The sequence below is a fragment of the Balaenoptera acutorostrata genome, chromosome 15 (genome assembly GCF_949987535.1).
Source record: "Balaenoptera acutorostrata chromosome 15, mBalAcu1.1, whole genome shotgun sequence".
Classification (NCBI taxonomy): domain Eukaryota; kingdom Metazoa; phylum Chordata; class Mammalia; order Artiodactyla; family Balaenopteridae; genus Balaenoptera; species Balaenoptera acutorostrata.
In genome coordinates this window covers 60,232,576-60,520,933 of record NC_080078.1, presented here as the reverse complement: position 1 = coordinate 60,520,933, position 288,358 = coordinate 60,232,576, and the positions used below count along the sequence as shown (strand labels likewise).

Here is a 288,358-nt window from a genome sequence, read left to right as displayed (position 1 = left end):
AAAACTCCTGTGTTAGATAAACTTTGTTCAGGCCTGAGTTATAATGCTGTGGGCTGTGAATTCAATGTTAATAAATCAACAGTAGATATGACAAAAGATACCTTTAAACAGAAACACACATAAAACAAGTTTACTTATTGATCAGTTGACAAAACTGTGATTAGAGGTTCACAGGAACCTAACCCTGTATTTTCCCTAGGAGCGATGGCTCAGTATTCACCAATTCGGTGTTCATGGTGATTGTATAGACAGTAACTACTGGGAATAAAGAGACTCAGCTGTATTTGTTCATGGGTCAGAGAACTCAATATTAAGATGGCAATTTTCCCCAAATTGATTTATAGATTCAATGCAATTCCAATCAAAATCTCAGCAGGATTTTCTGTAGAAACGGACAAGCTGATTTTAAAATTCTTATGGAAATATAAAGGACCTAAAATGGTCAAAACAGATTTGAAAAAGAACTAAGTTAGAAGGCTAATATTATCTGATTTCAAGAATTATTATGGAGCTCCAGTAATCAGAACAGTATGGTATTGGCATAAAGATAGATGTGTATATCAATATAACAGAATAGAGTCCAAAAATAGACCCACACGTATTTGACCAACTGATTTTTGACAAGTTATGAAGGCAATTCCACGGAAAAAGAATAGCATTTTAAACAAATGGTACTGGAACAACTGGATAAACATTTTTTTAAAATTCAATTTATGCCTCAAACAGTGTACAAAATTTAACTCAAAGTGGACCACAGAGAGACTTCCCTGGTGGTCTAGCAGTTAAGAATCCACGCTTCTACTGCAGGGGGCACGGGTTCAATCCCTGGTCGAGGAACTATGATCCCACATGCCATGCAGTGCGGCCAAAAAAAAGAAAGAAAGAACTGAATCATAGACTTAAGTGTAAAATGTGAAACAATAAAACTTCTGGAAGAAAACATAGGAAAATCTTTGTGTTAGCTAGGCAAGTAGCTCTTAAATATGCCACCAATAGCACAATCCATAAAAGAACAAATGGATGGACTGAACTACATCAAAATATAAAACTTCTGCACTTCAAGAGTCACTTAAGAGAATGAGAAGACAAGACACAGACTGGGAAAAAAATCTTTACAAAGCATATATTTAATAAAAAAGACTTGTATCTGGAATATTTAAGGAACTCTCAAAACTGAACAATAAGAAAACAAACAATCCAATAAAAAATTGGCAAGAGATTTGAAAAGACATGTAACAAGAGAAAATAAACAAATGGCAAATAGCACATGAAAAGATGCTCAAAATCACTTGTCATTAATTTAAAAATTAAATGAAAACCCCAATGAGATAATCACTACACACCTAATGTAATGGCTAAAATTAAAAAGACTGACCATGGCAATCTTGGTGGGTATGTGGAGGAACTGGAACTCCTACACACTGCTGGAAGGAATGGAAAATGCTATCACCTCACTGAAAACACTTTGATAGTTTCTTAAAACTTAAATGTATACCTCCCATATGATCAAGCTATTCCACTCCTAGACACTTACCCAAAAGAAAAAGAAATAGGGACTTCCCTGGTGGCTCAGTGGTTAAGAATCCGCCTGCCAATATAAGGGGCAGGGGTTCGAACCCTGGTGTGGGAAGATCCCACATGCCACGGAACAAGTAAGCCCATGCACCACAACTACTGAGCCTGCGCTCTAGACCACGCGAGCCACAACTACTGAAGCCCGCATACCTAGAGCCTGTGCTCTGCAACAAGAGAAGCCACCGCAATGAGAAGACCACGAACCGCAACGAAGAGTAGCCCCCGCTTGCCGCAACTAGAGAAAGCCCACGTGCAGCAAAGAGGACACAACACAGCCATAAATAAATAAATAAATAAAATTTAAAAAAAGAGTAGTGGTACTGATATGTATTTATAAAAAGAAAAAAGAAAAAAAAAATATGTCCATACAAAGACTTACATAAATGCTCATAGAAGCTTTATTTGTAATAGCCACAAACTGGAAACAACCCAAATGTTCATCAACTTATCAACGTACAGATAAGCAAATTGTGATATATCCATACGATGGAGTGCTACTCAGCAACAGAAAGGAATGAACTAGATACACACAATAACATGGATGAATCTCAAAGTACCATGCTGAGTGAAAGGAACTAGACTTAAAAGCAACCAGACATTTAAAAAAAAATACAAAAAAGTGATTCTGTCAACTGAAAAAAAATGCACAACCTAAAAGTTGAGAGTTATGTTTTATTCGGCAGACTTTCTGAGAACTTAAACCCAGGACACAGCATCTCAGATAATGCTGAGAAAACTGTTCCAAAGAGGCAAGGGGGCTAAGCCAGGACATACAGAAGTTTTTGCAGCAAAAGACCAGGTAGTCGGAACATCAAAGGATTATTGTTAATAAAAGAAAACCAGACATCTCAAGTTAAAGAATTTAGTGATTTTCTATGTATGGGATGATGCAAGAGGCTGGGCTCACTGAAACCATTCCTCCTGTGTTTTCTCACCCTGAGTTTCCTCAGGATGCACGTGAGGGTGGCTGCAGTGGCTGACTGCTAGATGGGCTTGGCAGCTGGCAGCCCCCGTTTGTCTCCATCCTGAGTTCCCTCAGGGCTCACCGTCTGGGCAGCTGTAATGTGATGGCGTGATGGCTGCAACATCCTTTGTTTACTGAAATGGCAGGCAATGTTTTAGTTCTCATATATAAAGCTCTAGAAAATGCAAACTAATCAATAGTAACTGAAAGCAGATCAGTGGTTGCCTGGGGATGGTGAAGGGCTGGAGGGGAGGACTATGAAATGAGAATGGGAATACACCAGGAGGTTTTGGGAGTGATGGATGTGTTCACTATCTTGAATACGGACATGGTTTCCTGGATGTATTCACATCACCAATTACTAAATTGCACACTTTAAATATGTCAACTATGCCTCAATAAAATTGTTATTTAAAAAAGTTGGGGGACATAAGTGTTAGCTTGAAGGGACTCCCACAGTTCAAACTTGGAACAATTTGAACATCAAAATGAACAATGATGATAATGGCTTTTAAATACATTGAATAGTAATAATAATAAAAGAATCCATAAGTGTGTGGCAATCTTACCAAAAAAAGGAGGGGAGGGAGAGGAAAACTTTATTTACAGAAGAATGTAGAAAGGGTAATAGAATTAAGAAAATTCCCATATTGCAGCCACCAATGCAATAATTGATTCAGGCAAGGTATCAATAGCTGCTCAAATCACTGTGAAAATTTGGGGAAAATTTGCACAGGATATTCACACAGTCTCAAATATCATCATTCATTAAACAGATGAATTGTTTACGAAGGGAAAGATTAACTTTACAATGGAGAGATCTGCTGGAACCACTTTAATCAAATGATCACATTTAGCATCACTGATGACAGGACAAATTGGCACGACTGCCTCCTTATATAATGCACTGGGGAGGACACGACCTCACCTTTGTAGTGTTATTGCCCAAAAGGTTCCACCCAAATCTAATCTAATCACGAGGAAACAATCAGATTCGCCCAAATGGAGGGACATTCAACATGACAACGGAGCTGTCTCTTTAAAACTGTCAATGTCATAAAAGGAAAAATAGGTGACGTGGGTGGTGCAGTGTACACGGTTCATTCTAGGTCAGGCACTAAAGCAAGTGATGTTCCTAATCTTGATGGACTCTGAGATTGAAATAAAGTCCAAATAAAACAGCTCTAAAGGACATTATCAAGACATTTGGGGAATTCAGAATATGGGCTATAAGATGATAGACTATATGCTGATTTTATTGCAACAATGTATTGTAACAATGTGAAACATTTTGGTTATTTTGGTGTTTGGTGTTTTTGTTGTAGAGAAGAATGTCCTTGTTTCTGGGCGATACATGGGTACATGCTGAAGTATGATAGCTCTACCTATATACCTCCATACTTTCTCTCTCTCTCTCTCTCTCTCCCCTTCCCTCTCTCTCTCACTCTGTCCTTCCAGGGAGAGAGAGAAGGAAGGGAAGGAGGAAGAGAGGGAAGGACGGGAAGGCGAGAGAGAGAGAGAGAGAGAGAGAGAGAGGGAGTGCATTGTGACAAATACTAACAATTGGTGAGTCTAGCTGAAGGGTATATGGTGTTCATTGCATGTTTCTTAACTTTTCTGTTGGTGTAAAGTTGGAGTTGGAGTTAAAGGTTGGAGGAGAACGGGTAGGGGTTGCTTGGCAAGTTGGCTCAGGGCTCAGACCTTTGACAACCAGGCAGTTCCTGGCGCTTCTTTCTCTTCTCAGCAGCCACAGCCCTGCCTGGCCTGTCCGGCCTGGGCCACTGGTGGCAGGGTGCTTGTCCCCTCCTGCCCAGCTCCTCTTGCTTCTGGAGCCCCTGGGGGAGCTCAGAATAAAGCGTGGGCAAATCTCGGGGGAGGGGGCAGGTGTGGAGAAGCAGCCCAGTGACTTCGGACGTGCCCTCCAGCCCCTGCCACGGCCTCAAGGGGTGAGAGGCCACCAGCTCTGCTTGTAGATAGGAAACTGTGTGCCTTCAGCCCGGCTCACCCTCAGAAACCCTGTGTGCCAACTCAAGTCCTACCGTGGCACACAGGCCCTGGGTCTGCCGCTGTCCCCTCCCTGCCCGTCTTCTCTCCTCCTGGCCTCACCCATGCTGCTCCAGCCCCACCAGCCTCTGTGCTGTTTTGAGGACACACATCAGGGCCGTGCCCCCCCTCAGGGCTTTGTACTTGTTGCTCTCTGGAAATGTCCTCCCCAACCCCGCGCCAGCTCCCAGCACCCTCCCTCCCCTCCTGTCATCCTCCTCCTCGCTGGCTTTGTCTTGTCTTTGTCCTGAGCGCACCTCACCATGTCACCTGCCATCTATCTGTTGTGTTTTTTGCCCTCTCTCCTACCAGAATGTCACTTTCCCAGGGCAGTCGGCTTGTCTGTTCCTTCACTGCTGTATTCCCAGCACCTAGAAGGGTGCCTGCGACATAGTAGGTGCTCAATAAAGACTTCTGGAGTGGACTTCCCTGGTGGCGCAGTGGTTAAGAATCCGCCTGACAATGTAGGGGACACGGGTTCGAACCCTGGTCCGGGAAGATCCCACATGCCGCAGAGCAACTAAGCCCGTACACCACAACTACTGAGCCTGTGCTCTAGAGCCTGTGAGCCACAGCTGCTGAAGCCTGCGCGCTCGAGGGCCTGTGCTCTGCAGCAAGAGAAGCCACCTCAACGAGAAGCCTGTGCACTGCAACAGAGTAACCCCCGCTAGCCACAACTAGAGAAAGTCCGTGCGCAGCGACGAAGACCCAACACAGCCAAAAATAAATAAATAAATAACAGCTTTATAAAAGAAAGAAAGAAAGGAAAAGGCAGATTGCATTTAAAAAAAAAAAAAAGAGAGAGAAAGACTTCTGGAGTGACTGATGCCAAAGCCAGCCCCTGCTTCCCTCTGGACAGTGGTGTGTGTGTGTGTGCATGCATGCATGTGCGAACATGTACATGTGTGTTGGGCGGGCTGGGGTGGTGAGACCCATCTCCTGGGTGTAGGCAGAGTTCTCAGAGGGTTGGGTGGGTGCCACCTGCAGCATCAACAAATTACATAATCTGGCACCCGGCAGGGTGAGAGGGGCAGGCAGGGCCTTTATTATGTGTTTGCCCAGAGAAGCTTCCCCAGCCATATCCTGAGCTGCCAACCCTTCAGCTTTGTGCTGCCTAATCGCCCCGACAGGCCCCACAGCCCATTCACCGTGCCCACTGGCCCTGAAAGGAGGCTGCACGGACGCCCGGGGCCTGGGAGGAGCGGGGGCGCTGGTATGTCCCGGACGCTGTTGCCCGGGGGCCTTACCCCGAACGGGCAGTGGGGACCCTGAGAGGCTGTCTGTCCCCCTGCCCGCACACACCTGGGCTGCAGGTGCTCACTTGAGACTCTGCCTGTCTGCTCACTGACCTTTCCTGTGCTGAGACTCATGGCCTGAGCTGCCAGGAGAGGCACAGCCCAGGCCCCAGGCCTCCACTGCCCACAGAGTGACCCAGGCGGGGCAGGGGCTCTGCCAGCCTCAGCGTCCTCTTCTGCCCCCGGGGAGTAGTACTGGTGACTGACCTTACAGCACCATGCACGCACGTCAGGGGCCGGGCTCCCTCTCAGAGTCATGGAGTGAGGGTCACGGTCACGGAGGGGTCACTCTGAGCCAGGCCCAGGCAGACCACTGGGGACCCAGAATCATCAGCGCATCCCGCCCGCTTCTGCCTTCTTGGCACTTAGAGCCCAGTGCAGGGAGACAGATATACATAAACAAACACAAGTATGCAGCAGGCAGTTGAGTGCTGGGAAGGAGAGAAATCAGGGCAATGGGACGGAGGGGTCAGGGTGGCAGGGCAGGGTCCCTGAAGAGGTGCTGTTTGAGCAGAGGCCTGGCTGGAGTGAGGGGCGAGACAGGCGGTGGCTGGGGGGAGGAACAGCAAGTGCCAAGGCCCTGAGTTGGGGGTCTGGATAAGTGGGAGGCCGGTGCTGCAGCAGCCACAGGCCGAGGGTGCAACCAATGCCCTCCCTCGCCCACCCTCTTCTTCCCACCTCCAAGGGCGAGGAGACAGTGTCGCCCTCAGCACTTGCCAGGTAATAGCTTACTTGCTCCCTTGTGCATCTGCTCTACGAGGCAGACACCCCCACTGTACAGATGAGAAAACCAAGGCACAAAGAATGAAGTGACTTGCCTAAAGTCAGCCAGCTGGTAAGTGACAGAGCCGGGGTTTGAACCCAGGCAGTCCTGCTCCTGAGCCTAAGCCTACCCTTGGCTGCAGTCAGGACTGAGAGGCTGAGGCCACAGAAAGTGCTTGACAGACATCGCTCCCTCACCCTTGCCTCTGTACAGGGTACTGCCACCTGGGACGGCTTGTTAGGACACTGTTGTCCCTGACTCTGTGATTTACTCTTATTGTGCCCATTTTACAGATGAGGAAACCAAGGTCAAGAGCTGTTAAGTCATTAGCCAATTTCAAACGATTGGAAAGAGGTAGAACAGGGATTGGACTTGGGTCTGTCTGATGCCAGAGCTCATGCAGAGCCAGAAGACCAGTAAGTGTGCAGAGAGGGAGGGGGAGGGGGCAGGAAACTCCAGGGGGCAGCGGACCAGGCAGGGGGAGGGGAAACCAAATCCAAGGCTTATTTTACACTTTGGGGTTTTCTTCTGGATGGAAAAAGCAGTTCATTGTTGAGGGGACCACTGCATTCCGCCACCTGAAATATCAATAGATGAAATAATTGAGGGCCTCTGTCTGACCGTCTGACCGCTCGGTCCCTGAAAAGAATTTTCAGGTAGGTTTCAGCTGGGAGATCTGGGTTCTACTTAGAATGTAAAATGCGTGTGTGAAGTGTTTTCTCTGAAGTGGGAATAGGTAATTGATTTTTTAAAGAAGGCGAATTTTCTGGGCCCTGGAAAGCGCTCTCAGGTCCTTTTCGTATTTTCCTGTGCATAAAGACAATTATCCCAGGTCAGCTCTCCACACAGGAAATGGGACTCACTAATTTTACACAACAAATGTTTCATTATGGCTTTTCCTTATTGCAAGAAGGATTATCGTATCAGCTTGTTTCACATCAGAGAGAAAAATCAGGCTCTGCTTTAACCAGTGGATCTAGGCGAGAGATTCCAGGGGGTTGGGAAATCCTTGCTCTGCCTCTACCCAGGGCTGCTAGGCGTTACTCTCCCTCTCTGTGCCTCGGTTTCCTTGTCTGGACAATGGTTATCATCACCACTAACAATCGCTGCCGGCAGTGGATGGTAAGAATGGCCACACTGTGCCCCTCCCTCTGTCCGTGCTCTTGGTGGTTCCCTTTCACCCTGACTCAGGGCATGGCCATGTGACTTGCTATGGCCAACGGGACAGTTGCAAATGCGACACAAGCAGAGGTTTCAAAGCACGTGCTGCTCTTTGAGGCTCTGAGACCACCCAGTGAAGAACCTGAGCTAGCCTGCTGGAGGAGACAGACCCAGCCATCCCAGCTGAGGCCCCAGACCAACCAACCCGTCAACGGCCAGACAGGTGATGAAGGCCATCCTAGACCATCTAGCTCTGAGGAGCTGGTTCAGATCAGAACTCTCCAGTAGACCCACAGGATTGTGAGAAATAAATGCTTGTTTTAATCCACTAAATTTGGGGGGGCTGTCTTGCTCCACAACAGCAGCTAACTGATATATCACCTCTTGGTCTTGTATCTGTTAGGTTCTTTGGTACTTGGGTAAAAAGGGAATTTATTGGGAGATTATTGGAGATCACAGAATTGCAGTGAAACCTGGAAAACCAGGCTTGGAATCAGGCAGGAACCAGAATAGTAGCTATCAGACTGTCAGGGCCCTGCCTGTGGAAGGGGCCATTCCACCGAAGCCTTTGTCCTTGCATCATCTGCTCAGAAGTCAAAGGCCCTATACACGGTCACATGTCCCACCTCGGCTGCACCATGAAGCAGGGAAGAAGCAGGGCCTGAGGAAAAGACACCCACAGGGCAATGAGAAAGTGTGAAACCTTCGGAGACAGCCTATCTGAGCTCAAATCCCAGGCTGCTGCATCCAAGCAAATTAATCTTTGAGCTCGTTTTGGCCCTGTGTAAGTGCGTTGGGAGGTGCCTCAGTGTTCTGGGTTTACTGCAAACATGAAATAAAGTGATATGTGCAAACCACTTAGAACAGAACCTGACATTCAGAAAGCACTCAATAAGTGCTGGTTGGTATTATTATTATTACATTCTGCAGAGGGAGGAGAGAACTACAGAAATTATCTTACATGATTTGTCAAATCACGAGGATTCCACACAATGTGGGAAAGGTAATTCCCCCAAAGGAAATCAGGGTTCTGCTAGGAAGGAGAGGATGGATACAGGGTGACCCAAAATGACAAATGTCCCAGCTTGGGGTGTTGTGAAGACTTGGCTTCATCATTTCTGGGACTGAACCGAGCATTGGACAGGGAGATGGACTTCGTCCCTGCCCCCCAGGGCACACCTTCTGGTTGTGGGAGGTTGGCACTGAACAAGTGATTCGATAAATAACATGATGATTCCTGAGGACACCAAATACCAAGACGAATGGGAAAGAAATGAACAGGGTGCTGCTTAGGTAATGTGATGGGGTAAAAGAAAATGTTCATGTACTGGTGTAAAGAGAGCACTTAGCATCTTAGCTGCTGCCTGGTGTATACAAAGCCCCTCTGTATTCCATCCGTGTCATTTCCCATCCCCTGCCCCTGGGAAGCTCCTGGCTGGGGACTCAGGAACCCTGGCTCCTGGTCCTTGCTGTGCTCCTCAGGCAAGCCCCTTCCCCTCTGTGAGCCTTGCTTTTCACATTGATGTGATTAAGGTGCTGAATCAGTTCGCAATTTTTCAGAAATTTTAGCCTTTCTGTGTTCCTTGTGAGACAAATAAAATGGATAAAAGTGGAGGAGGAGTCCAATTTGTGAGTCAGCTTCTCTGTCACCTCCCCTCTGAGGCCCCGAGACACTTCTGCAGACACTTGAGGTGCCTAGCAGTCCCACTTGCAAACCACAAGGTACATAAATGATGTCTTGGAGCAGACAGGGGCAGCGGGAATCCTCGCTTTGCTCCCTACTTGCTGTGTGATCTTGGGTTGGTCACTTGACATCTCTGAACCATCTGCATCATCTCTCCAGTGGGGATGGAAATTAGGAGATAGATCTGTGTTCTAGAGCCCACGCTCCACCACTGACTTGCTCTGTGTCTTGGCGAGCTCCTTCCCTTCGCTGGGCCCCAAACATGATGGGATTCCTCACTCCCCAGCCCTCCACCTGGATTTGCCTGTCAAGGAGCATGGCAACTTAAGGAGTCCCCAGAGCACAGCCTGCCCCCTCCTCCCTTCCAGTCTCGAGGGAGGAGGGAAATCTAGGAGGACACTGGCAGCCCCACAGCCCAGAAATAGCAGGCCAGCTGGTGGGCAGCTGACCCCGGGGGCACAGGGCCTGAGCTGAGGCCTGTTGCCTGGCAACAGGCACCATCACACACCTTGGGTGGCCAAGGGTTCCGGTGGTGGCCCACGTCACTGGCCCAGACCACATCACCATCCCTGAAGCCTGGGTAAGCCTGGAGAGCAGGGCTAGAGCAGAGGAGGCTGGAGGGACTGGCCCCAGGAGGTCTGAGCTGGTCAGACAGGCCAGGGAGCCAGACAGAGGGCTCCCAGGCAGAAATAGGCCTTTCAAATGCAAAGTGGCCTCTGACACAGCAGCTCCCACTTAGAGAGCTTCCCGCTGCAGGACCTTTGCCCGTGGCCCTCCCAGAAGTACACAGGTGCTACTCTGTAGTTATTATCATCCTTAATCCCGAGGAGAACCAGCAAGTGGGTATCGTCCTCCCCTCTGCACAGGCGAGGAAACTGAGACTCAGCCTGGCCCAGTGTGCGGCCCGGGATCAGGTGGCGGGTCGGCAGGCAGCCCCCCTCGACTGTGGCCTGAAGAGACAGAGAGTGGAGGGGTCGGAGGTCGTGGGTAGGTTTCAGAGTGAGTTTGGTGGGAGAGGAGGAAGATGAGGAGGTGGAGAGAGATGGTGCTTGTGGGCCTCCTACCTCCCAGGCCCTGGTGATATAAGGTCTCGGGTGCAACTGCAGCGGAGGGGAAGGTCCCCAGAGGTGAAGTGGTCAAGGCCCTGAACTCCCTGGGGTGGGAGGAGCCCACGTGGCACCTGGGCGGTGGCTCTGGCAGGCAGTCCCCTCTGTGGACGCCCTCAGGTCATGGACCTAGAAGCCCTGAGCCTCTGGGCGCCGACCTTTCTTCAGACCCCACCTCACCCCTTCCGTGGCCAGCCCAGCTTGGGTCTCTAGGGCCTGCTTCAGCGTGGGGGACTCGGACCAGGCAGTACAGGTGGCCCAGGCCTCAGGCCAGGCTTCCACATCTCCGCTCGCTGTCTGTGTGACCCTCCACAGATGAAGGCACCCTCTATTGCTGTGTGACAAACTACCCCACGACGTGAAACAGCAACACTTCTCGTGTGCCCGAAAGTGCAATTTGGCAGGGCCTGGCAGAGGCCACTCATCTCTGCTCCTGTTGGCTTTAGCCTGGTAGCTCGGGGGCTGGGGCTCGAGTCTCCCGAAGGCGTCGTCACGCCGGGCTGGGTGGTAGCTGCTGGCTGTGGCCTGAGTGGCTCTCCGTGGGGCCTCGCTTCCAAGAGCAAGAGTCCGGGGAGAGTCTCTCTGTCTCCAAAGCCCATTTCTACCCCGCCACCCCGCCGCCCCGGGAAGGATTGAATGTGTGGGTAACAAAGCACAGGGGGGAGGAGAGGGAACTGCCTGGAGCTGACAGGTCCCCGCACAGGATCCAAGCGAACGCTGTGTCCCTGAAGCCTGGGTAAGCCTGGAGGGCAGGGCCGGAGCAGAGGAGGCAGGGGGGACTGGCCCCAGGAGGTCTGAGCTGGTCAGACAGGCCAGGGAGCCAGACAGAGAGGCCCCAGGCAGAAAGAGGCCTTTAAAACGCAGTGCCCCCTAACACAGCTGCTCCCACTTAAAAGCTGAGCCGTCCAGGCCAAGAGCCCAGGAGTGCCCTTCATTCCTCCTCTCGCCCACTGTCAAGCCGCCTCCACAGTGCGGGGGTCCACATCAGTCCCCCAGCTCCACGGTCACACCGGGGTGCGGCCACCGTCAGCTCTTGCCTGGACCCTTGCAGGAAGCTCCTCACTGTCTCCCCTGCCCAGTTCCCAATCACTTTCCACTCAGCAGCCAGAGAATTTTTTAAACTGTAAACCAACATCACATCACTCCCTGTTTAAAAAGTCTGAGGACTTCTTAGAAAAAGATTTAAGCTCTTCAAACCCAGACTCCTACAGGCGTCGCCATCAACCTTTTGCCCTCTTCACTCCCTCTGCCTGGAATGATCTCCCACATCTTTGCTTGGCTGATTCCTTCTGGCCCTTCTGGACTCAGCTTCAGTGTCACCTCCTTGGAGAGGTGCTCTCTGCCCACCTGGCCTAAATGAGTCCTGACCCCCACCTGAGGTCATCTTTCCCACCCTGTGATGTCACTGGTTTGTTGGCTTGCTTTTTTCTTTGTCTTCCCTCTATCCAGCCCTGGCTTCATGAGGGCAGGGACCACATTTGTCATGCTCACTGCTATGTCCTAAGCATCTGACCAGGGCTTGGGGAAGAGTGGACACTTAATAAACACTTGTGAATGAGCAACAGAGTTGAATGAATAAATGCACTCATGACACACGTATTCTCAGTTAGGGCACTCAGTCACATGCTCAGACCCTCTCTCACACTTGCAAACATATGCCCTCATCCACGCCTGGCTTACATGTTCAGAAGCTCCCAGACGCATCCTGCCCAGAAACTCGGAGAGGCTCGGGTACCTGCAGCCTGGGGCGCTGCCGCCCCCTCCTGGCCCAATCTAGGAAGTGCAGCCAGGTTCAGGACGCCGACCTGAGACTCACCCTAACTCCTTCCTTGCAGGTACCCGGGATTCCTGCCAGCCCCCTCCCAGGTGGGGTCTCCCTATCATTTCTGGGCTTTCCCTCCCTACCCGGGCCTTTGGCCCCAGGCCTGAACCTCAAAATGTTCTCACCAGGTGTGCAGAAGGAAGGCGGGAAGAAGTGGGAAACAGTGTGACTCAGGCAAGTCAGCTCACCGCTTCACCTCTCCAAGCCAAATTTCAGGATCATTGTCAGAGGCCTGGTATGGTAGGGTGCAATCAGCCTCTGTACTTCATACGTTCAGAATCAGATGTGAAAGGCTTTGAACGAAGCCCTGGGTTTTATCCTGTGTTCATAGGGAACCACCATAAGTTTTTGAGCAAGGAAGGGGCAGGATCTAGAAAATAGACCAGAACATGTGCATCCATTTGTTCATTCATCCATTCATCCATTCATCCAACAGTCTACGGGAATCCAGCAGCGACAAGACAGAGGTGATGTTGGCCTTCACGGAGCATGGTCTAGGGTGACGTGTAGGAGGGGGATTTGGACTCAGAGGGGCATCACCCCAGTCCTAGGCATGGTGAGTCCTGGGGTGAGAAGAGACTCAGATTAGAGCCCCAGCTCCTGCCCAGGTATCCCTTTGGGCAGAGCAGAGATGAGGGTCTGCTCAGCCACTGATTAGTGCAGCCCCGGGCACAGGGCCAAGCTGGGTGCTGCTCAGCCCCTTTCCAGCCCGCCTGATTCAAGATCTACATCTGTTGATTTTTTTCCAGTCCAATCAAATAGATGCAAATAGTATGCAAATATATGCAAGAGGTCCTAATTCAAGGTATGTTAAATAAATGTATTATGGTCTGCCTGCTGCAATTATAGTTAAAGTCAGCATTCAGGATGTGACCGACATGAAATGATGAGCTGATTTTAGTATCAGGCAGCGTAATCACATGGGAGACAAGATGAGGCAGAGGCCCAGAGACCCAGACATGCCATGTGGGGAAACGCACACACAGGCAGGTGTTTGCAGAAGATTCACTGTGCTCAGGAGGTAAGAAAAGAGGAAGGGACAAATTTCATTTCTTACCCGGGGTTAAAGCTTCCGTCCTTCCTTTGAATGAACATGGAAGAGGAGTTAGACATCCTGGGCACTCATCCCTAACTGGGCCGCCTGGTAGCTCTGTAACTTCCAACTAGTCCCTTCCCCAATCTGTTTTCTCATCTGTATAATGGGTACAATGACAAGGAAGCATGAAGGAGACTATGGCAGGTGTCTCAGGTTAGGTCCCCAGAGGTTGACCCTGAGACAAGGATTCCAGTGAGAGTAAAGATTCCATATAATAGATGACATGACATGATATACTATAATTACTGTGAAGCATTCCCAGGAAAGCTGGTGGAGGATGGGAAATCAAGAGAGAGGATGAACAGAAGTCAAGCAAGGATGTGTCATCTCAAAGTCCCACTTTGGATTGATCTGGCAACAGTGTTCTGGAGATACTGTAGATGGCATCTCAGAGTTGTCACATTTGGGGGGCAAAGGAGCTGGGGTATTTATACCCCTGTACTCATCAGTGATTAGAGGAGGTAACTTCCTCTCAGGCGTACATACATCTCCAGGCATTTCCTTCTCCATAAATGCAGGCCAAGAGCAGTCCTCTGAAAGACATGGGTGCTGGCTGCTGGGAGTGAAATCACACTGGGAGCTGGCACCCAAGGGATCGTCTGCTATAGGAGGGAAGTGCTCTGGAAACTGTGAAGTGCTGTACCAGGTCCTCATCCCAGCTCTCATCTGAGCCACTGATCACCCTCAGGCAAGTCATCTCAACTCTTCTGGGCAAGTGAGAGCAGCAATCCATGTGAATTGTCGTGAAGGTAGGAGGACTTGAGAAATGCTAACGGTGGTGGTGAGACTGTGTGGAAGCAGCCACCTCATACGCTGTTGGTGGAAGTGTAAATTGGCATAACTGCTGTGGAGGGCTAAGTCTCAGGATCCATCAAAATTACAAATACACAAATCCTTCAACCCAGCAAGTTTATTTCTAGGATGTTTTCCAGTGTATATCCTCACACACACATGAAACAACATATCCACAAGTTCATCTATTGCAGCTCTATTTGTAATAGCAAAGAAATTTAAATAACCTTATTATGCATACCCATATAATGGAATATCCTGCCAAAAAACAAACAAAAAAGAGAATGAATAAGTCCTCTCTATACTTTTACTGGATGATCCCCAAGCCCTATAGTTAGCTATATAAAAAAAACAAGATAAATAAAAATCAGGATAAAGAACTCTCTGTATATTTATTTAACGAACTCTTGTATAGCGAAGTATTGTTGTATGTGTTTTTTAAATATGAATTCACCTAGTCTTCCTAAGAATTCTGTGAGATGGGAGTTATTATAATACCCATTTTGCAGATGAGGAAACTGAGAAACTGAGAGGTTAAGTAACTTGACCAAGGTCATGAAACGAGTAAATGGTGCAGCCAGGATTTGAAGGGTGGAGGAGCCAAAGAATCTGTGCTTTTTATCACTATATTATATTTCTTCTCTGTAGCTGGAGATTACTCCTAACCAATCATAAGAACTCTGTTTTCCTAAGCAGTGATTGGCTTGAGAAGGGCACATGCCGCACTTCTGGCCAATGAGATGTGAGAGGATGTCTGGTTGGGGGTGGTGGGGGGATGTGGAGGGGTGGGGGGTTGGGGGGGAACACTTCTAAGAAAGGTTTTCTTATTCATTAAAAGAGATGTCCAGAGAGTTCCCTGGTGGCCTAGTGGTTAGGATTCTGGGCTTTCACTGCCGTGGCCTGGGTTCAATCCCTGGTGGGGGAACTGAGATTCCAAAAGCCACACAGGGCAGCCAAAAAAAAAAAAAGGACTGTCCAGAGAACAGTCTCCGCTCTTCCTGATGTTTGTGTCGTGAGGTTGTCAATGGAAGCAGCCACCTAGCGACCGGGAGGGGCCAAGCCTGAAGACAGGCCCATGCACTGATGGAGGGCTGGATCCTTACGAAGCCATCAAGCCACTGAAATAGCCAGCCCTGGGCCTCCTGCTTTGTGATATAGCAGGCATCTTGACTGCTTCATGTTCTCAAACTTGAGCAGCACTAACTTCGCAGTTAAATCACAGATGGCTGCACCGCACCCCTGGTGTTTCTGATTCAGTAGGCAAAGCCAAAAATTTACATTTCTATACAAGTTCCCAGTGACGCAGACGCTGGCTGGTCTGAGCACCACACTTTGAGAACCACTGTTTAAAGCATTTTGAGTTAAGGTTTCTGTTCCATGAAGCCAAAAGCATCTTGAGGCATCCTGTGGCATGCAGCTGTGTGTCTCCCAAATCCTCTGGGTCAGGGCAAGGCTCACAGGTCAGGGAGGCAACACGGGTGATGGAAGGAGCACCAGACAGAAGTCAGGAGCCCGGGATGCACCATCCCTCCCTTGTGAAGACCCTTCTCCGCAGGGCCTTTTCCCCCATCTATATAATGGGAAGGAGGTTGGATGAGATTATGGCTAACCTTCGGTCTGGCTTTGACACTCTGTGTTCCAGGATTCACTGGAACAAGCAGTCTGATCCTGGGGACTCAGGTGGTATCAAGCCAGGCCCCTCCGTTGTGCTAATCAGCTCCTCTCTCCCTCTCTCCAGGGCGTCTGCGGCTCCCACAGCATCAGGTGCTGGGAGGCAGAGGCAGCGCCACGGTCATTTTTAACATATTACAGTTCCGGGCAGAAAGCTCATTTGGAGCCTGTGTTTGAGCTGGGAGGAGAGGCCGGAGCCAAGTCTCTCCCCACACGGGTTCCATCTCCCCCGCTTGAGCTGGGGTGCGTCACCAGCCAGCATCTGAGGGGCGCGATGCCCGGGCCTGTGGGAGCCATTCCCGAGGGACTCTCACTTTGAAGGTGTTGGGTAAACACAGACTTTGGCGCAATTTCTCCCTCCATAGCCAATCAATCACTGAGAACTGGCTTCTACCCCTAAACGTCATTCAAATCTGCCAGGTTCTCCCTGTCTCTCTAGCCTGGGTCCTTGGAAGCAGCTCTAACTGGGCTTTCTGCCTCTGGTCTTGCCCCAAGCCCTCCTGTCCCACAAAGAGCACCTCTGGATAAAGTCTACAGCCCTGAGCGTGGAACACCCACACGGCCCTTCACATCTGGCTCCCACCACCTTCTCTGGCATCCCTGTGCCCTCTACACTCCAACTGGACCAAAAGTACTACAGTTTCCAGAATGTTCCAGGCTCTCTCTCACCTCTGAGCCTAGAACATGCGCTTTGCATCCCCCCAGCCCACCGTGCAGCCTCTCAGGACTCAGGGTGGATCCCACACCAGCAAGTACCAGATGTGTGATTTGGTACCTGGGCCTGGTGCAAAATAAAAGCATGGGGGCCCTGTTCAAAATGTATTAAGAGGGGCTTCCCTGGTGGCGCAGTGGTTGAGAATCTGCCTGCCAATGCAGGGGACACGGGTTCGAGCCCTGGTCTGGGAAGATCCCACATGCCGCGGAGCAACTGGGCCCGTGAGCCACAACTACTGAGCCTGTGCGTCTGGAGCCTGTGCTCCACAAAAAGAGAGGCCGCGATAGTAAGAGGCCTGCACACCGCGATGAAGAGTGGCCCCCGCTCGCCACAACTAGAGAAAGCCCTCGCAAAGAAACAAAGACCCAGCACAGCCAAAAATAAATAAATAAATAAATAAAAAACCCATTTAAAAAAAAAAAAATGTATTAAGAATTTCAAGATGCAACAGCAAAGCATTAAACCAAGTTTGCGGCCCTGCTAAGCTAGGGCCCCGTGTGACTGTGCATGGTGCAGACCCCTGAAGCCCACCCTGCTCCAGGCTGTCACCCCAGTGTCTGCACCCAGGGTCTCCTCTGTGCCCCGCAGCCCTCTGTGTGTCCTCCTGGTCTTGGTAATGACCACCAGCAGTGATTGTCTATTTTTCTCCTCCCACTAGACTGTGAGTGCCAGGGGGCAGGACTTGCATCTATCTTGTTCCCCAAATGTCCCAGCTGCCTGGTGCAGAGCTTGGCAGTAGGCACTCCTTAAAGATCTGTTGAATTGTCAGTCAAGGCATAAACAATCTGTTCAAATATTTTTGCAGCGCCTCTGATGCACCAGGCACGCTTCTAGGTGCGGGGGCTGAATCCCTGAGTCGAACAGAGACCCTTGCTCTTGTGGAGTTTGTGTTCTAGCAATTGAGAGACACCTTAACTGTCTTAGGTTGGTCCAGGCAGGAGCAGACCCCAAGGCTAGGGTCTGAGTGCTAACAGGGTGTTTGAGAGGAACAGGAAGCACCCGGAGGGGACGGGGAAGTGAAACAGGAAAGGGAGAGAAGCCACCCAAGGAAGTGAAACAGCAGGTGACTGTGGGCACAGGGTTTCGCCTCCAAAGGGACCCTGGGAAGTAGTCTCCCACCCAAGGGGTGAGAAAGATGGGGAGACTGGTCCACCACCTCCCATTCTCCAGCATCCCCTGGATGCCCTGGCCTGGCCCAAGTGCAGGCTGAGCTGCACCTGCTGGAGGGGGTCTTCAGGCAGAGTCCTGGGTGTTGCAGCCACTGGCAGAGAGTGGGCTGGGAGAGCAGTGAGGGAGACGGGCAGGCTGGACATGCAATAAACAATGACCGCAACAGATAAGTAAATGTGTTATAGGTGAGACATAGGGGTGAGTGGAGCAGAGTAAGGGGGCAGGTGTGCATGTGGGGAGGGGCTGAAGAACCCACTGGATCTGGAACTGAACCCCCCACGCCGTCAGCCCACCCTCAGCCTCAGCAGCTGCTGGTGTCCCCACCCTCCCTCCCCCTCCCCAACGCCACAGTGTTTTTCTTTTAGCCCTTAATGTGGACCATATATTGCAATTTCATAGGCACCAGTGGCATGAGAGACGAGGACGTAAATTGCTAGAGACTTTTAATTCGGCCTCTGACAATCCCCACACTGGCCTGCTGGCCTGGAGGGCCCGTCTCCCCTCCCGCTGGGCCTGACAGCCTGGAGCAGAGGTCAGCTGGCTCCCACCTTCTGGGAGGAGCTGCTAATGAAAGGAGGGGAAGGAGGCATTGGCCCACCTCCTGGCAGTCCTATGACTTCCAGGAGCTGCAAGGGAAGGGGACTGAGGCCAGTGCATGGGCAGGGCAGCCGTCAGCCTCCGCAGAGCACACCCCCTACTGGCAGCACTGCGAAATCACATTTGTTTGATTTTGCCTTGACTTGCCTCCCTCAGCAGAAACAGGACTTTGAAGTCCAGGGCCAGACAGGGTTTAATTTGCTTCTGGGAGGGGCTGGATCACCAATTCCCTTGTGAGCCAGCACCTTGCACCCTCCCACTGCCCCCCACAATAATTCATGGAAGGGGAACTATGAGCCCTGGCGTGGAGAGCACATAACTCACATTCCCAATTGTCTTCAAAGTTTGTTCACATCTATGATCTCATTTGCCCCTGCACAACCTCATGGATTTGGCAGAAGTATGACTTCCTCTTTCAGAAAGAGGGCAGTGGACACTGAGGCAGGTTAAGACAAGGCAACGAAGCTGGTCTAGAACCTAATTCCTGAGCCTTGACCCAGTGCCTTGTCTGTCACAGCAGACTGTGTCCACCTTCCGTGAGCCTCTGGTGAGGATGAGATCTTGGGGAAGCATTTTTTAAACGTTTTTTTAGAATTGAAATATAACATAGATTAAAAAACAAACACAAATCAGTGCACAGCTCAGTGAATTTCACAAAATTTCACTGTAGATTCAATATCCAGTTCAAGAAACAGAACATTTCCCCAGAAGCTCCAAACTTTGGTGTCACCACCAAGTCACAATCCCTGGGAAAACCTTTTACCTTCAGCTTGACTTTTAGTGGCCACTTTACCCTCAGGGCAAGAATTTCCATTCTTGGGGGGAAAACCCCACCATTTCCAGAAAGACATAGTTTAATGATATAAGAACACTGGGCTGGGGTCTGGAGATTTGGGTTCTAGGACTTGGGCTGTGCCACTTCTCTTGCCTGGACCTCAGTTTCCCCATCTGAAAAACTTAGTGATTTCCTCAGGAACTGGAGCTGAAACCCCTCTCTGTGAGCCTGAAGTTGTCGGCATCCTTGATTTTAGGTTCTCTGTGGGACACAAGCTCTCTGCAGCAGCTGGCAGCTGATAGTCATACTGACCCCTAGTAACTGGCCTGTGGGGCCCAGGCTCAGCATATGTGTGTCCCCTTTGGTGGTTGCTAATAAAAACCCATAATGGGAGTGGCTTATGTTTAGGATGTAAGCTGAGAATGCCGTTTAATCGCCAATACCTGCTAACTTTTACCGCATGCTTGCTGTACCCTAGCAGCTCCACCAAGCGCTTTACACGCTTGCAGATCTCATCTCATCTCCCAACAGTCCAATGAGTAGATATTCTTCTTCCCTCTAATACATAAGCTAGGGGTCCTTTTGGCTGCAAGAAAAAGACTGCCCTTTTAGAAAAGGAAATCTCCCTATAACATATAGTCAAGACTGAGGAAGGCAGTTCTACATTGTTGAGCATCTCACAGGTGTTTTCTATGACCAGACTTTTTCTGTCTTTCTGTCCAATCATCCTTGTCTGTTCCAGTCAATTACAAATGGCCCCATGAAGAGATGGAGTCTATTTTCCCAGCTTCTGAATCTGGGCCAGCCTCCTTACTGTCTTTGATCAATAGAATGCAATGGAAGTAAGGATGTGAAAATTCTAAGCCTAGGCCCCAGGAGATCTTGACGTAAGCCATCCCTGCTGAGCCCAGCCCAAATTTCTGACCCACAGAATCCTGAGCAAATAAATGAGTACTGTGTTAAGCCACTACATTTGGGGATTTTTTTTTAATTGGCAAAAACTGATACAGCTGTGTTGGCTTTTTGTCCTAAGGTTTGTCATCACTATCATGGTTATAAAATAGCTGCTGTAGCTTTATAAAACCAAAGTCAAGACAGGAGGAAGGGGATGGATCAAAAAGGGACCATTTTCTCAAAATGTTCTTTTCTTTTTTCTGGGACAAAAGTCTTACTAAGAGCCTTCATGCTTCCCAGGAACCTCATTAGAACCTGGCCTTTGGTTCATTCCTCACCAGTCATTTGCTAAGGGACACAGCACCATGATAAATATTACGACCCATGTGGTGGCAGGTCCTGCCCTCAGGGAGCTCACAGTCACAGTAAAGTGAACTTATAATACAAGGCAGATAGCAAATGCAGATGTAAAGCCCAGATGGGCAAGGCTGCAGGAGCTCAGAGGAGCAGAAGCTCCATGAGTAATCCAGGAAAGCTTCCTGGAAGAGGCAGCTCCAGGGTATGGACCTGAAAGATTATGTGTTGGTCAGTTTCAGAGAACAGAATTACTCTTGCTAATTTGTGCAGGAGTCTACACCAGAGTAGTAAGTGGCTTACAGAATTGTTGGAAGGATTGAGAAACAACCTCTAGGCTCACCTTCCAGAAGTGATTCCCAAAGCCACGCTGCAGAACTAGGCCACCAAGCAAGTTACTGTCCCTACCACAATGAGGAAGCTGCCTGCAGAAGTGAGAAACAGGGCTTCCCTGGTGGCAGAGTGGTTAAGAATCCGCCTGCCAATGCAGGGGACACAGGTTCGAGCCCTGATCCAGGAAGATCCCATATGCCGTGGAGCAACTAAGCCCGTGTGCCACAACTACTGAGCCTGTGCTCTAGAGACTGCGAGCCACAACTGCTGAGCCCGTGTGCCACAACTACTGAAGCCCGTGCACTTAGAGCCCATGCTCCCAACAAGAGAAGCCACCACAATGAGAAGCCTGTGCCCCACAACGAAGAGTAGCCCCCGTTTGCTGCAACCAGAGAAAAGCCCGCGTGCAGCAATGAAGACCCAATGCAGCCAAAAATAAAATAAATAAACTTATTAAAAAAAAAAAAAAAGTGAGAAACAGCTGCTCTGCTTGCTGGCTCCAGAACCATATTGCCTTCGCTGTGACCCACATGGGCAAAGTAAATGCCTGTGTCCTGCCCCCCTCCCCACCTCACTCAGTTCTACATTTAAGTCTTGCACAAGTGCATCTGATTGGTCAGATGAAATTACATCCAAATCTCCAGCTGCACAAGAGTCTGAGAAATGTGTTCCTAGCTTTCCATTCGCTGCAGTAGAGAAAGTCACACTGGAAGTAGGTTCAGCTGGATATTGTTAGAATTCACCAGCAAAACTACTTGAGGTAGAGTATTCTTTGTGGGAAGTTTTATGGTAACAAACTCAATGTCTTTAACAGCTATAGAGCTACTCATATCTTCTGCTCCATCTTGTGTCAGTTTTGCTATTTTTGTTCACTTTGGAATTTGCTCATTCCATCTAAATTGTAAAATTTGTTAGCTAGTCTAGATTATAATCAAACCAATCCACTGTGTCCACTACACATGAATAAACATTGCTCTCCTCAGAATTGGGAGATGCTGGGATGGCTTTCACATGTTTGTACTGGAACTAAGTCAGCTGCTTAGATGTTGACGAGGTACGGAGGGGTAAGGGGGACACACCAGAAGCCTCTCTGTGACCAGGCCAGCTCCTTGGGTGGGGATGAAAGGTCCCATGTCTGTCCATCCACAACTACAGAAGTAAAAATGTCTGATGTGTTGGGGACAGGGGAGGAGAGGGGCTTAGTGTTTCTTGAGTACAGAGGACAGCTTTGGGAATGCCTTGCCCAACTTTCTGTGGAAACTGTTCACCCAAACCATAGGGTAGGACACAGGCTGTCATGTTTAAGCAATGTGACCCCAGCCCACCCCAGCCCCCATAGCTGATTGGACCAAGGGTAGATTCTTGATCCTGGCTGAACCAGTCTCTTTCCTGGAAATACAGATTTGGGACCCAGAGTTTAGTTTGGGCTGATCTCTTGAATGGAGGAGCTCTAAAAACATTATGGTTCTTGGTGGCCATGGCAGAGAAGGACAAATATAGCAGAGATGCAGCAAGTAACATGGGGAGAAAGTTTCTTGGAGGCCTGGGTCCCAAATCTGTGCCATGCCTTTGTCCTTGGAGCTCCAGGAGAAAGGTTTTTATCCCTGTAATTCTTTTCCCTTAAGCAAACTTGCAGGGGGAGCAGGGTTGCTGTTATTTACAACCAACAATCCTAACTATTGTAACTGGGTTAGAGAAGACTGAGGGTTGGAACTCAAAGACATATTGGTCCCCAAACCACCCTCATCATCTTCCTTAATTCAGCTAATTAGAACAAAGTAGTATGAGGATCATGGCAGAGAGAGGAGAAATATTTGTTGAAGCATATAGTGTGTGTGTATATAATATATATACAAATTAATGTGCTTATTTTTTCATGCTCATTGCATATAAGCAAAAAGAAGATGAAAACCCTTTGTAATCTCACCCTGAGTAGGTATATGCATAAAGAACACCACGACAAAGAGGGGCATGGTAAACCTTTACGATTAGCTGAGCTTTGCCATAAATATCAGCAAAGAGAACCTAGTGAGTGATGTGGACTAGGGTAAGCCATTCCTTTCTCAAGGTGGTCAGAACAAAATAGTTTCAAACCAGTGTATTCTGGTCTAGTCTCACCCGATCCCCATCAACTGCTGAAATTCAGGAATTAATTGAGCCCTCTACCACCCATAACTAAAGTTGGGCATGTAGCAAAATAAAATTGTATTCATATTTGGCATCAGAATTTCTTTTGTGGGGAGTAAGAGTGGGGAAAATACCTTGGCAAAAAGCTAAGGGTAGAAAGTGAGGGCTTAAGTGTTGGCAGGGTCAGGGCACCAATAAGAAAAAGTCAAACTGCCCTGCCTGAGATGTGTGCTTTTTCCCAGGAAAGGGGTTGGAAAGGAGAGAGAAGAAAGTGGAGGAGGGAAGGGGATTTGCTGCAGAGACAGTTGGGCCTGAGCTGTGGAGGGCAAAAGACCTGGAGGAAACCCCTGTCACTGGGGGACCAATTGGAGTTCAAAAACATGGTTGGGTACCGAAATGCACCCTTGCTTGCAGAATGGTGTACAGTGCAACTCCTCCCCATCACTCCCACAGTTTATTAAAGTCTGCTGTTTTAACAGGTGCTTTGTGTGGATTGGTTTTCTTTTCTTTGGCAGGGGATGGTGGGACGGTATAGAGGATGGAGCAGTATGGGGACATTTGAAGGCACCCATGTTGAAGCAGAGATAGCACTTGGGGAAGCAGGAGTTTGAAGCCGGAATTGACATTGAGGGCGTCAATCATACTCCTACCCAACCCTGGAAATTCACAGATACCTTAAGGAGATCTTTAACAAGGCTCAGAGCCAAGGGTTCTAGCAAATCTCATTAAGATCTCAAGAGGTAGGGAGGCCCAGCTAATACAGGTTTTAGATAAAACATTAAAAATTGCAACTACAAGCACCATCCCCCAAACACAATAGCAGTAGCACCTGAAGGCTGTGGTAGCCATACCCAGGAAGACTGTGTACCCAGAACCATGGCTTGGATCACAACTGTTCTTAGCCAATCTCAACAGTCCTGTTCCCCACTTTCCCAGCTAAGGGTGGCCTCATGCCACAGTCCTGATGAATGAGACCTATGCAAAATTCTGCTGACTGGGTGTAGGGTGGATTTGGGGGTTCTTAAAGATTTTGCTTTTTTCTTCTGCCTTGAACACAGACATGATGGTTGGTGTAGTGGCAGCCATTTTGTTACCATGAGGGAAAGGTCAAGAGAATCACAAAAACATGTGTCCTGACCCAGCTGAGCTGCTGAACCAAGACCAACAGCCACCTATCTCTGGTCTCATTATATTAGAAAAATAAACCTCTATTGGATTATAGCCTCCAGAGTCAAATTTTCTGTTTCTTGCACTAAACACATTTCTAAATGGGTACAGAGGTAACTGAAGGAAACTGCTCCCCAAATGACTTGATTTTACTCATGTTTGAGAATTAAAGACAAATTCAGAGGACAATTTAATCAGATGCCTGGAACCAACAGGCGCAGCTCCAGCCCTGGTGAGAACAGAGAAGAACTGCCAAATCTCATTATCGAAGGCACAGAACAGCCCTCCAGTGAAGCATCAAAGTTAACAGTGTATCTCAAACTCATCCCCAAGCAAAGCCAAGGCAGCAAAATGAAGCCAGTGATGGACGCTGCCGTATCAGCTGTTTGCTTGTTATGGTTTTAGTCCCTTCATCATCAACAACTTCAGGATCCCGCTAGAGAAATGGATGATCAAACAGGAGAGCTGGGAAAGGGTATGCCACTTCTAGTTTGCAGGAATAAGAGCAGGCATTCGTGGACAAGAAAAATCAATCAAGAGTAGGCGGCTATCGTCACTATTTTATTTATGAGAAAGCAGACAGGATGAGAGTTTCAAGGGCTTTGGATATAAACTAATTGATTTATTCATCAAGTATTTATTAAGGACCTACGGTATACCAGTTCCCATGCTGCTTGTCAGCAAGATACTCTTGAGTGTAGCAGAGTCAATAAACCAAGGATACAAATAACTACAACATAAAACAAAGGGATCTTGGGAATCTTGGTAGAGGAGCAAAATGTGTTGGAGTCCTGGGAAGTCAGGTACCTTTGTATCCAGTGGACGGGAGGAAGAGATTCAGTTCAGCTGCACAATTGCTATTGGGGGTACATATGACATGAGCATATAAAAGGAAAAGGAAAAGGAGGAAAAGGAACAGACTTATCCATGATGCAGGGGCTCTGTTCCTGATTGGTCCCCAGCAAATAGAACATGTTAAATGAGCATATTTCTTAGTCACCTACAGAGTTTGAGAGGCACTATGCTGGGCACTTTTGGTATCTGGGTAAAGAGGTTACTGCCATTTTTCAAAAGGGGACTGACACCCAGAAAAGAGAAGTATTGTCCATGGGTGCTATGTCAGGGTTTGAATCCAGATATACCTGAATCCAAATCCAGGCTCAATACACAACATTACACTGACTCCTTTTCCTCATCAGGACACCTTCAGAGAATCCAACTGACTCTGTCTTAAACAGAAAGGGGGATTTACAGGACCATGTAACCAAAGAGTTTACTGTGGGTTCAGGTAAGTGTTGCTCCAGCAGTTCAAATGAAGTCACCAAAGGCCTAATTTCTTTTGATTTCACAGTGCTGTGTTGTTTAGCTTTTTCCTCTGGCTCCACAATTACCCCATCACAAAAATAGGTCAAGGTTCTCCTCTATGCACCATGGTCCCATTGTTCTATACTTCATATCATCTACACTATTGACTAAAGGAAGAGAGAAAATATACCCTGGTAGCCCCTGTAGAAAGGAGAGAAAACCAACTTCACCTTTCCAGAAATTCTGGCAAACATTTTCTTGCATGTCATTGGCTCTGGTGGGTCATGTGCCTACTCCCAAAAATATCAGTGTGGGTTCCCTGAGGATGACTTTTATAAACAGAAAAGACTATCTTTGGTTACTTTAAAATTTTCATTTAATATTAAACATATTAAGGTTAGAAATTAAAAACATAGTCCTTTAAACTGTTAAGTTCAACTTATAAATCTTTATTCTACCTCTAGATCTAGCAGACTTTAATCATCAATTTTAGGGGGCCTTTGCAATTAACTTAAACATATCAAACTGCACTATTAAATTTAATATAGTTGATTTTTTTTGAGTACTTTCATTATCTAATAAATAAAACTTAAATATATAAGTAATACTTGCAATATGGTGACTTTTAAGGCTTCTTAGATGTTTCAAATCAGTTTACAAACTTAATAAAATCACTTACACTGGTGGCGCAGTGGTTAAGAATCCACCTGCCAATGCAGGGGACACAGGTTTGAGCCCTGGTCCCAGAAGGTCCCACATGCCGCGGAGCAACTAAGCCTGCGAGCCACAACTACTGAGCCCATGTGCCACAACTACTGAAGTCCGCACGCCTAGAGCCTGTTGTCCGCAACAAGAGAAGTCACCGCAATGAGAAGCCCACGCACTGCAACGAAGAGTGGCCCCTGCGTGCTGCAACTAGAGAAAGTCCAGGCACAGTAACGAAGACCCACCACAGCCAAAAATAAATAAATTAATTAATTAATTAAAAAATATCACTTACACTTTTTAATGTAAAAATCATAAATCTAAATCAATTACTCAATTACATTTTTAATTGGAACCATAAATTGATCTCTGGTACACTCCAATATGCCAAATAATTTTAAACATTACTAGTGCTTTAAAAATACAAAATATACATAAATATTCCTAAACCAAACACACAAAAAATGTTCAAATTGTGAGTATGGTTTACTTCATTGTTTCTATTAACAATGCTAAAACTTCTTGGGGTTAAAAGACTCTTCCCCTCTTAGGAAACATGGCCTTCTAAGCAAGGCAGATCCTTGTCTCAGAGCAAAGGGTGTAGATGGACTTGCAAAGATTGAGCTGAGGTCTAAACACACATCAGGTCACCTATCAGGCCTGAGCTGCTGATGGGATGTGCTGAAACCTACTTAGAGTTGCCATAATACAGATTCCATAATTTCTAGAGAGGTTGTGGTAGAGTAGTAATGATGGGGGAGAGGAGGATGGTTTCAGTCATGTAGGATATTTTGGGCCATCATAAGGACTTTGACTCTCTAAGGGGAAACCCTTAAATAGTTCTGAGCAGAGAAGTGGTAGTCTTCTTATTTTAATGGTGAACCTGAGACCCAGTTGTTGTCAATGAGTTGTGAGAGGAAGTCTGCCCGAGGGCTTCTGGGAAAGGTTTCCTTGACCGTAAAAGAAAGCATGAGAAACAACCCCCCCACACACATACACACACATTTTTATTTTCTTCTAGACATTGTCCCGTGAAAATGTGATGCCTGGAACCATGGCAATTATCTTGTGATGATTAAGAAGCTACCTGGGGCTTCCCTGGTGGCGCAGTGGTTAAGAATCCGCCTGCCAATGCAGGGGACACAGGTTCGAGCCCTGGTCTGGGAAGATCCCACATGCCGTGGGGTAGCTGGGCCCGTGAGCCACAACTACTGAGCCTGCGAGTCTGGAGCCTGTGCTCCACAACAACAGAGGCCGCGATAGTGAGAGGCCCGCACACTGTGATGAAGAGTGGCCCCCGCTTGCCGCAACTAAAGAAAGCCCTTGCACAGAAACGAAGACCCAACACAGCCAAAAATAAATTAATTAATTAATTAAAAAAAAAAAAGTAGCTACCTGAAAACAATCTGACTCTAAACATGGCAAAGGTGAAACTTCTTTTTTTAACAGCTCTATTGAGATATAATTCACATACCACACAATTGGCTCTTTTAAATTCAGTGGTTTTAAATACATTCACAGAGTCGTGCAATCATCCCCTCAAATAATTTGGGACTTTTTACCACCACAAATATAAACCCTTTACCCATTAGCACTCTTAATTTCTTCATACCAATTTTCATTTCCTCTCAACCTCCTCAATTCTTTTTTTTTTTATAAACCACTTTATTAAGATAATATATCACACAATTCTCCCATTTAAAGTACACAATTCAGGGCTTCGCTGGTGGCACAGTGGTTGAGAATCTGCCTGCTAATGCAGGGGACACGGGTTCGAGCCCTGGTCTGGGAAGATCCCACATGCCACGGAGCAGCTAGGCCCGTGAGCCACAACTACTGAGCCTGCGCGTCTCGAGCCTGTGCTCCGCAACAAGAGAGGCCGCGATAGTGAGAGGCCCGTGCACCGCGATGAAGAGTGGCCCCTGCTTGCCACAACTAGAGAAAGCCCTCACACAGAAACGAAGACCCAACACAGCCAAAAATAAAAATAAATAAATTAAAAAAAAAAAAGGCTAGGTTGCTGAATTGCTTTCTGTAAAAATTAGTCTTTAAAAAAATAAATACATAAAGTACACAATTCAATGGTTTTTAGTATATTCACAGACTTGTGCAACCAACACCAGAACCAATTTTAGGACATTTTCATCAACACAAGAGATAATCCCCGCCCCCCCCCCCCATAAGCAGTCATTCCTCATTCCTATCACCCCAGTCCCTGGTCACCACTGCTCTGCTTTCTGTCTCCTTGGATTTACCTCTTTGGGTCATTTCACAGAAATGGAATCATTCAATATGTGGCCTGTCGTGTCTGGCTTCTTTCAGTGAGAGCATGCTTTCAAGGTTCAGCCATGCTATAGTGCGTGTCAGTATTTCGTTCCTTTTTTTTTTTTTTAGTATTAGCTGTTTTTGTTTGTTTGTTTGTTTGTACTGCAGGTTCTTATCAGTCATCAATTTTATATACATCAGTGTATACATGTCAATCCCAATCGCCCAATTCAGCACACCATCATGCCCACCCCACCGCGGTTTTCCCCCCTTGGTGTCCATACATTTGTTCTCTACATCTGTGTCTCAACTTCTGCCTGGCAAACTGGTTCATCTGTACCATTTTTCTAGGTTCCACATACATGCGTTAATATATGATATTTGTTTTTCACTTTCTGACTTACTTCACTCTGTAAGACAGACTTTAGATCCATCCACGTCTCAACAAATGACTCAATTTCGTTCCTTTTTATGGCTGAGTAATATTCCATTGTATACATGTACAACAACTTCTTTATCCATTCGTCTGTCAATGGGCATTTTGGTTGCTTCCATGACCTGGCTATGGTAAATAGTGCTGCAATGAACATTGGGGTGCATGTGTCTTTCTGAATTATGGTTTTCTCTGGGTATGTGCCCAGTAGTGGGATTGCTGGGTCATATGGTAATTCTATTTTTAGTTTTTTAAGGAACCTCCATATTGTTCTCCATGGTGGCTGTATCAATTTACATTCCCACCAACACTGCAAGAGGGTTCCCTTTTCTCCACACCCTCTCCAGCATTTGTTGTTTGTAGATTTTCTGATGATGCCCATTCTAACTGGTGTGAGGTAATACCTCATTGTAGTTTGGATTTGCATTTCTCTAATAATTAGTGATGTTGAGCTTTTCATGTGCTTCTTGGCCATCTGTATGTCTTCTTTGGAGAAATGTCTATTTAGGTCTTCTGCCCATTTTTGGATTGGGTTGTTTGTTTCTTTAATATTGAGCTGAATGAATTGTTTATATATTTTGGAGATTAATCCTTTGTCCGTTGATTTGTTTGCAAATATTTTCTCCCTTTCTAAGGGTTGTCTTTTCATCTTGTTTATGGTTTCCTTTGCTGTGCAAAAGCTTTAAAGTTTCATTAGGTCCCATTTGTTTATTTTTGTTTTTATTTCCATTACTATAGGAGGTGGATCAAAAAAGATCTTGCTGTGATTTATGTCAAAGAGTGTTCTTCCTATGTTTTCCTCTAAGAGTTTTATAGTGTCTGGTCTTACATTTACCTCTCGAACACATTTTGAGTTTCTTTTTGTGTATGGTGTTAGGGAGTATTCTAATTTCATTCTTTTACATGTAGCTGTCCAGTTTTCCCAGCACCACTTATTGAAGAGACTGTCTTTTCTCCATTGTATATCTTTGCCTCCTTTGTCATAGATTAGTTGACCATAGGTGCGTGGGTTTATCTCTGGGCTTTCTATCTTGTTCCATTGATCTATATTTCTGTTTTTGTGCCAGTACCATACTGTCTTGATTACTGTAGCTTTGTAGTATAGTCTGAAGTCAGGGAGTCTGATTCCTCCAGCTCCGTTTTTTCCCCTCAAGACTGCTTTGGCTATTTGGGGTCTTTTGTGTCTCCATACAAATTTTAAGATTTTTTGTTCTAGTTCTGTAAAAACTGCCATTGGTAATTAAATAGAGATTATGTTGAATCTGTAGATTGCTTTGGGTAGTATAGTCATTTTGACAATATTGATTCTTCCAATCCAAGAACATGGTATATCTCTCCATCTGTTTTTATCATCTTTAATTTCTTTCATCAGTGTCTTATAGTTTTCTGCATACAGGTCTTTTGTCTCCCTAGGTAGGTTTACTCCTAGGTATTTTATTCTTTTTGTTGCAGTGGTAAATGGGAGTGTTTCCATAATTTCTCTTTCAGATTTTTCATCATTAGTGTATAGGAATGCAAGAGATTTCTGTGCATTAATTTTGCATCCTGCAACTTTACCAAATTCATTGATTAGCTCTAGTAGTTTTCTGGTGGCATTTTTAAGATTCTCTATATATAGTATCATGTCATCTGCAAACAGTGACAGTTTTACTTCTTCTTTTCCAATTTGTATTCCTTTTATTTCTTTTTCTTCTCTGATTGCCGTGGCTAGGACTTCCAAAACTATGTTGAAAGATAGTGGTGAGAGTGGACATCATTGTCTCGTTCCTGATCTTAGAGGAAATGCTTTCAGTTTTTCACCATTGAGAATGATGTTTGCTGTGGTTTTGTCATATATGGCCTTTATTATGTTGAGGTAGGTTCCCTCTCTGCCCACTTTCTGGAGAGTTTTTATCATAAATGGGTGTTGAATTTTGTCAAAAGCTTTTTCTGTATCTATTGAGATGATCATATGGTTTTTCTCCTTCAATTTGTTAATGTGGTGTATCACACTGATTGATATGTGTATATTGAAGAATCCTTGCATCCCTGGGATAAATCCCACTTGATCGTGGTGTATGATCCTTGTAATGTGTTGTTGGATTCTGTTTGCTAGTATTTGGTTGAGGATTTTTGCATCTATATTCATCAGTGATACTGGTCTGTAATTTTCTTTTTTTTGTAGTATCTTTGTCTGGCTTTGGCATCAGGGTGATGGTGGCCTCATAGAATGAGTTTGGGAGTGTTCCTTCCTCTGCAGTTTTTTGGAAGAGTTTGAGAAGGATGGGTGTTAGCTCTTCTCTAAATGTTTGATAGAATTCACCTGTGAAGCCATCTGGTCCTGGACTTTTGTTTGTTGGAAGATTTTTAATCACAGTTTCAATTTCATTACTTGTGATTGGGCTGTTCATATTTTCTATTTGTTCCTGGTTCAGTCTTGGAAGGTTATACCTTTCTAAGAATTTGTCCATTTCTTCGAGGTTGTCCATTTTATTGGCATAGAATTGCTGGTAGTAATCAAGATGCTTTGTATATCTGCAGTGTCTGTTGTAACTTCTACTCTTTCATTTCTAATTTTATTGATTTGAGTCCTCTCCCTCTTTTTCTTGATGTCTTGCTAATGGCTTATCAATTTTGTTTATCTTCTCAAAGAACCAGCTTTTAGTTTTATTGATCTTTGTTATTGTTTTCTTTGTTTCTATTTCATTTATTTCTGCTCTGGTCTTTATGATTGCTTTCCTTCTGCTAAATTTGGGTTTTGTTTGTTCTTCTTTCTCTAGTTCCTTTAGGTGTAAGGTTAGATTGTTTACTAGAGATTTTTCTTGTTTCTTTAGGTAGGCTTGTATTGGTAGAAACTTCCCTCTTAGAACTGCTTTTGCTGCATCCCATAGGTTTTGGATCATCGTGTTTTCATTGTCATTTGTCTCTAGGTATGTTTTGATTTCCTCTTTGACTTCTTCAGTGATCTCTTGGTTATTTAGTAACGTATTGTTTAGCCTCCATGTGTTTGTGTTTTTTACGTTTTTTTCCCTGTAATTCATTTCTAATCTCACAACGTTGTGGTCAGAAAAGATGCTTGATATGATTTCAATTTTCTTAAATTTACTGAGGCTTGATTTGTTACCCAAGATGTGATCTATCCTGGAGAATGTTCCTTGTGCACTTGAGAGGAAAGTGTAGTCTGCTGTTTTTGGATGGAATGTTCTATAAATATCAATTAAATCTATATGGTCTATTGTGTCATTTAAAGCTTCTGTTTCCTTATTTATTTTCATTTTGGATGATCTGTCTATTGGTGTAAGTGAGGTGTTCAAGTCCCCCACTATTATTGTGTTACTGTCGATTTCCTCTTTTATAGCTGTTAGCAGTTGCCTTACGTATTGAGGTACTCCTATGTTGAGTGCACATATATTTATGATTTTTATATCTTCTTCTTGGATTGATCCTTTGATCATTATGTAGTGTCCTTCCTTGTGTCTTGTAACATTCTTTATTTTAAAGTCTATTTTATCTGATATGAGTATTGCTACTCCAGCTTTCTTTTGATTTCCATTTGCATGGAATATCCTTTTCCATCCCCTCACTTTCAGTCTGTATGTGTCCCTAGGTCTGAAGTGGGTCTCTTGTAGACAACATATATATGGGTCTTCTCTTTGTATTCATTCAGCAAACCTGTGTCTTTTGATTGGAGCATTTAATACATGCACATTTAAGGTAATTATCGATAGGTATGTTCCTATTGCCATTTTCTTAATTTCCTGAGGTTTGTTTTTGTAGGTCCTTTTCTTCTCTTGTGTTTCCCACTTAGAGAAGTTCCTTTAGCATTTGTTGTAGAGCTGGTTTGGTGGTGCTGAAATCTCTTAGCTTTTGCTTGTCTGTAAAGCTTTTGATTTCTCCATCGAATCTAAATGAGATCCTTGCTGGGTAGAGTAATCTTGGTTGTAGGTTCTTCCCTTTCATCACTTTAAGTATATCATGCCACTCCCTTCCTGCTTGTAGAGCTTCTGTTGAGAAATCAGCTGTTAACCTTATGGGAGTTCCCTTGTATGTTATTTGTTGTTTTTCCCTTGCTGCTTTCAATAATTTTTCTTTGTCTTTAATTTTTGCCAATTTGATTACTATGTGTCTCAGCGTGTTTCTCCTTGGGTTTATCCTGTATGGGACTCTCTGTGCTTCCTGGACTTGGGTGGCTACTTCCTTTCCCATGTTAGGGAAGGTTTCGACTATAATCTCTTCAAATATTTTCTCTGGTCCTTTCTCTCTCTCTTCTCCTTCTGGGTCCCTTATAATGCGAATGTTGTTGCGTTTAATGCTGTCCCAGAGGTCTCTTAGGCTGTCTTCATTTCTTTTCATTCTTTTTTCTTTAGTTTGTTCCGCAGCAGTGAATTCCTCCATTCTGTGTTCCAGGTCAGTTATCCGTTCTTCTGCCTCAGTTATTCTGCTATTGATTCCTTCTAGTGTAGTTTTCATTTCAGTTATTGTATTGTTCATCTCTGTTTGTTTGTTCTTCAATTCTTCTAGGTCTTTGTTAAACATTTCTTGCATCTTCTCGATCTTTGCCTCCATTCTTCTTCCGAGGTCCTGGATCACCTTCACTATCATTATTCTGAATTATTTTTCTGGAATGTTGCCTATCTCCACTTCATTTAGTTGTTTTTCTGGGGTTTTATTTTGTTCTGTCATCTGGTACATAGCCCTCTGCCTTTTCATCTTGTCTATCTTTCTGTGAATGTGGTTTTTGTTCCACAGGATGCAGGATTGTAATTTTTCTAGCTTCTGCTGTTTCCCCTCTGGTGGTTGAGGCTATCTAAGAGGCTTGATGGGAGGCTCAACCTCCTCAATTCTAACCAACCATTACATTACTTTCTGTCTCTATAGATTTGCCTTTTCTGCACATTTTGTATAAATGGAATCATATAGTATGTGGTCTTTTGTGACTGGGTTCTTTTACTTAGCATGTTTTCAAGGCCCATACATGTTGGAACCTGCGTCAATATTTCACTCCTTTTTATTGCTGAATTATATTCCATCATATAGCTATACCACATTTTAAAAAATTCATTCATTAGTTGATGGACGTTTGTGTTGTTTCCACATTTTGCCCACTATGAATAACGCTGCTATCAAAATTTGTGCACAATTTTTTGTGTGGACATATGTTTTAGTTTCTCTTGCGTATGTACCTGTAAGTGGAATTGCTGGGTCATATGGCAATTTTGTGTAAACACAAAATCTTTTGAGGACTTGCCTGACTATTTTGCAAAGTGACTGCACATTTTACATCCCCACTGCCAATGTACGAGAGTAACAATTTCACCACATCCTTGCTAGTTCTTGTTATTGTCTGTCTTTTTTACTACAGCCATCCTAATGGTGGGAAGTGATACCTCATGGTTTTGATTTGTAGTTTCCTAATGGTGGATGGTGTTGCATCTTTTCATTTGATAGTGGTCATTTATTTATCTTCTTCAGAGAAATATCTATTCATTCATATTCTTAGCCCATTTTTAAATTGGGTTATTTGTCTTTTATTTTTGAGTGGAAGAGTTCTTTATATATTCCAGATACTAGTCCTTTTTTATGTATGGGATTTGCAAATACTTTCTCTCATTCCTTGTATTGTCTTTTCCACTTTCTTGATGATGTCCTTTGTAAGCACAAAAGTTGTTACTTTTAATGAAGTGCAGTTTATCTTTTTTTTTTTTTTTCATCTACCAAACGTGTCTGGTATTATGTATAAGAAGGCCTTGCCTAACTTTAGGTCATGAAAATTTACTCCTTTTTTTTTCTGAGTTTTATACGCTTAACTCTTACATTTACACCTATTATCAATTCTGAGTTAATTTTGGTGGACGATGTGAGGTAGAGATCCAACTTCATTCCTTTGTGTGAGGCAAAGTAACCCAGTTGTCTCAGCACCATTTGTTGAAAAGACTCTTCTTCCCCCATTGAGTTTTCTTGGGACCAATGTTGAAAATCAATAGATGATCAACATAGGAGTTTATTTCTGACCTCTCAACTTTATTCCATTGATCTGTCTGTCTATCCTATGCCAGTACTACACTGTCTTGATCACTGTAACTTTGGGGGTAAATTTAGAATTCAGGAAGTGCAAGTCCTCAACCTTGTTCTTCTTTTTCAAGATTGTTTTGGCTATTTGGGGACCCATGAGATTCCATATTTATTTTAGGATCACCTTGTCAATTTCTGGAAGACAGATAACTTGGATTTGTTAGGGATTGTATTGACTCTATAGATCAATTGAGGATTGTTGCCTTCTTAACATTAAGTCTTCTAATTCATCACCATTGAATGTTGTTCCATTTATTTAGGAATTTAGAGCAAAACTCTTGTATTTATTTTGTAAAATTTACTTCTAAGTATTTTTCCCTTTTGATACTACTGTAAATGGAATTGTTTTATTAATTTTATTTCATATTGTTCATTGCTAGTGTAGAGAAATACAACTGATTTGCATACCTTGTATCCTGCAGACTTGCCAAACTCACTCATTGTAATAGATTTTAATGGTTTTCTTAGAATTTCCTTTATACAAAATTATGTCATGTACAAATATAGGTTTACTTGCTGTAGAATTCTTTCCCTCCCCTCACAGCACTTTAAATATGCCATCCCACTGCCCTCTGAACTTCATAGTTTCTGATGAGAAATTAGCTGTTAATATTATTGAAGATCGTGTATAAGTGATGAATTGCTGCTTTCTTGCTGCTTTCAACACTCTCTCCTTGTCTTCACCTTTCAACAGTTTGAATATAGTGTGTCTAACGTAGATCTTTTTGAGTTTATCCTGTTTGGACTTCACTGAGCTTCTTGCACATTTAATGTTTTTTAACAAATTTGGAAAGTTTTTGGCCACTGTTTCTTCAGATATTCTCTTTGCTTTTGTGTCCCTTTTTCTCTCTCCTATCTGTCTGGACTCCCATTATGTATACATTGGTAGACTTGGTGGTATCTCACATGTCTCTAAGCAACTCTTCATTTTTATTTCTTCTTTTTTTTCCTGTTTGTTCTTCATTGTATAGTCTATATCAATCTATCTTCAAATTCACTAATTATTTTTTTCTGCCAGCACAAATCTACTGCTGAGTCCTGCTGGTGAGGTCTTTGAATTCAGTTATTAGATTTTCATCTCCAGAATTTCCATCTGATTCTTTTTTGGTAATTCCTATCTCTTTACTGATATGCTCTATTCAATGAGACATTATCATTATAGCTTCTATTACTTCTCTTTTTTAAAGTAAAACCAAAACATGTTTATTTAGAGCTGTTATTAAATTACTAATTTAAAAAGAAGTTTTTAATAATTTATTTTTAATACCAAATATAGCTATGATCTTGTTTTATTGTTTATAAGGAGACCCTGCTCTTATGACTGTTGCATACAAAAAAAGGCAACAGTGAAAGAAAGTAGTCTTGTTTTCTTTCTTTTAAATTTTATTTTATTTTATTTTTTATACAGCAGGTTCTTATTAGTTATCTATTTTATACATATTAGTGTATATATGTCAATCCCGATCTCCCAGTTCATCACACCACCACCCCACCACCACTTTCCCCCCTTGGTGTCCATACGTTTGTTCTCTACACCTGTGTCTCTATTTCTGCCTTGCAAACCAGTTCATCTGTACCATTTTTCTAGGTTCCACGTATATGCATTAATATACGATAATTGTTTTTCTCTTTCTGACTTACTTCACTCTGTATGACAGTCTCTAGATCCATCCACGTCTCTACAAATGACCCAATTTTGTTCCTTTTTATGACTGAGCAATATTCCATTGTATGTATGTACCAAAACTTCTTTATCCATTCGTCTGTCAATGGGCATTTAGGTTGCTTCCATGACCTGGCTATTGTAAATAGTGCTGCAATGAACATTAGGGTGCACGTGTCTTTTGGAATTATGGTTTTCTCTGGGTATATGCCCAGTAGTGGGATTGCTGGGTCATATGGTAGTTCTATTTTTAGTTTTTTAAGGAACCTCCACACTGTTCTCCACAGTGGCTGTATCAATTTACATTCCCACCAACACTGCAAGAGGGTTCCCTTTTCTCCACATCCTCTCCAGCATTTGTTGTTTGTAGATTTTCTGATGATGCCCATTCTAACTGGTGTGAAGTGATACCTCATTGTAGTTTGGATTTGCATTTCTCTAATAATTAGTGATGTTGAGCTTCTTTTCATGTGCTTCTTGGCCATCTGTATGTCTTCTCTGGAGAAATATCTATTTAGGTCTTTTGCCCATTTTTGGATTAGGTTGTTTGCTTTTATATTGAGCTGCATGAGCTGTTCATGTATTTTGGGGAATAATACTTTGTCCGTTGCTTCATTTGCAAATATTTTCTCCCATTCTGAGGGTTGTCTTTTTGTCTTGTTTATAGTTTCCTTTGCTTTGCAAAAGCTTTTAAGTTTCATTAGATCCCATTTGTTTATTTTTGTTTTTATGTCCATAACTCTAGGAGGTGGAAAAAAAAGATCTTGCTGTGATTTATGTCAAAGAGTGTTCTTCCTATGCTTCCTCTAAGAGTTTTATAGTATTCAGTCTTACATTTAGGTCTCTGATCCATTTTGAGTTTACTTTTGTGTATGGTGCTAGGGAGCGTTCTAATTTCATTCTTTTATATGTAGCTGTCCACTTTTCCCAGCACCACTTATTGAAGAGACTGTCTTTTCTCCATTGAATATCCTTCCCTCCTTTGTCATAGATTAGTTGACCTTAGGTGGGTGGGTTTATCTCTGGGATTTCTATCCTGTTCCATTGATCTATGTTTCTGTTTTTGTGCCAGTACCATACTGTCTTGATTACTGTAGCTTTGTAGTATAGTCTGAAGTCAGGGAGTCTGATTCCTCCAGCTCCGTTTTTTTCCCTCAAGACTGCTTTGGCTATTTGGGGTCTTTTGTGTCTCCATACAAATTTTAAGATTTTTTGTTCTAGTTCTGTAAAAAATGCCATTGGTAATTAAATAGAGATTATGTTGAATCTGTAGATTGCTTTGGGTAGTATAGTCATTTTGACAATATTGATTCTTCCAATCCAAGAACATGGTATATCTCTCCATCTGTTTTTATCATCTTTAATTTCTTTCATCAGTGTCTTATAGTTTTCTGCATACAGGTCTTTTGTCTCCCTAGGTAGGTTTACTCCTAGGTATTTTATTCTTTTTGTTGCAGTGGTAAATGGGAGTGTTTCCATAATTTCTCTTTCAGATTTTTCATCATTAGTGTATAGGAATGCAAGAGATTTCTGTGCATTAATTTTGCATCCTGCAACTTTACCAAATTCATTGATTAGCTCTAGTAGTTTTCTGGTGGCATCTTTAGGATTCTCTATGTATAGTATCATGTCATCTGCAAACCATGGCAGTTTTAGTTCTTCTTTTCCAATTTGTTTTCCTTTTATTTCTTTTTCTTCCCTGATTGCTGTGGCTAGGACTTCCAAAACTATGTTGAAAGATAGTGATGAGAGTGGACATCCTTGTCTTGTTCCTCATCTTAGAGGAAATGCTTTCAGTTTTTCACCATTGAGAATGATATTTGCTGTGGGGTTGTCATATATGACCTTTATTATGTTGAGGTAGGTTCCCTCTCTGCCCACTTTCTGGAGAGTTTTTATCATAAATGGGTGTTGAATTTTGTCAAAAGCTTTTTCTGCATCTGTTGAGACGATCATACAGTTTTTATTCTTTTATTTGTTAATATGGTGTATCACATAGACTGATTTGCATATATTGAAGAATCCTTGCATCCCTGGGATAAATCCCACCTGGTCATGGTGTATGATCCTTTTAATGTGTTGTTGGATTCTGTCTGCTAGTATTTGGTTGAGGATTTTTGCATCTATATTCATCAGTGATACTGGTCTGTAATTTTCTTTTTTTTGTAGTATCTTTGTCTGGTTTTGGTATCAGGGTGATGGTGGCCTCATAGAATGAGTTTGGGAGTGTTCCTTCCTCTGCAGTTTTTTGGAAGAGTTTGAGAAGGATGGGTGTTAGCTCTTCTCTAAATGTTTGATAGAATTCACCTGTGAAGCCATCTGGTCCTGGACTTTTGTTTGTTGGAAGATTTTTAATCACAGTTTCAATATCATTACTTGTGATTGGTCTGTTCATATTTTCTATTTCTTCCTGGTTCAGTCTTGGAAGGTTATACCTTTCTAAGAATTTGTCCATTTCTTCCAGGTTGTCCATTTTATCAGCATAGAATTGCTTGTAGTAGTCTCTTAGGATGCTCTGCATTTCTGCGGTGTCTGTTGTAAGTTCTCCATTTTCATTTCTAATTTTATTGATTTGCGTCCTCTCCCTGTTTTCCTTGATGAGTCTGGCTAATGGTTTATCAATTTTGTTTATCTTCTCAAAGAAACAGCTTTTAATTTTATTGATCTTTGTTATTGTTTTCTTTGTTTCTATTTCATTTATTTCTGCTCTGATATTTTTGATTTCTTTCCTTCTACTAATTTTGGGCTTTGTTTGTTCTTCTTTCTCTAGTTCCTTTAGGTGTAAGGTTAGATTGTTTATTTGAGATTTTTCTTGTTTCTTGAGGTAGGCTTGTATTGTTATAAACTTCACTCTTAGAACTGCTTTTGCTGCATCCCATAGGTTTTGGATCATTGTGTTTTCATTGTAGTTTGTCTCTGGGTATTTTTTAATTTCCTCTTGATTTCTTCAGTGATCTCTTGGTTATTTAGTAACATATTGTTTAGCCTCCATGTGGTCGTGTTTTTTATGTTTTTTTCCCTGTAATTGATTTCTTATCTCATAGCGTTGTGGTCAGAAAAGATGCTTGATATGATTTCAATTTTCTTAAATTAACTGAGGCTTGATTTGTGACCCAAGATGTGATCTATCCTGGTGAATGTTCCATATACACTTGAAAAGAAAGTGTAATCTGCTGTTTTTGGATGGAATGTCCTATAAATATCAATTCAATCTAACTGGTGTATTGTGTCGTTTAAAGCTTGTGTTTCCTTATTAATTTCCTGTTTGGATGATCTGTCCATTGGTGTAAGTGAGGTGTTCAAGTCCCCCACTATTATTGTGCTACTGACAATTTCCTCTTTTAGAGCTGTTAGCAGTTGCCTTATGTATTGAGGTGCTCCTATGTTGGATGCATATATATTTATAATTGTTATATCTTCTTCTTGGATTGATCCCTTGATCATTATGTAGTATCCTTCCTTATCTCTTGTAACATTCTTTATTTTAAAGTCTATTTTATCTGATATGAGTGTTGCTACCTCAGCTTTCTTCTGATTTCCATTTGCATGGAATATCTTTTTCTATCCCCTCACTTTCAGTCTGTATGTGTCCCAGGTCTGAAATGGGTCTCTTGTAGACAGCATATATATGGGTCTTTTTTCTGTATCCATTCAGCAAGCCTGTGTCTTTTGGTTGGAGCGTTTAATCCATTCACATTTAAGGTAATTATCAATATGTATGTAATATTACCATTTTCCTAAGTGTAATGGGGTTTTTTTGGTAAGTCCTTTTCTTCTCTTGTGTTTCCCACTTAGATAAATTCCTTAAGCATTTGTTGTAGAGCTGGTTTGGTGGTGCTGAATTCTCTTAGCTTTTGCTTGTCTGTAAAGCTTTTGATTTCTCTGTCGAATCGAAATGAGATCCTTGCCAGGTAGAGTAATCTTGGTTGTACATGCTTCCCTTTCATCACTTTAAATATATCATGCCACTCCCTTCTGGTTTGCAGAGTTTCTGCTGAGAAATCAGCTGTTATCCTTATGGGAGTTCCTTTTGTATATTATTTGTCATCATTCCCTTGCTGCTTTCAATAATTTTTCTTTGTCTTTAACTTTTGTCAATTTGATTACTACGTGTCTTGGCGTGTTTCTCCTTGGGTTTATCCTGCCTGGGACTCTCTGAGCTTCCTGGACTTGGGTGGCTGTTTCCTTTCCCATGTTAAGGAAGTTTTTTTACTATAATCTCTTCAAATATTTTCTCGGGTCCTTTCTCTCTCTCTCCTCTTTCTGGGATCCCTATAATGCAAATGTTTTTGCGTTTATTGTTGTCCCAGAGGTCTCTTAGGCTGTCTTCATTTCTTTTCATTCTTTTATATTTATTCTGTTCTGCAGCAGTGAATTCCACCATTGTGTCTTCCAGGTCAATTATCCGTTCTTCTGCCTCAGTTATTCTGCTATTGATTCCTTCTAGTGTATTTTTCATTTCAGTTATTGTATTGTTCTTCTCTGTTTGTTTGTTCTTTAATTCTTCTAGGTGGTGTTCTTTCATTCTTCCAGGTCTTTGTTAAACACATCTTGCTTCTTCTGTATCTTTGCCTCCATTCTTTTTCCAAGGTGCTGGATAATCCTCACTATCATTATTCTGAATTATTTTTCTGGAAGGTGGCCCATCTCCACTTCATTTAGTTGTTTTTCTGGGGTTTTATTTTGTTCTGTCATCTGGTACATAGCCCTCTGCCTTTTCATCTTGTCTATCTTTCTGTGAATGTCGTTTTTGTTCCACTAGCTGCAGGACTGTAGTTCTTCTTGCTTCTGCTCTCTACCCTCTGGTGGATGAGGCTATCTAGTAGTCTTGTTTTTAAACAACATTTTTTTTTCCCTTGGATGCTTTTGCTCAGAATCCAACAGCCAAATGAGGAAACTTCCAGAGAGCTTGGTTATCAAAATATTTAGCCACATAAAGTGCTTTCCACATTTTACGAATTGGGAAAAAACTTTCACTTGAAGCAGCAAAATGCTCTTGGAGGATTTATCTACATATTTTTAATGATGATTGTATCCAATGTATTAAATAGTAAGATTAAGAGGAGTAGGCATGCACTTAGGGAAATTCACATTTTCCTTTGTAGTACAGACCTTTAACTAGTACTGGCATGGAGAATGCAACCAGCATACCTCATTCAGCTAGAAGTACTCAGAACTGATTCTATCACCTATGTGAACTTCCCAGATAGCTAAGTCTTACACATCGCTGATGAAATCCATCTAAAATGTATTATGTTTTCTTGTCTTCTGAGACAATACCAAGCATATTTAGACTTTAAAAAAAATCATAACTGCTGCAAAGAATACCCATTTATGAAAGGTGCTATATAATGTGGAGAAGGCATATAGCTGTTGAGAGCTACTGGCCTATTCTCTCAGCAGCCCAACCTTTTCATGCTCTTTTTTCCAGTTTTAAGAATTTCTCTTCCTTTGTTAGGCTCCCAGCCTTCACTCTAACTTCTGCCTGTGTGCCTTAACCTAGTCCTTTACTTCTTTAAGTATGGTCTCCTTTAGTTCTTTGAGCATATTTATTATAGCTGCTTTGAAGTCTTTGTCTGGACCCTCTCAAAGGCAGTTTCTGTTTCCTGTTTCTCTTCTTGATTGGCCATACTTTTTGCCTCTTTGCATTTGTCATAATTTTTTTGAAAACTGGACATTTTAGATAATATATTGCAGCAACTCTAGATATATTTCCCTCCCCTCTCTCAGAGTTGTTTTCTTGTTTAATGACTTTGCTGGAATATTTCAATAAAATCCAGCCAGTCTTATTTATCTTGGCTGCTGGGATGTCTGATAATGTAGGGGTTAGACAGGGTTTGAATTATGTTTCTGTCATTGTGCCTAACGACCTTGAATGTATGGTTTAACTTCTTTGTGCTGCAGTTTTTCATCTGTTCAGTGGGGACAATAATAATAACTAATATTATAAATGCATATTGTGAGGTAGACACTGTTCTAAGCTGTTTATATGTTTTAGCTAATTTAATCCTCACAACAACCCTGTGAAGTAAGTATTTAATATTATCCACATCTTACATATAACAAAACTGAGGCAGAGAGACTGAGTAATTTTCCCAGGCATACACAGGTAATGACTGGTAATTCTGGGATTTGAACCTAAGCGTCCAGCTCCACGGTTTTACCCACCACTTATTTTATATATATAACATTTTGAGTTCAATATATGTATTCAAATGGATTGCCAAAGAGATATTTTTTAAAATAAAAGTCTGATTATGCCACCCATCTACTCACTCTGACCCAGTTTAAAATGCATTAGTGGTTCTACATCACTCTTAGGATCAAGGCAAAATCCCTAATCGTGACCTCTAAGCCCCCACCCACCACCCAGGCACTCTCAGGTCACCCTCTTCATCATTCTCTCTGCTCCAGTCACCCTGGCCTCCTTCTGTTCCCTCACACTCACCAGCTCCCTCTCCTGCCACAGGACCTTTGCCCATAATGCTCCCACTGTCTAGAATGTTCTCCCCCATCATCTTTCCTCCTCTCTACCTCCTAACTCCTGCTCATTCTACACTTCCTCAGGGAAGCTCTCCCCATCAACACAGATTAGATCAGGTCCTTCCATTAGAGGGATTTGGGGCACCAGGTACCTCTCCTTGGTGCACATTTATATTTCGTTTGTGTGATTATTTTGTAGTATTTGGACTGTAAGCTCTAGGGTGTCAAGGGCACTGCTTGCGTTTGGTAATCAGTATCGCTTGCACCTACTTTAGAGCCTTGTACTTAGTAGGGGCTTACTTAATATACATTTTGGAATATTAACAAATGAATGAATGATCAATAGGTATCTCTGACCTAGACTGTAGCCCCAGGCCTCATCCTTGGCTCAAAGGCAAGAATCCCAAAGTTGTGTCTATGCTGCCCAATGCAGCTGCTCACCTTGGCCAAGGATGTCACAAAGACCTCATACATTTTTCATTCAACAAAGATTTATTTAGTCCTTATGTACTTAGTATTGTTCTAGCAGCTGGGGTTTTTAGTGGTAAACGAAAAAGTCTTTGCTTTCACGGAACTGACATCCTGGATGAGGTGGGTGTATATAATAAACAAATAAATATGTCGAATACTGTCCAGTGGAAGAAAACCAAATAGGGTAAGTAGAATGGGGTGGGGATGGGTGACCACTTTTGCTTGAGTGGCCAAGGAGGCTCCTCTGATGAGGTGGCATTGAAACAGAGACTTGTAGAAAGTGATAGAGCCTGGAGAAAAACATACTAGGCAGAGGGAAGGGCAGGGACCACGATTCTGAGTAAGGAGCAGGCTCCCCGCATCTGCAAACAGGCAGGAGACCCACATGGCTGGAGCAGTAGAATGGGGAACTAGGCAAAGAATGGGGCAAAGTGCTGGGGGTTACACTCCAGCTCCTAAGGGTGAGGAGGTTGACAGCTACAAACATTTGTTGCTGTACTTAACCTGTTTGAGGTACTGCCGGAAGCCCCCACTTGGAAACAGTGGATCTGGAAATGAGTCTGCTTAAGAGGCCACTTGTGCCCACTCATCAGCACCCTTGGGTGGGTCAAGCAGGCCCCTGCTGCCATGCTCTCTTAGGATGTCTTGCTGCGGAAGTGCTTCTGTCCTCGGAATCATTGTTTTCAAAACGGAAGCACTTTTTGAATCCAGCCTTCCTCCCCCTCCACTCCCCTGTGCCAACCTAGTAATTATGTGTGTGGAGTGAGCTGGAGAAGTCAACCAGGAGACTAAGAAAAATCCCCAGAAACTGCGAGGCCACGCGGAAGACCCGTCTCAAGATGCTCTAGCTCAGAGGACCTCACACTCCAGCAAGCATTGGCATCACCCGGAGCATATGTTGAAGCGCAGGTGGCCGGGCCCAACCCCCAGACTTTGGGATCAGTAGGCTCCCCTCCAGCCCCACCTGTGGCCACTCCCTTCTCCACAATCTCACACACATCTTCACGCCCCATGGACAACACCCTTTGCCTGCCCAGGCCTCTGCCAGTTTTATTATCTCCGTCTGCAGTGCCCTCTCCTGACTTCTCCGTGGGCCGACTTCTGCGCTTGGGAGTCCTAGCTCATGTGTCTTCCCAGAGCTCTCCCTGACTGCCCTCTCCCCAGCCAGCATCCCAGGAAGCACTGGTCACTCTCTCCTGGGCTCCTTCAGCACATGTTTCAGGAGGCTGTTTAGCATGGAAATTCAGAGACCTGGTCCCTAACCCTGTCCATCAAAAGTTCTGTGGCACTGACCTCAATTTCCTCATCTATAATATGTCAGAGAGGTCCTCCCCAGCCTCAATTTCTATTGCTCCCTTTCCTCATTTACAATAGAATAAATATTATTTATTTATATTTATTTGTTATATTATTATAATATAATGTAATATGAGTGGAGATAGAGATAGCTCCCTCTGCATGGATTTGCTAGGGGCATTCGGTGAGTTAATCTTCCTTCAGAGCAGTGCCTGGTACCTAGTAAATATTGAGTTAATCTTAGCTCTAGTTATTCTGGGGCCATTCTGGTGAATGTTCCAACTGTTAAACCCTCCTTATTTGTACCCAAGGTGCACTGGACAGCTCTTAACAGAGTCACCTGAATACTTGTTAAAGGAGGATTTCTTCTCTACCCCGTAACTCTTAGATCATAATCTGAGGGGATGAGTGAGGCTCTGGATTCTGCATTTTTTACCAACATCTCTGGGTGACTTTTCTTTCCCCTGGGTAATGCTGATGCACAGTATGGCTTGAGAACAAGAGCTTGAGTTGGCTAAGCCTGGGTTTGAATCCACTTGAGGCACCTGTTATGGAGTGGCCTTGAGCAAGGCACTTCCCTGGGACCACGGGAGCCTCGTGTATTAAAGTGGTACAAAAGGTGCAGCCCCCAGGCTGTCGTGACGAGCACATGGAGTCCTCAGCCTGGGCCCGGCGTGCCACGAGTGTTCCACGACTTGCTGGGGGGGCTCCTGGCTACTCTAACTCCTCCAGAAGACTGACCTCTGACCCAGCCGGCACCAGGCCAGGCCCCTTGTCAGCAGTCAGAACTGGCCTCGAACTGGGCTTGCTCCTCCCTGGGTTCCCATCTGTCAACGTGGCCCTGTTCTTTCTCTTCCTTCCTTCAGCCCGGGGTTGTCAGCATCCTGTGTGTGAGGACCCAGGTGAGGAGCTGGGATGGGTGGGGACAGAGCTGATTTCATAGAGGAAACAGGACTACACAGACATTTTATGCCATGTAATCTCCTGTTATAAGTGCCTTCTTAATAAAAAGCATGCTTTCTTCATGTTTGAGCACTACTTATTCTTTTTAAGTTGTTTGAGATGGTAAACCATTAATGCCGAGTGCTGGGTGTAAGAGAAATGACATGAATGAATGAACGAATGAATGAAGCCATGGGTGACGACCTGATGGATGGATGGATGGAAGTCCTCCACCCGAGAGAGAAGGTAGTCTCGCGGAGAGTGGGTGGCAGCACTGCTCTGCTCAGAAGCCGCACTTGGAATTGGGGTGCAGAAGCGCTCTTCCTCCCACCTTCAGGGACCCTTCGTCTACATAACCGTCTACCAGCTCACAGGACTTTAAAAGGTGATACCCGAAATCTGCCTTTGGTAAACTCTCTTTCTTCTATGCTTTTGGAGGGTGTATGTTTCTTTAGTTTCCTAGCTGATGTTCTATTTGAAAAATCTCAACGTGGTCTCAGGCTGCTCTAAGAAAAGGAACCTTCCCCACATTTCAGTAAAGCAGTAATACTCACTTAATATTGATGTACTCTCCCATTGTGCTTTAGAGATTGCAAAACTGAGGCAGGAGATAGACGGGCCCCCGGCTGAGCAGCTGGACCCTGTCCCCTGTAGACAGATACTCCAAGATGAAGACAATAGCAGGAGGAAGGAGGAGCTGAGCTCTGCCCAGAGAAGAGATAAAGAGACCACATATTTCTCATTCTCAAGATCAAGGAGACCTCCCCGACTACACATGCGCAGAAAGGCTCCTCAGGGGCCAAAAAGAGAGGGGGCACCACCCCATAGTAGGTGATGTCCACCTCCCCGTAGACCTCTTCACTGGAATCCATCTTGGCTAAGAGACGCACGCACACTGGGGAGGACCCTGAGATAAACCAAATACGGACCACAACCAGGCAAAGCAAGATGATTGACCAGAGGAAACCCAGAAGAAATGCCCCATATAAGTGATTCAAACTACCACAAGGGCACGACTCTCTCTCTGAGCCCACCTTTGTGAGTCTATTCATGCATAATCTTCTTCCTCCTAATAAAGGCTTTACTTGTTTCACTACTTTCCGTCTCTTTGTGGAAATTCATTTCTACAAAGCCGACAGGCCTGGGCCTTGTCACTGGCCACTGGCCCTCATGGTCTAGTGGCTGGGATTCAGCGCTCTCACTGCCGGGGCCTGGCTTCAATCTCTGTCAGGGGAACTGAGATCCTGCTTCAAGCCACTGCAGGCTGAGGCCACCTGAGATCAAAATCTGCCTCTACTAACCCTACCCACCCCCCCATGCCCAGGTGTAAGACGTTGTGCTCCCCCAGGGCCCGGCACCAGTACTGACTCGCAGCCTGAGCTCCAGCAGTGGTACTGAATGGTCCGATTTGAGACTGTAATGATGAGTCATCCTAGTTTTATCATTGGAAACTGAGGCTCAGAGGAATGAAGTGGCCTGTCCATCCTGCCCAGCCAGACATTGGCACAGCCAAGACCAGAACTTAGGTGTAGAAGTCACATCTCTGATGATCCACCATGGTGAAGGGCCCGGGCGAGGGACCTGGCACTGGGAACACCAAGAGTGGGAATTTGCAGAGAATAAGACGGTTTCACTTCAAGGGACTTGCTCTGAGTCCAGGCTCTGGCTCCTGGCTAAGACTTGTGACCTCCAAGCCACAGTTTCCATCGGTAAAGTGGGAGGAGGGGGGTTATAACTGCTTAGCAAGGTCGCTGGGATTAGATAGGACCCCGTGTATAAAGCACTCAGTCCGCAGCAGGGACTAAGAAATGTTAGTGTCCCCTTGTCCCCTACCCCAAAACCAAGGATGGCCTCCTTCCTCGCCCTCCTCCATCTCTGCCCTCCACAGCCTCACTTGGGCTTTGGCAGCAAGATGAACATTCTCCTGTATTGAAGACTGACATGAATCAAAGGGCCCAGAACAGCTTTTTTGTTCCCAAAATTTTGCAAGAAAGAAACATCTTAAGTTCTCAATTACCGTCTTCCTAGCACACCCTGACTGGCTTCCTGAAGACTGAATGACAAAGCTGATGGCTACTTCACAGAGAGGAGGCAGAAAAGGAAAACAGGACACACATTTTAAGGCTTTTCATGTCAGTGACTTAGCAGGGGGAGCTGCGAGCTAGGATTCTGCTTCCCGAGCTTCTGGGCCTTCATTTTGCTCGTTTACATTCTGCATTTCAGCCCACTCTGCCCCTATTGATTGGCTTCAGTCTGACTTTTCTAATCTGAGTAGCTCTAACTGGCCCAGAAGGACAAGTGCATGGTAGATACTCTCCAGGGTTGGCACACTTTGGGGACTTTAACTAAGGATGGCACAGAGAGACCACAGCTTTGGAGACAGACAGGCAGGGTCCTTCTCTGCATGACCTTGGGCAATACAGGGCTACTCTGAGCTTCGGCTTCCCTGCCTATAAGATGGAGAGGATGTTTGGGACTTCCTAAGATCACTGCAGGTGTAAACAAGATCCGATGTCATGGCACAAGGAAGCAGAGGTTTTTGACAGTAATCCACTCCATTCTCACAAAAATTTTATCACACCAAAGAAAATATATGAGCGCTGAAAAACCAGGTAGCAACAATGGCTCTGTGAGCAACATGGCACAGCTAACATCTGTTGTCAAATTTCGGACATTCACTACTTCCTCCAGGTCATTACAAATCCAGCAATTGTTCCTGTGGTCTGTGGTCTAAATTGAGAAAATAAAATATGAACACGATGTTTGGAAAATGACTTTGAGTTTCGGCACTTAGATTAGAAGTCAGGTTCAATTCTCTGGCTTTAAATGTTGGTGTTTCTGTCTGTTATAACAAATAAATATGTGGAGGCAAGACTGATCTACTGTTTCATTGCTATTAAGAAACGACAAGATGAACAACTTCCCTAAATCAGTGTGTCACTGCATTTAATTTGATGATGTTGTTTAGAAACTCTATGTACTGTTTTCCGGTCCAAAAAATATGAACCATTCATGAGAAGAAAACCAAAAGACAAACGACCAATTCCCAGTAAAGAGGGAAATTATGGTGGTGGTTGATTGTAAGCACAGCCTCCGTTCCCAGGGGAAGGGCCGGGGCTCTTGCAGGATTAGAAAACAATACAAAGAAAGGCCGGTCATGCACAGGGGCTGAGCCTGGAACCAGAGACCTGGGACTGGAGACCCCCTGCTGCTCAGGTTCCAAGGCCAGGGGCAGTTCACTCTCCTGCCCGCGGGGTCTACAGTTCCTCCTATTCCCCCTACTCTTGGGTGGCGGGAGGCTCCACTGAGGGATGCCTGCCAGAACTGGCACTTTATTCCTCAGATGTCATTTAATCTTCACAAACTCAGTGAGGCTTGTGACCTGCCTAAGGTCTCAGAGCTAAGAAGAGAGGCCAGGATTAGAATGCTAGTCTACTTGCTGTCACTATGAACTGTAAGAAAACACAACAAGCGCTATTGTAAATATCATGGCTGTCGGGAGTTTGCAGCCAATATAGAAAGACACTCATTCATTCATTCATTCATTCACAGATATTTATTGTATAGTGTGAGCCAGGCACTGTTCCAGGCATCAATATTATGGTGGCTTGTGAGCACAGCCAGGGAGATGGACAATAAGCAAGTAAATAAATTACTTTTGGATGGTGCTAATTGCTATGAAGACAGTAGAACATGGATTTTCAGCGATGGGAGGTGAAGGGTAGCAAATTTAAGTTGAGGTCGGGGAAGACATCTCTGAGGAAGTGACTTCTGGGTAGAGACTATGGGGAGTGGGCCGTGGAGAGCTATTGGGAAGTCCAGGCATAGGGACCAGCAAGAGCGAAAGCCCAGGGATGGACTGTCTTGGCCTGTTGGGGTTCAAGAGGAGGCAGAGTGGTTGGAACTCAGTAAGAAAGTGCTGAAAGATGAGAGCAGAGATGGGGCAGGTCCTGTTATGAGGCTTTGCAGAGAGGGGTGAGGAGACTAGATTTTCTTTTCTTTTTTTTTTAAATTTTATTTTATTGGGGTATAGTTGCTTTACACTGCTGGGTCAGTTTCTGCTGTACAGCAAAGTGAGTCAGCCATAAGTATACATATATCCCCTCTTTTTTGGATTTCCTTCCCATTTAGGTCACTCCAGAGCATCGAGTAGAGTTCCCTGTGCTATACAGCAGCTTCTCATTAGTTGTCTATTTTATACACAGTAATGTGTATATGTCAATCCCCATCTCCCAATTCATCCCACCCTCCCTTCCCCCCTTGGTATCCATACGTTTGTTCTCTACGTCAACGGAAATTAGATTTTCTAAGTGAGCTGAGTTAATTATTTAATTCATGTAAACGTTTTAATTGATCTCTTGTTGAACAGGTAATATGGTCATTCGATTCAAAATGCAGAAGTTACCAAAAGATAAACTATCTCCCCCCCACCTGCCCAGATCATCTCCCTGGAAGCCATTTAGGAGCTGGTTTCCTGTGTTTGTTTAATATCTCTGTAAGCTATCACACGCACGTACAACCAAACACGTGCGCAAACACACGCACACTGCCCCCCACCCCAAATGGTGGCTTAATAGTCACACTTTGCTCTTTTCTCTTCGCCTCCTGGAGATCATTTGTATCTGATAGTACTGATAGAGTGTTCTCGTTATCATTTTTGGGTAGGTCTGCAAGTATTCCATTCCAGAGGTGTACCAGCATTTATTTGACAGGTTCCCTAGTGATAGTCATTAGGATATTTCACTTGAGTGCTTTAAGGGGAAGGAACATTCAGATTTATATTTTAAAGTTACTTTTAAAAAAACATTTATTTATTTAATTTATTTATTTTTGGCTGTGTTGGGTCTTTGTTGCTGCACGTGGGCTTTCTCTAGTTGCGGCGAGCGGGGGCTACTCTTCATCGCGGTGCACGGGTTTCTCATTCCGGTGGCTTCTCTTGTTGTGGAGCATGGGCTCTAGGCGTGTGGGCCTCAGTAGTTGTGGCACGTGGCCTCAGTAGTTGTGCCACACGGGCTTAGTTGCTCCACAGCATGTGGGATCTTCCTGGACCAGGGTTCAAACCTGTGTCCTCTGCAATGGCAGGCAGATTCTTAACCACTGCACCACCAGGGAAGCCCCCAGATTTATATTTTAGACAGAGCCCTGCTGCGTGGAGGATGGCTCATGGGAGAGACATGACGGAAGCTGCAGTCTAAATGCCCAGTTAGGGAGGGCTGCCGCTGTTCAGGAAAGAGAACAGGGTGGTGGCCGTTAGGGCATGAGACATGATTGGATACGGGATGTTTAGAAAACAGAGCCATCAGTGCTAGTTGATGGCTTAAATATGAAGGGTAAATAAAATGGGATCAAAGACAACTTTGAGCTCTAGGAATTGGGGGGATGGTGACTCCCTTATTCTCTCAACAGCATCTCATGTCTGACTTCTGCAAACGGGGCAGGAGGTAAAGGCGGGAGAACTGGCAGTAAAGGATGGATCCTCTGCATAACACTTAGACTTTTCTTTATGTGGCCAAAAACAAACAACAAAAAAGCACATAGTATATGCACTAAATGTTACATAACCCTTATTTGGAACTTTCCACCTTCCATGTCTGAGTGGAATCCATCCCAAGGAGTTTCCTCTGGTCTCACCAGCTGCTCTTTCTCAGTCTCCTTTGCAGGTTTCCCTCTACCTGCTGCCTGCACATCCACCGGGACTCCTCAGGGAGCAGCCCTGAGCCCCTCTCCTTCCCTGCCTACATTTCCCTGTCTCCCTGGAGGATCTCATTCTGACCTGTGGTTTTTAATGCATCTCTATGCTGAGTCACAGATTCCTATCTTCTGCTCTTAGATACCCAGCTGCTCACTTGACATTGTCACCTGGATGTTTAACAGACGTCTCATGCTTAACATGTTCTATACAGAACACTCTGCTTACAACCCCGTCTTCCCAGGTCTGCCACAGATCAGTAAATGGCCACCCCATCTACCAGCCACCCAGATGCACTAATTACAATCCTAGGAATCCTATTTGATCTCCTATCTTCTCTTCGGCAAACCTCGTTGGTGCTAACTAGAAGCATCATCGCTTCCCTTCATCCCACCATCCCCACCTCTCACCTCCATCATCTCTCACTGGATAATGCTACCCCATAGCCACTTATCTACTCTCTCTTTCTCCATCTTCATCTTCCTGGAGCCATTCTCCACACACCAGGTAAGTCAGCTCATGCCAGCCCCCTGTTGAAAATTTCAATGTGTTTCCATCACAGCTGAAATAACGTTAAAATTCTTTCCCATGGCTCCCGACCACCTCCCAACTCCACTGACACCTCTCTCCCTTCTCCTTCCTGAACCTGGGACCAGGGTGTTTTCACTCACTGTCCCTCTGCCTGGAAGACTCTTCTCTTGGTTCCCCCCCCTCCCCGCTGGCTCTTCACCTTCAGTAGTCTTAGCTTGAAAATTCCCTTCTCAATTTGATCTAAAGCCCCCTAACCCCCACCTCATGCAGCCTGCATCAGTGGGAGTGGGACCACTTAACAGCTTACCAACTCTGAAGGAATCCTGTGTGAAATTTGTAAGTAACTGATACCATGTTTCCCATCTGTCCCCTTGATGTTTTAGTGTTGCTTATGGATTAGTGCTTTGGGCAGCTGTGCAGATAACTCACCCTTTGATCTGGCTCAGCCTGCCACATAGCACAATAAATGCCATGATAAATGTCAGCCAGCATTACTGTGCTTCCTTCACCGACCCTAGCACAGAAGATTTCAATAAAGATTGTTCTATTGATTCATTAACTTTCCCTATTTCACTGCCATTTTGATCATTTGTACACTTTTTGCTTAAAAGTTCTGTGAACTTCATTTTTATAAACTAAATAATTTCTCAAAAATCCACACAATCACTTTGGCAATGTGCAACCTTCATTTCTCCACTTGGTAACAGCACTTAGCATTTAGCTTAAGCTTCTTTCTGGAACCTCCACCTCCAGCAGAAGTAGTTAAAAGTCAATATTTTGATGTATTACGAGAGAATAGTTACTAAATTCTTTTTTAAATTCAAGTTTTATAAAACAGATCATCTTCAAGGAGGAAGAACTACACATAATCACACTAAATGACTTTAAATACCTTTATTTCAAAGACTGCCACATCACTCAGTTGAATGGTCACCCTGGACACAATTTCCTTCAAGGAATTGTACTTCCTTCTGGTACAGCCACTTCAACCACTTAATCAATGGCTTAGAGAAGGCCAGGAGTGTCAGAAAGCCTGAGAGATCGTCAAAGTCCATCTTCTTTCTCAATGAAGAAAATAAATACCCGGTAGTGTTGCTGCCTGCTTTCTAAGATCAGTTATGTTCACTGAATCATACACAGTGGATGTTATATACACAAAATTGTGTTCTAACTGCATCGTCATGCTGTTCTAATGAATCACCATCCACTCCATTTGTAGAGTGCCCTATTTGTATAGTTAGAAAAACTCTCTTTGCAGGGTACATGGGCTACACAGGGTGATCCACTGGGGTGGGAAAAGAGAATATTTAGGATTTATATTTGTGTTTATTTTGAAATGAGGTGGACATTAAGCTTCGTTAGTATTTACTATGTGGTTTGACCCCAGAGGCCACCCTCAGTCATGTGTTATGGACCGTAAGCATGGGAATTCCAGCGTGGGAGCCTGGGACTCTCAGTCAGTTACTGGCCTTCAGCATATTACCATGGACCGCAGTTTCCCTGCTACAGGAAATCACCACCAGCGTTCATTTGACAGAACTCAGATCTTTAAATGGTAGAATTTTTACAATACTTTAAAAGTTGGCTGCATATGCTTCCAGATTTTTTCCCTAAGCATTCGCTAACAAACGGTTCTATTAAAACACAAATATAGGTTCATTATCTGCATACATTTTCCACATCTTTTCATGTCAGTATAGCTTTAGCTGATTTTTTCCTACCTTATTCTTTTTTTATATATATATAAATTTATTTATTTTTGGCTGCGTTGGGTCTTCGTTGCTGTGCGCGGGCTTTCTCTAGTCACAGCGAGCGGGGGCTACTCTTTGTTGTGGTGAGTAGGCTTCTCATTGCGGTGGCTTCTCGTTGCAGAGCACAGGCTCTAGGCACGTGGGCTCAGTAGTTATGGCGCACGGGCTTAGTTGCTCTGCAATATGTGGGATCTTCCCAGACCAGGGCTTGAACCTGTGTCCCCTGCATTGGCAGGTGGATTCTTAATTACTGTGCCACCAGGGAAGTCCCCCTACCTTATTCTTTTTAATATTTGCATAGAATAGTCCTCCCTCTCATTACAAGACTAATTGTTCCTAAAAAAATTCATAGGGTGAATTTTCATAAGTGGAAAAGATAATTACTGTTTATTTATGTATTTTTTTATTTTTGGCTGTGTTGTGTCTTCGTTTCTGTGCGAGGGCTTTCTCTAGTTGTGGCAAGCGGGGGCCACTCTTCATCGCGGTGTGCGGGCCTCTCACTATCGCGGCCTCTCTTGTTGTGGAGCACAGGCTCCAGACACGCAGGCTCAGTAGTTGTGGCTCACGGGCCCAGTTGCTCCGCAGCATGTGGGATCTTCCCAGACCAGGGCTCGAACCCGTGTCCCCTGCGTTAGCAGGCAGACTCTCAACCACTGCGCCACCAGGGGAGCCCAATAATTACTGTTTAAACTGATGGTATATAACAATTACTGCAAGAGTTCATAAACAACACATATGTTTGATTCTCAAAGCTATGAAACTTAAGAAAAAAAATCCAGAATAATAGAGACAAAAGAGAGCAAGGGAAACAATGCTAGCGATGATGCCTGGGATTGTCACTGCAATAAAGTAGCAGACTTAACTGCAGCCTACAGCGACCAGGACACTGTGGCGCTCCAGCCTGGTGGCTGCTGCTGAAGCTCTGCATTGATCCTTGTAAATGTGCTGAAATTCCTCCAAGTCAAAGAAAGGATGTTAAATGAAACTCCTCATGAGTCAAAATCTTGAACTTGCATGGGCATATCTTGGAGTAAGACTATTTTCCATGATAAGATGCACCATAATTTATTTCCCCACTGCCCTATTATTTGGGCACTTGCATTTGTATTACTCCTTGAGGGCTGCCATAACAAAATTATTACAGACTGGGTGGCTGAAACAACAGAAATTTATTTTCTCACAAGTCTAGATGGTGAAGGTCCAAGACAGGTGCGTGGGTGGCTTTGGTTTCTCCTGAAGCCTCTCTCTTTGGCTTGCAGGTGGCTGCCTTCTCACCTGACCTTTTCTCTATCCCTGGTGTCTCTTTCTCTTCTGATATGGACACTGGTCATATTGGATTAGGGTTCCCCACCAAATAACCTTAATCACCCCCTCAAAGATCCTGTCTCCAAATACAGTCACATTCTAAGGGACTAGAGATTAGGACCTCAACATATGAATTTGAGGGGACACAAGTCAGTTCATAACAGAGTGGTCTGCATATATTTTGCTAGACATCCCTTCACCTCACACGCACCTCAATCCACGCCAATCTCACTCCATCCTCCAGGCTCCACAGAACCCTTCCCTACTCTGAGTACCACCTGGTCCAGTTACCATCATCACTCCCTCAGACAACTGCAAGTCTCCTTCTAATTGGTTTCATGGCATTTCTTATCCTCCCTCTCCAATCCCTTCTCCACACAGACATTGTAAAAATGTATTTCTAATCTAATCATATCAGTCTTCTTGGTATGCTTCCCTGGCTTGTTGCTTATTTAAGTTGAAGTGCAAACTCCTTAGCATAGTGGACAAGGCCTTGTGGGACCAGACACCTGCCCACCAACTTCATCCCCCAACCCTCCCCCAGTCCACTTTATTCTGGCCACACTCGCTGACTTCCATACCCTCAAAAGAACCAAGCCTTTTCTCACTTCAGGGCGTGAGTTGTTTCCTCGGACAGGAGCACCATTCCAATTCATCCTTCGCATCTCAGATGAACAATCACTCTCTCAAAGAAGCCTTCCTTGAACCCCACTGGTTAGGTTGCCATTGCCCCCACCTCCCACAGAACCCTGGGTTTTCTTTGCAGCAGTTACCAGTCATTATAGTCAATAGTGTGATTGTTTAAAATGCATCTCTGTCACTGGACTGAGAGCTCTGGGAGGGCAGGGACCCCATGGAACTGTTCATCTCTGCATCCCCAATGCCCAGCCCAGGCATAGAGTAGGCACTCAATAAATGTTTACTGAATGAATAAACACCTTGTATTTGGCTGTTCCCTCCATCTGGAAGGCCTTTTTTATTCTCATCCAACTGGCAAATTGAGGCCAGCCAGGTCCTCTATCTTTCTGATTAGACTGTGAATTCCTTCACAGCAAGGTCCGTGTTCCCAGTGCCCAGTAAGGGCATGGTGGCACATGGTAAACCTGCCAAATGAAGCAAAACATGTTTACTTTGCTGTGTGTCCAAGTCCTGCATCATAGCCCTACTGATAGTTCTTGAGTCAAGAAGTAGATACCAGTTATCAATCTTCTGTCCAATTCACAATGACAATTACTGGTAGAAACAAATAATACAGAATAAAACTGACAATGATTAAGATGCACCTGCTGCAATCATTATTTTAAAAATACTCAGAGATGGATGGATAAAGAAGATGTGGTACATATATACAATGGAATATTACTCAGCCATAAAAAGGAATGAAATTGGGTCATTTGTAGAGATGTGGATGGACCTAGAGTCTGTCATACAGAGTGAAGTAAGTCAGAAACAAATATTGTATGTTAATGCATATATGTGGAATCTAGAAAAATGGTACAGATGAACCTATTTGCAGGGCAGGAATAGAGACGCAGACATAGAGAACGGACGTGTGGACATGGGGGCGGTGAAGGGGAGGGTAGGATGAATCGGGAGATTAGGTTTGATATAAATACACTACCATGTGTAAAATAGATAGCTAGTAGGAACCAGCTGTATAGCACAGGGAGCTCAGCTCGGTGCTCTGTAATGACCTAGATGGGTGGGATGGGGGTGGGGAGGGAGGTCCAAGACAGAGGGGATATATGTATACATATAGCTGATTCACTCCATTGTACAGCAGAAACTAACACAACATTGTAAAGCAATTATACTCCAATTAAAAAAAAAAAACTCAGAAGACTCATATCCTGAGGGTAACATTGAAAATTGCAGAAGCTGGGAAAAATCAGATCTGGTTGAAATAATCAATCTAACTAAAATAGTTGGTCCATGTGAAATTTGTTCCTTATTAAACATTTATGGAGGACTGCCACTGACAAATTTTAGACCTGAAAAATTCTACCATAGAAAATTGAACTTGCTAGTGGCAATGCCTTCTAGCCAAAGACCCCCAGGAATGCAGCTGTAATTGACCAAGTTGGGTTTATTACTTGTTGCAGCCAGTGAGAACACACACCACAGGGGAACTATGGAGTATCTCAGAAAAAGGGTTAGAAAGAAACTATTATAGGATTTGAGCTCTGGTTGGTTGATTTGGGGAGGGTCTATGAAAGTGGGGTTTGCTTTAGATTGGATGCTTTAAGAAAGCAGGTGCAATTCTGTGACTGGGTAACTCAATAAATCTGATCTCTAGGGAAGGTGAACTACAAGGAGGATAAAACTCTATTTTTTAAAAAAATTTTTATTGGGGTATAGTTGATTTACAATGTTGTGTTAGTTTCAGGTGTACAGCAAAGTCAATCTGTTATACATATATCCACTCTTTTTAGATTCTTTCCCCATATAGGCCATTACAGAGTATTGAGTAGAGTTCCCTGTGCTATACAGTAGGTCCTTATTAGTTATCATCTATTTTATATATAGTTGGGTGTATATGTCAATTCCAATCTTCCAATTTATCCCTCCCCCCCTTACCCCTGGTAACCATAAGTTTATTTTCTACATCTGTAACTCTATTTCTGTTTTGTAGATAAGTTCATTTGTACCCTTTTTTAGCTTCCATACATAAGCGATATCATATATTTGTCCTTCTCTGTCTGACTTACTTCACTCAGTAAAAACTATAATTGATAAAGAAGTCACAGTCACTCATTTTAGCCAAGAGAGGGGGATGTTTGGTATTTTGTGGGTGAGATAGTGACAAAGTTTATGTCTGTGCTTAGACAAAATTATGTGGTAGCCTAGCTCTGTCTCATTTAAGGATGCTGCCAGAGTAAGCTTGTCTGAGATTGGTATTCTGTGATATTGTTTATGTTCAGTAGGAGAATAACATGGCCAAGCTATGTCAAGCCAGCTTCTGAATGTCAAAGGCTGGTTTTTCGTTTTTGTTTTTGTTTTCAGTAAAATGATGCTGATGTAAGAAACTTCACGAGAGAAACTAAAGTAAAACGCTATATACAAATTACTAAATAAGTAAAATGTTTATTGTGAAGTCTACATGTAGAAGAATCACTCAGAGAAGATAATTTCCATAAAACAAAATGGGATTGGATACTGTTTGACTACATTGCGTTAAAAAAAAACTGATAAAAGAATTAAGTTGGCTTAATGCCTATTGGCTCTGGAAAAATTCTTTCGCAGCAGTTTATCACTATTGATATAACCCCAATTAAAAAGTATTGGATTCCAGTTTTGTTGGGGGTGTTAATTTGCTAGGGTCTTTGGAGAGCAATTTGGCTATATCCATGAAAATTGCATTTGGCTTTTGACACAGCAATTTTACTTTTGGAAATTTATTCTACAGAGAAAACTGCACATGTACACAGAGGTATAGTCAAAGGTATTACTACAGCATTGTTTGCAGTAATAAAAGATTGGAATAAAAATGTCTTCCAGTAGGGGACTGGTTAATACTTTCATAGCACATTCATGCCACTGAAAACTACGCGGCCTCTAAAAGGTCAGGCGGTCCCGCAGCGACAGGCATCAGTTCACCCTCTTGCACCCTCACCCCGCGATGAGAAGCCAAGAGGCCCCGGGAAGCGTGTCCATTCCCCAAAGCAGCTCTCCACCTCACAGTCCTGAGAGTCTTGCTGCGGCTGTGGTCGCCGTCTACTACCCATAGCAGGGAAGTGGGGGAAGCGGGGAGCGGCCCTCGAGTCACTTGTGACCCGAAGCGCCTCCGCTGCCCGCATCACCATGGCAACCGGGGACTACCCCGCACTGATGGAGGGAAAAGGAGGACCGGAGCTGAGAGGCTTCGCCCCAACCACCCCTGCAATCCGGAGAGCCAGGGAGTCTCTGCGTCCCTCAGCTCCCGCTCTTCTTGCAGAGCAGTGACTGCAGCCCCGCGGCGGGAGCCGCAAGGTGCTCCCCCGACTACCGGGAGACGAGAGTGCCTGTACCAGGGTGGAGGAATCCGGACCTCCGCCTCCAGATCCAGGGTGCTCGCAGGCCCCCACCGGACCCAGCCCCTTGCGACTCGTCTCCCTGGCTCCTCATCACCATGGCAACCCGGGGGCGCTCGGGCAACTTTCGGGTCCTGGGCGCGCGCCTACTGCCCCGGGACCCCGCCTCTTCTGGCTCTTCTTGGCTGCGCCGCATCACCGTGGCAACTTGGGGTAGAAAGCTAAGGGCTTGCGCGGGGTCCAGGGTAGGCAGCTGGGCAGTGGCCTGACGTCCCAGGGAAAGGGAAGGAGAGAGTGGCAGACAGGAGGTGTGGGAAGGGAAGTGAGGGCGAAGAGAAGAGTGCAGAAACTTCAGGGAAGTCAAGGTCCTTTTTCTCTGGGTATGTGGAGCGGCGGGGGGCGGGGGTGGCAGTCCGGGTGTGGTGGTCCCGGCTGCGAGGGGGACGGGACCGGGGCCGGGCAGCTGTGCGCTCTCTGCTCCAGGCCGGGTTCTCCCGGGAGGACCTAGGTGGGCGGGGCCTGGGCTCCGGGGCAGGCCGGCGGCAGGGGGCAATAGCGGTTCTCCGTGCGCCGAACATCCCGGCGCAGAAATCTCCGGGTTGGGGCGCGGCGATCTGGAGAGGCCGAGGGTCCTCCTCACACTCAGATCTGACCCCGGCGCGGACCAGGTTGAAGATTCCATCGTGACGCTCCGTATCCTGCAGCGAACAGGTCTCTGCCCAGCGCTTGGTCCCCCTCGCGCCCAGGCTGTATCAGCTGTCCCGCTCTGCACGCTGCGGCTTACCTACGTGGTTAAAAACACGCGCTCTGAGCTGAGACTGCTAGGACTGGTAACCCTCCCCAGCCCCAGGCTCTTCATCTGCAAGTGGTGGTAATGATAGTAATTATCTTAGGGTTGCTTTGAGTGTTAAACGAGATAACACTTGGGACTTGTACAGTTTCTGGACTCAGTTTCTGGCACACAGCAAGTGCTCGGTAAATGCTACTTATTCGGTGACCTTGGGTAAGTTACTCTCTGTACTTAACCTTACCTCATTGAAAAAATGCAGACAGTAATAGTACCCACCTAACACAGTTGTGAGGATTATAAGAGTGAATATTTGTCAAGTCCCTAGAATAGTGTCAGGCACATAGTACGTGCTATATAAATACTCTCCATTATTACCATGATTATAGTATTGTTATCACTATAATCATCTGTTCACCCGTGGTTGCTTATAAATTGGAATCTGTTTGTCCTGCTACCACAATGATTTTTAGCTTCTGGCTAGATTACAGATATATTTGCCCACATTTCTCCTTTTCCCCTCTCAAAGTTTTTCAGCCTTTCACATGGTGAGAAGGGGCAGTGTGATGTCCTTAAAAGATCACTGGGCTGTGAACCAGTTGGATTTTGGTGTTTGTTATGCTCTTGGTTCTTTGTGCGACCTTGGGCAGATCACTGACAGTTTCCTCATCTATCTTTGGGGCTCTTTCAACACGGGCACCTGGTATTATTTATACATGTTTAGCCTTTCCTAGTAATATATTCAGTAAACATTAATTAGCACTGTGTGTCAGCGAGTCTGTAGAGCAGTAGAATAGAAAGTAGCAAGTGCTGTGAGGAAGTTACAGATGAGATACTGTGGGCATTGTGAGGAAGGGGAGTAAATCTCTCAATTTATACTTTGTATTTCTAATAGAAATGCCAAGAAGTTTGGGGTAAAATGAGGATGGTTCCATCCCTCCACCCAATAAAAAGTCTAGGACATAAGACCCCCATCCCCCATCTCTGTTGGGAGCTGTGCAGCTAAATGCATTCCTGCCCACCACTCTAATCTGGCCACTGCTACGGATTCCCAGACTTGGACTCCTGGGCTGACCTCCTCTGCCAGCTGGAGCAGGAGCATCTGGTAATAGTATTTTTCTTCTTTTGTTTTCAGAAATCCTCTCTTAACTCACCTTAAATGTTAACCCACTAGGTCAAATGGTAAATAAGCCATGTTTCATGGAGGTCACAGAGAATTGGCTTTGAAAGTCAGAGGGGATTTGAGCCCCATGTGACCTTGGGTAAGTCTCTGAGCCTCAATTTCCTCATCTTTGAAACAAGGATACCCATATGAGATACTGCACCTAAAGGGTCCAGCAGTACCTGGTACAGAGCAAATCCTCAAAAAATGTTAGCTGCTCTTTTCATCACCATCATCATTGTTATTATATTGTTAGCTTACAAAAGGCAGGACAATCTTTTATAGCCTTTTTCCTCTCCTTATTGCCTAGCACGTAGTAGGGGCCTAGCAAATGTTTGTGGAATGAATGAGTGAATCCACGCAGGAAACTTTAGTAACAGTTGATTTCACATTGCTCTGACTACTAGCAATTAACATTTGTTGAACATGTGTTCCAGGAACTGTATTACGTCCCATTACCTCGTTTAATAGTCAAGTTCAATGACCTTGTCTAGCCTTCTAGTTTGATTTCTGAAGCATTGGTGTCATTGATTCACAGCCCAGAAGCTGACAGTGACATCTGCTGCAGATTTCTGTATAATTTTCATAATGAGGTTGACAAGAGCATTATTTCTGTGACGTAGGCTCTGCTAAGAGTCTGCTGTCATGCTGACGTCAGGCCCTGTGTTCTCATCTCCCCAAGGGTGAGCTGGCTTCTTTGATGCAATTTCCTCATCCCTTAGTGGATTGCTTGACGTTACACTCCTGAGACAGCGGGACTCAATGAGAGTTTATCGCTGCAGCCCTTCAGCTGCACGGGCCCCCATTTACCAGGACAACACCACATGGCATCAGGTTTCTCCTTCTACCTCTGTGGCCGCTTTCAGAGCAGTGCAGCAGCCCCAGGGAAGGTCTTTCTGCTCCTGATCCTCTCACTGTATTTGACTTTTGGGTTAGAGAATCCTTTAGGAATCACCTAATCTAGTGCTAAAAGCACTCTGTGGGGGTTTTGGGTTTCAAAGGGCCCCTTCCCCCCACCAGGAGCTGCTATTTTGGGGAGAAGAACTACCCAAACAGGCAGAGCTTGGGGCATCCTACCTCTGATTCAACCAGAGTGAGCTCTGTGACATCTTTGGAATATTGAGGAACAAGTCTCTTCTCATTATGCAGTAGAACCTTTAATAGCAAGTCAGCCCAGTCATCAGAGGCTTTGAGCAGGATATTTATGCATTTAGCTGTTCATTCACCTCATTCTCAGACTCTCTATGAGGGTGTTGGGGACTCATCAGTGAACAGAAGAAGCTCCTGCCATCAGGTAGCTTATATTCTAGTGGGAGGAGACAGACAATAAAATATGTGCCATGGAGAGCCTCTCCGAGGAGAGGAATTGTGAGCATAGACCTGAAGGAAGTGAAGATGGATAAATGGTGAAAGAATGTTCTGAGCAGAGGGGTGGCCGTGCGAAGTCGCTGAGGTGGGAGACCAGAGTGGCTGGCGAGGAGGGAATGATGGAGCCAGTGGAGGGAGCAGGGAGGGGTGGAGTCTGCTCTAGGACCCTAGAGAGTGTGGAAAGGACTTTAGATTTTCATTCTAAGGGAGACAGGAAGACACTGAAGGAGTGAGAGCGGTGGGGTGACATCACCTGACGGATAGGACCATTCCGGTGACTGGGGAGTGAATAGATTTTCGGGAGGAGACCAGTTAGGAGTCTTTTCCAAGAGCCCAGGTGTGAGGTGACGATAGCTTGGACTGGGGCGGTGGAGAGAAAAGGTGAGAGGCACTGGATTTGGGATGCATTTGGGAAGGTAGAGCTTAAAAGTTCTGCTAATAGTTCCATGTCTGGTGGGAGAGAACGAGGAATCAAGAATGACTCCAAGGCTTGGGCCTGAGCACCTGGGTGAAAGGTGTCATTTACTGAAGAGGAGGGGCGACGACAGACGTTGGTCACAGTTTGCCTATTCAGCTGCTCTCATGGTGGAAGAGGAGTGATGTTAGAAGGTCTGAGACCAGAAGTGGGTGTTAACTGAGGTTTTTTTTCCCATAATCGTGATTTTCCTGAGGGCACACAAGCTGGATCTAGAAGCTGGGTCAACTGATCCCCAGTGCTGAGGCTGTTAGTGTCAACACACTGTCACTTCTGTTGGCTCCACTTCAGGTCCAGCGGCTATGACCAGAGGCAGCAGGCCACCTGCGGTGCGTTCTGATGCTTGGATGGCTGGTGCTGTGAAGAGTTCAGGTGTGCAGATTAGCAAGTGGGCTTTTCTTTTCTCCCAGCGGCGTACCTGAAGGAGAATCAGGCAAACCACAGTACATTCAGGAGAGGGTGTTCAGAACGGCCAGGGCACTGAACACGGCACCCTGACCTGGGACAGCCCAGAGAACCAGCATGTTTGCCTGGAGACGAGTCAGTGGGGCTTGAGTGTTTCCTCCGAGAGTGTGCTTCCGGCTACTGTGTTTGCTGGTTCCAATTATATGTAGTTTATGGTTTTCATTATTTAAAGTATTATTCATTAATTACAGTATAATCCTTCTGCTCTTGTTGGTTTGACCGCTTCCCCCTGGATGGGAGGCGTGTGAGCCTGAGGTGAGGTCTGCATGCCGGTCACTACAGCTGTACCAGCATCTAACTGATGTGTGTCCCCAGTCCGAGAGTTGGCACAGCCTTGGGGCTCTAAAGTTTTAAACTGGGTTTTTTTGAGGTCTCAACCTAGAAGGAGATGAGCTCGTTCCCATATGGGCCTGAGATAAGGTGGGGGCCTCGCCGGAGCTGGAGGGGAGTCGAGGGAGAAGAGAGTGGGATGCGGGCGGAGGCTGACACGGCCACGGAGGCCGCACTCGGGCCGGCTGCAGGCAGAGGACCGTCCTTTGGAAGCTTCGCTATCAGCTGGGAACATGGACAAGTGACACCGCCTCAGGTGTCTTTAACAATAACAAGCAGGGTTTGGGGACGAAAGACGTGGGTCGGGTGGTTGCTGACACCGGCTCCGCTGCTGATCTCAGGACTCGGGCCCACGGGGCCTCTCTCCCTCTTCCTCAGCGGGTTGGCATTTATTCTCATGGCCACAAATCATCCGCCCTCGTTCCTGGCGTCCAACCTTCATTCGAAGCAGCAAGAAATGGAATAGGAGGTAAAAGGGCAGAGCCAGCTGGGTCTGTCTCTTTTTATCAGGAAAGCAAAAGCTTTCTCGGAACCCCATCTTCCCCCAACCCCAGCAGCCCCCCGTTGGCCAAAACCATGTCCCACGACTCCCCCCACACGAGAGAGAGGCTGGAAGGTGAGTGTTTCGCTTTGCAGCCTTTCCTGTAAAGGCAGATGAGGGAGACGGGGGTAGGGCAGCGCTGCCCAGGGGAACTCGAACTCGAGCCAGGTATGTAATTTTAAATGATCCAGTAGCACACTTTTTAAAAGGTGTTTAAAAAAAACCCAGCTGAAATGAATGTTTAAAATATGTTTTATTTAATTCACTATATCCCCAAATCATTTTAGCATGTAATCAATATACAAATTATTAATGAGAGAATTTGGACTTTTTTTTTTTTTTTGTATGAAGTCTTCCAAACCTGGTGTATTTAGCACATCTCGTTTTGGACCAGCCACCCTTCAGGGCTCAGTAGCACACGTGACCAGGTACCACAGGTGTGGATAGCGTGCTGAGTGAGCAGACCAACAGTGCTTGCCATAACTGTTTTGTTCCTACTAGTCTTTTCTATAATTGTTTTCCTTTTAATTCTCTCAGTTGAATTTGGAAAATGCCACCTTGTCTTGGCCTGCTAAAGAGAAAAATGAAAAGAGGATTTTGGTTTGTGTTAGAACGAAAGTAATACAAAAGGAGGGAGGTGCAAGTCAGACTTTGAGAACCATAGGGACGGGGTCGTTGATGGTGGGAGGAAAGGGACAACAAGAGGTGGGCTGACAGCCGTAGTGATAAAGGTAAAGTTCTTGTCAAAATCAAAACTTAACTTGAGTATTTTCTGATTATAGAAGTAAACATTTTGTAAACTGTTAAAGAATTTCAATCTAAAATGGAGCCAGAAGATATAAAATGTAAAATCTCACACATGTGCCCTCAGGAAAACAAAACCTAAGGACCAAGAGACTGATTTCCTGTAAATGCCTGATTACAGAAAATTGATAATATTGGCATTTTCTTAAATGATAGGCACTTGGTCAGGGGTTGCCTCATATCAACCATGGGAAGTTTTGCTTATGGTTTCCAGAGGCATGAATAATGACCCAGGTCGGGTCGGTCTCAAAAAACAAGCTGAACTGAGCTTTGTATGGCTGTACTGGTTTTGTCTGCTCAGGGAATATTCAAGCTGGTCTCTGTTTAACTGATTCTAAGTGAACTCTCCTTTCTTTTCTTTCCTGCCCATAAATAAAGCCTGCCCCCAACCCTCAGCACCTGTAGCTTGCTATGGTCTGTGTCCTGAATTGCATTTCCTCTGCTATTCCTGCAAGAGCTCATCTTTTTGACAACTTTGAGCTTGGCTCAGCTTAACTCTTTATTTAGGCTGACAAGACTATGAGGAAAACAAAAGTGCCAAAAATAAAAGGTACTATAATGCTAGAGATAATCCCTGTTAATGGTATATTTTATTTTATTAATTTTTTATGCTTATATATGCATGCATACTTACATTTATATTATCTTCTCAAGACTTTGTACTAACTGGGACTGCTGATGATTGAAAGAGAGTGCTCATTTCATGAGTAAGAACTTTTGTGGTCTCAACTCTTTTTTCCTAATACTGAGCATGAATTATAACAGCTTCTAAAAAGAGTGAGTCCCTTTCTCTTGCCCCATAGTTGGACATCACTGAGCTAGATTATTTGGTGGAGGAAACACTGTGGAAAGAAGTACTGCCTGGGGCCAGAGCTGGTATAAATGACCTTTACGACTTCTTCCAACCTTAATGATCTATGTATGATGCTTATCTCCTTCTGACCAGTTGTCCATATGAAGTTTCTGTGCTGATTCTGAAATGTGGTCCATACTGCTTGTCTGTGCTCTCAGGAGGCAGGGATATGGTGATCTCCTCAAGGGCTTTTCTCAAAGTATGAATCCTTTTGAGGTAGAAGCAGTTCTCCCAGAGGATAGAAATTGTATCCTAAAATCAGCATTGTGTTGGTCAGCTCTTAAATATCTTTGCTGATCTTCTGGCTAGTAGTTCTGTTAGTTGCTGAGAAGGGGTGTTAAAGTCCTCAACCGTAACTGTGGATTTTTCTATTTCTTCTTTCAGCTCTCTCAGTTTTTGCTTCTGTATCTTGATGCCCTGTTGTTTGGTGCATAGACATTTAGGGTTATTATGTCTTGGTGGATTGATTCTTTTATCAGTATGTAATGTCTCTCTTTTTCTCTAGTGATGTTCTTTGCTCAGAAGTTTATCTTATCAGATATTAATATAGCTACTCCTGCTTTTTTTATTTTTAATGTTTGCATGGTGTATCTTTTTACATTCTACTTATGGTTAAACTACCTATGTTTTGAATTTGAAGTGAGATTCTTGTAAGCAGCATATATTTTTATCATTTTTTTAAAAAAATCCATTCTGCTGATTTCTGTCTTTTGATTGATGTGTTTAGACCATTTATGTGTAAGATAATTATCGATATGCTAGAGCTTTGGTCTACCATTTTATTATTCATTTTCTATTTGATTCCTCTGATTATCATTTCTCTGTTTCTCTTTTCTTGACTTCCTGTGAGTTTTTTGAACATTTTTTAGAATTTCATCTTGATTTATTTATAGTGTTTTTGAGTGTATGTCTTGGTATAGTTTTCTTAGTGCTTGCCGTCGGTGTTACATTATGCATATGTGACTTTACCACTTCAAGTAAAGTGTAGAAACCTTACTTTCGTTTAGGTCCCTTTACTTTCCCTGTTTTTAAGTACCATGTACATGGGTATCAGATAGTGTCTTATATTTGTTTCAATCATCAAATATCCTTATAAATGTCATGAAGAGAATATTCTATTGTATGTAACCATATATCTGTTTTATCCATTCTTCCTTCTTCTTTCCCGATGCTCCAAGATTCCTTCTTTTATCATTTCATTTCTACTTGAAGAGCATCCTATAGCAGTCTTTAAGGGTAGGTCTGCCAGTGTCAAATTCTGTTAGCTTTTCTTTGACTGAGGATGACTTTATTTCCCCTTTATTCATGAAGGATAATTTTGCTGGGCATGGAATTCACTGTTGACAGCTTTTCTTTTAGCACTTGAAAAAATGTGGTGCAATTTTCAGCTGGCGTCTGTGGATTCCGATGAGAAATGTGTCATTCAAATTGGTGTTCCCCTATAGGTAATGTGTTGTTCCTCCCTGGCTGCATTCAAAATTTTGTGTTTGTCTTTAGTTCTTAAAAGTTTAATTATCATGTGTCTTAGCGTAGATTTCTTTAGATTTATCCTCCGGATTCATTCAGCTTCTTGAATCTGTAGGTTGTGTCTATAAAATTTGGAAAATTTTTCTTTTCAGCTATCATTTTTTTGGATACTCTTTTAACTCCTATCTTTCTGGGACTCCAGTGATTAATGTTGGCTTTTTTGTTATTATCCAACCAGAGCCTGAGGCTCTGTTCACTTTTTTTTTTTCTGTCTGTTTTTTCTCTGTTCAACTGCTTAAATTCTTTTGGTCTGTCCTCAAGTTCACTGATTCTATCCTGTCATCTCCTCTCTAATATTGAGACCAGCCAGCAAGATTTTTATTTTTGTTATTGCATTTTTCAGTTGGTTTTTGCATTTTGCATTTTCATTGGTTCTTTTTTATGATTTCTTTTTTTGCTGAGAATTTCTATTTTTTCATTTGTTTCAAGAGGATTTGTAATTGGTTGTTGAAGCATTTTTATGACAGCTGCTTTAAAATCCTTGTCAGGTAATTCCAACATTAATTTATCTTGATTGGTATCAGTTGATTGATTGTCTTTTCTCATTCAAGTTGTGATTTTCTTGGTCCTTGGTGTGATGGATTTTTAAAAAAATTATTTCCTGGACATATTGTCTATTATGTTGGGATACTTGAGTAGCATACTTGAGGTCCTATTTAAATTTTTTTATTTTAGCAGGCATTCGCTGTGCTTAGGTTTAGCACACAGGTCCTGGTCTACTTTGGTGGGCTGTGGTTTCAGTGGCAGTTTAATTTTCAGAGCCTTTGCAGTGTTATTTGGGTCTGCTTGGTTTATCTGATGCTTGATGTTTATCTGTTCCCATAAGCCTCTGCTGGTGCTGCCTATGGGGGAAGAAGGGGTTTCCCCAGACTGGGGCCACTGGGTGTCTCTCAGTTGGGGAGGGGACAACGCCCATGGGGACAAAGAGGCTTCTTAGGCCAGGAACTTGCTATGGCAGAATCCCTCATGTCAATATCACCTGGCTACCCCCATCTTTGGGTGGGGGAATGGAGTTTCAAGCCCATGAGGACAAAGATGCTTCCTGGGCCAGGCTGCCTGTGGTGTTAGAGTCCCTCCTGCCAGTACCACCCACCACCACAGTATCCCCTTGACGGGCTTGGAAGAAGTCTGAGGCCCAGTGGAGAAGTGGAGCACTTCCCCCAGCTGCACTTTTTGTTCAGCAAGGCTCCCAATCTGTTCCACTTGCTAGTACTGCTGGGCTCCCCTAGTGCTGACGGAGGGATTCTTGCTAGATCTGAGGAAGGAGTGAGCTTACCTGGGCTGCCTTCTGTGGCTCAGTTGGGGGTTAGAAATGCTCAGCCTAGGGAGCCTTCCATTTGGTGGGGGGACATAAAACAAGAACTCTTCAGTTACTTCTTGTACGAGCACCTTGGCCTCCTCCCCGCTTTCCTTCTTCCCTTGCTCCTTGTGCAGTAATTGCTTGTTGAGTGACCCTCACAGGTGACCTGGTATTGTGCCTGGCACTTTACCTGGCTCTGAAGTGCTCTGAAATTGTACCCTTGTGTGATGACTTTGAGAGTAAAGCCCCACTAGCCTTTTCAGAACACATGGCTAATGGTTGTATCATGTTCAATTACAAGCCTGTGTTTGATGGCTGGACAGGTCCCTCTTAGCAGGTGCCAAGAAGGGGGTGGGGAGGAAGGAATGGAAAGTTCTTCCTCATTGTTCCTTAGGTTCACAAAGGTTCTGGGCTGCCCTCTAAGTAGAATTTCTTTTTCCTCCCTAATGTGACTATATCATAAGAGCCAGGAGGTTTAACATACTTTGAGTTCTTATGGATACAATTATATCAGACATCTTGCAAGTTTCCTGCCATCATTTTTGGCATATTTTTTTATCTCCAATAAAAGGTCTAGTTGTCCATTATTAACACAGGGCTTCCTTCCTTTAAAATATTTATTCGCAATATTTATTTAATTCATATTTTGGTTTTGATTTTGTTAAAGGGCTGTGACAAAATAGGTGTCCTCCACCCAGCATGGCCTTATCTGTTGGTGTGAATCCTACCTTCCTTCTCGCCCAGCTTGCTGATTACTCCACCTGTGAAGCCTTCCTCACTCTCCTGCCCAGTGTCCTTGCCTTCTTCACCATGACATCTGAACCGGGAAGTTATATACCGTTTTGTTCTCTCTCCTGCAAGGGCATTTTACTCTCGCTTAGTGTTTTGTTTAAACCCATTTAGAATAAAATCCAAAATCTTTTCATGTTCTAAAGGGCCTACAGGATGCCACTACCCTGTAATCCCCTCCCCCCCAACCCCCCACCCCCACTCCTCCCTCCTCCCTCCTTCCCTCTGCCTCAGCCATGCTGCCCTTCCTTATCCTCACAATGTCAAACACACACACTGTTGAATCCCAGCTTCTAGAACCATGCCTGGTGCAAGAAGCACTCAGTGAGGATCTATTGAGTGCATTAATTAATGGATTTAAATAAAATTTACTATCTTGCCATCAGAAATGTAGTGTGTTTATTTTAGAACTTTAGGAAATACAAAATGGTGGGAAAACCCTTACATAATTTCATATTTGAGAGGAAAAACATAATTTACACTCTTTTTTAAGAATATTTCTTCCCAGTCCTTTTACTATTTATAGTATTTTGGTTGGTTTGTTTTATATGGTTATAATCATAATATATTTTGTGTAGAATTTGATCTTTTTATGTGTGTATGCCTTGCTTTTTCTGTTATATTTATTTATACTGCTTCTTATTTCAAAAATGATTTGAGGCCCTATGAGGTATGTAAGTACAGTATTTCGTTCTATTGCCCTCAGCATGCAAGCCTGTGCTTTACCCCTGCTATGTGCTTGTGGAAACTTGCTTTCCAGTGGAGAGCAGATGCACACTGTATCTGACTCCAGGAAGCAGCCAGGACCTCCCAGCTGTGCCCTCCGCATAGTGCCTTTGAAAATGAGTTTGTCTCTGGTCCTTTGTATCCATCTGAATTTGTCTCTCCTTTCTGGAGAAGGAGTGGCCTCCCTCTAGACCAGATTAGACTCATTCCCTCCTGCAGATGTGTATCACCAAAGGTGCTGTTTGCATGTGAAGCATGCTAAATCCCAGCCCAACAACTGGAAGTATCTGCGCCTCCTTCCCTCCCAAGCCCTAGAGGCATACACTCCGGACCAGACAAAACTGCCATCACCCTCCACCCTACCAAGGGCCAGCATTCCGTGGCTGGGAGGTTGCAAACAGGATGACGTGTGTAGGTTTCTCAGAAGCCAGGGCCCTAAAGTAGCGCTTATAGTTACTGGTATAAGTGTTTACACCACACTCCCTCTGCCACAGGGTCATTACACAGGTTGTTCTCTGCACATACATACACACACACACACACACACATCCCTACCTGCCCCAACCTACTCCCCCATCAGATCCCAGCTCTGATGTGATTTCCTCAGGGAAGCCTTCCCCGCACCCTGGGTTCATCATGTGACCTATTAAATGGCCTCCTAGCAAAACACTGTATATCCGTCTTTCTTGCACTCATTATAGTTTATAGTTAGGCATGCTTTTGTATGTCTTTGTCCCCCCACTAGACTGAAAGCTCAATGAGAGTAGGGACCATGTTTACTCTTGTTCACTGTCTCCAGTGCTTAGCACGGTAGTGCTCAATAAAGATTTTCCAATGAACGAATGAGTGAATGAGTCATGAACGTTTGCGTTGAGGCAGTGAAGAGTATTGCTTAAGAGAGTAAGCTTTGGAGCCAGATATCTAAGTCAAACCAGCTATGTGACCACATTTCGGTGCCACCGTTTCCCTGTCTGTAAAATGGAACTGATAATACCACTTCTCTGGTGGGGTGCGGTGCGGGTCAGATGAGGGCCTCAGTGTAAAGACTTCAAGCAAAGCCAGACTCACAGTGAGTCCTCGATATCTGTTAGCTATTATCATGACTACTATTTTCTACTCTTTTGGCCAATACAAGCATTGCTGTAATGAATATTCTTTTACATATGTCTTGATATACTTTTTATGAGCACTGCAATAGTTGAGATTCCTAGAAGTTGAATTGTTGCATCAGAAGGTTAATTTATTTGAAATTAATTTTGGTGAACAGATTAAGGGAGAGATCAATTTTGCACTTTTCCAAATGGAGACTTGTGAGAGGCCAAGGCCCCCGTTAGTTTCTGGGTCAGCGGGAATTAGACATTCCGACGTGGAGTCAGTGAGGGCAAGCGATTACTTAACTCGGGTGAAGGGTACCTTGACGGAAAGTTTTCACAGTTCCTCACGACCCACCTTCTCTCTCTGAGGCTCACATAGGGTGGCAGAGGTTAGGATTAGGGGAATCTTTTGTATCTCCTCTGCTCGAGTTTTTATTCCCAATATAGTGGGAAGTCATGTTATTAATACAATAGCTCCCAACTCTACCCTACACAGCAGTGTAACTACTCTGTACCTGCCAATCTAGACTCCAAGACTAGATGTCTTGATGTCTGGGTTCTTGTTCTCACATTAGCTGTGTCATAGACCTAAGACTTTTCAGTTTGACACGAGGGCTTTCCCTGCAGTGGAGAAGCTTTCTGGCCTAGAGCCGCCCAAGCAGCAGGCCAGCCGTGGCCTCTCACACTGGTCAGCTGTCCCAACATCATTTACAAATTTCTTATAAATATAAGGGTCTATTTCTGAACTCTCTTCTGCTCCTCTAATTCTATAGATGTTGCTTTATTCCACCCTCATTGTTCCTATTTTTAAAAAACTCTTGGCTATAGTCTCATCCGAGAAAACCTGAGAATCAGGTTGTCCAAATTGTGCCCCTACCCCCTGCAAAAGTACCGGTTTACATGCACTACACACATGCCCACTAACGCATACGTGTATACATTCTCAAACACACTTGCTTCCACTAGAAATTTCACTGGAATTTTATTGAACCTATGGAATAATTTGAAGGGGATTGATTTCTTTTCAATGCCAAGTCTTCCCATCCTGGTACATGGAATATTGTTCCTTTTATTCATATCTTTTTTGTTCTTCAGTAGAATTTTATAGTTCCTGTATACTGGTATCACACATTTTGTGTTCCTCGTTGCCATTGTCAGTAGGGCCTTATTTATTATATTTATATTATATTATAAAATGAATATATTTATTTTTATATCATATAATTGCTATACTTTTGGTTATTACTGGATATAGGAACAACATCTTTTACTTTTGCTACTCATGGTAAGAGGTGAGCTGAGACTCTGAGGCAGATGGCAAAGCTGATTTGGTTGCCATGTAACAGGCAGAACGCTAAATCAGACATGGCAAACAACTCCCAGGCAGGGCCTAGAATAACCTGGGAGTTGTTCAATGGCGTGGAGTACCCAATGGCCAATAACATCTTTACTTGGTTTGGTTGCCACATAGAATTGCATATAGGTTTAGCTTTTACCTCATAATTACTATCCTGAGCAATCTGGATATAATTTAAAGTAGCCAAGGGAAGGTGACATTAAAGTATCTCTTTAGATGATCCACTTTTATCTGGTTTTGAAGGTTTGGTTTTCTCAGAGTGCCTTCCTTACAGCACGTAGCACCCATTTTGCACTGATGATTAGGTTCGCCTAGGGGATTATAGTTACTCAGAATATCTTTTGACCTTCAGTCTTTAGTCTTTGTTAACAAGGTAAGATTCTGTCCTGCTTGTTTATTTATCTATCTATTTATAGTATAACCATTTTATTGGGATGTAATTGACATACCATACAGTATACCCAGTTAAAGTGTACAGTTCAGTGTTTTTTCAGCATTTCACCAAGTTGAACAACCATCACCACAATCAATTTTAGAACATTTTCATCACGCTATAGGGAAATCGTGTACTATGAGCAGTCACTCCCATTTCCCTCCAACCTTCCTCAGCCCTAGGCAACTACTAATCTACTTTCTGGCACTATAAATTTGCCTATTCTGCACGTTTCATATAAAAGGAATCATACAATATGTGATCTTAGGTGACTGGCTTCTTTCACATAGTGTATCATTTTCAAGGCTCATCCATGTTTTAGCATCCACCAGTATTTCATTCCTTTTTATTGCCAAATAACATCCCACTAATGGACATACCACATCTTATTTATCCATTCATGAGTTCATGGACATCTGGGTTATTTCTGGGTTTTGGCTATTCTGAATAATGGTGCTATGACTATTCATACAATTTTTGTGTGGACATATGTTTTCATTTCTCTTGGATATATACCTAGGAATGAAATTGCTTGATCATGTATATGATAAATCTATGTTTAACCGTTTAAGAAACTGCCAAACTGTTTTCCACAGCAACTCCACCATTCTACGTTCCCACCAGCAGTGTTTGAGGGTTCCAAATTCTCCACCCTTGCCAACACTTGTTATTATCTGTCTTTTAGATTATAGCCATCCTACAATGGTAGGTGTGATGGTATCTCATTATGGTTTTGATTGGCATTTCCCTGATGTCTAAACCTATACTGTGTCTTGAATCTGATATTTAAATGCCCTCTTTTGCCTCTCCTCGGAGCTACTCTGGCTGGATAAATGATGGGATTTCATACTTACTTTCTGCCCCCCCCCGCCCCCCCACCGCCGATCCCAGAAACCCACACAACTGGACAATGTGCTATATGGCCACTGTTATTCCAGCAGAAAGAGTGGGACTTTATTAGACCCTCAGGAGGAAAGAAGCATCTAGAATGAATGTGGCTCATGAAAGAAGAAAAGTGGTTATTTAGCTATCTCAATCAACCATAAAATCTTTGTTACAGGTAATACAAAACTCAGAGCTAAATCAGGAAAGAAACTTTTTTCTAGTAGCTCTTATTAATTATTAACTCTTAGTGTCTCAACTGAAGAAAAATGTAATGTGTCCTATCTGCTGTGAAAATGCTGCCTGTAGTCTGGAAAGTGCTCTATAAACACCTGCTAATTGACTAAGAGAGTCGTGAGGAGGAAGCACCAAGACTGGATTTGAGACAAAGATTGCTGAACCAGGGGTCAGAGGACCCACGGGACTCAGATGTCAGAGAATAATCCGTAAGGGAAAAGAAGAGGGAAGACAAATAGGGAGTTAATAAAAGATGAGGGAGAAATGGGAAAAAAGTCAATACTTTTGTCTGCATGGGGGCCTCTAAAACCTGAGTTTAAGGAGACTTGGAGAAAGTCTTCGCTGTGGCAAATGATATAATAACAGCCACCTTTTATTCCAGGTTTGCTATGTACGGGTGCACAGCTAAACCTGTCACATGGATTATTATATTTGCTCCTATTTTACAGGTGAGAAAAACGAGGCCCAGCGAAATTATGGAACCTGTCCAAAGTCCACTGGTGGCATTTGAAACCAAGCCCTTTTGGATCTTAACTCAGAACTGTGGTTGTTTCTGCAAGGTAATGGACCACAAAAGGAATAGTCTAGTTTGGGGGGAAATAGAATTTGGGTGAAACTAAGAAGAAAATAGAGATTTCTTAGTAAACTGCCAAAAGGAAAACCCAGATTAGGCAAGGCTAGCTCCAGGTGACTATATCAAAGAGTGAAGACTTAAGGATTCTCTAAAAAAAATTTTTTAAAAAGACTACATCTTACAAAGACTCAGATGGTCTTCACGGTTGTATAGGAAAATCAGGTACCTACCTCCACATACAGGTATGGAATTGTGTGAGCAGCACTCTGTACCCTTTGCAACCCCATAAACTCTCCCATCTGTAGTTGAATAGGTTGTTACTTTCAGTACTGTTGATGTTCTGTTTTCCTGGGAGGAGTGAGGAGTTATGTCTGGAAAGAATGAAAAGAAAAAGTCTCTCCTGCCAATGTTAGAGCTCTAGGAAGAAAGGCAGTCCCCTGGATGATGGGGAATTGACAGTGAAGGGCTTGCCAGGCCTCATATTTTTTACCCCAACTCATATCTTATAAGGTGTGGCAGCAAAAAACACTATGACTTGTAGCACAAAAAGGCCATCAACCCTCCCCCACCCAGCTCTCCACCCCCACGACAGCTCCCCACTCCCATTTCTCAGAAAACCCTGGCTTAGTCCTTGGAGACCTTGGCAGTTTGCAGAGCAGAGCCAGTGTGAGGAACCAGTGTTTGGTCTGACAGCTCCTCCCTCAGACACACCTTTATGACTGAGACCCCTGGAGCCAGGGCCTGGCTAGGAGAATGTGCAGATTCCTGAACTTGGGGACAATAAAGATCAGAGGTCAGGGGTGCATCACCCTTCACTCATCACATGTTAATTGGGGCTACTTTGGATTCTGGCAGGGCATGCAAGATTCGCCCTGCACTTCCTTTTACAAGCTTCGTGACCATCAGCCTTTGTTTCCTCTTTTGGGAATTGTCTCAAGAGAATCCCAGACCATTCCAGTATGGAGCAATCACAGAGTCACAGGCTGCTGGAGTGAATAGGCACCCAGAAAGCACGCGGTCGGCCCACGTATGTTGCTAAGGCTCCTGGCGACAAGCAGCTGGGCCTGGGTGCTACCTGGCTGGTGCTCCGGATGCAGTCATGGGACAGGTGGGGCTGGAGGAGCACACCTGACCTGCACCCCACATTTTTCTGAGAAGCTCTAGGCTTCTTTTAAGTAAACATCTGATGTTCTATCTTCCTTTGGAACTGAGGCAGAGAGAGATGGGAGGATGGCCAGGAGCATAGGGAGGCCATGCAAGTTTAGATGCTGAGTATACTTCCCAGCCCACATCCACCTGAGGGGAGATATGTCAGGGGTCCCTGCGACCACCCTTAGGTTTGGTAATTTGCTAGGAGGACTCACGCGACTCAGCATATAGTTGTACTTGTGGCTGAGGTTTATTTCAGGGAAAGGATACAAAGCAGAATCAGCAAAGAGAAAAGCTGCATGGGGTGAAGCCCAGAGGAAACAAGGCCTAAGCTCTCAAGAGTCTGCTCCCAGTGGAGTCACGCAGGATGTGCTTAATTCCTCAGCAACACACAGTAACAACACATGTCAAATATTGTCAATGGGGGAAACTCATTAGAGACCTAGTCCCCAAGGTTGTTACCAGGGGCTGGTCACATAGACACCCTCTGCCTAACATTTACCAAAATTCCAGACTTCCAGGAGGAAAATGGTATTCAGCATAAACCATATTGTTTGCACAAACAGTCTAGGCACCTAGCTATGTGATCTTGGGCAAGTTGCTTAACCTCTCTGGGCTTCACTGACCTCATTTGTAAAATACAGGTACTAAAGGTACCTGATAAGATTGTTGTGAGGTTTAAGTGGGTTAATATATGTAAAGTGCTTAGAATAGTACTTGGCAATGTGGCGAGCACTATATAAAGGTATTGTTATTAATGTTATTATTATTTTTATTATTCAAGGTCCAGTTTCCGTCATTCTCCCAGGTCTTTCTTCCTAGGTACTTGCGCATTATTCTGTACTTACTATCTCTTCCCTTTAGGCAGCGCTTTTATGGAGAAAGGGGACTCTACCTTATTTCTCTTTATATCCGCTGTATTTAACACCAAATAGATAATCTGCTGACGTTAAGTAGATGTTCACTGAAGGATGAGACAATAATTGTAGTAATAATTCTGAATTCTTATATCTGTCCTCATTTCCTTGTCCTGTCCATTTGTTTATGCAGCAACCGATGATTTTTTTGTCCTAGGGGGGCTTTTCACATGCTCAGTAGGATTTGTAAGTGAAAACTGCACTGTAGAAACCACTCACATTAAACCAGCATTTCTCCAACCATGGTCATGCTCATAGGTATTCTCCAAAAACAGGTTGCATGGATAAATAAGTTTGAGAAATTCTAGGTTACACAAGAGTTATTTATTTATTTATTTTTTATGTTTTTTTTGACAGAGCCACATGGCTTGCAGGATCTTAGCTCCCCTACCAGGGATCAAACCCGGGCCCCCTGCAGTGGGAGTGCAGATTCCTAACTGCTGGACCACCAGGGAAGTCCCTAGGTTACACAAGATTAACCAAATATCTTTCCTATAGGACTTCTCAGGCCTTTACTAGGGTAATTAATGCCCAGGGAGTTGGGTAGAATGCCAGGTAAAGTTAGCACATTTCTTAACTTTTTTTGACCATAGGACCTTTTTCTCAGAACGTTATCAACGTCTAGTGGGACTGGTTCTATGGAGTGTAGTTGGTGAAAAACTGCACTAAGCCTCATTCTCTCCTTGAGCCAACTGGCCTGGGGCTTGGGTGTGCAGATTGGCACCATTTAATTGCCATCTGTGGTCCCAGGCCTGTAGAGTGTCTGTACTTCTCCTAAAACCTTTATCAAGGAATTACTGTGCAGCTCATTTATCCACTCAGTAAAGACTTATTGAGTTTCTGCTATGTGCACTAACTGTGAAGAAAACAGGATTCTTGCCAATCAAGCAACTGAGGACTCAGAACAGGGCCTGGTGAGTTGGATGTGGAGAGAGCAGGGCCCTCTGCTGGCTGCCCTGGGAGCTTGGAGGGTGAAGCTTTTGATTTTCCATCCAGACCTCTCAGTGTACAGGTGGGTATATGGGGAGATTGAAGTCAAGGAAATGATAATTTTTAAAATTTAAAAATTTTCAAAAATTAAAAAAAAATGTTAGTCCAAACATCTATTTGGAGGCCGACTAGAAGCAGTACTTTTCCACTGTATCACACTGCCTCTGAGCCCAAGTGTCTGAATCAGAGAAACACATACACATAGACAAGTCCAACCTGGGAAGAATTTATTCTGTGTTGCTGCCTGGTGGTCTTGAGCCTGTTCAGGACCATCATAGGCTGGATATCTTTCCCACTTCCATTTTCCCGTCAGTGACCCCAGATCAGGTTTATTTCTGCATATGTCTGTCTTCTCATTGCTTCTCTCTTTGAACATCCTTGGTGAGGATGCTTGTGACCTGACACGGACTGCAGTCAGAGAAGGGCACACTTTAGGAGCCAGAGGACTCTGGCTGTGCTTTGCCAGCCAGGCAAGCGTTGGTGGGAGGAAAGTGATGAGAGTAATGCCTTCAGATGGGAGGGAGTTTGTGGTACTGCGGTTCCTGAGGTTCCATGTACACACTAAGCAAACAGGAATGTAATACATGTGCTGCAGATTAGAAGGAAACAGGCCACCCACTCTTGCTCCAGGCTGCTCACCAGCCACCCAGCCTTCTCACCGAGGCACCTGGTGTTTGATGCCAAGGAACTAACGTCAGCTCCCCAAGAAAGTGCTGCTCCCTTCTCAGCAATCCCTCTCTGCTTTCTGAACGAAGTCCACAGGCTGCCAGGTTCTGTCCCCGGCACCAGACTGCATCTCTCAACTTCTCCTCTGATCTCCCCCTGTACTCGTTCCTGCTTCCTGAGAATGTGCCCCGTACGTTCCCCATCCTGGAGTGCTTGCTTTTACACCTTCCTTGTCCTCCACCTCTGCTTGTTTGAAATCCCATCACTTTTCCAAAGCCTGTGAAGCAGCCAGGTTGGATTCAGCTGCATATAAGAGAAGTTCTGCTGCAGGGGCCGAACCAATAGGGATCAATGCATCTCATTTAACAGGAAGCCCAGGGGCAGGCAGTCTAGGGCTGCTGTGGCAGCTTCATCCTGAATTCCTTCCAGAACCAGGCTCTTTCCATCTTCCCTACTGTCCCTGCCTTAGTGACAGCTGCTATACTCTAAGCATAACCCAAGTTCCTGGAAGAACGAGGCAGAAGTGGTAGAAGCTGTCCTAGAAGGAACCTGCTTATGTCTCATTGGCCAGAAAGGAGTCTCCTCACCACCCCAACTGCAAGGGAGTCAGGGATGGTCTCTGGTTTTCTAGCCTCTAAGGGCTAGCTAGAAGTGAGCTGAATGGGTGGTGAATGATTTAACCTGTTTGAATTATTGCCTCTTCCCCGAAGCCTTTATCAAAGCATCTTAAACTTCCTTCATTCTTATCTAACCAGGGTAAACCTTTTTAGAGCCCTTATATATTGTCGAGGGTTATGTACTTGTCTTGCTTTTTCTTCTTCTTCTTCTTCTTTTTTGAATAGATCTTTAATGGAGTATAATTACTTCAAAATACTGTGTTAGTTTCTGTTGCACAACAAAGCAAATCAGCCATATGCCTACACATGTCCCCATATCCCCTCCCTCTTGAGCCTCCCTCCCATCCTCCCTATCCCACCCCTGTACGTCATCGCAAAGCACTGAGAAGATCTCCCTGTGCTATTGCCTTTTCTTCTTGATCATAAGCCTCTTAAGGATGACAAATGCATCCTTGTCCCCCTCACAGCTTCTTTTGGTTCTATTTGTGATTTCTGCTCCTTTCCCATATGTCCTTCCTCCTCTCTCCCTTTCCTAATATGCATGTATTAGACATTCCATAAGTATGTGTCGACTTCAACTGAGTGGAGTTAAAAGGGAGAAGGGTGTTGTGGTTACTGGAAGGGTGGTGGATGTGGATGTTGGATTAGGAAGCCTGAATGGGAATCCTAGTTTTACTGTGTGACTTTGTCTGCGTTTCCTCATCTGCAAAATTAGGGGATTGAATTAGATGGTCTCAAAGTTTTCTTCCAGCTGTAAGAACTCAAGGACTCTTCTGACTGGGATTGATTATCTTCCCTGGGACACTGCAAGGAGGTAAACCCCATCCAGGCCCAGAGAGAGTCAATGAAAGAGGGAGCGGAGACATCCAGAACCTCTCACTCACTGCACAGTGCAAGGGCCAGGCTGAGCCCAGAGGGACAGGAAGGTGAGAGCAAAAGGTAAAGAGAGACTGAGCCAGAATGGCATGGATTAAAAGCGGGGGTTAAGACGCTGGTTCTGTTGGCAGCAGGCAAGAGAAATCTGGGGAGGTCATGTTTCAGGAAGTGAGAACCCTCTGATCCCCAAATCTTGAAGCCCTTCTGAACCTCACCTTCTGATGACAAGAGGAAGGCTCTCACGAAGACCTCCTTTAGGTTTGGGGCAGGTAGAGGCCCATGTCTGGTATCATACATCAACTGGAACCAGTGCATCTATCAATTTTATCAATTTATCCTCACGTGGGTTAGGGAAGCAAGACTTACGGGTTGAAGACCAAGGTCTGCCCTTGAGTTTTTCTGAACAAGTTAATTGCCCTCTCTGGGCTTTAGATTCCTATCTATAAAAGATAGGCTTGGCATATATCACTAATTTTTAGATCTTTACCACTGGAACAAAAACAGATTAAAAGCTTGAAAAGATTCCTCAAGCAGCAAGACATCTTCTTGGCAAGAGATACTTAATGATTTGTAGTATCTGGAGCATCTCTGAAGATTCCTGTGGCTGCAGGGAATACCAGTAGGTGATCTTGGAGCTCCCTCCTTGCTCGCTGACCTTGGCCTTTTCTGATTATGGTTAGAGCTTTTTTTCCCCCTCATATTTTCTGTCTACTGCAGTTTTTGCATTTTTAAAGAGATAACTAAGGTACCATCATGACATGATTTCAAATCGGCATGTCTCAACTCTGTACATTGCTTGTTTCTGGTCATTCCTCAATTTCTTCATTGGAGTTTTTAATTGCCCTTCCCCACCCTAATGGTTTCCTTTGTCCTTGCCCAGACACTCATTCATGAGATGCGAAGACAAAGTCAGCCATTCCACATTGAGTGAGTCACAGGTAGTCAGTGAAGCTGAGGCTGAAAAGAAGCCTCACACCTGGATGAGATGCTTGATTCTACTTGGTGCCTCATCTCAGGGGTGGAAGCTGCTGACTTTAACATTTTATTTGTGTGGTCTCTTAGGGGCAGACCTTTTGTGGTTGGTTTCACAAGTGACCTGCTAGACCAGTTTCACTAGGTTCTGCAAGCCAAAAAGGTGATCTTCTTCCTCCTGTTTCAACCTATTAACAGCAAAAAAAAAAAAAAAAAAATAACAATGATACTCAACTAGCATTGATAGAGAGCCTGTTAGGTGCCAGGCCTAATCTCATTTCATCTTCTGACAGCCCTTCAGCTGACAACAGATCAATGAATTGTTGATTCAACACCTACTGTGTGCCAGGTTATTCTTGGATCTGGGTGGGACACAGAGATGACAGAGTGCCTGTTAGGTGCCAGGCCTAATCTCATTTCATCTTCCGACAGCCCTTCAGCTGACAACAGATCAATAAATTGTTGATTCAGCACCTACTGTGTGCCAGGTTATTCTTGGATCTGGGTGGGACACAGAAATGACTAAACTAAGGATTACATGAGATTTTTATTTTGTTTTATTTTCATTATTTTCCCACAATGAATTTATCATGAGAAAAGATTATCCTCTCCCCCCATCTCAAAAAAAGACAAGAAAAAAAAGTCAGAGCAGGCCCCATGAAGGGAATCAAAGTCTAGTAGAAGAGACAGAAGTGCACAGTGAACCAGCACATGTGGTAGATCATGGTGAGTTTTATCAAAGAGGTACAAACAGCTGGGACAATTAATTGTGACTCTAGAAGCAGGAGGCCTTTACATGCTCTGTGAATTAGGAACAATAATCATCCCTGTCCAGTCTGCCTCACAGAGTGGTTGCAAAAGCTCAACGAAATGGACACAAGGTCTCAAATCCTGTACATCTGTACATCCTAAAAGGATTATTACCCCATCTGCTCATGTTTCCAGTAGAGTTGGGGGTGTTGGTCATTCTGTTCCCTCTGGCAGTTGTGCTGTGCCGGGGTCATCTGAGGACTGTCCTCTGGACGATCCTGTGAGCCCTTGAGCTCACATTGTGGGTGACAGCCCCAGGGACCACAAGTTCAGTCCTGCTGCTGTATTGATTCTTGCCTCGTTTCCTGTCTTTGTCCCTTTTCCCATCTTCTTGTATTGAGCTCTCTTCATCCTTCCTACAAATCTATTAATCCTTCTTGTCCTTTTTCCATAGTGTGTAGGTATCCCCAAGACCACTCCCAGGTTCCATGATCTGTTAGGGGGACTCACAGCTGTGATTTATTACAGTGAAAGGACACAAGGTGAGATCAGTGAAGGGAAGAGGTACACGGGGCAGAGTCCAGAGGGCACCAGGCTCAGGCTTTCTGGAGTGTTAATAGACTCCCAGTAGATGTACTTAATTCCTCCAGCAACAAATTGTGACAACACATGTCATCTATCAGGGGCGCTCACTTGAGCCTAGGGGCCCGGGGTTTTATCGGGTGTCAGTCACATAGGTAGCCTCTGCCTGGAAGACACCCAAACTCCAGGCTTCCAGAAGGAAAGCAGAGATTCAGCATGAATCACATGATTTGTACAAACAGCTCAGCACAGCGAGCCATTCATCATCTCAGGACTGGAGAGAGCCCTCCTGAAACCCATGTTGCCCAGTGCTAGCCAAGGTCCGGTCTTTCTGAAGCGCAGTCTCAGGCCTGCTATACTCGCTCTTTTCTGCACTGTCCACCCCCTCCATTCTTGGCCAAGGCATCTTTGCAGCAAAATTATTCTCATTATGAGTGCATGCAGCAGGATGAGACCAGCCTGCAGCGCTGACCTCAGTCACACCCTTTAGAAGTTCAGGACTCTGCCAGTTAAACAAAGCCCAGTAACCACAAAGGGCTGTTTTAGCAATCCAGGTGGCTTTCTTGTCAAGTTTTTACTGGTCCGAGGCATCAGATGAGTTTCAGCACAGCTCTGGACGGAATGTGAAAGCTGACCCGAAGGCTTCCAAGGACTGAGGTGGTGCTAGAAAGTGCAACACACAAGAAGAGTACCCCAGAGGGTGCACGTGGAACCCCTGGAAACCAAGAGCTGATGATCATTGGGGCACCCCATGCAGGACAGCCACTGGGCATGCAGTACGGGTTCACAGGGCCCCCAGTGTGGGTCCCCATCATGGGGCTCCCTCCAAAGGCCCCCAGTTCCATCCAGTTAGTTCAATTCAGTCCTCAGATTCAGAGAGACTGCCCAAGGATGGCAGTTACGAACGGTGGGCTTGTCTATGACAGAAGTTCATCCACCCGCAAGTGGACAGCATCTGCAGGCGTGCTCCACGTGAAGTGCGGGGAGCTGGGCTGTCCCTGCTGTCCCGTGCTCAGAGCTGTCAGGTGTGATAAAGGCTCAGTGTGAGTTAAAAGCTTCCAGCCGCTTGGGAAGGTGCTCAGGGAGTTTTCCTTCAGGAAGAGGGACAGCTTGCAGGGACAGGTTTGAAAAACAGGGCATTAGTGCTGCCCTGAACCTCCCTAGGTGCTGGGGTTTGGTTTTTCCTCTGTTGTTTCAAACTCAGTGTGTCCCATTTAGCAATCATAACCTTACATGTTAAAATCATCCCTTACTGTCATCCAAACCCTTCACCAGAAGGGTTGTATGCAAGAGGATCAAAAGCATTCTTACAGAAAAACATTTTTATACAACTGAACCAGAAAGATAATCCTGTTCAAGAATTGGTTGGGATGAAATTCAGAATATTCAACACCTTTCAGAATGGGCTTACATAACTTCCCATCCTTTTCATCCTGATCTTTTATCCTGTGAGCATCGATTTCTGGAGCAGGCTGCGTTTGATTACCAAACTGCCTCCTAAGGGGTGGGCCCAGGAGAGAGGGGAGGGGGAGGGGAAGGGAGCTGGGCCATCAGTGCGTCTGCTGAGCTGAGCTGACCTGGGTACAGCAGGGAGGTATCCCTGAGAGGGGCTTGAGAGCCCCATCTGTCAAGAGGGGACTGAGGGGTTACAGGCCCTGAGGTGTGCCCTCCCCATCTGGCAGCTGCCATCAGAATACCATCAGTCTCTGTATCAAAAGCACAGAGCCTATCAGGAGCTCCTTTTCAGAGGGTCCCATCTTGAACCTAAGCCCTTTCCTGTGGACCCTTGTATGCGACCCAGACAGTCCAGCCAGAATCCATGACATTCTCATTGTTTAGGGCCCTTTATCTACATGGGTCCCAGAGTTCCCAGAGCTTGGGTCCAGCTTTTCGTTCAGCCCAGCTCTAGCTGAGGCTACAAAGACCCAGAGCAGAGAGTATCAGATTTCAACTCAGAGTTAGGCTCAGGCCCTTAGAATCAGTGAATTCAGGACTCCAAAAAGGCCAATAGCATTTCTTGGGCAGCAGAAAAGTCTGACACTGGTGGACCAAAGGGCTGGGTTCCAAGCCCAGTGATAAGCAAGTCCTTCCTAAGCACTTTCTGTCTTATTCTTAGAATCCAAGTTGATACACTCAGAATTTGCACAGCAGACAAGAAAATCATCAGCCTGTTAGGGTCAGCCTTTACAAGATCTGATATGATTACAGGTGGGCATTAGCTACTAAAGACTGCTTTTTAAATCTCCAAAGTGTGTTTTCTACTGGTGAGTACTTCTCTTTTCATATCAATTGCCTTTTCCCAGTGAAACCAAGGGCAACCATCAGTTAGATCCCTTAAACTATAACTTGCGTAGTAAATAATATCCTGTAACCTGCCTTCATTGATTAAGCTCGCCTTAATTGTTCTCTCAAATGCATCTCCTCCAAGCTTCATGAAACTTAGACAATATATCACAAGACTCCTTTAACCAACCCCTATAGATAACACCTCTGATGTGTGGGTCGCTATAGAATTGGTTGCTTAAGTTGTTTTCCAGGAACATGGAGCTAGTCTTGTCCAGTTCAAACTAGTAGAGACCACTGACCATTCAACCTGGTCTGTGCAAGTGTCCAGTGGATGCCCTTTTGACATCAGAGGCCAAAAACTCCACCCTCAGATCATGCTAGCCACCATTTTCTGAACACACGTCCGATGAAAGAGCACAGAAGCCAGATACGCCTGCACAGAACACTGCTTACTTCACATTTTCTTGCCTCCAGTCGTCTGTCCCCACAACTCAGACCACCCTCTTCTTTATCCCATGAATATCCCAGCCCCTCAGATTTGAGACTTGTTCTCCCATGTCGTTGCTTGGCCGCCTGGTGAATAAACCCTTTCTCCACTGCAAACCTCGGCATCTCAGCGTTTGGCTTGCGCTGGGCATTGGGCAAACGGACCCAGTTTTGGCACGCCAGAGGCTCCAATAGGCAAAACTCATAGGGAAAATCATCAGTATGGAGACTTATTCTGCTTAATATCCAAAGAGTTTAAATTCTAATTTACTCATCAGTGGCAAAAAAGCAAGGAAGTCGTGTTTAATACTTTTTATTTTTTTTATTTTTTTTGCAGTTTCCCTGATTGGGATGACCCCTCTAGCATTTGTGAAATTACAAGGATAACACTTTTCTTCAATTTTTGCCATACATCCAAATACCCTAGCCACAAAATAAAAGCCATTTAGAAATTTCCCCCTTCCCTTTTTTTTCATTTTTCAAATTTACTCAAATCCCACGCAGTAAATTCAGCATTTACGTGGTTAACATTACAGCTGCCAGGAAATCTTGGCTGGAATGCCAGGGGGATATGGGCCTGAAGAATTGGCTGCATTGCCTCCTCCTTTATTTTTTCTCTAGTTGGTCTAAAGCTTTACTCCTGGGAACCAATTTGCCCTCCCCCTTAGAGGAAAGAACATTACAAACGTCAACCTCTGTAGCCCACGCGAGCTCTTCTTTTGGAAGAGTTGGGCTCTGGAGGAGAGGATGAAAGCAAAGGCATCTCTCAGGCTAGATTTCCCCTCTCACTCTAGCCAGCAAGTAGGCAGGGCAGCTGCAAGCCTGTTCTTCTGGAGTTGAGCTCTCATTTTCAAATTCTATGGGTAACTTTTCCCTCTCACAAGAGGCAGCAGCCAAACTGCTGTTTTATGCCAGCCCTATCTCCAGAGCCATCCTTACACCAAGTGTTCAGCATCTCCTGCCCCTTCGTCCTTCATTTTCCCAAACAGTCCTTTCATTGTATTTCAGAGTCAGGGTTCTTCTAGGGAAGCCCACTTCTGACTCTGCATTGGGGTCCCCCAGAACACCCACAGGTTCATTGATTCCTTAGCAGGACTCACAGGACTCAGCATATAGTTGTACTCACAGCTAAGGTTTATTACAGTGGCAGGGCACAAAGCAAAATCAGCAAAGGGAAAAGGTGCATGGGGTGAAGCCCAGAAGAAACCAGGCCCAAGCTCCCAAGAGTCCTCTCCCAGCGGACACATTTAATTCTTCCAACAATGAATTGTGATAGCAGGTATGTAATCTTGCCTACCAGGGAAGCCTGCCTGACCTCAGGGGCCCAGGGCTTTTAGTAGAGGTAGGTCACATAGGCACCCTCTGCCTAGCATGCACCAGAATTCCATACTCCCAGAAGGAAAGCAAAACCACATGGTTCCTACCAACAGTTTAGCACAGCAAGCCACGCTTTTCATTTAAGGAATGATAGAAACCTTCCCAAAATCTAGTTTCCCAGACTTATTGTCATATAATAATGTGAATAAAATAATTTTCACAGAGTGAACACATTTGTGTAACCACCATGTAAATCAAGAAAAAAAATTACCAGAATCCCCCAAAACCCCATTTGTTCCTCTTCTGGTCATTAATCCATCTCCCCAAGGGTAACCACTATTGTGACTTCTAACACCATAATTTTTTCTGTCTGTCCTTGAACTTCATATGAATGGAATCATGTAGCATGTATGCTTTTGTGTCTCGCTTTTTTTCTTATCATGACATGTGAAATTCTCCCATGATGTTGTGCATACGTTGCTCATTTTAATTGTTGTGTAGTATTCTTTTTGTGTAAATAAACAACAATTTGTTTATCCATTCTGATGTTGATGGAAATCTGGGTTGTTTCCAGTCTTTGCTATGAACATTCTAGTGCATATCTTTGGTGAACATACGAATACAATTCTGTTGGGTACACATCTGGGAGTGGAATTGCTGAGTCATGGGGTATGAATATGTTCATTTTACTCAATGCCCCCGAACATTATTCCAAAGTAGTTCTGTTTTACACACGCACGAGCACACCCATGAGAGTTTTAGTTGTTACACATCCTTGTTAACATTTGCTATTATCTGTCCTTTTCATTTTAGCCATTCTGGTGGGTGAGGTTAGTATTATTACATCGTGGTTTTAGTTTGTATTTCCTGATGACTAATGAAATTGAGCACTTTTTTAATGCTTATTTGCCACTTGGATATCGTCTTTTATGAAGGATTGGTTCAAGTCTTTTTCCCCCCCTCTCTGTTGGGTTGTTCCCCTTCCAGTTTTTACCATTTTAAAAGCAGATCAAAAAGGCAGACAAGGGAAACAGGGATGGGGAAAAGCTGATTAAAGGTTGCTGCTGCATATCAGACACTGTGTAGACTTATGTCATTTACTCTGTGTGACAATACTGCTAAATCAATATCATATCATTTTACAGATCCATTCACATTTCAAAAGAAATGAAGTGCCTACCATATTGCCCAGCACAATCCTTGGTGCTGGAGATACAATGAAGATCAAGATCAAGATGGTCCCTCCTATGGCACTTGCTGTGGGGGATAGTCAGGTAAAAGGCAGTTACAGTGCATCCTGTGGTTATAATAGAAGAAGCTCAGTGTCCTGTAGGAGAACTTAGATGGGTCCTAACTCAGACCTGGGGAAGGCAGGACTTCCTGAAGGAACTAAAAGGACCTGGCTGACCAGGCACAGGATATGGGGATGGAGGTGGTGGGTAGGGAAGATGAGAAACAAGGCCAGAGAGGTAGGTAGACAGCAGACCCTGGGGAGCCTGGTAAGAAGTTTAGACTTATCCTGAGATTGGTAGGAAGGTTTTCTTTGGTGGGATGACAACATAAGATGTCCCAGTTCTGAAGAAGACTTGGCTAGAAGTGAGGTCACCTATGACCATGATCCAGAGCAGCAAGAACAGCAACCTGAATGGGAAAGTATCAGGGGAAAGAAAGAAATGGAAGAGTTAAAGAAATCAGTGTAGGAACCAGCAGGACTCGGTGATTGATGTGCTGTTAGAGAAATCCAGCATGGCTCTCAGGATTTGTCTTGGGCAGCACTGATGTTACACTGCCACCATCAACTCAGTTACCCACAAGAGAGAACTGAAGTTCACAGAAGCAACTTGTCCAAAGTCAATCAGATCACAAATGGTACAGCTGGGACTCAAACCCATCCCTGTTTGACAACTTCCTAATTCTATTGATTTCAGAATTTTCCTATTCAAGATTGTCTGGAACAGGAGTGCACATGCACAGGGAAAGGCCATGTGAGGATTCAGCAAGAAGGTGGCCATCTGCAAGCCAAGGAGAGAGACCTCAGACAGAAGCTAACTGCTCTCTGTGATCTAGGACTGTGAGAAAGAACCAAGATGGCAGAGTAGAAGGACGTGCTCTCACTCCCTCTTGCAAGAACACCAGAATCACAACTAGCTGCTGGACAATCATCTACAGGAAGACACTGGAACTCACCAAAAAAGACACCCCACATCCAAAGACAAAGAAGCCACAATGAGACGGTAGGAGGGGCTCAATCACAATAAAATCAAATCCCATAACTGCTGGGTGGGTGACTCACAAGCTGGAGAACACTTAAACCACAGAAGGCCACCCACTGGAGTGAAGGTTCTGAGCCCCACATCAGGTTCCCAACATGGGCGTCTGGCAATGGGAGGAGGAATTCCTAGAGAATCAGACTTTGAAGGCCAGTGGGATTTGATTGCAGGACTTCAACAGGACTGGGAGAAACAGAGACTCCACTCTTGGAGGGCACACACAAAGTAGTGTGCGCATCAGGACCCAGGGGAAGGAGCAGTGACCCCAGGGGAGACTGAACCAGACCTACCTGCTAGTGTTGGAGGGTCTCCTGCAGAGGTGGGGGGTGGCTGTGGCTCACTGTGGGGACAAGGACACTGGCAGCAGAAGTTCTGGGAAGTAATCCTTGGCGTGAGCCCTCCCAGAGTCCGCCACTGGCGCCATCAAAGAGCCCAGGTAGGCTCCAGTATTGGGGTGCCTCAGGCCAAACAACCAACAGAGAGGGAACCCAGCCTCACCCATCAGCAGTCAAGCGGATTAAAGTTTTATGGAGCTCTGCCCACCAGAACAACGTCAGCTCTACCCACCACCAGTCCCTCCCATCAAGAAACTTCCACAAGCCCCTTACATAGCCTCATCCACCAGAGGGCAGACAGCAGAAGCAGGAAGAACTACAATCCTGCAGCCTGTGGAACAAAAACCACATTCACAGAAAGATAGACAAGATGAAAAGGCAGAAGGCTATGTACCAGATAAAGGAACAAGATAAAACCCCAGAAAAACAACTAAATGAAACGGAGATAGGCAATATTCCAGAAAGAGAATTCAGAATAATGATAGTGAAGATGATCCAGGACCTCGGAAAAAGAATGGAAGCAAAGATTGAGAAGATGCAATAAATGTTTAAGTAAGATATAGAAGAATTAAAGAACAAACAGAGATGAACAATACAATAACTGAAATGAAAAATACACTAGAAGGAATCAATAGCAGAAAAACTGAGGCAGAAGAATGGATAAGTGAGCTGGAAGACAGAATGGTGGAATTCACTGCCGGGGAAAAGAATAAAGAAAAAAGAATGAAAAGAAATGAAGACAGCCTAAGAGACCTCTGGGACAACATTAAACACAACAACTTTCGCATTATAGGGGTCCCAGAAGGAGAAGAGAGAGAGAAAGGACCAGAGAAAATATTTGAGGAGATTATAGTCGAAAATTGCCTAACATGGGAAAGGAAATAGCCACCCAAGTCCAGGAAGCACAGAGAGTCCCATACAGGATAAACCCAAGGAGAAACACGCTGAGACACATAGTAATCAAATTGGCAAAAATTAAAGACAAAGAAAAATTATTGAAAGCAGCAAGGGGAAAATGACAAATAACATACAAGGGAACTCCCATAAGGTTAACAGTTGATTTCTCAGCAGAAACTCTACAAGCCAGAAGGGAGTGGCATGATAATACTTAAAGTGATGAAAGGGAGGAAACTACAACCAAGATTACTCTACCCGCCAAGGATCTCACTCAGATTCTATGGAGAAATCAAAAGCTTGACAGACAAACAAAAGCTAAGATAATTCAGCACCACCAAACCAGCTCTACAACAAATGCTAAAGAAACTTCTTTAAGTGGGAAACACAAGAGGAGAAAAGGACCTACAAAAGCAAACCCAAAACAGTTAAGAAAATGATCATAGGAACATACATATCGATAATTACCTTAAACGTGAATGGATTAAATGCTCCAACCAAAAGACACAGGCTTGCTGAATGGATACAAAAACAAGACCCATATATATGCTGTCAACAAGAGACCCACTTCAGACCTAGGGACACATATAGCCTGAAAGTGAGAGAATGGAAAAAGATATTCCATGCAAATGGAAATCAAAAGAAAGCTGGAGTAGCAATACTCATATCAGATAAAATAGACTTTAAAATAAAGAATGTTACAAGAGACAAGGAAGGACACTACATAATGATCAAGGGATCAATCCAAGAAGAAGATATAACAATTATAAATATATATGCATCCAACATAGGAGCACCTCAGTACATAAGGCAACTGCTAACAGCTGTAAAAGAGGAAATCGACAGTAACACAATAATAGTGGGGGACTTTAACACCTCACTTACACCAATAGACAGATCATCCAAAATGAAAATAAATAAGGAAACAGAAGCTTTAAATGACACAATAGACCAGATAGATTTAATTGATATTTATAGGACATTCCATCCAAATACAGCAGATTACACTTTCTTCTCAAGTGTGCACGGAACATTCTCCAGGATAGATCACACCTTGGGTCACAAATCAAGCCACAGTAAATTTAAGAAAATTGAAATCATATCAAGCATCTTTTCTGACCACAACGCTGTGAGATTAGAAATGAATTACAGGGGAAAAAAACGTAAAAACACAAACACATGGAGGCGAAACAATACATTACTAAATAACCAAGAGATCACTGAAGAAATCAAAGAGGAAATCAAAACATACCTAGAGACAAATGACAATGAAAACACGACGATCCAAAACCTATGGGATGCAGCAAAAGCAGTTCTAAGAGGGAAGTTTACAGCTATGCAAGCCTACTTCAAGAAACAAGAAAAATCTCAAATAAACAATCTAACCTTACACCTAAAGGAACTACAGAAAGAAGAACAAACGAAACCCAAAGTTAGCAGAAGGAAAGCAATCATAAAGATCACAGCAGAAATAAATGAAATAGAAACAAAGAAAACAATAGCAAAGATCAATAAAACTAAAAGCTGGTTCTTTGAGAAGATAAGCAAAATTGATAAACCATTAGCCAGACTCATCAAGAAAAAGAGGGACAGGACTCAAATCAATAAAATTAGAAATGAAAAAGGAAAGTTAGAGAGTGGCATGGACATATATACACTACTAAACGTAAAATAGATAGCTAGTGGGAAGCAGCTGCATAGCACAGGGAGAACAGCTCGGTGCTTTGTGACCACCTAGAGGGGTGGATAGAGCAGGTGGGAGGGAGGGAGATGCAAGAAGGAAGAGATATGGGGACATATGTATATGTATAACTGATTCACTTTGTTATAAAGCAGAAACTAACAAACAGTTGTAAAGCACTTATACTCCAATAAAGATGTTTTTTAAAAAAGTAAAAAAAAAAAAAAGACAAAGGAGAAGTTACAACAGACACCGCAGAAATACAAAGCATCCTAAGAGACTACTACAAGCAACTCTATGTCAATCAAATTGACAACCTGGAAGAAATGAACAAATTCTTAGAAAGGTATAACCTTCCAAGACTGAACCAGGAAGAAATAAAAAATATGAACAGACCAATCACAAGTAATGAAATTGAAACTGTGATTTAAAATCTTCCAACAAACAAAAGTCCAGGACCAGATGGCTTCACAGGTGAATTCTATCAAACATTTAGAGAAGAGCTAACACTCATCCTTCTCAAACTCTTCCAAAAAATTGAAGAGGAAGGAAGACTCCCAATTTCATTCTATGAGACCACCATCACCCTGATACCAAAACCAGACAAAGATACTACAAAAAAAGAAAATTACAGACCAATATCACTGATGAATATAGATGCAAAAATCCTCAACAAAATACTAGCAAACAGAATCCAACAACACATTAAAAGGATCATACACCACGATCAAGTGGGATTTATCCCAGGGATGCAAGGATTCTTCAATATATGCAAATCAATCAATGTGATACACCATATTAACAAATTGAAGAATAAAAAACCACATGATCATCTCAATAGATGCAGAAAAAGCTTTTGACAAAATTCAACACCCATTTATGATAAAAACTCTCCAGAAAGTGGGCATAGAAGGAACCTACCTCAACATAATAAAGGCCATATACGACAAACCCACAGCAAACATCATTCTCAATGGTGAAAAATTGAAAGCATTTCCTCTAAGATCAGGAGCAAGACAAGGATGTCCACTCTCACCGCTATTATTCAACATAGTTTTGGAAGTCCTAGCCATGGCAATCAGAGAAGAAAAAGAAATAAAAGGAATACAAATTGGAAAAGAAGAAGTAAAGCTGTCACTGTTTGCAGATGACATGATACTATACATGGAGAATCCTAAAGATGCCACCAGAAAACTACTAGAGCCAATCAGTGAATTTGGTAAAGTTGCAGGATACAAAATTAATGCACAGAAATCTCTTGCATTCCTGTACACTAATGATGAACTATCTGAAAGAGAAATTAAGGAAACACTCCTATTTACCATTGCAACAAAAAGAATAAAATACCTAGGAATAAACCTACCTAGGGAGGCAAAAGACCTGTATACAGAAAACTATAAGACACACTGATGAAAGAAATTAAAGATGATATCAACAGATGGAGAGATATACCATGTTCTTGGATTGGAAGAATCAATATTGTGAAAATGACTATAGTACCCAAAGCAATCTACAGATTCAATGCAATCCCTATCAAATTACCAATGGCGTTTTTTACGGAACTAGAACAAAAAATCTTAAAATTTGTATGGGAACACAAAAGACCGTGAATAGCCAAAGCAGTCTTGAGGGAAAAAAACAGAGCTAGAGGAATCAGACTCCCTCACTTCAGACTATACTACAAAGCTACAGTAATCAAGACAATATGGTACTGGCACAAAAACAGAAACATAGATCAATGGAACAAGATAGAAAGCCCAGAGATTAACCCACGCACCTATGGTCAACTAACCTATGACAAAGGAGGCAAGGATATACAATGGAGAAAACACAGTCTCTTCAATAAGTGGTGCTGGGAAAAGTGGACAGCTACATGTAAAAGAATGAAATTAGAACACTCCCTAACACCATACACAAAAATAAACTCAAAATGGATTCGAGACCTAAATGTAAGACCGGACACTATAAAACTCTTAGAGGAAAACTTAGGAAGAACACTTTTTGACATAAATCACAGCAAGATCTTTTTTGATCCACCTCCTAGAGTAACGGTAATAAAAACAAAAATAAACAAATGGGACCTAATGAAACTTCAAAGCTTTTGCACAGCAAAGGAAACCATAAACAAGATGAATAGACAACCCTCGGAATGGGAGAAAATATTTGCAAACGAGTCAACGGACAAAGGATTAATCTCTAAAATATATAAACAGCTCATGCAGCTCAATATTTAAAAAAACAATCCAATCCAAAAATGGGCAGAAGACCTAAATAGACATTTCTCCAAAGAAGACATACAGATTGCCAAGAAACACATGAAAAGCTGCTCAACATCACTAATTATTAGAGAAATGCACATCAAAACTACAATGAGGTATCACCTCACACCAGTTAGAATGGGCATCATCAGAAAATCTACAAACAACAAATGCTGGAGAGGGTGTGGGGAAAAGGGAACCCTCTTGCACTGTTGGTGGGAATGTAAATTGATACAGCCACTATGGAGAACAGTATGGAGGTTCCTTAAAAAACTAAAAATAGAATTACCATGTGATCCAGCAATCCCACTACTGGGTATATACCCAGAGAAAACCATAATTTCAAAAGACACATGCACCCGAATGTTCATTGCAGCACTATTTACAATAGCCAGGTCACGGTAGCAACCTAAATGCCCATCGACAGACGAATGGATAAAGAAGTTGTGGTACATATGTACAATAGAATATTACTCAGCCATAAAAAGGAACGAAATTGGGTCATTTGTAGAGACGTGGATGGATCTAGAGACTGTCATACAGAGTGAAGTAAATAAGAAAGAGAAAAACAAATATCGTATATTAACGCATATATGTGGAACTTAGAAAAATGGTACAGATGAACCGGTTTGCAGGGCAGAAATTGAGACACAGATGTAGAGAACAAACATATGGACACCAAGGGGGGAAAGCAGCAGGGGAGTGGGGGTGGTGGTGTGATGAATTGGGCGATTGGGATTGACAGGTATACACTGATGTGTATAAAATTGATGACTAATAAGGACCTGTTGTATAAAAAATTAAATTAAATTTAATTTAATTTAAAAAAGGTTGTCTGGACAACAGCCATGAACAGCTTTGGCCAAAGCACACATTTCCATTGAAAGAAATATTAAGAACCTCTCCCACCCAATCCCCTGATGCAGAGAGCTAGTCGCTATCCCAAAAGTCAGCCTGGGTCATGAAAGTATCACTAACCTGGGTTGGGAGACCTGAGTTCAAGTTCTGGTCCTGCCACATCCCCTACCTTCTCTGGGCCACAGTTTCCCAATCTAAGAATTAATGGGCTGGGCCAGTTGACCTCTAACAGTCATCTCAGTATCGTCTTCTAAGATTCTACATGTCTGGGGAGCAGGGAATGTGCTTAAACATGTAGGGTTATAGGCTAGAGGCATTCTAGAGACTATTTAGTTTGACTTTCTAAATGATATGTTATCTTCCTCTAATGGGTTCCCAGCTGTGACCCATGTAAGTTGGGGCATGCACAGACCCATGGCACATTGATGAAGCCAGAATTTGTGAGTGGAGCTGCAGAGAGGAATCTTTGAACAATCTCTAGGAATCAGTGTGTAATGAGGATTGAGAGCTGCTGTTCTAGAGGATGCTGGGAAATCACCAAGGTATGTGTCACCCACAGGAAGCCAGTGGGAAGGTCGGGGGCCTCCACAGAAGAGAAATCAGCCCTGTGAAGAGTCAGGCATTCAAGATCAGGGAAGGAAGTGAATGTATGGCTGAGAGTTAATCCTGACTCAGCTCTAAAATGTGTTCCTGGTGCCACAGAAAAAGAGTACATAGGGAAAATGAAGCAAGGGTTCAAGCCCTTGAAGACTTAAATATGTGACATGACACTGTAAAACTCCTAGAAGAGAATATAGGCAAAACATTCTCTGACATAATTCATACCAATGTCTTCTTAGATCAGTCTCCCAAGGCAATAGAAATAAAAGCAAAACTAAACAAATGAAACCTAATAAAGCTTACAAGCTTTTGTACAGCAAAGGAAACCATAAACAAAAGGAAAAGACAACATACGGACTGGGAGAAAATATTTGCAAATGATACAACCAACAAGGGCTTAATTTCCAAAATATACAAACTGCTCATACAACTCAAAAACAAAAAACAAACAACCTAATCGAAAAATGAGAAGACCTAAATGGACATTTCTCCAAAGAAGAAGGCATTCAGATGGCCAACACGCTCATGAAAAGATGCTCAACATGTCTAATTATTAGAGAAATGCAAATCAAAACTACAATGAGGTACCACCTTATACCGGTCAGAATGGCCATTATTAAAAAATCTACAAATAACAAATGCTGGAGAGGGTGTGGAGAAAAGGGAACCCTCCTACACTGTTGGTGGGAATGTAAATTGGTGCAGCCACAATGGAGAACAGTATGGAGGTTCCTCAAAAAACTAAAAATAGAGTTGCCATATGATCCAGCAATCCCACTCCTGGGCATATATCCAGACAAAACCATAATTCAAAAAGAGTCATGTACCAAAATGTTCATTGCAGCTCTATTTACAATAGCCAAGACATGGAAGCAACTTAAGTGTCCATCAACAGATGAATGGATAAAGAAGATGTGGCACGTATATACAATGGAATATTACTCAGCCATAAAAAGGAACGAAACAGTTATTTGTAGTGAGGTGGATGGACCTAGAGACTGTCATACAGAGTGAAGTAAGTCAGAAAGAGAAAAACAAATACTGTATGCTAACACATGTATATGGAATCTAAAAAAAGAAGAAAAAAAAAGATGGTCAGAGGAGCCTGCGGGCAAGACGGGAATAAAGATGCAGACCTACTAGAGAATGGACTTGAGGATACGGGGAGGGGGAAGGGTAAGCTGGGACAAAGTGAGAGAGTGGCATGGACATATATACACTACCAAACGTAAAATAGATATCTAGTGGGAAGCAGCCACATAGCACAGGGAGATCAGCTCGGTGCTTTTTGACCACCTAGAGGGGTGGGATAGGGAGGGTGGGAGGGAGGGAGATGCAAGAGGGAAGAGATATGAGGACATATGTATATGTATAACTGATTCACTTTGTTATAAAGCAGAAACTAACACACCATTGTAAAGCAATTATACTCTAATAAAGATGTTTAAAAAAAAACAAAAAGAAAACAAAAAAGATACGTGCACCCCTATGTTCATAGCAGCACTGTTCACAATAGCCAAGACATGGAAACAACCTAAATGTCCATCAATAGATGAATGGAGCAATCCCACTACTGGGCATATACCCTGAGAAAACCAGAATTCAAAAATAGTCATGTACCAAAATGTTCATTGCAGCTCTATTTACAATAGCCAGGACATGGAAGCAACCTAAATGTCCATCATTGGGTGAATGGATAAAGAAGATGTGGCACATATATACAATGGAATATTACTCAGCCATAAAAAGATATGAAATGGAGTTATCTGTAGTGAGGTGGATGGAGTTAGAGTCTGTCATACAGAGTAAAGTAAGTCAGAAAGAGAAAAACAAATACAGTATGCTAACAAATATATATGGAATCTAAGGGAAAAATTTAAAAAAGGTCATGAAGAACCTAGGGGCAAGACGGGAATAAAGACACAGACCTACTAGAGAATGGACTTGAGGATATGGGGAGGGGGAAAGGTAAGGTGTGACAAAGTGAGAGAGTGGCATGGACATATATACACTACCAAACATAAAATAGATAGCTAGTGGGAAGCAACCACACAGCACAGGGAGATCAGCTCTGTGCTTTGTGACCACCTAGAGCGGTGGGATAGGGAGGGTGGGAGGGAGGGAGATGCAAGAGGGAAGAGATATGGGAACATAAGTATATGTATAACTGATTCACTTTGTTATAAAGCAAAAACTAACACACTGTTGTAAAGCAACTATACTCCAATAAAGATGTTAAAAAAAATAGATGAATGGATAAAGAAGATGTGGTACATATATACAATGGAATACTACTCAGCCATAAAAAAGAATGAAATAATGCCATTTGAAGCAACATGGATGCAAAAGAGAATGAAATAATGCCATTTGCAGCAACATGGACGCAACTAGAGATTATCATACTAAGTGAAGTCAGAAAGACAAATACCATATGATATCACTTATATGTGGAATCTAAAATATGACACAAATGAACCTATCTACAAAACAGAAACAGACTCACAGACATAGAGAACAGACTTGTGGTTGCCAAGAGGGAGGGAGGGGGAGGGTTGCATTGGGAGTTTGGGGTTAGCAGATGCAAACTCTTATATATGGGATGGATAAACAACAAGGTCCTGCTGTATAGCACAGGGAACTATATTCAATATCCTGTGATAAACAATAATGGAAAAGAATATAAAAAGAATGTATATATGTATATAACTGAATCACTTTGCTGTACAGCAGAAATTAACACAACATTGTAAATCCACTATACTTCAATAAAGTAAAATATTTTAAAAAAAGAATTCAAGCCTTTCCCCCGGTTGCTCCTCTCCTTCAATCCCTTCAGAGCACCTTCCCAGCTCTCTGCTCCTGCGGCATCAGCGTGAGTATTGTTGCCTTCATCAAGCTCAGAGGGTGAAGGGACCTGCTACAATCCCACAAGAGAAGAAGACAGAAAATACCCTGAGTTGTTCAGAGTAAAGCAAGATTATGTCTGGTCAAGGGATGGGGGGAGACTTTGTGAAAGCAGCACCTTAAGTTTCATCAGTAAGAATCTGTCAACAAACATGTATGCATATCCACTCTGCCAGGCTCCATACCTCCCCTGAGATGCAAACAGGAAGGATGCAGACTTGGACCATTACTCTCCAGATCAGAGGAGGTGACAGACAAGAAACATGCAATAACAGTGTAGTGTGAGAGGCTCTGGAAGCCCAGAGGAGAGCTATTAAAGCTCAAGCCAGGCATTCCAGGAAGGCTTCCTGGAGGAGCAGGCAGTTGAGCTGACTTTTGAAGGACAGGTTTGAATTATCCAAGTAGAAAGGGGTGTGTGTATGTGTAAGGGAGGTATTGATGCCATTACAGTGTTTTGTATGGTCCAAAGCCCTTATCCATCCATTATTTTATTCAGTGTTGATATGATACTGGTTGGGAAATTCACAGATGAGAGTTTTTTTGGACCTCCTGACCCTCGAGGGACTAGGATGGGGGGCTACCCTCATCATTACAGTAGGAGAATCAGAGGCCCTCACTTGACAAATACACTGATTATGGAAGGAATCTTCTCTGGTGCTGGGACTCTATCCATGATCCCCCTCAGTCTCTCTAGTAACATGTGAAATGGGTGGAATTTTCTCTACTTTATCAAGGAAGAAACCAAGGCTTAAAGAGGCTGACTTTTTCCATCGACACTTGTGTACTTAATGACTAAGCAAGAGCTCAGCATCTTTAAACATTTTCTGGATTAAGGTGAAGACTACATTAACAAATAGTCCTCCTGAAGCAGTGTTTTCTTTTACCGCATCTGCCTGCTATACACAGGAAGAATTATGATGATGCTGATGATGTACCTCACCCACTCCCTGTTTAATCCTGGTTTTTCAGCTATCATAACCCAGCAATATTAACGACGATGTGATTGTTTTAGTTCGGCTATGGATAATTAAAATCATGCCATTTTTGTGAGCTTCTCCCATGATTACTTAACTCGTGTCACAGCAGAGCTGATGATGTCCAGGGCTTAAGCACAATGTCAGCTTGATCCTTCTAGTTGTATTTCAAACAGTGATGCAGAGAGGTGGGTACAGAACTTTGCCAGAGCGCCCTAAGATTTCCAGGGAGTGCTAGTAGATTCCAACACATACAGTAGCTCCCAGGTATAGATGTCTATGTGTTCAAGATAATTTATTACCAGTGAATCACAGTAGAATGTGGAGATTGTGAAGGACATGTTGTAGTTCAGAATATTGTTTTGATAATCAGCTTTTTAAAAACTTAGATAGATTTAAAAGTTCCCTTGTAACTAAAATAGAGGTTGCTCTACTATGAGGAGAAAAACCATAGCCACAAATTTTAGATGAATAGGAAAACTACCATTTAATTCTGGAGAGGGGAGGGAGACTTTATTTATTTATTTATTTTTTAGAAATTAATGTGTAATTTACATACAGTGCAATACACCCTTCTTAGTAAACATTTCCCCAAGTTTTGACAAATGCCTGCAGCCACATAACCACCACCACAATGCAGGTATAGAACAGTTCCGTCACCCCTCAGATTTTCTCCTGGCTCTTTATAGCCAAGCCCTCCCACCACTCTTAGTCCCTGACAACCACTGATCTGTTTTCTCTGCCTATAGTTTTTTTGTGTGTGTGTGGTTTTTTTTTTTTAACATCTTTATTGGATTATAATTGCTTTACCATGTTGTGTTAGTTTCTTCTGTATAACAAAGTGAATCAGCTATATGTATACATTTATCCCCTCCCTCTTGAGCCTCCCTCCCACCCTCACCTTCCCACCCCTCTAGGTCATCACAAAGCACGGAGCTGATCTCCTTGTGCTATGTAGCAGCTCCCTATAGTTTTGCCTTTTCTGCTATTCATCATAATGGGATTACACAGATGTAGCTTTTGAGAGACTTTTCACTGCATACTTTTTCATATCTCGTTAATTTTGTACCATGTGTGTATATTACCTATTCAAAAAATAGATACTATTTTTGGAAGGTAAGAATCATATTCTAAATAATCCATGTTAAAGAGGAAAGCCAATGAAAATTATAAAATACTTAGGGCTGAATAATATAAAACTATTAATGAAAGCATTAATTAAATGGGTTTTTATATTATCACACACAATGGAAATAATCAAAACACTTGGATGCAACAAAAGTGATACCTGGAGGAAAATTCATAACCTTAAGTGCACTCATTAGAAAACAACAAAAAAAATTTTTTTAATATTTATTTTATTTATTTATTTATTTTGGCTGCATCGCATCTAGGTGGAGCACATGGGGCCTTCACTGTGGCATGCGGGATCTTTTCGTTGTGGCGCGCGGGCTTCTTTCTAGCTGTGGTGCTCGGGCTCCAGAGCTCTAGAGCACGCGGTTTTAGTTGCTCCGCGGCATGTGGGATCTTAGTTCCCCCACCAGGGATCGAACCTGCATCCCCTGCATTGGAAGGAAGATTTTTAACCACTGGACCACCAGGGAAGTCCCCCCAAAATTTTTTTAAAGAACCTAAACCTATTTTAAGAGCCAGATGGGAAAAAAAGGTAAACCCAAAGAAACTAGAATATAAATAAGATAATTATTGAGTAATTAATGAGTAAAGACAAAAAATAAATGGCAATAATAAAAATACATATGATTTGTATATTGATGCACAAACCAACTGAGGGTGGTGGAATGAACATTGGATTTAACACCTTTGAGCCTCAGTTTCCTCACTTCTCTGATGGAGATAGTAATACCAGCCTCTGCCCAGCAGTTGGTAGGACTTCCGCCGGTAAGGATTTATTTGGCCTTGATAGCACTTCCTTTTCCATGCGCATCGACATAAAAGACCATTACAGTGATGATTATCCTGTGCCATTAGGGAAGTTTCTCATCAAGATATTACGTCTATGTTCCCTTACCTGAATTTCTTTCTTCTCTCCCACCTCTTAACTCTTTCCTTCCCTCCTCTGCTGTTGACCTATGCTAGCGAGGCACTTCGAAGAGGGACACTGGGGCCTCTGAGCCCTCAGTCAGGCCAGTGGGAGCTCACACCCTGGATTCTGGACCCCCTGAGATACAAGCTAAATCCCTGTATTCGGAGGCCAGAGTTTCCAACCACAACTACCACCTTCTAGCTCTGTGGTCATAAGCTAACCTCTTAATCACTTGAGTTTTGTGTCTGTATCTATCAAACGGGATCATAATAATGCCCATACTATAGGACTGTTATGAGAATCAAATGAGATGATACATGTGAAAGTATTCTATAAATTGCAAAGTGCTATAAAAATGTCAGTTATTATGGCAATTATTGTTATTAAACTTGTTCACCAAGAGTATACCCCAAAAATACTTCCTCCATTCAAATATGACTTCTGTGCCTGTGACAGTTGGATTGGAATGGTAGTTCTTCAGAAGTCAGATTAGATGTCTGGCTTCCTGTGTTGGCTGGCCAGCCACCCAACAATACTTCAGTGGATTTCCCAGCTTTTCAGGTATGTGGTTAAAGACACTGCAATGGAAACTTTAGGGAAAGGGTTAAGGTAGAGAAAAGAAGGAGGAATTTTGTTGCTGTTGTCGTGAAGAAAGTTAATTACTCTCACCTTTATTTCCTAGGTTCTCAGATAGCCTGAACACAGGAGCTTTTACTGAAAGGTTAACAACTCATACATAATTCTTTTTTGTTAATTTTTAAAGCTTTTTTCTTTTTTTACACAACATAGTGATTTGATATTTTTATACATTACAAAATAATCGCCATGATAAATCTAGTAGTTACCATCTCTCACCATGCAAAGTTACTACGATATTATTGACTATATTCCCTGTGCTGTACGTTACATCCCTGTGGCTTATTTATTTTATAACTGGAAGGTTGTATCTCTTAAGCTCTCTCACCTATTTTATTCATCTCCCCCAACCCTCCAATGCATAATTCTTTTTCTAAAGCTTCTATAGGCTAGATTGCAGTGCTGTTCAATAGAATTGTAATGCAAGCCACAAAGGAAAGCCATACATGGAATTTAAAGTTTTCCAGTAGCCATATTAAAAAAGAAACAAATGTGATTGATTTTAATAATATTTTATTTAACCCAGTGTATCCAAACTATTACTGGTTGAACATCACTGGTTGAACAATATAAAAAAATTAGTAGTGAGATATTTTACAGTCTTCTTTCACACTAATCCTTCAAAATTTGAGATTCATTTATAGCCTATCTATTTGGACCTGCCACATTTCAAGTGCTCAGTAATCACATGTGACTTGTGGCTGTAATATTGGACAGTGAGGACTAGAGCTTAGTTAGGCTTGAGGAAAGTAGCCTCACTTCTGAAGGGTAGAAAATATAGTGGGAATCTAAAAAGTTTCTTGTCAGGGGAGAAAAACGCATACCAGATTTGGGTTCATTCAGTCATTCATTTATCAAGTATTTATTTATCTAGCACTTACTTTGTACCAAGCACTGTGGTCTTGGCTCTGCAGCCGATTCACTCAATGACTATGGGCAAATCATTTCTCTTCTCAGGGCCTCAGACTCCCTGTTCCACCTTTGAGAAAATTAAGATACCCATATAGGAAGGAGAGAAATGTTTGTACCAGCTGGAGGAAAATGCATCTGGAACTCATTAGCTTACTTGGTGGAGTTTTGAAAGGCCATCAGTACCAGTCACTTTCATTGATTGTTTGATGGACCTCTCACAATCCCTTTATTATTAATGTCAAAACTTAATCGACCCCATAGGAATTTATGGGAGGACTTAATCATATAACTCTTATCCATGGAAATGGTGATTTGTCATGTTGATGGTGTCACCCAGGGCCCTGAATTCTTCACCAGTGTCTTATGGACCACACTTTTAAGGAGGTTCTAAAGAAGAACTAATAAAAACAAATCATAAATTCCTTTGTGACACCAAGTGCTTTAGAAATGCTAAGTAGAACGTATCTTGGGGGTGTTGCAAGTAGAACGTCTGTCAGTTCTCAGAACCGTCATCAAGGCTTGGAAATTAAGTCACATTCATTAGCTTGTAGGTGGCTATGACTTAGAATGACTGTAGCTTAAATAGAAAAAGGAAATAGAGCTACACTTTGAGGTAACAGGGTGGCATCAGCCAAACAGCTGGGCTATCAGGTGAAATCAGTTTTCAACTTCCGTGTTGGGAGAATTCTTACACGTATTTAGAAGGAGAGAGAATGACTCAGAAAATAGAAGTGTCGGAAACTTATTAAGGAGATAATGATCAGAAAATTAGATATTATCACTTGTGGCTGCAGCCCAAGCCGGCATTGGTAATCAGGAAGCATGGAGACAGGCAGGCATCACAGGGCTAACACAAGTTCAGGTGGTAAGCATGGAAAAATAATACCTGACATTGGTACCTGGCCTTTTAACTTTACAAAGTGCTTTCACAACATTGTCTCATTGGAGCATCACCACAGCTCTTCCTGGTAAGTTGAGGAGACAGAGACCCACGGTGAATGGCAAAGACGTCTCTAAGAGTGATGGGTTTTTGTTCTGTTTTTGTTTATGATCACTACATCTTCCTAAGCTTCCCCAGAACAGAAAAGTGGCCTTGATGCCTTATACAACTTGGGGCATGTGGGGAGTTTCTTAGAAGACTGTGTGTCTAGAGAGATCCCAGCAGTTAAGCAGACTTTCAGCTAACTGAAGAGAACTGAAGCATAGAAGGCGGTCGTCCTCTGTTCTCACATAAATGTGTTGACTTTTCACTTTGGATTGGATGGAAGGAAGGACAATAGCTGTTCTCAACTACTCTATTTCCAGTGGTGTCAGCCACAAAAGATGTAGGATCATTGCTAAGAAACACTTCCCTAGAATTGAACATAATGGACTTTATTAGAAAGGAAAAAATATTCTAGATCCCATCTTATATATAACAACCCCTTCTCTTTCCAATGTACTTTATAATTTATGAAACTTTTTCAGACATATCTCAACCAATTCATACGTGTAGCGATTCCACAAGTAGAGAAAGTTATTACTTCTTGCATACAGTGCTCTGTTGAGTTAATGAATAAATGAATCTCCATCTTACAGATGAGAAAATTGAGGTCCAAAGAGTGGGGGACCCAAGACTGAATCCTTTTGAATTTTCTGAGTTCAAGTCTGATCATGTTCCTCTATGAGTTCTCCCCTGAGATCTGGTTTCAGAACCTGCACCATGACAAATCACTGGGGGAAACAGTCAGACTTTCCATGATGTAAGAATGTGGGGGCATCTCAGGCTTCTCCAGTCATTCCTGATCATTATTCACTGTCTCTGGAAGAGCAGTAAAAAGGTCAAATTGGCATTCTGTTTCCCAAACAGCCCAAGGCAGAGTGAAGATGGCAGTAAACAGAAGCCAAATTTCTAATCATCTCATCAAAAACCAAAACAGAGGAATTAATCCATGGGCCATCAATCACAAGTGTAAAATAATGCCAGCTTGGCAAAGAAAGTGGGGAAAACACACACACACACACACACACACACACACACACACACACACACATACATTTAACCCCACGGCCCCACCCCAAGCAGCACCTGACACTGAAATCCCAGTTTATGGGACAGATGTCTCAACAAGGAACACTGTGCTTATTTATTCTCCAGGAATTTCAGAAGTGAAGAGAGAAATCTTAAAAGAAGTTGAGAATTCCATGTGTTTATTAGTAGGCCTCAAGGAGGAATGATGGTCGGTGGTGAGGGAAAGGATGTGATTTCTATAAATCCAGAGGTTTTTGGAGAAATCATTTCTTTCAGGAAGGATTCAGGCACTACAGGACAACCTCTGCCCAAAAGGGCAAGCATCTTCTTCTCAGGAACTTTCTAGAATTCAAGTCTCCACACTGAAAGGGCCCTTAAATTGACCATCTAGTGTAACCCCCTTGACCCCAGCTGGTCTGCCAACTGTCTCCAAAACATTTCTGTCACAGTCATTGAGCCTCCACTTGTCCTGCAGTGGTGGACAAATCCAGCATCCTTTGAAGTACTGTTTCTCTTGATCTGAGTTCTGGAAATTATTGCCTTTATGTTGAGCCAAACCTGCCACCCAGGTACTTCTACATTAGAGCTCATTCCAAACAAAGCTAATCCCTCTTCAACGTGACAGCCCATCAGCTACTGAATACCTTAATCATGATGCTTCTGTCTCATTCAGCCAAACATCTCTACACCAAGTATCTCCAGTCAGAGGGTAGTCCCTGAAAACATTCCAAGAAGAATTGGGTTTACAGACCCATTATCATCATGGCCATCCTCCTGACCAAATTTCAGAATTGAGCTGGACTCCAGAGATAGTCTGAACTGCAGAGGGCACTTCCTCTCGGACAGTTACCCAACGCCTACCTCTGACCTCAGAAAAATGCCCACTGAGAGGGGAGGGAGTGCAGGATGGAAGGGTGGTCTCTGAGCTCAGGGAGCTTCAGAGCTTTAGAACTGGTAGGGTCCACATCCTGGGACTGTTCTGGGTTGTCATGGCAACAGGCAGCACTGTGTCAATACCTCAGCGCTCTAGCCATCAGGGCCTGGCCCTGGCCTGTGCCTGTGGCTGTGGGCCCAGCAGAGGGCAAGGGGCTGAGCTCTCGAGAGGGTCCCTCAGGGCAAGCTGGCTCTCCCTCCTACAGCTCAGGCCACAGCCCCATCAGGCCCACTCTTGCCCAGGCAAAGTAGTTGTAATTTAATTTATACTCTGCTAGCAGCACGGCCTGCCCATCCTGGGCCTTGAGTCTCTCGAACACAGGTTCTATAACCTCAAGAGAGAAAACATGCCCAGTAAATGGCCAGGGATTAAATGGGTGAGGCCATAGAGCAGGGGAAGTGAGAGGCAGTAGGGTGTCAACTATGCTTTGCCCTTTGACTTGAAGCTCCCTTCCATGGAACCTCCACAGATAAACATCACAAACTCAACCTCCTTCTTCTTGGATATGAGGAAACGGGCCCAGAGAGAGGAGAGGTGACCCCCACCCCCACCCAACAACAAGGGCACACAGAGCCACAGAGGCAGAGTCTGAGAAAGGCCCAGTACTTGCCCCCTGGAGTCTGGAGCAGCTAGTCCTGTTTTTCTAAGACCTACCTCGAAGGCTCCATAGCAGGAGGCACTTGATACAGTGCCCCCCTTTCTCCACCCAGTCCCCACAGATGGCATGCAGGCTCACAAGCACTGCGTTTTGATTTCCCACCTCGATAGCTTAAGTCTCACACTGCACATGAACTGTGGGCGGGGGTCCCGTGCTGGATCCCAGCAACGCGAGACCTCAGCCCCCTGGCCTCACTTTCCGCATGTAGCCTGGCCTGGATTAGTTAGTCACCAAGCTCTCTTTTCCAGCTCTAACTTTCCGTGATGGTTCTGTGGTCAGGCCAGGAATGTTTAGCTTACATTGCAGAGGGATTCCAACCACTTTTAGCAGAATTAATAAGGAATCTCTATCTCTGCTTCTTTTACTGTCACAAGAGAAGGAAGGGTTTTGCAGATGTGACTGGAGGTCCTAAGGCAGCCCCGCTTTTCCCGGTGGGTGCAGGCCAGGAGCAGAGGCTCCAGCTTCCCGTGGGCGGTACTGGCACCTCCCAGGAGCCCAGTCCCCTGAGCTGTTCAGCCTCCCAGGAAGCCTTCTCCAGGCCCCTGAGACTGGTTCAAGGGCAGTCCAAGTACTGCCACGGTGTAGGCAACACCATCACCACACTGCCGTGTGGCTCTCTCTCCACAGCGTCGTGTTGACCGCAGCACCTGGCACCTGCTGGGTATTTGCCTCATTCCTAATGACTGATGAAACGGGCAGAGCCTCTGTGCGGAGACAGGAAGGCAGGACAGGAGTGAGGTTGTGGGAGTACTGGGAATTACCCTGCTTCAGCCTGTCGTATTACTTGGGCAAGTCTCCTGCTTCCCTTTTTATACTTAAAGGAGTCTGATTAGATGAATATTTTCCAAAATGCTCCGAAAACACAGGTTTCTTTGTATTTTGCATGAAAATAAACAGTAATTTGGATGATGAGGCACACTACAGCTCCCTCTCAGAGGCCCGTGTACACATTAGAATATTAACGGCTCTGAGAAGTCCCAGAGTAAAGACGTCAATTTGATTTTATTTAAACCAACTTTCTGCAAAATCTTCTGACCTCCTTCTCCTCCCTGAGGAACTGCTGTTGTGAGGCACACAGCCTGGGAGATCCTGAACTAGACAATCTCCAAGGCCTCTTGTAATATATCCCATCCAGAGATGAGGTAGCCTGATGTAGGGAAAAGACCGGGGATTTTGGAGTCAGGCAGAACTGGGTTTGAATCTCGGCCCTGCCTTTTCATAGCTGTGTGGCCTTAACCAAGTTACTTAACTTTCCAGACTTGGATTTCCTCATCTGTAAGATGAGCATGATAGCACCTACTTGTTAAGGTTGTAGGTTACTGAGAGAATTCAGTGATATAACAGATATGGAGTATCTAGTACAGTGTTTCACACATAGTAGGCCCATAATAAATATCAGTTCCTTTGCCCCATTACCCCTGACACTCTTCTTCAATCTCTCACCCCCACATCCTTCAAACCCAGAGCCAGCCACTGGCAGGGCAGAGAATGTAGCAGGAGGTACACCGAGTCTAAGTCCCCACATGACTCTGGCCGTGTTCTCTCAGTTTCATAGAAGGACCACACCCCAGCAGGAACGAGGCGAAGGGGCCCAGGGGGAGGTAGCAGAGAATCCTGCCCTTCTTTGCCAAGCAAGTGTGTCCTCTCTGCCTTAGGCAACCAGATGCTGTTGGTGAAAAGAGAAGATTGAAGAATGCTGTCAAACTGTTCCAGAAGAAATGCCTACTGTCATAAATGCACTACCTAAAATACCAAGCCCTACTCAAGTCCCAACTCGAAGGCAAAACCTTGGCCTGTCTGCCTGGGCAAGAAGCTGAAACAAAAACAGTGCTCTGGGTGATGGCAGCAAAAAGGGCAGCGTTCAGGATGGCTCCTAGGAGCCTTGACACCAGGACAGCCACAGCAGAATCTGCCCTTGGAGCAGAGACACCACTTGACAAACAAGTCAACCACCAGGTTTGTGCCAGACACAGGGCTTGATCGTGGCGGAGGAAGCCGGGAGTTTGCAGAGGAGGCAAGAATGGCCATGGGGCTTGGCTCTTCATAGGAACTGAACAGGCTGGCTGGACCAAATACATTGACTCTGCAGACGGATCTTGTTTTTGTAGAGCTCCTTTCTTCCTCCCTTCCCACTGCAGGGCAGTGTTAGGAGAAAGAGTGTAGGCCTTAGAAATGGAAGTGGCTTCAAGTCTTACTCTGCCTTTGCTAGTTTCGTGACTTTGAGCAAGTTGCTTAACCCCTCTGAACCTTAATTTCCTCATGTGTAGGATGAGGACCATTATCCTTACCTCAGAGAGTAGCGGCAAAGACTAAATGAGCTAATCTAGATGTACCCTGAAGTGTGGCATCAGTAACTATGACATGGGGACAAATATTTTTTAATTCTAATAGTTATATGTTTATTTAAATACGCATTAGAAAAATAACTAACATACCAAACCATTCTATAGATATTGATTGGTAGACGGCTAAGGTAAGTATATAAGTTAAAGAAAACAAGAGAGTTGATTTAAAGAAAACTACTAAGTAGATAATGGTATAGCTGGTGTGTAGACATGGCAAAACCCATGAACGTGCTATATGAGTGACTGAGGAGTGGGAAACTGTACAGAACCCAACACAGTGGCTGGCACATGGCAGGCTTTGAAGGTCTTTTCTCCTTCTTTCTCTTCTACTCCCAAGAGATGAAGGAGAGTAGGGAAGGGAGGAGGAAAGAGGGAGGAAGCAAACCTACTTATTTATGTACCTACTTGACTTGTAAGTCTATTTCAGCCCCACCCTTCTTGTTCCAAAGTTTCCCTTTATGTAGGAATTGACTCCTTACCTCTGTTTCCTCCCAGATGCAGCTCTTAGCTGTTCCACTAGAACATGATTTTTGCCTTAAGTCTTCTGATATAATCAGGTATTGAAAGCTCTAACCACCTATACTAAATCCTCACAGTTCAGTACGTCCTCCGGCACTTTGCAGGAGATAAACGTTTTAATGGATGTGAGAGAGAAAGAGACAGAGACAGAGAGAGCATGAGAGTTACTTATGGGAGGAGAGGGAGCAGAATTCAGGAGGGGGAGGTTATGGGGCTACAGAGTCAGATCATGGCTCTTGAGTCTTTGGGACTCTCCTGAGTTGTCTTCCTGTTTCCTAAGTGTTTTTGTTTTTGTTTTTGTTTTTTCTCTTGAGGAAGTGGAAATTCAGAGAGGGGAAGTGATTTGCTCAAGAAAGCAGCAACTTAAACCTGGATATCTCAATTCTTGGTCCTATTTCTTGCTTTCTGTCTTAATGGGGACTCTGGGCTTTACAATCCTAGGAGAACCAAAGCAGTTCTTAAAAATAAGCTCTGCTGTTCAAAACAGAACAAAAGCCAAAACACTGGGACTAAATATCTCTAAAACTCATACTCTCTCAGGTCAAGGCCCGGCTTTTACATAGCACAGATGAATGGGCACTGGAGAGAGAACCCCTGCCTGGATGAAGCTTTCATCACATGGAGCTGGGGGGAGGGGCACATGACCCAAATGTCACAGGCTCTCGCTGTTCCTACTGAGATTTAGTAGGTTTTCTTAAGTAAATGTATTTGCTGTATGGCTTTAGAATAATTTCCAGAGACTTTATATGATTTTTTAATAATTTTCACTAGTTAGATGTTTGTTTTGCTTGGGGGGAGTCCATTAAGTTCCCCACACCACCAGTCACACAGTCACTTCTCTCATGGTGACTGTTTTCTCCCCTTATTTCAAGGATTTTTGGTATGTATATGTATATACGTACATATACATAAAATATATATGTATATATACATACATATATGCATATATACATATATACATGTATATATACATTAAATAAAATATATAATAAATATATATTTAAATATATATATTTTAAGACAATACACATCTATCAGAATGACCCAGATCTAGAACACTGACAACACCAAATGCTGGAGAGACTGTGGAGCGATGGCAACTCTTATTCTTTGCAAGATGTCATAGCCACTTTGGAAGACAGTTTTGCAATTTCTTACAAAACTAAACATGCTCTTACACTAAGGAACTGAAAATTTATGTCCACACAAAAACCTGCACACAGTTGTTTATATCAGCTTTCTTCATAATTACATCTTGGAACCAACCAAGATGTCCTTCAGTAGGTAAATGGATAAATAAACCGTACATGAAGACAATAAGATATCATTCACATTAAAAAGAAACGCGCTATTAAGTCATGACAAGACATGGAGGAAATTTAAATGCATATCACTAATTTAATCTAATTACTAATCTAATTACTAATGCAACCTGAAAAGGCTAAACACTGTATGATTCCAACTACACGACACTCTGGAAATGACAAAACTATGGAAACAATAAAAAGATCAGTGGTTACCAGGGACTGGGGAGGGGTGGGATGAATAGGCAGAGCACAGAGGATTTTTAGGGCAGTGAAGCTATTCTGTGTGATACTATAATGATGGCTACATGTCATTATACATTTGTCCAAACCCACAGAGTATATAACACCAGGAGTGAGCCCTCATGTAAACTATGGACTTTCACTAATGGTGATGTGTCAATGTAAGTTCATCAGTTGTAACAAATGTACCCTCTGCTGGGGGATATTAATAGTGGGGGAGGCTATGCATGTGTGGCGGCAGAGGGTATATGAGAAATCTCTGTACCTTTCCCTCAATTTTGCTGTGAACCCAAAACTGCTCTAAAAAGACAAAGTCTTAATTTTAAAAAGACAACACATATATGACAGACACTACTAATTACAAAGCTCATATCCATTCTCTCCATTCTTACTAACAGAACCCCAGTTTTACATGATGTGGCAATATGTCCCAGCCTCCCTTGCAGTCAGAAGGGACAGAGCCACACAAGTTCTGAGCAATGAAATGTAAGCAGAAGTAAGCTGAGGAGGGTTACCAGACAAGCTCTTTTAAGTGGTCATAATCAGCAGGCAATGCTCTTTGCCCTTTCACCTTCTTGCCTGAAACACAGGGGTTGTGCCTAGAGGTATAGCAGCTGTCTGTGAGCTTGCCGCCTGATGCAGGCCAGAATCTCAGGAAGGGGAACAGAGAGCTGGAAGGAGCCTGGGTCCTTAATAACATGGTACCAGCTCTGGACAGCCTGCCCCAGACTTCTTATTTAGTAAGAATAATAAAATCCCTTGTTTGCTTAAGTCACCATTTCTCAGGTCTCTTTTACATGCAGTCAGTTGGTATTCCTAACTTAACATGTATTCGGTAAACGAATTCAATGAGGAGACAGTGAAAAGTCAGTCTCTTTGTTTCCTTAACCACCAGACTCTTGGTCTCTTCCCTAGAGAAAAACCACCGTTACCACCTTCTTTTAAATCTTTTCAGTTATTGTCTAAGCACACACAAGTATATGCAAGCATCACTGTGTGTGTGTGTCTATTTTTTTCAGTGCTCTTTTGATAATAATTTAAATCTAGAATCCTAAACCTTAAGACTTGGGGTTGTGAAACATACAAAGGTCATTTTGTTGAGATTCTCAGAGAAGGTCAGAGAATGGGCCACACTTGTTGCCCATCACTGTGTCCAAAGAGGTGTTTTGGATGAGAGTATGTAGAACGTGTGATGGTGTAGGGGCTGAAGAGAAGGTCTGACCTACTGACTGACACCAAACCCCGCATATCCAAGGTCTCCAAGTGAGTTAGTGAAGAGCCAGGACTAGCACTAAGTTTCCAGTTACCTAATTAACTGCTCAAATGTCACCCAAATATAATCATTAAGGACGGAGACTCTGAGCCGGAGGAAGCCCTCCTGGCTGTTTTGCTGCGGGGCAAAGCTGAAGAGAGGCCAAGTATTTGGGGCCTGTTGGAAGCAGATAGTGGCTAGTAAATTCTTTAATTGGTCCTGTGTCGCGATTGACTTGAAATTCCATTTCCTCTTATGTTCCCTGTGCACAAGTCCTGTGAATATTGCCACCTCTCTGAGAGTCAGCCTTACTTGGACTTTCCAGGACTTCGTGCCACAGAGCAGTGAACAGAGACATCCCAGAACTTCTAGTGTCCTGACTCTCTTCCAGCAGACAGGGTTCTAGCATTGTTTGCCAGTCACTCTTCCAGTTTAAAGTTAGTAACTTCCTTGCTGTGAAGGGCCATGTTATGCCAGCACAAGCTTGAGCCCTCTGTAGTTTATAGCTTTCTTTATAGATGCATGAAACTAAGATCTAAAGCTGATGCGTGGGAAATCCCCACTTGTCCTTGAGAATTGAAGAACGTTTAGTATCGGATACATTCTGTGAAGACGAAAATTGCCAATCAAACCCAGCCAAGAACCAATAATTCAAACCGTAAAATAATTCACTCATAAGTCACCTAGTGCCAAATCCACGTTTATTTCCCTCATCCAGTATACAACAAGATCAAAACAGGATGGAAAGTGCACCCATTGCACTCATTCAGAGCAGGCTTGTTTGTAAAGGTGTGGACAAACTTGATAACTAAGCACGATGGTTGGCTGGGAAAGGCGGGCAGCTTACAGAGAAGAGTTGATCATGTGTGATCAAGCCTCTTCCCTGCCTTTTCCCTGCTAAGAATGCCCTTTCCTCCAATTTTTGTTTGTTCATATCTACCTTTTAAGGAGTGGCTCAAATGTCTCTTCCATGAATCTCTCCTGGAGCCCTTTTCTCTGTGATTGTTCCCTTCTCACAGCAGGTAAGCCTGCAGAACGCTGCTGCGCGGTATTGTCAGGTTTTCTCTTCCCACCTCCTCTGTTAGACTGTCAACTCTTTAGAGTCAGGGATTCTATTTTATTAATACTTTTTATAGAAAAATAAAAATTTTCTTGTTACATAATTTTACTTTCTTGTTAATAATTTATGCATATTCATTCTAGATAGCAGACAATACAGCAAAGCAAAATCAGGGAATACAAATCATTTGCATTTTGTTGTACAACATTCTAAGCTTTCGAAATTCCTACATTTAATAACAAAAAAGCAGACTCAGAGATATAGAGAGTAAACTAGTGGATACCAGTGGGGAGAGAGAAGGGGGAGGGGCAATATAGGGACAGGGGATTAAGAGGGACAAACTATTAGGTATGAAATAAACTATAAGAATATACTGTACAACACAGGGAATATAACCAATATTTTATATTAACTATAAATGGAGTGTAACCTGTAAAAATTGTGAATCACTATATTGTACACCTGTAACTTATATAATATTGTAAATCAGCTACACTTCGATTAAAAAAATTCCTACATTTAAAATTCTTACCTTTATAGGTGTATCAAAATTGGATTACCCTATAAATAAAGTTTTAAAATCTTCTTTTATGTTACTCTATATCATTAACATCAGTGAATATGATTTTTTTTTAATGGAAATATGTTGTTTTTCTGATTTTTTAAAAATGGAAATATGTTGTTTTTCTAATTATAAAAATATGTGATACGATTTATAAAAATTGAAAGAATACAGAATTGCATACAGTATCAAGATTATCTTTTTAAAAAACATCTTTATTGGAGTATAATTGCTTTACATTGTTGTGTTACTTGCTGCTGTATAACAAAGTGAATCAGCTATACATATACATATATCCCCATATCCCCTCCCTCTTGCGTCTCCCTCCCACCCTCCCTATCCCATCCCTCTAGGTGGTCACAAAGCACCGAGCTGATCTCCCTGTGCTATGCGGCTGCTTCCCACTAGCTATCTACTTTACATTTAATACTGTATATATGTCAATGCCACTCTCACTTTGCCCCAGCTTACCCTTCCCCCTCCCCATGTCCTCAAGTTCATTCTCTATGTCTGCATCTTTATTCCTGTCCTGCCCCTAGGTTCATCAGAACCATTTTTTTTTTTGATTCCAAATATATGTGTTAGCATACGGTATTTGTTTTTCTCTTTCTGACTTACTTCACTCTGTATGACAGACTCTAGGTCCATCCACCTCACTACAAATAACTCAATTTCATTTCTTTTTATGGCTGAGTAATATTCCATTGTATATATGTGCCACACAAGATTATCTTTTAATCACACCACATAGACCACTATTTACATTCTCGTATGTAGCCTTCTATATATTAGACATACTAGATTTTCTTCTGAGAGCAAGTGTATGTATATGTATCACACTCATATATATTAATACTTATTTAAATATGTTCATTCATACATACTTGTTTTTTAAACATCATTTTTTTTTGACATCTTTCAGTGTCAAATTCTTATGTATCTACATCATCCCTTTTAATACCTGCATAATGTATGGATCTGCCACAAATTAATAAATTTCCTATGATTGAACATTTACATTTTTTCCAAAATATGTCATTTTATTAACTAATTTATGGATCATTGTGTTATATGCACTTGTATATGTATACTTTTAAAGGTTTTGGTACAAATTGCCCTCCATGAAATGTGTTTATATTTGAATTTTCCAAAATGTCTAAAGAGAGCCTTGCACATGGTGGACATAATAAATGTGAGGTGGATGAATGCATGGAATATAGAAAAATATTTGCCCCTCCCTCTAATCTTTCTTCTTTTCTTTCGAGACCTCAGTGGAAGATCTGTTGATTCTTCAGGCACCATGGGAAGGGCCCAGGTTAGAGGCAGAGCCTGTGTAAACTAACCACCTCAATTCTCTTAGCACTTTGGAGGCTGGGGAAATGGGCCCTGAGAGGGGGCGTCTGGTTCTGAGCCTGCCTGTGGGTGAGCAGCAGGGCTGGGGCCAGAGAGAGCCCCCTAAAGCTAGGGACTCCCAGCCCAACCCATGCCTTCCCCACTTCACTCCCCTGGACAGTCCTTCACCTCTTCCCAAACCTTTAGATTCTGAGTAAATCACATTTATAGTCAAGTCACTTACTTTATGTCAGGTGGCAAAAATAAAGCGAAACACTGTACATACAAGTTACTCTAAAGCATCCAGCACATGAGTGAGCTTAAACGTCTTTTTTTCCATTTATTGTTGTTATTATTTTTTTAACATCTTTACTGGAGTATAATTGCTTTACATTGTTGTGTTAGTTGCTGCTGTATAACAAAGTGAATCAGCTATATGTATACATATATCCCCATATCTCCTCCCTCTTGTGCCTCCCTCCCACCCTCCTTATCCCACCCCTCTAGGTGGTCACAAAGCACCAAGCTGATCTCCCTGTGCTATGCGGCTGCTTCCCACTAGCTATCTATTCTACATTTGGTAGTGTATATATGTCAATGCCACTCTCTCACTTTGTCCCAGCTTACCCTTCCCCCTCCCCGTGTCCTCAAATTCATTCTCTACGTCTGTGTCTTTATTCCTGTCCTGCCCCTAGGTTCTTAAGAACCTTTTTTTTAGATTCCATATATATGTGTTGGCATACAGCATTTGTTTTTCTCCTTCTGACTTACTTCACTCTGTAGGACAGACTCTAGGTCCATCCACCTCACTACAAATAACTCAATTTCATCTCTTTTTATGGCTGAGTAATATTCCATTGTATATATGTGCCACATCTTCTTTGTCCATTCATCTGTCGATGGACACTTAGGTCACTTCCATGTCCTAGCTATTGTAAATAGTGCTGCAGTGAACACATGACTCTTTTTGAATTATGGTTTTTTCAGGGTATATGCCCAGTAGTGGGATTGCTGGGTCATATGGTAGTTCTATTTTTAGTTTTTTAAGAAACCTCCATACTGTTCTCCATAGTGGCTGTATCAATTTACATTCCCACCAACAGTGCAAGAGGATTCCCTTTTCTCCACACCCTCTCCAGCATTTATTGTTTGTAGATTTTTTGATGATGGCCATTCTGACTGGTGTGAGGTGATACCTCATTGTAGTTTCGATTTGCATTTCTATAATGATTAGTGATGTTAAGCATCCTTTCATGTGTTTGTTGGCAGTCTGTATATCTTCTTTGGAGAAATGTCTATTTAGGTCTTCTGCCCATTTTTGGATTGGGTTGTTTGGTTTTTCGATATTGAGTTGCATGAGCTGCTTGTAAATTTTGGAGATTAGTCCTTTGTCAGTTGCTTCATTTGCAAATATTTTCTCCCATTCTGAGGGTTGTCTTTTCATCTTGTTTATGGTTTCCTTTGCTGTGCAAAAGCTTTTAAGTTTCACTATGTCCCATTTGTTTATTTTTGTTTTTATTTCCATTTCTCTAGGAGGTGGGTCCAAAAGGATCTTGCTGTGATTTATGTCATAGAGTGTTCTGCCTATGTTTTCCTCTAAGAGTTTTATAGTGTCTGGCCTCACTTTTAGGTGTTTAATCCATTTTGAGTTTATTTTTGTGTATGGTGTTAGGAAGTGTTCTAATTTCATTATTTTACATGTAGCTGTCCAGTTTTCCCAGCACCAGTTATTGAAGAGGCTGTCTTTTCTCCATTGTATATTCTTGCCTCCTTTATCAAAGATAAGGTGACCATATGTGCATGGGTTTATCTCTGGGCTTTCTATGCTGTTCCATTGATCTATATTTCTTTTTTTGTGCCAGTACCATACTGTCTTGATTACTGTAGCTTTGTAGTATAGTCTGAAGTCAGGGAGTCTAGTTCCTGCAGCTCTGTTTTTCTTTCCCAAGATTACTTTGGCTATTTGGGGTCTTTTGTGTTTCCATACAAATTGTGAAATTTTTTGTTCTAGTTCTGTGAAAAATGCCATTGGTAGTTTGATAGGGATTGTATTGAATCTGTAGATTGCTTTGGGTAGTATAGTCATTTTCACAATGTTGATTCTTCCAATCCAGGAACATAGTATATCTCTCCATCTGTTGGTATCATCTTTAATTTCTTTCATCAGTGTCTTATAGTTTTCTGCATACAGGTCTTTTGTCTCCTTAGGTAGGTTTATTCCTAGGTATTTTATTCTTTTTGTTGCAGTGGTAAATGGGAGTGTTTCCTCAACTTCTCTTTCAGATTTTTCATCATTAGTGTATAGGAATGCAAGAGATTTCTGTGCATTAATTTTGTATCCTGCTACTTTACCAAATTCATTGGTTAGCTCTCATAGTTTTCTGGTAGCATCTTTAGGATTCTCTATGTATAGTATCATGTCATCTGCAAACAGTGACAGCTTTACTTCTTCTTTTTTGATTTGTATTCCTTTTATTTCTTTTTCTTCTCTGGTTGCCATGGCTAGGACTTCCAAAACTATGTTGAATAATAGTGGTGAGAGTGGACAACCTTGTCTTGTTCCTGATCTTAGTGGAAATGGTTTCAGTTTTTCAACATTGAGAACAATGTTGGCTGTGGGTTTGTCATATAAGGCCTTTACTATGTTAAGGTAAGTTCCCTCTATGCCTACTTTCTGGAGAGTTTTTATCATAAATGGGTGTTGGATTTTGTCAAAAGCTTTTTCTGCATCTATTGAGATTATCATATGGCTTTTATCTTTCAATTTGTTAATGTGGTGTATCACATTGATTGATTTGCGTATATTGAAGAATCCTTGCATTCCTGGGATAATCCCCACTTGATCATGGTGTATGATCCTTTTAATGTGCTGCTGGATTCTGTTTGCTAGTATTTTGTTGAGGATTTTTGCATCTATATTCATCAGTGATATTGGCCTGTTGTTTTCTTTTTTTATGACATCTCTGTCTGGTTTTGGTATCAGGGTGATGGTGGTCTTGTAGAATGAGTTTGGGAGTGTTCCTTCCTCTGCTATATTTTAGAAGAGTTTGAGAAGGACAGGTGTTAGCTCTTCTCTAAATGTTTGATAGAATTCGTCTGTGAATCCATCTGGTCCTGGGCTTTTGTTTGTTGGAAGATTTTTAATCAGTTTCAATTTCAGTGCTTGTGATTGGTCTGTTTATATTTTCTATTTCTTCCTGGTTCAGTCTCAGAAGGTTGTGCCTTTCTAAGAATTTGTCCATATTAGCACTTGACATGAGGTGGAGAAGAAGGAGGATGAAATTTGGAGTCAAAGGTTTAGATTTGAGTCTGGCTTCTGCTAAGACACACAATCTATCTGGGCCTCCATTCTCTTCCCTATAACATGGCAGTTGTACTAAAATCTGCTCCTAGTAGCCAGGTAAGGATCAGGGGAGATGGTGAATATAAAAGCAAATGTTGTGATAATTGTACAAATATTTAACAATGTTTGCTGCTATTGATAAGATTGAAAAATATTTCCCTAATCTTGCATACCCATCTCTTGAGGCCTTTCTAAGATTGGTTTCTTAACTGAAAAAAAGGAAGGGACCAAAATGGCAGCAGAAAGAGCAGAGTGTGGCAAGCAGGGAAGCCCGCATTCTAGTTCCAGGTGTTGGGGCCTCATTGCTCTCTTTGGTGGAAGGAAGAAGTTGGACAAATGACCTTCAATGCTCTTCCAGTTCTGAGCCCAGGCCAGTTTATTCTGTGACCTTAGGCAAATCATTTCTCCAAAGGCCTCAGTTTTCCCGTATGTAAAAGGCAGAGTTGGGCTGAATGACCTCTCTGGGACACTTCCTTTCTGAGGATTTGCGCAACTCCCCAGGGACCTGCCCTCTGTCTTTCTTGTTTCCTGGTGAGCAACCCCGGGGACCTACCCTCTGTCCTTCTTGTTTCCTGGCGGGCAAACCCCGGGACCTGCCCTCTGTGCTCTTGTTCCCTGGCATGCTCTTGATGCCTGTGCTCTTGTGCACACCGCCAGCCTTCTGGCAGTGGCTTCCTCTCTTCCTCGTTTGGTTTCCCAGCCACACACTCACAGCTGGCTGAGTGACAGCTTGACAGAGTGAACCAACCCTTCCGTCAAGAGGCGTCACGGATGTGCTGAGCGGGGCTGCCTTCTGATGTCCCTTCCTCATGCCCCAGGATCAGGTCCTCATCCTGTTTCAGGGCACAGCTGGCCTCCCCCACCCTCTCCCACTGTCCTCGATCTGGTGCTTCCCATAAACTCACGTGCAGTCTTTTCCTGACAAGGCTGCCTGCTCTCCTCTGCCTGGAAGGACTCTCTCTGGTCTTTTCCTGCCTCCCCCTCAATAAGTAACTCTTTTTTATCTCCGCAATCGGTGGCCATCACTTGTTCTGCAGCTCTTTCCAGCTCTTACGAGTTTCTGCTTTTAAAAAAAGTTCAGCTTCTCCCTAAGCTGCTCCCTGTCTTCCTGAGGGCTGGGAGTCTCCAGTCCTGACCAGTTCCCACCCCTCAGACAGACATTGCGTGAGATGAGCACTGACATGAACCGTGAGGGACTTTTACAAGTCTACTCTCCCTCCAAGGTTTTGCTTTATTTATTTGTTTGGGTGGGAGTGGAAAATTTGGACATAAACACGTTAAAGTCAAGGTTTTGATATTGGTTCCAAAGGGGCCCTTCCTTCTGTTCAGCCCTGAGTTAATATCATTGTCACCAGTATCAGTAACAACAATCTCCTGAAGGCAAGACCCAGAGACACCCAGGTGTCACTGAACTGGAGGATTCATCAGAGACAGGGCAACATATATAGGCCTCTGCTGTCCAGCAGACCTGGGTTCAGATCCTGCTTTGCTACTTGTTAGCTGTGTACCCTCGTCAAGTTCCTTAGCTTCTCTAAGCCTCTGGTTTCTTATTTATAAAATGGAATTGTAATATCTCCCTGGGAGGATTGTTGCGAGGTTTAAAAGTCAACTGATGTGAAACTCTTGGCACAAGGCCTGGTGTCAGGAAACGGTGGCCAGCCATGCAGACTCACACACTCCCCTCCTGAAGAAACATCACTAACAGAGTCAGATCGTGTATCGTTAGGTGCCTGATGCATGACACTGGACAAGTTCCAGAGGCTCACACAGAGACAAGTCAATGCACCTTGTCATTTACAAAGAGCTTTTACATGTGCCATCACACGATTCCTCAGAACGCTCTGGAGGATGAGTGGTGCTGGCATCATCATACCCATTTTTCAGAGGAGAAACCTTAGGCTCAGCGAGGTTAAGTGATCTGCCCAAGGTCCATGTGATTATAAAGATATGTGCTCATGAAATGTGTGTCTGAGGCTTAAACCTAGGTTTGCTTGTTTCATCACAAACCCTCTTTCCACATCATACTAGAATGACCAGGAGGAGAGGAGACACTTGCTTTGGGCCTTGGAAGTGATGAGACCTTGATACAGAAGGAATAGAGAAGGTGTTCCAGACAGGGGCATTTTATAAACAGGTATAGAGTCAGGGACAATCATGTGGGGTTCCAGGAAAAATGATTAGTCATGCTTTGCTGAATAGGAGAGTTCATGTAAGAGTGGTAGAAAAAAACAGAATTAAGTTGGACATTCGCTGGAGTGAATGCCAGACTAAGGAACTTGAGCTGTGATAGGCCATGGGGAGCCATCGGGAGCCATCGAAGCTTTCAGAAGAGGGGGAGTACATGATCTCATCAAGATGAGAGGCCTCCAAATCATGACTCACCAGGAATGGTTGGAGAAACGGATGTCTAACCTAGAGAAGAATAGACTTATTGGGAGGGAAGGGGGTGTTTGCCAGACTTGGGGGAGAACACGATGGATGTAGGGTGAAGAGGGGGATCAGGGACTCATGTGGGATCAGTGAGGGGTGGGGGAGAAGCAGCGAGGATCAATGGGCAGAAGATCTAAAGAGACAGATGCTCAGTTCAAAGGAGGAAGAACTTTCTGGCCCTTTCAATGCACTTTAAACCCCAGTTACTGAGAGCCCACCGTATGCCCTGGGCACAGTGATGCACTGGGGATGGCGCAGTGATGGATCTGGAAAAAAGCTCCTGCCTTCACAGAACTCCTATGAAATGGGGGAAGATATGCCTTAAACAGAATCATCCCAGAAATGGATGTTACAGCCAGAGCTGTCTGGTTCGTGTATGAGCTGCTCTGAGACTGGGAGTTCCCTGTCACCGGAGTTTTCAAGAGAAATGTGTCAGGAAAGGGGATTCTTACACTGGGAAAAAGGCTGAGTAGATGACTTCTCATAAGGTTTTGTACCTTTACACGTGTGGTGAAATCTTCAGCAACTCTAAATCCCTTAATTAGAGGGAGGAAAAAAAGGCAAATGATCAATTAGCATCTCCTTTTTTTTTAAAGCCCATATTTGCATGTTCCATCCTAACTGGGATCTGAGGTGCAGAAAGGGTGGCCAAGCAGGAATTTAATCCCGCGTGTAGCTGGGTGACTCCACCTGTGAATTGAAAATCATTAGTTGAAATTGTGACACAGCATGCAAATTACAGCATTACCCCCGCCTGCAGGCTGGGGCTGTGGCTGCATCTGTGGCCACGGTACAATCCTCCAGCAGCTAACGTGAAGTCAGCTCAGGGCAAGGAGGCAAGGCCCCACTGCTGGGCAGTTAGCAGGCTGCAGGGAGCCGGGCCAGAGCGGCAGGCAGGGCGGAGGGACGCCAGCACCACCCTTCCATAGGAGAGTGTCATATCTACAATTTCAGGGTTCTGAGCCTCACAACAGCGCTGGGAGGTGTGTGCGTAGGCTGATGAGGAAACTGAGGCTCAGAGAAGGAAAAGGATTCTGCCAAAGTTACACAGCGGGCAAGCCCCAGAGCCCGGTGTTTAGTTGGGTTCCTCTGAGTCCAACTTGGGCATCTTTCCACCACACCACCCTGGGGTCAAGACTGATCAGCTACAGATCTTTCCAAGGCGAAACCAAGGGTTCGGTGGGCAGGCACCACTGTCCACACTGTGGGTCCCATCGTGAAATCTATGACACTCGGGACTGCGGGGTGCTTTACGGGCAATGAGAATGCCAATAGCATCAGTGCTAACGTGTTATGCTGAGCGGTGCCAGACGCGATGCCGAGCACTTACATTCATGCTCTCCTTCGATCCTCATGGGGCTTGTATCTCAGCTTTACTGATGAGGGAATGGAGGCTCCAAGAGTTGAGGTGATGGCACAGCCGGAGTTTGGACCCAGGTCTGTGTGACTTCAGGATTCTTCAAGGGCAGCACTGCCTCCCTGTCCCCTTGTCAGGTTTCCCTGCCGGGTCACTGAAAGGGATGCCCAGGGTCCAATTCTTGGCTGCCAGGCCAACAACAACAGTAGTAATAATAAGCGCCCCTCTCCCCATTTCTTCATCCCTCACTTGAGGGCATGCTCAGCCCTTCACATCCGCTCATCCCCTTGGAATCACACAGCTCTCGGGGTTTCTGGCAGGACTGACTCAGCATAGTGAGGGCCTTGCACAGAGTCACAGCCAGTGCCACGGCAGGGGCCAGGATGCATGCCACACACCCAGCTGCTGATGGGGCTAGCTCTCCCTGCCATTACCTCTCTACACTCTGCTCTCTTCCGAGTCATCTGCCAGAGCCAACAGTGGCCACAGTCCACGGGGCCATGGGTGCAGAGCCGCCAGAGGCCTGGAAAAGGCTGAGGTCCCACCTCACTTAGGCAGCCAACCTCCAGATTAAGCAGACGGGCTCTGGAGTCGCTCACATATGGGTGTGAATTTCCTGGTCACACAGACTTGTGTTAACCCATTTCTCCCCACCCCCGTAAGATAGCAAAAGTAATGGTACCTATGCCATAAGACTGATCTGAAGACAAGAAAAGGTAATACATGTGAAGTGTTTAGACAGTGCCTGCCCAGGGTGGGCTCTACATTGATGGTAATTATTTCCATCTTTACATTGATTGATTGATCCACTCATTCAAAGATATGTGTGTTCCTGCCGTGTGACAAGCCTATGCTCGGTTCTGAGAAGATGTGGCGAACACACAGCCTGGACCTTCAGAGAGTGAGTGATGGGGACAGACCTAACCAGATTGCCCCAGTGCAGGGGGATGCATTTGGTAAGAGAGGTCCTAAAATGTACCAAGTGCTGTGGGAGCCCAGAGAACAGAGAGACAAGGCGGATGCCTCTTTTCCCATCTGCCTGTCTATTCAGTCTCACTTTTCTCAAGATCCAGCATTGCCACCTTCTCCCTAACGACCTAACCATGTCATGGTGCTTCCCTCCCATCCAAGTCTGGGGGAAGCCTTGAGAAGTCTCCACTCTGTCATGAACCCTTGGAGCATTACCATTTTTTAAAAGTCCCTTGTCTATCACAGGAAACCTTGGAACTTGTAAATAGCCACAATAGGATCTTTTAAAAAATATATCCCCTTAAAACAACAAACAAGCAAATAAAATACGTAGAATGAGAGTCTCCCCCTCCTTTATTTAACCAGTGTAGAAGCTAGGCTCAGAGATGGTCCGTGACTTACCCTCCAGTGTTACAGAGAGCACATGGCAGAGCCAGAATGAAACCATGTCACAGCTACAGGTTCAGGGGCTGTCCCCACTGTCCCATTAAAAAGAACAATCCCCCCCCCGCCCCTCCCCACATCTGGAATCAAATTGACGTTTGACTCCAGGTGACAACTGGATTTAATCCATTATGGTGCACATCCACGCACTTTCCACTCACATTACCTATTTGATTATTCCCCCACTTATCGAGTTGAGAAAGGTGGGCAATGCCTCCACCCTAGTCAGACGAGGCTTCCAAGGTTTCAAGGTTTAGTGATAGCCCAGGACCCAGCCAGCATCGGAACTGAGTTCTTCTAACCCCAAATCAAATGCACTTTCTGGCACACTGCAACCTGAACAGTGAACCGTGATGAGCATCTCACGCCCCTCATGCAAGTGGAGACCATCAGCGTGTGCAGATGGTGAGAAAGGACTAGGCAACTTTCTGCTCTGGGTTCTGGGGAGACATTTCTTTGACCTCCCCAGGGGACTTCTCAGCATCGGCTCTGGACAATCTACTTGAAGAAAAGCATGACCTCATTTCCTAAACCCTACGATCCAGGAAGTTGTTCATCTTGGGGAAAAAATCATAAAATCAAACTCTGCATTGTTTTTCCTATCTCCCCTCTTCTCCCCAAGCTGGTCTTGCACAAGCAGCATGACCTTCCATTGGGTGACAAGTATGTCATTAGTGAAACGTTTACAGGTACTACAGGAATGACCTGGTGCCACACCCACCTCATTAGAATTCTAACTGGGGTGTGTAGGAGAGGCTTCTATAAATGGTAAGGTGAGCCCAGCAGCCGATGTCCCCACACCATCTGTGCCATTCCCAGACGAGCCCAGAGAGGAGACAGAGGAAGCTGAAACATGCCTGGTGAGTACATGGAATCTTCTCTGCCAGTCCTCGCTGGACGCCCGTGCTTCTGGGCCGACTGAGAGGCAAGAGTGTCCAGCTCGGGACAGCTGCCTTGGGAACTCTGAAGGCTAGGCCTTGGTATTTTAGGGTTCTCTTTCTCAGTGGCTGCCTAGTCCTTCCAGCATGGTCCCAGGGATAGAGCATGTTTGGGATGGAGTCCTGAATAATGGGCAGGGTCTTCAACGCAGCTGGAGGTCACGTCCCCTTAGACAGACGGACAAGCTTTGCCTTTTCAAGCCAGCTGGTACCTGCTTTCTGGGTTTCTCAGTGCAGTTTTACCAGCTGTCAGTCACTCTGGCAAAGAAAAGTGCATCTCAGGGCTACAAGGGAGGGAGGGAGTGACAGCATGTAAGTTGATTTAAAAGAAACCATCAGCAGCGCCGGAATGCTCCTAAGTAAACTACACGTCCAGAAGCACCAGCAAGCTCTTTGAAAGCTACTTGGTGACCTGAAAGCGCCAGAGGCAGAGGAGCAGGTGTGCCGAGGACAGTTCCCACCAGCGGCACCTGGGAAGGGGGTGAAAAATCACTGCTGGGGAGCTCAGGTTCTCTGGCTCTGCAGTCACTTTGAGGACTGGGCTCTGCTTTGGCGGCGCCCCTGCTAAGCAGCAGGCTAATTATTGCCTGTCATGGGTGCTCTGCCTAGTGGTTTGGCAGCTACACCAAATCCAAACAAGGCAAGAGTCAAACCGGTAAAATACTGTGAATGGTGGTTAGGGCTGCAGGAAGGTTTGCCCAAGACATCGCTGAGCACGATGCAAAAGGGCAATGCTGGTTACTTCAGAAGTCACAAAGACCAGGACAGGGTGGCAGCAAAAAGGACCATTCCCTTATCCCCAGCTTCCTCCTGTGAACACGCAGCAGTGCTGGGTTGCTAAGAAGGGGAGCTTTGGATCCTGTAGATTTTAGCAGGAGGGGATGCCAGCTGTCAGCCAGGCCATCTCTCTCCCTCTGGAGGAGATGGTGGCCCAGGAAGGTACAGACATGTACTGGGCTCCCACAGAAAGTTGATAGCAGGGCCCAGACTCGGTTCTAGCAGCACCCTTTCCACTGTGTCCTACTATCAGAGCTGAGCTTATGCATGAGTGCGGGTGACATCTGCGACACAGGAAAGCAGTACTGAACCTGGCTCCTCATTGGAGCCTGAGGCTCTGCTGCCGCTGAGCCTCAGGCTCCCGATTCAAGACAAAGGGCTAGAGATGGATAGACTTCCAGGCTCCTTCCAGAACTGACAGCTCTCTCGCCATGAAAGGGCACCTGGGGACAGAGAGCGATGGGCCCCAGCAGAGGCTCACCCTCCGGGGGCATGTGCACCCACAGCAGCCTGCCCACCGGGAGACCTGCATGACATCCTGAGGGGCCCAGTGTGTCAGTGCCTGTGACTCATGGAGTTGAGCTCTTAAGGCTCAACTTCTGGATCCACCAGATGTTCTAAGGTCACAGTGGAATGTGGACGATGGTCAGTTCAGAGAAAATCAAATTTTTAAAAAGAGAGACAGGGAAACACCTTCACTCCTTTGAAGCTCTCACACCTGAGTTCCTGGCCCGTCCCGGTCACTCAGCCGAGCAGATTTCAGTAAATGGTTCCTGAATGAACGGGTTCACTTACTGGACACCCAGGGAAAGAGCCACGAGGTGCGGTGGAGCACAGAGATCATGAGGTGCGGTCTCTGCCCTCGTGGGGCTCGAAGAGGATTGTCATTAGGCTGTGTTACAAATCCAAGAAAGAGCCAGGGGGCCAAGAGGAGGAGGGGATTAATCTTGGCCATGGTTTGGTGTAGGAAAGACCCTGGGACCCAGGTGGCACTTGGTATGGACGATGAGTTGGACTCAGTCAGAAGTAGTTTTGTGGGGACTTCCCTGGTGGCGCAGTGGTTAAGAATCCGCCTGCCAATGCAGGGGACACGGGTTCAAGCCCTGGTCCGGGAAGATCCCACATGCCGCGGAGCAACTAAGCCCGTGCGCCACAACTACTGAAGCCCACGCGCCTAGAGCCCGTGCTCTGCAACAAGAGAAGCCACCACAATGAGAAGCCCGCGCACCACAATGAAGAGCAGCCCCCGCTCGCAGCAACTAGAGAAAGCCCGCGCGCAGCAATGAAGACCCAACGCAGCCAAAAAAATAAATTAATTAATTTTTTTTTAAAAAGTAGTTTTGTAGGGTGAGGAGTGTTCTGGGCAGAGGGAACAGGAAAAGAAACGTGGGTGGTTGGGCACGTGTGACCCAGGGGACTATCAGGGTCTCAGTGTGCTGGTCTGAGAGGGCTGCGTCTTGCTCCCAAGTTAAGGTTCGTGTTGGAATCCGGGATGTGCGGTTATTCTGCTTCCCGGGGTGGGGGTTGATGTGGTGGAGGAAGGCCTGGCAGCCTTCTGCACAAAGTGGTCGGGCACCGTCTGCCTGCCGAGCACGGAGGCCAGAGCCCCACTCCGGACAGGAATGCAGGCTGTGGACACAGACACCGGGCCCAGTGTGGAGGGGAAGCATTGTTCCCCATCCTCAAAGCCACTCGGAGGCCCTGGGTCAGAGGCAGAGTCCCCAGGGTTCAAACCTGGATGCAGACCTCTGCCTGCAGGAGGCCAGAACCTCTGTGTTGGGGACTGACGCCCTGTCCCACTGGGATGGTGAGCTTTCCCGCCAGCCGCTTTGCCGGGCAGAGCACTGGCTTCAGGACTTACCCTCTCTGGCCTCAAGCCCCAATCTGCAGAGGACCCGTGCCGTTCTGGGCTGTGGGTCTGTACAGAAACCCTTTCCTGGGAGCTGGGATGCCAGCGGCTCTTTTCCCATTTCCAAGCCTCCGCGCTCGTGTCCGTGCTGCTCTGTTCACCTCAGATAACTTCTCGGCTCAACCTCCACCCTGCTGGGCTGCGCTCCGCAGATGGAGCAATCGTTCTCTTCCCCAGGGCCCACGTGTGAGGTGAGGGGTGTGAGCTGAAGTGAGGAAATGCTTTCCCCTATTGCTGAAGTGAGGAATGGGGCCTCAGGTCTCTGGTAGGGGCTGAGGGGGGATTCCGAAGAAGTCTGCACTCCTCTCTCTCAGCCTGTTTTCCTCCTTTGTAAACAGGAGATGGTGACTGTCCCCACTGCCTCCCTCCCAGAGCAGCTGTGTGGCTCAGGGGAGAGAATTCACGGAAAGGAGCTTTTTTTTTTTTTTTTTAAAAACATCTTTATTGGAGTATAATTGCTTTACAATGGTGTGTTAGTTTCTGCTTTATAACAAAGTGAATCAGTTATACATATACATATGTTCCCATATCTCTTCCCTCTTGCGTCTCCCTCCCTCCCACCCTCCCTATCCCACCCCTCTAGGTTTGATTAGTGTAAACGTTATGTAGGCCTAAGGCAGTGATTCTCAGTCCCGGCTCTGGCTCTGTATTAGAATCACCAGGAGAGTTTAAGGGAAAAAAATCAACGCTGTCCCTAACGCAGAGATCCTGATTTCATGGGTCAGTGGTGGGGCTTAGGCCAATATGAATTCTCCAAGTGATCCTCGTACTCAGTGAGGGTCTAAGAGATTCTAAACTCTCTCTGGAAGTGAAGGGTGTCCAGAATCCTTCTTCCTTCCTCTCCTCTCACGCTGACCATGTAATGTCGAGGCGGGGAGGAGGCTGTGGGTGGCCCTTTCTCTCTGGCAGCTTCCTGGAACCGTGCCCAGGTCATGCCACCACCACGACCTCAGCTGGCTGCAGGGAGGCAGCGTGGAAATCGCGTGTGGTCAGGCCGCACCGGCTCCCAGTCTGGGCTCAGGCCAGGCTCTGCCTGAGCAAGTGATATTTGGCAAGTGACATCACCTGACTGGACTTTCAAATCGCTCATCTGTGAAATGAGAATGACAACATAGAAGGGTTTGTAACTATGAAAGGACACATGCGGACACATGCTCACACATGCTTAGCAGTGTCTGCACATCTGAGGCCCTCAATGGCAGCCCACGAGAAAGCTCAAACCCTCCTCCATCCTGTGTTGCTGGTGCCATTGTGTGGGATCCTAAGGCATTTGTATCCCCCTGCCAGAGGCCCAGATCCTAGTGACGGGCACACATGGGATCCCAACAAAAACCCTACAAGGAAGGATGTTTGGTTTCACTGTCCCCTTCTACAGAGATGCTGAGACCTTGCTCAAGGCTGCTCGGACCACCGGTTGAGGGCTCATTCATCCCGGGATCCTCACCAGCCCCTCAATCAGCCACCCAGGGAACCCCCATTTCCCCACGACCTGGGTGCCAAGAAATTGTACCACCCATGCTGCACAGGGATTGAAAATGTCTGAATGTGGGGGAAAGATGAAGGGAAGCAGCACAGGCTAGAGAGAGAGAAAGAAGAGAGGGCTGGAGCGAGTGGGGACCCTGCCAGGAGCTGGAAACATCCGGGTGCCTGGGGCTGAGGCGGGTGTTGGGAATGACTCACAGCCCACCAGTGACCAAGATCTAAGACCTGGTTTCTGAGCCAAGCTCTGCCTCTAAACTACCCTGTGACCTCAGCAGATGGCTTCCCCTTCCAATGCCTCAGCTTTCTTACCTGTCATATGGGAATATTGGATCACATCACTGTTTTTCAAGCTGCCAGTTGTCACCCATTAGCAAGTTGTGAAATCAGTTTAGTGGATTGTGATCAGCAAATTAAAAAAAAAAACAGAAAATATCAGTGCATTGTACATAGTAAGGGTTAGTATTGTTTTGTGAAGCTTTACGTCAATTATAGACCCATGTGTGTAAACAATGTACAAAATGTATTTCTGTATCAATGAAGTCTCTAACAAAAAGCTTGAAGACACTTGGCTAGATGATTTTTAATATATCTCTCAGCCCTAATTAACTCTAGAAATCTGTAAGATTAAAAATAATCTTAGTCTAGAGAAGAGAACTAAGGAATAGGGTCTGGGCAGGCGGGGAAGATGCAGCCCCTGGAGTATCATTATGTGATGGGCACCTGCCAGCAACTCTCTGTGGGCCTCCCGGGAACAGCAGGTGAAAACCCTAGTCCCACACCTGCAACCAAGTCATCCTCCCCACCTGCTGCAGGTGACTCGATTACAGAGCCCAGCTGATAAGGATGGAGACAGTTGCCTAGTGAGCCCGCTTTCACAATCTGGAATCTGTTCTGTGCTTCTCATGTTACCCCTGCCAAAGGTGGACCACAGAACAAGGGGAGGTTACATTATCAGGTATATGTAATTAGGTTTAGCTGTGAATGACAGTGAACCCCAAATAACAATGGCTTAGAGAAATAAACAAGACAGAAGTTTACTTCTTCCTTACACAATAGGTCTGGAGGTAGGCTGTTCTGGTGGAGAGGGCAGCTGCACAATCCCCAGGGGCCTGGGCTCTGTGCAGGTCCCCACTCTGATGTCCTGAGGGCATGTGTGGTCTAGGGTTGAGTCTACATCACACCCACACCCTGGGCAGCAGGTGGAAGAAGATGGAAGTAAGCAGGCTAAGGGCATTTGCCAACTGTTTTGAAAAAGAGGTTTCCTCAGAAGGATTGAAAACAGGTATTCAAACAAATACTTGCAAATGAATGTTCATAGCAGCACTATTTACAAGAGCCCAAAGGTAGAAACAACCCAAATGTCCCTCAACTGATGAATGGATGAACAAAATACAGTATATAAACATAGTGGAATATTATTCAGCCATAAGGAAGGAATGAGCTACTGATAAATGCTACCACATGGATGAACCTTGAAAACATTATGCTAAGTGAAAAACCAGACTCAAAGACTACATACATGTGTGACTCGATTGATATGAAATGACCAAAATGGGCAAATCCAGGGGAACAGAAAGTAGATTAATGGTTGCCAGGGGCTGCAGTTAGGGGGGGATGGGGAGTGACTGCAGATGAGTGGGGAATATATTTGGGGTTGATGAAAAAGTCCTGAAACTAGACAGTGGTGATGGTTGCACAACATTGTGAATGTACTAAATGCCACCAAACTGTATGCTTTAAATGGTTAAAATGGTGAATTTCACCTCAATTTTTAAAAAAAAGAGGTTTCCTAGAAGTTAATACCCATCACTATACCTACAAGTCATTGCCCAGAACTCATTCACATGACCCCCAGCTGCAGGGGAGTCTGGCCATTAACATGGGGGATTTTATTACCGAGAAAGAAGGAGCAAGTGAATACTGGGATAGACATTTGTCAGTTGCTACCACATTAGTGGTGCTGGTGGCACTGATATTCTCAGGGTAAAGAAATTGGGGAAATTGCCCCCGGCCTGACGGTAGAGTTAAGCAGTGACTCAAGGGGGTGGTGTGGGATTGTGAGACGGACCCTGGATGAGAGTTCAAAAACATCCCACTGTGGGCAAACCACCTCCTGGGCTTCCACGTCCTCGCAGCCAGAATAAGGGTGTGGGGAGATGCTCAGTCTCCAAGGTTTCTCCCTCTGATGTTTTTGAGAGTCTGTGTGGATGAGTCAATTGTAAGGACGAAGCCACACTCCTTTCATCCCTGCCCTTCATCCAGGCAGGTGTAAAAAACAGCTCTGAGGCTCATAAACATCCATGAAGTTGTAAACTCAAGAAGAAACTTGGATGGTTGTGCACCTCCCCTACCCCCTGCCCTATCCTTTCTAGAACACTCTGGCTGTGATTAGTGCTACGCCAAAGGGTGGTGGGTGGGAGAACAAAGGCCCTGGATAATCCACAGACAAGATCATCAGATCCTTGATTTGGGGCTGGCAGAAACGATCCTAGGGCTCACAAGTGGGGCAGTGACCGAGGGGGGCAGGAACCACCTGGGGGCTTTGTGAGCGTGCACTCAACATGCCGTCCCCCTCGGGATGCAGGGATGCTCCTCTTCTACTCACCTCCCATGTAGAATGCACTTTGGAACACATTTCCCCTTCCAGGGGCTCACTCTCTCCTCCGTGTCAGGATGCAAATGCCAGAAGGGAGGACAATGCACAGTGAGGGCTCCTCACCACCTGGGTGCCTTCTCAACTGAAGGTCCTGCCAGGGTCCCCTTCCCAGGTGGAGAACCGGGGACCATGGCAACAGGGAAGGTCAGTAAGACCTGGGTTCAGAATCCTGGCTCTGCCAATCATTAGGTATATGACCTCGAATAAGGTATCAGTTTCTTTCTTTTTCTTTTTAGTTGAAGTATGCTTGATCTACAATGTTGTGTTAGTGTCAGGTATACAGCAAAGTGATTCGGTTATATATGTATATATATATATATATATATATATATATATATATATATATATATATATATATATTCTTTTCCATTATAGGTTATTACAAGATATTGAATATAGTTCCCTGTGCTATACAGTAGGACCTTGTTGTTTATCTATTTTATATATAGTAGTGTGTATCTGCTAATCCCCCCCTCAGTTTCCAGTTTTTGTAAGATTTCATCGATGACAGGTGTAAGGTGCTCTGTGTACTGTTTTGGGGGGGTTTTTTTAGCAATATAAAAGGTAAATATTTATTCAGAACAAAACTTTAAACAATCGATTTTACATTCTAAGCCACAAGGAAACAGCAAAACATAAAGGAAAGACAAAAACTAAAAGAAAAGCAGTGTACTGTCTTTTCTACTTTAACTTGATAACACTTAGTAGACCCAATGCCCTCTAGCTTGGCCTATTTCCCAAGTACATTTTAGAGTTAACAGCTCATTTGGAATTCCGTTTTTCTCCTGAGAGTCCAGAGGTTGCAGATGAGCTCCAGTCAGCTGCTTCTCTGGGGACGCTAGCTATTGAGGCTAAGATGCAAATGTAAACCTTTCTTTACGCAGGAGCACCTCTATGTCTCACTGGTGGCAATGAACGGGGAAGGGGAAGGCCACAAAGGAGCAGGGCCACTTTAATCCAGATATGGTACCCCAGGGGGCAATGAGTACACCCTGGATTATATTCCTTTGTCCCTTCCGTATCTCCCAAGTATTCTGAAGCTCCTGCCAAATCTTCTGCTTCCTTCCCCAGATGATTTCTTAGCATTCCTCTGGGCTCATTATTCTGGAAAGAGCAGACTTTCTGGGCCCTCAAGTGTTGAGGAAAATGTTGTGAGGTGTGAGAGGTAGTGGAATGGGCACCGGGCTTGGGGTCAGGGAACTCTACTCTAGGCTAGCTCTGGCACCAGACAGCGATGTGATTTTGACACAGGCATTTAACCTCTCTGGCCCTGTTTCATCTGTTGGAAAACCAGCGGATTGGTCTAAACCAATTTTTAGGTCCTTTCCAGCAGGAAAATTCCAGATTCGATTCCATGATTCTGTGAAGAATGGCTTCTGAGCCACTGAAAGCACTGTCACAAAGTCCATGCATTTTAATGCCATAAGAGAGGCCCTTGGCTACCATTCAGAGCCTATTGACTCAGGTTACATACACTTCTAACAACACTGGTTTCACAAATTCTCAGACCACAGAGATTAGAAGCAGCAAATTAAAAGGGGACGGGATGAGCTGAAAAAGATAGACACCCTGACAGAATCCAGGGCCAACAATGTTCTCAATTCAACAAACACTGATCTCCTTCAAAAACGATAAAAAATGGTTTAAAAAAAAGGTTTGGCACTTAAGAGGAGTAAGCTGGCTCTGTGTTCACCCTGGCAGGCAGGCAGGTGTTCAGTGCCCGGCCACGCCAGTTAGCTGAGCTGCCACGGAATTGTGCACTGCTTTGGGACACTGGGCAAAAGCGTGTCCTCGCTTGCCACAGAGGTTACACACGATGCCCTTCCGGCAGTAAGAGCTCAGGTGTCCCTCCTCCCCGCACCTGAAGGGGTGCTCTGTGTACTGTTAACAGCAGTTGACACATAGGAGACTGATGACAGATGTGTCATGCTCTTCCTCACCCTCCAGCTCAGAGAAGCCTTGCATGTCCCACGAGCACCCATGAAGGAGCAAGACTCCTTCATGCCGGGGCTCATGCTGGGAGAGGCAGAGATGACCATCTCAGTCACCCCAGGACCTCACCTAGTGCGTGCAAAGTGCCCTTCGTCTCCTTTCGGTGTCTCTGCAGCCAAGGCACCCTGGAGCTCAGTCTTCTTCATCATTTTGCCTGCAGACAAGCCACTGTGTTCTGGCATGAAAGGGAGACATCTCTACTATTTTTTTGATAGTTAGAATCGTTTTATTTTTCAAGACTTAAGCAAACCTATGTAAACTGGCTGTGTGTACTTTTGCATGTTGATTCATCTTTTTTTCATACAAATCCTTTTTTAAGTTGAAGTGTAGTTGATTTACAATATTATATTAGTTTCATGTATATAACATAGTGATTCAATATTTTTATAGATTATACTCCACTTAAAGTTACTATAAAATGTTGGCTATATTTCCTGTGCTGTACAGTCTATCCTTGGAATGTATTCATTTTACACGTAGTACTTTGTACCTCTTAATCCCCTAACTCTTTCTTGTCCCCCCCACCTCCGACTGGTAACCATAGTTTGTTCCCTCTATCTGTAAATCTGTTTCTGTTTTGTTATATTCATTCGTTTCATTTTTTATTTTAGATTCCACATATAAGTGATAATATACAGTATTTGTCTTCTTCTATCTGACTTATTTCACTAAACATAATACCCTTCGGGTCCATCCATGTTGTTGCAAATGGCAGAATTTCATCCTTTTTTATGGCTGAGTAGTATTCTATTGTATATACATACCACATCTTCTTTATTTATTCATCTGTTGATGAACATTTAGGTTGCTTCCATATCTTTTTATTGTAAATAACGCTGCTGTGAATATTGGGGTTCATGTATCTTTTTGAGTTAGTATTTTTGTATTCTTTAAATATACACCCAAGAGTGGAATTGCTGGATCATATGGTAACTCTGTTTTTGGTTTTTGAGGAACCTCCGTACTGTTCTCCATAGTTGCTGCAACAATTTACATTCCAAACCAACAGTGTAGGAGGGTTCCCTTTCCTCCACGTCCTTGCCAACTCTTGTTACTTGTGGAGACGCCTCCGTTATTGGCACAAGTATAGCAAACAGTGCATAACCCTTGGCACAGCAAAGAAGGAGGTGGGCCTGTTGGAGGGAAGGCAGAAGCTGGCTATAGATGGGAATCCCTGCCACCCCTCTTTCCTAACCCCTGAGCTTGACTGAGGGCTGTCTGGGGACATAATTGCTGCTCTCAAAGAGTCCATGGTCAAGAATAATAAGCTTCTCCTGGGGAGAAGGCACATATCCTTTAGGGTTTGGGAACGGAGAAGAATCTCTGGGGAGGCTTGTGTGACCTCAGACCACACATTTCTACATCTTTTTTATTTATTTTTTTTTAACTTTGGGTTTATTTATTTATTTATGGCTGTGTTGGGTCTTCGTTTCTGTGCGAGGGCTTTCTCTAGTTGCGGCAAGTGGGGGCCACTCTTCATCGCGGTGCACGGGCCTCTCATTATCACGGCCTCTCTTGTTGTGGAGCACAGGCTCCAGAGGCGCAGGCTCAGTAATTGTGGCTCACGGGCCTAGTTGCTCCGCGGCATGTGGGATCTTCCCAGACCAGGGCTCAAACCCGTGCCCCCTGCATTGGCAGGCAGATTCTCAACCACTGCGCCACCAGGGAAGCCCAGACCACACATTTCTAAGAGCTCTTCTTTTTTCTGAAACGAGACAGTGAGTAAAGCTCTACCGAATCCCATGCACAGAAAGCAGTGAGCACAATTCATAAGAGGCAGGGGTTTAAAAGGTGGGGACATTGCCCTAAAGAGTCCTAGCTTTTAGCAAACCAGCTCTCTGCAAGTCATGTAGAGCTTGATGTTTGCCAGAGGGTGCCTGAGATCTGAGCTGTTGCCATTCAATGTCTACACACAGGAGCATTCATCTTCTTCTGTCCCACCTTCCCTCCCTTTGCCTTGCCCTTCATTCAATAGATATTTTTGATTGCATGTATGTTTTAGTTTCCCTGAGTAAGAAAAACTTAATTTATTCTTTCAATAACCATTTGTTCAATGAATGAATGAACAAGTGGACATTTGAATGAATGAATCTTTAGTACTCCAAGTGGAGGTGAGATCACCTCCTGAGCCCTGCTTCAGCAGCAGCCTTTGGCTCATCACCCCAGAGTCTGCGTCCCACTCAAGAGAGTGTCTCTTACGAGCCTCTGCCCATCTCCGGAGTTGCTTGGATGGGAGCCCCCAGCCCCAGGCCCACCCTGGAGCCACGCCCTCCCTGCCTCCCCTTTCTCCTCTGTGCAAAGCCTCTGCTCTAGCCAAATGAGACACCTGATCTCCTGGGCCTCTCTGCCTGTTGTCTGGAATGCACCTGACAAAATTCTCTCTTCCTTCAAGGCCCAGCATTTTCAATGAATTTTTTCTGATACCTATAACTGAAAGTGATTCTTACCTACAACTCCTAGACACCTTTTCTGGGGCATATTGGATTTACCTCATTCCACCATTCATTCTGACATGTTGTCTTATGCACTCCTGAAGCTCTTTGAGGACTCAAACCACTTTTCATACATGTTCACACCCCAACATTGTGCCTTACATAGTGTCCTATAAATAATGTGTATTCTCTATATGTTTTTGAACGAATACCCCATATACACCTTTCCTTATAGACTAAATTTAGAGCTCTAGTCATGATAGTCATTGCATGACATTAGTTTTATGTTTGTTTGTTCATTTATTCCCTCAGTTGTTTGTCTAACTGTCCTAATACAGTAGAGCAATGTGCTAGGCATCAGAATATAAAGTTCAAGAAGGCACATTCTGATGAACACAGACAGACACCTATAAACAAGAGTTGTGCCTGGTGCTGGGATGGGCTACCCCACTCCCATCATAGCCATGGCCACATCATAAAGACAGAGACCACTTTCATTTGCAGAAGAATGGTTGGTGAACATCTCAAATGTAACTCAAAGGAATTAAATATCTCAAAAGGTTTAAATAGGCTAAACTCCTCATATCTCCTGGAATCTTTCTTCTCTGAAACCCTTCTCAGCTTAGCTCCCTCACCTGCACAACCACCTGAGAAGTTTGGGGGTGGATTTTGAGGTGTTAGTCCTCAGGGTCTTATCCAGGGATCTCATGGCCTTAGACCACTCTTGCCAGTGAGCATTTGAAAGACCTTCCAGGCCAGTGATTGCCCAATCTCCAGCCTCGAAATGCTTGTCAGGGTTACACTATCCTCCTCAGCATCAGATGCCCAGGCCAACACCGAGGTGTTGCACATATAAAGTACAGATGACACAGCTAAACTTTTGCTGGGTGTTGGAGTGATAGAAGACACTTGGTATCTGGGAAGACACAAAGGAAAAAGCAAGGAAGCCAAACCAGGGTGGTGGATTCGAGAGAAGTAGCCTCCTCCCAGTTCTATGTGAGCCCCCATCCACAAAGGAAGGAGGATAAAGTGGACAGAATTGGTTACTCAGTTCTCCTGGCTGGTTGGGTGAAGCTACTTCTTTGAGGGCTGAGTGACAGTTGGCCAGGTGGAGAGGGAAGTGGGACTAGTGTGTGCAGAGCTTCAGCAGCCTGAAAAGGCAGATGGGAATAGGTTGTAAAGTGCTTGCTATGCTTGCATTTTAATGTGATTCTTTCTAGAAGATTCTTCCCCGGCGAGCCCTGTGCAAAAGCAGTCTCTTTGGTAACTTACACCTTTTCCCCCACACCACCATCCCTTGCCTCTGAGGATCTCAAGTCTTCTTTTCTGTCTTGCGGCTTTAGAACTCAAGAGTGTCAACTGGCAGACAACCGACAATGGGCAGGCACATCACACAGACAAGTTCTTCAGCCAGGAGCTTATCGTGCGGAGAGGCCAACTCTTCTACATGTCAGTGACCTTACACCGAAGTCTCAGCCATAGAGAAGTGACATTCACAGCTTCCACAGGTACCTGCTCCCTGCTCCCCCAGCCAACACACATCTGAGTAGACCTTGGGGCTGTGCATCCAAGGGATGGTGGTGGTGGTGGCCTCGGGCTTTAGCCCAGCTCTACCATTGACTTGGTGTGACCTTGAGCAAGTTTCTGCCTGTCTCTGAGTCTGAGGGTCACAGTCTTCACATCAAGAGGGATTTGGCCCACGTGGTCTCTCCAGCTGCTTCCAGCGCCATAACACAATGCTTCATTGTATGATGTCTCCCAAAGGGCCCCGGCAGTTATATTGGAATTTGGTTTCTCCCCACAGTCTGGCCAACACTACTTGGTTTCCATCGTCCTATGCCTTCTTTTACAGGGCCTTACCCCTCAGAGTCGACCAAGACAAAGGCTGTGTTTCCACTCTCCAACAAGATACGTGGCACTGGCTGGGGTGCACAACTTATGTACAACAAGAACAATGTTCTGAGCATCTCCATCCTCAGTCCTGCCAATGCACCCATAGGAAGGTACTCGCTGAGCATTCAGATCTCCTCCGAGGGCAATTACTCCACTCTGAAACTTGGAACATTCATACTGCTCTTTAACCCCTGGTTGCAAGGTAGGCACCTAGCCACACACACTCCCAGCCATCAGCTAAGCGATGCCCATGGAAAGGAGATGGGGGGAATGATTTTCATGGGCTCAGGTTTGATTAGGGAAAGTTTGTGGAATATGGAAACAACACAGAAGCTAGAAGTCAGAAGCCAAGGGTTTGAGTCCAGCTTTGCCATTTAACCAGCTTTGTGTGTCTGGCAGTCAATCTACCCTTCTAAGCATCAAATTCCTCACCATTAAATGGCCGTCCTGCTATTTCTGGAGCTATTGCAGGGATCTCATGAGCTTTTGAAAACTGTATAGTATGGTGTAATGACCACAGCACAATTCTGCAGCGTGGAGATAGCTTGTGCCTGAAGAAGCAAGTGTTTCATTCCCAGGGGTCTCATTTTCAGATTCTCAGGTCATCCCAGCTTCTTTTTCAAGCTCATAGTTCCCATAATGTGAGGTGGAAGCATTATAGCCCAAGGTTTCACTCCTCAGTGGAGGTTGGGTGAAGGGTTGCAGGTGGGGCTTGCTCCAGCCCCCAGGAGGGTACTCAGGACTGAGAGGAGGACTGGTCTCTACAGTCCTCTCTATAACCCCTAATATCTGCTTTTTGTGTCAAACAGCCGATAGTGTCTTTATGAGCAACCATGATGAGAGAGAGGAGTATGTTCAGGAAGATTCTGGCATCATCTTCATGGGAAGAGCAAGTTACATTAGCATGATTGGCTGGAACTATGGACAGGTAAAAAGATCATAAAGCCTGGTGGTAATGTCCCTATCATACCCAAGAAGCTCAGCCACTGGCCCCACAGATAGGCGGAAGTTCCCAAATCTGTCCATTCGCCTGCCTTCTGTTCATTCATCCATTCAGAAGGCATTTACTGATGACCTACTATGTGCCAGGTCCCAAGCTGCACACTATGGATACAGGAGATGGATAAGACATATTTCCTGTCTTTGGGGAGGTCACAATCTAGTGGGAAAAACAGACACATAACTAAATTGATGCAATGAAGTGTTATTGGTACCGTGATGCACAAATGAGGATAAGGCCCAGTAGAGACACTTGGGACAATAATGTAGTTTCTGCTATTCATTTTAGGTAAGAATGTGATGAAGCTTCCTTGGTGTGTGCATTCGACCTTTCAAAGGTCCTTCATTAGTATGACATCTGAGTCCACAGAGTTCCCAGGTTTGCTCAGCCTAAAAAACATCCAGGGATTCCCTCCACCTTTTCTTTTTTCCAGTAGACAAATGAAGACATTACAATGAAGTGCCTTGGGTGAAGTACCTTGCATGTCCAGCAGGGGGTGGACAGGTGCATTCTCTGCCATGTCCAGACCCCATTCTGTAGTCAGCCAGAGCACATCTGCCATATATTTTATATGTTGAGTTTTATATGTTGGGTTCTGTGTTAAATTTCATTCAAAAAAAAAAGTGGGGTGGGGTGGGTAATGGCATAAGGTGCACCCGGGGGTGGAAGGGAAGATATTTTGAAGGGCGAGATCTGGGTGAGCCTCTCTTAGAAAAGAACTTTTGATCAGAAACCTGAAGGAGGCAAAGGAGCCAGATAGATCTCTTGGGGAAGAGAGCTGGAGGTAGAAGGAACTGCACATGCAAAGACCCTAAGGCAAGAAAGAGCTTGGCCTTCTCCATTTGAGAAGCAATGACAAAAATAAGTCTTATTTTGTGAAAATGGCTTCAAATTCCAATTTAATGAGACATTTTATCTTTTTAATCAGTTCCCCCAAAGTCTGAGTAATATGCTCAAGATCAATGTCAGATCTAGATGGAAACTTTGAGATGAGCTCAGTCTGATCCCCTGTTATAAAGATGGACAAATTGAGGCCCAGACAGGCCAAGTGATTGCTCTCAAGTTCATAACAGCGAGGGAGTGCCATTAACTTTAGGGGCCTCAGTGCAAGGCCTTGTGTATAGCAAGAGCTCTGGATGAGTTTGCAGGGTTAAAGCCCAAGTTGGGTGGTTGTTCCTCAGATTCTCTCAGCTCAGGAGGCTGCAGAGTGGAAGGATCTGGGCAGAGCCCATGGTTCTTACCAGTGTAGCCCCCATGCCTTCAATAAGCCGATACTACTTGTCATTTCTTTCATCGTAACATATGGTCCCATTTTGAACAGTTTGAAGAAGGCATTCTGAACATTTGCCTCTCTCTGCTGGATAATAGTCTGAATTTTCGCCGTGACCCTGTTAATGATGTGGCCTGCAGAGACGACCCCCAGTATATTGGCCGGGTGCTGAGTGCAATGGTGAGTGATGCGAAAACCATAATAACTAGTTATTCCTGTATATCAAACCCAGCTATGGGTTAGGCACAACCACTTATAGCGTTGGTTGACATCTCACAAAATATAGTTGTGGCTGTTACCATCCCCATTTCGCACACATGGAGCCTCTACATTAAAGAACATTCCTGAGACACACAGTGAGTGAGTGGCAAAGGCAGAACTGGACCCAGGCTGCCTGGCTCCAAAGCCCTTTCCACTGTATTGCGAGGCCTTCCTCCAATGACGAAGGATTTGATCTTTGGGTGTCTGCCAGGACCAGGAGGAGGCAAAGCTGAGAATTTGCTCCATCCCTGGGGCTCCTGGGAAAGGGGGTAAGCTCCTGAGTGAGCCTGAAACGTTAACCTCCTTTGCTCCGACTCATCCCATCCTCAGCACAGAGGGCTCGAGTGCCAGCGGGGAGGGCAGAGGCCAACACAGTCATTGTCTTGACGGGGAAACTGATGCCAGGGCGCTGAAGTGACTCACTCACAGCCTCAGCCTGTGAGTCTGGCCAGAACAAGGCCTCCAACTGCCCGCACAGGGCCTCCTACACTTGCCCAGTACCCTCCACGTGAGAAACCTGTCCCCACCTCCCCAGACACATGCCCACGCGCACTCAGATGCACACATAAGCTGGATGCTGGAGGAATGCACTGCTCTGTAGTCAGTGTGCAGAGAGCACCTCCATCAGAAAGTATCCAAACAAGGGATAGCCTGCTCAAAAGTTACAAAGTAAAAAGCTAAAAGTCAGAGAGTTCTTGAACTTTAACCCTCTGAAACTAAATGATTACTCAGAAGTGTCTTTAACTTTTTTTTTTGATTAATGGACTAGGCATTTCAAGTCAATTTTGAGTTGGGAGAATATCCAAGCTAACAAGCTAGTTACACGGTTAGAAATTTGAATGACCTTCTGACTGCATGATAGATATCGGGGGTCATCAGACAGCACTTCTTAACCCAAACTTCGCAGGACAGCTGTGGGGAGGCCCAGGCAATGTGGAGGCGCTGAGGAAATGGTGGGAACCAAGGCAGCCAGGAAGAGTGCAGAGAGGGAGTGGGGCCTGGGCCAAACCTCGAAAACCAAGTGGCCCAGGAGGGGGTGGATTAAAGCCAACGCCAAGGTCGAGGGAAGCTGGATTCAGGCAATTTAGGAAGCTGAGCCTCCTCAGCTCAGGAGAGGGTAGGGGAGGCAGCTGGCTCCAGTAGTTGCTGACTCACCCCTGCCCTCCAGACAAACCACTTGATCTCAGAGCTGGGTGCCTCAGCGATACCTCCCCACTCTCTCTCCAGCCCTCCTGGTTGGGCTGGGCCACGAGCTAATTATGGCCTGTGTGGGGCTTTGAAACCTCGGCTTTCAGTCAGAGATGACCCTGCTGATTACCTCTTTGGAGGCTGGTGCACCTGTGACTCAGGAGATGGGGATGGGCCACGCAGTCTTCCATCTTGAAGGAGCCCCATCTGGCCCCATCCTGCTATTCCAGCCCAGATCGTCCTGGAGGGGGTGTGGAGCTCACCCACCACATGGAGGGGCTGTGGAAGGCTGGGTCAGCCTGTCCTGGGCAAGGATCCTTCCGTTTCCAGACTGTTCATCCTCATAGGCCTTGCCCTTGTGGCCCCCACAGAGAGAGGGAGCCATTCTCATTGTAAGGTTGGGATAAATGCTAGTCAAAGTTTCATAAACTCTGAAAACTTGGCCGCTGGAAGACAGCTGAGGGAGTACTTGTTTCTAACGTTCCCTGTGTTGGAAGGTGAAGAATGAAGGCCCAGAGAGGTGAATCGACTCGCCCGCAAGCAGTCACCCAGCTGACAAGCAGCCAGGCTGGGCTTGCAACTCGGGTTTCTTCTTCCTCTTTTTTTTAAAATTTTTTACTGGAGTAGGGTTGCTTTACAATGTTATGTTAGTTTCTGCTGTACAGCAAAGTGAATCAGTTATACGTATACATATATCCTCTCTTTTTTAGATTTCCTTCCCATTTAGGTCACCACAGAGCATTGAGTAGAGCTCCCTGTGCTATACAGTAGGTTCTCATTAGTTATCTATTTTATTTTACTTTATTTAAAAAAATTTTTTTAATTGGGGTATAGTTGTTTTATAGTGTTGTGTTAGTTTCTACTGTACAGCAAAATGGAGTTCCCTATGCTATACAGCAGTTTCTTATTAGTTATCTGTTTTATACATAGTAGTGTATATATGTCAATCCCAATCTCCCAATTCATCCCACCACCCCCTTCCCCCCCTTGGTAACCATACATTTGTTCTCTACATCTGTGTCTCTATTTCTGCTTTGCAAATAAGTTCATCTGTACCATTTTTCTAGATTGCACATATAAGCGATAATATACGATATTTGTTTCTCTCTCAGGTTTCTCCTTTTTTCATTCTCTTTTAACTTTTTATCATGGAAAAGTTCAGACTTTCACAAAAGTAGAGGAAAAAGTAAAATGAACTCTTACGTACCCATCACTGGCTTCAGCCATTACCCACTCAAGGCCAGTCTTGTTTCATCTCTGTCCCTTCCTCCACAGATTGTTTGATAAATCCCAGACATTATAACATTTCATCCCTAAATATTTCAATATGAGTCTATAAAAGACTCAGACTAAGAAACTCAGATCTTTTGATTGCTAGTCCAGTGCTCTTTTCATACTGCATCGTGGTTGTGTTACTTATACAAGGATCATGCCTTAAGTTGAGGGAATGAATAAATGAATGAATGAATGAATGAAAAGCAACAGTCCATCTTTATTCTTTCCAAGAAGAAGTTAGTTGCTAAAGTTCTAAAATGATCTTTTTAGAAGACCAGGACACCAAAAGAGAGCTTCAAACCATGGGCTTCCAAGTCAGGCAGCAGCAGCACCCCATGAGTTCTGGCCAGAAATTGCCAGCAGGCTGATTTTCTGCCCCTCCCTCGCCACTGACAAGCCACGGAGCCTCAGTTTTCCCTGTGAGCTGCGAATGATATGTGAATTAGGGGCAAACATGGCCTGTTAAGAAAAGCACTTTTAAATTCATATACCGCTTGATACCCTTAGGGGGATCATTATCACAATTATCATCCAAATCACCCAGAAAGACAGAAAATCCACTTGAAGGAGGCTCCCTGGCTTCCTTCCTTGTCTCCTTATCTTGTCCCCTGAACTCTGCATGTCACTCTCTGTGCTGATTTCTTTGGGGTTTTTTTCCTGCCCAGATCAATAACAATGATGACTATGGTGTGATTGCTGGGAACTGGAGTGGTAACTACACAGGTGGCCAGCACCCAAGGCACTGGAATGGCAGCGTGGAGATCCTCAAGAAGTGGCAAATTTCTGGCTTCAGGCCAGTCCGATACGGCCAGTGCTGGGTCTTCGCTGGGACCCTCAACACAGGTATTCTGGGTGTGATGTGCCTTTCCTCGGTGGGCAGCAGTGGGGTACCCCAAGGTACCATCTCCACTGCACCCCGAGTCCTCAGACTGCCCTTGACTTGCAGCGCTGCGGTGTTTGGGGATTCCCTCCCGAGTTATCACCAACTTCAGCTCAGCTCATGACACAGACCAAAACCTCAGCGTGGACGTGTACTATGACCCCAGAGGATGGCCCATGGACAAAGGCAGTGACAGCATATGGTGAGTGTCTGGCCCTTTCTGAGCACCACATCTGAGCAGCTTCTCCCCAGCTCTCCCCAGCTCCTGGGACCCAGCTCCAAACAGGAGTTGGGAGGCAAGTACCATGTCAACATATGGTTTAGAGTGGAAATGCTATCACGTCTTGGCCTTTTGGCTAAGATCAAGTGTAAAATGAAAATGCTGAATCTAGCAAGAATCTAGCAAGACCCGAAACAGCTCTTCTCAGAGTTCTGAAAGTTCTGATGGTCTACTTTATCTCGCCGCCAGATGAAGGCTGTTATACCAGTGAAAGATATGATTCCTGGGCTCTTCCCTGAATTTGTAGTGCCCACTAGACCCTATGCTACTTTAGAAGATAAACACTGAAACTATTGATTTTCTAGTAATAAATATAGATTTATGTCACTTCAGGCAACCCATATGACTTTTGGGTTTTCTTAGAGAAAAGCGACACATTTTCTCTTATGCATATATACTTTCTGTGTATCTTGGTTGATAGAACAAAATGTTAGCTTATTCTGGATTCCAACTGAAAAAAAAGAAGCTTTATATGTAACTGGGCATATATATTTCTAACCATAAATATGCTATGTGCACACGTATCTATCCACACACATATGTATGTAATATATAATAGATGCCAACTGGAAGTAAGTTATCTAAAACTTATAGACATATATTCATAACTTTGTATAGCTGCATATATACATAAAATAGGTATTGTTACAGCTATTTAGGATTATACCATATGCCAAGTTATTACCAGATGGCAACTGAAAATAATTATGTCTATATCTGTATATACACACAGATATCTATGTGTCTATTTATATAAAGTACTACATGCATGTCAATAATCCATTGTTTGAATCCATTTCAAAGGCTATACACACACATGATCCCTCACATGCATATACTTGTCTAGATAACCTGATAACAGATGCCATCTTATTTCCAGATGTTCAATTCTGAAATGGTCTATAAAAAAATTCTTTATTATTTATTATTCCCAGAATAAGTAGATCCAACTTTACTGAAATGTACTCAGGGTAACTAATAAAGTCAAAGGAATATTAAAATTAACAGAAAAAGTTTTTAAAACAAATAAACAACACCCCACACCAATAATGGCACTGAGTAGTGTAAGCATCCCCTCCCCTCTGAAGGGAGGGAGGAGTATGAATTCACTCAAGGTCACATGGATTCTAGGGTTTAATGGGGAAGAGAAAGCTTATTTCAGATGTGCTTTCTTAATCTGCCCATACACAACGTTTCCCTCTAGTGGCACGGCTACTTACAGAGAGGTTTTTTTCCCCAGCTTCTCATAAATGAAGGTCTTTTCTTCTCCCTGTTTTTTTCTTTTGTTACTGTGTCCAAAATCCCACTGTAACCTGTTCTGATCCTTGGGGCAATGCCATACCTGACTTTGGTTTCCTTCACAAAAGGAGATGCTTGGTTCAACAAATGACTGATTTGGGGAAGGGGAGGTCCCCTTTGGCGTAACCCTTCTGTGATCAGTCTGCACACTAGCAACTGCAGAGAGACCAGAATGCTTAAGGCTCAGTCCCTCCACTGAGAGCACATCTGGTGCTGCTAGGAGATAAGGAGTGGGGAGGCCATGAGTAGAAGCTATTTAGCAACGTGGGATGGCGTGGGGTATGCCAGGTGCATGATTCAGACAGTAAGCACTGTGGGAATTCAGGGAGGGAGCCATCAAGGAAGACTTCCTGGGAACAGGAAGGTGGGGCCTTTAAGCTGAATTTGTAATTAGCCCTGAGATCCCTTGGTTCCTGGTTCATGCTACCACTCCACATTAGCTTCATAATTCATTCCAAATATAATCACCTTGGGGCAAGTCTGGGCCTGTGGAGACATTCCAGGGTGTCTCCACTGTCATTTCTGTTGACCTCATTGCAGGGTGTTGGGCCCTAAAGCTGTGATTTTTCCTGGGAGTCTCATCCCCCCTCATCAGAACCCTCCTCAGAAAGCAGTGAGAGCTGTGAGTCCCTCCCCATCCTCCTCCCTACCAGCTGTGGGTGGGGAACCAGCACTGGGTGGTGTGCGGACAGGGAGTCCTGAACCCTAGTTCCAGCCCCACTACCATCTGGCTCTAGAACTTGTGAAAGCCACTTCATGTTTCTGGTCCCCAATTTCCCCAGCAGTGAAATATAAAGGTTGGCCTGAAACTAGATGTTCACTTAAGTCTCTTTAACTTTTTATTCTCTGAAGCTTCAGCTTGCCCCACTTTTTATGTAAGAGCTACCCCTCCCAAGGGAGCTATCGCATCCCTTCAACATGGTTCCCACCAGGGGGTAGTGGGGGAGCTATCCCACGAGTCATTTTCTGCATAGAGTGGAATTACTAACCTATTATTAAAAGGACAGTTTGGGTTTGAACAGAAATCCTTCCAACTGAATCTTTGTATGTTGCAAATGTTAAAAGATTTTAGAACCTTGTCCAGATTTGCTTAAAGTAATAGAATGTAAGGATCAAGTGAGGTTAAGCATCTGAAAGTGCTTAATAATAATAACAGCAGCAACTAATAATTTGCTGAGCAATTGTTGTGTTCCAGGTAATGTTCTGAGTGCTTGCATGTACTCTTCAGAAACAATGAAGTAGGTACTATTATGAACACCCCATTTTACAGCTGAGGGACCTGAGACACAGAGTCATTCACCCAAGGGCAGGTAACTAGAAAATGGTGGAGCTGGGATTTGAACCCAAACTATGAAGCACCAGAGAGATGCCAAAGAATGGTATCACTATTCCTGACTGATGTTTGAGGATTCTGACCACTTACTTTGAGATTTTCCAGAAAAGGAGTGGCTGGACACCAACCAGGTGGCAAAGCTGGGTTCTTAGTTTCACACTTAGGCAGCAAATGCAACTTTTCTATGATACTAGATGCTGTCTCAGGAGCTCAGTGGGGAGAAACAACTTGCCCAAAGTCAAACTGAAATAGCATCCAAGTTGGAGGTGGACCTAGGTGTCTGTCAACAGGACTCTCCCCAGTCAAAGAACATTAGAGCTGGAAGGGATCTTAGAGAGAGACCTACTCATTCCATAAATGAGAAAACAGAGGCCCAGGGAGAAGCACCGGTAAACAGCTGGAGACATTCAGATGCTCTAAATAAGTGTTTAACTTTACATAAATTCCTTAACTTTTCTGTACCTCAGTTTCCCATCTGTAAAATGAAGGGCTAGGGCGGGGACCTCAACAATTTCTTCTAGATCTTTCTTTGAATCACATTACAGCATCCAGTGGGGTCCATTTTCTTCTAAGCCATTCTGCTCATGACAGTGGTTGGACTTAAAAGGCACAAGGCTCTGGAGTTTTCACTTCTTCGGAGTCAGGACACTCTGGGGGAAGCTTCTGTGATATGGTTCCCTTCTACGTCACTGTAAAGGAGGTTTCTGAGACCTGCAACCAAATGATTTGGAACAGTTCGGCCAAGGTTATCTTTATCTTGACATTTCTGGCTCGTTTTCTTATTTCATTCAACTTGATTCCCTGGTTTCTCGAGTCACAGACTTGACTCTATTTGTAGCCTTTTGTAGAGCTCCGAGGTGGAAGGCAGATGGAGATTTCCCAGCCCTGTGGTCAGGGAGGTGGAGTCGGTCAGTTCTGGAGAAGAACTGTCAGAACCCATACCCCCCACTCAAGCCCTGGCTCCTAATGCATCTCTCCATGGCCACCAGCCTCCACTAATACTTAGCTAGTCCCCAACGTACCTGGAGCAGCTTGCTCAGACCCACAGCAAGGAAACCAAGGCTGCAAGAGTGTCCAGGTTCCAGAACAACTCAATTCAGTGAGCATGAGGTAAGTACTGCATGCCAGACCCTGCACTGGGCACAGGGCACCAAGAGGAGTGAGATACAGGAATCTCGCTAGAGGAGTTCCTAGCTGCATGAGAAGCTGGGTGATTACGGAGCAGATGTCAAATAACTGAATCATGCAAGATGCAGAGATAGCACAGAGGTAAGGTTGGCACCCTCTGAGTATGTTAGGAAAAGATTTTCTGAAGGAGGTGGTATCTGAACTGCATTTGGAAGGACAAATAGGCAGAATAGGTAGGGATTTGGGTCACTTTCTAGAGAGGGTCTCCTGACCCCATGAATTCAGAGGTAAGCATAACTCAGTTGCTGTCTCTAGGGGCAGTGGTTTATAAACTTCAAAGGTCGCATTAGAACTGATTTGAGTGGAGGGAGCTGGGAGGGGCGGGAATCTGCATCTTTTTAAATAAATGCCTCAGTCTGTCCCTTTCTTAAACTCCTACTCCTGAAACACTCGAGACAGGAGCAGAGTCCAAGGTTGGGAGGTGGGAAAGAACGTGGCACACAACCAGAAACAAACCTGATGGTGCATTTGAAAGGCACATACATCCCAAGTAACTGTGAGCAAAGTGCTGGCTTTCAAATGATGGAGGGACCAGGATGAACTTGTTATCTGCTTTGTCTTAAATTCCTGCCTTGCATTTAAGTATTCAAACATAGCTACTTACCAATCTATGTTAACCAACCCGCCCTTATCTAGAGCTCTCTGCCAGGAATGAGATGAATGTGAAACGTGATGTTCTCCCTGTTTCCTCATCCTCTCTTTCTCCTTTCACCCTTCTAGGGTCATCTTCCCACACTCCTGCTTTCTCCTGGGTGAATTCTAACCGATCTTAAGGACCTATTCAAAAAGGCATTTTGTGGGGCTGCCTGGAGATAGTTTTTATGATGACTTTTTTTTCACAATTATAGGAAATCTCAGAAATATGTAAAGAAGTAAAAATCATCTGTAATCCTATTGTTCACATATTTTAAATATTTGATAGTTTTCTATCCAATCTTTTCTTTATTCGTTGTTGTTTTTATAGAATTGGGATCATACATTTTACAAAGGCATGGGTAAAAGACGGAGCATATGATAGACACATCCTACTTTTCCCCACACCTGGAAACCAACTACTTCATAGTCTTAAATCATGTGTTTTTGACTAAACATGATATTATGAACATTTTCACAATGTCATTAAATAATCTTCAAAAAATAAGATTTTAAAAGTATCATATTCCATTGAATGGTTAAACCACTATCTTTTTTCCTGCTATAAACGATCTCCTATTCCCTATGTTACCTATCCCCTTTTTTTCCTACTGTAAATAACACAGTAACAAGCATTGTTATATGTAAATCTTGAGCACGTCTGTGATTAGTCCCTTAAGAAAGATTCCTAGTAATGGTATATCCTGGGTTAAAGGGAATGGACATTTTAAAAGCATCTAGTGCTGTAGCCTTCCAGAAATTTTGTAATGATCTATGTTTCTTTACAGTAGTGAGAGTATGTGCTCTTCCCACTCATATCATTGGTTGGTATTATTTATCATTATCTGTTTGTTTACCCCTTATGACCTTATTCCTTCTGTCTTGTTTTGGAGCTGACTTTTTAGCTCTCCCCTTGTTCTCTGAAGGATGTAGCAGGGTCACAGTGCACCTGATAAGTACTTAGGGAACACTTCTAACTCCTTCTGACAACTGTATAGTGTAGAACTCCCAGTGTGGTCCCCATAGGAAGTCTTGCAGGTTTCATTTTACAACATGCAAAACAAAAACAATCTTTTCCTGATTATAAAACAATAAAAAAATAAATTAGTGAGAGTAATAGTAATATAGCTACCCAAAGAAAAACACTAACAACATTTTGAGATAGATCCTTCCAGACATTTCATTCTGTTTATGTGCATTGAGTGTTAATTACCCAAATGGGACCAAGTTAACAGTCTATTTTATAATTTTTAATATCTTTCTTGTCAATAAATTAAAATTTAGAGGGACAGTATAGTTTAGTAGTTAAAAGCATGGACCCTGCAGCCCTCTGCCTATGTTAAAATCCCACTCTGCCTATTTACTCACTTTGAGACCTTGAACAAGTCACTTAACTTCTTCTCTGTGCCTCAGTTTCTAGAACTGTCAAAAGGAGATAATAATTATTCCTATTTTATATGAGCATTGTGAAGATTAAATGAGTTAATATATAAGACAGTTAAAAAACTTAATAATTTTCTGTGTTGACACAACTGTATTAGCTATTAGTGTTTATATAATATACATATTTTTAAATATCTATTTTGTAATTATAGAATTACAGAAGTAATAAGTAATTTTCATTATAGAATATGAAAACATTACAGAAATAAATAACGTACAACTTAGTTCATATGCACCAAAATCTGTCCATGAGCACAATATATACACCAAACCATTATTTAAACTGTGGTTATCTAAGATAATAGAATTATGGGGGACTAACTTTCACTGCTTTTTTTTTTTTTTTTTTTACTGCTTGTTTAATGTATAATTTTCTAAATCAAAATAGTTTCATCATATTAGTATATATTTTTATAAGCTTATACATATACATATACACACTATTTTATAATTTGTTTTTCTTACTTGGTCATACAATTTAGACATCTTCCATGTCAGTGCTAGATTGATTTTCCTCATTCTTTTGGACCACTGCACGATATTCTCCTGCACGGCTGTGCCACAATTTATCTGACCAATTCCTTATTGATAAATTTTTCCTCCATTATTTTTGCTATTACAAATAATGCTTCAGTGAACATCTTTCCATGTACATCTACGTGCACTAATGTGAGGGTTTTTATAGGAGAAATTCCTAGAAGTGGAACTACTGGCTCAGTGAGTATATAGATTTTTAAAGGTATTTCAAACTCATTGCCAAATTGCCCTTCACAAATGTCATACCAATTTAAACTCCCACCAGCAGTGTATAACACTGCTTGTTTTCCCACACAATGATGAGTATCACACAACAATGTGTATCATCCTATGCTTTCATCTTTGTCAGTCTAATAAGTGTAATGGTATTTCTTTGTCATTTTAATTTTCCTTTAATGGTGGTGAAGTTAAAACTATTTTCATATGTTCAGTGATCATTTGTATTGCTTATGAAAATTGCCTGCTCATTGTCGATTATTGGCATGTTTGACTTCCTTTTTTGTGTCTTTTTTTTTTAACATCTTTATTGGAGTATAATTGCTTTACAATGGTGTCTTAGTTTCTGCTTTATAACAAAGTGAATCAACTATACATGTACATATATCCCCATATCTCCTCCCTCTTGTGTCTCCCTCCCACCCTCCCTATCCCACCCCTCCAGGTGGTCTTTTGTGTCTTATTGATTTGTAAGTACTTTATAATATTCATTATAGTAAATCTCTGTCTAGTATACATGTTGCGTATATTTTCCCTGTTTAATTGATTTTTTTTCAACCTTTTTTTCTCTCTTCTTCAAATTGGATAATTTCTACTGATCTGTCTTCAAGTTTACTGACTCTTTCCTCTGTTTTCTCTATTCTGCTAGTAAGCCATCCATTGAATTATTTAATTTCAGATGTTGGTTTTTTTCCCAGTTAAAATTTTCCATTTGCTTCTTTTTTCATATTTTCTATTTTGCTGCTAAGAGGCCCCCTCTTTTCATTTGTTATGATCATATTTTCCTTTATTACACTGAGAATAGTTATCATAACAGCTTTAAAGTCTTTATCCAATAATTCCAACATCTGGATTATCTAAGGGTTAGTCCCTGTTGATTGTCTTTTATCTTGAGGACAAGCTACATTTTTCTGGTTCTTTGTATGTCGACTAATTTTGGATTGTATCCTGGACATTGGCTTCTTCTTGATTCTACATTTTATCTTAGCAGTATACCTGAGGTAGACTCAAACTGCAAATTCTATCTCAATTATGGTGGGCAGCAGCCCAAGTTTCAGTTCATTTTTTAAATTTTTAGCTGGACTACTTGTAGTTTGCCTCATATATGCCTAGCTCAGAGGTCACCCAGAAGCTTAGGCAGAGTTTATATACAAATCTGGGTCCCCCTTTCTGATTCTTTCCTTTCCAAGACTTCCCCTTCCCTCTCTAGCAACCCTGGTTAACCCAGGCTCAGTTTCTTATCTCCCCAGGTCAGAAAGATGTAGGCTGTCTGTTGGAGTTTTTACTGCCTGCACTTTACCTCAACTGCAGCCTGTCCTTAGGGGCAAGGGCACCAAAGTACAACTTGCCCCATGCTGGCCCCTTCCTAAAAGTTTTGGCACCCTCCCAAAATCCTCCTGCTTTGTTTACTCTTAGATAGCTGTCTTTTGTATTTTTTCCCCCAGTTCATTGTTTTCTGCAGTAAGGACTGTCTATTATGAGCTTATTCCCATGCTGGAAACAGAACTATAGTTTGTTTCTTTGTTTATTTGGTATATGCAAGTTTAATATTTTTACCTAGTCACACTTATCATTCAGAAGTTGGTTCTCTGCTTAAAACTATCTTCTCCAACTCATGAGTATAACAAAATTTTTTTTCAAGTTGGATAGAACTTGAATTTATGTCAGACTTACTTACATTTTCTTCTAAGTTGGACCCAAAACTGCCAAGCCAATGTTTATGTAGTTGCTGTGGGATTGGAGAGGGGGAGAGTAGAGGGCAGAATCAAGAATGCATAAAGCTTCGGCTAACTGGTTATACCTGCTGAGGGAGGGGACCAATGACTGAGACATATAGATTGGGAGACAAGGGGCTGCCATTGATGAAGAACATTTTAAGACTGGTATATGTCATTCTTCAATCCGGACCTCAGCCCAAGGGCTTTGTGGCTCTTAGCCAGACCTGTCACTCTTGCTGTAACCCCATTCATTTTCATCCCACATGAAATACAGTAGTGTACCCCAAAAGGATGCATAGGAGAAAGCTGTGTGGGTTTGCTTGCTGGATTCTGGCTCTAACCTAGATCTGTTCTGCTCCTCAGAAAGGCAGTAGAACATGGTGGTCAAGGACCTAGGTTTTGGAGTTAGGCATACCTGGGTCCAAACTTTGACTCTGCCATTGTTAGCTGCTTAACTTCTCTGAGCCTCAGTTTCCCCTTTTAAGAGATGTGCATAAAAATAGTACCCATTTAACAGTGCTGTGAGAATTTAAGTGCGACAATGCTTGCCAAGGTCTAGCACAATATCTGGCACAGAGTAAGCTCACTTGATGAGTATCAGGGTGCTGCACTGTCAGATCAGAGATGTGGTGTTTTGCCACTCCTCTGCTGTGTGGCCTTGGCCAAACTCTGTAGTCTGTGCTTCTGTCTGCAGGAATTTCCACGTCTGGAATGAAGCCTGGTTTAAGCGGACTGACCTAAGCCCATCATACAGTGGATGGCAGGTTCTGGACGCCACCCCCCAGGAAAGGAGCCAAGGTAACCAACTCTCTGACGGCCCCCTTCTCTGGGTTTGGCTCTAAGTCATGACCTCTCGATTCTTTATAGTGGTGGACAGCGGCACAGCAAGGTCACCCAAATCCTCTCTACCTCCAGAGGGCAGGGAGGGATTAAAACAAAAATATTTTAAAAGTAGATTTCCCTCCTAATTTTCTTGGTTCAGGCTGCTATTAAAATGACTTCCATACCTGCACTCACATGGCTACTGCAGAGGCCCTGGCATGTGCCCTGCAGCAAGGGAAAGGAGCCGTCCCCTGCCAACCATGATTCTCCTGCACCACCTCTGGTAGCCCATCCCTCCCAGCACAGAAAGCTTCCAGTTCCCCATCGCCTTGGGATTTAACCCAAATTCCCTGGCTCAGCTCCAGACCTCCGTGATCATGGCCCCCATCGCCTCTCTCACCTTCACATGTGTCCCCTGCCAGGCCGAGCTCTCCTTCACGCAGGCTGGCCTGGCCCCATCCCTGTGCTCCCACCTGTGGCCACTCTCCCATCAGAGCTTGGGTCTCAAGCTCTCCAGGAACCTTTCCCCTTCCCTCCCCTGACCTCCAGAGCATTCTTGTCTGTTACCCTCATTTTCAGTTGTTTCTTTCAAACTTAAAAAAAAATCATAAAGGTCATATAGGCACATGGTTTAAAAAAAATTCAAATAGTTCTAAAAGGACTTACTTACAATGAAATTGAAGTCTTACTCCCTTCCCCAACTGCAGCGTCTCTACCAGAAGCAATGAACGTTAGATTTGGGGAACTTGGGTGTGAGGAGGGTAACCTTCCAGATATTTTCTAGGCCACTATTCAACCTTTTCACTACAATCCACTAGCAGCTATAAAATCAAGTTAATGGGTTGTGACCATCATTTTAAGAAATGAAATAGAATATCATGGAAAGGGGTGGGGGAAAGGAAAGGAAAAGAAAATATCAGGGTGCATTGGACATTAAGAATAAGAATTGTCCTGTGGAATTTTTGTTTCAGGGTCATATATGTGCCATGATGTAAAATCTACTTATTTCTAGAGGTCATGGTAAAAAAAAAAAAAAAAAGGTTGAAAGTCACCGTTTCAGGCTTATAAAAGCATGTGTGTGTGTGTGTGTGTGTGTGTGTGTGTGTGTCTTTATTTGTTTTGTAAACACAAATGGAATAATACTCTTGTTTCTATTCTGCTGCACCTTGCTTTTTTTTCAGCTAGGCACTTCATGAATGAAACTATATCTGTATATCTATACCTACATCTACATCTATATCCATCCAACCATCCATTCATCTATGAATCTATCTATCTGTCCATCTCTCTATGTATCCATCTACCTACCTACTTATCTGTCTGAGCTACCTATGCTGAGTGCTCGGGAAGGGATGATGGTCAGGGCTTGGGACCCCAAAGAAGCATGACATCCCTGTGGGCTGGGTATGCAGAAAAGTCTTTCAGGAATAGGGGGGTGATTTGGGAAGAATGATTTGCAGAGTAGAAAAGAGGCAGCCCTGAGCACAAGACAGCAAGACTTTCCCCTTTAGGAAACAGACTGAAGGCAGTGGGTCAGCACAAATTATGCACCCACAGAATACAGGATTGGGCCGTCTTCTGTGGAGGTGGAGTCTCACCAGAGCACTATTGCAGAAGATAACAATAGCCCCGGAATGTCTTGCTGAGTGCCCAAAGAGGGGGGCAGACTGTTGGGGTTGAAGGAGTTTGGCGGGGTAGAGGCAGGGGAGTTGGGTGGTCATGGGTGGGCCCCAGAGGAGCAGGCCATGGGGTGTACTGTTGTAGATGGGCCTGGGTTTGGCATGTATCCAACCTCTGCACCCTGGCCCCCAGGGGTGTTCCAGTGCGGCCCTGCTTCGGTCATCGCTCTCCGAGAGGGTAATGTGGACTGGGACTTCGACATGCCCTTCATCTTTGCCGAGGTTAATGCCGACCGCATCACATGGATCTACAATTCCTGGACCGGTGGCCTGAAGAAGAATTCCTCAGACTCTGACATCGTTGGCAAATACATCAGTACCAAGGCGGTGGGCAGCAACACTCGCATGGATGTCACCGAAAATTACAAGTACCCAGAAGGTAGGAGGGGGTGTGGATGGGCTGTGCCACCCAGGGCTTAACAGCTCTGAGGTGGAGAAGGAAAAATTGCTCATACTCCTTCCGAATTGTCAGCCAATTCTGCCTGAATGGTAGGACTGCTCCCTGGCATCTAATGCCCAGCTCCCCAGACTGTTTCCCATGGGAACAGAACCGTCGTGAAAAGACGCGGTACCAGTGGGAATTTGCCACAGGACTCAGGCAGCTGTCAGTCCAGCTCATCTCCAGCTGTGCCCTTTTGCCAATTACACAACTGGGATGACAGCACCATGATTGAACATCACAGGGAGAAACATGGTCCCCATGAGAGACCCCCCGAGGGCCTCTCAGTCAGCCCACTCCCCTAGCCTCTAAGAAACACAGGCAGGAAACATTCTCTGAAAAAAGAAATGGACAGTCCCCCAAGATGTGGGGACTGCTTCGTCTGCTTCAGAGGCCTCCCCAAAAGCCAGATGAGGTGGGCTTACACCATGAGGACAACGCCCAAGTCCCTGAAATCTTTAGCATCCACATGAGTGCTGGTCTCCCTAAAGTCACCTAGAAGGCTAGTTGCTACGAGGCCACCTTTAACACAAATTACATTTGTTGCTCTATTTAGGAAGTTGCTTTCAGAGTCAGAGACTTATCTCTTTGAGGAGTCTCAATGGTGACAAAAGTTCTACATTTGAAGGTGATGTTCATTTTTAGAAACAGGCAAAAGTGAATTAATGCTTGCTCTAGCAGGCCAATCACTCCTTAACGTGGTCAACATGTCACTCTTTCTAAAATACTTTGAAATATTTCCTTCAGCCGATCCTCACTGCTCGTTCTGAGGTGTCAAGAAAAGTGCTCTCATGAAGGTGCCCACGTGCCCCCAAAGTGAACCCCACAGCTCCGTACCCTGCTGACTTCTGCTGTTGGCTGCCATTTACAAAACAGGAAAGCTGAGCAGGGGAGGTGGATGAACCTCTGGGTGTGGTATTTGTGGCCATTTTGAGGCACGACTCTAGGGTGATGAGATTGGTGCCCTCAGTTGGACCCCAGTCCACCTATGCAGGCCATTCCCCCAGCTGGGGTCAGATGGCCTTTCTCTCACAGGCCAGGGGGACAGGCCGGTGTGTGACAAGAATTCTCAACAGTGTCATGATGTAGAAACAAGAGTAGGGACCAAGGAAAAGATAACCCCGGGCAGGAGGTGAACTCCATCCTACCCCTTATAACTGTGCAACCTCAAGCAGGATTCTTAGCCTCTCTGATCCCTCGTTTTCTCACTTGTAAAATGAGAAGACCAAGGCCTGTCTTCAGTGGGATTTAAATGAGCTAGTGTACAGAAAGTGCCAAGGGCAGTGCCTGGCCCATAATGAGGACTTAATAAATAGTGATGATTTTTATCAACTTGAACATCTGCAACTTCATTGGAATGACCTCCCAGAGGGACTTCTGAAGTGCACCGCTTACACGGTTGTGTGATTCTGTGGGGTTCCTTACCTGACTGTCACACCTTGATTCTGCTTCTTGGGGGCTCTGGCTGTCCCAGCCAAACCTCCTGAGCAATGGGAAGGGGCCACGGCCAGATTGGGGGATCCCTGCAGGACCCCTGGCGATGACCCAGTCCCTGTGTGACAGCAGGGCTGATCACATCGCCTGATGTTGACCAGTCTTCCTTACCTAATGATTCCAGCCTTTGTTTGATGGCCCCAGGGAGGAAAAGCTCATAAAATGGGTTGCTAAGCATTTGCGCAACAGCAACACCAAGGGAGAAAACAGCAGCAGGAAGCTTGGTCTTAAGTAAGCCTGGCAGGTGACCTATATAGGTATGTGGGCTCTGAGCCTCATTGTGCAAACACACCTGCTTCGAGGTTCTGGGCACAGAGGCTCAGCTCCCTGCACAGCCTTCAGACCTGGGTGTGGACTTACAGCTCGGCTAGAGAATGGGAACGCACCAAAAGGAACCCAGCCCACCAGGAGCTATCAGCTTGGGTAATTTGGCTGCCTGTCTTCTTTTCAGTAAGGTGTGAGGGAGGAACTACTACACTCAGGTCTAGACTTCTGGGGACTGGCCCTCTTTCTGCCCCTAATTCCCAGATTACCAGTCCCTTGGACCAGTCGCTCCTCCTCTTAGGGTCTTAACGCTAATGGTTGGCCTCTGAGGTCTCTGCCAGTTGTTACATGTAACTTATGGGAAAGACCTCACTAAATTGTAAAGTGCTTCTAATAAGTCAACTGTTGCCTTAAAATTTCACAGGTGGGTTGGGGAAGTTAGGGGGCAAGGGCGTAAGTATGGTCATTCTTTGTGTATCTCTGTCCGTGTTCCTGGAAGGTCAATACCTTCTCCTTGATAGTGGATCTATCTTCAGGTCAGGCAGGGAGACTTATGTGCACTGTGTGGTCTACCCTGGCTCAGAGGCTCGGAGTTGGTTATCAGCTCTTAGCACCCCAAGAGCTGTGATTTTTAGGCCATGATCTTGGCCATTCTCCAGGGACTGTTTATAGCATCACATTCAGCAGCACCCATGACCCAAGTCAGAATCAGAAACTCAACCTGTGGTTCAGCCTTTGTGTTTATGAAACCTGAACTCTCTCGACAATTTAAACTAGTCGTAACCTGGAACCATAACAACTGTGGGAAGTTCTTGTCAACTGACATGGACAAAAGTTCCACTCTTCAATTCTCAAAGCATCTTCAGAAACAAAGCAGAATAACATGGTAAACTGGTTTGAAAATTTTTTCAATGAAGTTAATTCTAAATCATAACCTTTTTTTCACTTATGAACTTACTGTAAACTTTTTTAGCTCAGTTTTTGTTGCTTTTAAATTATCTGTTTTTTCTTTGTCTCACAAAGGACCATTTATCAAAAGAAAGAAAGAAGGAAGGAAGACAGAAAGGAAGGAAGGGAGAGATCTAACCTAATTAGCCTAAGCAGAATATCAAGCCATATAGTAATTTTATGCACCTTTCCCTACATCTCCATGGAAATTTAGAGCTGATTGGAACAGCTGGGATGTGAGCCTCGTGTTAAGGAGGATGAAATGGAGACCTGCAGAGGTCAGACACTTGCTTGAATCAGAATCGTTGTGCAAGCAGCAGAACCAGTGTTAGTTCCAGGCCACCCTTCCAGGCAGGATGCTGTCCTTTGTCCAGGTTGCCACCGCATCCCTGAGATGCTTCTCTCTTTTCCCACCACACAGGTTCCAGACAGGAAAGGCAAGCATTTGAAAAGGCTTTGGGGAAACTTAAACCCTACATGGCATTTAGAGCAACAGCTGCAGGAAGATTGAGCACAGCGGAACTGAAGCCCAGCATATCCGGGAAGTTCAAGATCACTGGCGCACTGACAGTGGGCAAAGAAGTCAACCTGGCCCTGATGTTCAAAAACCTAACGAGTGATTCGAAGACAGTGATGGTGAACATGACAGCCTGGACCATCGTCTACAATGGCACACTTGTACACGAGGTGTGGAAGGACTCCGTCACCCTAACCCTGGGTCCCGAAGAAGGTAACTCATCCTGTAGGTTGCTGGGGTACCATGCACCCAAGGTAGCTGGTATTCTCTTGGGATTGGAGAGTTCCTGTTGGAACCGAGTCAACTGATTAAGGAAGGAACAGCACGTGGCCTCTGTGGTTAAGCCTGGGGTTTTGAAGTTTTGGAGGCTGCTATTATGGTGAACAGTGCAAGTCAGTGTGGTGCCAACCAAAATCCTTTTATGCCCTGGGGGAGGAAGGAGGGAGGCTTTGGCAGTTAATAGACACACTGCAAATACCCCTTACAGGTACATACCACTTTGTCCAGTGTGCAGAGTACTTCCTTATATATTCGTATGTACTATCACATTTGACCTTCTAAAAGGACAGATTTCAGTATTCCCTTTTACAGAGGTGGAAACTGAGGCTTGGAGAGATTGTGACTCGCTTAAGAGATTGTGTCATAGCTAGTAGGTGGCAATGCCAAGTCTTGGTCCTAGATTTCCTAATGCTAAATCCAGTGCCACCACCCATTTTCTAGGTTTTATTGCTGCCACCCCTCCCCCATACCAGCTGCCACCCTACCCCACCCCTCCCCACCCCACAATGAATCACTTTCTGGGTTTGACCCTAGAAGGGTTGCAATATACCACAAGGCCTTGAACCCTCTCCAATGCTCCCCCACAGCTGCCAATGGGTGGGTGGAATTTCTTGATTCCCAGCGACAGTGATAGGTTTTCTCAGAGGTCTGAGCCTCTGGGAGGAACCGTGACTCTGTACTCCTGGGTAGGATAGACGGGAGGGGACCAAAGTAGAGGAGAGAGAGTCTGGGGCTGTGGAAGGATTAGAATGCAGGTGTGCCAACATTGGCAAAATCCTTCAAGCTGTTATGAAAAGTCTGGACTTACACAAAGCGGATTAACAAGGGTGGGGTGGCTATTTGCTTCACATAAGGAACTAATAAAAACTGATTAATTACACAGCCCATCTTGAAAGAATTCTGTCTGCAGAGAAACTGCAGAGAAACGGTAACACCTCTGTATTACACCTGTCAGAAGGCAGCATCCCTAGCAACCTCTCTTCTGGCAGAATTTAGCAGAAATCTTCCCCATACCAAGAGCAACTGCCTGGCTATTACTTACCTTCAAAGCTCAAGGGAAGAGCTATTTCTGTAGACCGAAAATAATTTACGTGAGGTAAATGGTTTTTAAAAAGCCGTACTTCTGCAAGAGGCAGCAGAGTGAAATGGGAAGGGGAGGGAGGAGGCAAGTGAAGTGGTCCTGGAGGCCTGACATCCTAACCTACTTTCTGGGCGATGCTGTAAAGTCCCCCTCCTTTTCTGAGCCTCAGGGTTCACTGTCCAAGAGGGCTGGACCAGCTGATGCAAGGGCCTGTGTCTCCACATTTGGGGCAGGCTAGGTAAATCCCTCCAGGGCTAAAAGCAGAGACAGCACCTTCCTCACAGACTTTCCTCAAGGAGTGTATGACCCTGTGGATGCGGGGGCCCCCCCAGACCACCCAACACGACTGCATAAGGGAGGGGGGAGTGCCCTGCACCCATTGGAAGGGGAGGACCCTCGCTGCCTGCCCTGCGAGTAAGAGAGGGGCCTTGAAGCTTGGGGAGGAGCCAGATAAAGGGAGGAAAGCTGGGGAAGGCCTTTGCATCTGAGGGGACCTTGTGAGTCAAAGCTTGGAAGTGATAAGGTACCTATTTTGTCAAAAGGACAATGAGAAGCATGGGAGAGAACGTTCTTTTGAGGGAGAGAGTCACGAAGGGCCATACTGAGGGGTCTGAACTTTATTCCTGAGGCAGCGAGGGGCCGTGGAAGATTTTTGAAGTGACATGGAAGAAGAGTGACATGATTTGGGGGGGGAAAGTGCTTCTAAAGCCTATCTTCTGGTGTGTGGGGATGTATTGGAAGCAGGGGAGACCAGAAGTGGGGAGATGGTTCAGATGCTGCTGCCATAGAATCCCAGGCTACTGGATGACAGGGGAGGACCCAAGCGCTTATTTAGCCCTGGCTTCCCTCGTTAGTTATTATTGTGTTGTCAACATTACTGTTTTCATCATTGGGCAATGAGTTAGTCCTCGTATTCTTCCCCTGCCCCTTAGAAGGAAACTTGCCCTCCGATATTTTCCAGGACAGGGAGGAGGCTTCAGCCCCTATGAGCCCATCCAGCCAGAGCCCTGGGTTCCCCCTGGCCCCTGCTCTGCAGCCTGCACAGAGCAGACAGATGTTTCCCACAGGGCCTGGCAGGGAGGGCTCAGGCAAGCCTGGGCTCCAGATGTTCCCAGCCAGCTCACATCGACTTGGCTTGGCATCAGCTTTTAAGGTTTCGACCCCACTCCCTCTCACTCTGCTGCCTGACTTCTCCTTCCAGAAATACAGCATCCTGTAAAGATCGCATATGCTCTGTATGAGAAGTACCTGAAGGCAGACAACATGATCCGGGCCACAGCCGTGTGCCAGGTCACCGACGAGACTGAGGTGGTGGTGGAGAGGGACATCATCCTGGACAACCCCACCCTGACCCTGGAGGTAAAGGGGTGCTGAAGGGGTGCTTCTCCAGCCAGCCCAGCCCTCCCAGACCACAAAGAAGGCCCTTCCCTGCTGTCAGGCCGAGGACCGGGCCCAGCTCAGCTCCAGCCTCTGCCAAATGGATCAGCCAAGAGTTCCACTCAGAGTAGCGTCCTTGGGACTTCCCTAGCGGTCCAGTGGTTAGGACTCAGAGCTTTTGCTGCAGGGGGCGCGGGTTCAATTCCTGGTCAGGGAACTAAGATCCTGCAAGCTGTGTGACGAGGCAAAAAAAAAAGCAGCATCCTTGCTCCCTGTCTGGCAATATCCACAGGCACGTTGCCCTGTGGCTTCTTTGGTTGCAGCTCTAGACCCACTGGCAATGCCAGCTGAGAAGTGGCCAGAGGGGCTCTTCAGCTCACTGCTGGACATCTGCTGTGTCCTGGGCTGTGCCAGGCTTGGGAATCACAGGGGGCCACAAGGGGTGGGTCCTGACTGCAGGAAACCCACCGTTCAGCCCCCGGACACATTTGTAGAGCAAATCAGAAATGGGCATAACTCACGTGCATCTCCCGACTCTAGACCCCAGAGTTACAGAATTGTGGACTCTTAGAGACCGAGTCTCGAGCTCCCATGTCCTGCCATTTCACATATCAGTAAACTGAGGCCCAGAGAGGAGAAGGGAATTTCCAATTACTGCCAGAGCCAGGGCTAGACCTCAGGCCCTTTCCAGGGCATCCAGCACATCCAGAGCCAGCAACAGCATCTTCCCAGTGGTTGAGAATGAGGATACCTCATTTTTTGGCTGCAGGCTCTGCTCCCAGGCTCCCCCTCAGGAGCCCAGGCATGTGGGGGCTTGCAGGTCGGCGGGAGGCACTTGGGGCCACTCTGTTCCTTCCTTAGCACTGGGGCTGGAAGTATTTGGCTGACTCCAAGCCTGTCCCTACCCACGCCAACCCCAGCCCAGTGTGGAGACTGCCAGAGCCAGACAGCACAAACCTGAGGGGTGAGAGCCTGGCAGGGAAGGACAGGCAGACGAATGGGTCAGGAAGATGGGATCTTCCCATGGGATCCCATAGAGAGCTTCATGGGTCAGGCTCCTCCCGAGTCTGCTGTACCATCTGTGCCAGCGGTCTAGACAGAGATTGCCTTTTTTTTTTCCATCGCGGTGCCACTAGCCTCCCTAGCCCCAGATTTCTAGAGTACTTGTGGCTGCCCTAGTCCCACCCTCCCTAAGCTACACCCCAGCTTCAGAGGTTCCTGATGTCAGACAGAGGGCAGGGGGACCCAAGGCACCCGCTCCATGCAGCTAGCCTGCAATTGAGCTCTTTCATTGTCCTGGTTAGTCTAGACTGTGCTTCAGAATGGGGGGAGGGGGGTGGTCCATCACCTCCAGGGCTAGGGAGGGGGTGCCACCCCTGTTGTGGGCCCATCACTGTGGTTGTGAAACAGAAACAGCCCCCCCATTGGGAAGGACTAGAACAGAGCTTCTGGGCTCCAGGCTCGCCTTCTTTCCTGCCCACCGAGTTTTCATCCTCAATCCATGATTGTCCCCTGAGCTTCTCCTGCTTCCCAGGACGTTTCCAAGAAATGCACCCCATCCCTGTAGAATGACAGGCAGCAAGTGTCATTTCCCACTCCTCAGGCTGCGAAATGAAACATTCTGCATAAAAATTATCAGTGTTTAAATGAAGATAGTTTTTCCCCCATTATATTCCCTTATCCAATATCCTCAAACCTGCTTATAGCTTTCTCTTTAATTCAATACTTTTACTCTACATCTTTTAGACTTCCATATCAAATCAGCTTTGTCTTTCAAGAGAGTGTAACATCTTTTAAAAGGAAATCAGAACACACACAGCCTGGAAATATTCCATCAAAAACTTTCTTATTTAATCTTTTTAAAGGACATCTGCTCTTTCTTCTTTTGGGCATCTTTGTGTGAATTTGCTCTTAACGCAACCTCCCCTTACTTCAGCCTTCAGAGAAGCAAGACAATCTCATCTTGATTGAATGACTCAATGCATAGCTCACTCAGAGCAGGGTACGTGGGTGATCTGTATGAAAAGATAATAATTTGGGTAAAATTCTATTATCTTACTTGATGCTGATTGGGAGTAGGCATTGAGGACTTTAGAACCAGACCATACAATCTGAACTTTGTTCCAAAGGGTGATGTCCTTCACATTGGCCCATGACCTACTGACAATCAGACACAGTCTTCTGGTGGCTCTTATCGTCTTCTTTGGGTGCATGCACAGATTTAGGTCAATAGGACAGGGTGGTAAGCAGCAATAAAGAAAGGAAAACAAATACACGAAAATCTCAAATTGAGCATCAGTGTGAAAAATATGGCACTGTTTATGTACTCTTGTGTCCCAATGGTATAAAGTTATGCTTCACTCTTCAAATCATGTCATACTCTTAAATGAGTTCCATGGGAGAAATTATGGTATAGATCATGGTCTCTAAAATGTTTCAATTATGCACAAATTATTGTCAGGCATTGCAGGGTCTAGCAAGAAGATGTAAAATGGTTGCAGTGAGAATTGGTGGCAAGAAATAAAAAACAAAAAACAAAATGAACAAAAAGCAGCGGCCTCTAAGGATCCTCAACAGAAGAAAAGAAATCCACCAGTCACCCAGTTTCAGTTTCTGTTTCCAAAGCGCTTTCTTCTGCATCCATGATCTCATTTGGTCCCTTGTAGCCCAGGGAGGGAGGCGGGGAGGGATCAGCCCTCTTTATCAGGGAGGGAGTCAAGGCCCAGGGAGATGACATATCTGCCCAGGCTTGGCGGCTTTTCAGCACGAGCACAAGCTTTCATCTTTGGGAGCAAACAAATAGTCCAGGGTGCTTCTCTGACCAGAAACCTAGGTTTCTCCAGGCCCTGATCAAGGACCCTGTGAAGACCACATGTGGCATGTCCTCGGAAATGGGGACTGCCCTTCCCGAGATGAACTGAGAAAGGGCCCGTGAACCCAGCTGGGAATTTAAGCCCTCTCAGCCGCTGTGATGTGCTGCCTCTCCTCCACGCCTGGGTGTCCCGTCTGTATCCTGGGGATGACAGCAATTTCCTAGGAACCCCCTGCATGGATGTCGCTGGAACTTAGGAGGACTAAACCTCCTAAGGATCGTTATCCTGCCTTCCTTTGTCCTCAGCAACATCCTCCCCATCACCAAGTCTCCGGCACAGCCCCGTCGGCTCTCATCAAGGGCAGATGAAATGAACAGCCCAGCCCTGACTCTGTCAACCTCTCTCCCCACAGGTGCTGGACCAGGCCCAGGTGCAAAAGCCTGTGACCGTGAAGGTACTCTTCTCCAACCCGCTGGATGAGCTGGTGACGGACTGCAAGCTGATGGTGGAGGGGAGCGGCCTGCTGCTGGACAGCCTCAAGATCGAGTGAGTCCCAGGCTGAGGGCCCAGTGCGGGATGGTGGGAGGGGGGCAGAGGAGCCCTCCCCAGAGCCCGGGGCAGGGCAGACAGAACTCCTCTAGCCTCTGAACTTGGGAATCTGCCCATAAGGATATACGTTTGCATTTGGCTTGGGGGTTCACCAAACTTGAACTCAAGGGAAGTCCAGGTCACCAGAGCTTGGAACTGGTCCTCATATTTGGGAGATCATGGGATCCACCCACCGTGCCTTCCCCTGCTGAGGGGTCCCAGAGCTGAAGGGGCTTGATGACCCAGGGTGGCAGCTAGAGGGAGTTGAAGGAGCAGTGACCTTGACCAGAGCAGGACTTGAGGCCTCATGCTGACTCCTGCCTTTCCCCATCAGCATGCCAACGCTGAACCCCAGGCAGCAGTCCTATGTGGATTTTGAGATCCTGCCCACCCGGAGTGGCACCAAGCAGCTCCTCGCCAACTTCTCCTGCAACAAGTTCCCCGCGATCAAGGGCATGCTGTCCATCAAAGTGAACAAGTGAAGGGGCCAGGGGGCCCCATACAAACTTGGGAACACGGAGCGGGCAGGGCTCACCTGTGGAGTGAGTCCCCTGCCCACACACACTGTCCAGCCTGGGAAACTCACTCCGTCCCCCAAGGCAGCCTGGACTCGGACTTCCAGCCTCCAACACACACCCCTCCCTTGTTCCCAGGCTGGGCTGGTTTCACCCTGGCCCACGTCTTGATCACGTTTGCATGTTCCTCAAGCTTCTCCTCAACACTGCCCACTCTGTGAGCTCCATGACCCTGCTCAGCCCTTATACCCTCAATGCTGTGGGCACGGAGTGGCACCTGACCCAGCAGCTCTCCAAATGGCTATGGGGGGAGAAGATGGTCTGGACTGTTTGCTGATCCCCAGCCTGCAGTTGGCACATTCCTGCTTCTCTCTTAGGCCACTGTGGAGGTGGGGGGATGACGGTTAGCCATCTGTTGTAACACTCACAACCACACTCTCAAAATAAATGTTAAAAAGAGCGCTATCACACAACACTGAATTTACAGGACTGCTGCTTCAACTAAGGTGGTGGAGAAGGAGAGAGGGGGGCTGGGGCCATGTCCTTCTGGAGGACAGATGGCCTTGGGGAGGCCGTGGTCTCTATGTTCCAGTGTCCAAGAGGAGTGGGGTTGTTCCGTGTGGCTCCAAATGCAAAACTAGGGAGACGTTTCAAATCAGTTTAGGAAACCTCTCTAAGATGATGTCCAAAAATAGATTGGCTGCCTTGGAGCAGGCAGGGAGCACCTTGGAGGGAGTGCCTTGCCCAGGCAGGCTTTGGGCACTCTCTGTGTAGCCAGGCAAACTCTTCCAGGGTCTCTACAGGCGTCAGAGTGAGAAGGGACTTCAAAATCTTCACTGGAACTCTTTCACAGAGCAGGTGTGGGTGGTGGCCCAACCTCTGCTCACCCTGGACTCGCCCCAACTTGTGCCACACTCCTCCTCTTGCAGCCAGAGCCCTGCTAACTCCACCGGAAACTTCTCTGCCTTCACACATGCTCTCAGGGTTCCTCAGTCTTTGCCCCTTGAAATAACCCCAAGCAGATCCCAGAGCTTTCCGTCACTGGTGCTGACTAACCCCATTTTGGCAATCACGCCTCCCTGTTCGGATATAAAGGACCAGTCCAATCTACACAGAAGCTTCAGCCTCACATCCAGCTCAAAGCTTCTGCCCTATGCTCAGCTCAGGCCTGACCTGGGCTTGCAGAAGGAGGCACTGTGCATGCGCCCTCTTCCTTCCTCCTTCCCCTCTTATTGCTTGATCCATCAGAGTTGGAGAAGGGAGAGAGGAAATTAGGAGAAAAATGACAAAGTTCTACTTCACTGGTGTTGATGCAGCCTGGCCACGGAAGCCCGCCGCGTGGCTGGCATGTAAATGCAGGCTTTCTGCGTTGCGTGTCTCCAGCATGGTCAACGTGCCCCTCAGACTCGGCCTCTGGAGGTTCTCCCCTACCGCTAACTGCTCTGGAAGTAGTGGTCCTATCGTGATGGCTTGAGCCCAGTTCCCTTTCATGGGCTCCATTGCCCTGCCGCAGCCGCCTCCTCTCCCCCTTCTACATCTCAAGCTGGTCCAGCGTCAGCTTCCCACCTCCAAGTGCCCCAGGTGGGCAGTCAGCACCAGAACCTGTGTCCATATTTTCTCCTGGTGTCAAGGAACTCTCACCAGGGCCCAGTTCTGGTGTCTGAATGCAGCTGGGCCTCCCAGTCTCTGCAGGACAGCAGGCCCCCAGCTGCGGAGGGGGAAGCTCGTCTCTCCTCTTGGAGCCTTGCCACTCTCTCAAATGCCCCTTGATTTGGCCTGGAGATAGGTACCAGTCCCCAGTGAGAAGGGGCAGGGTGAACTAGGCAGACTTCTGCTCTGGTTTCTATTAGAAAAAAGGAAATCCAGAAGTTTCCATATCCTCCCATCCACATGAGGCCTGCCCCAGACCTTAAATCCCTCAAGCATCAGCCCTGTCAGCAAGCGTCTCCTGAGTGCCTGCTTTCTGCCAGGCTCTGTCCAGAGAGATTAAAAACCAACAAGAGCGTGATCCCTGCCTTTGGGTTTCCATCCTCAAAGGAGTCTCCTAAGGTGTGTCATTAAAAATCCATGGGGAGTTTGTAACCAACCCCAAGCACATGTGTCTTAGAGCTATGTCTAAACACCCCTCCCCCCCACTTGGGTTCTGAAGGATTTTATCAATAAAACAAAGGAATAGCAGGCAGAGGCCACAGCGCCCCATTTATTTCTGGTAGAACAGAAGTTAGAGGTTGTAGCAACGTGTGAGATGCAGTCGGCCTGCTAGCTGAACCCCAGAATTAGGTGACCTTGCTCTATTGGTTAGGATATATGCTCAGCAGCCATAGCAGGGAAACCCAAACTGCCAGGGTCCTAAACAGAATGGGCATTAATTTCTCTCATATAAGAGCCAAGGGAAGCAGCTCAGGGATGCAGGTTTTCTTGTCTTACAATGCTGTCGTCCTCCACGCATAACTTCCACCTATCAATTCCAGGTGGTTCTTCCAGCTCAAGGCAAAAGCCCACAGGCCATCCAGCAGGAAGGAAGAAAAGAGGAATAGATGGGCACCCTCCTTCCCAATCTGAAAGTCAAAAGTTGAAATTATGCATTTCACTTCTGCAAACATCCCGTTGGCCAATGAATCTAAAAGTGGGTTGTTTGAAATGAAAAACACTGATATATCTCTAGCCAAACTGATTGGGAAAAAATAAAAAATACACAAATTACAAATATCAGTAATGAAAGCACCTGCAGCTATTTTAAAGGAAGTAAAGGAATATTATGAACAATGTTATGCCAATAAATCAGGCAACTTAGATAAAATGAATTCCTTGAAAGACACAGACTATCAAAATTCATTCAAGAAAAGTAGATATTCCCCATATCTGTTAAAGAAATTGAATTTGGAGTGAAGGCCAGCAGAAACTGTCCAGGAGCCTAACAAGCCACAGAGCGGGTGGTTGTTGTCACTATGTTTTCCTGTGGTTTGTTATACAGCAAAGGAACCAGTTTTCTCCATTTCCATGCATACATCCTTGCCCTTTCCAGTGAAATGTCCCGTCTTCTGAGAAACCTTCTCCGTATCCCTCCCCGCCTTGCTGCACCCATACACAGTTGGCCCCTCCTTCATCTACAATTCCCTTCACTGTGCACACGTCTTTTTAGACCACTTTGGCTTAAAGTCATCTGGGCCTTTGTACATCCCTCTCCCCATCTTAGACTATGTACTTGTCATGGGCAAGAACCAGGTTTCCTTTAGCCCTCCACACTTAGCAGTGTCTGCTGTAGATTAAGTACCCATAGATATTCATTAAAGACCAAAGAGGTGAATGAGATTGTAGTTGAACAAACAAATAAATGAATGAAGTGACTAATTGGAAGTACTAAAAAATTATAATATCTAACATTCATTGAGAGTGTAAAATCTGTAAGTCACTGTTCTAAGGATTTTTTTAAATTTATTGAGTGCCTACTAAGTGCCAGATATTGTGCTCAATGTTTCATGTCCATTATCGTACTGAATCCTATATAGCATTCTTGAGTGATAATCATTGTTATTCTTATTTTTGTCCTTTTAACTTTCTTTTTAAATGGAGTTTATTTTTTAGAGTAGCTTTAGATTCACGGCAAAATTGAACAGAAGGCACAGATATTTCTCATATATCCCCTGCCCCCACATACGCATAGCCTCCCCCATTATCAATATCCCTACTAGAATAGTATACTTGTTACAATTGATGAGCCTATAGTACATTTGTTACAATTGATGACCCTATATTGACACATCATTATCACCCAAAGTTCATAGTTTTCCATTAGGGTTCACTCTTGGTGTTGTACATTCTATGGGTTTGGATAACTTTATAATAACATGTATCCACCATTATAGTACCCTCCTTCTCCTCTAACACCTGGCAACCACTGATCCTCTTCCTGTCTCCATAGTTTTGCCTTTTCCAGAATGCCACATAGTTGAAATCATACAGTAAGTAGTTTTGTCAGCCAGGCTTCTTTCACTTAGTAATATGCATTTAAGTTTCCTCTATGTCTTTTCATGACTTGATAGTTTATTTCTGAATAATATTCCTTTGTCTAGATGTGCCACAGTTTGTTTATCCATTCACCCACTGAAGGGCATCTTGGATGCTTCCAAATTATGGCAATTATCAGTAGTTTCTATAAACATCCATGGGCAGAGTTTTGTGTGGACATAAGTTTTCAACTCCTTTGAGCAGATATCAAGGAGCCCAATTGCTGGATCATGTAATAACAGTATACTTAGTTTTATAAGAGACTACCAAATTCTCTTCCAAAGTAGCATTATGCATTTCCACCAGCAAAGAATGAGAGTTCCTATTGCTCCACATCCACATCAGCATTTGGTATTGGTAGTGTTCTGGATTTTGGCCATTCTGATAGATATGTAATGGTATCTCATTGTTTTAATTTGCATTTCCCTGATGACATATGAAGTCGAGTATCTTTTCATATGCATATTTGTCATCTATATATCTTCTCTAGTGAGGTGTCTGCTAAATGTCTTTAGCCTTTATTTTAATCAGGTTATTTGTTTTCTTATTGTTGGGCTTCAAGAGTTCTTTGTATATTTTGGATAACAGTCCTTTATTAGATATGTCATTTGCAAATATTTTCTACTAGTCTGTGGCTGTCTTCTCATTCTCTTGACAGTGTCTTTTGTAGGTGAGAAATTAGTAATTTTGATGAAGTCCAGCTTATTAATTCTTTCATGGATCATGCCTTTGGTGTTGTATTTAAAAAGTCATTGCCAGGGACTTCCCTGGCAGTCCAGTGGTTAGGACTCCGTGCTTCCACTGCAGCACTGCAGGGGGCCTGGGTTCAATCCCTGGTGGGGGAACTAAGATCCTGCATCCTGCTCAGTGCAGCCAAAAAAAAATTCTTTTAAGTAAAAATAAATAAATTCATTGCCAAACCCAGGGTCATCTAGATTTTCCCTTATGTTATCTTCTAGGAGTTTTAGAGTTTTGCATCTTACATTTAGGTCTGTGACTTCATTTTGAGTTAATTTTTGTGAATGGTATAAAGTCTGTGTCTAGGTTCATTTTTTTTGCATGTAGATGTCCAGTTGTTTCAGAATCCTTTGTTGAAAAGATTATCTTTTCTCCATTGTATTGTCTTTGCTCCTTTGTCAAAGATCAGTTGACTATATTTATGTGGTTCTATTTCTGGGCTCTCTATTCCATTCCACTGATCTATTTGTCTATTCTTTCACCAATACCGCATTGTGTTGATAACTGTAGGTTTATACCAAGTCTTGAAGTTGAGTAGTGTCAGTCCTTTGATGTTGTTCTTCTCCTTCAATGCTGTGCTGGCTATTCTGGGTCTTTTGCCTCTCCATATAAACTTTAGAATCATTTTGTTGATATCCACAAAATAACTCAATGAGATTTTAATTGGGATTGCTTTGAATCTACAGATCAAGTTAGGAAGAACTGACATCTTGTCAATATTAAGTCTTCTTATCCATAAACATGGAATATCTGTCCTATATTTAGTACTTTGATTTCTTCATTAGAGTTTTGTACTTTTCCTTGTATAGATCTTGTATGTATTTTCTTAACATTTAATCTATTTTATTTTGGAGGGTGCTAAATTAAATAATATTATGGTTTTTTTAATTTCAAATTCCACTTTTCATTCTTGGTATATAGGAAAATGATTGATTTTTTTACATTAGACTTAAATCCTGCAACCTTGCTATAATAGCTTCTTAGTCCCAGGAGTTTGCTGCTGTTGTGGCTGATTCTTTCAGATTTTCTGCATAAATAATAATGTCATTTATGAACAAAGATAGCTTTATTTCTTCCTTCCCAATCTGTACACCTTTCATTTCCTTTTCTTATTGCATTAGCTAGAACATCCAATATTGAAAAGAAGTGGTGAGAGGAGACATCCTTGCCTTGTTCCTGTTCTTAGTGAGAAACCTTCTAGTATGATGCTAGCTATCGGCTTTTTGTAGATATTCTTTATCAAATTGAAAAGTTCCCCTCTATTCCTGGTTTACTGAAGGTTTGAAATGAGTGTTACATTTTGTCAAATGCCTTTTCTGCATCTATTGATATGACATGTGATTTTTCTTCTTTAGCCTATTGGTGTAATGGGCTACAGTAATTGATTTCTTGTTTTTTTTTTTGAGTTGCACAGATTTTTTTTTTTTTAACATCTTTTTTGGAGTACAATTGCTCCACAATGGTGTGACAGTTTCTGCTCTACAACAAAGTGATTCAGCCATACACACACATAAATCCCCACATCTCCCCACTCTGCATCTCCCCCCACACCCCCGCATCCCATCCCTCTAGGTGATCACAAAGCACTGAGCTGATCTCCCTGTGCTATGCGGCGGCTTCCCACTAGCTATCTATTTTACATTTGGTAGCATTTATAAGTCCATGCCACTCTCTCACTTCGTCCCAGCTTACCCTTCCCCCTCCCTGTGTCCTTGAGGACATTCTCTACGTCTGCGTCTTTAATCTTGTCCTGCCCCTAGGTTCTTCAGAACTTTTTTTTTTTTAGATTCCATATATATGTGTTAGCATATGGTATTTGTTTTTCTCTTTCTGACTTACTTCACTCTGTAGGACAGACTCTAGGTCCATCCACCTCACTACAAAAAACTCAATTTCGTTTCTTTTTATGGCTGAGTAATATTCCATTGTATATATGTGCCACATCATCTTTATCCATTCATCTGTCGGTGGACATTTAAGTTGCTTCCATGTCCTGGCTATTGTAAATAGAACTACAATGAATATTGTGGTACATGACTCTTTTTAAATTATGGTTTTCTCAGGGTATATGCCCAGTAGTGGGATTGCTGGGTCGTATAGTAGTTCTATTTTTAGTTTTTTAAGGAACCTCCATACTGTTCTCCAGAGTGACTCTGTCAATTTACATTTCCACCAACAGTGCAAGGGGGTTCCCTTTTCTCCACACCCTCTCCAGCATGTATTGTTTTGTAGATTTTTTGATGATGGCCATTCTGACTGGTGTGAGGTGATACCTCACTGTAGTTTTCATTTGCATTTCTCTAATGATTAGTGATGTTGAGCATTCTTTCATGTGTTTGTTGGCAATCTGTATATCTTCTTTAGAGAAATGTCTATTTAGGTCTTCTGCCCATTTCTGGATTGGGTTGTTTGCTTTTTTGATACTGAGTTGCATGAGCTGCTTGTAAATTTTGGAGGTTAATCCTTTGTCAGTTGCTTCATTTGCAAATATTTTCTCCCACTGTGAGGGTTGTCTTTTGTCTTGTTTATGGTTTCCTTTGCTGTGCAAAAGCTTTTAAGTTTCATTAGGTCCTTTTTGTTTATTTTTGTTTTTATTTCCATTTCTCTAGGAGGTGGGTCAAAAAGGATCGTGTTGTGATTGATGTCATAGAGTGTTCTGCCTGTTTTCCTCTAAGAGTTTTATAGTGTCTGGCCTTACCTTTCGGTTTTTAATCCATTTTGAGTTTATTTTTGTGTATGGTGTTAGGGAGTGTTCTAATTTCATTCTTTTACATGTAGCTGTCCAGTTTTCCCAGCACCACTTATTGAAGAGGCTGTCTTTTCTCCATTGTATATTCTTGCCTCCACAATCAAAAATAAGGTGACCATATGTGCGTGGGTTTAACTCAGGCCTTTCTATCCTGTTCCATTGATCTATCATTCAGTTTTTGTGCCAGTACCATACTGTCTTGATTACTATAGCTTTGTAGTATAGTCTGAGGTCTGGGAGCCTGATTCCTCCAGCTCCGTTTTTCTTTCTCAAGATTGCTTTGGCTATTCGGGGTCTTTTGTGTTTCCATACAAATTGTGAAATTTTTTGTTCTATTCTGTGAAAAATGCCATTGGTAGTTTCTTAAGGATTGCATTGAATCTGTAGATTGCTTTGGGTAGTATAGTCATTTTCACAATGTTGATTCTTCCAATCCAGGAACATAGTATATCTCTCCATCTGTTGGTATCATCTTTAATTTCTTTCATCAGTGTCTTATAGTTTTCTGCATACAGGTCTTTCGTCTCCCTAGGTAGGTTTATTCCTAGGTATTTTATTCTTTTTGTTGCAATGGTAAATGGGAGTGTTTCCTTAATTTCTCTTTCAGATATTTCATCATTAGTGTATAGGAATGCAAGAGATTTCTGTGCATTAATTTTGTATCCTGCTACTTTACCAAATTCATTGATTAGTTCTAGTAGCTTTCTGGTGGCATCTTTAAGATTCTCTATGTATAGTATCATGTCATCTGCAAACAGTGACAGTTTTACTTCTTCTTTTCTGATTTGCATTCCTTTTATTTCTTTTTCGTCTCTGATTGCTGTGACTAAAACTTCCAAAACAATGTTGAATAACAGTGGTGAGAGTGGACAACCTTGTCTTGTTCCTGATCTTAGTGGAAATGGTTTCAGTTTTTCACCTTTGAGAACGATGTTGGCTGTGGGTTTGTCGTATATAGCCTTTATCATGTTGAGGTAAGTTCCCTCTATGCCTGCTTTCTGGATGGTTTTTATCATAAATGGGTGTTGAATTTTGTCAAATGCTTTTTCTGCCTCTATTGAGATAATCATATGATTTTTCTCTTTCAATCTGTTAATATGGTTTATGACATTGATTGATTTGCATATATTGAAGAATCCTTGCATTCCTGGGATAAACCCCACTTGATCATGGTGTATGATCCTTTCAGTGTGCTGTTGGATTCTGTTTTCTAGAATTTGGTTGAGGATTTTTGCATCTATGTTCATCAGTGATATTGGCCTGTAGTTTTCTTTCTTTGTGACATCTTTGTCTGGTTTTGGTATCAGGGTGATGGTGGCCTCGTAGAATGAGTTTAGGAGTGTTCCTCCCTCTGCAATATTTTGGAAGAGTTTGAGAAGGATAGGTGTTAGCTCTTCTCTAAATGTTTGATAGAATTCGCCTGTGAAGCCATCTGGTCCTGGACTTTTGTTTGTTGGAAAATTTTTAATCACAGTTTCAATTTCAGTGCTTGTGATTGGTCTGTTCATATTTTCTATTTCTTCCTGGTTCAATCTCGGAATGTTGTGCTTTTCTAAGAATTTGTCCATTTTTTTCAGGTTGTCCATTTTATTGGCATATAGTTGCTTGTAGCAGTCTCTCATGTTCCTTTGTATTTCTGCAGTGTCAGTTGTTACTTCTCCTTTTTCATTTCCAGTTCTATTGATTTGAGTCTTCTCCCTTTTTTTCTTGATGAGTCTGGCTAATGGTTTATCAATTTTGTTTATCTTCTCAAAGAACCAGCTTTTAGTTTTATTTATCTTTGCTATTGTTTCCTTATTTCTTTTTCATTTATTTCTGATCTGATCTTTATGATTTCTTTCCTTCTGCTTACTTGGGTTTTTTTTGTTTGTTTGTTTGTTCTTCTTTCTGTAATTGCTTTAGGTGTAAGGTTAGGTTGTTTACTTGAGATGTTTCTTGTTTCTTGAGGTAGGATTGTATTGCTATAAACTTCCCTCTGAGAACTGCTTTTGTTGCATCCCATAGGTTTTGGGTCGTTGTGTTTTCATTGTCATTTGTTTCTAGGTATTTTTTTGATTTCTTCAGTGATCTCTTGGTTATTAAGTAGTGTATTGTATAGCCTCCATGTGTTTGCATTTTTTACAGATCTTTTCCTGTAATTGATATCTAGTCTCATAGCGTTGTGGTCGGAAAAGATACTTGATACGATTTCAATTTTCTTAAATTTACCAAGGCTTGATTTGTGACCCAAGATATGATCTATCCTGGAGAATGGTCCATGAGCACTTGAGAAGAAAGTGTATTTTGTTGTTTTTGGGTGGAATGTCCTATAAATATCAATTAAGTCCATCTTGTTTAATGTATCATTTAAAGCTTGTGTTTCCTTATTTATTTTCTTTTTGGATGATCTGTCCATTGGTGAATGTGGGGTGTTAAAGCCCCCTACTATGATTGTGTTACTGTCGATTTCCCCTTTTATGGCTATAACATTTGCCTTATGTATTGAGGTTCTCCTATGTTGGGTGCATATATATTTATAATTGTTATATCTTCTTTTTGGATTGATCCCTTGATCATTATGTAGTGTCCTTCTTTGTCTCTTGTAATAGTCTTTATTTTAAAGTCTATTTTGTCTGATATGAGAATTGCTACTCCAGCTTTCTTTTGATTTCCATTTGCATGGAATATCTTTTTCCATCCCCTCACTTTCAGTCTGTATGTGTCCCTAGGTCTGAAGTGGGTCGCTTGTAGACAGCATATATACGGGTTGTGTTTTTGTATCCATTCAGCCAGTCTATGTCTTTTGGTTGGAGCATTTAATCTAGTTACATTTAAGGTAATTATCAATACGTATGTTCCTATTGCCATTTTCTTAATAGTTTTGGGTTTGTTATTTTAGGTTTTTTCCTTCTCTTGTGTTTCCTGCCTAGAGAAGTTCCTTTAGCATTTGTTGTAAAGCTGGTTTGGTGGTGTTGAATTCTCCTAGCTTTTGCTTGTCTGTAAAGGTTTTAATTTCTCCATCAAGGATCTCTGAATGAGATCGTTGCTGGATAGTGTAATCTTGGTTGTAGGTTTTTCCCTTTCATCACTTTAAATATGTCCTGTCACTCTTTTCTGGCTTGCAGAGTTTCTGCTGAAAAATCAGCTGTTAATCTTACAGGGATTCCCTTGTATGTTATTTGTTGTTTTTCCCTTGCTGCTTTTAATATTTTTTCTTTGCATTTAATTTTTGTTAGTTTGATTGATATGTGTCTTGGCATGCTTCTCCTTGGATCTATCCTGTATGGGACTCTCTGCATTTCCTGGACTTGATTGACTATTTCCTTTCCCATATTAGGGAAGTTTTCAACTATAATCTCTTCAAATATTTTCTCAGTCCCTTTCATTTTCTCTTCCTCCATGACCCCTGTAATTCGAATGTTGATGTGTTTAATGTTGTCCCAGAGGTCTCTGAGACTGTCTTCCCTTCTTTTCATTCTTTTGTCTTTATTCTGCTCTGCAGTAGTTATTTCCACTATTTCATCTTCCAGGTCACTTATCCGTTCCTCTGCCTCAAATATTCTGCCATTGATTCCTTCTAGAGAATTTTTAATTTCATTTATTGTGTTGCTCATCATTGTTTGTTTGCTGTTTAGTTCTTCTAGGTCCTTGTTAAACGTTTCTTGTATTTTCTCCATTCTGTTTCCAAGATTCTGGATCATCTTTACTATCATTATTCTGAATTCTTTTTCAGGTAGACTGCCTATTTCCTCTTCATTTGTTTGGTCTGGTGGGTTTTTACCTTGCTCCTTCATCTGCTGTGTGTTTCTCTGTCTTCTCATTTTGCTTCACTTACTGTGTTTGGGGTCTCCTTTTCGCAGGCTGCAGGTTCATAGTTCCCGTTGTTTTTGGTGTCTGCCCTCAGTGGCTAAGGTTGGTTCAGTGGTTATGTAGGCTTCCTGGTGGATGGGACTAGTACCTGTGTTCTGGTGGATGAGGCTGGATCTTGTCTTTCTGGTGGGCAGGACCATGTCCAGTGGTGTGTTTTTGGGTGTCTGTGACCTTATTATGATTTTAGGCAGCCTCTCTGCTAATGGGTGGGGTTGTGTTCCTGTCTTGCTAGTTGTTTGGCATAGGGTGTCCAGCACTGTAGCTTGCTGGTCGTTGAGTGGAGCTGCGTCTTAGCGTTGAGATGGAGATCTCTGGGAGAGCTTTCGCCATTTGATATTACATGGAGCCGGGAGGTCTCTGGTGGACCAATGTCCTGAACTCAGCTCTCCCACCTCAGAGGCACAGGCCTGACACCTGGCTGGAGCACCAAGACCCTGTCAGCCACACAGCTCAGAAGAAAAGGGAGAAAAGAAAGAAAGAAAGAAAGAAAGAAAGAAAGAAAGAAAGAAAGAAAGGGAAAGTTATTAAAATAAAAAATAATTATTAAAAATTTAAAAATTAAAAAGTAATTTTAAAAAAAGAAAAAAACAAAAAGAAGAGAGCAACCAAACCAAAAAACAAATCCACCAATGATAACAAGCGCTAAAATCTATCCAAAAAAAAAAGGGCAGACAAAACCCTAGGACAAATGGTAAAAGTAAAGCTATATAGACAAAATCACACAAAGAAGCATACACGTGCATACTCACAAAAGGAGAAAAAGGAAATATATATATATATATATATATATATATATATATATATATATATATATATTAAAAATAAAAAAGGAAGAGAGCAACCAAATCAATAAACAAATCTACCAATGATAATAAACTCTAAATACTAAACTAAGATAAACATAAAGCCAGGAACAAATTAGATGCAGAAAGCAAACCCCAAGTCTGCAGTTGCTCCCAAAGTCCACCGCCTCAATTTTAGGATGATTCACTGTCTATTAAGGTATTCCAGAGATGCAGGGTACATCAAGTGGATTGTGGAGATTTAATCCATTGCTCCTGAGGCTGCTGGGAGAAATTTTCCTTTCTCTTCTTTGTTCGCACAGCTCCTGGGGTTCAGCTTTGGCTTTGGCCCCGCCTCTGTGTGTAGGTCGCCTGATGGCCTCTGTTCTTCGCTCAGACAGGACAGGGTTAAAGTAGCAGCTGATTAGGGGGCTCTGGCTCACTCAGGCCAGGGAGAGGGAGGGGTATGGAATGTGGGGCGAGCCTGCGGTGGCAGAGGCCAACGTGACGTTGAAACAGCCTGAGGTGCGCTGTGCGTTCTCCCGGGGAAGTTGTCCCTGGATCACGGGACCCTGGCAGTGGCGGGCTGCACAGACTCCCGGGAGGGGAGGTGTGGGTAGTGACCTGTGCTTGCACACAGGCTTCTTGGTGGCTGCAGCAGCAGCCTTAGTGTTTCATGCTTGTCTCTGGGGTCCGCGCTGATAGCCGTGGCTCACACCGGTCTCTGGAGCTCATTTAGGCGGTGCTGTGAATCCCCTCTCCTTGTGCACCCCGAAACAATGGTTTCTTGCCTCTTAGGCAGTTCCAGACTTTTTCCCAGACTCCCTCCTGGCTAGCTGTGGCATACTAGCCCCTTCAGGCTGTGTTCATACAGCCAACCCCAGTCCACTCCCTGGGATCTGACCTCCGAAGCCCAAGCCTCAGCTCCCAGCCCGCACCCGCCCCAGCAGGTGAGCAGACAAGCCTCTCAGGCTGGTGAGTGCTGGTTGGCACTGATCCTCTGTGTGGGAATCTCTCTGCTTTTCCCTCTGCACCCCTTTTGCTGCACTCTTCTCCATGGCTCTGAAGCTTCCCTCCCGCCCAGCCCCCATCTCCTCCAGTGAAGGGTCTTCCTAATATGTGGAAACTTTTCCTCCTTCAAAGCTCCCTCCCACTGGTGCAGGTCCCATCCCTATTCTTTTGTCTCTGTTTTTTCTTTTTTCTTTTGCCCTACCCAGGTACATGGGGAGTTTCTTGCCTTTGGGGTAGTCTGAGGTCTTCTGCCAGCGTTCAGTTGGTGTTCTGTAGGAGTTGTTCCACATGTAGATTTATTTCTGATGTATTTGTGGTGAGGAAGGTGATCTCCTCGTCCTACTCCTCCACCATCTTGAAGGTCTCCTCCAGTAATTGATTTTTGAATGCAGAACCAGCCTTGCAAATCTGGGATAAATCCCACTTGATTCTGGTACATAAGTCTTTTTACACAATGTTTTACACAGTATTTTGTTGAGGATTTTTGCATCTATGTTCATGAGAGATAATGGTCTGTAATTTCCTTATCCTATAATGTCTTTGTCTGGTTTTGGTATTTGGCCTTATTGAAGGGTATTGGCTCTCTGCTTCCACTCTCCAAAAGAGATTGTAGAGAATTGGTGTAATTTCTTCCTTAAACGTTTGGTAAAATTCACCATTGAACCCATCTGGGCTGGTTCTTCTTGTTTTGTACAGATTCAATTTCTTTGATAGAAATTAAATACATATAGGCCTTTTCAGATTCTTCTGTGAGTTTTGGCAGATTGTGTCTTCAAGGAATTGGTCCATTTCATCTAGGTTATAAAATCTGTGGGCATAGAATTATTCATACCATTTCTCTATTATCCTTTTAATGCTCATGGATCTGCAGTGATGTCCCCTCTTTCATTTTTAAGATTAATAATTTGTGTCTTCTCTATATTTTCTTATTTAGCCTGCCTAGCGGCTTATTGATTTTATTGATCTTTTCAAAGAATCAGTTTTTGGTTTTGTTGATTTTCTCTTTTGATTTCTTGTTTTTCATTGACTCTGCTTTGTTTTTAAGTTGTATTTTCCTTACTTTGCTTACTTTGGATTTAATTTGCTTTTCTTTTTCTAGTTTCTTAAAGTGGAAACTGATTATTGATTTTAGATCTTCTTTTCTAATATATGCATTCAGTGCTATAAACTTCCACCTAAGCACTGGTTTGGTGCATCCTATACATTTTAAGTTATATTTTCATTTAGCTCAAAATATTTTAAAATTTCCCTTGAAATTTCTTCTTTGACCCATGTGTTATTTAGAATTGTGTTGTTTAATCTCCATTTATCTTGGGATTTTCCAGCTATCCTTCTGCTGTTGATTTCTAGTTTAATTCTAGTGTGGTCTAAGCACGCACATTGCACAATTTCTATTCCTTTAATTTGTTAGGATGTGTTTTGTGGCCTAGAATGTGGTCAATCTTGGTGAATATTCCATGTGAGCTTGAGAAAAATGTGTATTCTGTTTCTGGGTGTATTAGTCTATAGATGTCTATTATATCCAGTTGACTGATGGCATTGTTGAATTCAACTATGTCTTTACTGATTTTCTGCTTCCTGGATCTGCACATTTCTGATAATGATATGTTGAAGTCTCCAACTATAACAGTGGATTTATCTATTTCTCCTTACAGTTCTATCAGCTTTTATCTTACATATTTTGATGCTCTGTTGTCAGGCACATACATGTTGAGGATTGTTATGTTTCCTTGGAGAACTGACCCCTTTATCATTATGTAACACTCTCCTTATCTCTGATAACTTTCCTTGTTCTGAAATCTGTTCTGTCAGAAAATAATATAGCTACTCCCACGTTTTTTTGATTAGTATTAACATGGTGTAACTCTCTCCATTCATTTACTTTTAATCTATATATGTCTTTATATTTAAACTGGATTTCTTCTAGACAAAATATAGTTAGGTCTTGTTTTTTGATCCACTCTGACAATCTCTATCTTTTAATTGGTGTATTTAGATCATTGACATTCAAAGTAACTGGATATAGTTGTGTTAATATCTACATTTATTACTGTTTTCTATTTGTTGCTTTGTTCATTGTTCCTAGTCTTGTCTCTCATTATTTTTCTGCCTTTGTGCTTTTAATTGATCATTTTATATTTTTCCATTTTTTCTCCTTGCTTAGCATATCTTTTGTTCTCTTTTTTTTTTTAGTGCAAGTGCCTTATAATAATAATCCAAATTCTTTTCTCCTGTCCCTTATATCACTGCTGTCCTTCATTTCACTTATTATATAAGCATACATATATACACCATATATATGAAATATATAAACACACAATCAAATATATTACTATTTGAACAAACTATTATTATTTGAACAAAATAATATCTTTTAGATCAATTATTATTTTGAACAAACTATTATCTTTTAGATCAATTAACAATAAGAAAAACAAGGAAAACATGAGGGGAATTTTCTCTGATCTTCACCAAGAAAACCTGGTAAGGCTTCTGGAGGGAAAACCCACAGAGGTGTTGGGGACCCTCTATGACTGGGTCCCCCTGGAGTTTTTAACTCTCAGACTTGTCCACAATGAGCCTCCATCAATCACCACTTTCTTTAGCATAATCCTGTAAAAACTGACCTTGCTTAAGATGATTTATTTTAAAAATCTTAACAAAGTAAAAAACAGAACAAGAAAGTCACTTCAGTTCAGGTTTTCCTACCCCAACACTGGTTCCCACAGAGGTTGCTGCTCATGGGTTTCTCTGTATTCACAAGTCTCTCCAGTTTGGGGGACAGCAGTTTGCCTTAGAACCTCACTTCTCTTATGAATCTAAGAAGAGTTGTTGATTTTTCAGTTTGTTCAGATTTTTACTCGTTGTTAGTATAGAGTGGCGACTTCCAAGCTTCTTACATGTCAGACTGGGAAGCCAGAAGTCTGTTCTAAGCATTTTATAGGTACTTGTTTATTTAAGCTTTCCAACAAACCTTTGAGGAAAGGACTAACATTATCTTCACCTTACAAATAAGGGAACTGAGACTTCAAGACTTAATTGGGTCACAGGAGAGTTAGTAAGTGGCAGTGGTGGTACCTGGGTAGACTGGCTATAGTGCCTAACCTCTATGTTATGCTGTACTACCTACACAAATTCTGAAAAGGAATCCAGTGATAAATGCCATCACAGATTTACAAAGAAACAAGGAGGTAAATGATGCAGAAACTCAAGGAAGTGTGTCTCTGCCATGGCACCCAGTCCTGGAGAGGCATTCTTGGATGCCTCTTCCCAGCCTACTTTCCTGCAACTACTTGGTTATTGGCTCTCTGCTTCCCACACTAAGTGCCATCAATAGGGGAGCTATGAGTCCCTCTTCCCAGAAACAGCCTCCTCACCCGCCCTACCTTTTGCCCTAGGCCACTCCTCCTCCCAACCTTGATCACACCTGCCTTAGAAGCCAACCTCAAACAGCTGAATTCAACCAGCATCTCCTGGAGCCTGCCGCATAGTAGGGGGTCCTCCTGCCATGTGTCATTTCCCCTCCCTGCAATCTTCAAAGGCCGACATTATTTACCCCCCTTGTACCAATGGGGAAACAGAGGCTTAGAGCAAGTTCTTTCCATTCTTTGCTCTCATACTAACGTTCACATACCTTTATGATCATCTTTATTGCAATCATTTGTTTATCTGTCAATGGTTGCCAATATACAAGGTAGAAACATAAACAAATGTGCATAAAATGAGTTATTGATATCACCTTATTAATGACTAACCCGTAGTATATTAGCTTTCTCTTTTGTAAAATAAAAATGTTTAACATATACAGATATATTTATTAAAATATTTTATACAAATATAGTTACAGTATAAAAATCCCTTAAATACATGAGCAAATGAGAGACTGAAAAACAGACAGTTCTCTTTCCCACCCCTCTTCTACTCTTTTTTCCAGAGAACACACAAGTTGTCAATTTGGAGTGTGCCCTTTCCAACTTCTGGGCCCTTGAGGGAGGAGAGAGGGGGGTCTCCTACTGTTCCATGGTGAGAATTACAGGCTTTTGTAAAATCATCTGATAGTCAGTGCTTCAGACTGAAGGTCCAGCATTCTGTTTAAACTTGATATCCCTGTGGAGACTGGAGGCATAACTCTACAGGAAGATTTTGGTGTTTTTGTATATGACATTGACAATCCAACTCACCTGATGTGAGCGACCTCCTAGGGTCACCAAGCCATTAAATTCCAAGATTTCTTGAATCACAGATGATTCATGAACCCCTACTGTGACCAGGTTCTAGGGATTCAGCACAGATGATCTGTGTTTTCTAGAAGTTTTCTGGCATGGGGAGGCAGAGGTATAGAAGTGGATGTGGGAAGATAGATAATAAAATGAGTAATCAAATAAATACAAAATACATCTTCAAGTAATTATTGTACACTGATGAATAAAAGTCAGGATGGGGATATGTGTTGAGGAGGGACTGGGAAGGCAGCCCTCTGACAGGTGATATTTACTAGAAAGAGAAAATGAACTATGAAGGAAAGCCATGTGAAGATCTAAAGGAGTGAGTTCCAGGAACAGCAGAGCAAAGCCCTGAGGTGGGAGTATCCCTGGTGTGTAATCAGAACATAAGGAAACAATGCTCTTGTAGAGGAGAAGTGAGGGTGAGAGTAATCGGAATGAAAGCAGAGAGGTGGGGTGGGGGGTACAGATCCCATAGGGCCTTGGAGACCACTGTAAGGACTTTGGCTTCTATCCTGAATGAGATGGGGAGTCCAGGAGGGTTTTGAGCAGAGAAGTGACAGGATCTGACTTGTGTTTTAAAAGAAGCCCTCTGGCTGATGCAGGGAGTCCAGTGAGGAGGCTACTGTAACCATCCAGGTAAGAGGTGATGGTAGCTCAGACCAGCGTGGGTAGCAATGGCTGGACTGAGAAGTAGTGGAGAAAGCAGAACCTACTAGACATCCCAAGGGATTAGATGTGGGCTGTGAAGAAAGGAGGCGTGTAACTGACACCAACATCTACTAGCGTGAGCAATACAGTGATTCCAGGTCTCATAGAGCACCGCTCTTTTGCTCTTCCTCCACTAGGTGAGCCCTGGGGGACTGCAAAATGGAAGCTCTTTACCTCTCCCTCCAGACTCACTCTGGCCCCCCATTGGCCACCTCTCTGTGTCTAACCCTCTAACCCCTGTGCTGGGACCCCGGCCTAGGCCCAGGAAGCATCTTCTTTGGTCAATGTCCCAGGTGTTCAGAGCTCCACACCAGTCTTGGAAGGAGGAGCAGGTTTTAGAGGGAAAAGAAGACTTGAGGCCCAGCTGGGAGGCTGGGGCAATCAAGGAGGACTTCTCAGATGAGTTGGCCTTGAAAGATGTTAGGACTTCCTCATATTCAGGCAGGGAACATTGGACCCTGGTGGAGGGGTCATGAGAAGGGAAGATCTGTTGCTAAACATGAGGAATGTGAGGCTGGATAGGCAAGTGGATGAGGACTGGGAAAAGCCTGACCCTGAATGGCCAGAGTTCATTTCAATTTGGTGGGGCAGAGTGGGGGAGGAGCTGTATGGCAGATTATATTTTCCAAACATGGCCACAATCTTAGCTCCATATGCTCTTCCAGACTCAATCAAAAGGTAAAGTCTAATCTCCCCTCTTCTCAGATGTTGTCCTTTGAAACTGCCTTGATGAACAATGCAGCAGAAGTGATGCTATGGAACTTCTGATAAATCATAAAAGAAAACATGGCTTCTTCCTGGCTCGCTCTCGCTCTCGCTCTCTCTCTCTCAGCACTCACATTTGGAACCCAGCCACTATGTTGTGAGGAAGCCCACGGCACATGGAGAGGCTTCATGTAGATATGCCAGCCGAAAATCCAGCTAAGGTTCCCACCACCAGCCAGAATCAACTGCCAACTGTGTGAGTAAACGAAACTTCAGTAGCTTCAGCCCCAGACATTGAGTTTTGCTCAGCCCTCAAGTCTTCAAGCCAAGGCTCTGAACTTCATGGAGCACAGGCAAGCCATCCCCACCATGCCATGTCTGAAGTCCTCACTCATGAGAACAATAAATAAATGTTTTACACCACGAAGTTTGGGGGTAGTTTGTTATGCGTCAGTTAATTGACACAAGCTTCAGTGCATGTCAGCCTGGTGAATAATTTCCCAGTGTCATTAATGTGTTCCTATTATTTCCAGGGTTATCAGTGTCTAAGTAGGCATTATGCACAGACATTAAAGCATTTTATCTAAATATTATCTTATTATTGTTCCCCTTTGTGCTTGGCTGGTGCCTGTTTGTTGGGGAGGCAGGAACATTCCCCACCCAGGACAGGAGCAACCCTTGTGGTTCTGTTTAAGAATAGGGTTCTCTCTTCATGATGCTGTCTTGTAAAAATGATGTGCCTGCTCATCATGGATGAAGAGAACCGGGAGACTCGAAGTGACTCTGGAGTAAGGAATGTGACCTAAGGTAAAGGGCTTATCTGCCCACCTGATGCCTCCCGGGTCAGCCCTGTCCCAAAACAAGCCTCTTTAACCATCCATGCATCCATCAGTCATTTATGCATCTACTCAATCACAACCATCTTAAACACTTACTATGTGTCAGGCACTGCACACATGAGACTACAGTGGTCCATGAACTCATGAAGTTTATTTTTTTTTTAACTTTATTTTATTATTTATTTATTTTTGGCTGTGTTGGTCTTTGTTGCTGTGTGCGGGATTTCTCTAGTTGCAGTGAGCAGGGGCTACTCTTCATTGTGGTGCATGGGCTTCTCATTGTGGTGGCTTCACTTGTTACAGAGCATGGGCTCTAGGCACGGGCTTCAGTAGTTGTGGCACATGGGCTCAGTAGTTGTGGCTTGCAGGCTCTAGAGTGCAGGCTCAGTAGTTGTGGCGCAAGGGCTTAGTTGCTCTGTGGCATGTGGGATCCTCCTGAACCAGAGCTCGAACCCATGTCCCCTGCATTGGCAGGCGGATTTTTAACCACTGTGCCACTAGAGAAGGCCCCAACTCATGAAGTTTACATCCTAATGGAGAATCAGACAGAAGCAGGTAAACCAGCAAATAAAATACTGACAGTTTGTTATAAGTGTAATGAAGGAAAAACACAGGTGTTGTCCTGGGTAATAACAGGCTACTTCCCCTGTGGCTGGAGGAGGTCTCTCTGAGGAGTTGTTTCGGCTGAGACCTGAAGAAAACAAGCATGATAGACCTGTCTGCAAGGAAAGGAAACTGACTCTGGCTGGATCAAGGAGAGGAGAAAATATTGAAAGGACACAAGGAACTCACACTAAGGAGAGAAGATGGAGGACCAGGTTTAGAAAATGAGCAGGAGCAAAGGATGGCCACACGATTGGCATCACAGTCAAAACTGAACCACAGGAAAAGGGTTCAAGATGGTGACATAAGAAGACCCTGCGGTCACCTCCTCCCATGGACACACCAAAGTTACAACTACATATAGAACAGTTCTCTCAAAAAAGACCAGAAGACTGGCAGAACAGCTCTTCCACAACAAAAGACAAAGGGGTGGTGGGGGGAAGGCACATCAAGATGGGTAAGATAGGTGACCAACAAGCAGGAGGGATGTCACAAACACGGAGCTCCTCCCTCAGGAGCAAGGGGTTCAGCCCGACATTTGACACTCCAGCCTGTGAAACCTGCACCCGAAAGGTGAACCCCTGGAATGACTGGCTTTGAAGTCCAGCAGGGCTTATTCTGGGAGAGCTGAAGGGCTGTAGAAAACTGAAACTCCACTCTTGCAGGGCTTACACACAGACTCACTGGCTCCAAGTCCCAACTCAGAAGCCATAGCTTGAGAAACACTTGAGGAGGGAGATTTGCTGACTAGTCTTAGGATGTATATGGAGAGTGAGAGTCTTTTGGAGACTTCTCCAGGGACAGAGATACTGGCAGGTGCCATTTTTCTTACTCTCCTTCTGCCTCATTAGTCTGGAGCTAGCAGGCCTCATTTTTGGCACTCTTAATCTCACTCACTAGCACAGCTCACCCAGCCTGCTGCTCACCCACAACAGCCCTCACCTCACCAGACCCAGAATGTGACCTCACCCCAGTCCAGCACTCATCCAGCACAGCCCCTGCACTGCCAGATCCAGCAGATGGGCTTGCCCCATCCTAGCTCTCATCCACAGCTGCCCTACCCCACTAGATATAGAAGGTGCATGCACCACACACAGGGGACAACACTTGGACACCTGGTGCCGGTGGCCAGGAGGGCTTGTGCTTCTGGGCCCCATGGGACTGAAACAAGCAGAGAGACAGATCTTGGCAGGCTAGCACCCCCAGAGTACTGCACAGACAACAGAACAAAACACACCCCCTGTCTTCCAGTGACCACTCCTTCAAGAACTGGGAGAGAGAGCTGTTTTGCCTAATACATAGAAATAAACACAAAGAGTCAGGCAAAATGAGGAGACAGAGGAATATATTCCAAACAAAAGAGCAAGACAAAACCTCAGAAAAAAAGACAGTAATGAAACAGAGATAAGCAATCTACCTGATACAGAGTTCAAAGTAATGATAATAAAGATGCTCACCAGACTCAGGAGAAGAATAGCTGAACACTGTGAGATCTTCAACAAAGAGTTAGAAAATATAAGAAAGTTCCAAACAAGCTACAGAGCTGAAGAATTCAATAACCAAACTGAAAAATACACTAGATAAATGAACTGAAAAATACAACAGCAGACTGGATGAAGCAGAAGAATGAATCAGTGAGATGAAAGACAATGGAAATCACCCAGATAGAGCAGCAAAAAGAAAAAAAGAATTTAAAAAAGTGAAGATTTCTTAAGGGACCTCTGAGACAACACCAAGCAGAATAACATTTACATTAAAGGGTCCCAGAAAAAGGAGAGAGAGAGAACGGACCAGAAAATGTATTTGAAGAAATAATGGCTGAAAACTTACCTAATCTGAGGAAGGAAAGAGAGTTCCAAATAAAATGAACCCAAAGAGAGCCACACCAATACACGTTATAGTAAAGTGGTAAAAGTTAAAGAGAGACAGGCTTCCCTGGTGGCGCAGTGGTTGAGAATCTGCCTGCCAATGCAGGGAACACAGGTTCGAGCCCTGGTCTGGGAAGATCCCACATGCCATGGAGCAACTGGGCCCGTGAGCCATGACTACTGAGCCTGTGCGTCTGGAGCCTGTGCTCTGCAAAAAGAGAGGCCGCGATAGTGAGAGGCCCGCGCACTGCGATGAAGAGTGGCCCCCACTCGCCGCAACTAGAGAAAGCCCTCGCACAGAAACAAAGACCCAACACAGCCAAAAATAAATTAATTAATTAATTAATTTTAAAAAAAAAAGAGAGAGAGGGGATTTTAAAAGCAACAAGAGAAAAACGACTTCTTACATATAAGAGAAACCCCATAAGGCTATCAGCAGGTTTTTCAACAGAAAATTTGCAAGCCAGAAGAGGGTGGCAAAACATATTCAAAGTGCTGAAAAGAAAAAACTTTCAACCAATAATTCTGTACCCACAAGTTTATCATTCAGAATTAAAGGAGAGATCAAGAGTTTTCCAGGTAAGAAAAGTTGAAGTTCATCACCAGTAAATCAACCTTACAACAAATGTTAAAAGGGACTTCTCTGAGCTTAAAAGAAATGGCACTAATTAGAAAGAAAACAAACAAGAAAACATATGAAAGTAAAAATCTCACTGGAAAAGGTAAGTATATAGTAAAGGTAGTGAATCAATTAGTTATAAAGCAAGTGTGAAGGTTGAAAGCCGAAAATAGTAAAAAATTAACTAAAATTACAATAATTAGTTCAGGGATGCACAAAATAAAAAGATGTAAAATGAGACATCAAAGATACAAAAAATGGGAAAGGGAGTAAAAATGTGTTTTGGAATGTGTTCAAATTGAAGTTGTTATCAACTTAAAACAAAATATTATATACATATAGGGTTTTATATATGAATCTCACAATAACTACAAAGTGAAAACTCATAGTAAATACACAAAAGAAAAAGAGAAAGGAATCTAAACTTAACACTAAAGAAAGTCATCAAACCGCAAAGGAAGAGAACAAGAAGAAGAAAGGAACAGAGAGGAACTATGAAAAAAACACAGAAAACAATTAACAAAATGGCAATAAGTGCATACCTATCGATAATTATTTCAAATGTAAATGGACTAAACTCTCCAATCAAAAGACATAGAGTGGGTGAGTGGATTAAAAAACAAGACACAATTTTATGCTGCCCACAAGAGACTAACTTCAGAAGTAAGGACACACACAGACTATAAGTGAAGGGATGGAGAAAGTAATTCCATGCAAACAGAAATGAAAGGAGAACTGGTCTAGCTATACTCATATCAGACACAATAGACTTTAAAACAAAGACTGTATAAAATACAAAATGGGCATCACATAATGATAAAGGGTCAATCCAGCAAGAAGATATAACATTTATAAATATACATGCACCAAACAAAGGAGCAACAAATATATAAAGCAAATATTACCAGACCTAAAGGGAGAAATTGACAGCAATACAATAATAGTAAGGGACTTTAACACTTCACTTACATCAACAGGTAGATCAGGCAGAAAATAAATAAGGAAACACTGAGATTGGTTCAACATGGCGGAGTAGAAGGACGTGCGCTCACTCCCTCTCGTGAGAACACCGGAATCACAACTAACTGCTGAACAATCATTGACAGGAAGACACTGGAACTCACCAAAAATGATACCCCACATGCAAAGACAAAGGAGAAACCACAATGAGATGGTAGGAGGGGGGCAATCACAATAAAATCAAATCCCATAACTGCTGGGTGGGTGACTCACAAACTGGAGAACACTTGTACCATAGAAGTCCACCCACTGGAGTGAACGTTCTGAGCCCCACGTCAGGCTTCCCAACCTGGAGGTCCAGCAATGGGAGGAGGAATTCCTAGAGAATCAGACTTTGAAGGCTAGTGGGATTTGACTGTAGGACTTCGACAGGACTGGGGGAAACAGAGACTCCACTCTTGGAGGGCACACACAAAGTAGTGTGCGCATGAGGACACAGGGGGAAGAAACGGTGACCCCATAGGATACTGAACCAGACCTCCCTGCTAGTGTTGGAGGGTTTCCTACAGAGGCGGGGGGTGGCTATGGCTCACCGTGGGGACAAGGACACAGGCAGCAGAAGTTCTGGGAATTACCCCTTGGCATGAGCCCATGCAGAGTCTGCCATTAGCCCCACCAAAGAGACAGGTAGGCACCAGTATTGGGTCGCCTCAGGCCAAATAACCAATAGGGAGGGAACCCAGCTCCACCTATCAGCAGACAAGCGGATTAAAGTTTTAATGGGCTCTGCCTACCAGAGCAACACCCAGCTCTACCCACCACCAGGCCTGCCCATCAGGAAACGTGCAGAAGCCTCTTACATAGCTTCATCCACCAGAGTGCAGACAGCACAAGCAAGAAGAACTACAATCCTGCAGCCTGTGAAACAAAAACCACATTCACAGAAAGATAAACAAGATGAAAAGGCAGAAGACTATGTAGCAGATGACGGAACAAGATAAAACTCCAGAAAAACAACTAAATGAAGTGGAGATAGGCACCCTTCCAGAAAAATAATTCAGAATAATGATAGTGAATATGATCCAGGACCTCGGAAACAGAATGAAGGCAAAGATCGAGAAGATGCAAGAAACGTTTAACAAAGTCCGAGAAGAATTAAAGAACAAACAAACAGAGATGAACAATACAATAACTGAAATGAAAAGTACACTAGAAGGAATCAATAGCAGAATAACTGAGGCAGAAGAACGGATAAGTGACCTGGAAGACAGAATGGTGGAGTACACTGCTGAGGAAAAGAATAAAGAAAAAAGAATGAAAAGAAATGAAGGCAGCCTAAGAGACCTCTGGGACAACATTAAACACAACAACATTCACATTATAGGGGTCCCAGAAGGAGATGAGAAAGAGAAAGGACCCAAGAAAATATTTGAATAGATTACAGTCGAAAACGTCCCTAACATGGGAAAAGAAATAGCCACCCAAGTCCAGGAAGCACAGAGAGTCCCAGGCAGGATAAACCAAAGGAGAAACATGCTGAGACACATAGTAATCAAATTGACAAAAGTTAAAGACAAAGAAAAATTATTGAAAGCAACAAAGGAAAAACGACAAATAACATACAAAGGAACTCCCATAAGGTTAACAGCTGATTTCTCAGCAGAAACTCTACAAGCCAGAAGGGAGTGGCACAGTATACTTAAAGTGATGAAACTGAAGAACCTACGACCAAGATTACTCTACCTGGCAAGGATCTCATTCAGATTCGACAGAGAAAGCAAAAGCTTTACAGACAAGCGAAAGCTAAGAGAATTCAGCACCACCAAACCAGCTCTACAACAAATGCTAAAGGAACTTCTCTAAGTGGGAAACACAGAGAAGAAAACGACCTACAAAAACAAACCCAAAACAATTAAGAAAATGGTAATAAGAACATGCATATCGATAATTACCTTAAATGTGAATGGATTAAATGCTCCAACCAAAAGACACAGGCTCGCTGAATGGATACAAAAACAAGACCCATATATATGCTGTCTACAAGAGACCCACTTCAGACCTAGGGACACATACAGACTGAAAGTGAGGGGATAGAAAAAGATATTCCACGCAAATGGAAATCAAAAGAAAGCTGGAGTAGCAATACTCATATCAGATAAAATAGACTTTAAAATAAAAAATTACACAAGAGAAAAGGAAGGACACCACATAATGATCAAGGAATCAACCCAAGAAGAAGATAAAACAATTATAAATATATATGCACCCAACATAGGAGCACCTCAATACATAAGGCAACTGCTAACAGCTATAAAAGAGGAAACTGACAATAACACAATAATAGTGGGGGACTTTAACACCTCACTTACACCAATGGACAGATCATCCAGAATGAAAATAAATAAGGAAACAGAAGCTTTAAATGACACAACAGACCAGATAGATTTAATTGATATTCATAGGACATTCCATCCAAAAACAGCAGATTACACTTTCTTCTCAAGTGCACATGGAAAATTCTCCAGGATAGATCACGTCTTGGGTCACAAATCAAGCCTCAGTAAATTTAAGAAAATTGAAATCATATCAAGCATCTTTTCTGACCACAACGCTATGAGATTAGAAATGAATTACAGGGGGAAAAAAACGTAAAAAACACAAACACATGGAGGCTAAACAATATGTTACTAAATAACAAAGAGATCACTGAAGAAATGAAAGAGGAACTCAAAAAATACTTAGAGACAAATGACAACGAAAACACGATGATCCAAAACCTATGGGATGCAGCAAAAGCAGTTCTAAGAGGGAAGTTTATAGCAATATAAGCCTACTTCAAGAAACAAGAAAAATCTCAAATGTCAATCTAACCTTACGCCTAAAGGAACTAAAGAAAGAAGAACAAACAAAACCCAAAGTTAGTAGAAAGATAGAAATCATAAAGATCAGAGCAGAAATAAATGACATAGAAACAAAGAAAACAAAAGCAAAGATCAATAAAACTAAAAGCTGGTTCTTTGAGAAGATAAGCAAAATTGATAAACCATTAGCCAGACTCACCAAGAAAAAGAGGGACAGGACTCAAATCAATAAAATTAGAAATGAAAAGGAGAAGTTACAACAGACACCGCAGAAATACAAAGCATCCTAAGAGACTACTACAAGCAACTCTATGCCAATAAAATGGACAACCTGGAAGAAATGGACAAATTCTTAGAAAGGTATAAGCTTTCAAGACTGAATCACGAACAAATAGAAAATATGAACAGACCAATCACAAGTAATGAAATTGAAACTGTGATTAAAAATCTTCGAACAAGCAAAAGTCCAGGACCAGATGGCTTCACAGGTGAATTCTTTCAAACATTTAGAGATGACCTAACACCCATCTTTCTCAAACTCTTCCAAAATATTGCAGAGGAAGGAACACTCCCAAACTCATTCTATGAGACCACCATCACCCTGATACCAAAACCAGACAAAGATACTACAAAAAAAGAAAATTACAGACCAATATCACTGATGAATATAGATGCAAAAATCCTCAACAACATACTAGCAAACAAAATCCAACAATACATTAAAGGATCATACACCATGATCAAGTGGGATTTATCCCAGAGATGCAAGGATTCTTCAATATACGCAAATCAATCAGTGTGATACACAATATTAACAAATGGAAGAATAAAAAACCACATGATCATCTCAATAGAGGCAGAAAAAGCTTTTGACAAAATTCAACACCCATTTATGATAAAAAATCTCCAGAAAGTGGGCACAAAGGGAACCTAACTCAACATAATAAAGGCCATATATGACAAACCCACAGCAAACGTCATTCTCAATGGTGAAAAACTGAAAGCATTTCCTCTAAGATCAGGAACAAGGAAGGATGTCCACTCTTGCCACTATTATTCAACATAGTTTTGGAAGTCCTAGGCATGGCAATCAGAGAAGAAAAAGAAATAAAAGGAATACAAATTGGAAAAGAAGTAAAACTGTCACGGTTTGCAGATGACATGATAGTATACATAGAGAATCCTAAAGATGCCACCAGAAAACTACTAGAGCTAATCAATGAATTTGGTAAAGTTGCAGGATACAAAATTAATGCACAGAAATCTCTTGCAATCCTATATATTAATGATGAAAAATCTGAAAGAGAAATTAAGGAAACACTCCCATTTACCATTGCAACAAAAAGAATAAAATACCTAGGAATAAACCTACCTAGAGAGACAAAAGACCTGTATGCAGAAAACTGTAAGACACTGATGAAAGAAATTAAAGATGATACCAACAGATGGAGAGATATACCATGTTCTTGGGTTGGAAGAATCAATATTGTGGAAAAGACTATACCACCCAAAGCAATCTACAGATTCAATGCAATCCCTATCAAATTACCAATGGCATTCTTCACAAAATTAGAACAAAAAATCTTAAAATTTGTATGGAGATACAAAAGACCCCGAAAAGCCAAAACAGTCTTGAGAAAGAAAAACAGAGCGAGAGGAATCAGGCTCCCTGACTTCAGACTATACTACAAAGCTATAGTAATCATGACAATATGGTACTGGCACAAAAAAATAAATATAGATCAATGGAATAGGATAGAAAGCCCAGAGATAAACACACGGACATATGGTCACCTAATCTATGACAAAGGAGACAAGAACATACAATGGAGAAAAGACAGTCTTTTCAATAGGTGGTGCTGGGAAAACTGGACAGCTACATGTAAAAGAATGAATTTAGAATATTTCATAACACCATACACAAAAATAAACTGAAAATGGATTAAAGACCTAAATGTAAGGCCAGACACTATAAAACTCTTAGAGGAATACATAGGAAGAACACTCTATGACATAAATCACAGCAAGATCCTTTTTGACCCACCTCCTAGAGAAATGGGAATAAAAACAAAAATAAACAAAAGGGACCTAATGAAACTTAAAAGCTTTTGCACAACAAAGGAAAAAGGATTAATCTCCAAAATATACAAGCAGCTCATGCAGTTCAATGTCAAAAAAACCAACCAACCCAATTAAAAAATGGGCAGAAAACCTAAATAGACAGTTCACCAAAGAAGGCATACAGATGGCCAAGAGGCACATGAAAAGATGTTCAACATCACTAACTATTAGAGAAATGCAAATCAAAACTACAATGAAGTATCACCTCACACTGGTTAGAATGGCCATCACCAAAAAATCTACAAACAATAAATGCTGGAGAGGGTGTGGAGAAAAGGGAACCCTCCTGTGCTGTTGGTGGGAATATTAATTGATACAACCACTATGGAGAACAGTATGGAGGTTCCTTAAAAAACTAAAAATAGAACTACCATATGACCCAGCAATCCCACTACTGGTCATATACCCTGAGAAAACCATAATTCAAAAAGAGACATGTACCACAATATTCATTGCAGCACTATTTACAATAGCTAGGATATGGAAGCCACCTAAATGTCCATTGACAGATGAATGGATAAAGAAGATGTGGCATTGGGCTTCCCTGGTGGCGCAGTGGTTGAGAATCTGCCTGCCAATGCAGGGGACATGGGTTCGAGCCCTGGTCTGGGAAGATCCCACATGCCGCGGAGCAACTAGGCCCGTGAGCCACAATTACTGAGCCTGCGCGTCTGGAGCCTGTGCTCCGCAACGAGCGAGGCCGCGATAGGGAGAGGCCCACGCACGGCGATGAAGAGTGGCCCCTGCTTGCCACAACTAGAGAAAGCCCTCGCACAGAAACGGAGACCCAACACAGCCAAAAAAAATTAATTAATTAATTAATTAATTAATTAATTTAAAAAAAAAAAAGAAGATGTGGCACATATATACAATGGAATATTACTCAGCTATAAAAAGGAATGAAATTGGGTCATTTGTAGAGATGTGGATGGACCTAGAGTCTGTTATACAGAGTGAAGTAAGTCAGCAAGAGAAAAACAAATACCGTATGCTAACATATATATATGGAATCTAAAAAAAGAAAAAAGAAAAAAAATGGTACTGATGAACCTAATGGCAGGGCAAGAATAAAGACGTAGACATAGAGAATGGACTTGAAGACACAGATGGGGAGGGGAAGCCGGGGCAAAGTGAGAGTATCATCGACATATATACACTACCAAATGTAAAATATATAGCTAGTGGGAAGCAGCAGCATAACACAGGGAGATCAGCTCAGTGCTTTGTGATAACATAGAGGGGTGGAGTAGGGAGTGGGGGAGGGAGGCTCAGGAAGGAGGGAATATGGAGATATATGTATGCATATGGCTGGTTCACTTTCTTGTACAACAGAAACTAACACGGCACTGTGAAGCAATTATACCCCAATAAAGATGTATTAAAAAAAAATAAAAAGAACTACCATATGACTCAGCAGTCCCACTACTGGGCATATACCCTGAGAAAACCATAATTCAACAAGACACTTGTACCCCAATGTTCATTGCAGCACTTTTTACAATAGCCAGGACATGAAAGCAACCTAAATGTTTATCGACAGATGAATGGATAATGAAGATGTGGATATATATACAATATATATATACAATGGAATATTACTCAGCCATAAAAACGAACGAAATTGGGTCATTTGTAGAGATGTGGATGTACCTAGAATCTGTCATAAAGAGTGAAGTCAGAAAGAAAAAAAACAAATATTTTATATTAACGCATATATGTGGAATCTATATGCATTAAAAAATTGTACAGGGCTTCCCTGGTGGCGCAGTGGTTGGGAATCTGCCTGCTAATGCAGGGGACACGGGTTCGAGCCCTGGTCTGGGAAGATCCCACATGCCACGGAGCAGCTGGGCCCGTGAGCCACAATTGCTGAGCCTGCGCGTCTGGAGCCTGTGCCCCGCGACGGGAGGGGCTGCGATAGAGAAAGGCCCGCGCACCGCGATGAAGAGCGGTCCCCGCACCGCGATGAAGAGTGGCCCCCGCTTGCCGCAACTGGAGAAAGCCCTCGCACGAACCGAAGACCCAACACAGCCAAAAAATAAATAAATAAATAAAAAATTGTACAGTTGAACCTATTTTCAGGGCAGGAATAGAGACACAGATGTAGAAAATAGATGTGTGCACACAGGGGGCAAAGGGGGGGGTGGGACAAATTGAGAGATTAGGATTGACATATACACACTACTATGTGTAAAATTGATAGCTAGTGGAAACCTGCTGTATAGCACAGGGAGCTCAGCTCAGTGCTCTGTGATGACCTAGATGGGTCATCTAGGGATGGGAAGGGGGTGGGAGGGAGGAGATATATGTATACATATAGCTGATTCACTTCGTTGTACAGCAGAAATTAACACAACAATGTAAAGCAACTATACTCAAATAAAGAAATAAAAATTTTTAATGGGAAAAATCCCAGAAATGTAGAGATTAAATAGCATGCTACTGAACAACCAATGGGGCACCAAAGAAATCAAAGAAGAAATAAAGAAATACATAGAGACAAAGGAAAACAAATATGACATACCAAAATTTATGGGATAGAGCAAAAGCAGTTCTAAGAGAGAAGTTCATAGCAATACAGGCCTACCTCAAAAAATAAGAAGAATCTCAAATAAACAATCTAACTTTACACCTAAAGGAAATAGAAAAAAGAAGAACAAATGAAACTCAACTTTAGGAGAAGGAAGGAAATAATAGAGATAAGAGCAGAAGTAAATGAAATAGATAATAAACAAACAAACAAAAAAAAGATCAATGAAACTAAGAGCTGGTTCTTTCAAAAGATAAGCAAAATTAACAAATATTTACCTAGACTAACCAAGAAAAAATAGAGGGCTTAAGTAAACAAAATAAGAAATGAAAGAGGAGACCTTAGAAATATTTCAGTACACCACAGAAATACAAACGGTTATAAAAGACTACCACAATTTTATGCTAACAAATTGGACACCCTAAAAGAAATGGATAAATTCATAGAAACATTTAATCTTCCAAGACTGAGTCATGAGGAAATAGAAAATCTGAATAGAGCAATTACTATCATGGTGATTGAATCAGTAATCAAAAATCTCCCAAAAAACAAAAGTCCAGGACAAGGTGGTTTCACTGGTTAATTCTACCAAACATTCAAAAAAGATTTAATACCTATCCTTCTCAAATTTGTCCAAAAGATTGAAGTGCAGGGAACACTTCCACACTCATTTTATGAAGCCAGCATTATCTTGATACTAAAACCAGACAAGGACATCATACACACACACACACACACACACACACACACACACACACAAATTACAGGTCAATATCCTTATTGAAGATAGATGCAAGAGTCCTCAACAAAATATTAGCAAACCAAATTCAACAATACATTAAAAGCATCATACACCATGATCAAGTGGGATTTATTGCAGGGATGCAAGGATGGTTCAACAGCCACAAATCAATCAACATGATATACCACATTAACAAAATAAAAGATGAAAATCTTATGATCATCTCAACAGATGCAGAAAAAGCATTTAACAAAATTCAACATCCATTTATAATAAAAACTTTCAACAACGTGGGTGTAGAGGGAACATACTTCAATGTAATAAAGGCTATATATGACAAACCCACAGCTAACATTTACTTAATGGTGAAAAGCTGAAACCTTTTCCTCCAAGATCAGTAACAAGACAGGAATGCCTACTCTCACCACTTTTATTCAACATTGTATTGGAAGTCCTAACCACAGTGATTAGGCAAAAATAAATAAATAAAATGTAACCAAATTGGAAAGGAAGGAGTAAAATTTTTGCTATTTGCAGGTGGTATGATACTTTATATAGAAAACCCTAAAGATTCCATCAAAAAACTATTAGAAGTAATAAATGAATTCAGTAAAGTTATAGGATAGAAAATCAATCTACAGAAATCAATGGTGTTTCTATGCACTAATAATGAACTATCAGAAAGAGAAATTAAGGAAATCATCCCATTTACAACTGCATCAAAAATAAGTAAGTTGGGGCTTCCCTGGTGGCGCAGTGGTTGAGAATCTGCCTGCCAATGCAGGGGACACGGGTTCGAGCCCTGGTCTGGGAAGATCCCACATGCCACGGAGCAACTGGGCCCATGAGCCACAATTACTGAGCCTGTGCGTCTGGAGCCTGTGCTCCGCAACAAGAGAGGCCGCAATGGTGAGAGGCCCGCGCACCGTGATGAAGAGTGGTCCCCACTTGCCACAACTAGAGAAAGCCCTCGCACAGAAACAAAGACCCAACACAGTCATAAATAAAATAATAAATAAATAAATAAATGAAAGAACGTGAATTTCTAAAAAAAAAAATAATAATAATAAGTAAGTTAAATACCTAGTAATATATTTAACCAAGGAGCTTAAAGACCTGTACATTGAAAACTATAAGACACTGATGAAGGAAATTGAAGACACAAGTAAATGGAAATATATTCCATGCTCATAAATGGGAAGAACTAATATTGTTAAAATATCCATACTATCCAAAGCAATCTACTATCAAATTCAATTCAATGCAATCCCTATCAAAATTTCAAAGGCATTTTTCACTCAACTAGAACAAATAATTCTAAACTTTGTATGGAGCCACAAAAGACCCTGAATAACCAAAGCAATCTTGAGAAGGAAGGACAAAGCTGGAGGTATCATGCTCCCTGATTTCAAACCATACTACAAAGCTATAGTAATCAAAACAGTATGGCACTGGCATAATAACAGATGCAACATATCAATGGAACAGAATTGAGAGCCCAGAAATAAAACCACAAATATACAGACAACTAATTTACAACAAAGGAGAAAAAAATATACAGTGGAGAAAGAACAGTCTCTTCAAAAAATGGTGTTGGAAAAACTGGACAGCCACATGCAAAAGAATAAAACTAGACCACTATCTTACACCATACACAAAAATTAACTCAAAATAGATTAAAGACTTGAACGTAAGACCTGAAACCATGAAATTCCTAGGAGAAAAAATAGGTGGTAACTTCCTTGACATCAATCTTAACTATGTTTTTGTGGATCTGACCCCAAAGGCAAGGGAAATAAAGCCAAAAATAAACAAATGGGACTTCATCAAGCTAAAAAGCTTTTGCACAGTGAAGAAAACCATCATCAAATGAAAAGGCAAACTACTGGATGAGAGAAGATATTTACACATCTGACAAGAGGTTAATATCCAAAAATTGTAAAGAATTCATACAACTTAACAACAACAACAAAACCCCACCAGATTAAAAAATGGGCAGAGGATCTGAATAGACATTTCTCCAAAGAAGACATACAGGTAGCCAACTGACACATGAAAATCACTAATTATTAGGGAAATGCAAATCACAACCACAATAAGATACCACCTCATACTTAGAATGGCTATCACCAAAAAGACAAGAAGTAACAAGTGTTGGAAAGGATGTGGAGAAAAGGGAATCTTTTTACACTGTTGGTCAGAATGTAAATTGATTCAGCCACTATGGAAAATAGTATGAAAGTTCTTCAAAAAGTAAAGAATAGAACTACCATGCAAATCAGCCATTCCACTTCTGGGTATTTATCCAAAGAATATGAAAACATTAATTTGAAAATATATATGTGCCCTGATTTTGTAGCAGCATTACTTACAAGAGCCAAGATATGGAAACAACCCTAAGTGTCCACTGGAGGATGAATGGATAAAGATATCATATATATGCACAGTGGAATACTAATCAGCCATTAAAAAAAGAATGAAATATTGCCACTTGCAACATCTTGGATGGACCTTGAGGGAATTATGTTAGTCAGAATGTGAAAGACAAAAGTCGAATGCTTTCACTCATATGTAAAATCTAAAAAACAAAACAAAAATGAACAAATAAAATGAAAAAAACTCATAGACATAGAGAACAGGTTGGGGAATGGGCAAAATGGGTGAAGGGGGTCAAGTATATGGTGATGGATGGTCATAATGTTGTACACCTGAAACATATAATGTTATACACCAATTTTACCTCAATAAAAAAATTGCATCACAAACCCATCGAGTGAGGACATCATTGCTTGACCTAAGAATAATATGGCACTAGAATCCATTTTGGCCAACAGAATCATCACCATTGTCTCCCAGAATGGAATCCCTATTGTCCCTGCTTCTTCTTGCCACCAACTCCCAATTAAAAATTCCAGGTGATAATTTGTGCTTGGCTATGCCTAAGTCATGTGACTATGCTCTTGCTGAAACGAAGTCTGGGAAGTTTGGACATGATGACTGGATCTGCAGCAGCCATCTGTAACTATGAAGAAACAAGCTGAAGAAGATAGCCAAAGATAGCATAACAGAAAGTGAAAGAACTAGGTCCTTGATGGCACTGCTGAGCTGCTATACCAGTCTTAAGACTGTCTAATTCTGGATATTTTATTAAATAAACAATAAATTTCTTTAGAATTTCAGCCACTATTGTCAGAGATTTTATTGCTTGCAGTAAAAAATTTTTAACCATTATAGGGGGAAAGAGATACATACTCAAGTAATTTTTATCTAAGGTGGCTGGTAGGTGTGCTCTAATGGGTGGAGGGGGCAGAAGAGTAAAGTTTTTCAAACTTCTGTGTAAATCAGGATCAACTGGAGTGATTGCTAAAATGCAGATTTTCACAGCCCATCCTCCAAAATTGCTGGCTCAGAATCGTGAGGCATACGCATTATTATGGCATCCAGATGCATCTGATTCAGGCAGTCCACTGAACATAGATGATGAATTCTGCCAACAGAGGCACCCTGGTTTAGAAAAGCACCAGGACAGGCAAACCTAAGTCTATTTTCTTATTCCTCCTCTCTGAGTCCCAGGTTCTCATCTGCAAAACTAAATGTGATAGTGAATGTCAAGTAGCTAACAGTACCTGGACACAGAAAACAATATAAATAATATTACTTATAGTATCAGACTGCCTGGGGATCCTGGCTCAACTGACTGTATGACTTTGGGAAAATTATTTAAACTCTCTGTGCCTCAGTTTCTTCATTTATACAATGCAGATAATAATGGGACCCACCTCATATAGTTGTGATGATCAGTAAGTTAAATATGTTGAGCACTTAGAATAGCAGTTGGCAGGAGATAAGTTAGAGTAAAGGTCAGCTTTAATTATTATTGCCAGGGTCAGGCATTCGTCTTAATCAAAGAGGTTCCCCACCCCTACTCCTACCCCACAGCACCAGGGTTTGGGAGTACCAGGAAGGACACAATCTTTCTGCCTGGAGGTCACTGGGAGGACCTTTGAAGGAGGTGAGATTTGATTTCTCCTTTGGTCAGAAGTGGTCTAATCAGGGCTGAGCCTGTGACACCAGAGACCTACACTGAGGCTCAACTCAGAGCTCTGAGGGTTTGCCCAGAGTAGAGCAGAGACTTCCTTCTCTGGAGAATCACAGGGATAGACACTGAGCAGCAGCCTGGATATTAAGGAAAGATCCAAGGATGCTGACAGCTGAGGCGAACCCACTGCAATCTTAAAGATAACCAACAGAGGGAGACCTAGACCAGAACCAGCTTCTAGCATTTAGCAACTAGCAAATGCCAGACTCAAGAAATTAGATGACTTCAATGTGCAGTCAAGATTGAGAACTAGCACCCTAAAGAGGGGTGAACTTGCTATAACTGTATGTATTAATCCAGCATGGGAGGCGGACAGGGAGTGGGGTAGAACAGATGTATATCAGACACTCCAAACTCTCTTGGCCTCACTTGACCCAGTCACTACTGTAGGAACTGATTCTGGTGTCTGACAATACTTTCCCTTGTACCTCCAGTTTAGACTCTCTTCCCCTGCCCATGACTTTCCTTCTGATGCTAAGGACCCAGCTCAGTATCCACTGAACTGTACTCCTAAAAATAGTTAAAATGGTAACTTGTATGTATATTTTATCACAATTATTAAAAATAAATAATTTTTTAAAAAACATCATAAAACAATAATTATTAAATGACATCAATATGTTTATAATGTATAAAGATGTAATTTATATAAAAATTACACAAGGATTAGGGAGGAAATGGAGCTATATTGGAGTAAATTTTCTATTTGTAATTCACATTAAGTTAAAGTTAATTCAAATTAGATTTTTTTAAGTTAAGATGCTAATTGTAACCGCAAGGCAATCACTAAGAAAATAACTTCAAAATTATAGTGAAAGAAACAACAAGGAAATTTAAATGGTATACTAGAAAATATCTATTTAACACAAAAGAAGTCAGTAATAGAGGAACAAAGACATAAGACAGAAAACAAATAGCAAAATTGCAGATATAAATCCTATCTTAATGGTAATTACAGCAAATGTAAATGGGTTAAACTCTCCAATTAAAAGGCAGAAGTTGGCAGAATGGATTTTTTTTCTTTTTAATGACCAAACTATATGCTGTCTATTCGAAGACACAAACATGTTGAAAGTAAAAGGATAGAAAAATATATAGCATGCAAACAGTAACCAAAAGAGAGAAGAGTGGCTATACTAATATTAGACAAAATATACTTTAAGACAAAAATTCTTACTAGAGACAAAATAATGCATGTTCCTGGTACAAGATCTTTGTAGACCAAGCCAGGAAATACATATACTTACCTTCACTCCAGAATGTTCTCCTGAACACTAATGTTTAAGAACCATTGGTGAATGTAGTAGGCCCATAGAGGATTTAAATTGGCCTATACTTTGTTTTTAAAGTGTTTGAATCTATTGCTGACATTAAAAACCATGAGACTGACATAACATTCAAACTTGCTGCTTCTCTAAAAGCCTGGCCACACTGGGTCTGCTTTTCTACTTAATAAGTGTTGGCTCCAGGGACTTCCCTGGCGGTCCAGTGGTTAAGACTTCGCCTTCCAATGCAGCGGGTGTGGATGCAATCCCTGGTCAGGGAGCTAAGATCCCACACGCCTCCTGGCCAAAAAAAAAAAAAAGAAACATAAACAATAGAAGCAATATTGTAACGAATTCAATAAAGACTTTAAAAAATGGTCCACATCAAAGAAAATCTTTTTTTAAAAAAGTTAGCTCCAGCTGATACCAGCTTCCTTTTTCAGTAAGTCTGTTATCCAATTCCCCATAGTTCCCACCTAGAAGAAACTTGGAGCTTGGCCAGGCCAACATTCCCCTCCACCCTTACCATCCACTCTCTTTTCATGGATGGGGAAACAGACCTAGCAAGGCAAGAGCCTGGCCAAGAGTCACACAGGGAGGCTCATGCAGGAGCAGTTCTGCTGCTGCTAGTCACTATCCCCTCCATAGCACTAACATAGCACATAGCACTACCATAAAAAAGCAGAAATGCTGCCTTTGAACTCTTACCCATCAGGGTGAGCTGATGTGGGCTCATCCTTTACCTGTTGCCTGGGTCTGCCAGTTCTTTCTCCCCCATCAAAACCATTTTAGGAGACTCCAGCAGTCACAGTACCACTGAGAGTTGAATGGATGACAGCAAATCAGGGAGGGTACGGTCAGGGGCACTTGCATCTTAACAGACATCCAGGGTGAGCCAAATGAGTGACTGAGATTCTAAACCAGGAATTTCAGACACTTGACAGAGAATTGAGGAGGGCACACCTAGTGAATCTTCCCATTACTGTTGAAATTGAAATCAGACTATAAAGAGAAGTGTCTCCCTCACTCCCACCCTCCCTATCCCACCCCTCTAGGTATGGGAACATATGTATATGTATAACTGATTCACTTTGTTATACAGCAGAAACTAACACACCATTGTAAAGCAATTATACTCCAATAAAGATGTTAAAAAAAAAGAGAAATGTCTTTTAAGTGATTTCAGCTGCAAAACCCTTTCTTCAAACGAAACAACTAATGGAACATAAGTGTATATAAAGTAATCAGAGAATTTCCATGATTTGGTGGGAGTGGGGGCCAGGAGCTGAGTTCACTCCACTCCCCCCTTGTAGTAGACACTCACGATGAACCAAGCCTTCCTTTCGGCACAGCTGGGGTAGAGTCCCGTGCACCATTGCCAGGGTCTCACAGCAAGTGTGTTCCGTGGGCAAGTCTCTGCTCTGCTTTTAGATAAGCTTCAGAAGGCTGCTCGGCCCTGTGCAGGCACATTCCAGAAGTGTGAGGAGTTAACACCTCTGGAGGTGACCCACTACCAGCGGAGACTGGACTCGGCTCTATCATCTTTTTGGAGGGACAGGCCTAAAGTGTGTTCCATACAGTTCTTCAGAGAATGACCAGCAGGATTAAGCCCCAGTTGTTCATTGTAATTGTCTTATCTATTCAGGCTGCTATAACAAAAAAACATAGACTGGATGGCTTATAAACAACAGAAATTCGTTTCTCATGGGTCTGGAGGCTGAAGTCTGAGATCATGATGAGGTTCTGATAAGGACCCTCTCTGGCTGCAGACTAGTACTGTCTTCTCATTGTATCCTCACATGGCATAAAGAGTGAGGGAACTCTCTAGGGTCTTATAAAAAAGGGCACTAATCCCATCCATGACAGCAGAGCCTGCTCAAAGGCCCAGAGGCCCCACCTCCTAATACCTTCACTGGGATTTCAACATATGAATTTGGGGTGGGACACAAACATTCATAACAGTAATCCATTTATTAACACACTCTTTACTGACATTCCTTCGTTTCTGTGTCACTTTTAATGCTCCTTCACTTCTAGCTCCTTGGATCACCTCCCAAATAAACTGTAGGCACACAAGCCTTTCCCTTAGGTTCTGCTTTCACGGGAATTCAAACTAAGACATCCCTCACCACTGCCCCCAACATGCCTCCCCAGACACTTGCCAGGGCTCCTCCATGTGGGTGATAGCCACTGCCCTAAGCACCTCTAGACCCTGGGCTTCTCGACTACTGTGGCTAATGCCAAAAGCTCAGCCTCTGTACACTGGTGCCGAATTGAATCTTGGAGACAAAGTTTTGGGTGAAGTAGAAAAGAATAGCTTTATTGCTTTGCCAGGCAAAGTGGGTCACAGCGGGCTCCTGCCCCAAAAAACTACGTATCCCAACCCGGGAGGATTTGATGAGGAGTTTTATAGTAATAGTTCAAGGGTGGGGTTTCTGACAAGATTAGGGTGTGTGCAGGGTCTGTATTCCTTTAATCTCATCTCAGGTAGTCTTCTAATCTTGATGAGCTTCTCTGGTCCCTTTAATCTTGCCTCAGGTGGTTTCTTGGCTGCTCCTCCCTTGACTATCAACTGTTTGAATCTTCCCTCTGGAACTCAGAGAAGATCATGGAGGCTGGAGTCTTGCCTACAAACAAGAAATGGGGGACAGAAAGGCTTCCATGGCCAGGAGCCCCTTTCACATGCAAGAAACCATCTGGACTCAGAAAAAAGTAGCCCAAAGGAAAAGATCAATGCTATTGACTTCATACAACATTTACAATTCTTTAAATAAAATTAGGAACACGATTCAAAGGCCATGGTGACTAGAGCGATAGAAGAAGTAAGGGAGAGAAAGCCTCAGCTTCTGGATAGAGTTAGAGGATGGGAAGGGATGCCATAGGAGCAGACTGGGGGGGAGATAAAAAGATTGGTCTTGGACATGTGCTTTTGGTGCTTGAGAGATAACCTGGTGGAGTTTCCAGGAGACTTTGGTTACCAGTTTCTGGAATTCAGGAGACAGAGATTTGAAAGACAGCAAACTAGAGATGATATTAAAAGTCATGAGCATGGATGAGATCCCTCAAGGTAAATGTCTAGAACAGAAAAGAAGCCTAAAATCACTGTTTTAAAACTTAACCATGGTTTCTGAAAGGTGGATTTTTAGTGGTAGTGAAATAAAGGAACTTCAATTTTATACACTTTTTTTAGCTTTATTATTGCAAGTATTATTTGTATTTATTTCTTGGATTTTGTATTTGTATTTATTTGTACTTTATCATTGTAAATAATTTAGCTTTATTATTACAAATAGTAGTGTAAGATATTTTAAATGTACATCATGGTGATTTGATAAACATGTACATTGTAATAGGATCCCCCCGGCAATCTGGTTAACACATCCATCACCTCACATGTTTATCTCTCTCTCTCTCTCTCTCTCTCTCTTTTTTTTTCTGGTGAGAACATTTAAGTTCTACTTTCTTAGCAAATTTCAATTATATTGATACAATTCAGTGTTATCAACTATAGCTACCATGTTTTATATTAGATCCTCAGACCTTATTCATCTTGTAGCTGAAACTTTGTACCTTTTACCGACCTCTTCCTATTACCCCCAGCCCCAGCCCCTGGAAACCACTTTTCTACTTTCTGTTTCTATAAGCATGAGCATGACTTTTTTGTTGTTGTTGTTGTTGTTGAAGACTTTCCTTTATTCTTTGGAGTACTGAATACTTACTGTGTTCAGGTACTGTTCATACATTTCAACTCATTTAGTCCTCCTTAGGTCAACAAGGTCGGATCAAATGGGGTAAAAAATCTGCCTTCTTAGAGAGCAGGTGTCATCATCTTCACAGGGTATCAGTGGCTTTATAAGACTGTCTCACTTTAAGAACGCTGTGTCCAGTTCCTGGTGTCACAATTTTTGTTTTCTTTTTTTACATCTTTATTGGAGTATAATTGCCTTGCAATGCTGCGTTAGTTTCTGCTACATAACAAAGTGAATCAGCTATATGTATAAATATATCCCCATATTCCCTCCCTCTTGTGCCTCCCTCCCACCTTCCCTATCCCACCCATCTAGGTGGTCACAAAGCACCAAGCTGATCTCCCTGTGCTGTGTGGCTGCTTCCCACTAGCTATCTATTTTACATTTGGTAGTGTATATATGTCAATACCACTCTCTCACTTCATCCCAGCTTACCCTTCCCCCTCCCCGTGTCCTCAAGTCCATTCTCTACATCTGCATCTTTATTCCTGTCCTGCCCCTAGGTTCTTCAGAACCGTTTTTTTTTTTTTTTTAGATTCCATATATACGTGTTAGCATATGGTATTTGTTTTTTGCTTTCTGACTTACTTACTTCACTCTGTATGACAGACTCTAGGTCCATCCACCTCACTACAAATAACTCAATTTCGTCTCCTTTTATAGCTGAGTAATATTCCATTGTATATATGTGCCACATCTTCTTTATCCATTCATCTGTCGATGGGCATTTAGGTTGATTCTGTGTCCTGGCTGTTGTAAATAGTGCTGCAACGAACATTGTGGTACATGTCTCTTTTTGAATTATGGTTTTCTCAGGGTGTATGCCCAGTAGTGGGATTACTGGGTCATATGGTAGTTCAATTTTTAGATTTTTAAGTAACTTCCATACTGTTCTCCATAGTGGCTGTATCAATTTACATGCCTACCAACAGTGCAAGAAGGTTCCCTTTTCTCCACACCCTCTCCAGCATCTACTGTTTGTAGATTCTTTTGATGATGGCCATTCTGACTGGTGTGAGGTGATACCTCATTGTGGTTTTGATTTGCATTTCTCTAATAGTTAGTGATGTTGAGCATCTTTTCATGTGACTCTTGGCTATCTGTGTGTCTTCTTTGGTGAAATGTCGATTTAGGTCTTCTGCCCACTTTTTAATTGGGTTGTTTGTTTTTTTGACATTGAGCTGCATGAGCTACCTGTATATTTTGGAGATTAATCCTTTGTCCATTGCTTCATTTACAAATATTTTCTCCCATTCTGAGGGTTGTCTTTTCATCTTGTTTATGGTTTCCTTTGCTATGCAAAAGCTTTTAAGTTTCATTTTGTCCCTTTTGTTTACTTTTGTTTTTATTTCCATTTCTCTAGGAGGTGGGCCAAAAAGGATCTTGCTGTGATTTATGTCATAGAGTGTGCTGCCTATGTTTTCCTCTAAGAGTTTTATAGTGTCTGGCCTTACATTTAGGTGTTTAATCCATTTTGAGTTTACTTTTATGTATGGTATTAGGGAGTGTTTTAATTTCATTCTTTTACATGTAGCTGTCCAGTTTTCCCAGCACCACTTATTGAAGAGGCTGTCTTTTCTACATTGTATGTTCTTACCTCCTTTGCCATAAATTAGGTGACCATATGTGGGTGTGTTTATCTCTGGGCTTTCTATCCTGTACCATTGATCTATATTTCTGTTTTTGTGCCAGTACCATACTGTCTTGATTACTGTAGCTTTGTAGTATAGACTGAAGTCAGGGAGCCTGATTCCTCCAGCTCCATTTTTCTTTCTCAAGATTGTTTTGGCTATTCGGGGTCTTTTGTGTTTCCATACAAATTGTAAAATTTTTTGTTCTGGTTCTGTGAAAAATGTCATTGGTAGTTTGATAGGGATTGCATTGAATCTGTAGATTGCTTTGGGTAGTACAGTCATTTTCACAATATTGATTATTCCAATCCAAGAACATGGTATATCTCTCCATCTGTTTGTATCGTCTTTGATTTCTTTCATCAGTGTCTTACAGTTTTCTGCATACAGGTCTTTTGTCTCCTTAGGTAGGTTTATTCCTAGGTATTTTATTCTTTCTGTTGCAATGGTAAATGAGAGTGTTTCCTTAATTTCTATTTCAGATTTTTCATTGTTAGTGTATAAGAATACAAGAGATTTCTGTGTATTAATTTTGTATCCTGCTACTTTACCAAATTCATTGATTAGCTCTAGCAGTTTTCTGACAGCATCTTTAGGATTCTCTATGTATAGTACCATGTCATCTGCAAACAGTGACAGTTTTACTTCTTTTCCAATTTGGATTCCTTTTCTTTCTTTTTCTTGTCTGATTGCCATGGCTAAAACTTCCAAAACCATGTTGAATAATAATGGTGAGAGTAGGCACCCTTGTCTTGTTCCTGATCTTAGAGGAAATGGTTTCAGTTTTTCACCATTGAGAATGACGTTGACTGTGGGCTTGTCATATATGGCCTTTATTATGTTGATGTAGGTTCACTCTATGCCCACTTTCTGGAGAGTTTTTATCATAAATGGGTGTTGACAACGTTCATTGCAGCTCTATTTACAATAGCCAGGACATGGAAGCAACCTATGTGTCCATCGACAGATGAATAGATAAGGAAGATGTGGCACATATATACAATGGAATATTACTCAGCCATAAAAAGAAATGAAATTGAGTTATTTGTAGTGAGGTGGATGGACCTACAGTCTGTCATACAGAGTGAAGTAAGTCAGAAAGAGAAAAACAAATACCATATGCTAACACATATATATGGAGTCTAAAAAGAAAAAAAAATGGTTCTGAAGAACCTAGGGGCAGGAAAGGAATAAAGATGCAGATATAGAGAGTTGACTTGAGGACATGGCGGGGGGCAGGGTAAGCAGGGACGAAGTAAGAGTGGCATGGACATATATACACTACCAAATGTAAAATAGATAGCTAGTGGGAAGCAGTCACATAGAACAGGGAGATCAGCTCAGTGCTTTGTGACCACCTAGAGGGGTGGGATAGGGAGGGTAGGAGGGAGAGGCAAGAGGGAGGAGATATGGGGATATATGTATATGTATAGCTGATTCACTTTGTTATAAAGCAGAAATTAACACAGCATTATAAAGCAGTTATATGCCAATAAAGACGTAAAAAAATAATAATAGAATAAAATAAATGGGTGTTGAATTTTGTCAAAAGCTTTTTCTGCATCTATTGAGATTATATGGTTTTTATCCTTCAATTTATTAATATGGTGTATCACGTTGATTGATTTGCATATATTGAAGAATCCTTGCATTCCTGGGATAAACCCCACTTGATCATGGTGTATGATCCTTTTAATGTGCTACTGGATTCAGTTTGCTAGTATTTTGTTGAGGGTTTTTGCATCTATGTTCATCAGTGATTCTTTTTTTGTGATATTTTTGTCTGGTTTTGGTATCAGGGTGATGGTGGCCTCGTAGAATGAGTTTGGGAGTGTTCTTCCCTCTGCTATATTTTGGAAGAGTTTGAGAAGGATAGGTGTTAGCTCTTCTCTAAATGTTTAATAGAATTCACCTGTGAAGCCATCTGGTCCTGGGCTTCTGTTTGCTGGAAGATTTTTTATCACAGTTTCAATATCAGTGCTTGTGATTGGTCTGTTCATATTTTCTATTTCTTCCTGGTTCAGTCTTGGAAGGCTGTGCTTTACTAAGAATTTTTCCATTTATTCCAGGTTGTCCATTTTATTGGCATACAGTTGTTTGTAGTAGTCTCTCATGATCCTTTGTATTTCTTCAGTGTCAGTTGTTAGTTCTTTTTCATTTCTATTTCTGTTGATTTGAGTCTTCCTTTTTTTCTTGATGAGTCTGGCTAATGGTTTATCAATTTTGTTTGTCTTCCCAAAGAACCAGCTTTTAGTTTTTTTGATCTTTGCTACTGTTTTCTTCATTTCCTTTTCATTTATTTCTGATCTGATCTTTATGATTTCTTTCCTTCTGCTAATTTGGGGGGGGGGTTGGTGTTGTTCTTCTTCTTCTTCTTCTTTCTCTAATTGTTTTAGGTGTAAGGTTAGGTTGTTTATTTGAGATTTTTCTTATTTCTTGAGATAGGATTGTATTGCTATAAACTTTCCTCTTAGAACTGCTCTTGCTGCATCACATATGTTTTGGGTCATCAAGTTTTTATTGTCATTTGTTTCTAGGTATTTTCTGATTTCCCCTTTGATTTCTTCAGTGATAACTCTTGGTTACTTAGTAGCACATTGTTTAGCCTCCATGTGTTTGTATTTTTTACACTTTTTTTCCTGTAATTGATATCCAGTCTCATAGCGTTGTGGTAGGAAAAGATACTCGATACAGTTTCAATTTTCTTAAATTTACTGAGGATTGATTTGTGACCTATGACATGATCTCTCCTGGAGAATGTTCCATGTACACTTGAGAAGAAAGTGTATTCTGTTGTTTTTAGATGGAATGTCCTCTAAATATCAGTTAAGTCCATCTTGTCTAATGTGTCCTTTAAAGCTTGTGTTTCCTTATTTATTTTCTTTTTGGATGATCTGTCCATTGGTGATAGTCGGGTGTTAAAGTCCCCTACTATTATTGTGTTATTGTCGATTTCCCCTTTTATGGTTGTTAGCATTTCCTTACGTATTGAGGTGCTCCTACGTTGGGTGCATAAATATTTACAATTGTTATATCTTCTTCTTGGATTGATCCTTGATCATTATGTAGTGTCCTTCTTTGTCTCTTGTAATAGTCTTTATTTTAAAGTCTATTTTGTCTGATATGAGAATTGCTACTCCAGCTTTCTTTTGGTATCCATTTGCATGGAATATCTTTTTCCATCCCCTCACTTTCAGTTTGTATGTGTCCCTAGGTCTGAAGTGGGTCTCTTGTAGACAACACATATATATGGGTCTTGTTTTTGTAACCATTCAGCCTGTCTGTGTCTTTTGGTTGGAGCATTTAATCCATTTACATTTAAGGTAATTATTGATATGCATGTTCCTATTACCATTTTTTAATAGTTTTGGGTTTGTTTTGGTAGGTCTTTTTCTCCTTTTGTGTTTCCCGCCTAGAAAAGTTCCTTTAGCATTTGTTGTAAAGCTGGTTTAGTGGTGCTGAATTCTCTTAACTCTTGCTTGTTTGTAAAGGTTTTAATTTCTCCATCAAATCTGAATGAGATCCTTGCTGGGTACAGTAATCTTGGTTGTAGGTTCTTCGTTTTCATCACTTTAAATATGTCCTGCCACTCCCTTCTGGCCTGCAGAGTTTCTGCTGAAAGATCAGCTGTTAACCATATGGGGATTCCCTCGTAAGCTATTTGGTGCTTTTCCCTTGCTGCTTTTAATATTTTTTCTTTGTATTTAATTTTTGATAGTTTGATTAATATGTGTCTTGGAGTATTTCTTCCTGGATTTATCCTGTATGGAACTCTCTGCACTTCCTGGCCTTGACTATTTCCTTTCCCACGTTAGGGAAGTTTCTGACTATAATCTCTTCAAATATTTTCTCAGACCTTTTCTTTTTCTCTTCTTCTCCTAGGACCCCTATAATTCGAATATCAGTGTGTTTAATGTTGTCCCAGAGGTCTCTGAGACTGTCCTCAATTCTTCTCTTTCTTTTTTCTTTATTCTGCTCTGTGGCAGTTATTTCCACTATTCTTCTTTTTTTTTTCTAAATTTAATTTTTATATTATATTGTGTGTGGTATAGTTGATTTACAACTATGTAAATATGCTGTGAGTTTCAGGTGTACAGCAAAGTGAATCAGTTATACATACACATATATTCGTCCTTTTTTTTAAGATTTTTATTTTTATTTTTTTATCTTAAAATCAGAAAGATGATTTTAATCTTATTTATCAATAAAATAATAACATATATTCGTAAAGCAAACAATTTTAAGAATATTTCTCTAAAGGCTTTCTGGAATTCCTAAAGGAAATTCATCTATTTTAGAAAGAAAATTCCAAGGAATTATGGAAAACAACATAATATTATCAAGTAGCCCTCTTCCCCTACAACACACAGTAATCATTCTGGTACAAACCACTTTTTTTTTTCTTTTTATACAGCACGTTCTTATTAGTCATCAATTTAGACACATCAGTGTATACATGTCAATCCCAATCTCCCAATTCATCACACCACCACCTCCACCCCCCACGGCTTTCCCCACTTGCTGTCCACACGTTTGTTCTCTACATCTGTGACTCAATTTCTGCCCTGAAAACCGGTTCATCTATACCATTTTTCCAGGTTCCACAGATATGCGTTAATATACGATATTTGTTTTTCTCTTTCTGACTTACTGCACTCTGTATGACATTCTCTAGATCCATCCACATCTCAACAAATGACCCAATTTCGTTCCTTTTTATGGCTGAGTAATATTCCATTGTACATATGTACCACATCTTCTTTATCCATTCGTCTGTTGATGGGCATTTAGGTTGCTTCCAAGACCTGGCTATTGTAAATAGTGCAGCAATGAACATTGGGGTACATGTGGCTTTTTGAATTGTGGTTTTTCTCTGGGTATATGCCCAGTAGTGGGATTGCTGGGTCATATGGTAATTCTATACTTAGTTTTTTAAGGAACCTCCATATTGTTCTCCATAGTGGCTATATCAGTTTACATTCCCACCAACAGTGCAAGAGGGTACCCTTTTCTCCACACCCTCTCCAGCATTTGTTGTTTGTAGATTTTCTGATGAAGCCCATTCTAACTGGTGTGAGGTGATACCTCATTGTACTTTTGATTTGCATTTCTCTAATAATTAGTGATGCTGAGCGGCTTTTCATGTGCTTCTGGGCCCTCTGTATGTCTTCTTTGGAGAAATGTCTATTTAGGTCTTCTGCCTATTTTTGGATTAGGTTGTTTGTTTTTTTAATATAGAGCTGCATGAGCTGTTTATGTACTTTGGAGATTAATCCTTTGTCCGTGGATTCATTTGCAAATATTTTTTCCCATTCTGGGGGGTGTCTTTTCATCTTGTTTATGGTTTCCTTTGCTGTGCAAAAGCTTTGAAGTTTCATTAGGTCCCATTTGTTTATTTTTGTTTTTATTTCCATTACTCTAGGAGGTGGATCAAAAAAGATCTTGCTGTGATTTATGTCAAAGAGTGTTCTTCCTATGTTTTCCTCTAAGAGTTTTATAGTGTCTGGTCTTACATTTAGGTCTCTAATCCATTTTGAGTTTGTTTTTGTGTATGGTGTTAGGGAGTATTCTAATTTCATTCTTTTACATGTAGCTGTCCAGTTTTCCAGTACCACTTATTGAAAAGACTGTCTTTTCTCCATTGTATATCATTGTCTCCTTTGTCGTAGATTACTTGACAATAGGTGCGTGGGTTTATCTCTGGGCTTTCTATCTTGTTCCATTGATCTATGTTTCTGTTTTTGTGCCAGTACCATATTGTCTTGATTACTGTAGCTTTGTAGTATAGCCTGAAGTCAGGGAGTCTGATTCCTCCAGCTCCATTTTCTTCCCTCAAGACTGTTTTGGCTATTCGGGGACTTTTGTGTCTCCATACAAATTTTAAGGTTTTTTGTTCTAGTTCTGTAAAAAATGCCATTGGTAATTTGATAGGGATTGCATTGACTCTGTAGGTTGCTTTGGGTAGTATAGTCATTTTCACAGTATTGATTCTTCCAATCCATGAACATGGTATATCTCTCCATCTGTTGGTATCATCTTTAATTTCTTTCATCAGTGTCTTACAGTTTTCTGCATACAGGTCTTTTGTCTCCCTAGGCGGATTTATGCCTAGGTATTTTACTCTTTTTGTTGCAATGGTAAATGGGAGTGTTTCCTTAATTTCTCTTTCAGATATTTCATCATTAGTGTATAGGAATTCAAGAGATTTCTGTGCATTAATTTTGTATCCTGCAACATTACCAAATTCATTGATTAGCTCTAGTAGTTTTCTGGTAGCATCTTTACGATTCTCTATGTATAGTATCATGTCATCTGCAAACAGTGACAGTTTTACTTCCTCTTTTCCAATTTGTATTCCTTTTATTTCTTTTTCTTCTCTGATTGCCGTGGCTAGGACTTCCAAAACTATGTTGAAAGACAGTGGTGAGAGTGGACATCCTTGTCTTGTTCCTGATCTTAGAGGAAATGCTATTAGTTTTTCACCATTGAGAATGATGTTTGCTGTGGGTTTGTCATATATGGGCTTTATTATGTTGAGATAGGTTCCCTCTATGTCCACTTTCTGGAGAGTTTTAATCATAAATGGGTGTTGAATTTTGTCAAAAGCTTTTTCTGCATCTATTGAGATGATCATATGGTTTTTCTTCTTCATTTTGTTAACATGGTGTATCACATTGATTGATTTGCATATATTGAAGAATCCTTGCATCCCTCGGATAAATCCCACTTGATCATGGTGTATGATCCTTTTAATGGGTTGTTGGATTCTGTTTGCTAGTAATTTATTGAGGATTTTTGCATCTATATTCATCAGTGATATTGGTCTGTAATTTTCTTTTTTTTGTAGTGTCTTTGTCTGGTTTTGGTATCAGGGTGATGCTGGCCTCATAAAATGAGTTTAGGTGTGTTCCTTCCTCTGCAATTTTTTGGAAGAGTTTGAGAAGGATAGGTGTTAGCTCTTCTCTAAATGTTTGATAGAATTCACCTGTGAAGACATCTGGTCCTGGACTTTTGTGTTTTGGAAGATTTTTAATCACAGTTTCAATTTCATTACTTGTGATTGGTCTATATTTTCTATTTCTTCCTGGTTCAATCTCGGAATGTTGTGCTTTTCTAAGAATTTGTCCATTTCTTCCAGGTTGTCCATTTTATTGGCATATAGTTGCTTGTGGTAGTCTCTTAGGATGCTTTGTATTTCTGCAGTGTCTGTTGTAACTTCTCCTTTTTCATTTCTAATTTTATTGATTTGAGTCCTCTCCCTCTTTTTCTTGATGAGTCTGGATAATGGTTTATCAATTTTGTTTATCTTCTCAAAGAACCAGCTTTTAGTTTTATTGATCTTTGCTATTGTTTTCTTTGTTTCTATTTCATTTATTTCTGCTCTGATCTTTATGATTTCTTTCCTTCTACTAACTTTGGGTTTGCTTGTTCTTCTTTCTCTAGTTCCTTTATGTGTAAGGATAGATTATTTATTTGAGATTTTTCTTGTTTCTTGAGGTAGGCTTGTATAGCTATAAACTTCCCTCTTAGAACTGCTTTTGCTGCATCCCATAGGTTTTGGTTTGTGATGTTTTCATTGTCATTTGTCTCTAGGAATTTTTTTTTAACATCTTTATTGGAGTATAATTGCTTTACAATGGTGTGTTAGTTTCTGCTTTATAACAAAGTGAATCAGTTATACATATACATATGTTCCCATATCTCTTCCCTCTTGCATCTCCCTCCATCCCACCCTCCCTATCCCACCCCTCTAGGTGGTCACAAAGCACCAAGCTGATCTCCCTGTGCTATGCGGCTGCTTCCCACTAGCTATCTATTTTACATTTGGTAGTGTATGTATGTCCATGACACTCTCTCACCCTGTCACATCTCACCCCTCCCCCTCCCCATATCCTCAAGTCCATTCTCTAGTAGGTCTGTGTCTTTATTCCCGTCTTGCCACTAGGTTCTTCATGGCCTTTTTTTTTCCCCTTAGATTCCATATATATGTGTTAGCATACTGTATTTTTTTTCTCTTTCTGACTTACTTCACTCTGTATGACAGACTCTAACTCCATCCACCTCATTACAAATACCTCCATTTCATTTCTTTTTATGGCTGAGTAATATTCCATTGTATATATGTGCCACATCTTCTTTATCCATTCATCCGATGATGGACACTTAGGTTGCTTCCATGTCCTGGCTATTGTAAATAGAGTTGCAATGAACATTTTGGTACATGACTCTTTTTGAATTATGGTGTTCTTAGGGTATATGCCCGGTAGTGGGATGGCTGGGTCATATGGTAGTTCTATTTTTAGTTTTTTAAGGAACCTCCATACGGTTCTCCATAGTGGCTATATCAATTTACATTCTCACCAACAGTGCAAAAGGGTTCCCTTTTCTCCACACCCTCTCCAGCATTTATTGTTTCTAGATTTTTTGATGATGGCCATTCTGACCGGTGTGAGATGATATCTCATTGTAGTTTTGATTTGCATTTCTCTAATGATTAATGAGGTTGAGCATTCTTTCATGTGTCTGTTGGCAGTCTGTATATCTTCTTTGGAGAAGTGTCTATTTAGGTCTTCTGCCCATTTTTGGATTGGGTTGTTTGTTTTTTTGTTATTGAGCTGCATGAGCTGCTTGTAAATATTGGAGATTAATCCTTTTTCAGTTGCTTCATTTGCAAATATTTTCTCCCATTCTGAGGGTTGTCTTTTGGTCTTGTTTATGGTTTCCTTTGCTGTGCAAAAGCTTTTAAGTTTCATTAGGTCCCATTTGTTTATTTGTGTTTTTATTTCCATTTCTCTAGGAGCTGGGTCAAAAAGGATCTTGCTGTGATTTATGTCATACAGTGTTCTGCCTATGTTTTCCTCTAAGAGTTTGATAGTGTCTGGCCTTACACTTAGGTCTTTAATCCATTTTGAGTTTACTTTTGTGTGTGGTGTCAGGGAGTGTTCTAATTTCATACTTTTACAGGTACCTGTCCAGTTTTCCCAGCACCAGTTATTGAAAAGGCTGTCTGTTCTCCACTGTATATGCTTGCCTCCTTTATCAAAGATAAGGTGACCATATGTGTGTGGGTTTATCTCTGGGCTTTCCATCCTGTTCCATTGATCTATGTTTCTGTTTTTGTGCCAGTACCAAACTGTCTTGATTACTGTAGCTTTGTAGTATAGTCTGAAGTCAGGGAGCCTGATTCCTCCAGCTCCATTTTTCATTCTCAAGATTGCTTTGGCTATTCGGGGTCTTTTGTGTTTCCATACAAATTGTGAAATTTTTTGTTCTACTTCTGTGAAAAATGCCAGTAGTAGTTTGATAGGGATTGCCTTGAATCTGTAGATTGCTTTCGGTAGTAGAATCATTTTCACAATGTTGATTCTTCCAATCCAAGAACATGGTACATCTCTCCATCTATTTGTATCATCTTTAATTTCTTTCATCAGTGTCTTATAATTTTCTGCATACAGGTCTTTTGTCTCCTTAGGTAGGTTTATTCCTAGATATTTTATTCTTTTTGTTGCAATGGTAAACGGGAGTGGTTTTTTTTTTCTTTTTTTTTAAAGGAATTCCTTTATTTTTCTTTTTATTTATTTATTTATTTACTTTTGGCTATGTTGGTTCTCCGTTTCTGTGTGAGGGCTTTCTCTAGTTGCGGCAAGCGGGGGCCACTCTTCATCATGGTGTGCAGGCCTCTCATTATCGCGGCCTCTCTTGTTGCGGAGCATAGGCTCCAGACACACAGGCTGAGTAGTTGTGGCTCACGGGCCTAGTTGCTCCGCGGCATGTGGGATCTTCCCAGACCAGGACTCGAACCCGTGTCCCCTGCATTGGCAGGCAGATTCTCAACGACTGCGCCACCAGGGAAGCCCGGGAGTGTTTTCTTAATTTCACTTGCAGATTTTTCATCATTAGTGTATAGGAATGCAAGAGATTTCTGTGCATTAATTTTGTATCCTGCTACTTTACCAAATTCATTGATTCGCTCTAGGAGTTTTCGGGTAGCATCTTTAGGATTCTCTATGTATAGTATCATATCATCTGCAAACAGTGACAGCTTTACTTCTTCTTTTCTGATTTGTATTCCTTTTATTTCTTTTTCTTCTCTGATTGCTATGGCTAACACTTCCAAAACTATGTTGAATAATAGTGGTGAGTGGGCAACCTTGTCTTCTTCCTGATCTTAGTGGAAATGGTTTCAGTTTTTCACCATTGAGGACAATGTTGGCTGTGGGTTTGTCATATATGGCCTTTATTATGTTGAGGAAAGTTCCCTCTATGCCTACTTTCTGCAGGGCTTTTATCATAAATGGGTGTTGAATTTTGTCAAAAGCTTTCTCTGCATCTATTGAGATGATCATATGGTTTTTCTCCTTCAATTTGTTAATATGGTGTATCACATTGATTGATTTGCGTATATTGAAGAATCCTTGCATTCCTGGGATAAACCCCACTTGATCATGGTGTATGATCCTTTTAATGTGCTGTTGGATTCTGTTTGCTAGTATTTTGTTGAGGATTTTTGCATCTATGTTCATCAGTGATATTGGCCTGTAGTTTTCTTTCTTTGTGACATCTTTGTCTGGTTTTGGTATCAGGGTGATGGTGGCCTCGTAGAATGAGTTTGGGAGTGTTCCTCCCTCTGCAATATTTTGGAAGAGTTTGAGAAGGATAGGTGTTAGCTCTTCTCTAAATGTTTGATAGAATTCGCCTGTGAAGCCATCTGGTCCTGGGCTTTTGTTTGTTGGAAGATTTTTAATCACAGTTTCAATTTCAGTGCTTGTGATTGGTCTGTTCATATTTTCTATTTCTTCCTGGTTCAGCCTCGGCAGGTTGTGCATTTCTAAGAATCTGTCCATTTCTTCCAGGTTGTCCATTTTATTGGCATAGAGTTGCTTGTAGTAATCTCTCATGATCGTTTGTATTTCTGCAGTGTCAGTGGTTACTTCTCCTTTTTCATTTCTAATTCTATTGATTTGAGTCTTCTCCCTTTTTCTCTTGATGAGTCTGGCTAATGGTTTCTCAATTTTGTTTATCTTCTCAAAGAACCAGCTTTTAGCTTTATTGATCTTTGCTATTGTCTCCTTCATTTCTTTTTCATTTATTTCTGATCTGATCTTTATGATTTCTTTCCTTCTGCTAACTTTGGGGGTTTTTTGTTCTTCTTTCTCTAATTGCTTTAGGTGCAAGGTTAGGTTGTTTATTCGAAATGTTTCCTGTTTCTTGAGGTAGGCTTGTATTGCTATAAACTTCCCTCTTAGCACTGCTTTTGCTGCGTCCCATAGGTTTTGGGTCGTCATGTCTCCATTGTCATTTGTTTCTAGGTATTTTTTGATTTCCCCTTTGATTTCTTCAGTGATCTCTTGGTTATTAAGTAGTGTATTGTGTAGCCTCCATGTGTTTGCATTTTTTACAGATCTTTTCCTGTAATTGATATCTAGTCTCATAGCCTTGTGGTCGGAAAACATACTTGATATGATTTCAATTTTCTTAAATTTACCAAGGCTTGATTTGTGACCCAAGATATGATCTATCCTGGAGAATGTTCCATGAGCACTTGAGAAAAATGTGTATTCTGTTGTTTTGGGTGGAATGTCCTATAAATATCAATTAAGTCCATCTTGTTTAATGTATCATTTAAAGCTTGTGTTTCCTTATTTATTTTCATTTTGGATGATCTGTCCATTGGTGAAAGTGGGGTGTTAAAGTCCCCTACTATGATTGTGTTACTGTCGATTTCCCCTTTTATGGCTGTTAGTATTTGCCTTATGTATTGAGGTACTCCTATGTTGGGTGCATAAATATTTACAAGTGTTATACCTTCCTCTTGGATAGATCTCTTGATCATTATATAGTGTCCTTCTTTGTCTCTTGTAATAGTCTTTATTTTAAAGTCTATTTTGTCTGATATGAGAATTGCTACTCCAGCTTTCTTTTGATTTCCATTTGCATGGAATATCTTTTTCCATCCCCTCACTTTCAGTCTGTATGTGTCCCTAGGTCTGAAGTGGGTCTCTTGTAGACAGCATATATATGGGTCTTGTTTTTGTATCCATTCAGCCAGTCTGTGTCTTTTGGTGGGAGCATTTAATCCATTTACATTTAAGGTAATTATCGATATCTATGTTCCTATTCCCATTTTCTTAAATGTTTTGGGTTTGTTATTGTAGGTGTTTTCCTTCTCTTGTGTTTCTTGCCTAAAGAAGTTCCTTTAGCATTTGTTGTAAAGCTGGTTTGGTGGTGCTGAACTCTCTCAGCTTTTGCTTGTCTGTAAAGGTTTTAATTTCTCCATCAAATCTGAATGAGATCCTTGCTGGGTAGAGTAATCTTGGTTGTAGGTTTTTCTCCTTCATCACTTTAAGTATATCCTGCCACTCCCTTGTGGCTAGCAGAGTTTCTGCTGAAAGATCAGCTGTTAACATTATGGGGATTCCCTTTTGTGTTATTTGTTGTTTTTCCCTTGCTGCTTTTAATATGTTTTCTGTATATTTAATTTTTGATAGTTTGATTAATATGTGTCTTGGCGTGTTTCTCCTTGGATTTATCCTGTATGGGACTCTCTGTGCTTCCAGGACTTGATTAACTATTTCCTTTCCCATATTAGGGAAGTTTTCAACTATAATCTCTTCAAATATTTTCTCAGTCCCTTTCTTTTTCTCTTCTTCTTCTGGGACCCCTATAATTCAAATGTTGGTGCTTTTAATGTTGTCCCAGAGGTCTCTGAGACTGTCCTCAGTTCTTTTCATTCTTTTTTCTTTATTCTGCTCTGCAGTAGTTATTTCCACTATTTTATCTTCCAGGTCACTTACCCGTTCTTCTGCCTCAGTTATTCTGCTGTTGATCCCTTCTAGGGTATTTTTAATTTCAGTTATTGTGTTTTTCATCGTTGCTTGATTCCTCTTTAGTTCTTCTACGTCCTTGTTAAATGTTTCTTGCATTTTGTCTCTTCTATTTCCAAGATTTTGCATCATCTTTACTATCATTATTCTGAATTCTTTTTCAGGTAGACTGCCTATTTCCTCTTCATTTGTTAGGTCTGGTGTGTTTTGACCCTGCTCCTTCATCTGCTGTGTGTTTTTCTGTCATCTCATTTTGCTTATCTTACTGTGTTTGGGGTTTCCTTTTCATAGGCTGCAGGTTCGTAGTTCCCGTTGTTTTTGGTATCTGTCCCCAGTGGCTAAGATTGGTTCAGTGGGTTGTGTAGGCTTCCTGGTGGAGGGGACTAGTGCCTGTGTTCTGGTGTATGAGGCTGGATCTTGTCTTTCTGGTGGGCATGTCCATGTCTGGTGGTGTGTTTTGGGGTGTCTGTGGCCTTATTATGATTTTAGGCAGCCTCTCTGCTAATGGATGGGGCTGTGTTCCTGTCTTGCTAGTTGTTTGGCATAGGGTGTACAGCACTGTAGCTTGCTGGTCGTTGAGTGAAGCTGGGTGTTGATGTTGAGATGGAGATCTCTGAGAGATTTTCGCCGTTTGATATTACGTGGAGCTGGGAGGTCTCTTGTGGACCAGTGTCCTGAAGTTGGCTCTCCCACCTCAGAGGCACAGCCCTGATGCCTGGCTGGAGCACCAAGAGACTTTCATCCACACGGCTCAGAATAAAAGGGAGAAAAAATAGAAAGAAAGAAAGAAAGAGGATAAAGTAAAATAAAATAAAGCTATTATAATAAAAAATAAGAAAAAAATTATTAAGAAAAAATTTATTAAGAAAAAAATTTTTTTAATAAATCTATTAATTTTTATAATAAAAAATAAGAAAAAATTAAGAAAAACTTCTTTTTAATTTTTTAAAATAAAAAATATGAAAAAACTTATTAAGAAAAAATTTTTTTAATTTTTAAAAATAGAAAATAAGGAAAAAATTATTAAGAAAACATTTATTAAGAAAAATTTTTTTAAGTTAAAAAAAAAAAAAAACGAATGGACCGAACCCTAGGACAAATGGTGAAAGCAAAGCTATACAGACAAAATCTCACCCAGAAGCATACACATATACACTCACAAAAAAAAGAAAACAGGAAAAATTAATATATCCTGCTCCCAAAGTCCACTTCCTGAATTTGGGATGATTCGTTGTCTATTCAGGTATTCAACAGATGCAGGTACATCAAGTTGTTTGTGAAGCTTTAATCCACTGCTTTTGGGGCTGCTGGGAGAAATTTCCCTTTCTCTTCTTTGTTCGTACAGCTCCCGGGGTTCAGCTTTGGATTTGGACCCGCCTCTGCATGTAGGTCACCTGAGGGCGTCTGTTCTTCGCTCAGACAGGACGGGGTTAAAGGAGCAGCTGCTTCGGGGGCTCTGGCTCACTCAGGCCAGGGGGAGGGAAGGGTACGGATGCAGGGCGAGCCTGCGGCGGCAGAGGCCAACGTGACATTGCACCAGCCTGAGGCGCGCCGGGCGTTCTCCCGGGGAAGTTGTCCCTGGATCACGGGAGCCTGGCCGTGGCGAGCTGCACCGGGTCCCGGGAGGGGTGGTGTGGAGAGTGACCTGTGCTCGCACACAGGCTTTTTGGTGGCGGCAGCAGCAGCCTTAGCATCTCATGCCCATCTCTGGGGTCCGCGCTGATAGCCGCGGCTCACGCCTGTCTCTGGAGTTCGTTTAGGTGGCGCTCTGAATCCCCTCTCCTTGTGCGCCGCGAAACAGAGAGGCAAGACAAAGTCTCTTGCCTCTTCGGCAGCTGCAGACTTTTTCCCGGTCTCCCTCCTGGCTAGCTGTGGTGCGCTAACCCCTTCAGGCTGTGTTCACGCCGCCAACCCCAGTCCTCTCCCTGCGATCTGATCAAAGCCCGAGCCTCAGCTCCCAGCCCCGGCCCGCCCCGGCGGGTGAGCAGACAAGCCTCTCGGGCTGGTGAGTGCTGCTCGGCACTGAGCCTCTGTGTGGGAATCTCTCCGCTTTGCCCTCCGCACCCCTGTGGCTGCGCTCTCCTCCATGGCTCCGAAGCTTCCCCCCTCCACCACCCACAGTCTCCGCCCGCGAAGGGGCTTCCTAGTGTGTGGAAACCTTTCCTCCTCCACAGCTCCCTCCCACTGGTGCAGGTCCCATCCCTATTCTTTTGTCTCTGTTATTTCTTTTTTCTTTTGCCCTACCCAAGTACGTGGGGAGTTTCTTGCCTTTTGGGAGGTCTGACGTCTTCTGCCAGCGTTCAGTGGGTGTTCTGTAGGAGCAGTTCCACGTGTAGATGTATTTCTAATGTATCTGTGGGAAGGAAGGTGATCTCCGCGTCTTACTCTTCCGCCATCTTGCCCAGCCCCTTTGCCTCCATTCTTATTCCGAGGTCCTGGATCATCTTCACTATCATTATTCTGAATTCTTTTTCTGGAAGGTTGCCTATCTCCACTTCATTTAGTTGTTTTTCTGGGGTCTTATCTTGTTCCTTCATCTGGTATATAGCCCTCTGCCTTTTCATCTTGTCTATCTTTCTGTGAATGTGGTTTTTCTTCCACAGGCTGCAGGATTGTAGTTTTTCTTGCTTCTGCTGTCTGCCCTCTGGTGGTTGAGCCTATCTAAGAGGCTTGATTGGAGGCTCTGAGGTGCTCCTATGTTGGGTGCATATATGTTTATAATTGTTATAGCTTCTTCTTGGATTGATCCCTTGATCATTATGCAGTGTCCTTCCTTGTCTCTTGTAACATTTTTTATTTAAAAGTCTATTTTATCTTATATGAGTATAGCTACTCCAGCTTTCTTTTGATTTCCATTTGCATGGAATATCTTTTTCCATCCCCTCACTTTCAGTCTGTATATGTCCCTAGGTCTGAAGTGCGTCTCTTGTAGACAGCATATATATGGGTCTTGTTTTTGTATCTATTCAGCAAGCCTGTGTCATTTGGTTGGAGCATTTAATCCATTCACGTTTAGGGTAATTATTGATATGTATGTTCCTATTACCATTTTCTTAATTGTTTTGGGTTTGTTTTTGTAGGTCCTTTTCTTCTTTTGTGTTTCCCACTTAGAGAAGTTCCTTTAGCATTTGTTGTAGAGCTGATTTGGTGGTGCTGAATTCTCTTTGCTTTTGCTTATCTGTAAAGCTTTTGATTTCTCCATCGAATCTGAGTGAGATCCTTGCTGGGTAGAGTAATTTTGATTGTAGGTTCTTCCCTTTCATCACTTTAAGTATATCATGCCACTCCCTTCTGGCTCGTAGAGTTTCTGCTGAGAAATCAGCTGTTAACCTTATGGGAGTTCCCTTGTATGTTATTTGTCATTTTCCCCTTGCTGCTTTCAATAATTTTTCTTTGTCTTTAATTTTTGCCAGTTTGATTACTATGTGTCTCAGCGTGTTTCTCCTTGGGTTTATCCTGTATGGGACTCTCTGTGCTTCCTGGACTTGGGTGGCTATTTCTTTTCCCATATTAGGGAAGTTTTCGACCATAATCTCTTCAAATATTTTCTCGTGTCCTTTCTCTCTCTCTTCTCCTTCTGGGACCCCTATAATGTGAACGTTGTTGCATTTAATGTTGTCCCAGAGGTCTCTTAGGCTGTCTTCATTTCTTTTCATTCTTTTTTCTTTATTCTGTTCCACAGCAGTGAATTCCTCCATTCTGTCTTCCAGGTCACTTATCCGTTCTTCTGCCTCAGTTATTCTGCTATTGATTCCTTCTAGTGTAGTTTTCATTTCAGTTATTGTATTGTTCATCTCTGTTTGTTTGTTCTTTAATTCTTCTAGGTCTTTGTTAAACATTTCTTCCATCTTCTCCATCTTTGCTTCCATTGTTTTTCTGAGGTCCTGGATCATCTTCACTATCATTATTCTGAATTATTTTTCTGGAAGGTTGCCTATCTCTACTTCATTTTGTTGTTTTTCTGGGGTTTTATCTTGTTCCATCATCTGGTACATAGCCCTCTGTCTTTTTATCTTGTCTATCTTTCTGTGAATGTGGTTTTTGTTCCACAGGCTGCAGGACTGTAGTTCTTCTTGCTTCTGCTGTGTGTCCTTTGGTGGATGAGGCTATCTAAGAGGCTTGTGCAGGTTTCCTGATGGGAGGGACTGGTGGTGGGTATAACTGACTGTTGCTCTGGTGGGCAGAGCTCAGTAAAACTTTAATCCACTTGACTGCTGATGGGTGGGGCTGGGTTCCCTCCCTGTTGGTTGTTTGGCCTGAGGCAACCCAACACTGGAGCCTACCTGGGCTCTTTGATGGGGCTAATGGCAGATTCTGGGAGGTCTCATGCCCAGGAGTACTTCCCAGAACTTCTGTTGCCAGTGTCCTTGTCTCCATGGTGAGCCACAGCCACCCCCCACCTCTGCAAAAGACCCTCCAACACTAGCAGGTAGGTCTGGTTCGGTCTCCCCTGGGGTCACTGCTGCTTCCCCTGAGTCCCAATGTGCACACTACTTTGTGTATGTCCTCCAAGAGTGGAGTCTTTGTTTCCCCCAGTCCTGTCAAAGTCCTGCAGTCATATCCCGCTAGCCTTCAAAGTCTGATTCTCTAGGAATTCCTCCTCCCGTTGCCGGACCCCCAGGTTGGGAAGCCTGACGTGGGGCTCAGAACGTTCACTCCAGTGGGTGGACTTCTGTGGTACAAGTGTTCTCCAGTTTGTGAGTTACCCACCCAGCAGTTATGGGATTATATTTTTCTTTTTTCTTTTTTAATTTATTTATTTATGGCTGTGTTGGGTCTTCGTTTCTGTGCGAGGGCTTTCTCTAGTTGCGGCGAGCGGGGGCCACACTTCATCGCGGTGCGCGGGCCTCTCACTGTCGTGGCCTCTCTTATTGCAGAGCACAAGCTCCAGACGCGCAGGCTCAGTAATTGTGGCTCACGGGCCCAGTTGCTCCGCGGCATGTGGGATCTTCCCAGACCAGGGCTCGAACCTGTGTCCCCTGCATTGGCAGGCAGGTTCTCAACCACTGTGCCACCAGGGAAGCCCTGGGATTATATTTTGTTGTGATTGCACCCCTCCTACCGTCTCATTGTGGCTTCTCGTTTGTCTTTGGATGTGGAGTATGTTTTTTGGTGAGTTCCAGTGTCTTCCTGTCGATGATTGTCCAGCAGCTAGTTGTGTTTCTGATGTTCTCGCAAGAGGGAGTGAGAGCACATCCTTCTACTCCGCCATTTTGCTTCAGGCTCCTGGAAGCTTTTGATGACAGCTTTCTGGGGATGGTTTGAAAGTGCTGCCAGCAGGCAGTGGGACAAATGAGATGACAACTCTGGAATCCTAGGCACACTGAGAAATCCAGGGCTCTGGAAGGGTATGGAAGTTCATCAGGCACTTTTGGAGCCCACGCTTTCCTTTCCTGATCAGACAGAAGGCACACTTTGGTTTCAAAGAGTGCTTTCACTTCCTCCTTGATCCAGGAAGTGGGTGGAAGTCAGGACATCTGAGGTGGACCCCTCTCTACTGCTGGCTCTCTTGCATCTTGGTCAGGTCCTTCCCCACAGCAGTGTCCCAGAGGCTCAGGGCCTGAGGGTTGGTCTTCCAGGTCTGTAGCTTTTCCCTTTCTCCAGAGCTGAGCTTCCTGGGGGTGGCTGGGTCTCCTGATTCCCTCTCCTCTCTGCCAGGACCCCAGGCTTCTGAGGCCCTCCGCATTAAAGCTGTGTTCCAAACCCCAGAGCTGGAGGAGAGCAATGCCTGGATGGCAGTGAAGGAGGCTCCAATGGAGAACACCATGACCATCAGCCTCACCAACCCTCCCGATGCTGTCATTGGCTGCTACCAGCTGAGCACCAAGGTTTCCTCTTGCCGCAAACACAGTAACCGGAATCTGGGCGAGTTTGTTCTGCTTTTCAACCCATGCTGCCCAGATAGGAGCTCCTGAGTCCAAGGCTGAGGTTTTCCTGGAAGCTGTCCTTCAGGAAGGCCTGGTAGGCAAGTTAGGGACAGGGAAGTGAATGCCAAGAGCTTGGCAGGAGGAGACAGGCATGGGACAAAGGAAGCTGGTAGCAGATGTTCCAAACCTGCTGTGCCAGAGGGGCAGGTATTAGTGGGTTCTCGTGTATAGAGGCCAGTGGGCAAGGATGGGGCCTAATGGCAGGAGAGGCCTAGGATTGGGTAAGAGCCAGGTTTCAGCCGCCAGACAGCCTTGGTTTAGTCCCAGCTTTGCTAAGTTGCTTCCCTCTATGAGTCTCAGTTTCCTCACCTGTAATATGGAAATAACAGGCCTACCTCTTAGGGTTATGGTGAGAAACCATAGAGCTAATGTTGTAATATGTAAGGCACATCATAAGGAGTACTGGGGTCAGTATTCTTATTAAGGGGTAAGTCAGTAAGCAGTAGCCTGGATCAGTATTCCTATTAACGTTTAAGAAATATGAGCCTTCCATTGTCATTAAGTCAGGTCATTCGAAAGCATCAGGACTTCTAAATTCCCTCCACCTGGGGCTGGTTTGGGGGTGGTCCCTGCCTGGGGAAAGACCAGCCAGGTGGAGTAGGGCTTGGCCGGGAGGCAGCCTGGGAGCCGGCAAGCCCCTCTTGACCTCTCCTGCCCCAGCAGCCTCTAGGCGCCATCCTGCAGCTGAGCCCTGATGTAGCCCTTTCCCCAGGCCAGTGAGGCCAGAGTCCCTGCCCACGCCAGGCCCGAACATTGCCTTTCAGAGGATGATGTGTTTCTGGCCGCAGAGGAAGAGAGACAGGAGGACGTACGTGCTCAATGACAGCAGGATCATCTTCCGAGGAGTGGAGAAGCACATCCGAGCCCAAGCCTGGAACTTCGGGCAGGTCTTCAGGGGCCCAGGCCAGAAGGGGGACTGAGAGGCATAAGAGACAGAAGGGGGGCTGGGGACATGAGAAAAGTCAGCGCAGGAGCCCTTCTGTCTGCCCTCTTCTTCCCAGGAGGGACAAGCTGGGCTGACTCTTAGACCAAGTCCACTTCTCCAGTCTCTACTACTAGTGTGCCAGGGCCTGTGCTGGGTCCTTGGGAAGGGGTGGTACATTGGGTACAAATAAACAGCTTAGATCAGGGGCTCTCAATCTTGAGTGTGCACCAGAAGGCCACTGAGGGCTCGTTAAAACACACAGGTGGCTGGACCCCAATCCCCCAAGTTGCTGATTCACTAGGTCTGAGGTGGGACCTGAGAGTCTGTATTTCTAACAAGTTACCAGGTGCTGCTGCCGTCGCTGGCCTGGAACCACACTTTGAGAGCCACTGGCTTAGATAAGTAGCTACAATACAAGGTGCGATGTTGTGGGAGGGGGCAGAGGCGGCCGGAAAGGTAGAGATGGGAGCAGAGGGAGTTCAGAAGAGCGTGAAGGGAAACTCCACCTCAGGGATTGCAGAAGCCTTCATGATATTGGGGTGGAACCCCCAACGTAGGGCAGGATCTGGACAGGCAGAGGGAAGAGCAGACAGAGCAGCGGAGAAGGGGAGCCAGAGAGTAGCGGAGGTTCTGTAGAGGAGCTCTGTCTGCCCAGGATCCGGGCAAGTCGAGAGCCTTGACTGCCAGGCTGAGGACCTGGGGGTTGAAAGCATCTGGGGCTCAGGGGCTGAGCAGGGATGATATACCAGAGAGTTTAAGGTCCATCTAAGGGTAACCCCATCTCAGCACCCACTTCTTGTTGCCACATAGGAAAGTGAGCCCAGGGTTCCCAGACCTTCCCAATTTTCAAAGACCAGAAATCTTAATTTGTATGTGAAAATCCCCCAGTTTTTAAATGTTGTCAACTAAGTCGGTTGAAAACATTATGTAAACCAGTGGGGTCGATGTGGCTCCAGAGTCCCAGTTTATCATGAACTTTACTGTGGTTCATGGGGACCCATGGGCCCACTGAACAGGGGAGGGAGGTGATTAAGGCTGAGCTTCTGGTTCGCAGTGACTCTTTGAAAGAGGGTTTTTGAGACTTGGGTGTGCTCTGTTGTGTCCCTGGAGGGGGGTGGAGGGGTGGGCAGGGGGTAGGCAAACTCCCCTGCACAATACAAGTGACTGACTAGGGGAGGGTCGTGAGAGGGTCTGAAGTGTAGGTGTGGCTCTGGCCTCTAAGAGCAGCCTCTCTGGGGACAGTTTGAGGAGGACATCCTGAACATCTGCTTCTGCATCCTGGACCGAAGCCCTAGTCACCAAGATGACCCAGCCACCGAAGTGTCCCACCGCCACGACCCCATCTACGTCACTGGAGCCATCAGCGCCTTGGTAAGGAGCCCCGCTATCCCTGCATGCACAGTCCCTCGTGGGTCCCCGGGCCAACTCCAGGGCCACACCCTAAGATTTTTCCCATCACCTCTTGTTTTAATTCTCTACTGCTGCATAACAAATCACCCCAAAACTCAGTGGTATAACACGGCCATTTACTATGCTGACAACTTTGCAAATCAGGGACTTGGTCAGGGCACCGTGAGGACAGAACACCTCTGTTCCAAGCTGCTTCAGCTAGGTGTGTCTGAATGGCTGCAGATGTCTGGGATGGTTTGACGGGACCATATATCTAGGGCATTGGTTCCAGCAGTCAATGTTTCCTTGGTTCTCTTCCATGCTGTGTCTGCTGGAACTGGAATGCCCAGGTGGCTTGCTCACTCTCATGTCTGGCCCCTGGGCTGGGATGGTTGAAAGAGCTGGGTCTGGCCAGTCATCGCTCTGTGTCTCCATGCAGCATTTCCACATGGCTAAGTTGGGCTTCCTTACAGCATGGCAGTCTCAGGGTAATCAGACAAGGCAGCTGGCTTCTCCCCAAGTGATTATTCTAAAATGAAGTGGAAGCTGCCAGTCTCATAAAGCCTGGGCCTGGAAACAGGCACAGCATCACTTCCACCATGGTCATTAATGAAAGCAGTCGCAGGCCAACCCAGATTCAGGGAGAGGGTACACAGAACCACCTCGCTGTGAGAGGAGTGCCATCTTTAATCTATTACATGCCAGTGCTTCCTCCTCAGAAGGTAGCCAGAGGGCCTACTAGCTCTCTCTATAGCAAGTAGGTGTTAAGATCAGTGGGTGGGTAACTGTGATTCCAAAAATGGGCAAAGCTGTTTTTCTCATATTTGATACTCTCAATTCCTCAAGACTTCAGAGAGATGTTGGAGCACAGAGAATCAAAAGCAGTGACCAGCCCCAAAGAGTAGAGTGGTACAACCCTGTGGGATAGCAGTACAGGCTCCCAAGTCAAAGTCCTGAACTCCTGAACCCATTTTGCTAACTTGTTGTGCGATTTGAGCAAGTTCCCTAACCTCTATGAATCTCAGTTTCCTCATCTGAAAAAAAAGGAAAATAACCTACATCATAGACTTAAAAGATTAATATAATGTGTGCTAAGCCCTTAGAATAGTGTCTGGCACACCGTAAACATTTAATGAATGTTAAGTGTCTCTATAGCTATCATTACCACTAACAGTCCCAAAAAACAGATTACTTAAAACAGGAAATGCTCTAAAACTGAATATGATTTTCAGCAATAGAGCATCCCAATGGAAGGTAACTGAAAATGATAAATGGTACCAAAAAGTAGGTATTTTAAGACAGCAGATGGCCCCAATTTTCAGACAATTTAAAAACAAGGGGTGACCCCAAATAAATGGGTGGCCCAAAGTAGGAGATGATTTTACGATGGCGAAGTTCCTGAAGAGAGAAGCCCTGGCTGGTGGTGGACTTTTGGCCTCCTCTGCCCAGGTGAACAGCAACAACGACCAGGGGGTGGTACAAGGCCAGTGTCAGGGCAAGTACAGTGGCAGCACCAGCTCACTGGCACTGGCGTGGCGGCGTGGCCATTCTGCACAAGTCGTTCAAGGGCAGGTTCAAGCCAGTCAGATACGGCCAGTGCTGGGTCTTCGCTGGAGTCATGTGTACAGGTACCCTGGGAAAGAAGTTCCCCAACCCCTAGTCAGCTCAGTTTGCATTTGTTTCCATATATTTGCATAGGCATCCCTCTCCCCACAAAAAAAATCTTTCTTTATTAGTGATGGGGAAATAGAAGTCTGGGTAATGAAGAGAGAAACCAGATCCCTCATTTATGTGACTTTTGGTCTTTTATTTTACAGGAGTCCCACCTCTCAAGCCCATTGAGTGCCCTTGAGCGAGTCTTGTGGTCCTGGGTCCTCAGTCCCTACAGGCTATTATGGCTAATATAGGGTTATTATATGGCTTCCAAGGTCCTGCCAGGCTCAGAGCCCATCTATTCTAATGGGGGGGGGGGGGGGTGGTGACTCTAGAAGTCCCCTGAGAGAATGTACAGGAGATGGAGGTGTTTCTCAGAGTGCAGACAAGAGTCGGCCCCGCCAAAGACAGGGAAGGGGCTGTGGCCAGACCTGAGGCAGGCAGCCTGCTAGGGGAGGCCACACCATCCCTCCCTGAGTCTGGGGTCCCGACCTGTCCTGGAGTCTTGCAAGCATCCTGCTCTTCACTCCTTGGGTGCTTGGGGATTGCGACACGGGTTGTGTCCAAATTTAACTTGGCCCATGACATGGGCAGGAACCTGAGTGTGGACAAGTACATGGACTCCTTCGGGCGGACGCTGGAGGACCTGATGGAGGACAGCATGTGGTGGGTCCTCAGCCGCCGGCTCCCAGGGGTGCCTTGAGGCCCTCCCAGATGGAGCCCAGCTCCACTGAGTCTGAGCCAGTTCTGGAAGGGGTGACAGGTGCCCAGCAGAGGGGGTGGTCGGGGGCAGGGTGACTCCTCTTCTGAGATACAGGGGTCTTTGGACACATGACTCAGAAGCCAAGAGGGGAGCTCAGGATTTGACAGCCTTGTACCCCCGGCTCTCCGCTCTGCCGGGCTATGAGCCCTCCTCTAGGCACCTGTGACTTGCAGGTGGGGCCAAGACCCGTCCCTGCAGAGTCACCTCTGTGTCCCGCTCCTGCTCTCTGTCAGCTGCCTGTGCACTGAGCTGTGTCTCAGGTGGGAAACAAGCTCCTTTCTCAGCTCAAAGAAAACTCTTTACACAAAGCTTTACAAAATTCATTTTGATTTGATTTTTTAAAGTAGGAGATACATTCATGTGCTTTATTTTTTTTTTAACATCCTTATTGGAGTATAATTGCTTTACAATGGTGTGTTAGTTTCTGCTTTATAACAAAGTGAATCAGTTATACATATACATATGTTCCCATATCTCTTCCCTCTTGCATCTCCCTCTCTCCCACCCTCGCTATCCCACCCCTCTAGGTGGTCACAAAGCACCGAGCTGATCTCCCTGTGCTTTGCGGCTGCTTCCCACTATCTATTTTACATTTGGTAGTGTATATATGTCCATGCCACTCTCTCACTTTGTCACAGCTTACCCTTCCCCCTCCCCATATCCTCAAGTCCATTCTCTAGTAAGTCTGTGTCTTTATTCCCGTCTTGCCCCTAGGTTCTTCATGACCTTTTTTTTTTTTTCTTAGATTCCATATATATGTGTTAGCATACGGTATTTCTTTTTCTCTTTCTGACTTACTTCACTCTGTATGACAGACTCTAGGTCCATCCACCTCACTACAAATAATTCAATTTCGTTTCTTTTTATGGATGAGTAATATTCCATTGTATATATGTGCCACTTCTTCTTTATCCATTCATCTGTTGATGGACACTTAGGTTGCTTCCATGTCCTGGCTATTGTAAATAGAGCTGCAATGAACATTTTGGTACATGACTCTTTTTGAATTCTGGTTTTCTCAGAGTATAAAGGAAACCATAAACAAGACCAAAAGACAACCCTCAGAATGGGAGAAAATATTTGCAAATGAAGCAACTGAAAAAGGATTAATCTCCAAAATTTACAAGCTCATGCAGCTCAATATCAAAAAAACAAACAACCCAATCCAAAAATGGGCAGAAGACCTAAATAGACATTTCTCCAAAGAAGATATGCAGATTGCCAACAAACACATGAAAGAACGCTCAACATCATTAATCATTAGAGAAATGCAAATCAAAACTACAAAGAGATATCATCTCACACCGGTCAGAATGGCCATCATCAAAAAATCTAGAAACAATAAATGCTGGAGAGGGTGTGGAGAAAAGGGAACACTCTTGCACTGTTGGTGGGAATGTAAATTGATACAGCCACTATGGAGAACAGTATGGAGGTTCCTTAAAAAACTAAAAATAGAACTACCATTCATGTGCTTTAATATTCAAAAGGTACAGAATGGGCTACAGTGTAAGTCTCCCTCTCTCCATTGCCAGCCTCCCCATCCTCCTTCTGGACACAACACCAGAGAGAAGCCCTGCAGCTACAGGGGCACACATATGCACAATCCCCACACACCCCCACTTCCCCTCACTTAATATCAGCAGCATAATGTAAACTGTTCATTTTGCTCTACATGGAAAAATTCCATATCGGTACATACAAGGTTTCCTTTCTTTTTTTTTCTAAATTATTTATTTATTTATTTATTTTATTTTTGGTTGCGTTGGGTCTTTGTTGCTGCACGCGGGCTTTCTCTAGTTGCAGCGAGCGGGGGCTACTCTGTTGTGGCGCACGGGCTCAGTAGTTGTGGCTCGTGGGCTCTAGAGCGCAGGCTAAGTAGTTGTGGTGCACGAGCTTAGCCGCTCCGCGGCATGTGGGATCTTCCTCCACCAGGGCTCGAACGTGTGTCCCCTGCATTGGCAAGTGGATTCTTAACCAATGCACCACCAGGGAAGTCCCCTTATTTTTTATAGTGTTTAAAAAGTAGTAACACCGTGCCCAGTGAGCACCTTGTCTATGCTAGGCCCAGTTGTGCTGCACATGCAGGCTGACCTCATTTTATTACTCTTCTTTTTATTGTGCTTCACAGACATTGCCTTTTTTTACAAATTGAAGGTTTGTGGCAACCTTGTGGCAAACAAGTCTATTGGCATCATTTTTCCAACAGCTTCATTAAAGTATGTACATTGTTTTTTTAGACGTAATGCTATTGCACACTTAATAGATTACAGCATACTGTAAGCATAACTTTTATATGCACTGGGAAACCAAAAAATTTGTGTGACTTGCTTTATTGCTGTATCCACATTTTATCCACGTGTAGTGGTCTGGAACCTAATCCACAATATCTCCAAGGTGTACCTGTGTATTAATTCATTCCTCCAAACAACCTTGTGAGCAAGCTAGTATTATTATCTCTATTTTGCAGATGAGGAAACCAAGGCACAGAGAGGTTAAGTAACTTGTCTAAGGCCACACAGCTAGTGAGTGGAAGAGAAGTTACAAACCTGTCCTGCTTTTCAATTGTACAGCCAAACCATTGTTTATCTAACCACCTCACATGGCTGGACCAAATATTTGCCTTTACAAACAAGGCTTTTGGAAAACCAAAAAGAGGAGAAGGAAAGGGGAGAAGAGAGGCAGAGAGATGGTCTGAGGCTGGACACCAGCTTCGGGGGAAGGGGTCCTGGGCACGTTCCCCTGGGGGTGGCTGAAGGACATTCTTAAGAAGAGGGTTGCTGAGGCTGGCTGTGTTTCCTTCTGTACTATGTGCTCTTCACTATTCCCCTGCTCTTTAGAAAGTCGGCTTTTCTTGGTAACTTGCACATGTATGAACAGACATTCGGACAAGGTTATTCATGGAAGCCTTGTGGATACAGGAGCTCCAAAAAAAAATTGCATTCTTCTCTTTATGCAGAACGGACAGACCCTTCTTTTTGTTTTTGGGATCTCTGTCGCCATAGAGTTTATCCATGTTCTCCCTTTCACCCCCAAATGTTTTTCACAATATTTTCCCAAAGAAGAGTTTGGAGGCCAGAGTAAAGACGCCAACCCAGGCCAAGAAGCATTTCTCTCTGCTGCTTCCTTACTGTGTGACCTTGTGCAAATGATGTCACTTTTCCTAATCTCATATTCTCATCTTTAACATAAGAGACTTAAAGCCTAAACCAAGGCCTTCAGAACTCTGCATAATATGAAACCTACCTACCCCCGTGCTTGCCGTAGTCCAGAGATATACTTTCTGTTCCTTGAACACACTAAGTTTTTTCTTGTCTCAAGAGCCTTTGCACATGCTGTTCCTTCTGTCTGGAACACTGTTCCCTTCACTCTTCCTATGGCTAATTCTTTCCACTTTAAGTCTCATTTTAGATGTCATTTACCTAGAGTAGGTCTCCAGCAGTTATTCCCTAACTCAAGCTCCTCTCTTTCTTCACAGCATTTATTATTACTTTATTGTTTTATTTATTTGTTTATTTATTATTATTTATTGTTACTTTATTGTTTTATTTATCTGCTTACTTAATTTTGCCTGTCTCCCTGTCTCCTTTGTTAGAATGTAAGCTGCACAAGAACAAGGATCTTCCGCCTTATTTGCTGTTGTATTTCTGGACCTTGAACAAAAGGTTCTAGATATATAGATATATATACATACACACTTATATTTATACATACAGGCAGACCTCGGAGATAGTGCCGGTTCAGTTCCAGACCACTTCAATAAAGCAAATATCACAGTAAAGTGGGTCACATGAATTTTTTAATCCAAAAGAGCATATAAAAGTTATGTTTACATTATACTATAGTCTATTAAGCGTGCAATAGCATTATGTCTAAAAAACAATGTACATACCTTAATTTTTAAATACTTCATTGCTAAATGCTAATATAATTTGAGCCTTCAGCGAGTTGTACTAGTAACATCAAAGATCACTCATCACAGATCACTATAACAAATACAATAATAATGAAAACGTTTGAAATATTGCAAGAGTTACCAAAATGTGACACAGAGAGACATGAAGTGAGCAAATGCTGTTGGGAAAACAGGGCAGATAGACTTACTTGAGGAAGGGTTGCCATAAACTCTCAATTTGTAAAAAGCGCAATATCTACAAAGTGCAATTTAAAAAAAAGGTCTGCCTGTACCTATATGAATGCTAGGTGCTCTATCAATACAGTTGATGAACGGTTCACAAAATTCAGCCACAGAGCAGGGCCCAGGGCCTGGCTGGCAGCAGGAACTTTCCCTCTCCGGGGGGCGCCTCTCTGCTCACCGGAGGCCACTCTGCCCCATCCTCTCTCTGTGGCAGGAATTTCCATGTCTGGAATGAGAGCTGGTTTGTCCGGCAGGACCTGGGCCCCTCTTACAATGGTTGGCAGGTTCTGGATGCCACCCCCGGGGAGGAGAGCGAAAGTACGGGCTTAGCGGGGTGGGTTCCAGACCCCCGCTTTTGCTCCCCTGGAGCTGCTCACGCCCACCCCTCCTGCGCAGGCGTGTTCCAGTGCGGCCCGGCCTCGGTCACCGCCATCCGCGAGGGCGACGTGCACCAGGCCCACGACAGTCCTTCTGTGTTTGCGGAGGTCAACGCGGACTACATCACCTGGCTCTGGAATGAGGATGAAGCCGGGAGCGTGTGTCCTCAGACACTAAGTACTAAGAAGATCGGGAGGTGCCTCAGCACCAAGGCAGTGGGCAGCGACTCCCGCGTGGACATCACCAGCCTCTACAAGCATCCGGAAGGTAAGGGCGTATAGCGGCCTCCATCAGCCTCCCCAGTGACCCGGCTGCTGCAGAGGGACAACCGCGGGCCGCCCCCGGGCCAGGCCCTTTCCCACGTGATGTGGTAGTGATAGTCTCGTTCAATACTGTCTCTGCGATTGAGCCAAGTGCTTTTAGCTTATATTAACAGCCTCCTCTGTTTGCAAGTGGATTTCCCACATCTAACAATATCAATAGCTACATTTCCTTTAACATATATGTTCCAGGTACTGTATCAGGTATGCTCACATGTGATAACAATAATTACTAATAATAGTGATGTTAGTAGCAGGTATTATTTATTGAACACCTAGGATACATAGCAGTAGGCCCCACGCAAAATAATAATAATAATAATAGCAGCTCCTGCTTATCATCTGCCAAGGCCTAAGCCATGGTCACTAATTAATGGTCACTGGTTTACTGAAGAGCCTGTACTTGTTGGGGGTACAAAAACAAAACATGTATTTTTTCTGGTCACTGCCTCTAGCTATAAAAAGTCACCCTTTCCCCTTAAATAACAGGTCCCTTGGCAACGCTGTGATCTGATCACACATTTTCAGCTATTCCTGCTTGTTAAAGGAATGTTATTTGGGTAATCAAGACTTCAAGTTCAAACTTGAATCAGAGCTAGTCTCCTCCCCTCCTCTGAGCATGAACTGGAGCGGTGACCCCGGAAGCTTGCTGTAATGGAGGGGCACCAGCTCTGGCTGCCTCCAGCCCCCGCATTTTACCCTCTAGGGTGGTGGTTTGCAACACACTGGAGTCACCTGGGGCACAGATTGAACAACAATTACTTTTTGCTCAGGATTCTGTGGATCAGCTCTGTGGGCTGTGCTCAGCTGCGATGGCTCGTCTGCTCCACGTGGTGTCTGCTGGGATCTCAAATTTATCTGGGGCCTCAGATGGGACTGCTGGGCTGGCTGGGCCTCTCACGCTCCAGGAGCCAGCCCCGGCTTGTCCACGTGGCAGCAGCGTGCTCAGCAGGTAAGAATGAAAGCTGCAAGGTCTCTCAAGGCCTCACTCAGAACTTACTGTGTCACCTTTGTCACATTCTGTTGGTCAAGCAACAAACACCACTCAGATTGAAGGGGCAGGAAGTACAGTCTACATCTTAATAGCAAGAGTTGCAAAGAAAGTATTATGGCCATTTTAATCTACCACAGCAGCCCCGACTGCACCCTGACTAAGTGAATTGCAGTCTCTAGAGGGTGTGGCCCAGCCATCAGGACTTTTAAAAGCTCCCCAGGCGATTCCAATGTGCAGCCGATGTTGAGAATACCGGTCTAAGTCTTCTGGTGTGTTAGGCCAAGAAAGAGGAGGAGAGAAGAGTGGAAATGCCTTTGACTTCAGGGAGTGAGGACTCAGTGCCCTAAGGCAGGCGGGTGCTGCTGCCCTAGTTACTCCGTAGCTCAGGGAGGACAAGTGGTGGCTTCGTTACAGCCTGCTGCCTTGGGACTCACTCCTGTGTTGTCCCCAGACACTGCTGATTTCTTGAGACATTGCCCCCTTCTTGCAGTGGAGCCCCTCCCACCCCACTGGCAGTCACACAGCTTCCCTCTGATGCATGGAAGTTTTTGTCCCCAGATTCTGGAGGGGGTTTGCAAGGCTGTGGCCCCCACACTCATCTAGATGCTGTGACCCCTTCCAAAGCTGGTGGGGAGAGTTCTTGATGGGCTTTTACCCACCTGCCATCTCCCTTCAGTTCTCTCCTCTGTGCTCAGGGAACACACGGCTCAATAAGCAGACCTCCCACAAGGATGAAATGCCAGCTTCCCCTTCCTGTAGGCACTGCCAGTGTTTACCGGCCAGCTCCTTCCTGCAGGCACCCCTAAACTTTAACATTGATTCTTTTAAACACTCCCCAACACACACACACACACATTCCCCCAGTTCCTTCTCTAGGAACATGGCCCTTGATGTTGATGACCTTCTCTTCTTCACTGTCTCAGGGTGGGCAGTGAGGGGTGGTAGGTGGTAAGGCCTCTTCCAAACTGCTACTTCTCTCATAAGTCCTTCAGGTTGATGCTTGGTCCCATCTGCTGGGAGTTTCTAAAACTTAGAATACGGGGTCTTTGGGGTCTCTTATCCTAAGCTTTAGCCATGGCCACAGGAGAAATCAACATCCTGTTACAAGATGCCAATAACAGTAGTCACCACTGCTGAGTCCCACTGTGGGCTGGCCGTGTTCACATGTTATTTAATTCTATTATTTAACAAATGCTTACAAAGCAGTTCCAACAAGCTTGTAAGGTAGACGCTGGTACAACATTTATTTGATAGAGGAAAAAGCAGAGGTGCACAGAGGGAAGTGGACTCAGTGAAGGGACACAGCCAGTGAGTAGCGAGTCTGGCTCCGGAGCCCATGCTCTTCCTTTATGCTTGGCTGCACTATCTAATTATAATATTATCTACTGTTGATTGCCCACTGTGGAGCAAGTGATTTTACATCTAGATTAATAATAATAATAGCATCTAAATATTGTTAAGCATGGTGATAAGCAATGTCTGCACATTATTTCATTTAATATTCATAAAAACCCCGTCTTACATAAGCAAGTTGAAGCATAGGAAGGTTAAGTAACTTCCCCAAGTTTCCAAAACCTAGAAGAGCTGGAATGCTAACCAGAGCCTCTGTGTAATCTCAGAGCCTCTGCCTGTCCCCTCTGCTAGACTGCTCCTCTCTTCCATGAGTGCCCACAATGTGCCGTGTACCGTGCCAGGTTCTTTTATGTGCTCAGGAAATAAAGCACCCCTAAGTGTCAGGCATGATTTAGAGGCAGGGGAGAAAGAGAAGTGCCCAGAGGATTCACCATCTGGTGAGCGGACAGCATCAGGACGGTACAGGGTGATCAGTTGTACTGTGTTGGGGAGGCCAGAAGGCTGAAGAAGCACGGAGGACAGGTTGCTAACCAGCCAGGGAGGAGAGGGCAAGAAGAACATCCCATGGGAAGGGATCCTGAAGGGAGTAGATTTAGCCAGGAGATGAAGGGTTGGGAAGGCATTCCAGGAGAGGACCCTATGCATCCTGATTCCAGATTCACTATAAGCAGTGCTGTTCATCCAAGCCACGGGCATCCCAGTCTGTGGATGTAATGGCAGGGCCTGTCTGCTTGCTCCATCCACTGAAGCAGGATACATGATAGAGCAGACTCAGAGCCCTTGGGGACAATGTGCTTTGCCCCTACCCCTGAGTCATCCTGGATGCTGAGCAAAGAGGAACCAGCCTTCCAAGCGAAGGAAACTGTGTACAGAAAATGCACTGGCCGTCCTCAGATTCAGGTGGGCTTTCTGCAACAGGCTTCAGAGTAGAGTGGAGGAAGGCAGCTTCCCCTGCTAACCTTCAGGCAGAGGCACTAAACACAGAGGCAAGATCTTAGAGGCTGGTGCCAGGGGTTTGCAGGGGAGCCAGGTTGGCAGTTCAGCCATCTGCCTCTGGGCCTGCCTGTTAGCTTCTTAGGGCTTCCATGACAAATTACCACAAATGTAGCAGCTTAAACCATCAGAAAGTTATTCTCTCACAGTTCTAGAGGCCAGAAGTTCAAAATCAAGCTTTAGCAGGGCCATACTCCCTCCAAAGGCTCTAAGGGAGAATCTTTCCTTGATTCTTCCAGCTGCTGATGGCCCCTGCATTCTTTGGCTTGTGGCTGCATCACTCCAATTTCTGCCTCCACACGGCCTTCTTTCCTCCTATGTGTCTCAAATCTCCATTTCCTTTCTCTTACAATGACATCAATCATTGACTTTAGGTCCCACCGTAAATCCAGGGTGATGATATTATCCCAGGATACTTAATTAATCTACAAAGGCCCTATTTCCAAATAAGGTTATATTCACAGGTACCAGGGGTTAGGACTTGGACATACCATTTAGGGGGACACTATTCTGCCCACTACAGCCTGTGAGCGGGGAAGACCAAGCACCTGCTGATCAGGGCCTGGCCAGCCAGCCAGGCAGAGGACAGCACATCCAGTGGCTGTGGGGCTGGAGCTGAGAAGCTGATCCACAGAGACCCAGTGACCAGACCCCAGGGAACTCCCCTTCCACCCTCTCTCTCCCTCTCTGTTACTCTGCTGTCTGTCTCTTTCTACACCTCTCTGCTGTGCCCTTCTCCCTCCCTTCCTTCTTGCATTTAGTGGGTCCCCCCAAGTGCCAGGTAGGAGAGTGGACAAGATGAACAGGAAAGCAGACAGTCCCAGCACAGCGTGTTGCTGTCCGCCTGCCAAGGTACAAAATGGCCAAGGGAACAGCATGGGGGAAGGCACAGCTTGTTCAGGCAATAGCAAGTGTGAAAGGGTCATTGGAGGCTCTTTTATACCTAAAGGACTTTGCACAGGATGCTTTCTCTGCCTGGGAAGGTCCTGCTGACTTCATCCCAAGTCTGCCTGACCAGGGGTCTCAGGGCTCTACTGGCTTCCTTCTAAGTACATATCACAATTTGATATTTGCTTGAATCTTTATTCTTTCCCCACCAACTAGACTGTGAGTTCTGGTATGGCTGGAAACCTGACTATTTTGTCTTCTGCTATATCTCCAGCTCCTGTTTCAGCATCTACCGCATAGTGATGCTCAATATGAATTCATATGATTGAATGAATGAATGCAGGCTGATTGCACATAATGGGCTTTGAATGCATAAGGACTTTGATCCGTATGTCGGAGGGCCTTGCTTTATTGATTGTAAGACTGGCTTATGTTATGAGATACATGAGGCACATTTTCACATTTCTCTGTATTGATATATATTTATTGAACATCTGCTGTGTGCCAGGTACCCAGAGAGCAAAACATATATGACCCTTGCCTTAAAGGGGCTAACATTCTAGTGGGGCAGTTAGAAGTTAAGAAAAAGTAAAATAAATAGTATCTCAGATGGTGATAAGTATTCTGGGGGAAAATAAAGCAGAGAAGGAGTTTAGGAACAGATTGGGAGGAAGTGAACATTTGTCATTAAAATCAGGTGATGACTAACAGATATCTATAGAAGACCCACCCAATAGCAGCAGAATACACATTCTTGGCAAGCCCAAATAGAACATAATCCAGAATTGACCATATGCTCATCCATAAAACAAACCTCAGAAATTTTAAAGGATTGAAATCATACAAAGTATATTCTCTGATCGCAATGGAATAAGATTAGAAATCAAAATAAAAAGGAATTTGGGGAATTCACAAATATGTGGAAATTAAGCAATACATACACCTAAATAATCAGTGGGTCAAAGAAGAAATCACAAGTGAAATTAGAAAATATTTTGAGATGAAAGTAAATGAAAACATAACATGCCAAAATTTATGAGGCGAGGTAAAGCAGTACCTAGAGGGAACTTTATAGCTGTAAATACCTATATTAAAGAAGAGGGATCTCAAGTAAATAACCTAACCTTCCACCTTAAGAAACTAGAAAAAGTAGAAACTAGAAACAGTAGAGCAAATAAAACCCAAAGAAAGCAGAAAGAGGAAATAAGAAAGATTAGAGCGGAAATAAATAAAAAACAATGAAGAAAATCAATAAAACCAAAAGTTGGTTTTTTTAAAAGATCAACAAAACTGACAAATCTTTAGCTAGACAGAGAGAAGACTCATATTACTAAGGTCAGAGAGGACATCACTACCAACCTTACAAAAAAATTATAAGGGGTGTGGCAAAAAAATAACTAATTGGTCTTTGTCCCCAGTTCCTGGACATGGCTCCTAAAAACCCTTGGAATCTCTGGAGTGATAAGAGTGTCTTTTGTATGGAAATGAGATGACAGGTGGCTGGGGGTCCCCAGGTAGCTCAGGATGGGGCTGGTTACCAAAAAGGCCAAAACCATGATTAGAAGATTAGAACTTTACACTTCACCTCAACCTCTGGGGATGGGAAAGGGACAGGAGATTGAGTTAAATGCCAATGGCCAATAATTTAATCAATCATGCCTATATAATTAAACTGCCATAAAAACCCCTAAACACAGGGTGCAGAGAGCTACCAGGTCGGTGAACACATCCAGGGGCTAAGAGGGTTACCCTCCCAAAAAGGGCATGGGCGCTCCATGCTACTTCCCCCCTCCCTCTACCTTGCCCTATGTTTCTTCTGTTTATCTCTTCTATTTGGCTATTCCTAAGTTATTTCCTTTAATATAAATTGGTAATAGTAACTAAACTGTTTTTCTGTTCTGCGAACTGCTCTAGCAAATTACTGAACCTGGGGCTGGGACAGTCATGGTAACCCCCAATTTGTAACCAAGTCAAACAGAAGTGTAGGTAACTTGGGCACCCAATACTTGTGACTGGTGTCTGAATTGCGGGCAGTCTTGGACTGAGCCTTTAAATCTGTGGAATCTGGGGCTTCCCTGGTGGCGCAGTGGTTGAGAATCTGCCTGCCAATGCAGGGGACACGGGTTCGAGCCCTGGTCTGGGAAATTCCCACATGCCGCGGAGCAACTAGGCCCGTGAGCCACAATTACTGAGCCTGCGTGTCTGGAGCCTGTGCTCCACAACAAGAGAGGCCGCGATAATGAGAGGCCCGCGCACCGCGATGAAGAGTGGCCCCCACTTGCTGCAACTAGAGAAAGCCCTCACACAGAAACGAAGACCCAACACAGCCATAAATAAATAAATAAATAAATAAATAAATAAACCCAAAAAAAAAAGTTTAAAAAAAAATCTGTGGAATCTGACACTAACTCCAGGTAGTTAGTGTCTGGATTGAATTCAAATGCAGGACAGCCAGGTGGTGACCAGAGAGTTGGAGAGTTGGTTGGTGTGGAAAACGCCCACACATTTGGTGTCAGAAGAGTTGTGAATAAAACAGTTCATTAAGAGACAGAATGAACAACTATTTACCAACATATTAGATAACTTTAGATAAAATGGACAAATTCCTCTAAGAATTACCAAAACTGCCTCAGGTAGAATTAGAAAATCTGAATAGATTTAAAATAAGTAAAGAGATTGAAGTAGTAATTTAAAACTTCCCACAAAGAAAAGACTAGGCCCATATGATGTCACTGGTGAAATCTACCAAACATTAAAAGAAGAATTAATACCAATTCTTCACAAACTCCTCCCAAATAAATAGGAGGGAACATTTCCCAATTCATTCTATGAGGTTAGTATTACCTTGATAGCAAAACCAGATAATGACATCACAAGAAAAGAAAACTAGAGGTCAATATCCCTTATGAACATAGAAGCAAAAATTGTCAACAAAAATACTAGCAAAGTGGGCTTCCCTGGTGGTGCAGTGGTTGAGAATCTGCCTGCCAATGCAGGGGACACGGGTTCGAGCCCTGGTCTGGGAAGATCCCACATGCGCGGAGCAACTAGGCCCGTGAGCCACAATTACTGAGCCTGCGCGTCTGGAGCCTGTGCTCCGCAACAAGAGAGGTTGCAATAGTGAGAGGCCCGCGCACAGCGATGAAGAGTGGCCCCAGCTCGCCACAACTAGAGAAAGCCCTCGCACAGAAACGAAGACCCAACACAGCCAAAAATAAATAAATAAATAAATAAATAAATAAATAAATAAATAAATAAATTTATAAAAAGAAAGGGACGGAGGAGGAGAAGGAAGAAGAAAGTAAGAAAAGCTCAAGTGTTGATAAGGATGTGGAGAGATTAGAACACGTGCACTGTTGCTGGGATTTTTAAGTGGTGCAGCCACTGTGGAAAACAGTATTGAAGTTCTTCATAATATTAAAAATATAATTATCAGATAATCCAGCAATTCCACTTCTGAATATATACCCAAAAGAACTGAAAACAGGGACTTGAAGAGATATTACAACCATGTTCATAGCAGCAGCATTCACAATAGCTAAAAAAACATGGAAGCAACCCAAGTGTCCATCAAGAGATGAATGGATAAACAAAATGTGGTATATACATACAATGGAATATTATTCAACCTTAAAAAGGAAGGAAATTCTGACACATGCTACAAATGGATGAAGCTTTGAAGGCATGATGCTAATGAAATAAGCCAGTCCCACATGGACAAATGCCATACAACTCCACTTGTATGAGGTATCTAGAGTAGTGAAATTCTTAAAGACAAGAAGTAGAATGGTGGATGCCAGTGGCTGGGGGAGGAGGGATGGGAAGTTATTGTTTAATGAACACAGAGTTTCAGTTTTGCAAGATGAAAAGAGTTCTGGAAATGGATGACGGTGAAGATAGCACAACAATAGGAATGTACCTAATGCCACTGAAGTACACACTTAAAAATGGTTAAGATGGTAAATTTTATATTATGTATATTTTACCATAATTTTACAAAAATAAAAAGAAAGAAGAAAAAATAAAGTAAAAGAAAGAAAAGGAAGGAAGGGGCTTCCCTGGTGGTGCAGTGGTTGAGAGTCTGCCTGCCAATGCAGGGGACACGGGTTCGAGCCCTGGTCTGGGAAGATCCCACATGCCGTGGGGCAACTAGGCCCGTGAGTCACAGCTGCTGAGCCTGCGCATCTGGAGCTTGTGCTCTGCCACAGGAGAGGCCGCAACAGTGAGAGGCCTGCGCACCACGATGAAGAGTGGCCCCTGCTCGCCACAACTAGAAGAAGCCCTCGCATAGAAAACGAAGACCCAACACAGTCAAAAATAAATAAATAAATAAATTTGAAAATAAATAAATAAATAAAGTCCTTTACCATCTGAGCCTGGCCATCTGGGCTCCTCCTTTAAAAAAAAAAAAAGAAAGAAAGAAAGAAAAGAAAAGGAAGGAAGGGAGGAGGGGAGGGAGGGAAAGTAAAGAAATAGAAGAATTTCCAGATTTGCAAGGAAGAGGTAAAACTGTCTCTATTTGCACATGATATGATCTTGTATATATAAAATCCTAAGGAATCCACTAAAAGTTATTAGAGCCAATAAATGAGTTCAGAAAAATTGTAGAACACAAGATCAATTTTTAAAAATTAATTGTATTTCAGGACACTAGCAATGTATAATCTGAAAATGAAATTAAGAAAACAAATCCATTTACAATAGCATCAAAAATAATAAAATACTTAATAAATTTAACAAAAGAAGAGCAAGACTAGTACACTGAAAACTACAAAACATTGTTGAAAGAAATTAAAGACTTCAATAAATGGAAAGACATCCCATTTTCATGGATTGAAAGACTTTATTTTTTTAAGGTGGCAATGCCCCAAAATTGACCTACAGAATCCATGAAACCCCTATCAAAGTTCCAGCTAAGTTTTTTCCAAAATTGACAAGCTGTTCCTAAAATTCACGTGGAAATTCAAGGGACCCAGAATAGCCAAAACAATCTTGGAAAAGAAGAACAAAGTTGGAGGGCTCAAACTTCCCAAATTCAAAACTTACTATAAATATACAATAACCCAGATAGTGTGATACTGGCATAAGAATGGACATATAGATCAATGAAATAGAATCAGGAGTCCAGAAATAAACTCTTAAAATTATGTTTAATTGATTTTGACAAGGCTGCCAAGACAATTCAGTGGGGAAAGAATGAGAATAGTCTTTTCAACAGATGGTGCTGGGACCACTAATTATCCACATGCACAGAATAAAATGGGCCTCCTACATCACACAGTACACAAAAATTAAATGGATCATTGACCTATATCAAAGAGCTAAAATTACAAGCTTTTAGAAGAAAACAGGAGTTAATCTTCATGAGCTTGAGTTAAACAGAACATTTTTGGATATGACATCAAGAGCATAAATGACAGAAGAAAAAATTGATAAATCGGACTTCATCAAAATTAAAAACTTGTACTACAAATATACCATCAGAAAAGCCCACAGAATAGAAAATATTTGCAAATCATGTATCTAATAAGGGACTTGTATCCATAATATATAAATAATTCTTATAGCTCAATAATAAATAGATAAATAACCCAATTTTTAAATGGGCAAAGGATTTGAAAGACCTTTCTCCAAGGACAATATACAAATGACCAATAAACATGAAAAGGTGCTTAGCATCATTAATCATCAGGGAAATGCAAATCAAAACCACAACAACATAACCACTTCATATCCACTAGAACTGCTATAATCAAAAAGACAAACAATAAGAGTTGGTGAGATTGTGGAGCAATTGGAACACTCGTACATTGCTGGTGGGAATGTAAAATGGTGCAAGCACTTTGGAAAACAGTTTGACACTTCCTCACAATGTTAAACACAGAGTTAACATAACAACCTAGCAGATGCACTTCTAGGTATACACCCAAAAGAAATGAAAACAAACATCCACCCAAAAACTTGTACATGAACATTCATAGCAACATTATTCAAAATAGCTAGAGTGGAAGCAACCCTAACATCCATCAGTGGATAAATAAAATGTGGTCTGTCCATACAATGGAGTATTATTCAGCAATAAAAAGAAATCAAGTACCAATGTATGCTACAACATGGATGAACCCTAAGAATATTATGTTAAGTGAAAAACAGCCAGTCGCAAGGGACCACACATTGTATGATTCTCTTTATATGAAATGCCCAGAATAGGCAAATTAGAAATTAAATTAACAGTTTCCTAGGGCTAGGGGTGGGGCAGGGAGGAACGGGAAGTGACTGCTAATGGTTACAGAGTTTCTTTGGGGTGACAGAAATTGTTCTGAAATTAGATTGTGGTGATGGGTACACGACTCTGTGAATGTACTAAAAAACATTGGCTTGTAACCTTTAAACCAGTGGATTGCTTGTTATGGAATTAACGTATATCTGAATAAAGCTGTTTTAAAAAATCAGGTGGCCAGAGAAGCCCTCCCTGAGAAACTGACTTTAGAATTTTTGGCAGGGAAATGAAACATTTTCTTAGGAAAAATATATTATGAGTACATTATGGAATAGAATGAACAATTCACATACATTTTAATAATAAAATATGACATGTTAAAGAACCTTTAGGTCCACATGTGTCCCTTCAAGCCCAGGTCACACAGTAGAGAGGTACTTGGGAGAACGTTTGAGAAGGAGCACAGCACAGGGTTCAAGGAGGGAATCAGAACTATCGGAGTTGGATCTTGGAAGGATCAGGGTGGAAAAAGGACTAGAGTGGGCATGCAGCCCACATCCTCAGGAATGGAGGGGCATTCTTGAGCACTGTGCTTGGGGCCTAGCCTTTGCATCTTTCGTCCTCACTTCATAGATGGGAAACTGAGACTTAGAGGGACTGGGTAATGATAATAGTAAAAAAAGTCCACAGTCACCTGGTGGCAAACTGATCTGATGGTGAGACGTTTTGTACAGTGGTCTGAGAGGAAAAGAATGATGGGAGAAGAGGGCAGATTCCAGAGATCAATGAGGATGCTTGGCAGAACTTGCTGTCTGATCAGCTGTGAGTGGTAAAGGTAAGAGAAGAGTCAAGGACACATCCAGTTTCCAGTTTGTACATTGGGTGAACGGTGGGTGAATGGTGGAGCTGTTTGCTGAAATGGGGAATGCTGCCAGGCAGAAGATGGCATGCTTGTTTGGGTTGGAGGCACCTGTGGAACATCCTGGGGGTGAGGTGGGGGCTGGCAGGTTGTGTGTTGATCTGGAGATCAAAAAAGAGAGAGAGAGGTCTGTGCTAGCAACAGGGTAAGTGGGTGATCAGGGTTCCTAAACTCACATGTCTTCAGGAGCTTGTAGATGGCATGCCGTGAGTGCAGCAGGCCAATGGGAGAATTACAGGTGGAGACCATGGAGAACCAGCAAGTACACTCCCTTCCAGAAAAAGTACCCCTTACTCAGCTCTACACCATGACTGCCATGTAGAGAGTGGGAAGGGAGCATGATTAAGAACATGGAAGTTGGAGCCAGACTACCTGGGTTCAAATTCCAGCTCCCTTACAAGTTGCTTTACTTCTCAATGCCTTGGGTTCCTTATCTGTAAAATGGGGATGATAATATAGTACCTTCCTCCTAGGCAAAAAAAAATATATATATATATGTGTGTGTGTGTGTGTGTGTGTATACATATGTGTGTATCACCTAGAACTACAGTGCCTGGCATATAACAAGTCTACAAAAGTGTCAGCTATCATTATCATATGAGACTTCAGATCCAGCTGTCAGAGGGGCTACAAATCTATAATGTTATGTGAAATTTACTAACCTGAAGTTGTTGGCAACTGATTAAAATTTTATTTAAATAGTCCAGAATCAAACACAATGCATATGGATGAGGTCTGCATATGGCTCTTGAGCTTCCAATTTGAGACCTCCGACAGCCATGGTAAATTAAAGTGGGGATGGAGTGGTGGTTTTGCCTAGAGAAAAGGGAAAATGAGAAGAGCTGGCCCTGGGACAGGTGGCAGAGGAGAGAATGCCTGCCTCATGATGTCCGATGCCCTGCAGGATCCCAGAAGGAGAGACAGGTGTACAGCAAGACCATGAAGAAGCAGTTAAGAGTGGAAACCTCTGGAAGGAGGGCCCAGGTCCACAGTGTGGGCAGCCATGATCTCTGGCGTGATGACCTCCTGGAGCCTGCCCCTAAGCCCAGCATCACTGGAAAGTCCAAGGTGCTGGAGCCACCCATGCTGGGCCATGACCTGAGGCTGCTCCTTTGCTTGGCTAACCTCACCTCCCGGGTCCAGCGGGTCCAAGTCAACATGAGCAGTGCCACCATCCTTTACACCCGCAGGCCGGTGGCAGAGATCCTGCACGAATCCCATGCAGTGAAGCTGGGGCCAGAAGAAGATAAGAATGCCACAGCTGGGTGGGACCTGGTTGGCCCAGCTCCTTTTCCAGGAGGGTTGGGGTTGGGGGTAGACTTCCCAGCATCCTACATTCATTCCCAGGAAAAAAAGGGATATTTCTGTGCATTTGCAGATGAGAAAACTGAGGTTCAGAGGGGCTGAATAATGAAGATAGTAATAAAAGTACACAATCATCTAGTGGCAAACATATAATGGTCAGGTGATCCCACTTAGTATGAATATTTACACACTGAATAAATACCTGCTGGGAGCATGTCATAGTATGTGGAATATGTCCTGTGTTACCTTTCTAAAATCCAACAAATTTCAGAGCTCATCTGGCTCCAGGTGTTTGGTGTGAGAGGAATGGACCAGTAAGAGGTGTTTATTAAGTGCCTACATGTGCCAGGCCCTGTCCCAAGAATTCTGCAGGCATCAGCTACAACCCACAACCACCCTCAATCATCTCCCCTCCCCTTTCCTCCCATATTCTTCCTCTGTCCCTCTCTCTCTCTCTCCCCTGCCCCACCACCACATACATTCTGAAGGATTCGATTAAACAAAGACATTGTTCCTCTGAACCAGTTTCAGCTAAGTGAAACCTTGTGTGTTTTGACAGGATGTGAAAATATGTGAAGGAGGTGTCACACATTTTTTTGCTTTTCTGTCACTTATTTTTCACAAAATCTGAATCACAAAATAACACTTCACAAGGAAATGTTAATTAACATACACTTTCTCCTGGCTTTTTTCATATTAAAAGTAATACAGCTACATAGGGGAAAGCAGGAGCAAGGTGGCAGAGTAGATGGACGTGCGCTCACTCCTTCTTGTGAGAGCACCGAAATCACAACTAACTGCTGAACAATCATCGACAGGAAGTCACTGAAATTCACCAAAAAAGATACCACACATCCAAAGACAAAGGAGAAGCCAAAGTGAGACAGTAGGAGGGGAACAATCACAATAAAATCAAATCCTGTAACTGCTGGGTGGGTGACTCACAAACTGGAGAACACTTATACCACAGAAGTCCACCCACTGAAGTGAAGGTTCTGAGCCCCGCGTCAGGCTTCCCAACCTGGGGGTCCGGCAACGGGAGGAGGAAATCCTAGAGAATCAGACTTTGAAGGCTACCGAGATTTGATTGCAGGACTTTGACAAGACTAGGGGAAACAGAGACTCCACTCTTGGCACACACAAAGTAGTGGTTGCATTGGGACGCAGGGGAAGAAGCAGTGACCCCATAGGAGACTGAACCAGACCTACCTGCTAGTGTTGGAGGGTCTCCTGCAGAGGCGGGGGATGGCTGTGGCTCACCATGAGGACAAGGACACTGGCAGAAGAACATCTGGGAAGTACTCCTTGGTGTGAGCCCTCCCAGAGTCCACCATTAGCCCCACCAAAGAGCCCAGGTAGGCTCCAGTGTTGGGTTGCCTCAGGCCAAACAACCAACAGGGAGGGAACCCAGACCCACCCATCAGCAGACAAGCAGATTAAAGTTTTACTGAGCTCTGCCCACCAGAGCAACACCCAGCTCTACCCACCACCAGTCCCTCCCATCAGGAAACTTGCACAAGCCCCTTAGATAGCTTCATCCACCAGAGGGAAGACAGCAGAAGCAAGAAGATCTACAATCCTGCAGCCTGTGGAATAAAAACCACATTCACAGAAAGATAGACAAGATGAAAAGACAGAGGGCTATGTACCAGATGAAGGAACAAGATAAAACCCCAGAAAAACAACTAAATGAAGTGGAGATAGCCAACCTTCCAGAAAAAGAATTCAGAATAATGGTAGTGAAGATGATCCAGGACCTCGGAAATAAAATGGAGGCAAAGATGGAGAAGATGCAAGAAATGTTTAACAAAGACCTAGAAGAATTAGAGAACAAATACCTAGAAGAATTAAAGAACAAACAAACAGAGATGAACAATACAATAAATGAAATAAAAAAAAAATAGAAGGAAACAATACAGGATAACTGAGGCAGAAGAACGGATAAGTGAAGACAGAATGTCTGGAAGACAGAATGGTGGAATTCACTGCCGCAGAACAGAATAAAGAAAAAAGAATGAAAAGAAATGAAGACAGCCTAAGACACCTCTGGGACAACATTAAATGCACCAACATTTGCATTATAGGGGTCCCAGAAGGAGAAGAGAGAGAGAAAGGACCCAAGAAAATATTTGAAGAGATTATAGTCAAACACTTCCCTAACATGGGAAAGGAAAGAGCCACCCAAGTCCAGGAAGCACAGAGAGTCCCAGGCAGGAAAAACCCAGGAGAAACACACCAAGACACATAGTAAGCAAATTCGCAAAAATTAAAGACAAAGAAAAATTATTCAAAACAACAAGGGAAAAATGACAAGTAACATACAAGGGAATTCCCATGAGATGAACAGCTGATTCCTCAGCAGAAACTCTACAAGCCAGAAGGGAGTGGCATGATATATTTAAAGTGATGAAAGGGAAGAACCTACAACCAAGATTACTCTACCCAGCAAGGATCTCATTCAGATTCGACAGAGAAATCAAAAGCTTTACAGACAAGCAAAAGCTAAGAGAATTCAGCACCACCAAACCAGCTCTACAACAAACGCTAAAGGAACCTCTCTAAGTGAAAAATACAAGAGAAGAAAAGGACCTACAAAACCAAACCCATAACAATTAAGAAAATGGTCATAGGAACAGACATATCAATAATTACCTTAAATGTGAATAGATTAAATACTCCAACCAAAAGACACAGGCCGCTGAATGGTTACAAAAACAAGACCCTTATATATGCTGTCTACAAGAGACGCACTTCAGACCTAGGGACATATACAGACTGAAAGTGAGGGGATGGAAAAAGATATTCCATGCAAATGAAATCAAAAGAAAGCTGGAGTAGCAATACTCATATCAGATAAAATAGACTTTAAAATAAAGAATGTAACAAGAGGCAAGGAAGGCCATTACATAATGATCAAGGGATCAATCCAAGAAGAAGATATAACAATTATAAATATATATGCACCCAACATAGGAGCACCTCAATACATAAGGCAACTGCTAACAGCTATAAAAGAGGAAATTGACAGCTATACAATAATAGTCGAGGACTTTTAACACCTCACTTACACCAATGGACAGATCATCCAGAATGAAAATAAGGAAACACAAGCTTTAAATGATATGATAGATCAGATAGATTTAATTGATATTTAAAAGACCTTCCATCCAAAAACAGCAGATTACACTTACTTCTCAAGTGCGCACAGAACATTCTCCAGGATAGATCACATCTTGGGTCACAAATCAAGCCTCAGTAAACTTAACAAGATTGAAATCATATCAAGCATCTTTTCTGACCACAACGCTATGAGATTAGAAATCAATTACAGGGGAAAAAAGTAAAAAACACAAACACATGGAGGCTAAACACTACGTTACTAAAGAACCAAGAAATCACTGAAGAAATCAAAGAGGAAATCAAAAAATACCTAGAGACAAATGACAAAGAAAACACGATGATCCAAAACCTATGGGATGCAGCAAAAGCAGTTCTAAGAGGGAAGTTTATAGCTATACAAGCCTACCTCAAGAAACAAGAAAAATCTCAAATAAACAATCTAACTTTACACCTAAAGGAACTAGAGAAAGAAGAACAAACAAAACCCAAAATTAGTAGAAGGAAAGAAATCATAAAGATCAAAGCAGAAAAAATGAAATAGAAACAAAGAAAACAATAGCAAAGATCAATAAAACTAAAAGCTGGTTCTTTGAGAAGATAAACAAAATTGATCAACCATTAGCCAGACTCATCAAGAAAAAGAGGGAAAGGACTCAAATCAATAAAATTAGAAATGAAAAAGGAGAAGTTACAACAGACACTGCAGAAATACAAAGCATCTTAAGAGACTACTACAAGCAACTGTATGCCAATAAAATGGACAACCTGGAAGAAATGAACAAATTCTTAGAAAGGTGTAACTATCCAAGACTGAACCGGGAAGAAATAGAAAATATGAACAGACCAATCACAAGTAATGAAATTGAAACTGTGATTTAAAATCTTCCAACAAGCAAATCCAGGACCAGATGGCTTCACAGGTGATTTCTATCAAATATTTAGAGAAGAGCTAACACCCATCCTTCTCAAACTCTTCCAAAAAATTGCAGAGGAAGGAACACTCCCAAACTCATTCTATGAGGCCACCATCACCCTGATACCAAAACCAGACAAAGATGTCACAAAGAAAGAAAACTACAGGCCAATATCACTGATGAACATAGATGCAAAAATCCTCAACCAAATTCTAGAAAACAGAATCCAACAGTACACTGAAAGGATCATACACCATGATCAAGTGGGGTTTATCCCAGGAATGCAAGGATTCTTCAATATACACAAATCAATGTGATACACCATATTAACAAATTGAAGAATAAAAACCATATGGTCATCTCAACAGATGCAGAAAAAGCTTTTGACAAAATTCAACACCCATTTATGATAAAAACTCTCCAGAAAGTGGGCATAGAGGGAACCTACCTCAACATAATAAAGCCCATATATGACAAACCCACAGCAAACATCATTCTGAATGGTGAAAAACTGAAAGCATTTCCACTAAGATCAGGAACAAGACAAGGATGTCCACTCTCACCACTATCTTTCAACATAGTTTTGGAAGTCTTAGCCATGGCAATCAGAGAAGAAAAAGAAATAAAAGGAATACAAATTGGAAAAGAGGAAGTAAAACTGTCACTGTTTGCAGATGACATGATACTATACATAGAGAATCCTAAAGATGCCACCAGAAAACTACTAGAGCTAATCAATGAATTTGGTAAAGTTGCAGGATACAAAATTAATGCACAGAAATCTCTTGCATTCCTGTACACTAATGATGAAAAATCTGAAAGAGAAATTAAGGAAACACTCCCATTTACCATTGCAACAAAAAGAATAAAATACCTAGGCATAAACCTGCCTAGGGAGACAAAAGACCTGTATGCAGAAAACTATAAGACACTGATGAAAGAAATTAAAGATGAAACAAACAGATGGAGAGATATACCATGTTCTTGGATTGGAAGAATCAATATTGTGGAAAGGACTGTACTACCCAAAGCAATCTACAGATTCAATGCAATCCCTATCAAATTACCAATGGCATTTTTTACAGAACTAAAACAAAAGATCTTAAAATTTGTATGGAGACACAAAAGACCCCGAATAGCCAAAGCAGTCTTGAGGGAAAAAAATGGAGCTGGAGGAATCAGACTCCCTGACTTCAGACTATACTACAAATCTACAGTAATCAAGATGATATTGTACTGGCACAAAAACAGAAATATAGATCAATGGAACAGAATAGAAACCCCAGAGATAAACCCACACACCTATGGTCAACTAATCTATGACAAAGGAAGCAAGAAAGTACAATGGAGAAAAGACAGTCTCTTCAATAGTGGTGCTGGGAAAACTGGACAGCTACATGTAAAAGAATGAAATTAGAACACTCCCTAACACCATACACAAAAATAAACTCAAAATTGATCAGAGACCTAAATATAAGACTGGACACTATAAAACTCTTAGAGGAAAACATAGGAAGAACACTCTTTGACATAAATCACAGCAAGATCTTTTTTGATCCACCTCCTAGGGTAATGGAAATAAAACAAAAATAAACAAATGGGACCTAATGAAACTTCAAAGCTTTTGCAAAGCAACGGAAACTACAAACAAGACAAAAAGACAACTCTCAGAATGGGAGAAAATATTTGCAAACGAGTCAACAGACAAAGGATTAATCTCCAAAATATATAAACAGCTCATGCAGCTGAATATTAAAAAAACAAACAACCCAATCAAAAAATGGGTGAAGACCTAAATAGATGTTTCTCCAAAGAAGACATACAGATGGCCAAGAAGCAAATGACAAGCTGCTCAACATCACTAATTATTAGAGAAATGCAAATCAAAACTACAATGAGGTATCACCTCACACCAGTTAGAATGGGCATCATCAGAAAATCTACAAACAACAAATGCTGGAAAGGGTGTGGAGGAAAGGGAACCCTCTTGCACTGTTGGTGGGAATGTAAATTGATACAGCCACTATGGGGAACAGTATGGAGGTTCCTTAAAAAACTAAAAATAGAATTACCATGTGATCCAGCAATCCCACTACTGGGCATATACCCAGAGAAAACCATAATTCAAAAAGGCACATGCACCCCAATGTTCATTGCAGCACTATTTACAATAGCCAGGTCATGGAATCAACCTAAATGCCCATCAACAGATGAATGTATAAAGAACATGTGGTACATATATACAATGGAATATTTCTCAGCCATAAAAAGGAATGAAATTGGGTCAATTGTTGAGACATGGATGGATCTTGAGACTGTCATACAGAGTGAAGTAAGTCAGAAAGAGAAAAACAAATATCGTATATTAACACATATATGTGGAACCTAGAAAAATGGTACAGATGAACTGGTTTGCAGGGCAGAAATTGAGACACAGATGTACAGAACAAACATATGGACACCAAGGGGGGAAAGCGGCGGGTGGGTGGGGGTGGTGGTGTGATGAATTGGGCGATTGGCATTGACATGTATACAGTGATGTGTATAAAATTGATGACTAATAAGAACATGTTGTATAAAAAAATAAAATAAAATTCAAAAATACAAAAGAAAAAAAATACCTACGATGGATACACAAAAACTGAAAACAAAGGAACACAAGCATACTACCAAAGAAAATCGTCTTTGTTTGGAAGAACAAAAAGAAGAAGAAAAGAACAAAGAAGAACTACAAAAACAACTGGAAAACAAGTAATAAAATGGCAAAAAGTACAGACCCATCAATAATTGTTTTAAATGTTAGTGGACTAAATGCTGCACTCAAAAGACATAAGGTTGCTGATTGGATTTAAAAAAAAAAAAAAGACAAGGCCCTTCAATGTCATGCCTACAAGAGACTCACTTCAGGGCCAAAGACACACACACACGACTGAAAGTAAGGGGATGAAAAAAAATATTTCATGCAAATGGAAATGACAAGAAGGGTGGCAATACTCATATCAGACAAAACAGACTTTAAAACAAAGGCTATAACAAAAGACCAAGAAAATCATTAGGTAATAATAAAGGAATCAATACAAGAAAAGGATATTACACTCCTTAACATATATGCATCCAATACAGGAGCACCTAAATATGTAAAGCAAATACAAACAGACATTAAGGAAGAAACTGACAATAATACAATAATAGTAGGGGACTTTAATATCCCACTTACATCAATGGACAGATCATCCAGACAGAAAATCAATAAGGCAACAGTGGTCTTAAATGATACAATAGACCAGCTGGATTTAACAGATAACTACAGGACATTACATCCCAAAGCAGCAGAATATGTATTCTTTTCAAGTGCACATGGAACATTCTCCTGGATAGATCACATGCTGGGCCACAAAACAAGTCTCAACAAATTTAAGAGGATAGAAATTATATCAAGCATTTTTTTTCCAGTCACAATGGTATGAAACTATAAATCAACTACAGAAAGAAAAATGGGAAAAGAACAAACACATGAAGACTAAACAACATGCTACTAAAAAACCAATAGGTCAGGCTTCCCTGGTGGCGCAGTGGTTGAGAATCTGCCTGCTAATGCAGGGGACACGGGTTCGAGCCCTGGTCTGGGAAGACCCCACATGCCACGGAGCAACTAGGACCGTGAGCCAGAACTACTGAGCCTGCGCATCTGGAGCCTGTGCTCCACAACAAGAGAGGCCGCGATAGTGAAGAGGCCCACGCACCACAATGAAGAGTGGCCCCCGCTTACCACAACTGGAGAAAGCCCTCGCACAGAAATGAAGACCCAACACAGCCAAAAATAAATATAAAAATAAATAAATAAATAAAAGATTACTATACAAAAAAAAACCCAATAGGTCAATGAAGAGATCAAAGCGGAAATCAGAAAAATACCTCAAGACAAATGAAAATGGAAACACAACACTCCAAAATCTATGGGATGCAGCAAAATCAGTTCTAAGAGGGGAGTTCACAGTGATACAAGCCTTCCTCACGAAACAAGAAAAATCTCAAACAACATAACCTACCACCTAAAAGAATTAGAAAAAGAACAAAGCCCAACATCAGCAGAAGGAAGGAAATATAAAGATCAGAGAGGAAATCAATAAAATCGAGACCAAAAAAATAGAAAAGATCAGTGAAACCAAGATATGTTCTTTTTTAAAGATAAAATTGATAAACCTTTAGCCAGGTTCACCAAGAAGAAAAGAGAGAGGACTCAAGTAAATAAAATAAGAATGAAAGAGGAGAAATAACAACCAATATCACAGAGATACAAAAAATCATAAGAGAATATACTACAAACAGTTATATGCCAACAAATTGGACAACCTAGAAGAAATGGACAAATTTCTAGAAACATACAACCTGACAAGACTGAATCAAGAATAAACAAACAATTTGAACAAACCACTCACTAGTAGTAAAATTGAATTTGTAATAAAAAAATAAAAATAAATAAAAAATTTTAAAACTCCCAGCAAACAAAAGTCCAGGACTTAAGGCTTCATGGGGAAATTTTTTTTTTTTTTTTGGCGGCATTGGGTCATCGTTGCTGTGCGTGGGCTTTCTCTAGTTGTGGCGAGCAGGGGCCACTCTTCATTTTGGTTCATGGGCTTCTCATTGTGGTGGCTTCTCCTGTTGTGGAGCATGGGCTCTAGGCACGCAGGCTTCAGTAGTTGTAGCTCGCGGGCTCTAGAGCACAGGCTCAGCAGTTGTGGCACACAGGCCTAGTTGCTCTGTGGCATGTGGGATCTTCCCAGACCAGGGCTTGAACCCATGTCCCCTGCATTGGCAGGTGGATTCTTAACCACTGCGCCATCAGGGAAACCCCTCACAGGGAAATTTTACCAAACATATAAAGAAGAACTAATACCTATCCTTCTCAAGCTATTCCAAAAAATTGAAGAGGACAGAACAATCCCAAACTCATTCTACAACACCACCATTACCCTGATACCAAAGCCAAAGACACTATTAAAAAAAAAAAATTACAGGCCAACATCTTGGATGAATATTGATGCATAAATCCTCAACAAAATATTAGCAAATGAAATCCAACAAAATATAAAAAGGATGATACATAATGATCAAGTTGGATTTATTCCAGGAACACAAGGATGGTTCAACATTCACAAATTGGGCTTCCCTGGTGTCCACCTGCCAATGCAGGGAACACAGGTTTGAGCCCTGGTCAGGGAGGATCCCACATGTTGCGGAGCAATTAAGCCCAGGCGCCACAACTACCAAGCCTGTGCTCTAGAGCCTGCATGCCACAACTATTGAAGCCCGTGTGCCTGGAGCCCATGCTCCGCAACAAGAGAAGCCACTGCAATGAGAAGCCCAGCCACCACAACAAAGAGTAGCCCCCACTCGCCACCCACTAGAGAAAGCCCACACACAGCAATGAAGACCCAACACAGCCATAAATAAATAAATAAATAAATAAATTTATTTTTAAAAATTCACAAGTCAATCAATGTGATACACTACATTAACAAAAGGAAGGATAAAAATCACATGATCATCTCAATAGATGCAGAAAAAGCATTTGACAAAATTCAACACTCATTCCTGATAAAAACTCTCATCAAAGTGGGCATAGAGGGAACATATCTCAACATAATAAAGGCCAATTATGACAAGCCCACAACCAGTTTCATACTCAATGGTAAAAGCTGAAAGCCTTTCCTATAAATTTAGGAAAAGACAAGGATGCCCACTCTCACCACTTCTGTTTAACATAATATTGGAAGTCCTAGCCACAGAAATCAGACAAGAAGAAGAAATAAAAGGCATCCAAATTGGAATGGAGGAAGTAAAACTGTCACTATTTGCAGATTACACGATACTATATATAGAAAGCCCTAAAGTCTCCACTCAAAAACTATTAGAACTACTACATTAATTCAGCAAAGTAGCAGGATACAAGATTAATATACAGAAATCTGTTGTTTCTATATACTAATAATGAACTATCAGAAAGAGAAAGTTTTATAAATTTTCATTTAAAATTGCATCAAAAAGAATAAAATACCTAGCAATAAATTTGGCCAAGGAGGTGAAAGACCTATACTCTGAAAACTATAAAACACTAATGAAAGACACTGAAGATGATACAAAGAAATGGAAGGATATCCCATGCCCTTAGTTTCAAAGAATTAATATTGTTAAAATGGCCATACTACACAAAGCAATCTACAGATTTAATGCAATCCTTATCAAAATACCATGAAATTTTTCATAGATCTAGAACAAATAATCCTAAAATTCATATGGAACCACAAAAAAACCCGAATTGCCAAAGCAATCTTGAGAAAAAGAACAAAGCTGGAAGTATCACTTTCCCAGAGTTCATACTATACTACAAAGCTACCGTAATCAAAACAGCATAGTACTGGCACTAAACCAGACACATAGATCAGTGGAACAAAATAGAGGCCCAGAAGTAAACCCATGTACCTATGGTCAATTAATCTACAACAAAGGAGGCAATAATATATAATGGAGAAAAGACTGTCTCCTCAATAAGTGGTTCTGGGAAAATTGGACAGCTACATGTAAAACAATGTGATTACAACATTTCCTCACATCATATACAAAAATAAATTCAAAGTGGTTTAAAGAGTAAATGTAAGACTTGAAACCGTAAAACTCCTAGAAGAGAACATAGGCAGGACACCCTTTGACACAAAATCATAGCAACATTTTTTTTTCCACACACACACACTGTATTTTATTTTTACAAGAGATAAATAGACTGACACCAAGCATTGTACATGGATGACCACAACAAAAGCAACAATGATTGCAATTACCAAACATGAAACACACTTATACTATGTCATAATATTGACATTCAGTCCAGTAATCCTCCACTGTAACAGCTCCTTTACTTTGCAGTGAAAATTGATTTGTATATTCTTTGCCTCTGAGTCCTTGTGGGATTTTTTTTTTAAATTCAGACAGAAAGTCACAAAAATTATACTCATCCTCATCAGTTCACTCAGTCCCATGTAATTAATTTCTTTTTTTTATCTTGATCTTTTGTTAGCACTTTTATGAGTTCATCAGTTTTTCATTAGAGTTCTGAAAATGCTTATTCATTCAGTTCAGCAGTACAGTCAGTTACCAGAAACCTGTACTTGTCAGAGTCTTTTCCATGAATTTCTTGAAGATGAAACCCTTTTATAGGAACATATTTGCAAAATCATCAGAGTACACCCAGAACTGTCTGTAAATGACAAAAGACTTAAAAATGACCATGGTTAAAGATTTGATGAAAGTTCATAATAATGCAGTTGACAAGAAAATTAGTTATTTCTGAGATATACATTTTAAAGTAATAACTAGGATTATTACTTATAACATTATACCAGAACATATAAGATTTTTAGACGTTTCCTGTAATGTCTGAAACATTTATATTAACATATTTCCATACATATTTCCATACAAATACAAATATAAGATTTTTAGAAATTTCATGTAATGTCTGAAACATTTATATTAACATATTTCCATACATATTTCCATACAAATACAAATATAAGATTTTTAGAAATTTCATGTAATGTCTGAAACATTTATATTAACATATTTCCATACATATTTCCATACAAATACAAATATAAGATTTTTAGAAATTTCATGTAATGTCTGAAACATTTATATTAACATATTTCCATACATATTTCCATACAAATACAAATATAAGATTTTTAGAAATTTCATGTAATGTCTGAAACATTTATATTAACATATTTCCATACATATTTCCATACAAATACAAATATAAGATTTTTAGAAATTTCATGTAATGTCTGAAACATTTATATTAACATATTTCCATACATATTTCCATACAAATACAAATATAAGATTTTTAGAAATTTCATGTAATGTCTGAAACATTTATATTAACATATTTCCATACATATTTCCATACAAATACAAATATAAGATTTTTAGAAATTTCATGTAATGTCTGAAACATTTATATTAATATATTTCCATACAAATAACCCAATGAAAGTTTAGTATTAGTTGTTTTGTTTGTTTTTTTATACTGCAGGTTCTTATTAGGCATCAGTTTTATACACATCAGTGTATACATGTCAATCCCAATCGCCCAATTCAGCACACCACCATCCCCACCTCATCGCAGTTTTCCCCCCTTGGTGTCCATATGTCCATTCTCTACATCTGTGTCTCAACTTCTGCCCTGCAAACTGGCTCATCTGTACCATTTTTCTAGGTTCCACATACATGCATTAATATACGATATTTGTTTTTCTCTTTCTGACTTACTTCACTCTGTATGACAGTCTCTAGATCCATCCACTTCTCAACAAATGACTCAATTTCGTTCCTTTTTATGGCTGAGTAATATTCCATTGTATATATGTACCACAACTTCTTTATCCATTCGTCTGTTGATGGGCATTTAGGTTGCTTCCATGACCTGGCTATTGTAAATAGTGCTGCAATGAACATTCGGGTGCACGTGTCTTTTTGAATTACGGTTTTCTCTGGGTATATGCCCAGTAGTGGGATTGCTGGGTCATATGGTAATTCTATTTTTAGTTTTTTAAGGAACCTCCATATTGTTCTCCATAGTGGCTGTATCAATTTACATTCCCACCAACAGTGCAAGAGGGTTCCCTTTTCTCCACACCCTCTCCAGCATTTGTTGTTTGTAGATTTTCTGATGATGCCCATTCTAACAGGAGTGAGGTGATACCTCATTGTAGTTTTGATTTGCATTTCTCTAATAATTAGTGATGTTGAGCATCTTTTCATGTGCTTCGTGGCCGTCTGTATGTCTTCTTTGGAGAAATGTCTGTTTAGGTCTTCTGCCCATTTTTGGATTGGGGTGTTTGTTTCTTTGATATTGAGCTGAATGAGCTGTTTATATATTTTGGAGATTAATCCTTTGTCTGTTGATTCATTTGCAAATATTTTCTCCCATTCTGAGGGTTGTCTTTTCGTCTTGTTTATGGTTTCCTTTGCTGTGCAAAAGCTTTGAAGTTTCATTAGGTCCCACTTGTTTATTTTTGTTTTTATTTCCATTACTCTAGGAGGTGGATCGAAAAAGATCTTGCTGTGATTTATGTCAAAGAGTGTTCTTCCTATGTTTTCCTCTAAGAGTTTTATAGTGTCCAGTCTTATATTTAGGTCTCTAATCCATTTTGAGTTTATTTTTGTGTATGGTGTTAGGGAGTATTCTAATTTCATTCTTTTACATGTGGCTGTCCAGTTTTCCCAGCACCACTTATTGAAGAGACTGTCTTTTCTCCATTGTATATCTTTGCCTCCTTTGTCATAGATTAGTTGACCATAGGTGCGTGGGTTAATCTCTGGGCTTTCTATCTTGTTCCATTGATCTATGTTTCTGTTTTTGTGCCAGTACCATATTGTCTTGATTACTGTAGCTTTGTAGTATAGTCTGAAGTCAGGGAGTCTGATTCCTCCAGATCCATTTTTTTGCCTCAAGACTGCTTTGGCTATTCGGGGTCTTTTGTGTCTCCATACAAATTTTAAGATGATTTGTTCTAGCTCCATAAAAAATGCCATTGGTAATTTGATAGGGATTGCATTGAATCTGTAGATTGCTTTGGGTAGTATACTCATTTTCACAATGTTGATTCTTCCAATCCAAGAACATGGTATATCTCTCCATCTGTTGGTATCATCTTTAATTTCTTTCATCAGTGTCTTATAGTTTTCTGCATACAGGTCTTTTGTCTCCCTAGGTAGGTTTATTCCTAGGTATTTTATTCTTTTTGTTGCAATGGTAAATGGGAGTGTTTCCATAATTTCTCTTTCAGATTTTTCATCATTAGTGTATAGGAATGCAAGAGATTTCTGTGCATTAATTTTGTAACCTGCAACTTTACCATATTCATTAATTAGCTCTAGCAGTTTTCTGGTGGCAGTTTTAGGATTCTCTATGTATAGTATCATGTCATCCGCAAACAGTGACAGTTTTACTTCTTCTTTTCCAATTTGTATTCCTTTTATTTCTTTTTCTTCTCTGATTGCCGTGGCTAGGACTTCCAGAACTATGTTGAATAATAGTGGTGAGAGTGGACATCCTTGTCTCGTTCCTGATCTTAGAGGAAATGCTTTCAGTTTTTCACCATTGAGAATGATGTTTGCTGTGGGTTTGTCATATATGGCCTTTATTATGTTTAGGTAGGTTCCCTCTATGCCCACTTTCTGGAGAGTTTTTATCATAAATGGGTGTTGAATTTTGTCAAAAGCTTTTTCTGCATCTATTGAGATGATCATATGGTTTTTATTCTTCAATTTGTTAATATGGTGTATCACATTGATTGATTTGCGTATATTGAAGAATCCTTGCATCCCTGGGATATAATCCCACTTGATCGTGGTGTATGATCCTTTTAATGTGTTGTTGGATTCTGTTTGCTAGTATTTTGTTGAGGATTTTTGCATCTATATTCATCAGTGATATTGGTCTGTAATTTTCTTTTTTTGTAGTGTCTTTGTCTGGTTTTGGTATCAGGGTGATGGTGGCCTCATAGAATGAGTTTGGGAGAGTTCCTTCCTCTGCAATTTTTTGGAAGAGTTTGAGAAGGATGGGTGTTAGCTCTTCTCTAAATGTTTGATAGAATTCACCTGTGAAGCCATCTGGTCCTGGACTTTTGTTTGTTGGAAGATTTTTAATCACAGTTTCAATTTCATTACTTGTGATTGGTCTGTTCATATTTTCTGTTTCTTCCTGATTCAGTCTTGGAAAGTTATACCTTTCTAAGAATTTGTCCATTTCTTCCAGGTTGTCCATTTTATTGGCATAAAGTTGCTTGTAGTAGTCTCTTAGGATGTTTTGTATTTCTGCGATGTCTGTTGTAACTTCTCCTTTTTCATTTCTGATTTTATTGATTTGAGTCCTCTCCCTCTTTTTCTTGATGAGTCTGGCTAATGGCTTATCAATTTTGTTTATCTTCTCAAAGAACCAACTTTTAGTTTTATTGATCTTTGCTATTGTTTTCTTTGTTTCTATTTCATTTATTTCTGCTCTGATCTTTATGATTTCTTTCCTTCTGCTAACTTTGGGTTTTGTTTGTTCTTCTTTCTCTAGTTTCTTTAGGTGTAAGGTTAGATTGTTTACTTGAGATTTTTCTTGTTTCTTTAGGTAGGCTTGTATAGCTATAAACTTCCCTCTTAGAACCGCTTTTGCTGCATCCCATAGGTTTTGGGTCGTCGTGTTTTCATTGTCATTTGTCTCTAGGTATTTTTTTATTTCCTGTTTGATTTCTTCAGTGATCTCTTGGTTATTTAGTAACGTATTGTTTAGCCTCCATGTGTTTGTCTTTTTTACGTTTTTTTCCCTGTAATTCATTTCTAATCTCATAGCGTTGTGGTCAGAAAAGATGCTTGATATGATTTCAATTTTCTTAAATTTACTGAGGCTTGATTTGTGACCCAAGATGTGATCTATCCTGGAGAATGTTCCGTGTGCACTTGAGAAGAACGTGTAATCTGCCGTTTTTGGATGGAATGTCCTATATATATCAATTAAATCTATCTGGTCTATTGTGTCATTTAAAGCTTCTGTTTCCTTATTTATTTTCATTTTGGATGATCTGTCCATTGGTGTAAGTGAGGTGCTAAAGTCCCCCACTATTATTGTGTTACTGTCGATTTCCTCTTTTATAGCTGTTAGCAGTTGCCTTATGTATTGAGGTGCTCCTATGTTGGGTGCATATATATTTATAATTGTTATATCTTCTTCTTGGATTGATCCCTGGATCATTATGTAGTGTCCTTCCTTGTCTCTTGTAACATTCTTTATTTTAAAGTCTATTTTATCTGATATGAGTATAGCTACTCCAGCTTTCTTTTGATTTCCATTTGCATGGAATATCTTTTTCCATCCCCTCACTTTCAGTCTGTATGTGTCCCTAGGTCTGAAGTGGGTCTCTTGTAGACAGCATATAGATGGGTCTTGTCTTTGTATCCATTCAGCAAGCCTGTGTCTTTTGGTTGGAGCATTTAATCCATTCACGTTTAAGGTAATTATCGATATGTATGTTCCTATGACCATTTTCTTAATTGTTTTGGGTTTGTTTTTGTAGGTCTTTTTCTTCTCTTGTGTTTCCCACTTAGAGAAGTTCCTTTAGCATTTGTTGTAGAGCTGGTTTGGTGGTGCTGAATTCTCTTAGCTTTTGCTTGTCTGTAAAGCTTTTGATTTCTCCATCAAATCTAAATGAGATCCTTGCTGGGTAGAGTAATCTTGGTTGTAGGTTCTTCCCTTTCATCACTTTAAGTATATCATGCCACTCCCTTCTGGCTTGCAGAGTTTCTGCTGAGAAATCAGCTGTTAACCTTATGGGAGTTCCCTTGTATGTTATTTGTTGTTTTTCCCTTGCTGCTTTCAATAATTTTTCTTTGTCTTTAATTTTTGCCACTTTGATTACTATGTGTCTCGGCGTGTTTCTCCTTGGGTTTATTCTGTATGGGACTCTCTGCGCTTCCTGGACTTGGGTGGCTATTTCCTTTCCCATGTTAGGGAAGTTTTCGACTATAATCTCTTCAAATATTTTCTCTGGTCCTTTCTCTCTCTCTTCTCCTTCTGGGACCCCTATAATGCGAATGTTGTTGCGTTTAATGTTGTCCCAGAGGTCTCTTAGGCTGTCTTCATTTCTTTTTATTCTTTTTTCTTTAGTCTGTTCCACAGCAGTGAATTCCACCATTCTGTCTTCCAGGTCACTTATCCGTTCTTCTGACTCAGTTATTCTGCTATTGATTCCTTCTAGTGTAGTTTTCATTTCAGTTATTGTATTGGTCATCTCTGTTTGTTTGTTCTTTAATTCTTCTAGGTCTTTGTTAATCATTTCTTGCATCTTCTCAATCTTTGCCTCCATTCTTATTCCGAGGTCCTGGATCATCTTCACTATCATTATTCTGAATTCTTTTTCTGGAAGGTTGCCTATCTCCACTTCATTTAGTTGTTTTTCTGGGGTTTTTTCTTGTTCCTTCATCTGGTACATAGCCCTCTGCCTTTTCATCTTCTCTGTCTTTCTGTAACTGTGGTTTTTTCCATAGCAACATTTTTTGGAACTGTCTCCTAAGGCAAAAGTAATAAAAACAAAAATAAACTAATGGGACATTATTACACTTAAAAGCCTTTGCTTTTAAAAGCTTTTTGATTTTTGTTTTGTTGATGGTTTCAACAAAACCATCAACAAAACAAAAAGACAACCAATGGAATGAGAGAAAATATTTTCAAATGATATGACTGACATGGAGTTAATATCCAAGATATGTGAACAGTTCATACAACTCAATACTAAAAAAAATTTTTTAATGGGCAGAATACCTGAATAAAAGACATATAGATGGCTAACAGATAAATGAAAAGATGTTCAACATCACTAATTATTAGAGAAATGCAAGTCAAATCAATGAGTTGTTCCTTCCCCTCTAAGCAGCCAGATGGAACCTTCCAAAATCTGTCATGTCATGTCATTCCTTTGCTCCGATCCCCTCCCACTCAGAGTGAAAACAAGTGTCCTTCAGGGCCCCTAGCTGCTCTCTAACTTCATCTCCTCCATCCTCTTACTTGCCCACTCCTTTAGAGCCAGGCTGACTGTGTCAGTCAGGGTCTATTCATGAGACAGAAACCATCAGTAATGTGCATGGGGAAAGTTTAATACAAAGAGTTATTGACCATAACAGGGGGTTGGAGTAATCAGGGGTTGGAGAACACCAAAAAATACAGGGGTTTCATATTTAAGGAGCAGCTTCTAACCCTAGGCCTGAGAGCCCAAAAAGAGCCCACTCCCCAGCCCCAAACGAGGTTGAGATCAGGCTTAGCTGGAGAGGGCATGCTGTGGCTCTACAGATGGCAGAGGAGTTACCGTGGTCCTCACTAGTGGAAGCTGCTGGGAATCTGCCCTCTAGCAATGGCCAGAGAAAGCCATTCATGGTGAGGTATCTCCCCAGAAGCATTCTGTACAGAATCACCCAAGACAGGTGCCAGGGGAAGCTGCTGGTCGCTGGGTGCTGATGGCCAATGTGCACTGCAGGAGGCAGTGCTAAAGAAGCCATCGTCCCTGCAGAAGTGGGCTGAGAGCACAGCAGAACCAGAACAGAAAGCCCTCTTCTCCTGCAATGTCTCTCCAGCACCCTCCATTGACAAACCTTAAAATCGTGCCAGCTGTCAAAAAGGACTTGAGATGCAGTCAGTTGATAAGTGGCCTGTGACTTTCTTGATAGTCTCTGGAAAATACATTCCCACCTCAGTGCCTTTGCAGTTGCTGTGCCCTCCACCTAGAATCCTTCTCAATCCCCAACATTTTCTGCATGACTTGCTCCCTTACATCCAACAGGTTTCTGCTCAAATTGCTCTTTATCAGCAGGCCTTTTCTGACCAACCTAATTAAATAGCTTCATACTCGTAGCACTTACCATCTCCCTCGTCCTGATTTCCTTTTCTCCAAAGCAGTTATTTATTTGCATGTTTATTATTTATTGTCCATCTTCCCCTTTTAGTTAGGATGTTAGCTCATCAAGTACAGAGAATTCTATTTTGTTCACTTTTGTATATCCAGCAGAGTTGAATTGAACAGTGCCTAGTACATAGTAGGCATTCAATTAAAATTTTTGAATAAATTGTTGTAAATTAGGAACATACAGGAAAAGAAGGGGAAAATACCTGCCAGAATCTCATCACTGAGACACTACCACAGTTAACATGGCAAGTTTCCTTTCAGATTTTCTCCAATAAGGATTTTTTTTAAATTTTTTGTAGGATCTTAACATACACACAAAAATGCATTCATATGTGCAGCTTGCTGAATTTTCACAAACTAAACCCACCCAGCACCCAAATCAAAAAATAGAACATTACCAAGCAACCTAGAATCTCCCTTTGTGCCCCCTCTAAAGGTAACCATTATCCTAGATTGTGGAAGCAGAGATTAGTTTTTGCCTTTCATATGAGTGGAATAACACAGTATGTATTTTGTGATTGGTCTTGGCTTCTGTCACTTGACATTTTTATAGAAGATTCATCCATATTTGTGTTACTGTGTGTATCTTTCATACACCTTGATGTGCAATATTCCAATGTGTGGATATACTACAATTTATTTGTTGTACTGTTGATGGATATTTGTACAGTTTGGGCTATTATGAAGAGAATCACTATATGCTTTTCCTGTACGTGTCTTCTTGTGAGCATATGTCAGCATTTCTGTTGGGTATATATCTAAGAGTGGATATGCACATATTCAGCTTTACCAATCAGCCTCCCCAGCCCATACCCCAGGGATATTCTCTTTCATTCGTGTCAACTAGCATTCCCTGACATGACATATATGAAGCACCCAGCACTGTGCGTGGCCGTCAATATGAGGATTCTGGAAATGGGCATGCCCCTTCTTTGATTTCATGCAAAGCCCTGTACCTGGTTCAGTGGGATGAAACAAAGACAAGTAAGCCATGTGATACGTAAAAGTGAACAAACTCTGTAACTATAGATCTCACTCCAGAAAAAAAAAAAAATTCTAAGGTTATACTCAAAAGAAAAAAACTCCTTACAAAACTAGAATTGAAAGACTCAAGAATAACAATAAAAATGGCAAACATTCATTAACCACTTCCTCTGCAGCAACCTTGTTGTGTATACTACCTCATTTAATCTTCAGTGAGATGAGGTTCTTCATCCTGTAATACCAGAGCCCACTTTTTTTTGCTGTTTGACTGCTGACAGCTTTCAAGCTCTTAAGAAAGCTGTGGGCACTCTCAATTAGCACCTGTGGGATGTCCAAGCCATACATGCCTTGGCCCTTCTGTAGGACCTTACCACAGCCCCCCACCCCAGCAAGCACAGCGAAATGGGACAGTCAGTCGCCCCACCTGACTCTCTCAAGCCATTTTCGGACCTGCTTGGGGCCCTGCCCTGCTCTCCCCAGAAAACCTCATTATGGCTATAATAAATCCTTTCAAACACTTGTGGTGCATGTATAGGGTCATCAGTCTCAGATATCCAAACTGAATTTAGGGGAAGGCTCAGTCCTGCCCCCCATGAAGCAACAAGAAGACACATCCCCATTTTATAGATGAGGAATGTGAGCTCAGAAAAGTTACTCATCATTCATTTATTCAACAACATGTGTTCAGGGCACAGAGCAGTGGGAAAAAAACATGGACAAATTCCCAGCCCTCGGTAGGGTGAAGGAAGTAGTTCACAGGGAAATAAATGTAAATTGCTTTTAAATATATGAAAACATAACTAATGTCCCTTATAGCTAAATATATACTAATTAAAACAAGGAGATATTTTTAACTTAAATTAAAATTAAATCGAACAAGCTCTAACACTGTAACAATACACTGTGTTGGCACCTGCATACACCATTATGAGTGGTGTAGGGTGGTACCACTGGAAGGCTACCTGGTAGATCTATCAACATTTTAAATGTAGCCACCCCTCCCTCAGTAACCTTACTTTTAGGAATTTATAAACATGGACAAAGGTATGGCCCTACAGCTAAAGAGGGGCAGGGCTTGACACCTCCTTCTTTCCTTAAAGTGTATTTTATTTCTGTATAGGTGTTGTAGAAAATTGAAAATACAGAAGGTTAGGAAGAAAAAATCCAACCCACAATCCGAGCATCCATAAATAAGACTGAGCCCACACATTTGCTGCGTTTCCTTCCTCCTGACAGAGCAATGCTGCCTCCTGGTGGATTTATTTCTTAAGTACATTCATTATTTTACCATTTTTAATTTTTTAAATGTACTTAATTTTTTTAACTAGGTAGTGCACTCACACGGTTCAATATTTTTAAAGTTCTAAATGGAATAGCGTGGAAACTCTCCCATCCATTCCTTTTCCCCTTGAACTAGGGTCCTTTCCCCACAGGCAACTGAACTGGCTAATTCCTCATACATAGCTTTCCAGAGATCTTTTATGCATACACCTGGATTCATTTGGTGAGAGTTTCTTTCTTTCTATTGCCGGCCTTTGAATCATGAATATTGCTCCTAAAAACTTAGAAAATCCAAAGAAAAAATATGTCTACATAAAATATTCATTACTGCCTGATTTGAAGTCATAGAATATCAGAGATACTATGAATTCCCCAAATAGGAAGAATGACCAAGTTATGTTACACTCACTAAATGTACATTCGGTCATCATTATGAAGATTTATGTAATAACATGGAAAAATGTCTATCACAGACGTTTATTTTTAAGACAATATACAAAAGAGGAAATAACTTAAAAATACATCCCTACTTTAAAATTTTACAAACAATGATATATAATTTTTCAGCTGTCAAACTAGAAAAGTGTGTTTCTTCTGAATGATAATTGTCAGTTCTAAAGAGCATGTTGTGAAAAGTGTAGTTGTGTCTGTTTTATAACAGGGTAAATCGACTCAAGTGTTAATCAAAACACTGACATCCTTTGACTCAGCGATTCCTTTTTTAATTATCTAAATATAGAATAATCCTTATGCAAAAATATGGTCATCACATTATTTGTTAATGAGAAAACTAATCTTAATGTCCAACTGCAGAGAACTGGCTAAGTAAATAGTGGTTTGTCCACTTAATGAGATACTGAAGTCATTCTAATGTTTGCAGAGATTCAGAATCTGTTTTGATGTTAAAAGAAATAGAAAACTGAGTACATAGTAAGCTCACAAAACCCAACAAAGGAGACAAGGCTAACAATGAATATATGGAATTTGGGGACTCGAGTAATTTCTTTCTATAGTCATTCTTTATGAGCATTTATATAATAAAATATTTTTTAAAGAAATGAGCAGAATACAAAACCTATGAAATAGTACACATGTGGCTCTGACCAAGCACAATTTAGATTTAAATCCAGCAGCAAACCTAGTGCCTTTATTATCTCATTTAGCCCTCACAGCCACAGACCAATTCACTAACTGAATTAATGTTATAGAGCAGTGATCCCCAACTTTTTGGCAGCAGGGACCGGTTTCGTGGAAGACAATTTTTCCACGGACTGGGGGGCGGGGGAGGGAATGGTTTCAGGATGATTCAACCACATTACATTTATTGTGTACTTTATTTCTATTATTATTACATTGTGATACATAATGAAATAATTATAAAACTCACCATAATGCAGAATCAGTGGCAGCCCTGAGCTTGTTTTCCTGCAACTAGATGGTCCCATCTGGGGGTGATGGGAGACAGTGACACCCAAAGCGTTCTGCTTATGTCCAGTCTACTCCATAAGATGCAGCTTACTTGTCACTTGCCACTCACTGGTAGGGTTTTGATATTAGTCTGCAAGCAATTGATTTGTTGTGGTCTCTGTGCAGTCAAACCTCTCTGCTAATGATCATCTGTATTTGCAGCCGCTCCCCAGCACTAGCATCACCACCTCAGCTCCACCTCAGATCATCAGGCATCAGATTCTCATAAGGAGCGTGCAACCTAGATCCCTCGTATGCACAGGTCACGATAGGGTTTGCACTCCTATGAGAATCTAATGCCACCACTGATCTGGCAGGAGGTGGAGCTCAGGCGGTAATGCAAGCAATGAGGAGTGGCTGTAAATACAGATGAAGCTTCGCTCACTCACCCGCTGCTCACCTCCTGCTGTGTGGCCCACTTCCTAACAGGCCATGGACCTGTACCGGTACCGGTCTGTGGACTGGGGGTTGGGGACCCCTGTTATATGGTCTTAATGTGAAAACTGGAAAGGAGTAAAGTCTGTAAGCAGGTCAAAGCACATTAGAATTCTCCACCCAACCCCTTTACCTCCAGGGACTTAGGAGTTCTCTTCAAGATACAATGGTCAGAATGCCCCAGTATCTAATTGCAGACTTCTCCTTTTGTTCTCTTAGTTTAGTCAATGGTTCTCAAAAGCAGGTGTGCCAAAGATTATTCTATGCAAGATTGTATACACAGAACCATATAGACCATACATTCTTCAGGAAGATTTTAGTCGACTTTCAAGAACAGTTTTGAGCATCCAGGGTTTTTACTTACTGATCACTAGGCAGTGTGTGACTCTGTTTGTCCTTAGTTGACTATGCTTATTTGTGTGATAGAAGTAAGAGTCCCTGTCTTTCAGCTCAGGCAAGGAGTACAAAACCCTCTGTGTCACACCTGGCAGGTAAATGGGAGGCGAACCAGCCCTGCTTTGTGGTTCATGCTGCTCAGGGTACGGGTTCTTACGACACTGTCTGAGCCAACCATTGACTCTTCTGCCAAAAGCCGCTGCCAAATTCACCTCCCAGATGTCCCTACTCCTCAGCCTTCCTCCGTGGGAATAACCTTCCCACAACAAAAAGCCTTAGTAAACTCTTTCCATGAAGAAACTTTTTTTTCTCCTTTTTTTGAGGTGAAATTCACCTAACATAAAATTAACCACTTTACTTTGACCATTATAACTCACTAGTATTTAGTATATTCACAATGTTGTGCACTGTGCATAGAGAGCTGGAGCTCTCTCTAGTTTCTAAACCCTTTTCATCACCACATAAAAACACCCCGTAACCATTAAGTAACCACTCTCCATGTCCCCCATTCTATCCACATCCCTTGGTAACCTCTAATCTGCTTTCTGTCTCTATGGTTTTACCTATTCATATAAAAGAATCATATACAGAAGCAACCTAAATGTCCATCAACAGATGAATGGATAAAGAAGATGTGGTATGGGATTTCCCTGGTGGCACAATGGTTAAGAACCCACCAGTCAGTGCAGGGGACATGGGTTCAATTCCTGGCCTGGGAAGATCCCACATGCCGCAGAGTAACTAAGACCCTTGCGCCACAACTACTGAGCCTGTGCTCTAGAGCCCACACGCCACAACTACTGAAGCCCACGCACCCTAGAGCCTGTGTGCTGCAACTACTGAGCCCACTTGCCACAACTACTGAGCCTGCGTGCCACAACTACTGAAGCCCACGTGCTCTAGGGCCTGCGTGCTGCAACTACTGAAGTCCACATGCCTAGAGCCCATGCTCTGCAACAAGAGAGAAGCCACTGCAATGATAAGCCTGTGAGCTACAACAAAGAGTAGCCCCCACTTGCCACAACTAGAGAAAGCCCATGCATAGCAACGAAGACCCAACGCAGCCAAAAAAAAAAAAAGATGTGGAATGTATATAGTATATACATTATATATAACATACATATAATATATGTTATATATAACATATATATGTATAAATAATGGCATACTATTCAGCCATAAAAAAGGAGATTTTGCCATCTGCAACAACATGGATGGACTTGGAAGACATTATGCTAAGTGAAATAAGTCAGACAGACAAAGACAAATACTGTATGATATCACTTGTATGTGGAATCTAAAAAATACAACAAACTAGTGAATATAACAAAAAGAAGCAGACTCACTCTAACAGAGAACATGGGCTTCCCTGGTGGCACAGTGGTTGAGAGTCTGCCTGCCAATGCAGGGGACACAGGTTCGAGCCCTGGTCTGGGAAGATCCCACATGCTGCGGAGCAACTAAGCCCGTGCGCCACAATTACTGAGCCTGCGCGTCTGGAGCCTGTGCTCCACAATAGGAGAGGCCGCGATAGTGAGAGGCCCGCACACCGCGATGAAGAGTGGCCCCCACTTGCCGCAACTAGAGAAAGCCCTCACACAGAAACGAAGACCCAACACAGCCATAAATAAATAAATAAATAAAAACCCGAAGTAAAAAAAAAAAAAAAAAAAAAGAGGGAGGGGATATGGGGATATATGTATGCATATGACTGATTCACTTTGTTGTACAACAGAAACTAACAGTATTATGAAGCAATTATACTCCAATAAAGAGCTATTTAAAAAAACATAACTATAAATGCACTATAACCTTTAAAAACTGTGAATCACTATATTGTACACCTGTAACTTATATATTGTATATCAACTATACTTCAGTTTAAAAAAAAAACCAAAAAGCAATCATATGTGCCCTTTTGTGTCTGGTTTCTTTTACTTAGCAGAATATTTTCAAGGTTCATCCAAGTAGTAACTGGTATCAATACTTCATTCCTTTTATGGCTGAATAATATTCCATTGAATTTATAGGCCACAATTTATCTATCCATTCATGCACTGATGGACAGTTGGGTTGTTTCCACCTTTTGCCTGTTATGAACACTGCTATAAACATTCGTGTACAAGTTTCTGTGTAGACACATATTTTCATTTCTCTTGGATATATACTTAGGAGTAGGACTGTTGGATCATATGGTAATTCTGTTTATCTTTTTGAGGAACTGCCAAACCATTTTACATAGTGGCTGCAACATTTTACATTCTCACCAGCAATGCACAATTCCTCTGCATCCTTGCCAACTTTTTTCCCCATTAAAGCCATCCTAGTGGGTTGAAGTGGTATCTCATTGTGGGTTTGATTTGAATTTAACGACCAATGATGTTGAACAGTTTTTCATGTGTCATCCATTTGTATATCTTCTTTGAAGAACTGTGTATTCAATTCCTTTGCTGACTTTTTAATTAGGCTGTTTACCTTTCTATTGCTGAGTTGTAAAAGTTCTTTATATAATCTGAATATTAAACCCAAATCAGATATATGATTTGTAAATATTTTCTCCCATTCTGTAAGTTACCTTTTCACACTCTTGATAATGTCCTTTGATGCAATTTCTAATTTTGATGAAGTCCATTTTTTTTGTTTCTTGTGCTTTTGGTGTCAAATCCAAGAACTTATCACCAAACCCAAGCCCATTAAGACTTACTTGTTTTCTTCTGGTAATTTATAGTTTTAGTTCTTACAGATTGTTGATCCATTTTGAGTTAATGAGTGATATATGGAGTGAGCTGGGTGTCCAACTTCATTCTTTTGTATGTGGTTTTGCAGTTGTCTTAGCACCACTTGTCGAACAGACTATCCTTTTCCCAGTGAGAGGTCTTGGCACTTTTGTGGCCACATATACAAGGGCTTATTTCTGGACTCTCAATTCCATTCCATGGGTCTATGTCTATCCTTATGCCATACCAGTTTTGATTACTCAAGCTTTGTAGTAAGTTTTGAAATCAGGAAGTGTGAGACATCAAGATTGTTCTTGCTATTCAGGACCCCTTGAAGCTTCAAAGAATTTGAGGATGAGCTTCTCCACTTCTGCCAAAAAAAAAAAAAGCCATTGGAATTTTGATAGGGATTGCATTTAATCTATAGAGCACTTTGGGAAATACTGCCATTTTAACAAAATTGTCTTCCAATCCATGAACATGGTATGTTTTCCCATTTATTTAGGTTTTCTTTCAGGATGTTTGTAATTTTATTTTTTTCATAAATTTATTTATTTTATTATCTATTTTTGGCTGTGTTGGGTCTTCGTTGCTGCGCATGGGCTTTCTCTAGTTGCAGTGAGCAGGGGCTACTCTTCATTGCGGTGCACGGACTTCTCATTGAGGTGGCTTCTCTTGTTACAGAGCACGGGCTCTAGGTGCATGGGCTCTAGGTGCACGGGCTTCAGTAGTTGTGGCTCGCGGGCTCTAGAGCGCAGGCTCAGTAGTTGTGGCGCATGGGCTTAGTTGCTCCACGGCATGTGGGATCTTCCCAGACCAGGGCTCGAACCCATGTCCCCTGCGTTGGCAGGCAGACTCTTAATCACTGTACCACCAGGGAAGTCCCTGTAATTTTCAGTGTACAAATCTTTCACCTCCTTTGTTAAATTGATTCCCAAGTATTTTATTCTTTTGGCTGCTGTTGTAAATGGAATTAAACATTTTTTTTTCAGATTGTTGCTAGTGTATAGAAATACAGTTCATTTGTGTGCAATCTCATACCCTGCAATTTTGCTGAATTCATTTATCAGCTCTAGGAGCGTTCTTATGGATTCTTTGGGATTTTCTATATATAGGATTTTATCTGTGAAGTTTTACTTCTTCCTTCCCAATTTGGCTTTTTTCTTCCTTAATTGCTCTGCTAGACCTTCCAGTATAATTTTGAATAGCAGTGGTGAAAGTGGACACCCTTGTCTTATTCCTAATCTTAAAGGTAGTTTTCAGATTTTCACTATTATGTTAGCTGTGTTTTTTTCATAAATCGCTGTTTCATGTTTATAAATTTCCCTTCTATTCCTAATGAGTGTTAGAACTTTACCAAATGTCTTCTGCATCTACTGAGATGATTATATGGCTTTCTTCTTGTCATATTAGCTTGGCATATTTGATTGTTTTTAGGCTGAACCACCTTAATATCCCTGGAGAAACACCTCCATACTACAACACTAGTCTCTTCTTTTTCATTAAGGTCTCCTTTGCATTTAGAATAGTCCCCCTGCAAGGCAGTAATTTTTAAAGTATCCACTTTATTTCTGTATCCTTTAAGCCTGATGTACTACTAGAGTACTGTTTAGTGACCTATCAACTAAAGATAGACTTTGGGTGAAAGAAGTCATGGATACCCCACAACTCAAAAATTGGATTAGATTACACATATGCATATGACCCCAAGAGAAAGTTATACCAAAACTGTTCCTCTTCCAATAGGATTAATTTCCATTTTTAGTATTTCCTTCATACTTTGTTGTAGAAAAATATGATAATCTAAAGTACTGCTCAACCACTGTGGATGCTGACACCATGAACAGCGTAAGGGAGGCTTGCACTGACACGAAGCATGAGTATGACCAGCGCTTCAACTGCTGGTTTGCCGAGAAGTTCCTCAATGGGGACCCATGTACCGACCTCTTCAAGCACTCAGCAGTGAGTTCAGAAAGCAATAAAGAAGGAGATTCCTATTGAAGGACTGGAGTTCATGGGCCATGGCAAAGAAAAGACTGAAAGTTCTTCTTGACCTTGACAGTCACCTTGAAAATGGACTCCTCATATCAGGAAATTGAGGACTCTGGATCGTGTCAATTAAAGCTGTGAAGATAGCATGGATTTGATAAATTTAGCAAGGAGGAGTTTCCTTTCCTCCTTGGTATTTTCCTCTCACTTGTAGAAAATGATGAACCATCACTCTTTGAGATTTCTGGCATTGGCATCTCAGCAGGAACTCAGGGCACTAAATAATGGGATTATTTGGGATTATGGTTGCAATATTTGGTCTGGGATCAGTTTTAAATATATCTTGTATGTAAATGCTGATAAGCTCGTCAGGATGACCAAGGTTGCCTAACCTCTTGAGCTATGCTTCGAAGGACATTCCGTACACTGTACTGGGGTTACTGTTCATGGAAGCAACTGGTTAGGATCTCTCTTTTCTCTCAGGGAGCTAATGCTCTAGAAAATCAATGCTTGGGAGCACAGTTTTATTTTTATATAGTAACTTAATTGTTAAGATTGCTGATGGACTGGGTGAGCCAAGAGAAAGACAGCTTTCAACAGTTCCCTACCTTAACAAGAGGTGTCAGATCTCATATTAAGATGTGAAAACTTCAAGAACAGTGTGGTGAACACCATTTCAGAGCTCATGGTGTAGTTCAGGAATTAAGATCCTTGTAGTAGCTATGGAGGAAGATCCTAAATGGCAAAGATTTGTTGTTGCCACCTTTCAACTTAAGTCAATGAATTAAGTCAATCTGTATATGATAAAAACACCAAAATGAGGCATCTGGTTAAATGTTGGGGGGGGAGTTTGCTTTATCTGCCTTGTTTACCCACCCTGCCCTGTAATGCCTTTAATCATGAAGATGGAATAAACTGTAACATTTAGTTTCTAAAAGATAAAATAAAGTACTGCTCAAGAAGTTATCTAGATTAGTGCCTTCCAAAGAGGACATACCAATCACAATAGGGTACGAATGTTTATTTCAACAAAATGATCTTTGCCAGTTTGACAGGTGAAATGTCTTCTTGTAGTTCAATTTTGTAATTCTCTTGGATGAGGCTGTGCATCTCTGCAAACGAATGAAGTATTTTACAAGGGAAGCAGCTACGGATTAGGGCTAAATTTTTTCAAGGCAACGCTTCTTGACTCGTATTAAGCACCCAGCATATCAAAGGTTTTTCTGAAAATAAACAAACATACCAGGTGCATTTATAATATTCTCTTAAGAGTTTATTATAAACTAGTGTCACAGGCCACAAGGAAGTAAAAGGACTATGTACAGCCTTACGGGAAACAGGCAGGGAGCTGAGGAGGGCCAAGATGAGTCTAGGGCCTTGGTGGGCGCATTCCCGGGGGAGGGGGCCCTGTAAGGGAAACCAGACAATCCGGTGAGACTCCGCGGAACAACGGCTTAACAAACAAACAGGTGTGGTAACGTGGCCCTGGGGAATCGGGCCCACGCCTCTGTGGAGCTACTTCCATAACTCTGTGGCCAAGGTCAAAGAAGGCCTGAAGTAAGAGTAAGAAGTTTAGTCAGTGCCTGATCTGCAACTTGAATCCCCACCCTACCCCAGCCTCCCACACCCTGCAGTTATCAAATGATCAGAGGGGGACTTCTCTGGGGCTAACTGGGCTCCTATGCTTATAAAGCTCATAAATGGAAAACCCGAATTAGAGACACAGTGGTCAGCAAGTTTGGCCATGGGTTAACTTAGAGGCCACTACGGCTCAGTGGAAAGAACACTGGTCTGGACACTGAGCTCTCTCTGGGCCTGTTTCCTCATCTATAAAATGAGAGAGCTGATCTACTTCAGCATTTCTCAAACTGGAATTAAACAGATATACATAATAATGTAGCAAAGCCCAGAGCCCCTCCTTAATTACTAGACACTCCCAAACCAAAGGGCATAAGACCTTTGTTGGTCATGCAACAGAATGCATTATTTCACAGTGACCTGAGAATACTGCCTTGGACACTGAGCCCTGTGTACAGGGCTGCTCTCACTGATCTAAGAGGGAGGTAAGGTCAATTTAAGAAATGCTTGTTCCCTCTTTCCTTTCTGGACAAAAGTGTCCTCTACGAGTTCACTTCCCGAGGCTTAAGGCCTAAAAGCCCAAAGGTATGGTCAAAATCCAATCTTCCCTCCATTTCCCATCCCAACATGGCTCTAGAGAAGGAAGTCAACGCCACTGCTGCAGGCACTTACCTCGCATCCCTGGGGGAGGGGGCCGCATGCCTGGTGGGGGCATGCCCATTGGAGTGCCTCGTCCAGGGGGAATCCCCATTGGGGGACCCATGGGAGGCCTCATACCAGGAGGTGGACCCATCATGCCTACAAGAGAAAAGCCCCAAGAATATAGCTCAAGTGTCTGTCTTGAAAAGGTAGCAGGAAACATACAAAACTATCCACCAAGTTTTGAGACGGATGGACCATTCCACCCTCCCAGCCCCTCCTAGCAAACTAGGACTTGAGCCAAAGAAGTGAGGCTCTTGCTCAGATAGTTCCACAGTCAGTCAACCAAGCTGGATCTCAGAGTAATCCTGCTTAATTATACAAACTCGTCATCAGTTTCAGTCAAGGTTATGTCTCATCATAAATCCAGCTAAGGCATCTTCTATCAATTAGCAAGGTTCTCCTCATGGGCTTCTCACCTGGAGGGGGTGCCCCTCGGCCCATAGGTGGGGGAGGACCCGCACGGCCGGGTGGGTACTGGGTTGGGGCCCCTGCAATACTGGCTGTGGCAGCAGCTGCAGCTGCTGCAACAGTGCCTCTTCCTTGTGGAGTCATCACCTAAGAGGACACAGGAAAGAAGTTAGGTAGAACAGTACAGTGCAGTGCAGTGTCCCACTCTCCTCCCCAACTTGGTAAAGAAACAGCAGACGCCAAATCCCCTAAGCTACAACTCACAGCATCAGACTTCCTATCTAAAACTATCTGCCAGGGACTTCCCTGGTGGTGCAGTGGTTAAGAATCCACCTGCCAGTGCAGGGGACATGGGTTCGATCCCTGGTCTGGGAAGATCCCACATGCCGCAGAGCAACTAAGCCCATGCACAACAACTACTGAGCCTGCACTCCAGAGCCCGCGCACCACAACTACTGAAGCCCGTGACCTAGAGCCCGTGCTCCGCAACAAGAGAAGCCACCGCAGTGAGAAGCCCACGCACCACAACAAAGAGTAGTTCCCGCTCGCCGCAACTAGAGAAAGCCCGCATGCAGCAATGAAGACCCAACACAGCCAAAAATAAATATATAAATTTTTAAAAATAATAATAAATATATAAGTAAATAAAAAATAAAACTATCTGCCAGAGAAGATCAAGCTTGAATGCTCAATTCCCATTTTCTAGGCCTAAGTTAAGTATGCCCAATCCAAATTAGATAAGGCACTTGCATTTTCAAATAAGACTGATAATAGGTTGCAAGAGCTGTAGTACAGCTGACCTTGAACATGGGTTTAAACTGCCAGGGTCCACTTATACGCAGATTTTTCTCAATACATACTACAGTACTACACACAATCTTGGTCGAATCCTTGGATACAGAGTGCCAACTGTAAAGTTATATGCAGATTTTCAACTAAACCGTTGGCATTCCTAACCCCTGCATTGTTCAAGGGTCAAGATCTCAAATGCTGTCATGGAAACACTTTGTTCCAATTCAGTTGGCCAAAATACTTTTTATACATCTCTTTATTTTTTTTTTTCCATTTTTTGGCCATACCTCGCAGCATGTGGGATCTTAGTTCCACGACCTGGGATCGAACCCATGCCCCCTTGCAGTGGTAGCGCAGAGTCCTAACCACTGGACCACAGGTAAATCCCCTGCATCCTTACTTTAATAGCATCAACATTATTTATAATAGCAAGTTTTCCTTTTTGCTTGGGACTCTGGGACCATATGTGAAGCACAGTGAAATACTGATAGCCTGACAATCATAGGTTGACTGATCATTCTGGACTCTTCCCAAACTGTGGACCCTCACTCTATCCTTTATTTTGACCACCAGACGTTGGTACCCCCTTCCCCAACTCCTCACCTGTTGGGATGGCCCACCAACCCCACGGACCGGCCCAGCAAGTCCTGCAGGAGCCTGGGGCATGGGAACACCAGCTGGGATTCCTCTGCCAGCAGCTCTGCCAATCCCTGGGCCCCCAGCAGCTCCAGCAAGTGGCACTCGTGCAATGCCAGTCTGAAAAATAAAGATACATGTTAAAATGCTTGTGGCCTAGAGAATCAGAAGTACACTTTGAAATATCATTGACAAGAGAACCCCTCAGATTTATAGTGCATTGAAACAGCTTCTTATAAACACTACCCACCTATGTGTTAACACCATTCCTCCTCCATCCAAGATCATATGCCTAACAGGCTAGAAGAACTTAAGAGTAAGTCAAGAGAAAAATGCACAACTCAACCTGTATGCACTCCTATGAAAATTAAACCAACAAATGGCCAGGGCTCCATTCAGAAGGGTGTGTATGGCAGACAAGAGCACTTGACCTGGCATCAAAGAGACATGAGGTCCAGTACCAGCTCTGATTCTCACCTGGTGGGTGATAGTGGGCAAGTAATCCCACCATTCTAGGACTTTTTCCTTATCTGCAAACGATGGGGTTATGACAAAACTGGTTGTGATCATGAAGGTTTACAATGGGCAACATTAGAGTAGCTATGAGTAGGTACATATGCTGTCCCTTGCAGACATTTACAATCAGGAAAAGCTTCAATGTAAGACTCTAAAAAGAAGGAAATGACTAGGATAAACTACTCTGTACTCACTTGAGAGTATCTTTAAGGCATTAACATGACTTTTTAAAAGTGTACAGCAACTGGAAAAATGTTTACAATGTTAAGTGAAAAAGCAGAATGATATATTACATACCTATTACACGTTAAGTAAAAAAAAAAAATACACGTGGACAAAAATTAAAACAAGAGGATTATTCCTTTAACAAACAATATCTTAAAATGAAAAAGGGAAAAAAAATTTGGTTAGATTCTCTAAAGCCTCTTCGATTTCTAAAGGTAGGCTGATGTTAATGAACCAAGATTGCCTGGAATCAAATGCCAGTATCACCACTTTCTAGCCGTGACACCTTGTGCAAGTTACTAAACCTCAGTCTGTATTATCTATAAAGTGGGAATAATTTATCTCAAAAGACTGTTATAAGGATTAAATCAAATACTGAAGGTCCCACAGAGCTTGGCATATAGCAGATGTTTAATAAATATTAACTATTATTCTATAACTGTACAAAAAATACATATGTATTCTACTGTTTGGAGTTATGACTTTTTATGGTCCACTAAACTGTCATCACATTAAGAATTGACCCGGATGGCCTTAGATGCCTCTTCTGTTGACTCACTATGTCTATCAACTAAAGAAGGGAGGGCTTTTAAGTTAGAAACCCTCAAATTCTAGTTCCCTACTTCTTACTTGCAAGGTAACCTCTTTAAGATTCTGGTTTATTATCTGTAAAAGGGGGACAGAAACCAGAGGATGCCTGTGAGTACTGCAGTGAAAGAGAGAACCCCACACAGAGCCTGGCTCAGGTGGGGCCTCCCTTGCACAAGGTTCCTGGCCTTGCACTGGCTCTCTGCTGACTTACATCTTTGGGAGGTGGTCCCTCTACTGTCATTGAGACCAGGTTCTCCCCTCGAAGTAGCACCAGACCAAGGACTCGCTTCTCTTCTCTCTCCGCTTGTTTTGAGTTCTTTGGTCTAAAGACAGGTTTAGGAGAAGGAACAAAAAACCAAGCATGAGAAAAAGGGTAATGTTCACCTACCTAAGGACCCTCCAAGATTTGTTTTACACTATATCTACTGACAAATGGTATATAAACTTTCCCTAAGACAGCTCCTCTGGACAGTCTTCACAGGCTGAACTTGTAACCCCTTAGGTGGTTGTCTCCTGTGCCAATAGGATGCACACACCAAGAGACAGGGTAAGAGTCAAGAAAGCCCAGCCCTGGCTCACTCACGTAGCCACTGTGAAAGCCTTTCCTCAGTCAACTCTTCTTTGCTATTACCCTTTTCCTCCCTCTAGCTTAAGGCCTCACCAGTGCCAGGAGGCAGCCAAAACAATTCCTCAGTCAACTGAATCCCACTCATTCCACTTACATGCAGTATCCTTCTAGTACCAATTCAACCCCACAGGCCTGTAACTCCACCCCTCACCTCACATTAGAAATAGAAGCCATAGGGGGCTTCCCTGGTGGTGCAGTGGTTGAGAATCTGCCTGCTAATGCAGGGGACACAGGTTCGAGCCTGTGAAGATCGAGCCTGGGAAGATCCCACAGGCCGTGGAGCAATTGGGCCCGTGAGCCACAATTACTGAGCCTGCGCGTCTGGAGCCTGTGCTCCGGAACAAGAGAGGCCGCGATAGTGAGAGGCCCGTGCACCGCGATGAAGAGTGGCCCTCGCTTGCCACAACTAGATAAAGCCCTCGCACAGAAACGAAGACCCAACACAGCCATAAATAAATAAATAAATAAATTTAAAAGAACCAGAGCGTGAATTTCAGAACCCTTTAAAAAAAATAAATAGAAAATAAATAGAAGCCATAAAGGAAAAGGTTAAGAGTTAACTACATAGAAATTACACCTCCGCCCTCAAAGAACAAAAAACAGAAATCTCCAAACAGCAACAACCAGAAAAGTATGAACAAAATATAAATGAATGTAAACCAGGAAAAATAACTGCAACAAGATGGGGAAAGGAAAGGAAAGCCACAGCCAATATCCTACGAATAAACACAAAATACCCTGATTTTTTAAAATAACTTAAAGGTTTCATTTTAGTGATATTTTATATTAAATTAACAGTAATTTTCTGTGGGTGTCATTTTTTCCTCTTTTTTTTTTTTGACTTATCTATATTTTCTTATTTAATAAAAGCATGTATTGCCCTTTCACAATTAAAAAAAAAACCCTTTCTGGGTATTTTAACTTTTTTCTTACATACTTTTATGTACTTTTAATAAATATTTTCTAATAGGCACTTTTTTATTATCAGAGTAAAGTTAGTTTCATTTAAAAATACAGAAGAGAACAATTTGGAATAGTTCTACACTGATCTGTTGGCCACTGTCTAATGTGTACCTGGCACTCAGCCATCTCTACCACATTTTCTCTGCTGTATTTCTTGACCTCATGCCACAAAGAAAACAACAGTCCCAAAGAGAATCAAAGGGAATTCACAGCCACTGGCAACATACTATGGACGCTGCACATGGCAAAAGAGAGCTGGATGATCATGGAAGTCATGTAACTTCTCTGGGCCTCAAGATGCCTTGAATGTAAAATAGGATGAAATGCAAGACCACATCTTTTAATAGCCTAGAAGCTTAAGATCTGTGAGTCCTAAGACAAGGGAATTACCTAATAACTTATGGAATTGTATTCTCCAATTGTTTCTATAAATGCCAACAAAAAATCACTGGCCCCAAACCCACAAGGGGAGCTGAGCACTTACCCTGAAGAGGGTCAGAGGCTTCTTAAAGCAGTTTCAGACCAGGCTGCACTGGGAGAGCCCTTTAGGCTACAGCTTTACAAATAGGCAATGAGGCCAGAAAATCAAGCTCTCCCCCCTTACACACCTGTGGGGAGAACATGAGAGCCCTTTACCCCAGTACCCAGGGGCACGCAGTCAGAGAAACAAAAAGCCTAGCAGACCTCCTTACAATTTGTACTCTGCTAGAAGTAGAGAGCAAGACTAAGGAAACAGATGTCTTAGTGTCCAACATCCCCATTTTAATCTGCCCTGTAAAACAGGAAAGTAAATCAAGAGGAACTAGTTAGTTACATCACTGCCTGTCACTTGGCCCACCCACCCAATCCACTCCCCATCCAACCAATCCCTCCCCCCACAGCCCACTCCTCACTTGATCTTCCGGAACTCATCACAGTCACAGAGGATCAAATTCATATGCTTGTCAAAAGCTTTAAAGGTACCAATGAAGATACGGCCATCTTGCAGGATGCACCTCATCCTGTAGTCGATGTGCTGCAGCATCTTGCTGCTCTTGCCCACGGTCTGCAAGGAGAAATCAGCAAGAATAGGACTCAGCTCTTTTAGACCCACATAGCCCTGGTCCTTCCTTAAAACTTCTGCTGCAGCCTTCTTTTCCATGTCTGTCTTTCTCAGTATTCTCAGCTCTGCCTTCCAGCCACAGCCCTTTCCTGGGAATTCTCTCACATCACCCTGTTTTCAACCCTGACCTGTTATTCTTCCTTCCCTTAAAATCATCTTTCTCGTATTACAATTGCCTTTGTCTATGTTGTGTATGTTTCAGGGGCGAGAGGGTAAGGTGGCTCCAAACTAATGAAACCCAAGTATATCAGAGATTAGCCATCTGCCATTGTGTACATTATAGGTGCTGTCAAACACCAACATCCCATTAAAAAGACTGAGTAAAAGAGCTGGAATGGGACTAGCACTAAGAATCCAATCAATGAAGAGCTTGTTATCAGAAAGGAGCTGATCAGCTTGGAAGCGAGAATGGAATCCTCCAAATCAATAATTTGTTAGTGTGTCTCCAAGACTACCTTTAGGACAGAAAAACTTTCTGGTGCTCAGAGTGCTAATGAGTTTGAACACATAAGGAGAATATATAACCTGATATACTCCTTAATTAACCCAACAACCGATTCTGCTTTATAGCCTGGCTTCCAATGTAGTTTTGCTAAGATAGAGAGACTATATAGACCTCACAATGAGAATGTCAAGTGCCCTTGGCAGTTACACTTCTCTCTAGAAATAAATGACCTGGCATTTGCTTTGTTACATCAGCCTCCTATCAGTCTGACTGGTATAGGCCAATCCTAACTCATGCAAGGGCCTTCTAAGTACCAGGCACTGTGCTTACTATTCACTCTGTGAGCTTGGACGAGCACAGGTGCTCTGAACCTACAAATGCATGGATTGGAATCTCGACTCCTGCCACCCTGGAGACCCAAGTTATGTGGTTCAGTCTCTTTCAGATGACCATTTTAACCCAATTGTAATCACAGTTTCTAACCACACGGTCTGAACCTTTATGGTAACATTTATTGGTCCATCTGTCTTGTACAGCTAATTCTTACTGGGTGCTCACTGGCAGGCACTGCCATAAACACTATTCTCTCACTTAATCTTTAACATCAGATTTTACAGATGAGGCCACTGAGGCTGTAAGAGGTTAAGTTGTGTTGGAAGTTAGTCAGCCTGAATCCAGTGCCTACTCTTCTAACCAATTCTCCAAACAATACCCTACTAGGTTTCCCTGCTTCCAATTCACCCAATATATAACAGCTACCGAACAGAGTTATCTTTCTAAACACAGCTAAGTTCATGTCATTTTGCTGGTTAAAATCCTTCAGTGGCATCCCTCATCACCAACAAAATTAAGTAGCATGTAAAGCCATGAATAACCAGACTCCTGCCAATTCCTCCCACCTCATTCTTCCTTTTCCCCTCCAGGGACTTTCAATAGTGCTACCCCTTCATGCTTTGTTCTCGCAATCCTTCGGATCTATACTATTCCCTCCCATTTTCGCTGGGAAAACGCCTGACAATCTTTCAGGACTCTGCTCCAGAAAGCCTTCTTACCCCGCCCCCCGCCGTTACTTTTACTTAATGCTGAATTACCATTCCGAATAATACTATCCGTGTCCCAAAATAGAGAGTGAACTCGGTGAAGTAAACATTTCATTGTGCAGCCCCAGGGCCTGAAAAGTCAGACATACTCAAACATACATATATGCTGAACAAACGAGATGAACTTTTCCTCCACACATTCATCCTCCGTTCACTCCTCCCCATCTACTAGAACCAAGACTCTAGTTTCGGACACAAGCCCTTCCACCTCTTTCCGCAACTCCTTCTCGGACCCTCACCCGCCTTCAGAAGTCTAAGTCTCTCACCGGGTCTTCCCCAGTACCCCTGCGGCGCTAGTACCTGCTCCGACACCCCAGACACACACACTCATGCTGCAAAGTTTACTCAGCGCCTACGGGATCCCAAGCACTGTGGTCACAGTGGCGTGGAGGACCGCAACGCAGTTCTAACCTCTCCTGCACCGAGCGACCCTGGCCTGGGACCCTCATTTCCAGCCTTCCCCTCCCCCACCCCGCCGAGCGACCAAGGTCCGGGTCTTCCCTGCCCCGACTGAGGGGCCGCGGCGGCCGGGGCCTTCACCGCCCGGAGCGGCCAACCCACGGCCTCCTTCCCGGTTAGTCGCGCTCCCCACTCCACAACAGACTCGGGAGCTCCCGCGCCGCCGGCCTGTGCCTCCTCACCATGGTGGCGGTTCTGATGGCTCCGATTCCCGCCGGATTCGCCTCCGCAGAGGCCTAGAAGCCCGCCACTAGCTCGCTTCCCGCCGCCGCTACCGGAAACGCGACCACGGGCAAAATGGGGTAAGGTAGAAGGCTGCTTCCGGTCCCGGAGCCAGTCCCTTGAGTTCCGGCGGAGGTGCTGAGCCGTGAGCTTAGAGCGGGGCGGGGCTTCGGGCGGGGTTGGGGGCGGTGCTAGCGTCAAATTGAATCGCAGAGGCTTAGGATCTTCTCTGTTGGACACCTTACTAATTTGTGTCGGTGCTAGAGCTGCTCCTCTTCACCCTCATCACCCAACCCCCCGCGCCCCAGCCCATTAACTCTCGGTCCTCATCTCCCACCACTCTACCCCAGCTCTGTCCTCTACAGCCAGTGTCCCTGCTTTTCCGTAAACTTAGTCGACCTGCTTCAGCTCCTTTGCATTTGCTGTTGCCTCTGCCTGGAATGCTAGTCGTCCAGGTATGTGCACGGCTCACGCCCTCACCTTCACGACTTAAGCTCAAATAATATTTTCCCACTGAGGACTTTCCTTGCCGTCCTGTTTAAAACTGCAACCTTCCCACCCATCCCTGTTTTATTTCTCTCCTTAACATTGATTGCTAACATACTATATATGTTATTTTATTATCCCTCCCCATTAGAATGTAAGTTCAAAGGGTATAGATTTTTCTTTGTGTATTGTTCATTGCTGTAGTGCCTAGAAGAACACTGCTTAGCACAAAACAAGGGCTTAATAAATATCTGAATGAATGAATTTATCAATCCCATCCAGTCCCATGACTTTTGAATGCTACCTATAGGATCGGGTTTTTCAAATTTATTCCTCTAACCCTGGGCTCTTCATTTAACTCTTGGCCTTTAGTATCCATAGACATGGGTGTCTAATAGGTATACTAAATTTAATATGTTGAAAACTGAATTCTTGCTTCTATTCACTCTTCTTCCTAAAACCACTTCTTACCAGTGTTCCCCATCTCAGAAGTTTCTTGGTTTACAAAACAAAACAACAAACTTGGCAGCATCCTTGACTCCTCTCTTTGAGGAATTCCTCATCCCTGATTCAAAGTGTCTTGAATCAGATTGTAGTCACCTGCTCCACTTCTACTATGCTAGTCCTAGGCACCATCATCTCCGTCTTGGATCATTGAACAAGGCCGTAACTGGTCTCTTTGCTTCCTCTCTTGCTCTCACAGCAGCCAGAGGGATCCTTCTATAATGTACTGAGATTATATCAGATGATGTCATCACCCTGCTCTCCACCTCCCAATAACTTCCCAGCACACGTTGGAATAAAATCCAGCCCTGAATCTCTCTCTCTCTGCATCTAACCTCATCTCCCTCAACATTCCCCTCATTCATCATCTTCAGCCACACTAGTCTCCTTCCTGTTCCTCAAACCCAGCAAGGATATCTTCCATCCCAGGGCTTTTTAATCCTCACACCAGACCTAAGATGCACGTTCTGTCACCCTGTTTCTGTCAGCCCGTAGATGAAGAGATGGAGGCTCAGAGAGATGAATTATCTTGTCCAAGGTGGCAGAGTTGACAGTCAGAATAGGAATATGGTGCCATTTGTCTCCTCAGCAGCTCCAAAGTTACCCTGCCTCCTAACATTATCACTTATGCACACACTTAAAAATTACTTATTTAGCACCTACTAAGGCCATGCACTGTTA

General features: G+C 43.0%; 3 protein-coding genes and 1 pseudogene across 4 annotated transcripts; 3 read left to right on the top strand and 1 right to left on the bottom strand.

The window, feature by feature from the left end:
* Window positions 1–56,552: 56,552 nt before the first annotated feature.
* TGM3 (transglutaminase 3) lies at window positions 56,553–165,245 on the top strand. Its single transcript, XM_057529708.1, has 17 exons — window positions 56,553–56,573; window positions 58,929–59,217; window positions 59,593–59,834; window positions 64,102–64,207; window positions 106,727–106,892; window positions 136,940–137,139; window positions 137,484–137,726; window positions 138,334–138,452; window positions 139,846–139,974; window positions 143,184–143,361; window positions 143,465–143,600; window positions 152,740–152,843; window positions 154,680–154,925; window positions 158,113–158,421; window positions 160,770–160,927; window positions 164,171–164,304; window positions 164,681–165,245. The coding sequence occupies exons 1-17, from the start codon at window positions 56,553–56,555 to the stop codon at window positions 164,826–164,828; spliced, it is 2,928 nt and encodes a 975-aa protein (XP_057385691.1). The 3' UTR covers window positions 164,829–165,245.
* Window positions 165,246–205,192: 39,947 nt separating this feature from the next.
* On the top strand, window positions 205,193–249,079 carry TGM6 (transglutaminase 6). The gene is given in 12 exon segments (XM_057529707.1): window positions 205,193–205,211; window positions 226,007–226,263; window positions 227,042–227,083; window positions 227,085–227,162; window positions 228,443–228,571; window positions 230,039–230,113; window positions 230,115–230,217; window positions 230,746–230,908; window positions 235,358–235,461; window positions 235,540–235,788; window positions 248,113–248,473; window positions 249,073–249,079. Coding segments are annotated over 12 exon segments (1,587 nt in total).
* A 27,091-nt stretch (window positions 249,080–276,170) lies between these two features.
* LOC103021133 (TP53-regulated inhibitor of apoptosis 1-like) lies at window positions 276,171–276,384 on the top strand (annotated as a pseudogene).
* A 942-nt stretch (window positions 276,385–277,326) lies between these two features.
* SNRPB (small nuclear ribonucleoprotein polypeptides B and B1) lies at window positions 277,327–286,808 on the bottom strand. 2 transcript variants are annotated; one of them, XM_028162284.2, is made up of 7 exons: window positions 286,648–286,808; window positions 284,253–284,404; window positions 281,980–282,091; window positions 280,404–280,556; window positions 279,017–279,155; window positions 278,571–278,696; window positions 277,327–277,872 (listed from the first exon to the last, which is right to left on the bottom strand). In XM_028162284.2, exons 1-7 carry the CDS (start codon window positions 286,648–286,650, stop codon window positions 277,862–277,864), a joined length of 696 nt encoding a protein of 231 aa, XP_028018085.1. In that variant the 5' UTR covers window positions 286,651–286,808; the 3' UTR covers window positions 277,327–277,861. The 2 variants fall into 2 exon arrangements, with proteins under 2 accessions (XP_028018085.1, XP_007195874.1); XM_007195812.2 differs by having other exon boundaries at window positions 277,327–277,727.
* Between the last annotated feature and the right edge of the window lie 1,550 nt (window positions 286,809–288,358).

Bases quoted from the DNA above. Each gene is read 5' to 3' on its own strand.
- TGM3 (XM_057529708.1), top strand. From the start codon at position 56,553: ATGGGGGCGGTGAAGGGGAGG. The intron at 64,208-106,726 runs GTGAGTGTTTCG...CGGTGGGTGCAG, and splicing joins CACGAGAGAGAGGCTGGAAG to GCCAGGAGCAGAGGCTCCAG. The intron at 139,975-143,183 runs GTGAGTGATGCG...TTTCCTGCCCAG, and splicing joins GCCGGGTGCTGAGTGCAATG to ATCAATAACAATGATGACTA.
- SNRPB (XM_007195812.2), bottom strand. The intron at 282,092-284,252 runs GTGAGGAGTGGG...ACCTGTCTTTAG, and splicing joins GATGAGTTCCGGAAGATCAA to ACCAAAGAACTCAAAACAAG. The intron at 280,557-281,979 runs GTAAGTCAGCAG...TTTATTTTTCAG, and splicing joins AGGGACCACCTCCCAAAGAT to ACTGGCATTGCACGAGTGCC.